Consider the following 279258-nt stretch of genomic DNA (forward strand, 5'->3'; position numbering starts at 1 on the left):
GAAAACCAAGAAAATATAAATGAGAGAGATACACTCTGCTCTTTATTTTGGAGTTTTATTCCCTTATCCCAAAGGCAACGGTAATAAAAATAGTTAAAGTTATAATTAATATATAAATATATTTACATCTATTATATTTATTATATTTTATTGATATACAAACATTATTTTAATAATATATTTTATTTATATTATAAAAATATTTCACTTTTCTAACAGAGGACAGCAGCCTATAAAAAATACGTTTGAGAATGTGCTGTCAGCTCTACCAAACTGTGGCAAAACACCCCCCGGCCAACCTCCGCTGCCCTTTCCAGCTCCTCTCTCTAGCACAACTTGCAAGCCGCAGCCCAGTTTTTCGGCCCTGGCCCTTCTCCCCGAGACCCCCACCTGGCCGGGGGTGCTGCCCCCCTCCTCACCTGGCTCAGACCCAGGGGAATTCAAGTCCTTTCTTTTGTCCCTCCTTGCAGGTTATGACAGTAACGTTTTCACTGCCCTCATTCTTGGCTCTGTCCCAATGGGGTTTCTACACACTTCACTTGATTTATAATTCGCATTCATGGAGGTCTTCCGAGCCTCAGGCTTGGGAATGACTCTCTGCCCCTCTTACCCGTCTGCAGCCTTTACACTCACTCGTTCCTCCATCCTCCTCAGCCCTCATTCCCTCTGCGCATCTCCCTCCCCACCTCCACAAAATGCTTTTATCAGCTGCACTATTTGAGATACCCCTACCGTAAACTGCTCATTTCCACCAACACAGAAGTCACTAAAACTTCAGACCTGGGCTCACCAAGACTGGCTCAGTCATTTTATTCCAGCTCTAGGTTTTTTTTTTTTTTTTTTTTTTTTTTTCTAGAAAGGTTACCCCAACCACAACCAAGACCCGTCTACCTGCTTCGAGGTACTGCCACACCAGATGAGCAGCTCACACAGCTATCTCTTACACCATAGCCCACATCTACAGGAAAAATGAGTCTGTGGCAAACAGTTCAAACTGCAGGCTTTCGCCAAGGCAGCCGACTTTGGCTGAAAATGAGGTAGAGAGCCCTCACGCAAGCTGACCCACGCAGTCTGTAGGCGGGAGGAGCAGCTCCCGTTCGGAGCAGGTCAAGCAGCTTCAGTAGCTGCAGGCTCAGCATCCTCACACCCACGCTGTGAGAGGAGGAACTGAAATGCAAGAAAGATGATGGGAACTCATGAATGAATAACGAAGAGCCAAGATACTTGGGCCGTTTCAAGGCCAAAGCCAGAAGAGTATTTAGTAGCAGTTCTTTTATTTCAGACAAAAAGCCCGATCCATTAGAAATGTGTGTTCAGAGGAGTGGAAGTAAGAGCTCAACTTCAAGGCAAAACACTGCAAATTGAAACAATTATTCAACATTGAAATCAAATAAAATTACCCCTCACATTTTACCCTTCTGAGCAGATAAAAAGCTCTCAAGGAGAACGTTTCCTTCAGTTTCTCTCCTGCTTAAAAATATAAAAAGATTAAGGGACATTCTAAACCCTGAGTAATCTCATTAATGGTACAACTGGCAAGATTAACAGCAAAAATTAAACAATTTCATTATTATTTAATTGCTTTAAAGGATGTATTGCCTTAATATTTATAATTGTACTCTTAAGATTAATAATCCTGATTTGCCACCTCCCCATCACAAACCATTTCTCACACTTACCCAACTTCCACAGAACTTCACAAAGAAAAAATTGAAAATACATCTTGAAGACTTCTGAAGTAAAAAGGAAAGACACCACATGCATCCATAAATTATTTTTTATTTCAAATGCAGCTCTCAGTTTACATTGTACATGAAACACAGGCAATCCTGTAAGCATTCAGGATTGGCAACGTTCATTAAGTCCCAAAACTATATTCATCACGCTGATGCCTATGTGCCAGTTAAACACAGATTCTAAAGTTAAACTGGAGAGACACACACACACACAAAAAAAAAAAATTGGAAGTAGCAAGGAACAAGATTCCTATAGTCTGGTAGGAAAATACAACCCAGAGCTATACCCTGCCTAAAGAACAAGTGGCCCCAAAGCCTCATGGATTCCCTCAAATTCCAATTTCTAGGCAGATGGAGATGTCCCAGACCCTCTTTAAGAAAGTCATGAGCCAGATCTCTGCTGTTGTCCCAACTCTCCCTCAGGATTTATTGGCAAAATCCCATTAATCCAACCAAACCTCCTTTTGCTGCCAAGATAATTTTGCGACTATTTGTAAAGCTAAATCAACCAAAATAGTATTTTCATCCCAGTAATATTAAGCCACAAAGGCTGAAGAATATGTTGGCCATCAACTGTTGATGCTGCACTCAAATTTAGTGAAACTGGTGAATGTTGGCAGGATATTCTGCCCTTGGATTAATTCCCCACAGCCTCTCCTCCACGCATTCAGGCATATGTTCGACCACTTGTTTTAGCAAGTCCTAACATAGCTTGAAAGAGAAGCTCCTCATCAGCTGCTTCTGTACAAATTCAAGCACATGCCTGCATTCACACACTGGCTTCAACAGCAGCATCTGCAGCGCAGAAAGTTAAACATATACCAATGTTTTCCACAAACTAATCTTAAAATGCCTGGCAACAAAGCCATCAGCGCAAGATGACAGCGTTATCTCTGAATGTTTCCCAGACAAATAAATCTGAATATCAGTTTAGACCTCAGAGCATCAGGTTGTCATGGCAGGAAAAAGCAGACACACATGACTATATGCAATTAACAGTGTTTAAAACATTTGCCTCTAAAACCTGGTAAAGCTATGACCAAAAATTTTACACTTCTTTTTTTATTAAAAAGCTTTTTATTAAAAAAATTATCAAATATCTGTGCACAGTTCATAGTTAAATGTCTTCTTTATTTTGAGTTGGTTTCATTTGAACTCAGAGATTTCACTGACTTAAGTTTTATACATTTTTTTTCCTTAAAAATCCCACAAGGTAAAAAAACCACACACACACAATACAAATACAGGAAACTGCATTTCTCAAGGGCTTTTTTTTTTTTTTCCTCATGCCAAGAAGTGCAATTTTGCTTCTATGGTTCTTTAAAGTAAAACAATACACTGCACTAAGAATTGCACCAGATACACAAGATACCTTAAAGTATCAGCTATATCTAGGTCGTGAGAGATCTATATAAAAATTATGCTTACAGTAACTCATCTTTACCAGTATAGGCAGGTCAGTAAATGCACCTACACTCTGTGAAATTGCGTATGACTGTTGGAGAATGGAAGTCAATAATATCTACCATTATACCAGTGAAATGTTTACATTTATTTTAACTGTCTTGCTTTTGCATACAAATGTATGCTCTGCTTCAAGCCACTGAGACTGTATGATTATACTGCGAGCCTACCATGGGAATACATTCTCAAAAAAATCCATAATTTAACACAGAACTCTGTTTTTTATCTCACTGAACTTGATTCTTCCACACATCCTTCTGGCCCCACTTAAGACAACAGAACTACTCCCTTTTTTTTCCCCTGCTAGAACCAACACATCAGCTCTGAAGGGAATTTTATAAAGAACTCGGCTTTGGCTTAGTATTTCCTTCACTGAAAACAGTGAACTATGCTACTGGCTTTGGAAGGATTTTCAAAAGTTTTCTAGATTGACTCTTTGACATTTTGAGAAAACAAGAATATTAATAGATTAGGCTTTTAATGACTCCAAGAACAAGGTTCCTCATGAGTTCATTTCCTTTCAGCTGCAGCTGAAAGACACCGTATACATCCTATCATTTGTCATAAAAAACTACAAGTCCATTCCCTTTAGCATCCTCAAGAAGACTCAAGTTTTATTCCAATTTGCTCATTTTTCCCATTGCAGACTGCTGTTTTATGTGAAAAAGTAGGAAACAACCAGATTACCTGATATTTTAAGTATTCACTTAGGAAAAGATTTACCTGCTTTGAGATAGAAGACTGACTAAACCTACTGAGCAGACCTGTTATATTTTAGCATTTAAAACCAGAGGGAGAAGAGTCAAAGTTTATATTTAAATGCAAAAACATAAGACATGTTTTTCTAACTTGAAAATGTTTCTAAAGCTGTAATAGAAGTCTGCAGTGTCTGTTCTACCAAACAAGAAGAGTTAAAGCTTGCTTAACCACTTCATTCTTACAACCACTATTATACAAAGGAAGATCTTCAAACCTAGAAACAATACAGGGACAAGCACAGCAATAACATGGATGGTGATGGAAAGGAACTAACAAGCCATGCTGGAACCACTGCATCGTGTAACTCGACTACAAATGACATACTGGGCAGTATCTTACAATAGGAAGGCAATTCCTATTCAGAATTTTACTTACAGGTATGGGACTATAATATAAAAGCATCTACCTTCTTAAAAAGAGGAACTGAGGAGCTCTGACAGGCCTCGTTCATTCCCAGAGAGACTATATTGAGAAACCAAGCTGTAACACTCTCCATCCTCTAGGATTTCCTCAAATAATAGTAGGCATAAATTATTGCAAGATTAGTATCTACCCCAGAAAATCTTACATGAAATGGATGGACATATCAGACAAGTATTTCAGAATTTGAAATGTAAAAATACAGTGCAAAAACCAAAAAGAGTTCTGAAAAAACAGTTTTTACATATCAAAAACTCCCAGAATTAAGGAGAGGGTCAAGGTATGGTGCTAAGAAATGGTTTGACAAGTTAATAATGGGACATTTCCCTCGTAGAGGTTTACACGTTTCACACCAGCATTTTGCTTTATGTTGTTACAATATTTTTATGGAGCATTATTTAAAAATAATACTTCAGTCAGAAATCGAATTTAAAATTCGTCATGTTTTACCCTAAATGGCCACTTGGAATGCTGTGAAACATGATTTGCAGCCAGAAGCACCAAGTACATAAATTCTTCCACATCAAAGGAGTAGTTTGTAAATTTTGGATGTTCTCCCAGAGTTGGGTGGTGTCCCTAGAAAAATGAAATAAGACCTTTTAGACAGAAAAAAATTCAGTACATCTTCCATTCAAAAAGCAAGAAAAAAAATTGAGCATCTGCCATTTTCATTTATTATTTCTGATCCACTGATCTGCTCTGAGGCAAAGAAGTCAGCAAAGTAACTGCATAACAGCAATGCTATGGATGGCTTAGATTAATGGCCAATTAATTTCATTTCTCTTCTTCCCTCAGTCATTAATATCAAATGATTTCTTACTCACAACAGGGAAGTTAATTTGGTCTAAAGAATGAAAACCATATTTCAAGTATCAGAACATAGATAGGTAAAACAAGTTAACCTTTAAATGCTTCAAGTTACAGCACCCACCCTTCTAGCAGTGGCCATCATTACCTGATCTTGAGGGAATACTTTATTCCTTTTTCGCCAAGTGATGTAGTGAATGCCTCTCAGCCTTGCCAAATCCAGGTAACAACGTTCATCTTCACAATTGTATCTAGGGGCAGGCAGAAAAATCGTATTTACCCACAGAGATTGTACTGAAGTTTACCAGGGTGAAACAGGAAAAAAAAAAAGCCTTCAGGCCAAAATGTCGAGTTCTAAGGCTCTGAAACCATGGACAAATCTTACTCCACTGAAAACAACAAGGGCCAGCATCTGTTCTTCAGATGCAGCCTAGGAGGCAGTTTGAGGCACACCTGCATGTCAGGCATGCCCCTGTCCAGGTGCAGCAGCTCTTGGGCATGGGTTTCTGTACTTACTTGGAGACTGGACAAAATGCTCTCAAGCCAAGATTATGCTGCAAAGCACCAGCTCCACAGCCTTCCCACAGCAGAGGCTTTAAGCAGAATTTCCCAGGATGGAGAATTCGGTGCTCTTCTCAGAAGTGTGCAGCATTTTTGTTTAGTTCTATAGAAATGGGGTGCCTATTAACAACCATACTTTGCAACCAAATTTGGCCATGAAAATGGTCAGAAGGCTGGAATACCTCTCTTATGAAGAAAGGCTGAGAGAGTTGGGGTTGTTCAGCCTGGAGGAGAGAAGGTTCTGGGGAGAACTTATTGCAGCCTTTCAGTACTTAAAGGGAACTTATAAGAAAGATGAAGACAGGCTTTTTAGTAAGGCCTGTTGCAATAGGACAAGTCATAATGGTTTAAACTAAAAGAGGGTAGATTCAGACTAGATATAAGGGAGAAATTTTTGCGATGAGGGTGGTGAAACCCTGGCCCAGATTGCCCAGAGAGGTGGTAGATGCCCCATCCCTGGAAATATTCAAGGTCAGGTTGGACGGGGCTCTAAGCAACCTGATCGAGTTGAAGATGTCCCTGCTCATTGCATGGGGTTGGACTAGATGACCTTTCAATGTCCTTTCCAACCCAAACTATTCTAGGATTCTACGAAAATACATTTTAAAAGAAGCTACTAGAGAAATTTAGGTAAAACAGAATGACACTCAGCTAAGCTTGGCCAGCAAGCTGGTGCTCATGTCCTGAGCATAGAAAGGAATATATAAATAACCTTCAGGGTGTTCTTTAACACCCTGGACATGCATCCTATGTAATCAATTCACCTGGATCACCAAAATACCATTAAATCTCAGACTCACCAGGCAGAATCTAACCAGTGAGGCTTTCTCTTTTGTTGCCATTTTCCCCAAGCAATTGTTGACAAGGCTGCATTTTATTTCTACCACGGCATCTTAAGAAATCACAGGCTAAACCTGTAGGATATAGTTACACTATATTTTACAATGAAAGCTTCCTCACTTTTGATTCCCAGAAGATACTGCCAAAAATAGTCTAGACGAGGATGCAAGACAAACATTCATAGTCAACTACTAGCAAGGGAAAGTGCTTCATTAACACATATGAACAGATATTAGCAGTTGTGGTATAAGAGAGGAAAGAGAGAGAAACAGACTTACAGTTCAAAAACAACAGCCCAGTCTGGTAGAAAGAGCAAATGGGTAAGTCCAGCTCCATGCATCCCAATGAATATATCAGAGTTGTGGGTAATTCTCAATTGCTCTGAAAATTCAAGTTCCCTGCAGACAACACAACAAAAATGGTGATCTGGCATGCCTATCCATCTCAGCAAGAATTAGTTACATGTAGAAAGTGCAAAATTAACTTAAGGGAATACTGAAAGAAAGAATTGATTTTTCAAGGAAAAATACTAAGAACCACAAATGCTGCAGCCAGCAATAACTCAGCATGGAATTAAAAGAAACACAGACAGGTTTCAAAACTTCACACGAGTCTGTTCCAAAAATTTGAATTTTTTTTTTTTTTTTTTTTTTACAAGTTAAAGTTTTTGTAAGTTTGGGGTTTTTTTACTTGCCTTTCAAAAAAAAAATTTGCATTACCTCCTTTAAAAAAACCCCAACACGAAGGACCTAAACTGTTTTTAATGTAACATAGAAGTATACAATTCCCAACTAAAGGTCTGGATATCCAACCTGAACTTATGCATAGGGTATCAAGCAGAAATAAGGAGACCAGGCCTTTTTCAGCTCCTGGAACTGTAACTCTCTCCCATCCTTTGACTGTAAGCTCCAAATAAAGTAGTCTCTTTAAATAACCAGGTGTTCCCTGGGCACACAAGGAAAGAACAGACTAAAGGTACTTAATTGTAAGAGAAGACAGACAACTGGAAACGGAAATTACAACAGGCTTCATTTGTGTATGAACAATTCATACATTAAAAATGAAAAGAATAACATCCTCTCTGACCATTTGGAAGAGAGTAGAAAGAAACCGGCTTAAACCGCAACAAGAAAGCTTAAACTGCTGTAAGGGCAGACACCAGGGAAACCCTTCTAACTATGATGACATTGATGCTGGACGATAGCTGTGGAAATCTGCAATGCTGAATGGTACCACAAACAGTTTCAACAAGCACAGGAACTGTGGAACTACCACTTGGTCATGCTTTCAAGTGGGATGGTCCAGATGCCCTCTCAAGGGTATCCACCCTCTCTTCTATTACTAGACTGTTCAAGTGCTTTCATTGACAAGGGAATCAGAAGCAACTCAACTTCCTCACAATGTCTCTGCTTTGGTCAAAACACTGATCTTCAGTTTCTCACTCTCTCTGCATGATCCATGACAGCACCATTGAGTAGATGGGAGCTGCTGCCATTTGGCACAGGCATACACCTCTTGGGAACTTTTTCTTCAAGCCATTTCTTACTGGCACAGTGCCTACTACATACGGGCACCACGAATTGACCTCAGGTGGTGTCTTCAGGGGCCACCAGAGCTGCAAATAAGCGAGTTAGTACTCATTACTAAAACTAAGGGTCATATAAAATATGACACCAGCATCATCCCTGTTGACCCGCACTTAGTGCGGAGCATTAGCAAATCCAAAAGGGTGATGGGAACACAACTGGTTTGGGGAGAACGGAGGAAACAGAAGGAAAATAATTTCAAAACTTGCTTATCATATAGTAGCTTTAACCTGAGCCTACTAACTCTATAGAGATTCATTCCCAAGTACTGCATCATGGGATGGAAGTGCTTAACTAGCTCACCTACCACTCCCTCAGTAACATTCTTCCTTCCTTACCAGTTCTTGGATTTTGCAAAGGTTAGACATTGGGGCATACGTAGCTTTGCCTGCAAACAGCTTTCACCAGCCATAGGCAGCATGAGATCACACTAGTTTCTTTTACCAACTTACGTACTTGTATTTGTAGTCTACCACTTTGACCTCCAACGTCGATACTGTTTTCAAAGCACTTAAAAGCTAAGGAGGAAAAATAAAAAGACAATGATTTGGTATTCTCCTTCAATTAATTCCTCCCCTGCACTCCTGATCATATTACACACTCCTTCTCCCTACCAGGGAATTACAACAAGTGAGACAGAACATATTGTCACTGACACATAAAGGAGCAGTACCCCTCGTTTTGTGCCTTCCCACCTAAAATACATACATTATTCCTGGCAGAGCAACCCCTGGAGGGGAGACTTAGATCTCCTGCACTCTCACAGAGGCTACTGTTGCCTTCTACATGCTCCAGGACCCAATCCTAAACCACTCAAACTAGTAGGAGTTCTGTCAGGAATAGTGGGAAGATGTGGTTGGATTTCCAAAAGATATTCCAATTCCTAAAGAAGCAAACTGGTAGCTAGAAGGATTTTCAAAAACACCTTACTAGGTCAGACTCCTACTCAAATGAGAAGTGAAACCAGGTTAGAGCCTGGCCTTCTAACCTAAAAGGGCTTCTTCTAAGTCTCCAATCCATAGCCAGCAGAAGACGGAGAAAGAGCCAAGTATTTTCTTTTACAAAAGTGTGGTAAAGATAAGATTAACTTCTCCCTTTCTGTCATGTGCTCATTACCAGAAAACACACTACATGTAGCAGTGTAGGCATGCACTGTGGACAGCCTACCAGATAAGGCACAAATCTAACTTTCTGCACTCTGTCTATTCTGCCACTGAGCTATTGCATCAAACAAGCCTCAGTTTCTTCCTACATAAGGTGGGGATGATAATGCCAATTCATTTTTGTCAGGCACTAACAGCTAAGGATGAAGACAGGTATGAAAACATTAGATGTTATCATTTCACCACATAGAAGCTACAGCATAAATCCATTAAGTTGCATGATTCAAAAACGTGAATCAATATGAAAATTCATTAAGTTTTGAATGCACGTACTCAGAGACAATAGCTTAAGCATTTTAATCTGCAAGCATAACAAAGGTTTTTGTTAGAGTCTTCAACACTGGGGATGCTAGAAATAAAAGAGATAATCTGAAAGCGAAATAATTTAATTTTATCAGAAGCGCTGCAGTGTCTGTTTGTTAAGAGGAAATACTTTTAGTATTACATCTGTAGTCTTCCACTGGATATTTAAAAAGGGCAGCAAGGTTCAGTGTCTGGTGTACAGAAATGGAGACTGGCTAGAAGACATATTAGAAGAAATTAATATTAGCACTGAACATATTTGTCCAAGATTTGTCAGCAGATAGATGTCTTGGCTGCTCCTGAAAAAAAAAAAAAAATATCAATTCAATGAGCAAAATTTAACTTCTGATAAATTTGTTTTAAAAGTAAAAAGGACCACACCTCATTCTGGTTTAATATCTTCCGGTAATCTGTACTGCGTGCAAGTATTGTGACTCGAATTTTCCCATCCTAAAAAGAAAGAAGCAGCAGTGTATTAGCTATGAGGCAGATCTCACAAAAAAAAACCCCAACCAAACAAACAAAAAACCCCCCAAAACCAACCCAAACACCTCCATATTTACTTTTGACAATTATTTGAGCAACTAAATATGTTTCTTCCCCATGTAATAGATGATGTAACCACCTTAAAATTCACATCATATTTTCCAAAAAATTAAAAGTGTCAAAAACTTTCTGAAAGTCTGACTATTAACAAAGAATAAAACATTTTCTTAAAGATTTATTTTATTCAGTACAAAAGAGCCTTTGTATTACACATTATATGGAAGTTTTTGAAAGCAGGAAAGCAGCTTTCAGGATGGCTTGCGCACAAGATGCTTGGAAAAAAATATTTTACTTCTATAACAGTTCCTCCTTTTAGCTCTTTAAATTAATTGGACTCACAGGGGTAAGTGTTCCAAGTGAAATAAAGAGATTTAACTGCATGAGTCCCATTAGTGTCAGCAGGAGAAGCATAACTAAATGCCTGTGCAGTGCCTTGAATGTGTGCCCCTCAGCGATAATATGTAGGCTACTCTCTAGCAAATACTTCAAGCAGCCCAGGACTGCCGTATCGATCAATGCAGCCATTGCAACAGCTTGCAAAAACTACCAGTGTGTACAGCAGAGAAGCCCAGGGCCAGGCAGATGGTACTGGGCAGAGATCAGAAGGACCAGATTCAATCATTTCCTCCTCTGACCTGAGCTCAGCAGTAACCATGAGGATCGACAGAGAGCAAGCTCACTGCATTGCTCTGTGGAATCCCCTCTACTGGACCCAAGGGCAGCACCTTGTCAGTATGCTCCAGAAGAGACCACGTTCCATGGATCTTGCTTAACTAGGAGGACACAAAGGCCTTGAGCACAGAGAATAGAGATGAGGAAGAGGTCCTAGGGTTGGAAGGAAGATGTTCTAAATTCTGTCCTATGGAAATAGGGCACGAGGGCAACTTTCACAAACATACACAAATGTTTGCTGAAGGCCTTTATAGAACAGGCTGACTTACAGGAAAAAAAAATCCCAAGCATCACAGGAAAGGACAAAAAGTGCACGATATGTCCTTATTCCCCACTGAGTCCAGCTTGCTAATGCTGTTTCTCTGGTAAGAGCCACCAGCTCCATTTTACAACTTTACTATTCAGCTATCATACCTTGGGTCCTTCTTGTGTGATATTTAATCTGTGTAACACATGCTGAGAAAATGCTCTAAATAGCCCTGTACCGTGACAGCCAGAGATCTGAAATTAAAAAAGCAATTGTTAATACAAAAACTTATTTTGCTCAGAAAACCTCTCTTTATGATCAGCCTTTTGCCATTCTTGTGGAACAAAAGCCTAGTATCATGCACTGCGCTAAACATGTCACTATTCACTGCAACACAAGTGGCACTTTGATTTAGAAAGAAATATAACTGTCTCTACAGTGTTACAGCCTGAATGCATGAGCTAATACCCTTGGGAAAGTCTGTCAGTGTACAGGCTCTTGTGCTCTGCAAAAATACCAGTAAGTTCACAATGTCCACCCATTAAAGAGAAATAATACGCATCTCATGAGCTGTGACATAGGAGATTGCACACAACCAGCTAAAGTAACTTCAAAATCATAATCTTTAGGGAAGATCATTTCATTTGGAGTTGCACAGACTTCCAATGCAGTACATTTCATGATAGCTGAGCTAGGTATTTGAGAGATTCATTAGCTTAGGTTTTATACTGTCACACACACATCTAGTTAACACAGTGGATGGATAAAAAGAACTCACCAATGGCGTGTTATAAAACAAGCCATATCGCATTCGAGGCAGTAATGAGAAGACTGCTTCTTTAAAGCATACCTGCAAAGCAAGATCACAAGAAGTTACACTGCACTGCTACCTTCCGCTGGCACATTCCGTGCTCATTCAGTGGGATCACTGCTTATAATGAGCTAGCAATTACATGCTCCTGTCAAGAACATCCTCACTTCCTTCACTGTGCAAATGAATAGAACAAAGACAATCCTGATCCCAAAAGAGCTCTCACTTAGGATGCTACAGATGCAAGTGTGGGAAGAGATTAAAAAAAACCACCCCCAAAACAGAACAAACATGAACCAGTTAGAGATTAGAGAGTTTAATACAGGCTTTAAGGGATTTAAGAGACTAAAATGAGCTCTGAATTAACGGGTACATTTTTTGGTGGGACTAAAAATTTTTTTAATGATAAGCAGCAGGTATACTAACAGTTGCAGGGGAAGATAAACACCTCAGTAGGAATCAGAAGACTCAGAAAGACAGTACCATTTGAAAATCCTTAACTTCAGCAGTGGGTCCTGCAGAATTGAAACCAATACCTAAATATCACCTCTTAGAAGACACAAAAGTTAGGTCTATCTATAAAAAGCATAGATATGCCACAGAATTAGGTTACAGCTCTATCTCTTGTTTGTAAGGTAGAATACTCATATTACGCAAATTAAACATGCATGGAAAGTATTAATGCTTTCCTCTGAAACACCCATATCCACAAGCGGCTTGAGAAGCTGTCATATTTACTACCTAGTGACTATGAATTAAAACAAAATATAAAATTCCATACCCTCTTAGAGTCAAAGGTTTTCAAGTGTATAATTTCATAGTCAGTAAATGCCTTCCATGTCTCACTGAACAGGTCGCCATAGCCATATGAACTCTAGGAGGAAAGGAAAACACACAAGGGCATAATGATTACATAAATGCATATAAAAACTCTCTTCATGATTTACAAGTACTATATACAAGTTTTAACATACAGTTAATATGCGCATCGCCACCATGACACCTAAGACAGCCTAGCACAGAACACAGACATTACAGAATGCTGAACCCCACATTTACAATGGCAGTTAACTCAAATTACCTGTCAGGTAGTTAATTTTTAATATAACACTTATATAAATTAGCAATCTAGACAAGTTCTTCAGCAGCAGATTAGACTTTCTGAGTTAGGAGAAAGGGGTACCTACTACTTTCCTCAGAGACAACAGAACACAAGTTAAATTTGAAGTAACAAACATATGGATGGTAGAAAGCATAAACCTCAACTTCTGAGACTAAAAAACCACCTGGGAATTCAAGTGCAGCAGTAACGTTTGAAGTAAAAAGTCACAACAAGCCTGTTACACGTTTGCCTCTGTTCTGGGATCATCACCTATATCACAAATTGAAGGCAATGATCTAATCTGATGGAAGAAACAGCCAGGAAACTGTTTTGCATTACTTTGACAAACTACCAAGAAGTTTCTCTACAGGGCATTATAAAACTTCCCCCTTTGCAGCAATGCTCTGGAGACCCTTTTAGGAATCATCTACTCCCCACAACATTGGCCTAGCAGCAGGGGCTCTTGCCTTCAAATTCGTAACATTTTCTAGACATTTGAGGGCTAAGAGTCACCATCTCTTGCTCTTTGAATGCAAATAAATATGACCTCAGTAGTCCTGGTGCAGATTCTCACTTAAAGCTTCCTTTCAACTCTGGAGCTAGTTCAGGCTGCTTGGAAAACTATATGGAAACATTCTCAACAAGAAATTTGAAAATAAGACTATCAATGACAGCAGAAGAGTGCAGACATCTAGTGAAATGTAAGAGAACCTAAAGGGTGCCAGATTTCCTTCACTAGAAGAGGTGCTTCCTTCCCTTTCCCCTTCTTCTTCCATTAAGTTTCAATGAATTTTACAATCCATACTACTTTCTGGCCATCTGTATTACAAGAACTGCTCTTCAAGATTAGAAGTAGAGAACTGATCTCCAAAACTGAAAATACTACTTTCTAATGCTATCTGCTCTCCTTAAAAGTGCTTTATAAACATTGCTTTCCTGCATTTGCAGAGACAGTCTACTAATCAACACCCAGTAGATTTCCTACTCGTTTTCTGCTTTGTTTAACCCACATCTAAGGGCATTACTGTTTAACAAGAACAGTGCACTGATTCTACAGTAGCTAGAATGTATGGCCAAATCTAATTACATCACGGAAAAGAAAGAGAATGAATAATAAGCTCAAGTCCGTCTTTTGATCAGCATGGACAGTTCAGCAGTTAGTTGGTGCCATCATCTGGTTGTACATGGTAATGAACTCAAGCAGGCCAAGAAGTTAGGACTTATTTAAAATGATAGTACTGTGACAGTACTTACTTTGAATGGTATATTTGAAAGAGTTATTTGATTCAACAACGCGATATAAGACAAAGAGTTGCTTTTCAAAGTAATTTACAATGCTGTCTGACATCTGATCTTTTCGGAAAGCCATCAGAGCTGGATTAATAGGTCCCTGCATAACATTTAGAGAGCTTGCTTATCTGGCAGGTGGGTTTACTTTAGCTTTCAAAATGTAAAATATTTAGAAAAAAGGGTCTCTTCTAACCAAAGAGGTTTCTCATTAAATAGCACGCAGGGGATATTTGCAGTTCTGTATTGAATATTAGTTGTCCTAGCAGTAAATATTCAGAAAGAAACCCCAGTATTTTATGAGAACAAGACAGGCATGGGACAGTATCATAGTCAAGAACTGTGTTATTTCCGGACCTGATTACACATGTTATCTGGCATTTTACAAATTGCCTAGTTTTTCATTGTTTAGTTTATAACTCTCCTACACAACTGAAATACTGGCCAGTAAAACTAATATTACTCTCAAACACAGTCACGGTTTCAACTCAGCAGTGCAGCAGAAATAGCCCCACTTAAAAATTTGGTTTATATGTCATCATGGCATTCTAAGAGGTGATTGAGAGAAGGAACTGCAAGAAGGCTATTTAAAGGAATTAAGTATTAAACCCTGTTTTGATATGTACAAGGATTTCATTTAGTTGTTTTCTTTATTACAGGCTGCACCTTACTGATTTAGAAAGATGCAAGGCTGCGTTTCTTTTTAAATATAGAAGAAACAGTTTTGAGTAAATCTACGTCAATATTCTCAGAGAAAAAAGTCTACAGAAAACAGCATGAAACGTTCAAATGCTACACATTAGAAATACAGATCATGTTATTTTTGAGGTGACACCAAAAAAAGGCATAATTATGTAGTAGCAAAAGTTGAGCTACAGAGTAGTGTTCAAACAGCACGTGGTTTATTGTGGAAAATCTGTTCCCTGACTATTGTTCATGCACCTGTATTGACAGGATCCAAAAACTTACCAGTTCCACGTGGCTAAGCCCACAAGAAAGCTAAGGATTGGCTACTAAAAGCTTCAGAGCCTCTATAAAGCAGAGATACAACCGATTACAAATGTTAAAAGCACAGCAGACTTACAGTGTCCCACATGACTATGTTGACATCAGTACTGAAGGAATTATTTATATGCTGTGTAATATAAAGATTGACGAAATCACAGAAGTGATGGTACATATTAACACCTGAGAAAGAAAGAATTGTTAGCAAAATACTACATTACTCGCTCCACTTTTTATTGGTTCATGCATTTTTTCCTTAGTAGTATCCTGCATTTTATATTAGTTTTCCCCTGCTTCTGACTGAATGCTTCTTATACACCCTAAAAAAGGCATATAGGGGAAGGAATCAAGATAAGAAATCTGAAGTAAAATGTGTTTTTTAAAAGTTCAGAGAAATTAGAAGAGCAGCCAAAAGACAGCATAAGAAAAAGATAAGTTTCACGTGCTATTTCTCATTGCACTCTGCAGCTGCTTTCTGAATTATATGAAAGCAACTACTGCTTTAACAATAGCTAGTTAGACATAGAGGAAACTTTAAAAACAGGCCTTCGGCACTGATCTTGGTTCTGCTTTATTAGGGTTAAGGGAAGCTCTGTCTGCAGGACTACAAGACAGAACTTGTACTTGCACAGGAGCCAAAGCCCAAGTAATTCCTCAGGTTTTTTCTCAGAGCATTCTTGCTCATTCTTGGTTTCTTAAGCTAATACCTTGAGACCATGGCGCATAAAAAACTACCATGAAACAAAGGAGGTAACGTAATCCAGTTTTCTTGCTAGTGAAGACCAGATCCCAGTTTTGGAACCATGTGCACACAGCCCCTGTTTCTAAGCTTCTGACCAAAAGGAGCTGCCATGATAGGAACAGGCTGCCGGGTTTCCTATACTGCTCAAACAGCAATTTTCCCCCGCCTCCCCTAAAACAAAGGAGCTGGACAAAATCGCCTCCTGAGCTACAGCTAGACCACCCTGCTCAAAGGTACAAATTGACAGCACAGCAACTCTTCCACAGTAACTGTTCAGGGGCCTGCAACAACTTTGCCTAAAATATAAGATACTGGACTGCAGGGGAAGTTTACAGTTGCAGTATGTCACAGCGTCAGAACACAGCAGACAACTACCCAGTTTAAACCATAGGTTACCCCACAGCAGCTTGTTTGTATGTCTATATCCTGAACACCCTCTTTGATTAACATCTGTCTGTAAAACATGCTGCATGAACAAAAAGGTTGGTGAACTTCAAAAAATGTCAGATACCACTAGCTGATTCCTAAAGATGCTTGAGTGCTGCCCCTCTTTGAATACCATTTCCTCTTCCATATCATTCAATACGCACAGAACCCTCAGTTACTGAACACATACTACAAGACACATACACTCATACCTTGTGTTTCATGGTATGAAACCTGTCATCCAGAAACAGCCAAAATCAAAGACTGCACAGAAAGGCCTTTGGCACAAAGACTGTCAAAACACAGTCAAGAGAATGACTGTTCAAGACAAGCGGCAGGAAATTTTTCTGATTTTTTTTTTTTTTAACCATCTCTGGGAAAATGTAAGATTTTTAAATTTAAGTTTCCGAGTTCATCAATGGAACTACAGAAAAAAAGGAATGAAAAAGTCATATCATTTTTCAAAAATAAAAATACATTACAAGTGAACTTGACAATCACAAAGGCATAATGTAGATGGGCAAGTTGGATATGGGCTCTTTTTACTGCAGTACTGCAGGAGAAAAAAAACTAAACTAAAGATACCAATTACCTGCATCTAATTTCATGAAGTACGTTGGCTTTTCAATAACAACGTCACACTTCCCATCTTCTAGGGGCCTGAAGTTTAATGCAGTAAATGTCTGGAGTTCTGCAAACCTACAAAGATTCAATCACACAGAACATGCTCTGTCATTAACACACTTAAACAAATGTACTTCATCCATCTAAGATTTTGTAACTGTTCATCCAGTCCATTTGATTTAACGGGACTGCTGAAAACTGATATAGAGTCTGACAATCATTTTAATGATTTGAAATTGTAATGGAAGGTTCTTCAGGTTATGAGCTTCAAGAGGTTAAACACTGCCTTTGATCTCAGGAGCGAACAGCATCTTTGATCTACAAATCAAGGCAGTAGAGATGTAACAAAGAGCCTTAGAGCCTAGATCTGTGGGTCTATCCAACTTGATCTGCATTGCCAAAGACACTTCAGCAAGATATTCATGCTTTGGTCAGAATAGTGAATGTAGATGCAATATTTATTATTCCTGGATCTAAACAAGGATGAGCAGTTGAGATGACAATAGCAGGTAGAGAAGAAAAGTCTTTTCCTCCTCTGCAGCTATTCTTAACCAAAATTGACCATCTATGCAAAATGAGAAAAAACATGAAAACACGAGAAAAGCATAAAAATGAATTCTTTTATGGACCTTAATAGCTCAAATTCCTTCCTGTTTCGCCAATTAACTGGCAAGGCAGCTTTGAAGTGCTAACATGCAACCTGTGATACTTAACCAGCTACCACAAAGCACCCTCTGCACTTCCTACTCAGTCTGTAGACTATTGTCCATTTCACATTCCAAACACAGGCTCCCTGGGAACACCATATGAATACATATCCAGATCAGGCATTGCGTTGGCCCCAACATCACCAAGGACTGTTTGAACTAAGACACAAGTACAAACTTCAAGGCATTTCGCAACAAAACAATCGTCTCTTTCTATAAACAGATTAGGCATAGAACCAGCATCTTGTCCGGAAAACATCTGAAGGTTAGAACTTCAAATTACAAAACATTTTCAGATCTTTTGCTGCTATAGATTAGGCAGGACACAATTACACATAGCATAGTTTAGAACATTCTGCATAGATGTAATTATCAGAGGTACCTAATATGAACTCTCAAATTGACCTTAGAAAGGAGCAACTATTTCCTCAGTATGCTGATACATAAGCTGTGATCCACACAGCTGCTAATGCCAATGAAAAAAAATAAAAAAGAATTAGTAAGTGAACTTGGAAGCAGCCTTGAGAAGTGATTCTTACCAAGACTGCAAAGGGCTCTTGCGTTGACCTTCAGCCAAAAATGCTTGAACGTTGAGGGTGCAATGACCTCCAATTTCTCCCTTCTGGAAGAAGTCTTCTTTGAATCTAATGCAAATTAGTAAAAGTCTATCAGCTTTTGTGCTACAAAGTGCTCTGCAATCTCAATTACATACTCAAGCCAGTGCTAGTTAGTCACAATTCAGCAAGGTGCTTCGTACATATTTAAAACCTGAGGATTTTATTCAGCATAAATCAAGCATTTCCCACAATTCCCAAATAAAGATAGTGGTGTCCTTGGAGTTCTACACGGCAATTTAGAAAACAGCACTAATCCACCCAGAACGTTATTAGGAATCATTTCCACATACTCAAATGAGTAATTTAATTAGATTTTGCTAGATGATTACTTACAGGAGCATCATTAGTTGGGTTTTTTGTTTGTTTGTTTTTAATAACAAATTCACACTGAAATTCACCTCAGATTTCACAACCCAGTTAGTAACCCAAGAATTTTATACAACATACGAGGAGTGAGGTGCAAGAACAGGTTTCCTGAAAACAAATTGCCAACTAAAAGCGCTGTCTAAATTAGCTTTTAGGATAGACTGAGAAAATGACAAAACCCATTCTGACGGGTATCAGCATCACAGTCATGAACCAGCTCTTTTCAAGTCATGTGCCCAAGACACTGACTTCAAAGATAAGGCAGAAGGAAAAATGCATGATGCCAGCATCAGTAGCATGGGGGTTTTTACGCAGTTTTCCAATATGTAGCATTTTAATTTGAGATGTGGGAGATCCAGGTTCAGATCTCTCTTCAGTCTCACTGTATCTAAAAACGTAATTCCTGGTTCTGGCATAAAGGCATCTAGCGTAGGAAAGGTCTTCTCGGTGCCTCATAAAAAAACAATTCTACTTTGCACATCACCTGATCAAGAAAGGATGTGACCAAAGACACAGAAAAGTCTTCCTCCCTTCTGACAGAAGGGAGGATTTCAATCATCCAACATCATTCCATAGAACTAAAAGCTTAGGTTTTTAAACAACCTGTACTGCTGACAGCAGCAGCAGCGGACAGCAATCAAGAGGTGTAGATCTCAACAGGACTTCAGCAACAAGTCTCTGATCAGCAGTAAAGCCCATGGCAACAAGCACACCAGCTTTGTTAAACAAATTCTGAAGTCCTTTTCCCTGCCATCCCTTGGTTTTACTATAACACAAGCAAATCAGACACCTGTCATGGTTTCTCTTTACAGTTCGTAAATCAAGGTACAAGTTTGTTGCTCTGCAATGCTGAAGGTACTGAGAACAGGTCAGAGATGAATCTCCCTGTTAAGAAAAGAACAAGTAGGATTTCGTCAATAACAAAAATTGCATTTAAAAACAAGTTAAAAGTATCATATCTATCAGAAATACCTACTGTTGCTGCAGGCTTACAATGGGTTTTCATTTCATTGAGCCTCTCCTGAATGTAACCAAAGTCAGCTTGTTTCCAGAATATTTGTTGGGCTGTCTCAATGTCACTTGCCCTGGTATATGAAGGAGAGAGAAAAAAATCAAGGTCCCTTGCTCAAGCCTAGTAACAACTTTAACAGATAACATTTTTTTCCACTGAAAGTGGAACAGAAGAGCCAGCTAGTCACTTTATTGACATTTAAGACACAAAACAGGAAGCAACTTATCAGCTGCATGTAAGTGAAAACATCAATGACAATTTAAAGCTATTCTCCCGTAAAAGGGTATAAATTTTTTTTAACATTTTTCCTCTGTTTTTAAAGCTAAGAAAGGAAATCCAGAGTTATTTTAGGAATCTGAATTCAAGGCTAAATCAGAATAATGAAAACATTGTGGCAGGAAGCATTTCAAACAGTATTTTCTTCCTTAAAAAGTTAGATTTTTTTTAAATTATGTTGAAAGATGTATGTTATGTATAAATACACATATCTCCACAAAGAACCATCCTTTAAACTCTATATCACAATAATGTTAACTTCACAGCTAATACGAAAGTGAGCACTATACTTTTTTTTTAACGTACTGTACTTTATACATTTAAAATGAAACTTACCATCCAGTTTCAACATAATCACACACTGGGTAACTGAACCTGTAATCTGATTTGCAAGATTTTTCATAACCCCAGCAGGATTTTAGTTTCTTCAAGTATTTCTGTAACACAGAATAACTGAATCAGGTTAGGCAACTGCAAAAAGGGAAATTACTTAAGTTAGTTGTTAGCTTATAAACTACCTCTCGCTAATAAATCTTGCGTAAAAGGCTTTCGGTTTGGTCTGTTTTCAAACGGAGTTTCAGAAAGAACACCCAGATTCTTTATGCACAACAGAGGCTTCAAAGAGGACACGCATGCACAGCAACATTATCCTTGTCTTTAGTATGTCTGTTCCAGGACAACCACTTTCCTGACCCAGTAAGGAGGAATCCAAAAATTTCACATCACTGATAGATATAGATAACAAAGCTAAGCTCACACAAAGCACAGTGCTCCAGGCTGAGGGTACCGCTGCTCCCCAGGCAAATCTAGAAACATCGGCTTCTGCAGTGCTGTAGAAAGCCAGAGAAGAGGGAGCGCAGCTCCCACCCCCAGCTCTACGAAGCAGCTCCAGCCTGAGAGACACTAGAATTGCTCCTGAGCCACATGCAGCCCGGACCCTCGGGTTCACTTTCCTTGCTTCAGGTGAATGAATTATGTGCAACCACAGGATAAGATTAAATCAGCATTTCATTGATTTGCCTATACTCTTGGCACTTCCACAAAAGCACTACAGCATGCTAAAAATCACAGGCCTAGAAATTACTAGCTGTACTTAGTTCAAACACCTTTCACAGCCACAAGAGTCATTCAGATTAAGATCACCATTTCAGCTCTGTAACAATTAAAAGAGGGGGGATAAAAATCTTGCAAACCAGTATGTTATAAATCCAGTCTTGTGGCAGCATCAGATTCAGGAAGAGCCCCGTACATCTATTTCAAGAGCAACAATTCCAAATCCCAGTGGAACCCACTAACTGGCAAGAAGACCAATTCATCACCATCTTTAACTGCTATGACTCCAAGAACAAACCACCCCAACATTACATTTGAACAAACAAACAAAAAAAAGCAAACCTACTTGATATGGGCAACGAGAGTCCTGCTTACAGATGCCAGCAATATGCTGATTATTGTGCAGAAAGTATGGAATATGCTCATCTGGCAAGTTGATAGCTTTGTAGCTATATAATGGCTCTTCTGGAATGTTTTTGAATACAGTAAGATTTTCAGCTTGGGAATTAGCCAGAATTTCTTGCAGTAGCAATCCAAACACAAGCAACATGAACATGGCAACCTATGAGTTCTGTACTTAAAAAAAAAAAAAAGACATTTAACACATCTGCAACATAGCACATTTCAAGAATACAAGACAATATTCAGGCAAAGTCAGTCATATAATCAAAGAACTTGTACTTGTATTTCTGGGGTGGTTTCTTTTTCCTATGAAAAGTAAACTTTCACTAAGAGACTAGACTGTACTACCTCAGGATTATCTTTGAATCATTAGTCATTGAGGGTTATTACGCACTACCAACTCACAGTCAAACTAAAATGGGTGTGTTTACTTTAGCTAAATCCCAAGAGATCCTGAGAGTTCAAATGTGGAAACTAAGTATAGCGTATATAATATCCAGACAGCAAGAAGAAAATGTAAAAGTGTTGGGGGGGAGGGGTGAGAAGAGGAGGAATTTTAGTTTAAAAATAAGTATAGAAATAATACATTCTCTACTTTGGAAGAAACTAACCATTAGCTGAAGGAAAACTAGGCGGTCATAAATAAATGGTGAAACTTAAGTCTGTTTCAGGATGCTTGTTTTTAGTAGATAACGTCATATTAAAAAAAAAAAAAAACTTTGAATGCCAAGTTATATACTTCAAATTATAACTACAGGCCCACACATATCTGTATACTCTAAAGCAGACTTGATACCTTTCTGGTACTACAACCTTCTCATCAAACACCCCTGCTTCGAACCATTAAACTTCCTGAGGAAAATAAAGGATGGCCTGTATCTAAAAATCCTTTTTTGGCATTATAATTTGCCAAAATTTGCATGCTTGCTTGTGACTGAAGCCTTTAGCAATATTCATACAATACAAGTAGTTTTACCTGTTTGGTTTGAGGAGATTCAGATCTGCTTTAGATTTCCCAAATACACAAACCTGGGGGGTTTAACACAAAGCTGAGTTACAAAACACGTCCTGCAAAAGGAGGCTTCCTCAGAACGCAGTCCTGCTTCTTGAGGAACATTCACAGCAACGAGAGCAACCTTCCAACAGCCTGGGAGCGCTTCTGACCCATCTAGGTACTCGGATCCCTGCAAGAAAGCGCTTCCCTCTCCCTACGGCACGCACCCCGGGACGCTGGGGGGGAACCTCGGCAGGGTCACACCGCACCCCATCCCCGGCTCAAACCCCCCACTTGCGCTGCGGGGCTCCCCACATCGGCGTCGCCCCTCACCCGTCCCCCCGGGCCCCGGCTGAGGGTGATCCCTCGCTTCGGGAAGGCGCCCGACACCCCGGCGCTAGCGCCGAGTCCGTACCGGACCCTGAGCCGGACCCCGCCTCCGACCCACGCTTGTCCCACGCCGGCCAAGCCCGTACCGGACCCAGCCCCCGTGCTAGACCCGGCGCAGACCCGCTTGCCCGGCCCCACAGCGAGCCCCGTCAGGCGCCGCTGCCCCGCCCGAGCCACCCCCGCGGCGGCGCTCACCTCACGCCCCGAGGCCCCGGCGGGCGCCTCGCCTCACCTCACCGCACCTCAGACCCGTCGGCCCCGGGCAGCCCCGCGGCCCACGGGACCGGCCGCTCCTCCCGTTACGCGCTCGCCGACGGCCTTAATCCTCATGCCGCCGCGGCAGCTGGCGCCTCTCCGGGGCTGGGGAGCGCTCACGGCCCGGCCCGGCCCCACCAGGCTCCGCGGGGGGGGGGGGGAAGCGCCCGCCGCCCGCCCCCAGGGCGGCCCCGCCACCGCGCCCCTCCTTCACACCCGCGGAGGAGCGGAGCGGGGCGGCACCGCCGCCGCCACACCCCGTCCCTCACAGCGGGGAGAGAACCGCGGCCTGAGGGCTGCCGGGGCCCGCCCCACCTGGAGGCGGCGGGAGCGCCGAGCCGCCGGCGAAGGAGGAAGGAGCCCGGCCGGGCCGGGCCGGCGGCGCCGCTCGCCGGAAACCGGGCGGGGGGGGGGGGGACACGGGTCGGCCTCCGCTGCGCCGGCCCCGGCCCGGCGGCCGTGGCGAGGGGGGAGCCGTGACGGTGCCCGCCAGCTGGGCCGGGCCGGGCCGGGCCGGGCGGCACCTGCCCCGGGGGGAGCAGCCCCGCAGAGGCCGTGAAGGGAAAGCGGTGCGGTAGCCGGCGCGGCGCGTCTTCCCTTCTGCTGCCGGAAATAAAGCGCTGCAGCTGTATGGCACCGGGAACGGCGGTCTCAGGATGCGGAGGAAAAAGGGCCTTTTCCTGCCGCCGCTCAGCAGGAAGCGCAGCCTCCGGGCACCCCATTGTCTGAGGCGGCCCCCCCCCCGACACACACACACACACCGCCCCCCCGGGAGCCCCGGCCGGCCTGGGGCTCACACGGCGGCCGGGAAGAGCGGTGCCGGCCGAGCGCTTTACCCCCCCCCCCCCCGCCTCGGAAACTTTCCTATTCGCAAGGGGAGAGGTTAATTAATCCCCTGCTTGGTCAGGGCATCGCCTTTATCGGCAACACGCAGCGTCGTTCACGGTTTCGCTCCGTTCCTGCTTCGGCAATTGCCGCGGGGGGGGGGGGGGGCAGGCACTAAGGCTCCAGCCGCTTCGCCCCTCGGGTTCGGGGGGGAGAAAGGGGGAAAGCCGCGGGAGAAGAAGGGCCGGCGGGCAGGGACTCCTACGCGAAGAAGGGAAAGCTGCGTGAACTTCCTCCTTCTCTTTAAACCCATTACTGCAGCGCACTTACAAATAAACCAGCCTCGTGTACCGAAATAAGACTTTAACTGGCGTTTGTAACTCAAAATTCAAACTGCATTTGACATATTCTACTTTCGCAATACTTTCATAGCACTTGCCTCATACACACCCGCCCACCACAAAACTGGTTTTAAGGCTTTTCTCAAGGAGAACCAGAGCACACTCTTAGCAGAAAATTTTATTTTACCCTGACCCATGCTTTTTACAGTTTATACACATTTTACAACTAGAAACCAAGGGTTCCAGTTTCACCATGAGACAACCCATTTAGTTTCATATTCATGATCATTATAGCCCTTAGTAAAACATAGGTACATAAATTGCAACAAACTTGAAGTGGGACAAAAAAATTAATAGAACTAACCCTTTCTCTCAGGTATGGATACCTAGGATTTTGAACATCACCTCCTGCGTTCATAAAGGATGCAACAGTGCCCAGAGAAGCAAATACCACTTCTGTTTAAATTTATGCAAGTATGAATAAATGCTCTTTAAATGCCTTTCTGTTACCTTCCATAGACTAGGAAGTAAGCCCCCTCTGAACAGTATACTTTGAGTAAGAGCATTTCTTCATACTTGTATATACAGTGAAAATGAGGTATGAGTTAGTTGCTTTCAGAAAGAATATTCTAAAATAATAAACAGAAGTGGACATTAGTATTCTGACCCAAGTGCTTTCATTCTGCACATTACTTTTCTAGGCAATCTCAGTAACAGCAACGAACTTAAGGTGTGCAAGCAGACATTAATCTTAGTATTTCTTCACAAGACACATACAAGGTTTGTATCAAAGATGACCAAAACAGAATACTTTGTTACCTTCCAACAGCCACTTTGTTTTCTAAGGCTTTGATGATTAAGACACAGCAGGCCATCCGATTCTCATGTGATAGTAAAGGTTGCACTAAGTGGGAATAAAGAATCCAAAAATAGTCAATACAAGTATTTACATCTACTTTTGTAAAATTTAAAAATCTAATGCTCTGACAAATGCTTTTATATCTAAAACAGCTAATGCTGACTGCATGTTAAAATTTCCCATTTACCTAAGCTCTTCCTGAAAACCCAAAATAGTCTGAGACATACTCAAAACTGCACCTGTGCCAGCCCTTAAGGAGTAGCTACTCACCCATTACGCAGGAAATGTTACCTTCAAAAGCACTGGCAGCAATAGGTCCAAATAAAAGTTCAAAGGATTTTTTTTTTTTTTTTAAGGAGTGCTGCATTTGTCTACCAAGACTGTAAAAAAAAAAAAAAAAAAGTGAAAATCAGCAATTTATTGATTCGCTGCAGTAGATAAAAGCTGAATAGAATTTCTAATCTTTGACCATCATAAAAAGTTTCTTTTTTTAAGAAAAGGCTGAACTTCTAACATTTGCACATCATAATTCTAACACACAGCAAATCAGTAAATTCCAACAAGTGCTTTTATATGGAGTGGTTTTTGGGGTTTTGTGGGGTGGTTTTGGGGTGTGGTTTTTTTTGAAACATAGAGCAACCAACCATGCTTCAGTATGAAGGCAAAGTGTTAAATTCTGAGTTTTTTAGAAGAAAAATGGTTTCACCCTGGTTTCCAAAACTGAAACTAAGACAGTAAGAGGGTAGTTCCTTCCCACCTCCCGATGAAGAAAAAAAAAAAAAAAAGAAAGAAAATAAAAAAGTATTTTATTTAAGCAGTTAAAGTTTCTATGACAGATGGGGGGGTTAAGACAAATTTTAGTGTTCTTGCTCTATGGCTTTATTGAAATCCTCAGAATAACTGGCTGAATCTCAAACTGAACTAGGCTTTTCCATGAATGCACCCTTGCCTGTGTAACTTCAGTGACTAACTGTTCTCCCAATGAGGAATAAATCCCCAACACCCATAGAAAAGTAGTTTTACTGAGAGGCTTTTCTCCAGAAGCAATTTCTCATCATTCCTATTCTTTGTCTCTCTCAGGCCACTGAATACACAAGCAAGAACAGAGTTCTCTAACACAAACTACAACGGGCACAGATGTGAAAAAAACCTCTCACAATAGAGGCAATGGTATGATAAGCAAAGAATTTCAACTGCCACGTATTTCACACAAGTACCTATCACAGCTACAGTTCTGAGATGTAGCAAAATATTTGCTGTCTGGAATGCAGAGAGGAAGACGCAAGCTTCTTCCCCCGATTCTCAGCATTCCCAAGGGTCCAATTCAAACGTTTCCTCTGACATTACCGAAAATGCAGCTAAACTTCAAGCCATGTGGATGCTATTTGACCAATACCTTGCTTAAGGAATGGCATGAGAAATACTTTGCAGCCACTGGAGACTTGCTTGAAAACTATATTAAGTCACAGTACAATTTTGCAAAAATTCCAAACCTTGCTACTGCTATACAAGGAACCATGAGAGCAGCAGTAATTAATTAAAAAAAAAATAAAATAATTTTTCTGCATTCTTCTGAACTGTTTTAGCTACTGTTAAAAATCAGCATCCAAATCTAGAACAAATATGCAATAGTTCAGATTTCTGGTGTTGAACACGTTTAGAATTACAAGTAGAGCTGCTGTCTCTAGGCAGCTCATGAGACAACACACAAGCAATATAGAAGATGAAGCTGTAATTTATAAAATCTCATCTGAGTCTCATGCTCTGCTTAGAGGAGTTAGTGTAAAATAGTTAGACTAATCTGATTTGCCCAAGAATAGAGAATTATGATCCTAACATGTTCAGATGTTGAGTACAAATATGAGATTTTTCCTGTCATAAAAATATCCACCAATTATGCTTCAGATAGCAAGCCATTGCTATTCTGTTATTAAAAATTTACTGATGCAATTTTAGAAAAACTCATATTAAGAACACTTAAAAAAGACTTGTAATGTCATTTTCACAGATATACAGAGTTTATGAATCCAGGGCTGCTTTAGTAAAACTCATGCATTCCAGTGCTGGTCTCACAAGGTAACAATCATCATTTCTGCTACTGTTTAGAAGTTAAATGGTCCACTGTTTAGCAAAAAGTTAAATAAAGGGATGACTGAGAAAAAAAATTAAATATTGCACAAATAATTTAACCGCAGACAGTACAAGACACTTAAAGCATTGATTTTTTTGTCAACATATGAACTCTATTATATAGTCACACTTTCTATAATACAGGGGGTTTTTTTTTACAAGACATTTAAATTCAGCATTTACATAAACAATTATCTTTACAATCTGTTATCGTATAATGTTAAGAGTTCCAGCAGGAATTAATTTTGTCTTTGTTTTAAAAGTTCATCTATCTGAGTCTTGTACATGTTTTTCACATCTTCGAGATCCAGTCGGAGTTCTTCAGCTTCCTCCGCTTTCTCTCCATACATCTGAAGAATTGTATTGTATCTTTGATCCAAATCCTGCAAGGATACGTAGTTTGTTATCTGACTTTTTCAGCTTAAAAAAAAAGTTGCTGCTAGGATAGTGTTTTACACTACTAGGGAAAGTAAGTGTAGCATTATTTTATCAAAGTATAACTCCTTTACAGTGAAACACATAGTAAACTCTTCAAAAATATTTTATGCTTTCACTCTCGGAATATGGCTAGATTTATACTCTAGATATAAAAGCAAGATATTCCAAAGACAAAGAACCTTGACTACAAAGAATTAGTGCTGGCTTCAGAGGATGCACTGAAGCACTTTGAAGTTCAACTGCTATGAGCATTAAAGAACAGTTAGCAAACTGCACAAAGTTTTACCACAGCTATGACCACAGTTTGTGAAATGTTTCTTAGGAAAGTTTAACATTCTGCATTTAAAGAACAATGATCATTTCTTGAATTACTCTAGAACTATTTTCAATATTTCAATTTAAGTTCTTAAACATTTAGAGGATTAAGATATTTGTCCTATTACCTATATCAGTACTGCACACTCATTCAGTTTCTGCATCAAACTCTCACAAATCCATGCTATTTATCAAAACACCCCCTCCTCTAAAAGACTACTTCCAGACAAGTGTCTTATATGAGAGAAAAAAAGAAAAGTTCTCTCCTTGATTTAGCATGCAAGCTTATGCAGCACACATTTCTAAAAACTGCATTTTGAAGTGACTACCTAATCATAGACTAGGCATTTTCAGATTCTTCTACACAAAAAAAAACCCCAGGCTCTTCAGTCATTTATTATTAGGGACAGATTTGAATATAATCCTAAATTGATAGGGGTATTCCTAAAACACCCAAAATATGTCAATTTTACATCAAATTTACAACAGAAATACACTTACCTTTAACTGTGCACGTAATTTTGGTATTTCCTTCACTTTTTCTTCAAGTTCATCGTTTTGATTTGTTAATTTAACCAGTTCTTCTGCCATTATCGATCGAGTTTTCTCAAGGTTTCCAATCTCCAGCTAAGGTAAACACTTTTAACAATTAGGAGGAGGAAAGAATTTGCCATGTTTATAAAACACCGTATCAAAATATTTTGATACAGTAATTAAGGCTTTTTCTTAAGCCAGACTAAGAAAGAGCACACCCTGGAAGCACTCTCTTCTCAATTCTGATCAGTGGTTTCTTAGGAGTTTTTTTGTTTGTTTGTTTTTGTTTTTTTCTTTTTTCAGATAGACAAGTTTTCTGGATAGGTCCTTGCCAAAACAAAAAAGGAAGCAACAAATCCTTCTCTTGCTTGTCCCTACACATACCTCCAGCGGCCATTCCAGTTAACAGAACTGTCATAAAAGGGGAAGAGTGAATGCATTCTGCTATGAGGAGAGGGACCAAGCTTTTTGAATATAAAACTAACAATATAATAATGACTGTATTAGTATTTACACTTACAAATGCTGTGTTTGGTTATGTAAGAGTAACTACAGTACCTGTAGATGTGCAATCTCTCCTTCTCTTAGTTTTAGCTGTGATTGAAGGTTTTCAATTATACTTGAACCTGCTCCCATCCTTATAGCATCATAAAGATTGCTCCCACTAGTAGCTATCGGCCCAAATGAGTGATCATGAGGATCATCCTAAAAACAAAAGGTTAGAGAAGCTTAAAATTAGACAAAAACATGCACACTTTGGAATCTTTCCTCCCCTTAAGTATTAAATCACTTCAGATTTTAAATTATACTGTCACTAGGCAAGCATTTCAATGCTTAAAGTTTGTTTTTAAAACAAAAGCTTAAGGTGAATAGCTACAATTTGAGATACCTCCTTACTGGCAAGTTCTCATGTCACCTATACAACCGCCATTTAACTTGGACATTGATAACCATATCCACAGGGAAGCAGCAGAAGCAGTGGACTTCACACAGACCACAACAGCCTAGGGAGCAGGGCTGTGCCCTAAACCAGGGATGCTAGTAAAAATAGATCAATTGAGTTAACTCCTACTAGTGTTACTCAATTATTCTAGATGAAATTAGACATGTGAACTCAGCACCAATACATGTATATATTACTCTGCAATAAGCGTTGTAGTTTCACACTGTCTTTCACAGATGTTTTACAATCACAGACATCTTGTAAGCAGGTTTTAGATGTTTCTGCATAGGAATTACCTTGTCTAAGGCCAATATACTCTTGAAGAGTCATTTTCTACATTAATGAAACTTCTTGAAGAGGAAAGAAAACAGTCTGTCAAAAAAAAAAAGCCAATATAACTGATACATAATACCTGTGAGAGGAAAGATGTCTGAAGACCTGCCATGTCAACTCCACTTATGGAACTAGAGCGTGACATAGTTGGAGTACTTGAAACAGTTTCAACTGTAAATGACTTCCGATCCTTCAAAAAAAAAAAAAAAAAAAACCAACAAAAACCCCCCCACACACAACACCACCAGTTAGATAAGGAAAAAAGTTTACAAGATGGTGAAAGACAGATTCTGTAAAGAACAGACTGCCCTTTTCCACCACCAACTATAGAACGCAATGTGACAGATAACCTTTCCCCTTCCCCCATCCCTAAAACATACTAAAGTTCAACAATGAAGAATTTCTGTGCTACTAACACTTATAGCCTACGTTCAAGCTCTCAGACTTTTCAGGAAACAAAGAGAGAAGTTGCAAATTACACCAAAAGAATTTCAAGTAGCCAAGGGAGATTCAGAGGCAGTTTTGTACGCCCAAATGTATCACAGGAACAACATCCTAAACTCAGAAGTGTGTCTCTCTTCAGAATGCACGTTAATGCTACTTTTTTTTTTTAATAAAGTGTATGAATTAAATTCTGAGATTTCTCACATGCTAATACCTTACTGATATACATTCCAAACAGACTGACCTCTTTTTACAGGCAGCATCTGAAAGTGTACTAGCCTCTGAAGGATAAAGCCCTTGGATTTTAGAACTGGAGATGGTAAGAAACCAGTAATAGAAACAGTTTTACTTTAATATCAACTGCTAATTAGCAGTAACAAAGTTACCGACTATTAAGGACTGTTCTGTGACTTGTGACTTAAGCTGGAAAGCATGTAGTACATCACACAGTCATGTGAAACGCAAAACAGGAATTCAGTGAAAGCAATGCTAGTAGTCTAAGCAAAGAAAACAAGTAGCTTCATAAGAAAAAGAATCCAAGAGCATTAAAAAAAAAATCAGAATATTAAAACAATCATTATCCATATTTTATCTCTTCTCAGGTTAAATAGACTATTACTCAAGACTCATTTCATCGAGTATAACACAAGTACTTATGTCACTGGAAATAAAAGGTTGTCACAAAGAGAAAGCCAAGTCCCTAATGCTTAGGCCGACAGTATATACTGTACAGCTCTAAGTCCACTTTGTTGCTTGTGACAGTTTCAGGTTCTAGGTATCTACTAAAATAATGACAGTATCAATAAGAATGAACAGAAATGTTAGGTTTTGGTACCTTCTCCTTTGCTGCTTCTTGCACAAAAATTGCCTTCTTTCTTTCCTGTTCAACTTTCATCTTCTCCATTTCTAACTGAGTAGCTAGCAGCGTCTACAAAAATAAATACAGGTTGTCAACCTCCTGCTAGCTCAGACTTCAACAATAACATAGATAAAAGCTGAAGTAGGCAATACCTTTTCTTTCTTCGCATCTTCCAAGGTTTTCGCATACTCATCTTTGAGCCCTTCTAGTTCAACCTCATACCTACATTGAGGAAAGAAAGAGGTAGGGAAAGTCAGTAAATAAGTATTCTGTGTTTACTTTAGATTCATGTACTATTAAAACAAACATAGCTTCAAGGCTTTAAAACATTATGAAAGGAACATGCTTCAATCTTTAGCATGAAACAAAATACCTTAACAAGATGGGCAACTTTATCAATAGCTGTCAACATTTTGCATAGTCACATCAACACTCAAAAGAACCAAGTCTTCCAACTTCCAAAGAGATCTGCTGCAGATGGTTATTAAGAGATAGCTTACTCCATTTCACTACAATTTTGAGAGATGCTGTTAACCAGAAATGTAACTCACCTACTGTTTTCATTTTCCATTTTCTTCAATCTGCTTCTCTCCACTTCTAGCTGAGCCTGAAGGCGTGTATTTTCTTGTCTTAAAAGACTATTCTGAGATTCAGTAGAAGACATCTGAATTTTATTAGAAAGAAGTTCTTCTGTAGCAGCCCGTTCTCTCTCAGCAGCTGCTGCTAGAAGAGTTTGAGACTCACCTAGTATTAAAGTACAGAAAAAAAATGGAATTTAACTTTTTTGATCAAACATCTATAATATGGGCCATTTTTTTATGCATCAAAATGGCATTTGATTTTTTTTATATGCAACTATTTTTCTTTAAAAAAAAAAAATCAAATCTGTTTTCTGTTGTAAAGGAAATTAAATATTTTCCACCATACAATTAGAGGATCAAAGCAACACAGCACAAGGAGACTTCATACTCTTTCAGAATGCAATATACAACTACAGATTGCCTCCAGATAGGAAGTAATTTCTCTGGGTCCAACTTTGGGCATTTTATGTGTTTTTCACTTAAAATATTAGATTACTACTGTATCAACAAATATATGTCTCATTACCTATGCGGTTAGGTAAGTAAATGATTACAACCTTTACAATACGGAATCTAAGCACTAGGCTTGACAACTGAAAATGCTGGTATACTTTCAGTGTCTCAAGGTCCATCTTTCCTTTAGATGCTGTAAGGACATGTACACCTTAACACCTCTACCTTACAATCTCACATTACACTGTGTTTTAAAGACAATCCGTGAATTACCTGTCCAAGAACCTTGGCAGAATACCCCACATACCATTTCCTTACAGGAAACCATTTTGTGCTCACCTCTCCTGATCCACCACCTACACTTTGGGCAAGCGTCAAGCCCTTTTCATTTACCTTCAGCCATCTCACATCTTCGTCAAGAGCCTCACAGTTTAGTGAAAGCTAAAAACATCTTACCAAGTCTGTCAGAAAGGTTCTTCTCCAGTTTTTCCCACGCAGAGGTTTGTGCTCCCAGCGTGGCTTGCAGATTTTCTATCTGCCGGAGAAGTGGCCGTGTAGCAGATGTAACACTTTGACTTAGTTCTTGGTTCCGGCTCTCTGCTTCTTGGAGTCTCTGAAATCACAAATTCAATATAACTAAGCTTTAAAATTGTATGATGGTTTGAAAGATTGATATAGAATTCAGCTAAACACATAGCAGTTGCTTTACATTCTAAAAATACTGCTTGACAGTTGCTTTACATTCTAAAATTCACGTGATCAAACTCAGAGTAAAGTGTGACATTCCAAGACAGAAGCTTAACATTTCTAGACACATGATAGAGCAATGGCCCAGAGATGTCCAGCCCTCTGGACATCACTTGATTTTGGCAACAACCTATCTTCTGGACCTTAAGAACAATAAAAATACTCTTAAGCAGCAGCTAAGAAGTCATTCAAAACATATTTGCTAGCAATTTTAGAGGACTAGCACAAACTTAATGGCTGTACTTTGTCTTATACTAAAAGGACAGCATTGCATTTCCAAGGCATCATAAAAAAAATTAGGATTTTGTTTTCAGTACATGATTAAAAAACCACTTCCTTTCGTATTTTTATTGTTGTTCTACACAGGACAAATACCACGGGTAACCAGGAAAACAAAGGCTCTCTTTCAGGCTATTAATGTCATGATAGCATTTTATTTCCAGTTTTTAGAAGCCATCCCTGCAGATAAAAGTTGGCATCATCTATTTGCTATAGCACCTGTTGTAGTTCACCAATTTCCTGGCGTAAATAGTCTTCTTTTCTTGCTGCCTGCTGTTCTGCACGTTGCAGTGCTAGCCTCAGGTCTGCCACCTAAATAAACAAGACATCATCACTAATCTATTGCCAAAAGTTATAGTACCACCTATTCATTGCTACAGTCCTATACCATTTTTAAACACTGTTAGACAGGGTATGTCTGTTTACAAGTTGAAGGCTTATGTTTTGCATGTACAGAAATAGTTACACTGAATTATCTATCACTAAAAATTTTGTTCAACTAAATCTCTTGGACTTTGCATCATGGTAAGAGCACTACAAACTTAACAGAGTCTGTCAAAGTCATTTTATACAGACAAGTAAAATTAAAAGTATTTTTAAATAAAATGAATATTTTCAAGCTCAGCACAACTACCACTAAAGACTGAACAAGTCCACAGGAAAGAAATCCACTGGATATTTGCTAAGTACACAAAAATAAGTTCCACCTTGTATTGCATCTGGTTCGTTACATCACATGCACACACCATCCAACTACACCCATCTGTTCAATGAAAAGGTTTATTCACTGCATTTAAGACCCACCTGAATTGCCAAAGTTTCTTGCTGCTGCCGAGCCTCGTCCTGGGCCTTCTCCAGAGCTAATCCAAGCTCTTCCTTTGCCTTCATTTCCCGACTTAGGGCTGCTTCTTGTGCCTCACTGTCCTTTGTAGCATTAGCTTTATGAAGATCTGCAAGTTCCCTGGGGAGGGGGGGAAGGCAATGCACTTACAGTTTATACAATGCCAACAGCGACTTTGCAAATAACTTTGTTATATATTAACATTTCACAAGCACTGCACAAGAAATAGACACAGAAGCTGAATGTATGGTTGAAGACAGGCACACAAATATATGCTTACTTGTATGCACTGTCAAGTGCTGCCTGGACACTTCTGTTCCGTTCTTCAAGGTCTTCCACCTCCGCCTGAAGTTTAGCAAGATCCTTTTCTTGTCGCTCTACAACACTGTTTAGCTGTTTAATGCTGTCTCGATGTTGCTTCTCAAGGTCTTCCTTGCCATCAAGCACCTATTAGAGCACAAACAAGAAGCATGAGACTAATCCCAGTACACAAGGTAGACAACGCCATCTGAGGACAATGACAACTGTGGCAACCAATTCAGGACAAAGTTACACAAAATGACTAAACCAATCTAACACTTCACCAAAAGAGAAAGGTTTTGCTCCCCCATACTCCCCAGAGGAGGGGGCTCTTCTTCACCACAGTTTCACACACTTCCTCATACTGGGTCTGCTGCTTCTAAGGTCTTGATTCAATCACTGAGCAAAAAAACTGCCCAAATTTTGCTGGTACAAGTCTTGCACCTAAAATTTAGTGTACTGAATTTGGTCAGCCCACCTGATAACCAGCAGTGCAAGTGCAAACAAGCAGCTGGAAAGATACCTGACCACAGTTTTACTCTGCAGCTTTAAAAAAAAAAAAAAAAAAAACACCACCAAATATCTCACCTGTTTTAAATGCTGCAACTCCTCTTCCAATTCCTTAATCTTTTTGTTCTGTTTTGTGTTAATATTTTCTCTCTCTTTCTCTTTGGCTCTTAATTTCTTAATGATGTTGGAATTGTGCAGCTGCTGTTTGGAAAGCTTTTCTCCTATGAAGAAAATGAACATAAAGCTAGTGCATATTGCTGTTATTCTATAAACTCTCTCTATTCACACCCTGCCCTGCTATTCAGTCCCATGAAAATAATAACCAATTATGTACGGAAATACTTACTCTTACATTTTTTCATGCAAGTTCTTAAGTTTTAAATCTACCTTATCCTGAGATGACCTTGCTATGCTAAGCTATAGTAAGATAGGATAGACAGTGAAGGGCTTTGAAAGTAAAGCAAATGAGCTCAGCATATCAGGAAAAAAACCAAAATGGCCTGTTCATTTAGTAACTGTATTTTACTTCCAAAATTAAGAAGTAGTAAGGGAGACACTGTAGAAATGCCTTGAACAATGCCCTAGCTAGATTTCTGCTGAATGGAACATGGAGCGTTGTACTGCATGCTGGTTTTATCTCACAGCACCTTTTAATGCATGCTGCAGAAAGTACCCCTCTAGCCATCTGCATTTGACTGATCCCTCCTATTGCTCTTTGCTATTAACTAAATGCTTATCCTGGTTTCAGCTGGGATAAAGTTAATTTTCTTTCTAGTAGCTGGTATAGTGTTACATTTTGGATTTAGTATGAGAATGGTGTTGATAACACACTGATGTTTTCAGTTGTTGCTAAGTAGAGTTTATACCAAGTCAAGGATTTTTCAGCTTCTCACGCCCAGTCAGCAAGAAGGCTGGAGGGGCACAAGGAGTTGGGAGGGGACACAGCCAGGACAGCTGACCCAAACTGGCCAAAGGGGGTATTCTGTATCATGTGACATCATGCCCAGTATATAAAGTGGGGGGAGCTGGCCAGGAGGGGTGGATCATTGCTCGGGAACTAACTGGGCATCAGCCAGCAAGTGGTGAGCAATTGCATTCTGCACCGCTTGTTTTGTATATTCTAATTCTTTTATTATTTATTTATTATTACTATTATTATTATTATTTTCTTCCTTTCTGTACTATTAAACTGTCTTTATCTCAACCCACGAGTTTCACTTTTTTTCCCCGATTCTCTCCCTCATCCCACTGGGTGGGGAGAGTGAAAAAGCAGCTGTGTGGTGCTTAGTTGCTGGTTGGGGTTAAACCACAACAACGGTTCAAATGTTCAGAAACATCTAACATGCTTCAAATAATGGGGGTTTTTTTCCCCTACATAAAGGTGGCTCGTATGTGAAGGCAGTACATTTCAAATTATTCTACAAATTTTTACTATTAAAAAAAATATTAATTCTCACCTTCCTCCATTAATCCTTTGATTTGCTCTTCTTTTTCTTTCAGTAATTCGGCAGTTTCATTGGTATTAAGCCTAGTAGCCAATTCTTCTTTAACAGTCTTTACTTCCTAAATAATAGGATAAAATACTTAGGACTATTTATTAAATTATATTTAGGGAAAAACGCACAGTAAGTTACACTGACCACCTTTTTCTTCTCCCCTTCCTCTCAAAAGGCTTTTCTTTGAAAACAATTTAGGTTGGAAGGGAACTCTGGAGATTATCTGATCAAATCAGATTGCTCAGAGCTTTATTCTGTCAAGTTTTAAAAACCTCCAAGGATTGAGACTCCATAAATTCTCTGCACAATTTGTTCCAATTCCTCCTTCCACTTCAATTTCTATACTTTAAACTTTTGCAATATAGTAAAAATAAACTGTTGTATTTGCACACAGGTATCAGATAATTTTTCTATTTCAACTTACCACTGTGCCAACAGTGACACATACAGTGACAAAACAACTGTGAAAAATATTTTTTTTTCCAGTTACAGATTTGAGTTTACTTTTTGCAGACTAGCAGTAAGCTAGAGAAATTTAGTGCTGTGATACCAGGTCAAGAACATTTAAACTCCATAAACTTTGTTGCTGCAGTCTTCTTTGCTCATTCCAAACCAATCCATCATCAGTCCTTAATTTTCCTACCAGTTAATCCTCTAAACAAGCCATTCCCATACTTCACCACTTCCCCACATCCCCAGGCCATTCTTCTCCCGCACACCAATGCAAATGCATATATGGGTACAAGGTAAATGAGAGCAGACCTTAAACCTTCCCCCCCACCCCAAACCAGGCTAACTTTAACTTAAATGAGTTCCCTAATTTGGTTCACAACACAGCTGCAAGAATACATGTGTCAACACAAGGAAATAACAAGCAGCCTGGGCAGCTAGAATCAGCTTATGCTAGTTACTAATACCATGAGACAGCACCTGCCAGCCTCATGCTTTTCCCTAGCTTAATTTTTATGAATTGACCTCAAGAAATTCAACTGCATTCTAAAATAATAAACATTAATTTCACTAAAAAGCCAGATTACCTTTTTAGCTGCATCTCTTTCTTTGCAGGCTACCTGGAGCTTCTTTTCAGCATCCGCAATTCGCTGAGCAAACTCCTCTTTAAGAGATGAAAGGCTACTGCTCTCTTCTTTCATTCTAAACATTTCACTATGTTTAAAATTAACATTTCAGAACAGTTGCACGGTTATGTGACATTCCAAGCAGTTTGCAACAGGTTGTCTTAAATGCTTTTAAAATGTGTTTTGGTTTTTTTTATTATTATTTTACACATTAACCAGAAGTCAAAAAAACACATCCATATTAGAAGTACTAATCAAAGATCTTTATTAATTCAGTAATTTACCCATGAAAACAATTAAATGCTTGATTTACCTTAAATGTTTTGCCCCTTAGTCAAGTTCTTTCTGATTAACCATAGTCTGTATCATATACAGGGCAAATTTTTTAAGTTAAGATCAATTTAGTCATCAAATAATACCTTCGCATTTTATCTGTAAATTTTTAAACTTGATATTTGATCAGTAAACTGGTAAATCTAACTTTTAAATTTTTTTTCCTTTTAATTTTAACTGAATTAAATAATGAATTCAGATTTTTCCCTACAACCAGCCCTTCTACCACACTTTCACTGCCTACATTTTTGTCAGCAAATTACTTAGTAAATCAGGTTCATCCATCTGTATCAGAAAAGTCAGTCTCCCTTAATAGCTGAATCCAGTCTTATAACAAACATCTTTATTAATAACCAAGTCTGACTCTACACATCTGTTTGTCATTCCTACTTCTTACTTACTGAAAAATCTTTCACTAGCCTCTTCCCAAAAGAGATTTTGGCCCCAAGAAATAATGTCTCTTTAAAAAAATACCATCACAGCACATGCAATCATTATTTCCACCTTTCCCAAACACTGCACATCCCTTGCAACCTTTGTTCTAGTTATAAAGCTATTTGTTTTACAATATTGTCTACTGATTGTATTACAGTAAAGTTACAGTTACACCCACTACTGTGTATATTTTCATACTTACTCTTTTAGGTTATCATAAGCTTCTTCCAGGCGCGCCTTTTCTTTACTAGTACTTAATAACTGTATTTCCCTCTTCTCCAGTTTCTCAGTTAATGAATCAATCATCTGGACAACGTTTTTTACAGATAAAGATCAGATGAATGGGACAATTAAAACACAAGAGGGGCAGGCTTCCCCTTTCCCCCCACCATTCCCTCCCAACACTATTTAAAGCTGAACTTGTCAATGTTTTTAGGAATTTGAGGTAAAAGTCACTGAAGATTACCATGTTTCTACCACATTAATTTAGAACTAAGCAATATATAAACACAAGACACCTGTTTTCTACAGGTGTAGAAATCCTACTAAGTAAGCACACCTGGGCTCAGCTAAGTTCCTCAACAAAATCATCAACAGTTATATTTAATTATAAAGTTTTTAAAGAGAGCTGATAGCCTACAAAACTATAGCTAACATTAACCATTAAGACTCCCCATGCTCCTTACACCACTCTTTACGGAATCACAGAATAATTTACAGTGGAAGATCTCTTCTGTGAAACATTGGCCCAAAGCCGCAAAACATGATCAGATGAGACATTCTAGACAGGGTCAAGAGCTCTTAGCTCACATCAGAATCATTTCTTAATACCAGATTTTTGAAAGCTAAATACAGAGAAGTAACACAGACATACATGCAAATATAGAAATATAAACAAATGAAACAGATTCTGTAAGTGTAGCTCACTATGGCCAATGAAAGAGAAAATTTGCTGTGGTCCATTATCACTATTGCCCACAACATATAACCATTTAAGTTAGAAAAACTTATGGATAACAGTCCATGGCTTTGGATCTCCTTAAGGAATTTACACTGATGTTCTGTACGATTTACACAAAAAAATGCTTTTCTTAAAACACAGATTACATTGGGGTTTTATAAAGTCCCATAAGCAATTGCTTTTCCCTTATTACTATCAGAAACAGCATCAGTATTGCAAACACGCTTACTGCAGAAGGCCATGAGTATGGCCCATTTATGTCACATACTAGGCACACAGACTATGAGCAAAGCAAAATGCAAAGAAACAGAGCAAAACACATGTCAAAGGAGCTCAGAAATTAAAAATATGCATAGAGGTACAGAAAGGTGACCAAGGAAATGGAAAAAAGATAGTGTACACAACATGCTGGCAGAACTGGGCAAAACACGCTACTTCAAAGCTCCAGTCTAGCCTTCCATACACTTGAGCATCATACTTCTTCACATTTCTAGTCATTCCATCTATTTAAACTAGCCATACAAATTTCTTTTAATCTATTTGCTATCCATAACTATGCCCATCATCTTCATTATAAAGCCTAGCGTACCTTCTTTTTAAAAGGAAAGATTATTTCTGCTAAAAACAAACATTAATTTGACTAGTAAAAAGGCCTTATTTAGACTAACTACTGCTATCCTCAAAGAACATGCACAATGCTCCTGGAACATAATCAAATTTTGACAGTTTGTAAGTCCATGGAAAAAAAAGCTTGCAAAATCTTATCTTGATTATTGCTGAAATACTAAAGACTTTTAGCTTCATAATTCAAATCAAAATACTTAAAGGAATCTCTTCCACCTTTCACAGAAAAAAAAATTGCACCAAAGAATTAAAATTACACATTTGACCTATCAAGGCTTCCTGTTTTCTAGCACTACTCACAATTCACAGTAATGATAACTAGGTAGATTAGGTGAAATCCAAAACCATTTGACCAGAAATTTCACCAGTATTATTCCACTGCAGAATATCAAGGACAGTCTTCTACAAGGTAAGGTAGTTCAGCATCAATTAATTCATTCAAATAAGGTGAAGCTAATTCCTATCTAAGGAGATGATAGGAGTTTCATTTGTAATTAAGGGGTGTGTTTGCAAAACATGTTCTACAGTTACCTTTTTAAGCTCTTGCTTTTCAGCATCCTCTTCTAACAATTTTTCAACAGCATCCTGCTGCGGCTCAGTCTCCTCTTTCACAACCTGTTCTTCAACATTTTGCACAGTAGCAACCAAAACATCTGGCTGCTCAGAATTAACAGGGGTTGCGCTTCTCCCACTCTCTTCCATCTCAGCTTCCTCAGCATGTAAAACAGGAGTGTCATTCAAGTTTTCAGATTTATTTTTCTGGGCATCAACCGTTTCTGTCTTTGGCGCAGAAGGACTGACAGCAACAGATGCTGAAGCAGAAGCCCTGCCTGATAACTCATCATCTGAATTTATTTCACTTACACTTCTACTATCTAAAGACTGTACACTAAATGAATCAATTCTTTCGAAAGCATCAGAGGAGCAGCAGCTCTCGGTCATTTTTTGAAAGTCATCTAAACGATTATAATCCGCACAGGCAGATGTAGATAAAAGCTGAAATGATGTTTGCATTAGATGAAGACTGGATTTTGAATCTGCAGCTTCTTGTCTTGAACTTACTGAGCTCTCACTTATTACACTTTCATGGTCCAGCACTTCAATATCACTAGTTGTGGATGTCCCCGAGGAGAAAGTGCTAATTGGAGGTGAAGGCGTATTGCTTTGCCTGTCCTCGGTCTTCCGCTCCTTAGTTTCCAAACCCATGTCTTTTGTACCTGCATTAAGAGGCTGCGAAGTGCTATCCGGTGCACCTCCCATTGCATCCCCTCCTATGCTGGATTTTTCATTAAGAGCATCTTCAGGTGCTTCCAAATTTAGAGCAGACACCTTTTTGTCAGTAACTTCATTTGTCCTTTCTTCAGGCTTGGCATTAGATTTAAGCAGAGAATTCTCTTCCAATTTCTCCTTGGGAATATCGAGGTTTTTCAAGTCCACTAGGACAGCTACGGAGGAATCCTTCACTTCTGCCTCTGTTGTCACTGGTACTTCCAGCTGACTGGGGTGTTGAGACTCCTTTGAAGTGCTTTTCACCTCCTCTTTGGGTCGCTGTGATTTGGCTGGAGGTTTGGACACCACTGGATTTTTCTGTATACTCTGAACGTCTGTCGGAGAGAGAAAGGCACTGAAGAAGTTTTCAGATTCATCTACTACCGTCCTCCTCACTGGCTTAGTAATTGCTGTTGGTGATATTGGCTGATTCTGTGGTTCTGTATTTGAACTTAAGCGCCAGGAAGATGTATCCCATCCTCCACTTATGAGAGAATTTGTTCCTAAAACGATAAAAAAAGAGAGAGGCCAAGAACACTTAAAATGTGGGGTTTTTTCGGTATTTGCCTTTTTAGATGCAACAGTTCAGAAAAAATGTTTTCAATATCACGTAACTTAAAGCAAATACTATACATGATCACAATCAGCATCATTTTCATTACTACTTCCTTACAAAGCTTGGAACTGATTTTTAGACAAAGCAAAAGAAGCTTAAGGGAGACACAAAGTAATTCTAAGACTTAAGGTGGACACAGATACCTCTAGAAAGTAGGAATACCTGAATGGAACCAACTTGCTCCCTCCCTCTTAAACAGTAACTTAAATAAAGGTGGAAGGAGATCATACACGAGTTACACCAGTAAATCCAAGAGTGAGAATTTCAGAAAGAAGATGGAGAAATGTCTGGGAAGAGGAAACAAGCCCATACAGCCTTCTGAAAGCTATAGGGGCAAGCCTGAAGCCTATTTGGGCACAAAAAGCAAGCATTTACTTTGCAAACGGAACAAGAGAAAGGGAATGTGGCCTCCTGCTTCCTATAGTGAGAGGAAGCTAAGCAAAACAATCTGAAAAAAATGTAGTTTAAACGTAGAGAATTATACAGATTACAAAAGGAGGAAACAATTACTGGTCTTAAAAGTTATCTGCCAGTAGCATACAGACAAACACTTCACACACCCTTACAGAAAACGGGGGAAAAAAAGCTTTAAATATTTGTAGAATTTACACTATAAGAAGGGTTCTTGCCCTTTCAGTTTGCAACAGGCTTCATATTTTTCCTCACACACCAAGCAACAGCATGAAGCTGACAATACACATTGCCAGCAGCCCAGCTAAGGTGATAATTTTCTTCTCCTGTGGAGAAATACTGATTAGTTCTGAAGCTGCCCTAAAAAAACATCAACAGTTCCTATTATTGTATTTCTTGCAGGTTTTCCAGGACTTGTCAACAGCAAGGATAATAAGAATTTCAGCATCAAATTTCAGTAGCATCCCAAGAAAGAAAGAAAAAAAAAAAATCCAATTTGATTTTGTACCTACAAACATAATCTGGATAACATAACTATTTCAGGCTACTAAAAACAAGCTCACTTTATACAGCAGCATCTACTAAAAAACACCGAGTTATAGTATTTAAAGCAGACTACCACTTTCAGAAACTGTCGATAGCTATTGGCCTCGAGATCTCAAATTCAGGCAATTACTGCTCTCGTTGCCAAAAATACTACAAACAGCTGATTTATTACCACTTTGTCCATGATTCAATAACTTCAGAAAAAGCCCTGTGAGCGAACTGTAACATTCAGAAAATATTTTAACTTCTTTTAAAAACAAGTATGTTTTCCCTGAAAAACAGATGCAGGCTGATCTTTGCTGCTTTCCTTACAAATTACAGCACTACTATAAATACTAAGATATAAATTAAATTTAAAAATGGTTTTGACAAGCCTAAAGTTTTAAGAAACTAAGCATGACACAGTATCCTATCAACAATTCTGGTAATTTAAGATGACACTGGACTATGTGACTGCCAAGCCCTTGTTCCCACAAAAGGACAAAAGACATGCAAAACTGACCCTACGCATTGATGAGCAACCAACTAGGAAACACTTTCAATTGTTACAGCTTTCAATTTTCAGAAGTCCAACTCTGCTGCAGGTATACCTGGAAATAACCTCCTCCTACAAACACATACATTTCTCCTAGATATAATTGCAATAAGGACACTGATTCCAGATGACTTAAGTTTCCCACCCTTTTCTTCATGCATTCTTTTCTTTAAGGTATTATTTAGGGGAAAAAAAGTTTCCAGCAAGAGGGCTCCTTTTCACTCTTTCATTTCCAAGCAATAACTTAGGACTCATCATTCTTTCAGGTTCTACATTAGCACATGTACAACAGAGACACTTTCTCATAACCAAGCCGTGACAATTTTTGCACCAACACATTCCTTTCAACAGATGTTGGAGGACTATGAACTTAAGGCCACAAAAAGTGGAAAACTTCACTTGGTTTATGCGGAGCAGACTTTCAGCTTCTCCTCTGCTCCTTCTATCGCAAAAAGCACCTCCCCACACGCCTCAGAACGTAATTTCCCCTTTTTTTATTACCTGAGCGGTTTTGACCACCTGTTAGCCCCTCGGCAAAAAAAATAAGGCCTTGAGAAACACGGGTGTGAAGCACAGTGCTACCCACACAACAGAAACACGACACTGGTGACAACAACCAGGTATTGCCTGTGCTGCCGAGGTTTCCTCAGCTTTTCATCAGTGTTACCCTCCCTCGCCTGTGAGGGGGGGGGGACGAGAAGTACCACAGGCGTCGCAGAACGGGCTGTGGACAGGGAGGGCCGGTTAAACCTCCACGGGTGTAACCCCCCGGCCCCGGTTAAGAGGGGGGCGAGGGGAAGGCGCCGCCCCGGCCAGCCGCGCTGCGAGGGCCGGGCGGGAGGCCGTGAGGCGAGGAGAGGCGGCCCAGCCCGCCTCACACCGGGGGCTGGGGGCACGGCGAGCGGCCGCCCGCCGTCGCCCACGCTTACCGTCGCCGTAGTCGGGGATGACGGCGTCGGGCCAGGGGCTCTCCTCGGCCTGGATGTCCAGCACCCGGTCGATGGACTTTTGGGCCTGCGACAGCGCCTGCTTGGCGAAGCTGGACAGCTGCGAGGCGTTGAACCAGCTCATCCTCCGCGGCGCCCGGTCCCGCGCGGGGGCGGCGGCGGCGGCGGCACCGGGCCACAAGCACAGAGGCGGGCGGGGAGCGACCGGCCCTCAGAGCCCGCTCCCCGGCGGCGGGGCCGGCGGCCTCGGGCTCGGCGGGGAAAGGAGGGAGGGGGCGGCGGCCCCGCGCCTGCGCGCCGCCGGGCTCCACGTCGCAAACAAGCCCGCACGCAGCCGCCCGCCCGCCCCCTCACCCGTCACGGGAGGCGGAGCAAGGCCTTCCGCCTCGGTACCTGTCATGGCGGAGGGCCGGGCGGTGACCCGCCTCCACTTCCGCCTCGGTACCTGTCATGGCGGAGGGGTGCTTCCCCGCCCCCCCCGCCTCCACTTCCGCCTCGGTACCTGTCATGGCGCAGGGCCGGCCCTGGCTGTCTCCCTGCTGTCGTTCAGATGAGATGCTAAAAAGACAGCTGTAGTTCCCGCTTCTTAGTGCTTCCTTCGGCTGCTTTAAGTCCCACAGCTTGCATGGGGCCTTCCAACACTTCCAAACGTCCAGTTATTAAAAATTACCTGTTTAAAAACTACAGTAAACCGTGCCACCCCACCACACCCCTTACTATAGAGTTCAAATGCAAGTTTTAAACACAGTTCACGGTTTAAAAGATGGAAAGTTCAAACACAGCTGACACGCATCAAGTAAAACCAGAGCATTCACAGCGAGGCGTCTGGCACTGCTTGCAGAAAGGTCTCTGACTAAAGCAGCCAAAGGATGCCCTAGATTTTTTTAAATTGAGGTTACAAACAATGTCCACTGATAAGCCACAAATAAAGGTGTCTTTATGTTTTTTTATTAATAAATACCTTAACAGCACCACTGATACTTGAACATAATCCTGCAACACTGTGCACGGCGGCTGCCAGGGGACTGTGAGCGGACACGTCCATGTTTTCATGCACAGCTGTTCATTTTGTCCTTTCGTGTTTGCTTGTAAACAAAGTAATCTCTTCCATACTTAATACCTCTCATAAAATTGATCAAATCAATATCAAAGAAGAGGAAAATGCTCATTTTAATCTACTTCCCTCTTTTGGTTTTAAGGTGACTCAGCAAGTGTATAGGAGTGCTGCAATTTAAAACCCGATGGCTGTGATTCCCTTTAAAGGGTGTTCTCTTTGCATATGTATGTGCACACATGTGTTGAAAACAAGACTTTTGGCCACCTTAAAGTTTCCATGTGTCTCAAAGTGTATTAGCATTAACATTTTGACAACAAAAACTGGAAAAAAGTGTATTCCTATACATCAGAGTTCTGTACATTAATAAGCATTTATACAAATATAATCCACCAAATATTGGCTTCTACGTACAATTCTGAAATATGGTGATTCATTTGTATTACCTAACCTTCAACAATGCTAGTACTAACGTGAACATTTCAGGTTGCTTTAACACCCACAGAGTACATTTGTTTTACAAGGTGGGTACAGATTTCTCTTGCTGTACATGCAGTTTACTTTTGAATAAATTAAGTGGTAAAGTGAAGCTTGAACAACATAGTCTGTGGTGTAGTAACATCAGCAACTGCAAGTTCCTGGCCATCCACAAGCCCCAATTCTGAAACAGAAAGAAAAGCTTAAGTATAGCAAACCCATGTGGTTTGTCTTTTTTTAAATAAAGTTATGAATGCCATTCCCACAAACACGATGAAATAAAGCTGCAAACAGCTCACTAGCTAAACTAACATTCATCTAATTCAGGAAACTAACAGACCTTGTCAGGAAATATATAAAACGCTACTGGAAGTATGTTTAATTTACATCAGTTATCGGCTTGCTTTGTTGCAATGTTTTTCTCTGCATCTGTCCACGCTTCACATTTAAGCAATTCAAAGCTCATCCCTGAGCAACCTGAGAAAGGTATATTGCACGTAAAAGGATAACGAAGCACATTCTATTGCATAGCACAAAATAAAACTAAACATGCCATACAGAGAGATGAAACTGATGGACTTTGTTTAGAGCAGTATCTTGAACATCTACAGGTGACAACTGCATGATACCTTTTAGTGTCTTGGAAAGATTTGGCCTTGTTCGTTCTTCAATTGAAGCTACTGTCTGGGAAAAAAAAAAAAAAAAAAGAAAAGAAAAAAAAAGCCAAAACATTTCCTTTCAATTCAGGAAAATAAATTTAAATAAATTAAGATTAAAGACAATTATGTATGTTGAGATTACCTGTAAATAAAGTGTTTTATTTCCCCCATACATAGTTGCTGTGATTGCAGGAGATTTCATTTGCCTACATCAAAACATTTTTAAAAAAAAACAGACAGTCAGGTAAAAACACATTAGAAATTACCTTTTTGAAACACTGAACTAGCAAAAATTATCAACTAAGTCAGAATAGTTGCACACTTACAGTGAAGCATTATTTGTCAAGTAATCCAAGATCTCCTGCAATTTAGCTGATGGGGAAATCTCTATGTTTTGGGGAAGTTGGCTGCAGGCTGGACAGTTCTCCTACAATAAAGTAGCAGAAGAATGCATGTTACATTAAATATGATTTTAAAACTGCTGCTAATAAGGTCCCAAAACTATTTGTGTGTTTGTAGATTTTTTTAAGTTTTAGCTCTAGAAATATTAATACCGTTACACATATTAATGACAAAACCCAATTCCTCGTGAAGTCTGTCATCATTGGACTGGCTCCCAACAGCAACTAAGTATTTATGAACTACAAAATTCATCTGACATAAAATTTAATACTACAAACTTCCAAGTAAATTGTTGTCATAACCTCTTTTGAGAATATTTGCTTATGAATCTTCTTAAGACTGTGTATTTTATTTTGTAGACCATGTTTCCTGTATTACAGGGGAAATCTTCAGGATTCACTTTCAAAAAAGTACTGTTTTCCTCTGCAGGTAGCATAGCAGAAACAGCTGAGATACCAATGTTGCACCAACAGACACCACAGAAATAACTGTCTGAAAAATCTCCCTATACCAGAAGCCACTTTTCCAAATATTAAGAAACTTTGGCTAAACAGGCAAAAATTAAATATGCCGGTACATATACTATGCCAATAGTTTCTGGTAAACTGATGGGTAGAAGAAAAGGTTTCATTACCAGGACATCAAATAAAACATCTGTTGATCTGGAGGCCAAGGGTCCTGCTACTCTACATGGTCAGACCGCCACTGTCATCACTATTAGACCCCAAAACCACAGAAGTTCAAAAAAAGAAAATTCCTACATGCTAAAAACAATACTCTGGAAAAGTAGCAGACCAGTAACATTGTAGTTTCTGCTTTTAAAACTTCAGAAATATTATTATTCAGTGCTAGGGGCCAAAAGATTCAATACTGTGTTTCAGAAATACACACAAACTGTGTAAGTTCAATAGAAATCAAGGAAACAACCCTGCAAGCCTTTAATGGCACTAACCTTTCTTTCAGCTTCAAATGTGTATGTGTATAATCCATCTGCATCATTAAACACCAAGTAGTTGTTAAGAGGAATGTATGCACTATAATGACAAATATGTTAGTGTTAATACACATCATTATGTTGGAAATCATGTATGTTATTAATAAGAAATGAAATACCTTGTGGCTATTTTAAAAACTTCAGTGGCGCAAACAGCTGGAATGAGGAAAAAAAACGATTTCTTCACTTTCTAGCTCTATATCAGGACATGCAGACATTAGTGCACAGAGTTGTACCAAAGAAGTGACCAAAAAAAAAGAGAAAAATAAACAACTGAAGGTAGCTGGCAGTTCTATGCATAGATTCGGGACTAATCTGAGCCTATGTTAAGCTTATATACCGTGTTTTCCAATTATTTTTTTTCCCAGTCTCAAATGCTTTTGCTCACTCCCACAGTCATACATGAGCTTAAAATTTATAGTCACATGCAGTTTCTCTATGGAAAACAGAAATGAGACTGTAAGAATAAATCAGACCCATTTAAAAATTACTATTATCCTCCCCAAGCTCTCAATGCCAAACTGTTGCCTTACAAAACTCTGAAGTCTGTAAAGCAGAAGTGAAACGAGTTCTTTTAGCATACCTGCAATTACTGCATTTGTAGAAGCTACTGCTGGAATAATTCGTTTAACCACCCCTGTAAAAGCAAAACATACAGCTTTGTCTTTTCCAAGAAACTATACTGAGAGACAACTTTCAGCCAGAATAATTACAGAAGGGTGTACCCAAAGATACTTTAAACTTTCCAGGAATTTCTGTAACAATAAGTTATAATGGCATGCTGCTCAAGTACTTTGGCATTTTTTTTATTTTAGGAATGGATCAAGCATGTTGAGAAAAAGAAGGTATCACACAAAGAGAACTAGTGAACAAATTCTAAAAACAAATAGTCTGTATTCAGCACTGAAAATTAATTTAAAACTCAGTTCTATTTCTGTTTAACTGGAGAAATGTGTAAAGGAAAGATATTTAGTTTTGGTATTCCTTCTGCAAGAACAGGCTTGCCAAACTGTATTGGCATCTTCATCCAACTCTTCTTACTGAACCCATCCAGTCAAACAGCATAGTATATACCGATATAAAGCAAGATTTCCTATGCATACAAGTTTGTACATTGGTAACAATGGGGTTCGCTCTTTTTTTCAGGCCTGCCAAAAAGACAGCAAACTCCTAAGTAGTCTGAAGCTCATTACTGACGTGTGTACCTTCATTCCTGAGAAAATATGCATAACACTTTTATCTTTGCCTTCTTTCTGCTATGTACTTTATAATGAAGCTATCTTCAAATGCTGAAAACTATGCAGCCATTTGCATGTACATAATTATATTTCATAACTGGAGTACACATTTATCTGTACCAAAAAAATACTACTAGAGAAGCCAGTATAAACTGCTGCTGCTGCAAAAAAAGACTATCTGCAATACACTAGGTGGAATCTGAGGAAGATACACAAGGTATCAGTTCGCCTTTTTTTGACAGAAAAGCACACACTGAAGTTCAAGCATGGCATTTCAAGCTCAGCATTTCAAATGCATTCTCAGTACAAGAAGTCAACAAATGCATAGAAGTTACCACAAATTCTGGACATTCTGTATGAGTTTCTCCACTTCTTTTCTATTTGGTTAGTGTTTAAAATGCTGATTAAATGAGCAGCAGCATTCTGCACTTGCATGCGAACAGAGGCATACACAGCAGTAAAGAACAGATGCTATAGTCTTAACCAGCCTCAACTGGCATAAAGTGTGGTTGCTGCTAAAAGAGGCAATCACGTTCTTTTGTTCCTACTCTTTGACCCAGCAAAAGTGGTCACAGTGTAATGTAAACTGTGGAGCTGCTCCAGGTTAAAAATAAAATGGCAAAAAGAATGTTCAGTTTTGTCCCAGATAAGTTCCTCTGATTCATCATGAATGCCTAAATATCTGATTCATCATAAAAATATTTGTGCTGGCACAGGAAACAAGCTGCTTGTTTCTGTTTTAAGATGTTAAGACAGAAAAGAACTATTTCTTTCTAGGAGAGCTGCCAGCTTAGTCATAACAAATACAAAGAATGCCAATCCAGCCTAATTGCAAATGCCACAAACTTACTGAAATGCCATACCCTTACCTTGGGTGAGTCTGTATGTAACACCTTTAATATTAAATTGTGATGCTCTTTCTAAAGACTTCTGGTAAATCCACTGTATATGTTCAGGGTCATCACCATCCAATGCAACACCTTCTACAGCAAAGTTAAGAATTTATTGATAAGTTACAGTTACAAGAGTCCTTCAGAAATACAACATCCTTTTTGTCTAAAAAAAATTCGTTTTTTTTAATCTGGGTTAAAACAAATACCACATTAAGCTATTAAAACTTGACACTTTAAATACTCAAAATATCATTTATACAAACATCGTAAGTTCTAACACATTCTATATACAAACTACCTTAACTTCACAGATTTATAGAGCTGTTACAGGTTACATTTTGAGTCAGGAAAGACGTTGTGCAGTATGAGAGAGAGAAACACGTGAACAAATATGGAACTGGAGAGCACGCCTGAGAAGAGAAAATCCATCACCAGCTCAGAGGAGGTTTAGATTCAATATGACAAGAAGCCACATAAGGTTAAAAGGTAGGATTCTTTTATTAGAAGTAGCTGTGTATACCTAACTCAAAAAAAAAAAAAAATAGTTAAAAGGAGAAATGTCAGTTTAGCACCAGTGCAATATACTAATTACCTCCAAAAGGTTGCTCCTTTGGCCACTGCAATATCCTGACATACTCAATACAATGCTCTGGTAGTCTGGGCATAGATGCAATAGTACACATGGGAAAATTGACCTGGTGTGGGCAGGGGAAGAAAACATGTAATACATTATGTATAGTACTAGGAAAAGAAACAAGCAAATCAGAGGAATGTAAAAAAAGGAAATATCACTAGTTGCAATTACCTGTGGTGGATAAAGCTCAAGCGTGCATTCAACACATGCTGTCATACCAGGAATAATCACACGAACATTTCCTTTAAAACCTTCTGTCCCCCCATCTATTAAAGGTATGATGGAACTTGGATCCAGTACACCATCTTCATAATGTAGAAATGACATCTAACGAATAAAGGTGGGGGGGTTTGTTGGATATTGTTTGTTTTGGTTGTGGTTTTTTTTAAAGAAGTTGCACGAAGAAAAAAAAATCTTAAAAATATTATTCTTAATGGTACACCACAAGACTGAATGCTTAATATACAGTTTATTTTAAGGGTACATAGTGTATAAAACACTACTTATTTGCCAGTGCGCAGGACTTCATCTACCACCTTCACCCTCCACCTCCTCCTCCCCTTACCTGTCTAATAAATGCTATTATTTCCTTATAGTATACCAGAACAAATGGTCGGTTTATTTGAAGGATTTGGGGGTTTGATTCTTGGTTTGTTGTTTGGGTTGGTTGTTTTTTTTTAAATATTGGTAAATACTCAAGATCATTATTTTATAAACAAAGTCACAATGATAAAACTACCTAGTTCAATGACCAGCTTTCTACTACTTTGTAGCAGTGGGGCTCCAAAAGATGACATTTACAAGTTGCAGCACAGTAAGTACTGTTTGGCTAATGAAAAAAAACATTCACAATGGGATCATCCAGAGAGGCTGTGGAACTTCCCTTCTTACAATTTTCAAAAGCTGACTGCACAAGGCCACAATGTAATCTAACTTTGAAATTACCCCTGCAGGGCACTGCACAAATGTTGGCTAACACTCAAGAAAAAGGCAGGTAAGAGAGCATGCATTTTATCCTGTTCACAAAAAGAAAAAAGAAAAGAAAACAGAAATACAGCAAGCTGTGAATTTCAGTAGCCCTCATTTCATTTTAATGACACATTCTACACAAATCTGTTCAATTTTAGTTACCTATACTCAAGCAATAACCAGGCTTTAAAAAGATTGAAGACTTTACCAGCATGCCATTTATCCATCTTCTTGCAATTATAGAGTCCAGCCCACAAACAATAATATGAAATTCTAGGGGGGAAAAAAAACTGTATTTAAAGTCTATACTAATGCATACTCCTTAAGACAAGCAAAGTATTCTGTCTATACCAGTCCAGAGGAACTGACTGTAGTTTAGCTATCTCCCCTAGACTACCTATATAACAGATGCATTTAAGTTTTGTCTATTTGCCACTTCTACTTCCAGTATACTGTAAAGACTAAAATAATTAGCAATCTAACTACCAGGAAAAGCAGCGAGCAGCAACAAGTGCAATGTTCCCCTAAAGCACCAGTGGGTGTTTGGCAGGCAAATACCACTTACGTCGATAGAAACTTTCATCCATATCTTGAATCTTCTTAAAATACCTGAATGTAAGCCCAGTAAAGGAATATAAAGTAGTTAAGTTTACTGTTTTCTATTTGCTAACCTAAAGCCAAACATTACCTAATTTATTACTATAATTTTCTATTACACTTTTTTTAAAAAAAGTGATTGAAAGATTCAAAATTCCCACAGCTGAAGCTGTAGCATCTGACAAAACAAGTAAGGAACACAATGTAAGTCGCACACAGGAGAAAGCTCAGCAAGCGAACTATTCAGGAAGCTCAAAATGAGCTCTCACAAAGTCCTATATCAGTAAGTGCTGCTCTATGTTTATAAACTAACGTCTCCTACCAGTACATACTCAAAACACTCCAGTGAATAAACCTGTAATTCTAATATCTCAGTGAAAATTAGTATACTGCATTTGAATAAAAAGATTCAGTGGAAACATACAAAATAGTTTCTTAAAGCTTAGCCTTCTTTCCCCATGCATATTTCCTGTATGCTAATGCCACTGAAAAAGAATTCTCAATCACCAGCTGAATGAATCTGTTCTTTATTGTATGAAAAAAGAGAGGATGGCAGAAAAATACTTGAGATAGTCTTACCACCTACAGAGTTTTCTAGGTTTTTTGAAGCCCACAGGGCTACTACTTCTCTATAAAAGGATACGCTACGACAGCACAGTTGGGAATGCGGCTGTTTAGGAATTCTGCTGCAACTTCTGCTTTTGGTCGCCCAACATCCTTCGGTCTGGGAAAAAAACCCAAGCAATTTCAAATGCATTATTTTAGTAGATTCAATCTTTCCAGACTCTATGCATTGCAATACTGAATTAAGTGACTAATTGTTACTGTAGGACAATTTATTCATGTGAATAATATTAAGGCATCCCCATAAAGCATCAGATATGAGAGCCCCAGAGTTACCTAAAAATGTCCATACAGTTATCAGCACCAAAAAAAAAAATCCAACAATTTTTCATTTTGCTTGGAAGAAAAAGGTACCAGAAAAATTGGTATCTCAACGTGTGTGCATTATTCTTTGGTGTCACCTTTTCCATTAGTCATTAGCTGTATTTGAATGGTGAGGAATGTACGTTAATTTTCTTCACGATCAAACTGTGACACCACAGATCTCAAAACAAGAAGGAATCACATGCAACTTTTAGTTAATTATGAGTACTACTGTGATATGAAAGTTCAGTAATCTTTAATGATAACTTGTTCAACCAAAATAATGATCATATTCACATATTTTGTTTAGGTACATTTAAAAAAACAAAAGTCAAATGGTGAAAATATCACTTACCGAAACAGAAACTGTCGGTTAAGATTAGAAACATCTATAGTATCCATGTCAATAACATGGATCTGTCTAAAGCCGGACAGTGCCTGTGAAAAGAGATAGTCAACTTCATTTAATAGGAAATGAAATGCTTACAGTGCTCCAGAATTCATTCCACATGCCAAAAAGCTACCTTTGGAGGAACAAACATGTTTGCTCTTCAATTCCTGTGCAGACAGGTATATGGCCGCTCTTTGTTAAAAGAATGTTCTTTGTTGGGTGGCTAATGCTGATATTCAGACAGATGGAATTAGCAAGATTTGAATGGTCAAAGACAATGTTCTACTGAACACAATATTGCTTTAGCCTACCTAATCATGACACAGGGAAGCCAACAGCAGACTGATCTATAAGGGGAATTTGCAGTAGTCCCTCACAACTGGAGTAAATCAAAAGCGTTCATTGGGGAAAAAACCCGCAGAATTTGAAGAAATATCATAAGCACTTCCTTGCTTGGCAGGAACAGAAAAACAAAGTTTAATTCCTCTAAAATCTTAAGTTTTTCAACATTCACTATTTTCACAGTTGGCATACATGAGTCTGGCATATCCACCCTCAAATCACAGTTCCAAATAAGCCAGCATTCCTCACTGCATTCAGTGCTGGAACAGAATTCAAACACAAAAAGTCACCTCGCTATTTAAGAACATGCCGAACCTCTGACAGAAGTTCTGCCTGATCTCTGTTTGCATGCAGGCTATCACTAGATTTGGCAAATGACTTCAGAGTAAAATTGTCTTAAAACTGTATTGTGGGTCCGATCTGATAAAGTAATAACAACTGTCACGCACAAAGAAACAATGTGAATTACAGTTAAAGAGAAATACATGCTGTAAAACACTGCGTTTAGAGAAAGGAAATGCGTTGTGATGTTCTGAAGTGACTCCAAAAAAATTTGAGTCCTGTCCCCTACATTTTTTCCTTTAAGACTCAATCTTGTTATTTATAAAGACTTTCAAACTTTTCATTTTACAGTTTCTGAATAAACAGAGCCATCCCATGCATAAGTACTGAAAATGCTGTATTGGGAAACTGATTAAACAAATGAACAACAGGACTAAAGTCTGTCAGAATAGAAATAATTTTCTGTAAGAAAGGCAGCAAGAAATACTGTATGTCATGTTGGATACCCTTGCTGCTGAACAATCATTTTGTTTCATTGATAAATGTTCAGCTTTTGTTCAATATTACCAAAACAGACTGGGAGAGCCTGCTAAAGAGAAGAGTGAGCTTGGGACATCACAAACACACATGAATCCATGTGAACAGAACCTAGATTTACTTATGAGCTTATCTTTCTGAAAATAGGTAAAAATAAATGATAACTTAAAATCTTTCTGAAGAGATGGGAACTGAGTGCACACAGCAGACTTACAAAGTGCCTTATCCCATACAAATCCTCCCTCTCAATGAGCTATCAACAGATTGAATTTGTTATGTCCCAATAAACCCATAAAACAGTAGCTCTGGGCAGAGGTTAAATTCACCAGCACTAAATTCCCAAAGAAAGAAAACTGCCTTGGAGCTGTCATAGTCTCTTCAAGTAAAATCCTGCTTAAGCATTGCAGTAGCAAACCAGCAACCAGAACAAGAGTAAACACAAGTGCTAGAACTGTAAAACCCCTAAGTTAATGGATCTGGAATGCCTGGCTTTAAAGGAGGCTATTAATTTATCAAGCATCTCAAGCTTGGAGGTTATCCGTGGAAATACTGAAATAGCAGTATGTAAATTCTACAGTAAAGTACACTAATGCGTAAGTGTTGGTATAAATTAAGGAAAAAAGTTATTTCATAGTAAGTTACTGTATCAATCCACACGTTTTCCATGGAATCCATAAGAAATTCTTCTTATTAAATAGAAGCATGGATAAGTATAGTATTAGTCTAAACTACCAAACTCAAACAGGATGGTAACAGTCATACACTACGATAAATATGAGCATCTGTGAGGATAAAACACACATTAATAGGATAATTAAATTCATACACATTTATTGGGTAAATGTCTGACAGCACATGATCCCATGACTGCATTTTAAACACTTAAAAATTGCTTTTCAGAACACGTAGTGGGAGAATCCATTATAAACTAACACCGTATCAAGAAAATTACAGAATACCTTCTGGTACTCTGTAGGCCAGGGAAGTACTGTAACATCCCTTCCCTGTTCTTACACTATTACCTATTCCTCCTTAGCCATCTCAATACAGGATAGTACATGTTGGTCTGAGTCAGCAAAGCTGCCATTACATAGGCTGAATTCAGCAATACAGATGCAGCTCTGAGGGAGTGTTCAGTCTCTGCAGACAACCTCTGATTTACTGATCTTGAGGAACTGGAAAACCCAAGAGCCACTACTCAGGAAGGCAAAAGAGATTCCACGGACACGAAGGTCACCACAGACACGGTAAGTCTGGCTCTACTAATTTCACTATGAAAGAACATAAATAATTCCAGCAATTCTAACCTCACTTTGAATTAATCCAAAGATGTAAAACAAACTGAAATTAAATTCAACTTTGACTGTTAATACTAAACTTGGTACTAGCTACTTATGGCAGTTTAAAGTATTGCTTTTCATCTGAAAAGATACATCTTAGCCATTGTATTCCCAACACCACTTCCTCGTATCATTATAAGCATGATTTGTTCTCAGTTTACTTCATTTCCCTAGATCTGGTAATTAGGGAAAATTATGAACATTAGACCATATCTAAGGCTGCAAGTGAACTTTTGACTACATTTCATAAAGAGCACCATGCTGTCCCTCATGACAAGCTTTGAGACAGCTAAATAAATAGCATGCAACATATTAGACTACCACCTTTCAAGCTTATTAACAAAGTGCATTCTTCAAGTTTATTGTCTGTATCTTCATGTATTCTATACATTTTGATTAGAACTTAGAAATTTAGTAGCTCTATACAATAAAAAATGCCAAATTAGCAAAGCAGAAAAGATAATTTCCTCAAGGGAAAAAAAAGAAGATGCCAAGAAGCAAAGGGTGAAAACTGAGTAATTACCAGGTTTTTCAGGAGTTCGCATCCTAATCCTCCTGCTCCAATAACTAGTACTTTACATGTGCTTAACAAAAACTCAAGAGCCTGCGGAAAATATAAAACAAAAAATTAATACACTAAATAGGAAAAAGTATAATTTGTCCTTTGCTTCATAACCCTTATACATGTCACCATAAATTTTCAGTGCCCAGTAAGTTTCTCATAAAACAACTTAGATCAATAAAACATTTTGTGCTTGCAGGAGTAATTACATATTGGACTTTAATCAGCTGTGGAGTTCATGCAGTTCCTATATCCCAGCTTACAGAAAAGGAAGACCTTTGTTTGTATCAGTATTCTCTTTATATTAATTTTGACCATGAAAAAAGCAAGGTCTGCCTTTACAATCATTCAGTTTAAGGAAGTAATGTTTTCTTCCTCCAAATATTTTACTGATACATAATACAAAATAAATGTAAACACACAGACAACATTGCTGGACAAAAAGAATTGAAATTTTTAACTACATAACTGCTTTCTGTGAACTGTTCTACTAGACCCCAGCCTCAAACTAGTAAATAATGGAACAGTACCTTAAAAAGGTAACAGTAAAATACATTCAACTGTAAGTTCTGAAACAAATGTACCAGAAAAGGAAAGCAGAAGAAATACTTAATTTTTGCTTTTCTCTACTAAACATCTTTCCCAATTCTCTAAGTACTCATATTAACCTTAATTCCTTCTTTAAGTACAAGAAACTCCTTACTGTATCTAATTACTTAAAAATGGAGAGACAAATGCTGCAATTATTCATGTGGAACTCAAAGACAGAGCATAATTCATATGTTGTTATATATTTTTATATATGATGACAGCAAGCTCATAGTTGACTCTGTACAATTCAGAAATACAGGCTTATAGAAAGAATATAATATGTTCTTCTAGAATCATAATGTTCAACTGATTAAAATATAAGCTTTTCATGCAGTTTTAGTATTCATATACTGCTGGTGGTCAATTAACGAAACTGTTTACATTAGTTTGCAACACACGCTACAAATTTATTTAAAGTAAGTATTTCTCACTTGAGTGCCTGGCTCGAAATCAGGATGTGTGAATGGTCCAGATCGCTCGAGGAACTTCTTTACATGGTTCCAGCGACCTTCCCAGTCTCCAGTGTCCCCACACCCACCATCAACAGCCATTCTGCACAGAACACAGTAAATTCAGCTGCAAAATCATAGAGAAAAAGCCACACCTCCACAATGTTTTTTTTTTCTTTATATATCTTAAAAATACCTAAATTATTGACCATTCATACAAATGCGCCTGCATATTCTTTATGCAAGTTATGTGCATGAACATTTGCATGAGTGGGTTTTATTTGTGGAACTAGAAAGCAATAATACAAATATGCATAGAGGGGAAAAAGCCCAGGCATTTCAATAAATCCCACTAATTTTGCTGTTACTAGTAAAAGTTGACCTGAAGTGAAAAAAGGGTCTAGCCTTTTTGCTTTTACTTCCCTCATATTTAAAGAGGACATAGAAAAAGAGGTTGCCCCTTTAGATGTTGAGGGTGATGGTTTTTTTGTCAGTCAAGTCTTGTATTCTTTTTTCGACAGACTTTTTGAGTTCATGAATCATATTTAGAATTATCAGTATGTAACTGCAACTGTGACGCACTGAATAAGTAACAGTAACATGCCCCAGTATCGTCTCCTCTGAATCTTTATAGTGGTTTATTTAAACAATGGTTAAAAAAACCATACAAATCTTAAATGCTCTTCACCCTCAAATGGTACTATGCAATTTAGAACACCCCCATTTTTCGGTCATCTCCTGAGCCTGTCAGCAGTAGCAGACTTACTTGAAAAAAGGAATGTTTGCCATTATCTTCTTTTAAATTTTCAAGACAGAATTTTACATCAAATACTCCACTACCCTTTTTCTGCTTTTGCAGGTCACTTTTAGTAGTACGTAACTATAAACTGCTAAAGAGACTTACTGGAATAGTTCAGAATCAGCTCTGTCAAGTAATTTTCTAATGTAAGATCATCACCTACACAGAACGAGCCCTTCCTTAACAGAGTGCATTTCCCTTTTTAAATAGGAGCTCCACTCAATATATACTAACGATTATGTTCTGCGTTAATACAAAACTAAGCTCGTTATAAAAGAGCTTTGCCAATCCTGATTATGTTCTGTTGTCATTGATAAGGAGCGTTATTTGCTTCCTCCTATGAAGTAATATGAAGAATGCTTGTATCAATGACTGTTGGGTAATGTTTAGAATTTATTATTACTTCCTGGTGACCCATCTCAAAATAAAAAGGAAACTTAATGAAAACATCTAGACGGCAAATGCCTTTATCCTCACAAAATTCAGAAGATGGACAACACAGTATGTCCGTAGTAATAACTTGCAGACAATTAATTTTGCAGAAGATTTTCAGTAACAGGGGAAAACATCACTAAACCGCAGGAATAAATACACCATAATTTGCCTATATTTTGATTGCAGACTGCACTCATTACTGGTTAACTGTTGACTTCAGGTAAGTTACTTCCTGTATTAGCAGTTAAATAAGATCTACAAAATTTATTTGAATTCATAAGGGTCTTTTGACCTCTGACTTGCACTTTTGTACCTCCCCCAGTTTTCACAATAATGTGAAAATACACATATTTCACATAATAGGAAACAGTGTGAAGAAATACAACACTCCCTCTGCTGAAGCCTGGGTTCATCTCTTGTATACCAGTTTTCAGGATGTGCACTAAGCACCGACTTAAGCAAATAAAATGGGTCAATACACATCACAGTAATTGCTTCTATGGGTTAGATTATAATTTTTAACTTCTGTGGCAACAAGTGCAGAAGCTATGCTTGGTGACATTAAGAACAACTTTTTAAATCCTTTTACATAGTCCATATAAAGAGCCATTAAGCAGTAGTACTCCTTTTCTGTTTAGATGTCTGTTCCTTTACAAGTGATAAAACGGTAAGATCTAGTTTCACTTCTGCGACTCTGCTATAGTTTGTTTTTTACAGGGTTGGACATTGTGGAGATCTGAAAAACATCAATAACTCAACCTGAGATTTTATGTTGAACTTTCATAGACAGTTTTTTTAAGTGTTTATTTTTGTGTTGTTACAGCATTACCAGGTATCTGTATTATCAGAGTTTAACAAAAGCCTTGTTTATTTCATCGAATTACTTCATTTTAAATCTTGTTTAAAATATCAGAGCACCACAGTCCTTACGCTGCTTTAGGCCCAGACTTTTCCTTACCACCTTCACATCCCCAGAGCTCCATGCTTTTGAGGGACTTGGCATGCACCCCTCCCCATCCAACATGCCCAAGGATTTGTGACCCTCACCCCGACACACACATGCACTGCCTGCAAGTCCACCGCTCAGGCAGGCAGGTCTGCTCTGTGATCTTTGGGAAGAGGGCCACAAGCAGATGGAAGGGAATAGTTAGGGGATGGAAGCAGATGAGGTTAAAGATTTCTGAGCGTTAGTTTTCAAGGCCGTTAGGACAGATGCATAGAATTTAGGGTTTTAATAAGCAGAGGCAACTGTTCCGTAGCCTGAATTTTTTAATTTTCAGCCAAAATTTAGTCACCTGCTTCTAGCCTAGAGGCCCTCCCCAGCAACGCAACTTCTCCCGCTCCTGTCACAAAGCTCTCCAGCACACCAGCCTTTACCCATGCCAAGCTCCAAGCCCGCAGCTCCCACCCCCGCGCCGGGTGAGCCCCTTGGTCCTCTCCCCGGGAGATTCCTCTTCCCCAGTCCTCGCTCTTCAAGCGCCCTTTCGCCTTGCCCCTCCTCACGCTGACCCACCTAACACCTTTCCTCCGGCTCCCTCCTCCCGCCCCGGCCCTGGACTTCGCCTCTCCGCCGGCCGGGCCCCGGGGCCGCTCACGCACGGTCGCCCCTAGCAGCGCCTCTCCAGCGGGCCCCGCAGCCCTGAGCTAACCCGCAGCCTCCTCCCAGCCCACCCCTCTCCTGCGGGGCTGCGGCTCGCCCTGACCTACCAGCCGCCCCTCAGCAAGCGCTGCCTGCCCCTGCCCCGGGCCGGGAGCCCGCTCGCCCGCAGCCCCGCACTAACCCATCCGCCAGCAGCTCCTCTAGCCTCCTTCTTTTCTTCTCCCTAAAAGAGAGAGAATAAAAGAAGGGTCAGTATCGCGCTACAGAGACCGGGGAGGAGGGAGAGGGGACCCCGGGGCCCACCCGTCCCCGGGAAGCGGGGGAAGGGGCGGCCGAGCACACACATACAGGGCACTTACGGTTCCTCACTATCCGCCATATTTCCCTCTGCTTCCCACGATGCACCGCGCCGCCTCTATGGGCGGTGCTTTGCCAGAGCGCCGCCACGATCGCAGGCCTACCGAGTTGGGGCGCGGCGCGGCGGCCTACGGCGTCCGCCAGGCGAGGCCCACCGGCCGCTGATCGCCACGGCAACAAGGCGGGGACCCCCCCCGGCTCCCCCCGACCCCTGAAGCAGAGACCGGGGAGCCGCAGCCGCCTCCCTCCCGGGGCAGCGGAGCGCTCTCCCCGCGCCCACCTCCCTGACGCTTCCCGGGAGCCTCGGGCGGCATCCTCAGGGAAGAAGCCTGTTGCGATCGCGGCCCTGTTAAAGCCCCCGGGATAAATAAAGGCAAAACGTGGAGGTGGCGTTAGCCTCAGGCTGGTCTCTGCCCGCCAGCCGGGCGGCTCCTCCACCTGTGCTGCATTTTCTAATGGTTTTTGTCCTGTCTGCGCTCCCCCGGGGCCAGGCCACGGGCTCTCCCCGGGTACGCACGTAAAACAGCTTCTCGACACGCAGGAGCCTTCGCGCCCCAAAACTCGCGCAAGGAATGGCGTCTAGGGCCGGGGCGGGAAGCAGGCAAGCAAGGGCTTACGAGGGTTGCGCTTCAGGCCTCCGGCTCCTGAATTTTAGGGATCTAAACCCTTCGCCGATCGAGGGGCGAGAAGCAGCTGCCGACCTCCGGCGTTGCGGTCACGCTTGGCTTCCCGCTAACCCTCCATTTTGAGAAGGACTTTGTCGCCCGGCATGGCGGCGCAGCAGGGACAGTGTGCGCTCGAGCTGCGGGGGACGAGGGGTGTGAAGCGCTGGAAGAGGAACCGTTCTGACAGGGGCTGCCGGGGTCCCAACCGCCGCCGGCCTTCCCCTCCGAAGCGGGAGGGTTTGGGGTGCAATGGCCCCGCTAAGCGGGGTCTCCCTGGGGCGGCTTGACGCTCCCCGGGTGCCTCCGTGGCTGGGGCAGCCACTTCGTGGCCCCCTCCACGCTCGGCCCCCGACTCCCTGTTTCACAGAGGACCTGGCTTCTCCACCCGAATATGAAACGTACGTCATCTTTTGCCGAAGAAACAATGAAAACAGGAGCGACCGCCGACAGCAGCAGCGTCACCACACCCCTGTCAGCTGCCTTCTCCTGGGCGGGTGAAGGGCGGCGCGGTCTGACAGCCGCCTCTCGCCTCCGCTGCCGCTCGCTTCTTCACGGTTTCGGCAGACTTGCCTCCCCGCGTCGAGCAGCGGCAGCGGCCGCGGCCGGGTGGCGGGGCCGGAGCCGCCGGCCGGGGGAGCCGCCCCGGGGCGGTGCCGCGGAGCTCTTAGGCCTGCGCGGCGGCGGGGAGGCGGCGGCAGCCATGGAGGTGCAGGTGGCTCCGCTGCGGGCCTGGGACGATTTCTTCCCGGGTTCGGACCGTTTCGCCCGGCCTGACTTCAAGGACATCTCGAAATGGAACAACCGGGTGGTCAGCAACCTGCTCTACTACCAGACCAACTACCTGATGGTGGCCGCCGCCGTCGTCTCCATCGTGGGGTCAGTGCGCGGGCCTCGCTCTCCCTCCGGCGGTGGCGGCCGGGGAGGGACCGGGGAGGGGGTGGCCCCGTTCCCCGGGGGGGTGGCCCCGTTCCCCGGGCGGGCGGCACTGCGGCTCGGCCCGCTGCCACGGGAAAGGGTCTGGCCCGGCCCCGGGCGCTGCGCTGCCGGGTGGGATGTCGGGGGTGCAGGGGCAGGGAGGATGCCTTTCCCTTCCTCTGCCTCTCCTTAAGCCTCCGACTTGCCTGGTGTCGTTTAAAAAAATTAAGGCCTGGTTGCAGCCTCTCTTGTGGAGGTGGGGCTTTTCAGGTTGGGAGTGGGGTGTAGGATTTATTTACTTATCTGTTGGTGGGGGTCTAACAGATCTGAGGACTCCCTCTTGTTCTCTTCCCCGCTCATCGAGTCCCTTTGCCCAAGGAAGAGGGCTGCAGGCACCTAACTTGTCGCGGGGCACCGTGCGCCTGGCAGAAGGCAGCCATGGGTTTGTGTGCTGGATGTTGCTGCTTTCTGAAAAACCAGGCTGCATGCTGCACAGTGATCTGCGCTTCCTCACTAAATCTGTCCAGTGTGACTGATCAAGATAAGCTTCGCTTTAAATTAAAAAAAAACCAAACCCCAACAAGATGAATTCTGCTCTCTGTTACAGTTCTAAGCTTATGTCCAGGGGACAGAGCAAGCCTGTCTTATTTCTGAGCTAGTAGCTCATACTAAAAAACCTTTAATATAAAATAAATTAGGTACCCATTCCTTTCATTTTGGTGGGTAGGATTGAGACCTTCAAGGCAGGACCATCTCCTGGTATGATGTTCTGTCAGGCCCAGCTTTCCTGAAGAGAATTGGGAAATAATCTTATAATCATCTTTTGAATCAAAGCCTATGTGACTCTTCTTCAAGTATTGCTCTAGGGTCATTGGTCAGAAAGCTCTTAAGCAAGACATGCAGCAGAGGCTGATGATTAAGCTTTTAATATGGAAACTGGAATACTCCACTTTTCACAACAAACAATGCGCAAATGCGAATGCTTAAATTGGAGAATTGCCCAGACACTAGGCCAGAGTGATTTTGGCTGAAGTGCATCTTATCTTGTATGTTGCAGAGGCTTAAAATTCTTCCCGTAAATGCATTATTTTTTTTTTTTGTTAAGCAGCCTGCATCTTGTTAGGGCTTCTGAAGATGTTGACCCAGCATCTAGGTTGGTGAAGATACTCTGCATTGCAGGGAGCTTTGGCCTGTGCTCTGTGAAAGAAGAGTCTGAGAACCCTGCTTTTTCTTCTTGACGCATATGGTGGTTAAAGGTTTGGCACAGTGGCGTAGGCTTTCTTCTTAATTTTGGTGGGAATATGTTGCAGTCAGCTCAATAGACTACTAGACTGGTAAAATGAGACTTCCATGGTCTTGCTGTTCTTATACCATCTTGGTCTAAACTTGTGTGTTCATCTACCCTTGTTTAGCAGTGCGATGCTGTAGCCAGCTCTCAATGAGTAGGTAAATCACAGTGGCCCTGGAAAGCAGGGGGACAGCTCTTCTCCCCAAGAAGTTGGGGGAAAAAATGTAAACAGTTTTGATATATCTGGCTGGAAAACTGGGATGGCAGCAGCTTTTACTCAGTCTTCTAAATTCTTCCCTTTGAACTCTGATCTCTTTTCTTCAGATCACGAGTGATGTATCTCCCACTTATTTCCAACTGTTTTGCTGGGGTGGGAGGTGGAAGAGTAAGAGAGCCACAGGAGGTGGAGATTAATAGTAGAACTGCAATTCTAGTATCTTAATATTGAGTGGTAACCCTCTGAGTTGAAAGCTAACGGATGGGGAACACCTGGAATGGAATCCTGATGATCTCAAATATCTTTTTTTATTGCATGTCGTAGAGCCTTTGGTATATGGTGAATCTGATTCTTCTAACACTGAACTAAAAGAGGATGGGAGAAAAACTCTAAAGGAAACAGGATAATACTTCACTAGAGGAAAAACTATCCATTCCTTTTAATAAAAAGATTTTTTGCTTGGCCTGACTGTGGCTTTGGGAGAAAGGTAAAGAATGTTCTCCCAATAAATTTAACTTGATGATTAAGTTGTTGTCTCGCACTTCATTCTGTAATGGGACAGGAATCCCTGAGTGATAAACGATGAATCATGGCTTTTTAGGAACTCCAGGGCTGTATACAGGCCTAAGGGCAGGATTGTTGAAACGGCTAATGTAGTGGTCTTCCTGCGATCAAAACTAAACTTAGCCCATGACCAACTCTACCTGTTCTTAAACCATCTAATCATACAGACAGACTTGTAATGCAGAGGTGATGTTTTCAGCTATTGTAATACTTGGTAGCTGTGGTGGTGCTGGGCTGACATGGAAATTGTAGCTGAGAGCTTTCTCGATACTGGAAGTACAGTGCTTATTGCCACAGCCTCAGCTTACTGCCTCCCATACAACAAAGTTGACCTCTCCAGCCTTTTGCCATCTCTCTACAAGGTATGGGAAAACCTTACCGTGATTATAGTGGAATTGTAATGGTCTCTACTGCATCATTTCCCTGCCCTTCTCCCTCCTTTTGCCTTCTCTGGTAGCTACTGTCACATGTAAATGATGTTCTGTGCTTTGCAATAATGTATATTTTGCATTCAGCCTACAAGACTAGGTAGAAAATAATAAATCTGTGAACAAGAAACTAAAACTACTGAATTAGTGCTACTCTACTAATACAGGCTGGTGGCAGCAGTCTTGTCTCTCCCACCTTCCCCGCCCTGCAAACTCTTTTAAAAATGAATCTGGACTAGTGTGCTATTTTTTTTTCTCCCCGTACAACTCTGTTGCAGTAGACTGTTGATAAAAACCAAGATCTTTACTAAACCAGATTGTGCCCTTTCGCCCATTCTTACCCTCAGCCAGGACCCTGTAATTGCGAGTGCTGTACAGATATTTATTAGAATTGGTGCCTCCCACAACAGCTTGCAACTCCCCTCAACCAATCAGTTTGGTTAATAAGTGGAATTTGTCTGTGCTCTCACCTGCTCCAAAAAGGCGTCTCTGTCTTGCAGTTCAAACTTCACTACTTCAATTGATGTAATTTCTTCTAGGCTTTTGTTGCCATGTACTTGGTAAAAATTAGTTTCTAAATCTGACAGTACTAAAAGGTGTGCTGGATTTCAGAGTGCTGCATCTAAGAGTCTTCATTCTCTTCTGGTATAATGTCTTCCTTGCAGCCTGAGGTTCAATGTCTCTTTCCTTTGCCACTTCTTCTCTAAAACATCTACTATCCATCTGCACAACCCCTAGCAATGAATGAGTGTGTGTCTTCTTTTTTCTTCCCCCTTTTTTTTTTTTTTTTTTTCCCTCCCCCAAACTGCTACCTTAGCTGATGTGCTTGTAGCAATTCCCTTGCCAAAACAAAGACTCGGGGGCAGCAAAACGCTTAGTTTCTCTGATGCCTACTGAAAAATTAAGAATGAGCGAGCAAAATACATCTCTTTAAAACATATGTTGCATAATAATACTAGTACATAACTTCATAAAGGTCTGGCAATTCTGCAGAAAGGAATCTGTCTCCTGTTCTCAAAGCAATGTAAGTGAGCAACAGTAAGTAAAGAAGCATTGCTAAATCTGTGGATGCTGAGGGCTATCACCTGGGATAACATGTTATATATAGTTTTGTGTGCTGCCTCTAGTTACAGCTGTATAACCTCAGTGAAGCTAGAAGTATGGGGAGAGAGGAGGCAGAACTTTAAAGATAAAGTTGTTTAAATTAATACAAATGAGGAAGGAAGCATTTAAGTGCTCTAACCTGCCCACCACTTGGAATGTGGTGGAGCAAAACTCTTCTAAAAGGGAATTTTCATGCTTATTTGATGTAATGGCCTAACTGAGCTGCTCTAAGTAAAGAGATGCTCTTCTCAATAACTGCAAGTCTCCTACTCAGTGCCTTTGTTCAGACTTGCCTGGTCACATGCAGAAGAAACAGATGTGACAGCAACTGCTGAATAATCACCCTGAGACAGTCATCTAAAATGGAGATGATTTAAGGATGGAGCTAGCTTGCTTTTGCTTTTTTTGCGGCCTGTCTGATTTCAGGGCTCATGCTGCTGGAGGCTGCTTGCCTTGCACAAAGGATGCATCTCTTTTCCCTACGTAATAGCTGTATATTCTCCAAGTAACTGCTCGCCTCTCCTGCTATAAGGCTGTGCACAAGCCTGCATATATGAAATAACCTGTCAAAAAGAGGTGATATGGTAAGTCACTGAAAGCAGAGCTCTTTGGACTTTCCTGCACCTATATGGGAAATCTAACCTGTCTTGTGATGCATGTAGGGCAGGTCTAGAATTACCAATCCAGTTAAAAAAAAAAAAAAAAAAAAAAAAAAGTACCTCATCTTAATCTGTTTTTGCTGGCCAGAGGTAGCTGCCAGTACTTCTTTCCACACACCTGCACCCCCAGCTGCTAGCATCTCTGCTATCTTCTGATACTACTTTCACAAACCCAGTGTGTCCCATGGTGCTACTTGGCACAGGAAAATGCCTGTGTCCCCGCAGCCAGGCAGGATGTTTCTTTTCTTTTACTTATTTTTCCCATCTCTTTACTTTGTATTGAAGCAGATGCTGAAGGACACCTGGTCTCTGAAGGGCAGCAGGAGTACAATTGAAAGTTGCCCTGCTGCAACACTGCTAGACCTGAATCTAGGCGATGGCTTTTCTTTGCCAGTTTGACCCGGACATACTGGAGGTCACAGCATCCTACCAGGGTTGTGCCTTGTCCGCTACAGAGAGCAATGCAGAAGATCATCCAGCTAGGGTGCTCTGGGCTGTTAGCACCCCCAAATGCTATTTAGTCCTGCCATACTGACTCCTTTCAGGGTCGTGAAAGTTAGTGGTTTTCTTCTCCAAGCCCAAAAGTTTTTTGTTCCCCTAAGTCATCTGAGCAGTGTAAACTCAAGTTACCATACCATTGCCATGCTAATAGTTCCATGCATTACATTTTTAGGTATTTGAGAAGTCTCATAAATCCCTGCTAAAGGGAATTATATTTAGAAAGTATCTTGTAACATACTTGACGGCTGGTCACTTACCTTGTCTCTGCAGCTTTGAAAGACTTCCAGCCTTCTTGCGTGAGCATGAATTTGGCATATTGTGTTCTGATCTCTATATAAACAAGGCCAATATCAATGCTGGTGGTTCAACTATAAAGTGACTTCTAGGGCTGTTATACAGCTCTCTTTTTTCCCCAGACACTGGTGTTCTAAAATAATATGTCCCTGTTTTTTCCTTTTTAGTCTTTAGCTATTGTGTTATCAAGAGCAGTGTGCCAACAGATCTGAGTGAAACTGGGTAATGGAGGTCCGCCTTCCCGAAAAATGCCATTGTTGGAGAAGAAGTTTATATATACGAATTTCTAGGAGAATCTTAGTGCTGTGAATTACACTGTGGGCAAGTCAAGCGATAAAGGGGAGCTTGGCACATGACACCCTATCCAGTACTGTAATCAACAGTATTGAAGTCTGTGGACACATGGCTGATAATTTGAATACCAGTTTGTAGTGGCAACTGCTATCCCCATCTGTTTTCATGTGGCTCTGAATGACTTCATTTGATACTTATGTTCACTGTTTCCTTGTACGCGTTGGAATGCAGCCCACTTCAGAAAACATGTAATTCAAATAACTTTCCCCAGGAAAGTGGGATATTTTGAATGCATTCTTCTTTTCTTTTTTTTTTTTCCCCCCCCTTCATATCCCTTATAGCCAGTCAGTTATACAGAACCTGCATAATACCAGAAAGAACTGTAGAGCAGAGAAGTCTTTGGTCTCTTCCTTATAAATATGGTGGAATTGCACTTCACCACCAGTTTCTGAAGTTGTAATGAGAGTAGAGGGAAGTGTAGGGAAGATGAAGCTTTGAGAGTATTTACCAGACACATGGAAAATGTAGAGTGGAGCTCTGCCTAGCCCTTTTTTGCTTCCAGGATTCTCTTGCCTGTAGATTTTTAGGAACAAAAAAATTGGTTGTTGTGAGTTGTCCAAGTAAGTTTGGCCATTTCTGCTCCAAGATAGCTGTGATGTGGAGGTGACTTCTACTTTAAGAATCTCATATGTCCAGTAGTATGTATATAAGCCAGGCACTAGTGTGGTCCAGTCATGAGTCACCCTCCTCCTGCTGCAAAGGAGCACAGATGAAACTGATTTCTTTCTAGAGCAATGCTGTTCACTTTTTCCAGCCTGGAAACTTAAGATTGACAATTCAGAGCTAAATATAACCTGGCTGGCTACAGGGAGTGACTCAGATGCAACAAGCAAGCCTGCCCTATCACCACTTCCAAAAAGTCCTGTTGGCTTTTCAGCATGAGTAGCAGAAGCAGGTGGAAAAACTAGTCTGAATTTTAATCTCATTCCATCTAGTCGTGCTGTCTCCTGTTGGCACAACTGAATTAAAGAATTGAGAGCCAGTCTCTGCTCTGAAATAATTCTTGGGGGTTCTTCCTTCTCTAGGAAAATGCTCTCTGGCACTGCAGGTAGAGTGTTGGCATACCAGTCCAGCAATAGATTTCTTCTGCCTGTGCCGGATATGAAGCACAGACCACAAACCATAGCATCCTCCTCAGCAGTGGGGTGGAGTGGTGAGTCATTGTGTCTGTTAGCTTTGGAACAGTAAGACTGACTGCAAAGGCTTCAAGAGAAAATCTTGACTACGTCTGGCTTTATCAGGGCAGTGTTACGCTGTTTTATGCTGCTGTTGTAGTTGTAAAAGCTCAGAGCCCTCAGCTGCTGTGTAATTAGATCAGTGCATGTACAAGCAAGTAAATCAGAATGCACATGAAATCACATAACTTATTACTATATAAGTGAAGTGTAATAGAGCCTGGACTTTGTGCGAGTATGGAAACAAGCTAAGCAAAGTCATTGCTGAAAGCTTGACTCTAAACAAGCTCTAAATACTTGGGAAAGTGGTTTGAGCAGGTGATGTTCTTGTCCTGGTCCAAAAAAGGGGCTTGCTGTTTATAGTCCAAAGCTGATCGACTCTGACTTGGTTTGCTTGGTAACGCCAATAACAATAATAGAACACAAACCTCAGCAGTGACCCTCTTGCGAGGCCTGGCTTGTCTTCCTGCAAGACCTTTATGCCGTACTCCAGTTCCTTCTGACTCTCAGGCCTGCTTGCTGGGGACTGGGCTTCCATCTGTTGTGCTGGTGTTGGTGCATGTGTTGGCGGTAAGCTCCTTCTGCAGGTTCACAAAATTATTTTGTTTGGGTGTAAACCAATAAGAAGGTTTATTCAGAAATAAGAAATAGCGAAGTAACTTCCTTTACTCAACATTCCCCTACCTTTCCCATTTTGCAAACCTAGACAAGATAACATGAAAAGCTAGTTCATCTGAACTAGGCTTGGCTGAGCCTGGTTTTGGTCATGTGTAGGGAAAAGATCAGTCCCTTGGGCAACTGATTGTTGGCTCCACCTGCTCTTGGGATTTGCTAACTCTGGGTCTGGTACCAAATGAATGCATTGATTGCACAGGTAGGAGGGGTCCTGGTGGTAAGTGCTTCTATTGATGAGGTGCTACAGAAACTCATTATCCTGAGCTATGCTCAGGAAGAGAACATAAAGACAAAGATTATCTATATTCACTAAGGGTTGCTTGTTCAGTTGCACTTGTTGCTTTATTTAGCTTCTACCTAAAAATCAGAAGTTGATAAAGATCTTGACAGCAGCAGCTGCCTTCTTAATGCCTTACCTCCCTAGTAAACAAATGACCAGGGAGCTAGATGTTTGCTATATGGACACAAGTCATGAAGGCTCTGAAATGGGACACTTTTTTTTTTTTTTTTTTTTCCTCCCCCCCGCTTCTTCTCTCCAGGTTTCTGAGTCCCCTGAATATGCTTATTGGTGGTACTGTGGTGGTGCTGGTGTTCATGGGGTTTGTGTGGGTATCACACAACAAGGATATACTCCGCAGGCTGAAGAAGCAGTATCCAACCACATTTGTAGTGGTCATCATGCTGTCTAGCTACTTCCTGATCTCCTATCTGGGAGATGTCATGGTGTTCATGTTTGGGATCACGCTTCCTCTCCTCTGTAAGTAGTTTTCCTCTTCTCTGGGGGGCTAGTGGCGTGTGACTTGAGCTTTCTCAAATAAGTCTGCAGAGTCTAAATTGGCTGTTGTCTTTACTATGTCTAGTTAAATGATCCCAAAACACAATTGCAGGGGAGGGGACACAAAACAGCACAAGCCATCTTCACTGTTGTTATTAAGTGGGTACCTGCGGTTAACTTAAGCGGTCAGTGAGACTTCATCTTCTTCCAGTGATGTCACAGCATTGGAGTGTGTCTTAAGATGAACGCTGCAAGAACTATGCATTCCTTGGGCATTAACAATTAATAAGTGTGTTTCTGCCATGCAGTGATGTTCGTCCATGCTTCTCTGAGGCTCCGGAATATAAAGAACAAGCTGGAGAACAAGATGGAAGGAATAGGCTTGAAGAAGACCCCAATGGGCATCATACTGGATGCTCTAGAACAGCAAGAGGATAGTATCAACAAACTGGCTGACTACATATCTAAAGTGAAGGAGTAAGCAGCTGCAACATGGCGTTTTTACCTGTTGCAGGAGTGTAGTTGCTATTTACTATTGTTCAAGCTTGCTTTCAGTTTGTGTACAAAACAGGAAATGCACGTGGTACAGATTAATAGTTGCAGGATACAGGTATTCCAGGGTCTTCAGGGCTCCTCTAAGAACATAAGAGCAGCAACTTTTTTCTATTGTATAGCAAAATCTACTGGTGTTTACACAAATACATACTAACTTAAATGTGTTTGCTTGTCTCTTCTTTTGGGAGGTGGAGGAGGAAGAGATGGAAACCTATGGAATGCAAACTATCTTGTAGCAAACTTGTCTATTAAAAGTAACACCCCTTTCATCTCAGTTCTACAAGATGGCAGTTTAGCCAGTTTATGCTGAGTAGCCCCTTCAGGCTGGCAATATTCAAGGTGAGCTGGAACGTATCAAAAGTAGGTATCTCTGGCATCCTCCAAATCCCTCACTTGAGTGGTCTGTATTGGGACCACGTTGCTAGCTTAACTGGCAAGCAGTAAAACTGTGCAGTACTTGTAATGAATATGGGTTCCTGTCCTCACCTCACATTCCTCCTTTAGCAGCTGGGAAACAGTCTAAATAGATCTAAGCATGAAGACTATATATGGCACTGTGCCTCTGTCAGTTCCAGTGAAATGCACCTTTGGTCTCTCCAAACTCTTGATCTATAGAAACTGCTCCTCTCTGCAGGAGAGGCAAAATTCCTTGCATATCAGCTAAGCTATGGCCGAGCATGGGAGAAAAGAAAGTTTTCAGATACATTGGATGAGCTAGGATTCTACCCTATTGATGTTTTTTAAATACTGCTACTTTAGGACTTACCTTGTTCTCCTTTAGTTTGTATAGGCTGTTTTGTAGATGGAGGTGTATGTGTGTTCTCAAGCGTGGGTCATTTTTTTCTTTCTTCTTAACCAGAATGCAAAGTTATAAGTAAAACATGTGTCTCACTGACTCTGTATTTCTGACACTCTTCAAAGGAATAAACTAGATTTCAGGTTTACAAGTAAAAGCAATAAATGTCAAGATGCAGTTTTTGAAAACCCATTCCAAATTCATGAAGATATTTGCCTGTAACAACTCCTGAAAGTGGTGTGGGGGATTCTTTTATATATATATATTTTAACTTAACTGCCAGCTCTGATGGAATTATCTTGATAACAAGAGCTTACCAACAACAGGGGGGGAAAAAAGTTGTCCAGGTGACACTCCATTTCAGATATTCTTGCATTTCGCTTTTCTAATGAAGTAATTAATTTAACAAAAAAGCAAGGATCCTTAAAGTTGAAGCTTTTATGTAACTTACCATGCTGTTTTCATAGTGAACTGTGTAGAAATCTGAACATGTCATTCCATTTAAGTGTTAAAGTGATCAGTATTTATTGAAAATGTCTGTATATTCCAGCTGAAGAGTCAATGGCTTGTTCCTCACTTGTAGCGCATGGTCTTTGTTTTTTGAAAACTGTTTCCACGCTTAAAGAACGTAGTGGCCTATGACTTCATTACTGTAGAATTTAAAATACTGAACAGTTATGAAGAAAAATAAACTCTAATGGTCATTACTGAGTGCATTTATTCAGGCTGGGAAAAGTGGTTGGAGACTTGATCTTGTCTGTTTCTATAGTTGGTGGAACCCCGTAGAGCGGGGGTGGGAGATCTGCTGTCACCCTGCAGATCCTGCCGCAAGCCCGTGCTTGTGATGAAGCTGCTGTTTTTGAATGCTCTGTGTCTGTATTAACTTTGTTGAGGCACGAGGGACCTCTGAGCTGCAGAAATGTTATGGCCTTGCTCTTGCACCCTTACAAAGGCTTCTCTGCAGAGGTGGAGTAGTGCTTAAGGCCTTTGTTCATGCTGTTTCAGTATCTTATATAACTCTACTTTACTTAACTGGGATTTTCCATTTCTTTTAATTACCTGAGAGGGATTTCGGCTCCTAGGATTACTGGGAGCTGTACCTTGAGCAGTACCAGGAAGCCAGCTCTGCTGCGGTCAAACTAATGGTGTGATCTCTGTATCTGGCTGCCTCCCTCCTCCTGTGATCACTGAAGAGGCTGCTCAGTGGGAGAACACGGATCAGAGCAGGGCTTCACAGGTCCTGCTGTATATATCCTGGTAATACGTGTCAGCTGCTGCAGCACTGCTGCTTTGGCTGCTTCTGGGTATAGCAGTAATTTGTGCTTGGCAGCTTGAGTTGGAGGTTGTAAAGCACTATATTATATTTTCCTTTGTACTTCCCTGTCTTAGCTTGGCCTTGAAGCCAGTATGGAGAGCAGCGTGCTCTAATAGCTTCCTGGGGGAGTTGCTTTTTGCACTTGTCATTTGCTGCTGTGCTCCATGTGAGAGCTTGGTTAGAAGTACCAAGTTCCTTCCCTTTCCTACTTTATCCTTTACCAAAAGAGAGGGCTGTATGAAATGGGTACAATGAAAATGTTACTTCCTTTTTTATGTCTCTGCCATGCAGAAATGGCTCTCCTCTTCCCCCTTACATGATACTTAAAAACTACTTGCTACGTCTTAGGCAATACATCAACCACATTTCCCAAGTCTGCGGCATTACAGCTGCAGACAGAAGCAGAGGTGAGAAGGAGCTTTACGAGTCTGGAAGACAGAGCTTTGAAAGAGACCGGATGATAGATACGGGAAGGACAAGTATAAATGAAAACTTGAACTAATGATAGCAGAGACTACCTTGGAATCAAAGAGGTCCTGGACATTGCTGATACTACAGGACTATTATAATAAATGTGGGAAAGGGGAGCGAGGTGGGACTGGGATTTAGCTGCCAGGGGACTGTGGCCATGGGTGTTACAGGCAGGAGCAAGGAGAAACTCACCTCAAGGAACTCCTGCCAGGAGCTGCAAAACTGTGCCTTTTGAGCAAGTCTGTCAGCCACAGGAAGGCAGGGGAGCTGCATGTTAGTAAAGGGAAAGGCTTTCTTCTTTCCCTATGCCTTATAACTTTAAAAACCAAACAAAAAAAACCAAAACAACTGGTCTCTTGTGGATGTGTTCCACAAGAATGTGACTTACCTGAAGCAGCTTTACAAAAAAGGCTTGCAGCAAAAAAACTGCTGTGATTAAAAAAGGGGAGGAGAAAAAATTTCACAAAAATACTAAGGAAAAACGAAGTTGAGTATATGCAGGTTTAACCCCATCATATCCAGCCCTGCTAGGGGGTGAGACGTGCTATTCACACCCCCTACTAGGAGGAACGATGAGTTTCTTAAACCGCTGGCAAGGAGAGGGTTAAGGTTCATCCTCCTGCCACAAGAATAGTGTGGAGAGAGACCTGAAATGGCATTTTGGTGCGCTCCAAGGTGGCTGTAATTAAGGAATACATCATGGACAGAGGTGAATCATCGGTAATGAAGGTTACAGCTCTCAAAACAAAGCATGGCATCACCTTTTATATGCTGATCAGGTGCAAAACCAACTAGATCATGTTCTGAAATAGAGGTAGCTTGAAACCACCAAGCCGAGGTGTTCCACGTACCAGAGCAGTTGTTCTGTTCTGTGAGCGTCTCGTTAGCCATGGAAGTGCTGCACACATCTTACAGAGAGCACTTTATTTAATTTGTTTCCTTAGCCTAAAAAATGAAGCTGTATACATGGAAACCCAGATACATTTCTCATGGACAAGAGAATAATAAAGGAGCGTGTGTGTGAAAAGAAGGATAAGATAGAGCACAGCATGTTCCTGCAGAATCTGGCAGCAGAAGGACAACATGGAAGCAAAATAGTTTGCTGACAAACTAGAAAGGCAAGGTTGTTGTTGCCTCTGAGAAAATACTCCCACAACAAACTGGAGTCTCAAATCCGCTTGGCAGACAGATGGCACCAGGATTGTTTGATACCTGATGGAAACGCTTAGCACTGACTTTTCCCATGCCAGCCGTTTTCACCACACTTATAAAAGTGTGTATCGCAAGCTTTGTTCCCAAAGAGTCATGTATACCACCTGGGTTCTGCAGAAAACATCTGCTGAAACAGTTGTAAGCAAAACTTGAATAGTTTTTAATTCCAAATTGTTTCTTCGGGTCAGCCTGGTCTCTCACTCCAGCTGCTTTGGCAATGGCACCTGGACAAGGACAGTAAGTATTAGGAGGAAGAAATTTCTCAGTCTTATTTCCCAAACCCCTTTAGTTTAACAGAAACCTTCAGAAACTGTAAAAAGATCAAAAATACAACAGCTAGGAGCTCCAAGGAGCTCTGGTTGAGAATTTATTTTGTTTGTAATTCCCCAATTACTTGCTCTTTGCAATGCTTAACGCCCAGTAAATAAATTTGCAAGCAATGAGTCCCACCATGGAGCGAACAAACGCCCAGCTCTGCTCAAGCAGTAAAACCCCAATTTAGAGAGGAAGCTAGGGATATTGAGGCAAATGAGTTACCAAGATCACGCAGGCAGGTGAGAAAAACACCCTAAGGCCCCAAATCCAAACCATGTGGCCCCTATAACAGAGGACCAAAAAAAAAAAAAACAAACCCAAAAAATCCACCAAACAGAAAGAAACCCCCAAACCCCAACACGTGTGTCCATTGCTTCATCTTTCCATGGGCTGGGATAGCAGTTATCTGCCCCATTTAGGATGGACCATGAATTGAACCCTCCGCCCCAAACTCCACAGCCCTCATTTGTAAAAACTTCCCGAGGATTTTGGGAGGAATGGCTGGGGTTCACTATTGCTTCCTGGCACCCAGCAGCACCCCGGTTTCATAATTATTGCTGCGCAAAATAAGGGCTGTGGCCGGCAGAGGACCGGCACCGTCATCCTCCATCTTTCTGAGAGGAGAGGAGGCAGCGGCAGAGCAACCTGCCGTCACAAGCACCGTCTTGGCACATAGAGATAAACCATGACCTTTACAAGAGCAGGTCTTGTCGTCTTAGACGTGGCACTGAAACGCAAAACCTCGACTGGCCTAGGAAGGCCAGAAATGCCCTGAGGAGAGGCCCTGGCTGCAGCCAAGTCAGACTGGCCAGCAGAAACCCACAACCCCAAAACTTGGTTTGGGGACACAATGGTCACATTAAACCTGGACCAGGGTCAGAGGTCACTGCAGGATCTGCCCCTGCCAAAATTTCAGGACAAACTACTCCCTCTGGAATTACTGAAGGATAATTATTTCTGTGTAGGTATCGATGAAAGCAAGATGTGGCCCCTATATTAAAATGTAAACATTAAACAAAATATTAATTACAAAATACTACTAGACCATTTTTAATTGCAATGGATTTTCTGTCCTCTTCCTCTAGCCTTAGCAACACAAACAGATGCATCAACATCGCTAGCTACAAATAGATCAGTCACCTTTTAGTATTTCTTGAATAACGGTGCAATGCAAGGAAATAAAACATTTCAGGAAAGCAAAAGGTTAAATCTGGTGGCCAGCATTTTTGAATGGCCCATGAATTTGGCACCCGAGTAAGAGCATCACCAGGAGGCAGTTATCACAGTTTGGGACTTGGATTCTCAAAGCCATGATGATGTCGAGCTCACATTTGCGCTTGAGTTGCAACCACTGAGCACTTTCAATGGCAGAGATTTACTTGAAAACGAATATAAAAAAATCCTGTGGTATCACTGCTTTCTTCCTATAACCTTGCTCCATCTTCACTGCTAGTGGATCTAATTTCTTTTTTCCTATTAGCACTAGAATTTTGCAGTTGATTTAAATAGGGGCAAACAAAATCGAGCGGCAGAGGGTCACTAAAATAAATACTCTCCTTGTTACCAGGTGAGGCCAGCAGGAGCAAGTCTGCAGGCTGTGCATCTAGGCTAGATTTCAGTGGGGTCATATCTGTGTGCCCCAGGTGAATTTGGCCCCGATCCTCCCTGCTTTTTATCAGCTTATTGACATTTTTTTAAACCTGATGATAGTAAAAAAAAAAAAACCAAACCCAACTCAATTTGTATCTTTTGCCACCAAACAGTATTTTAGAGGACCAACTATTTTATCTGAAATGTTTTTAGGCAACTGTAAAAATGCGTTCACATGTTCAGGCAGCCGAGAAAAAGCATCTTTTACTCATCCTGTCGTTAGAATTCAAAATGTAAGGCTCAAGCGCATGGAAAAATATTGTAGCAAGGGTTTTGCAGTATCACTGTTACAGAAAGTAACTCTACAGAAAGAAAATAACTCTTAAAAAAATATATTAAATTCCCCCTCGTGCTAAAGCTTTTAATTTCGTTTAAACCAGACCAACCGAAGGCGGTTCTGGACCACGACCCTTCTCGCTTCCCGCAGCCTTGGCCCGGCGGGCGTGCGGCAGCGCCGAAGGAGCGCGGTTACGCGCCCCGGCCAGCCCGGGGGTCTGGGCACCCACCGCAGGGGCAGGGGAGTCTGGCCAGTGCGTTACTGGAAACCCAGTTCCCGCCTCCGTGCGGTTTCTTAAGTGACCTTGGGTAAGTTACGTTGCTGCCAGTGTTTCGGTTCAGCCTTTATCGAGTGGGGCAAGCGATGGTGCTTTCCCGGGGAAAGCGAGAGCTAAAGAAAAACACAGCTACTGAAAAGTACAAAACACGGTTAAAAAAAAAAACAACGCGTGGTTTTTACGGGGGACTGAGGACAGACTAATGCGAAAAATAATACCTGTCGCTCTCCTGAAGCAAACATAATAGCCTTTGCCTATCGTAACTAACACGCCATTCCTAGTTACGCTAACGCTGAGTTTCTGCGATTTTGTTCGACTCCCGAGTGAATTCGCTTTCTTTTAGCTTTACGGACGCAGACAGGGATGCGCGAGGCTGCACCCTCGAGGGTCGCTGCCGCTTCTCTGCGCGAGCCGGCTGCTTCGCGCGCCCCGCCGAACGGCCGACGTTTCAGGCGACGGCACCGGGGCGCTGGGCGAACGCGATTCCCTCCCCTCCCGGCCACCGCTACGCACTTACCGGTTTCAGGTAAGCGACATTACTCTGACGAATGTCGTTTAGTAGCTGATCTCTGGGGGTTATTTCGACGAGAGGCGGCGGCCTTCTCCTGGGAACCGGTTTAAGCGTTTTGATGACGTCTCTGAGGTTGGTTTTCTCGGGGGGTTCCACGTACTCCGGCACGGCGGGTTTGCGCTGAGTCTTCTTCAGCTTCACCACTCTGAAGCTGACGGGCTTCTCTCTGCGCGGCTGCTCGGGGGCCGGCTGCCTCGTGCTCTCCTGCCTTTTGCTCAGAGACACGGCCGCGGGGACGGGTGGTTTCGGGGCTTGCGGAGGTTCGTGCATCCTCGGCTGGGGCAGCGGTCCCCCCAACATTTCCCACATCCCGGGAGGCAACCCAAGTCCGTTTTCCAGCATCGCTATCAACTCCCTCTGCTCTTTCATTTGCTGCTGCCTCTGCTCCTCTTGCCTCTTTTGCCTCTGCTTGTCCAGGTTTCTGCTGAGCAGGTTGGTCACCACCATCCTGGGCCCCGGCAGCTCGAAGTGATACCCCATTTTAAGGAGGGTGGGGTTGGCTTTCAGCAGCCTGGCGATCTCCATTTCTGCCTGGTGGCCCAGCATGCTCCGCTGGTTGTGGAAGCGCAGCTCCGTCAGCGTCTCATTGTACTGCAGGCACCTCATGATGGCAACGATCCCTTTCCCAGAGATGAAATTGGAATCGATGTTCAACGTGGTGATGCTCCTGTTCTCCCGCAGCATGTTGGCCAGGGCGAACGCCACGTTGTCGTCGGCCCCCACGTTGGCCAAGCTGAACGTTTTTACGTTCTTGTTCTTTTTCATGGCATTGACAAAGTCTATCAGCATTTCTTTGGGGATGTTTTCTATGTTGTTCAGGTTGAGCTCTTTCACGTCTGGGTTGTTTTTTCGGACTTTCTCCAAACTCTCTTCTAAATTGGTTTGATTTCCTGAAGGCCTGGCACTTAGCTTCATGAAGCTGGTATCCAGTGCTAACTTTTTGGGGATGTTTAATTTTGATATTTTCTTTTCATTTTCGTTTGGCTTTTCTGTGGTTTCTCCTGATTCTGTACCTGGTTTCTTACTTGTCTGATCACTGTGACGGTTCTCGTTGGTATAAGTCTCCTTTTTTTCCAATTCAGTCTCATCTTCCCCTTCATCCTCTTCCTCCTCCTCTTCATCATCTTCCTCTTCCTCCTCTGCTTCTTCTTTCTCATCCTCCTTCTCCTCTCTCTCCTTATGGCTTCCATCTTTCTTTGTCTCCCCAAATTGCGTTCCTGAGTTGGACAAGTGCTCATTTTTGTAATGTCTCTCTTTTCCCTCTGCTCCTGGCACCCTCCCGCCGGCTGCCTGGCCGCTGCCGCCGGCCTTTCCTTCCGTCTCCTCCGCAGTGCTTCTCTGAGGAAGACAAAACCTCACAGCTGCAATAATTGAATGTGGCTTTTTTACATTAACTTTCTGCTCAAATAAACATGTAGCGGCTGGATTTAGATACCTCTATGCCCATACATTATAGAATAATCCTTAAAAGTGTCATTGCCTGTAAGTCAGGGCTGTGCTGGCTTGCTTGGGAACCAGGAACGGTTGCTCTTAAAGTGCCTGCAAACCAGTTTCTCATCTTTGCCTATTAAATCGAATCCTGACAATTAAATTCTGTATGTATTTAATGCTATGTTAAGGTGGTCTTTGAACCCTTCTGGGGGTTAAGAGTCTCTGATCCAAAGTCTCTTTCTGGATTTTGTGTAATTTTGATTGTTTCCTTGACAAGAGAGAAAGTTTATGTCTTATGCCGCAAACCGTTGGAAATCAGTATTAACCACTGACTGTTTGCTCAGCCCAAGGAGGAGTGAAGAGGGCACGTCGTAAGTAACAACAGCGGAGTCATCCAGCACATGAGACAACAAAGCTGCCTGCTCTGGTACCTGCCAGAGCATCACAGCTAAGGAAGCACGTCGCTGAAGATAAAGCAAAATCTCAGTTTTATTTTGAGTCCAGAGATAGGAAACTGGACTCTGCGCACAGCTGTTGCAAGGCAGTGGGGCTTCTAGGATCAAAATAAAACTAGTTGCAAACTTCCACCATCTCCAGAGACCCTCCTCGCTGAGATTTTTTTTTCAAGCATCTTTTTGCAAGTAGATCCTCCATCACTGAGGAATGCTAATAAAGCCCTAATAAAGGTCAAGATATTTTCCTAAAAGACTGGCACTAGTTCAGGCAGGGCAGAGTCATGGCTTGTGCTTCACCAAAAGCCAGACAAAACGGCCACAGTCACTTCTGCCCTCAGGGCTGTGGTAGTAGATGGGTTTAGTATGGGGATCCCTTGACCAGTTGTGGATGCAGCAGGCAGCTCTATACTCAAATTCCAGATTTAACCTCAGAAGCGTTAAAAAAAAATTGTTTCTTTGAGGGTAAGAGTGTTGCAGGAGGGAAAAAACCCACAGATTTCCCTCTACTCTCCACAGGCAGCCCATGAAACCTGCCCTGGGAAGGCCCTGATGGACTGTGCGGTTGTGTATTAGCAAAACCACTAGTGTTTAAAAAAAACATTAAAAATCAGTTACTTAAAATTCACTTAGGTTCAGGTATGGATATGTTTCATCTGGCCAAGTTTACATTCTATCAACTTAAGTGTAGCCCTCATCCTGAAAAACACCTAAGTATGACCTTAGTGTTATTTCAAAGTCATAGCGATAGTAGAATAAATTTAAGTACTGTATTGAAGAGAGTTGGACTAGTTCGTGGAGTTTGCATGCTTGGTCGTTAGTAACTGTTTCACATCGTTAAAATACAGTGTTTTGGGGTTTTGTCAGGTATGACATTAAATTCTGTCAATTAGTTTAATACACATGATTAATGTACGGAAAAGCAACATGGTGTTGCTCCATACGCAAAGTCAAACAGATTTGAATTACATCCTCCAAACTGATTTTATGACAATTTCTCAGTGATTTGCTTTACTGAAACAAAATGATGACATTCTTATATTAAAAAGCTTAAGTAAATATTTAGGAAAAACAATTAAAAAATTACTAATCCTGACATCAGTCCAAGCTGGATCCTGACATTGCTGAGGCTTTTAGGATGAATTTAAATTTGTTTGTACCGTACCTCAGGTAAGGGACAGAAGCAGAGACAGGTTAAGGTGTTAAAGCTATAAAACAGATCCCACAGCAGATGCATAATAAATATTTGTGATTTGTTGCTTGTTACCTCAGAGGGCAAGAGGGTGACGGGAACTCTCTCGTCCTCGAGCATGCGTCTGGATGCCTTCTGCCAGTACAGGTAGTCAACCAGGGACCTGTGGTCGAAGCTCCCCGTGGGAGGTTTCTCCGTCTGGTCCCTCTGTATCATCCCAGTTGGGACTTCGGGGTCTGGGGCCATGACTTCCATCTCACACTGCAGCTCCTTTAGCTCCTCGGGGGACAGATTTGCCAGGATTTCATCTTCATCGATGTCCTCAGGACACACTTCTTCATCAGCGTTTTGGTTGAGTTCAGACATGTTTGTTCTTCTCTCCTTCCTCTATTATGTTTTAAACCTAAAGAGAAAGATAAATTTTAAAAGATGTTTTGGTGTTTTTTTTTTCCCCCTCACTAGTAGTAGTTCATTCGGTTAAATCCACAACTTCACGTTTTGGTCATGAGCTGTGGCAGCTCTCGGTCTCAGTGCGGGAGACAGACCGTGCAGCTAAGTCTATATTAAGCTGCACTTGGCTGGATAAAGAGAATTTATGGCGATGCTGCCATGCTCCATTTTCAGCAACCTGTCAGCTGCACAAACCCTTCTGACATTTCAGTGCAGCTGGTGCGTCCCCCATTGAGTAAGGCAGGAGACGGCCATTTTCTAGAGGACTCCTGGGGCACTACGCCTTTCAGTGCTTCACCCCATGCCTGAATCGCCATAGGCGGGTGGAGCGACGTTAACGGTACCTGCGAGGCGTGCCGGTGAAATTCTGCACCGTGGGAAGAACCAGCAGCAGGTCTCTGTATCCGTAATGTCTCGGATATCTCAAAAGGGCTGGGGACTGCAGGCTCTTCACCGCCTTTAGCCACGTCTAAACCCTGACTGAATATTGCGGGTGGTTTTGGCGTGAGCGCAGCCATCGTGCAATCGATGAGCTCTCCCAAATGCCAGATCCTAGTTAAGGTAAAATCCTCCAAGATGGAAAAAGGCAGGTGAACAGCTGGTACAACACACACCTTGTGCTTGGGGACAGGGGTTCCATGGGGCGACGGGCACCAGCCCTTGGAACGTTCCCATAGGGAGCATTTCCCCATAGCATTTCCCACAGCACACCCATGTCCTGCTCCTGTCCAGTCTGCCCAGCGGCAATGCCAGTGCCCAATTTCTTGACTGGCCTGTCTCTATCGTGAATGTTATTTGTACTGTCAACAGATCTTGGCTGACAGTTCATGTCAGGTTCATCCTTTTCCTACTTTTTACCATTTTTTACAGAATTAATAAGCAACTACAAAGATCTACTTTGCTAATATTCGTAGAACTGATCTAAGTATCGAAGATTACCTGAAATCCTTTTTTTCATTAAGTGTCCACTCCAGCTAAGAAGTACCTCCTTCTTTGTTCAGAATATTTTACAGGCTTCTAAATTTACATGGTAAACCAGAAAGCCATATCTCCAACACCACTGTGCTCGTGGCTGCTTTGTAAAAGCAGAGTAGCGTGCGTGGGTAATTTTACCACTACAGTGCAATTTCAGTACGCCGCAGTTTGGACTGTTCATTGGATTAGGAAGATTTCCTCTCATAATTTCAAATATTCTTTGCAGGGGGTATCAAATCAAATCCTCACCTCGCAACTGCGAATGCGTCTTTCATAGGAAAGAAACCACAGACCAGAGGCTGTGAAACCAAACCCCACCAACTTTTAAGCCATATTTCTCGCTACATCTCAACCACGCTCTGCTGGAGTCTGCCAGCATCAAAATAGTCTCTGCATGACGATAGTCTCTCTTTGCTGTGTTTTGTAACAAGAAACATGGTGTTCAAAGCCCTGTTAACCTCTGTTAAAAAGCCATTATCCAAAGGTCCTCATTTAATTAATGCTGCTACACAGCTGGGAAGAGGGCAAAAATTTAAGAACGAAATAAGCGGTAAAGGAAAAAATAACAAAAACCCAAGCCAAGAACGTAATGGCTCCGTTTGCCCCTTTGGTATTTCAGGGGACATCCTTATTTTATATTATGCAGTAGCAAGCACAACAGCAGACCCACACATCAATCTATCTGGTCTAGCAGTTTTAACCCCCAGCAATTGCTGTCCATAATAGAGTCCATAAATGGTTTCCTGATGTTATCAAATAAATCAATGCTCTTCAGTAGCTGGTATGTTATTCTCCCAAACGATGCTGTTTGGGTCACAGAAGCTGTCTATTCAGTGGTTACTTATCGCTTGCTAATTTCTTGACTGTAAATAAAGCCCCTGGCCACCTTCTTGTATTTCCATGATCTTCAGCCAGGCCATCTTGGGCCATGGTCTTGTCAGATCTACTAAGTTAAGTAGGGTCAATCCCATGAAGACCTCTCGAGAAGGAAAGCAGGGATACTGAGAACACTATCAGGTATTTGAAAAGCAAGTTTTCTTCTAAATAGAAATATATCACTTGATACCTCCATTAGGAAACACTATACTTCTGGGAGCGATGCCTTCTCCGTCAGATGCAGAGCGAAGGCCTGCCCGGTGACACCTCTCCCGGTGACACAGGTGCTAATCCCACAGATTTCCAAGGTGGGTATCGCATTTTGCCTACTTTAGGTCTCCTCCATAAATTATCTCGAGTACAGGATTCGCTTCCTTCTCTAACATTTTGCTTAGTGGTTTGGTGTGCTGGAAACGGCACGTTAAGGCAACAAACAAACCCTCCAGGCTGGGGACACGCTCACGGCCAAATCTAGAAGTCTTTCCAAGGCAAAACTCCCATCTTCTTCCCAATTATGTTTGTGGGTATTCCCCTCGGAGATTTCCAAAATGATCACTCATTCCTCAGCCTTCATCAAGACAGGAAAGCCACTTCCATCGGTGGCACTTACTATTTTCACGCCAATTTGACACTTGCTCAGGAATCCCCAGGCTAATAAGCTGCTGCCTGAGGTGCTCTGTTACCAAACGGCAGAGAGCTGTGCCAGCAGCTACGCACAAAGCTTAAGCAGAAGACAAGAGGTACCTGCAGCGATCGCAAAGCCATCCCTACGGGTAGCAGCTCAAAATTCATGCTAAGGAGGTACCTAACAAGTGTTAAATAAAAGCACTTTAGGAGTAAAATGATAGAAGAAAAGGTCTGCCCTTGGTAATGAACAAGTCATACTTGCTGCTTCTAAGGCAGGTACTCGCGTACGGATGAACTTTTGCATGAAACCCAGCAGGCTCTCGTGCAGGATTGTTTCACTTCATTGGTTTTTCTCATTCATGCATTTTCTTCAAAACTTCCAACTTATCTCTCTTGAAAGCAAAAGAGTTGACAAGTTTTTAACTCAAATATCAAGAGAGGCCAACCCCCGTGTCACCATTTGATGCGAAGCAGGCCATCAAACCATGCTTCAAGTGCCTAAAACGTGTTCTATTTTTAAGGTAATTGATGGGACACATGCTGATGCCAAATGCTTGAGAGCAATTTCTATAGTGTTGGCTTTCATTTTTTTGCTTATAAAACCCACACATTTATTTCCCTTTATTACCAATCCATGGCATTTCCAAATGCCAAGGCATTAACTGGAATGAGTCGGAGAATGTGCCTGTGTAACATAACCTTGCATCACTTTTAAGAAACTCGTAAGCTTGATGGAGCAGTCTAAAATTGACAAACAGTAGCATACACCAAGAATGTCCAGCAATGCAATGTAACGCAATATGGGGATTATAAAGGGTCAGATGATGGGATCTTAACAATAACAACCACTAAGTAACGAGAGCAATCGTAGAGAGACACCCTGTGGGAAAAACACCAGGGATCATCTTGGGAAAAAAACCCCACCACCACACCTCCAAACTGTTACAGATATAAATATATCAGATTAAGTCTGTTGCTTAAATAGAGTAAGGACATCTGACTTTTGAAGTATTTGCCCAAGTCGCTTGACAGGGAGCTGCAAACTCAAGCCCCGGGGCGAAGCGGCTGGCACGGCAGTGGCTGGCGTGGGGAAGGGATGGAGCAGCAGGGACGGGGGCACGAGCCCCTCGCCCCCGACCCAGCGGTCACCGAATCACCGCACCTCACTAGGTCCAGGTCTGGCCATTTCCTTCAGCTCCGAGAGGAGTAACTGGAGCTGGGTCTCCTGTTTCAGTGGGACCTGGATGCCTCTAATTTGGCCCCAAAAAATAACATAGTGATTTTTTTTTTTTTTTAAATTTTATTTTTAGTTTCCATTTTCAGAGAAGTCTGAGAGCAGCTGCACTGTGTCCTCCCTACACAGTAGGAAACCACCTCTGTCATCATTCACATTCCTTATTACAGGGAAAAGAAAACATTAAAATGTGGAGGGAGGCAGGGGGAGCACAGAGGGGACTTTGGTCATGTCAGAAATTAAGGAGAGAAAATTTCAGCCTGGGGCAGGACACTGACCCCCCACACTGGCGTGTCCAAAGTGATCCAGCAGGGAAAAGCATGGACGAGTCAGATGTGTACATCTTGGTTTGCATCGAGAAGGGTTAAATACCTAGGTGATGGATTTCTAAACCATTTCAACTCTTGTGGACCAAACCGCCATGATTTTGGGGCAGAAGACAGCTCCACATATGAACGCTGACAGTGGGCTGACCCGGGGCAAACCTCTGCCCCATTCAGAGCCAAAACACATTCCAAACTTCACCCTCGAAGCCCGAGTTTCTGTGTTTATTTGCCAATGAACAACGCTACGCCTCACCCACCCCACCACCCCCAACATATATACGCTCTTTTTTTACTGACCATGTTTTAAAGTGGGTTGAGCAGCACTCCCAGCACAGTCAGAGGACACACGATGCCTCTTTGCACCGTGCTCATTTACAAAGAAGCAGCTCTGTGGCTACGGGAGGGATCTTCTACTCCCAGGTATCATTTATAGCAAGATCACGGGCAAAACCCTGAAACACTTAGCATTAGTTACGTCCCTGCTAACTTGATATTTTACTTTCCCAGCTCACGTTATTTACGTGACCTTGGTAAAGCACTTCCAAATACCTGAACGTTTTCATCCCCGGGTGGTGGTTCACCGTCTCATCTTCCCAAAGCACAGTGCTAACAGCTGCCAAACAAATGAAAACCAGCCTGCGGTGAATGAAAATGGGTCTGTGAGAAACCGTGAGCAATTTCGTTATTTAATGGGGAACAGGCAATTCATGACGGGACGTTGAATGTTTGACCGTGACTTCAGGAACCGAGCTACGGCTCTGCCTGGGACTTTTCACCAACGGGCAAAACCAAAAGGTGCCCTGAGCTGCCCCGATGTGGCTTCAGCTGGTTTGGGACAGAGCTGAGGCTGGTTATGGCCATTAAAGAGGGACACCAACCCCCTGAGGCAGGGACCGCCCGGGGACGGAGACCCGCTGCTGTCCCGGGGCAGCACTGGCTCCCGTCTGACGGCCGCAGCTTGCCCGAAGCACAAGGCAGTGCAGGCAGACACTGAATCACACGCTACCCGTGGGCATTATACAGAGCATTTACCTAAATATTTACTGTTATTAACCGAGGGCTTGTTATTCTAAAACTGTATGCAAGGCAGGCCCAGGCTCAGGCTTGGAGATTCAGTACTTTGCATCAGAATTGCAAGCTTGGACCCTCAGAGAACACATTCGTTCTTTACACGGTCTGCATAAGAACCTACCTGTGGCAGCATATGCAATTTAGCAATTATTTACTATTAAGTCTACCTTTATTCTTACAATTTATCTATGCTCTGTATTCGCATGGCAGAGCCTCACGAGTGACAAAAGCCTCACGCTAAAACCAGTAGCTAGAATTAAACTTTAAAATGTGCCTTCCCTTTTTCAGCCAAATTTATAGTTTCCCTCCAAATGTTGCCTGGCAGTACTATTAAATCAGAACTGTGATAACACAATGCCAAGGACTCCTCGAGGGGCGACAGTCATCATTGTAACCTTTTGAAAGAGCAATCACCTCCAGTTTATATGAAAGACTGAATTCAGCCCAAGCCAGATCAGATAAAGAAACGGAGTCATTCTAGGAAACAATGTCACCCTTCACATTAAACATAGGGCGTATCTTTCTTCCATAGCATCCAAACCTATCACAGCCCTATACCTCGTATCATCCTGCCACTGAAACGTGCCCATGGGCAACGATGCCGGCAAGGCGATTTCGTTATGTACGCACAGGGCACGTCCTTCCCTAACCTCAGCCCGGGAACAGGTGGAAGGGTTTCTTCTAGAGTTACTCCAGCTGAGCCCCAGCTGGCTGCAAACTCTTCTCCATCTTCAGCTCTTCGGTGACACTTTAACGATTAAATATAAATTGAGACTCATGCCTGCTGTGCTTGAGACAGGCAGGAGATGCCCTGGGAGACGGAGCACATCCCTCTGCAGTCAAGGACTCGCTGAAGGATTTATGGTGATTTTCTTCACAAGGGACAGACACAGATAACAAAGTTGGATGGATGGCAAAGAGCTGCTTCTTGGTTAAAGGTCTTGCTTCTCTTTCATGAAGGCACTGACATCTGTGTCCTGTGTCCTCCTGGGCTACCGGCGCCTATCACGACTCACACCGTCCCTTCTTCCAAGGACGAAACACCACATCAGGTTTGACTTGCTGCATCCGAGTGGGGCGTAATTGTCTTTGGTGATAAATCCTGCCCTGGGAGATGATCCCTGTGGTCCTGAATCTGTGTCTAACAGCTATGAGGGGAAGGTCCTGCCAGAAAACGGAGGGGGGTGTGCATCAGACAGGGTGTCACCACCCTTACCCGCTGGCAGCACGGGCACCACAGCGATGCTGGGAATGGGAGAAAGTGTCTTCTCCGGAAAGCTCAGCCAGGCGTTGCAGAGACTGTCCTGGCACGCAAGGGGGCTCGGCCAATTTGTGACAGAACAGGGCTGGTGGAGGAGAGAGCTAATCAGGAGGGACAGGGTGGATGACAATACAGCAAACGTACATTTGCCTCTTCTCCCTCTGCTCTGGCCTCCGGTGGGACCAACCCTGAGGTCCCGCGCCGTCGGTCCCAACACTGGGGTCAGATTTAGAGAGCAACTAGAGTTTCCAAAGTCCCAACCATGCGTCGGTGTGGGCACGGACCGTTACTGGAACCACCAGCCACAACAAAATGCGTCATACAAAGTTTATACCTGAAAACACGAGCAGACGCCACGCGCAGCCCCATCCTTTCCCCCAGCAACACCATCTGTGCCAGGATGAAGGTCCATTTTCTCGCTGGTTGGTGAAACGGCAAACATTCATATATGCAGAGTTACCCAAATTATGTAAATCCAAATGCTAATTGATGCTAATGAAGGCTGCATTAAGTGGGAAAATGCTGGCTGCCCCCAGATTAGAGCTGTAGGTCCCCCTCCCCTGCTTTACACAAATACCACGTTCATCGCTTCACTTGACTGGAATGCTGAATTATCCCCGACAGATCTGAGGAATGATGCTGGGCTCTCCGTGCAGTCAGTGTCACCAGCCTGGTACCTTCAGCACAAGAAGAACAAGGGCAAGAGCAGGAGATGCAGCAGGGAGAGACATGATGCCCAGCGTCACACGATGAGAAAAAAAACACAGAACTGTTTATGTCTTCACACATTTGCAAAATAAAGTAAGATTATTTTTTTTTTCCCTCACCGTATTTATCTCCAACAGCTGCAAAAAGTGACAGAAGTAATCTGAAAACCACTCCAGGAAGTTTCTGTTACCAACAAGATAAAACATTACTAAGGACACAGATTTTTTTTTTTTTTTCCCCTAGCACAAAGGAAAAAAAAAAGTCCATGGAATACAGAAAATTGTAATTAATAACCATTAAATAAAATAAACACAATTAAAAGTTTGCTCCTATTTGCTTTAATTGGATAGATTTCAATATTTGTGTGATGCCGTGCTATAGCTGATGCTCTCAGCTTTCTGCCTTAGAAATGTATTCAATACGATAGAAAAGCACAAAGGAGATCAAAGAAAAGCAGTGTAGAAAGTGTAGAAAACAGAAATCCTCTTAGGAGAGGTGTTAGCTTATCCAGAAAGTGCCAGGCAAGTGCAATGATGAGGAGCTTCTCCCCAAGCTCAGAGGCTGCCTGCAGAAGCAGCTCTCCTGCATTAATCCCCAAAGCCCAGGAGATGGAGCAAAGCTTCAGCCCTTACAGGATTTCCTACAAACATTTTTGGGACTGGCTGGGCGGCAGTGGAGGCTTCTCACTCACCCAGGAGCCACGCAGCCTTGCTGCGTACAAAACATTGCTGCAACGTTGCTCACATTTAAGCTGAACAAGTCCAAGATCACAAATGAAAAAGTCAGCAGAAAGCTGCAAGAGTCACGCCATGTATTAAGTCACCTTGGCCAACAAGTTTCACATAAGCGTACTCGGGTAAACTTTAAAGATTTGTGACCTTTAAAGATTTAGCCTGTGCTTGGGGAGGGGGCTCCTGGTCTGAGCCTTGTCCCTCCCCGGTCCCTGCGCCGGAGGAATGTCAGACCCCAGCCTCCCCCACAGGGCTTGCGGCAGCTCCCATGGGAGTTTTTCCTCCCAATCTCAGCGTATTTCTGTTCAAAACAGCAGAGAAAAAGCAGGCAGCAATTAAAAACATCAGGCATGGCTTATTTTAGCACAGTGCCCTAATGCCTTTTTAAGGATTCCTGGCAAGGACTGGTTTTTCTTCTTCATCCATCAACTAAAAAGCACTCAGAAATGCCCCATTACGTACGGTTTTATGTGGGTTTTTATTTCCCCTCCACGCTCTCATGTCATCAGCAGCATGTTCTAAAGAGAGAGACGTTTATGACACTGTAAAATTGAACCCTGGGGGTCAGTGGGTGTTTTACATTGGTGTTTCACGTTGTTCACCTCTTGGCTTTGTTCTGGATCATACTAAATAAGAATTTCTAAATATTTCTTCGAACTGGAAGGGGCAGGAAGGATTTCGGAGGAGTACAAGAAGCAGGAAGGCTCTTCTCCTCAATGCTGCTGGTCAGTCACTAGATGTCCTCAGTAGTCCTGGTGAGCAAGGGCTGTGGTTAAAAGGCAGAAAACACAGATGAGGTAGGAATCCAAACAAAGCGCAGGTAATTTGTATTTCAGCTGTGAACACATACGGCAATAATTACAAGTGTGTCTTTATTACCTCTTCAGCTGCATTATACAGACCTGGTCTCTGTGAACAGCCGTACGTGGGCATCAAAACATCGCTCCAGAAACGCGGTGCAACAAAGCAAGCTGGAGGTCTGCAAAAGGCAAAGTTAGGGGTCCCGGGGAGCAACCGGCAAAAAACGAGGCGTTGCAGAAGCTGCGCAGCATCGCCTGCTCCCTCGTTGGCGATGGGCAGGAGGTCCCACGGGGATGTCGTGCCCTCCCTCTCCTTCCCCGTGCCACCCGAGGCCAACCCCAGCCCTTTGCTACCTGCCCCAGGCAACGTCTGAGAAAGAGAAGTTGGATCATCTTATTCTCTCCTCTTCTGGGCCTCCTTCTTCACTCCGTACTTCCACCCTTCATAAAAGGTTCTAAGAGCACAACTCTTGTGGGGCCAGGCATGCAGAGAACGACAAGAGGGGTTACAAGTGCCGTACCTGCCACGCTTCCATTTCCAGCTCCCCTTGCAGCTTAGCTCTTGCGTGCTGGAAGCTGCGATCAGGCTCTGAACTCTGGCCCTAGAGGTTTTATACCCAATATCCCCCAAATATAGCAAACCGTCCTCAACCGAAACCCACCACAAATTCCCATCTTCTCAACATCGTTATCCAAAATTGCCCTGGTCCTTCCTGAGCAAGCCGCGAGGCCAGGCCGAGTGCCAGCGTTGTGCCCACATGGATGTGTTAGACTGAGCTAAATCCTGAACGCTAACGGAAAAGCCAATACAAAACTCAACAGCTACAGCATTAAAATAAAGCAGTGCAAACAATGCTTTAAATGGCGCACAGACCTTGTTACACACCTCACTTCCTTTTTTAAATGAAAAACTTTGAGCGTGCTGATAAATAACTGCCGGCCTGCACCGATACCCTTAGCTCTGGGCAAGGGATTGGACTTCGTACCACCCAGCTTCCTCCTCAAAACACCGATGTTTTACAACAGCAGCAAGCATGATTCAATGAATGAAGAACTTGCAAACAGGCAAACCTCAAAAACTACTTGGAGAAATGGAAGAGTATGATGACATGGGGGTAGTTTTAGTGGGCACGTCTGCAATTTATTGTTAATACCTATTTTCACCAGCAACCTGGAAATAAGCCTAAAATTCAGTGATGGTGGTGAAGCTTATGGATGCCACAAAAAGTAGAAGATGACAAATAACTCTGAAGAGAGGAGAGCGAGACTGAATAACCTCAACTGCTTGGTGACCAGGGTGCAAAAGCACTTGTACATCTCGAAGCCAAGTTGCTCTTCCAGAAAGGTGGGCGTCTCAGAGGGCACAAACTCAAAAGACGACCCAGCAGACGAGCAACACAACCCCAAGAGCCACGCTCCAAACGGGAAAGGCTGCAGCAATTTTTAGGCGCAAGGATAGATGAGCAAGAAGTACTTCCAGAAACACGAGGCCACCTCTGCCCGTGTATCACCGCTGAGCTGGGGCTGGGCAGCAGGTCCAGGGAGAGCGACCCTCCGGTGGGAATGCCGAATAAGCCCAGCTCAGCTCCCTTGGGACAGCTGTGCCGGAGAGGGCCCTGCAAAGGCACCGAGAGCCGCTCCTCCCTCCCCTTGCATCGTCAGAAATTCAGATTTACAGACCTGGTTTGGGAGGGTCTGAACTGTCCCGGGGCCAAGCTTCCCCCAGCTGAGGCCACTGGCCCTCTGCACCCAACCTAACATCACAGGCCAGACGAAATCAGACCATGGTGATTTACTCTCTCGTACTTTAAAGCCCTGAAATAACACACACTGCGCTTTTCCAAGCACTCGAGTAGAAATAGGAGGAATGCTGAAGTGGTTTTGGTAGCACACTTTTTAGTTTATTGACCTATACAAAATAATAGGTCTAAAAAATTCAGAAGTAGTAAAAGAATAAGCAAAAAGAGCTTTCGCATTTCTAGAAGGCTATACAAATATGCAAAACCAAAGAAATAAGTTATTTTTTATTTTGTTTTTGTTCGTTTAATTCCAAATCGCGACTCTAATAATACAAACAACTAAGTACCAGCTTAAACAAGTGTGTCCTTCTGTATATATTACATGCTCTGGAATATTGGTAAAAAACGTCAAAAAAGTTTATCAGAAACTTTGCTATTCACAATATGAACAAGGAGTAACTAATCCTTTGTATAAAAGAAAAAAAGAGCACCATTTATGGAATCCTGAAGCACAGTACAGCTGAGAAACGAGAGAGATTTTACCATATGCAAACGAGTCGTCGGAAATCACGCAAGATAACCCATGCCAATTTGTTCCTACAGATGGATGACGTGAGGTAGGTTTATCCCTCTTAGATCAAGACTGCAGTCGCACTTTTTTTCCTACACAAATGGTTTCGTGAAAACGCTGTTCTGTCACTTAGTGACTTCGCAACGCACCTGGCAGTTCAGGTGAATCGCGGTACAATCCTAATGCCCCTCATTTTAAGGCACCCACTTGGCTGTTTGTGTTTGCATCCACCTTAAAATACTGGCCGTTACAATCAAATTGTTCGCCGTGTGATCGCTGCAGCTCCCCACTGCGGATCCTCGATTCACTGTGGCAGAGCAAAACGTAACCGTCACCCGATGAACAGGGGTCACTGTGCAGCCACCGTGAAAATTTGCCCACTCCTCCACACAGTGAAGTTGTACCATGGAAAGGTCATTAAATGGGAGGTTATTAATTACACTTTATCATGGAAAAGAGATTTCAAAGGTTACTGCTTCTGTTTCCAAAATCCACAACCACCTATAGTTTTACATGACATATTGTGTCTTTTCTTTACAGAACTTGCTTGTGGTGCTAACAAACACTCCTAACAATACCCCAAAAAATGGATAAACTCATTCAAACCTCCATAATTAAAAAAAAAAAAAAAAAAAAAATCCAGCCTTCCTTCAAGTAGTGTTCCAATACTGATTAAGTCACCCTTTGCCTCACTCACACACACAGTATCTATCCTTCATAAGCTTATGAAAGTCCTTCCAGGTCATCATAAGCCATGGCAGAATAAATTTTCATTTCTTCTTTCAGACATCAGAATTGTGCTCCTAGAATTCCTGGTTTTTCCATAAGAGTCTCCTTTTCACATTTTTTTTTTTTTCTCTGAGGTTTGCCTTCAACACCTTCCAATCTTCCAAAAAAGTGCTTGCTAAATATAAATACTTCAACCAAGTGCTGCATCTAGTAATAGATTAAACTGTGGCTTGCCCTTGCTTGTGTAGGGTATCTGGATTCAGAAAGAAACGCCATTCGTGGTAAGACTTTGTCATTTTGCTATAGTCCCTCTTAATGCTGAATTCAATCTTTCCCAGCAAAACAGCCTGCTTCCTTTTTACGTTCAGTTTGGAAGTTCCACCCGAGATCTGCCTCGGAGTCAGAGCATTTTGTGCAAGGCACGCAAGGGTACGAATGTGGGGCTGCAGGCTGGCTACACGAGCGTGCCGGGCTTTGAATCCTCGTGCCAGAATAACCTCTGCTCGTTCCTGTGCAAGTCTTCTTCCAACCGGCTCTCATCATCGCCACCCAGCTGGCTCGTCTCCGCATAAGCTCTGTAAGAGACGTGGCATCAGGGATCAGCAAGAGCTGAGGGTCTTCCCCAGACCCCCCAAGCGCTGCACAAACTCACACAACTCCCTTGGGCTTGAACTAACGCTGGTTATTGTGAGTTCACTCCAGCGCAATTTGGATCCAAACAGAAACCCAGTTTTCGTGTTGTAATTAGTAAAATGGTGTGCAACAGGATCTCAGTTGCTTCCAATTATCAAGACTGTAAGGTGTATTGATTTCTCATTTGCCATAATCACATTAAAATAGAGAATAAAACAGATGAACGATCAGACAAGTGATTCAGAATATGGAAAATTAATAGCTAATAAGCCTCATCTAGATAAAGCTGCCAAAATAAGCTGAGTTTTCAAAGCCCAATTATAGGAATTTAAGATGTTAGTGGAAACTGTATTTATTTTTAAACGCTGTTACTGTAGATCTTTTAAATCACTGCAATAAAAAAAGCCCATGGCATTTAGCTCAGAAACAAGGATCTAGCAGAAGCTTTTCTATCTTCCCTTACACCTTTGTTTCAAAACAAACAAAATTAAAAATTCAGTAATTTCACACAAGTCAGCCTGGCAGCAAGCACAAACTGCAACCCGCAAAGCAGGAGGCACAAACGTGGGGTACTTACTACGGCTGGCTACACTTAGCATAAGCGTACTTAAACGTGATGGCATTTGTGGGGGCAGAGCCATCGCCCTGAGCAGGACGTCTCTGCCCTTCGCGATAGCAGCTGGCGTACGATAGCGGGAGGAAGAGACCGAAAACACCAAGGAGAAGCAGCGAGAGCGCTGCAGGGGTTTCTGCAAGGCCAGAGCAGACCCCGGGCTCCCCGCCGTCCTCGGGAGAGCCCCCCCGAGCAGGACGGCTCTGCGAGCGGCAGCACGGCCCGCCTGGTTCGCGGGTTAAGCTCTGCCAAGCAGGACGCAGGTGGCAGACGCGGTGTATCGCCTTTGAACGCCGGCGCTGGGACACGGCGGTGAGAGGGACGGGGCTCGGCGGGTGCTCTGCCCGCAACGCTGCTCCGATCATCGCAGCTGCCAGGGAGCGCGAGATCTTTGACGGTCCAGCATCAGCCAAAGGCTGTGCAAGAAATGAGTCTATCCTTCGCTACGACGGCTTTCCCCCTTCCTTGAGTGTCGGTGGTACAGCTGACCTGCTCCGCACAGAGAAGACTTGCTCTCACAAAGTCAATTTTGGAGTAACCCTTCATCCTGGCCCTTTGAAATCAAGCTGATTTTCTCAGCAGTTTTAACAGCCTGTGAAACGCAGGAAGAAGGGCAGAAAATCTTGGTATACTCTACTCACCTGCTTTGCAAAGGAAGGTTGCCATAAACGTTCCCGTAACAGCTGGCGTAAGAGGAATGAGACAACGTATCGTAGTCCGAAAGTCCCAGTGCAAGCGGGTTCCGCCAGTTCCCAGCCGTGTTTGCAGAAGATGCTGGAATTAAAAATTACAGCAAATTAGATCTTTCTCCAGTTAAATCAGCCAAGACAAATGGGACAATCTCTATGGGTTTCTGCAGGACACACAAGCAGACAACGCAAACACAAAGTATGATTTACAAGCCCTGTAGGGAGGAAAGCGCTGTGCGGGTGGTATTTTGGAGCCAGGGAATCTCTAAGTATTTCTGACCCGTTCAGTGATGCTCATTGTACCGTATTTTGGAAGCCATCGTGGCAACTGCATCTACATGGCATGAAGTTTTACACATTGCTTCTAGTTGGTAAACATGCCTGTTTGAAACCCCTGTGGCTCTTTGTGCTTCTTGAGACTACTGCGCTTACAAAGAGGAAAAAGCAGTTTTACCCATAGGAGAAGGCAACAAGCAAGTCTGCCTTCGCAAGCACGGAACAACAAGATCCTATTCAGTTCCTCATCTACCTTTCAAGACAGAGCTCTAGCCTTGCTTCTACTCTGCTGACTTCGTCGAGGCAGTGGAGGGGAGCAAAATATGATGCACAGCAGGGACTTAAAAAAAACACTCAGCACAGAAGAAATCAGACATTACCCGAAGAGAAAGATGACACCCGACTGCTAGGAGAGCACGGCACCTGCAGACCAGCAAAGCCCAAACTCCTTTGAGATCCTCTGTCAGACTCAAAGCCTGCCTGCAGGCTATGACCCTGTTCCTTTTGACTGGAGGCACGTTGGTACCAACCACGGAGATGCTCTGCAACTAAGGCCTTGTGAATGTTTTTGGTTATATGCTCTGTTTTAGCAACTTGCTTCCTTGGAAGCCTTAGGGTTGCATATGGGTTGTGCGGTACTCTGTCCACTTCATCCTCATGGTAAGACCTGAATTCCCTGTAACGGTCATATCCGTAATGTGCCGATGAGCGATAAGAAGGATTGACACTGTACTGTCCCTCCGTATCGCTCTCATAAACGTATCCTCCATTGTAATAAACGTCAGATTCGGTGTATGGGGAATATCCAGAAATATAGTAACTAGAGGAAGGCTGCTCCTGACTTTTGTGGTAGACACCATTGCGGACATCCTTCTGGGCAAGATTTGGCATACTTCCTGAACTTGCAGCAGAAATGTTTTGTTTCTTTGACCGTCTTCGACCCCTGGTCCTGTTGTCGAGCGTCTGAGTAGTATAATATGGATTGGGAGTAGGTGTCACGCAGTAATATTCTGCACTTGACTGGCTAGTGTAGGACGATCCATCATCGAGGATCTCCGTGCTGCTGCTTCGCTGGGACTTCGAGAGGGTGAAGGCTGCCTTTTCAGCAGGAGTCTCGGACAGCAGGTGGGTTTGGGATTCCAGACTTCCGCTGCGCTGCCGGCAGTGGTGCGGGGAAACATCTGGCCTGAAACACCACAGATGTCGGTTGGTTAAAGGCAGTCACACGCGAACATACACAGAGAGCTGGAGAGAGCACGCATGGGCGAGTCAGGCATGCTGCCTCCCCAGTCAAAGCACAATACAAACCCAGTCTTATCTTTCCACGTAGACTATCTGCATTGCAAGAAATTCAGCTTGGCTGATTTTGAATTTGCTGCAACACTAGGGGATCTCTCATGTAAAAATCTATCATGGTGAGCAAGGTTAATCTATGACAGGGATGCATGCAGCAAAGCTCACAAACTCAAATTGTGTAATGATTTACAGGAGGGCTCTCAGTTTTTAAGTAGGTAAAGTCTACACAAGTAACTGAGCTGGAGCAGAACACAGGAAGATGGGTTTCCTGTGGCTCTGTCTCTCAAGGCTGCATTACCCCAGCCAAATAAACCACGAGCTCTCAATAACATTGTAAGATTTATAGTATCTCTCCTTCCCCAGCATGGATTCTCAGCTGTCTAATAATACAGGTGAGCTCATGTTGCAGCTCTCTTCCCATAGCAAGGGCACTAATTGGGATCTCTCTTCTCTATCCGGCCACTTACATTTTCAGGAGGCTTGCAGGAACATAATCCACAGCAGACATCTGTCAGCTTGTGAATAAGTTTTTTATGGGGAGACCACTAGCTGACAGACAATACAATTTCATAAGCATCGCTTTGCTAGAAAACAAGGCTACAAAGGAAATGTAAAATAAATTCTGGCTATCTTACAAGTATTTTACAGAAACTTTTTGAGCAAGCATTACTTGTTAAAACTCCCTATAGGTGCCTATCTGGAAATGACCCTTCTCCTGTAGTCTTTCATGATCAGATAGGCAATATTTGTGTGCCAGCTTCCATCTCACTCCTAATTTTGCAGACACCCATTTGTGTGTGCTGCTGTTTGCCCAGACAGGGTTTGCACTCACACGAACGCCCTCACTCGCATGTCACAAAGCTGGTGCAGGACTGTGCCAGGAGATCGTGGCTGATATTAACCTTGTACCTCTAATATCTAGAAAAGACATTTTGAGAGCCTGACCCTGCTGTAGTGAAAGCTGCACAGCAAAGGACTCTTTGCCCTCTTAACACCGTTTGCTTTTATTCTGCTGCTGCCTAAGGTGGACATCTCACTTAAAACAAAGCCCCCTTACTGTAAGTGGCTGCTACTGTAGGCATTGCGTGTGAGCACAGGGGTTGTAGGCATGCTTCTGCCCCCATGGGGCTGGGGCGGCCGGTCCAGGGTTCGGTAAGGACTGCTGTGAGTCGAAAGTGGGTCCCTGTAACGAAGGAGACAATCCCAGTTAGGTTAAACGCCATGCAAGTCGCAGCAAACAGAATACATGCACCCTAAGTCTTGAAGAAACAAAATGAAGGGCAGAAGAAGCACGTAAGGGCGTAACTGGATGTGCTTCCCTGTATAAAGAACAGAACTGTTGAAAAGGAAGAAAAATTCAACCCCTTCTTGTGGTTCAAAGGAGGTCCTCAGAGGATGACCAGTAGGAAAAGCTGCTGCCAAAGGACTGACGTATGAAGCAGAAGAGACAGAGCAGGTAACAGAGAAGCAAAGGAATCGGGTTTTAAAATGAAGCATGTCACAGCTAAATGGTTACATATGGCTATAATTCAACTTCTGAACTTCATGTGGAGGACTGTTCTGCTTATCTTGAGGGACAGATGAGAAAAACACAAAGACATGACATTGCCCCAGACTTCAAATGTTTTTAGGCATGCCTTCAACAGCCTGCTCACACAAGACACAATCCAAGAAATATCAACGTCAGTGGGAATCCTTACACTGAGAACAACTAGCACCAGATCAGACCCACATAACACGATCACACAACCATCAGCAGAGCCACTGCTGTCGATGTGCTCCATGGAACTGTTCTTCTAGCTCAGAAAGTGCCCAGATCCCAGGGATACATACAGAACCTCAGCCAGTCACTGCAGCTGACACTAGTGATGGTAGCTGGTTGAATCCCATAACTCTGCTCTTAAATGGAGAGCTACCCATCAGGACTTTGTGAATTCTGTCCGCTTTGACAATGTACCTGCTGAAATACCGATACCATCAGGAAGGATGTGTATGGTTTGGTGTTATCTGAAGCCATTAAGCACAGTCATCAGGAAAACTACAAGTTGTTTAATTAATACTGAAAACAAACCACAGAAACAGAGACAAAGGGTGACAGCGCCGGTGGGCACGAGCAATTCCTTAAATACAGCCCTTGCTATTAAATTTCTCGCCCATCTCAAACCTCTTCACAAAGACTACACTACCCTACAATTTCAGAGACTGTGACAACTACTTATACACACTTTTGTTACTAAACAGGAAATTTAGCTCCCGTCACCAAATCCCATAATTGCAGAGGAGTGTGGAGGCAGCGGGCTCTGCTGAAGTGCCCGTAGTAACAGGAGTCTTGGCAGGGGCAAGACAGAGCTTATGCCAGCAAGGCAGAGAGCACGGCAGCAGCAAGACATCCCTACCTGGAGTGTCTGGTTTCCAAGAGCTGCTCGTTTATGGATGACTTTCTGAGATGAATTCTCTCCACCCCGAGGGACTTTGGTGGAGGAAGCCTTGGAGAAAGCTGCACAGAGCTGGGTCTCTGCGCTGGCACAGGAAGCGATTCACTGACTGTTGGAAAGGAATACGTATTTTGTTAGCAAAATCCTTGATATTTTTGCCCCATGTGCAAATCTGTGGCCCCTAAGCAGAAACACTTTGCACTACAGAGACTGACAGAAGCTGTGAATCTAGAAAGACTCTCCTGCCTGCACCAAGCTCTCCTCCACGCAGACAGGACATCGCAGAGGCTCGTACAACTCTCAGCAGCACCGACTCCTGCGGAGATTACACACAGCTTGGGGTTGTGCCAGATCACAAAGTGGAACTTCCTTGGGAAAACACCTGCTTGCAGTGCAATCCTTCCCAGGGCCGAGGAGGCAAGCTCAGCCTCTGCAAAGGCCAGTTCCTCTCCCTCCCCTTCCAGCTCTTTATTTGAAAATGACGTTTTAAGAATTAGGTTTGAAATACAACCTAAAAGGGACTGACTTCAAAAGCTACTGAATGAGGAAAGACAACCGACAGACACATTTGGCTGAAGGCAACTGGGAAGACGCTGGTTTGATCCTTGTTCTCGCTTTGCTTAAGGCACAACCCAGGTTCCATCGGAGCCAAAAGGAAACTCCAACTAATACATATAAATGCAGGAAGAGTATCACAGAGAACACGTTCACAAGCCAAAGCCCCGGCTCTACTTCTACTTGTACAAGCAGGAATCAGGTGTAACTCCATTTTCAAGTACCAGATGGATTGTACAAGTCTGAAACTGGGACAAAGTGAGATCAGAATCAGGCCCTAACTGAAAAGTGAGTAATAAGTTCGATAATGTTTGTCCCCAAATGATGATTATCCAGTTTAAGGGACAGGCCAGCCAAGTCCTTTCCACCTTGTGGAACAGGGCGTGAATGTGTGTGTCTGTGGGTGTGTGTGTGAAATGAGTAAGCTGAGCAAACACCATACCCATGCAAGAAGGCAAGCTCACTAGGTAACAGATAAACGTAAACAGATCTTTTAATATCTGTGACTATTCTACTTTTTTGTAAGTTTTATAGTAGCTGTGAGGACAGAAGGGCTGGGCAAATCCTTCTAGCTCGTAAGTCCTCCAACCGCTCACCCACCTCTGGCCAGGTCCTAGGGATGAAGTATTTGACATCCACAGTGCCCTCAGCTTGCAGGTTGGTCACCTTAAAACCAACCGCCTTCTCTAAAGATGACTCAGATCAGCTCACAGAGCAGAAACTTTCAATAACTAACCCATTACGAGGAAAGTCATTCCTGATTAAGTTCTTATTTCTTCTGCTATAAAGTAATTTGCCATCAAAAGCCACCAAAATAGTAGGCTAAAGGACATTAAGTCAAAGCAGTGTCTCTGACCAGGCACACTTCATAGGAAGAAAAGGATAAGCAACATACCATCATCATAGGTGGTTGTATCAGACAGGGAGCTGCTCTCAGACGGAATTATATCATCTGTGAATGAAAACAAGCACTTTAAGCATAGGAGACTCAACATCAATTTCCAAATATCAGATACAGTTTATTTTCTACAGCTTCAGAGCCTGCTGCTACTTGTAACGCTGCAATCTGTATGCTTTAGCCCTCAACAGCCTGAAGACAGTCCTGCTGTGGAGTATATCATGACCTAATTGTGTTCACTGCAGTTCAGCAAGCTACCTATGTAATTATCAAAGGAGATTTTTTTCAGCTGCAGCAGGAATCAGGCCAAGTTTTACAAAGGTGTTTTCCACCCAACTTCCAACAGATCTCACAGGGTGTTTTGGTGCTTCAGTAGGAGTCAGGAGCCTACACAGACATGTAGATCTTGGCTGCTAGCATCTAATCTCCTCTAGGTACACCTGAAATCCCACCAGGTAGGTACGAAATGCCTTTTGAAATTTGGCATTCACTTTTGAATGTTTCATCAGCATACAAATTCTGTTTCAATTAAATTAGTATCAATCCAGAATAATTCCACTGATTTCAATCAAGTTATCGCAAATTCCAACACCACAGAGAGCAGTAACGGTTGCATGCACTTTTTTTCCTTTTCTTTTCTTTTACGTTTTGTTATTTATTCAAAGTGCTTTACTGCACCTGCCTGTCCTCTCACCTTGACATTACACACTACCACTTGCTCAGAAAAAGCCTGTCCTTGCTAAGGTTTAGAACAGACCAGCAGCGGCAGAGAAATTAGGCTGGTGATAAAAAGGAGCACAAAACATAATCAACCCACAGAAAAATCTGCTCCTAGGCCGTTTCTGGTAAGACACAGTGCTGGTGGGGTAAAAAGTCTCCATGAACCTCTACGCAAGAAGGAGAGGAAGCAACAAAAGATGACGGTAGCAACCACTTTGTATATGACACCTGCTTCCTCCATCACTCATCATGAGCGTATGCAACGTACGTTGCTCCCTTGCTGTCACGCTTTTCTACGAAGAAAGGTCTGGTTACAAGAATTTGGTATAGAGCAGCTTTTCAAGAACAGCAAAACATCAGGGCTGGCCCCTGCCCTGAGGGGACTTGTCAGATCACCAAGGATGGGTTGCAGCTCTGCTTGCAACCTGACACTGGGAAAAAGCTTCAGGGGAGCTTATTCACATGAATTTGACCACATGGTGGTGAAATATGGAACTGGGCCCAGTGCAAGGAGGAAAAAAACCTACCTGGGGAAAAAAAAAGCCAGTCTAAAGCTACGCTGCTGGATTCTTGTGGGGTCTGCACCGCTGACATATAGGGGAGCTCTGAATTTAAAATCCTAAATCTGTGCGATTCCCTCCAGTGTGGAAGAAACTCTGGACTACAGAGGAAGCAAAGGAAAGGAAGAGTGGAACATGGGGAGCAGGAGACAGTCCATTATGCCCTTCACCTTCCGTCCCTTGGGGGCTGGGATGAAAATAGCTATGGTTTGATTCAATAAATCAATGTTACTATTTAACACATTATTTCCAACAAGTCATTCCCCAAATTCACAGACGCAAGTGACTCATCACTGCTCAGCCTTCTGAAACCCTGTACCTTGAGCCCAAGAGTACCCTCAGTGATGGTGAAAAGGTTACACGTAAAATCCAATTATTGAAGCCGATGACAGTTCTGCTTCAGATAAACAAATACATGCTGCAGTGCAAGAGTCAAGCACTGGAAGGGAATGCAGCTAACTTACTGCTGGCTAAGTATTTGCTGTCTTGCAGTCTCTACGGGCAGGGAGACCCTCTGAGACACGGAGTCCAGTCCCTTCTGGCTGCGTCCACCTTCCCAGACAGCAAACAATGACGTCGCGTATCAAATGTTGCAAAATGACGGGCTAAATGTATAAGGGCCCACTCTTAAGTTGCTTGTTTGCACAACAGGACAAAAAACTTCCTGCAACGAACAACAGTGAGCGTGCACCTCCCATGGCCCTCGCTGCTCACCGGTCTTCAGGAGCTTCCTGGTCGTTACTACACATCGTGTGTCCCAGGTAATACAGGACCGCCCACAATTAGTATCCAGATTGGTGAGCAAGAGACTGGAAAAACAGATGTTTTCCTCATCTCTGTCAATCAGGAACTAGCTGGGCCACATTAAATAGCAATCATCAACCTTTCAGAATAAGCACTTTGTGATGATGGATAGCCCAGTGCTGCCGTGGTTTGTGCTGGGTGAGAATCCAAACCAAGCTCTCAATGGGAATGGGACACAGTGAAGGTTTCCCCAACAGAAACCTGGCCGTGCACAGGAGAAGGGTCTCTTCCAGCAAAAATACATGTTGTCAAGAGGTCCCGTCTCAAAGGTCAGTAAGAGGGTATCGATATAAACAGCAGAAAAATCTTGCATTTTCTTTCCCACCTTGTAATTCCCAGGAAGAACCCCACTAACCTCACAAAACAGCATTTCCTCAGGGAAAAAGAAATCAATTAAACATTAACAATTATCCATATATATATTCCACAGAGGGCAGAAGTGAAACATGTCCTAAAACTGTTAATCACTATAGAAACTAGAAGAGCCTGCAATACCTGTGAGCTTTTACTATTCCCAAACTCCTTCAATTGGCTTGGATACTAGCAAGTTTCCATGGTTTATCATACGAAGCAGCAAGAATCTCGCCTCCCTTAGGAAAATCACACTTTCAGCATGGAGAGGCCAAGGGTATCTGCTTTCACTGTGCTCATCACTAGCAAATGGATTTAGTAAAAAAATCTGTTTGCGACTATTTGCATTGATAAACTCTTGAACTTCATTTATGTCTTCCTGGAAATTGGTAATTTTTAATCAAGAAACAAAGTCTTTGATCCTTATTTCCTCGTTCCTGTAAAAAAACTCACATGCTCTATTTTTGCTAGAACTGAAGCATTGTGGAAGGGAAGGGAGAGAGATCTTGCATGTGGCGGCTTAGACATACAACTGAACTCAATACACTGTGAATTCAGACACCACACCACTTTCGGCTGAGATGCTCCTGCCAGCCTTTCTATGTATAGCACCTTCGGTCTGTAGCTGGTGCTGGAACGTGTCTGCACTTCTTCCTAAAACTGCAGTTTATTCTGCCCTCAGCCTATAAGCAGTGCACTTGGCCTATCAGATGCAGCAATTGCATCTCTTTTTTTTTTCTTACTTACCTGCCTTGGAGAAGATAAAAACCATATAGAGAAGATGTAAACAAAACTTGTAAGTGAGCCAAATTACTTTTTTTTTTTTCCCCCCTCCTGTTTTCATCAGAACACAGGGAATTCTCTTGCTTACCTGGTAGAGTAAGAGTTGATTTCTGGGTTGGTTTTTTGCCACACTTGATTCTATATTCATTTATGGAATTTTCTATCTCTTGCAGCTTTTTTACAGCATCAGCATACTCTTGCTTTCTTTTCTTCTTCACATTTTTGCAGAGGTCTGCCTCACTGGCAAGTTTCTTTGCGGCTTCCACCAACTTTTGCTGTATGATAAAATTGCTCTCCAAGTCCTGCAAAGCAGGATCCTGCAAATTTGTGAGATGAATTATTTGCCTGTACTCTGGGTAGAAATGATCAATGAAGGTTATTGAATAGGAGATCTATTTTTGTGGTAATGAAGTAAAATCTTGAGCACGAAACACAGAAATACCAAAGTTCATACACAAGACAATCTCAGCATATGGAAGTCTTAAATCTTATTTCTATGACTAGTGTAAGACTATGAGATCTCTTGAGAAAGGTCCAAAGTTCTTGAGCCTGGGTGACATAAGGTAGATACCTAAATTCAGGTTTAGACCGCCAAACCTCCTGTTCTGAGTCCAAGACTGAAAATGTCTGTTCAAAATCTCTCTCTACTTTGGAGAAAATAAAAATGGAAATTTATACCACCATACCTACGTCACAGGGAGTTGGAGGCTTTAATTAATTGTTTGTAAACAACTTTAAGAAGCTCACATGAAAGGCACTGCAGAAGTGCTAAAAACCACATTATTAAATCTGGTCAGTAGGAATTTGTAGCGTTTAAGCAGTGCTGCAGACATGCAGCTTGCTGCAGACATGGATTACACCAGCCCTGTGAGCCAGGGCAGCGAGTTTTTGGTGAAAGACAGATGCAAAGTGCCCAACACCTACTTACTACTTGGATGATACAGCTTGTTAACAAATCTCACAAGGAATGAGGGGGAATGGTATGTGTCCAGAAACTGCAAATATCTGAATTACCGTATCTCCTGAGTCAGTCTCTGCCAGCAAAGTTCATATTAGCTTCTTGAGCAGTATGGAGAGCTTCTACTGAGGTGGAACTTGCATTAAGCCAGAAATAAATCTCCTCCTTCTGTCACCTGTCACACAACTATGCTCACGGACAGATGATTTTGGAAGGGGGACAGCGCACATCCCCGCCACGTTCTGGGTTCCAACACAATTTCAACGCGACACAAATCAACGCTCGAGAACAGCTCGCAGCCATGGGTTGCCAAACGGCATTATGCACCTGCTCCTCTCTAATTAGCAGCAAAATGTCCATTAAAATTCAAGCAGCACGGCCAAATCAGGGGTTCAGGTCAGGGGATTTTAATGCCTTTTGAAACAGCCAACTTCCTGGTCATTTCAAAGGCAGCATGGCTGAAATATGGGCGGTACCGTCTAAATTTCCCAGCCTATGCAAGCGACTGTCCTGGCTGCCTCCTCTTAAAACAACCAGGGAAGAGCCGGCTTATTTACAAGGGGCTTTGGCCACCGGTCTAGCGACCCCACCTCTGCTGTGAAAACAAACCGCAGCGCTCACCTCTTCGCTCGGGAGCAGGTTGTCATCCAGCTTGAACGCCGTGCCAACGCGTCTCCTGACCTGGGGAGGTTCCTCTCCAGCGCTCAGTGGATACTCCTTGGGCATCTTGCCCGTCAGCTCCTGGGGAACAGAGAGGGCTCCACGTGAAGGTCCAGAGGGAGAGAAGGGCTCTCGCCCACCCCGACCCCAGCGTAAAGTGCAGTTCTCACCGCCTCTCGCAGGCAGATTTTCTTCAGCTCCTCAACCTTCTGAAGCAGTTTTTCCTGAAGGAGTTTCTCCTTCTTCTTTAGCTCCATAATTTTCTCCTTTTTTTGTTCTTCACTGACCTCTGAATCCTGAGAGCCTGAAAAATACACTCTCTGTATCAGAGGATTTGCAGGTAAAAGCCCTTTTTTTCCAGTCAGGTAGGCTGAGATCTCCCCAAATCAGTCCAGCCCAACAAAACAACACATTACCCCAAGTGCAACATCCAGCTCTCAAGTCATCCAGCAAGCAGGCTTTTAGGAAATCCACACTTTTTCAAACCCCCAGTGTATATACTTGCACAATAAGTCCCAAGTATACACCCCCAAAACCCCACCACCCAAAATATAAAACATTGCATTAGCGATATCTACTATATACTTGATATTTTGGCTTTGACTTTGCTTTCGAGACAGACACTGAGGCTCCTCGTTTGGGCTTCACCTCGAGGCACCTACATGCGGCAGCCAGGCTTCTCCCTCCCACCTTTTCCCCTCCTCCACAGTCACGGGAGAGATCCAAAGTCCACTCCAGAGCTGAGCTTTCTTTAGAAGTATTTATCTTCCCTGGTCATTTTTGAGGAAGCTCGGGGCAATTCAACTCCTAGAATGGGCGCTTAAAGTTAGCCTGGATCAAATATCCCCCGGACTTTGACAAGACTTACAGTCATTCAAGGACTGACTGGTAAACCGATATCAAATTATTCACGGACCAAGAGTATATGGGTGCTTATCCATCTAGCATATTTTTATTTCCTTATTTAGTTACATGGGGGAAACAGCAGATTATACTACTGATGTTACTGTTTCAGATACATAACTAATACATGCCTTCACATGTGTCACCGTGTTTATGGTCAGGTAGCCTTGTTTTCCCTTTTAACATACACAAGCCCCATTGTACTTCACTACCTTGCATTCACACAGAGTATTACCTGATGAGATCAAACTGCCGTTGCTGGCCATAATAAGCTGGTTCTTTGCCTCCAAAGTCACCAGCTTTGAAACTTTTGGTGTTCCCATCTCTGTCAGATCCATGGCGATATCATCCAAACTTCTGGCTGAAGGAATTTTTGCCTGAAGGAGTTTAAAAAAAAAAAAAAAATCCAGCCTCATCAAGTTACCTCTAATTAACTTCAGAACACAGGGTCACAGAAGATGACATTTCACACCTCATCTCCCACAAAATTAAGGGCTAAAGCAACAGCATCACACAGGAGCTTGCGGTGCACAGGGCTCCGCTGGCGTTCATCTCCCCCTCTGCCCTCAAAGCCTGAACAATCTCCCAACTCAAAATCTATTTGCACCGTGTTCAAAACAAACATGAGAAGGAGACAAAAGAAAAAGCAGATTAAACACAGAGATGTGGGAATTCCCTCTTCTGTGATTACACTTCCATAGCCCTTAATTGCAGGCAGGCTAAAATGGATCGAATAACAATACTGCCGCTAATAGACTGCTCAAAAAGCTGACAAAAACAATCTGTACTTTTTTGTCTGGAGAGTAGTTCATCCGTGGAAAAACATACACCGAAGGATATACAGGAAAGGTGTTGAAACTTATGCCCACGGTAAAATGCCTTATAACTTACTTTGCTTTGCTTTCTGTCCAAGTAAAACTGGTGTTGACTGATTGCCATCACCCAGATGGACTTGATCAGGGAAGTGTTTGCATACCAGGTTTGCACTACCAGTCCACTCTGACCAAAGGTCCTTCTTGACACCGAAATTCTGAGGAGATGATAAGAAATGCAATTTCAAGACAGGTCTTTGAGGTTTAAAGTTCCAAATGCCTCTCTCTCAACCAGGCAAGGCTCAGCCTTTATTTTAGAGATGTGAAAACTCAGATTTCCTTTTCCCCATCACCCGGTGCTGCTGCCTTTCCTCCCTCCTAACCTTCCCTTAATTTTACAAAGTTAAAGTTGAAGTCACTCCCGGCTGAGCTTTGCAACACGGAGCGGTAGCAACTGCTGTGCCTTTTAGTTCAGCAGCGCAATCGCGTTGCCGAGACCAATGGTTGGGTACGCTATAAACCCAGAAAGGGCGAGCAGACTGCCATGGGATCCTGAAAGGAGTGATCAGGCAGGACAGGGGATCTGGGGGGGTCAGCAGAGAATCTCTCTGCCCCTCCTGGCCCAGCTGAGAGGCACAGCAGTCCCGCGCCGGAGGTAGAACGGATGGCAGCAGGAGAAGCAGAAAGGAAGGTGGAGTCAGAAAATCCACCCTGGGCAAAGGCTCTTTCTTCTTGGGAGGGATCTTGAGGGGAAGACACAGGAAAGCAGCCTGCGGGTGAGCTCCCACCCCAACCGGCAGTGCTCCTGCGGGCCCCCGAAGGGTCGAGCTCAGAGGGGGGAGCATCACTGCCCAGGCAGGGGAAGGCAGAAGCTGAGCAAGAAAGTCATGTCTGGGTCCTGCAGGCTGTGTTCCCGGGTCTCCTGCTGCACAGGCACGTTACGGGGGCCTCTCAGGGAAAGGTTTTGTAAAGCGAGCAAATTTGGCCACGACAAATAGTTCTCCCTCTGCTCCAAGAACTCCCTGGGTGGACACCACAGGCAATCTGAGAGAAGGACACCCAGAGCTGTAACACATCAACAGTCGCTCCAGGTTGCTCGCTACGACCGTGACCTTCCCTCTGCAACGTCACAGCGCTACTTGCCCATCACGCACAGCCCAGATCCAGCCCCAGCCTGCCCTGCCAAACGCAGGATCAGGCTCAGTGTCACAAAGCCCAAAGTCAGCTCAGGTCTGTGCTGAACTCAGAGGCGCTTCCCATCCCCATCCGCTAACACGAGATGACAAATCCCCAGCCTGGGTAGAGATTCATCCCGCTGCTACAACCGCCTCCTCCAGCCTTACCTGCGGGGATCGTGTACTTCCACAGCAAATTTCTTTTCACGGAAATAGAGATTTTCCAGCTGTTTCCATTGAAATAGCTAGGAGAATTGGGAGAGAGAAATAGAACACTGTCACTACAAGAATCACCAGTCTTCTCTCCCCAAGGTTATGTAATTTCAGCAAATTACAACTCCTGTGTATCTTCAGCTATGGCATGGACTCAGCAATAACAGTCATGACATCAATCAAAATAAGCACGTAAATATAAATATATAGGATGCTCCTCAAGTAATTTCGCACTCTTGCAGACAACGCACTGCAGATTGAGGATTTTGCCTGCGACAACATCTGTTTCCATCAATAGCACATTTAATTTCGCTGCTAGAAGTTCACAGAGATCTTGGGAGGGCAACTAAAGTCTTTTTCTCTCTGGTTAAATGCAAAAATCTCTATACAAAGTAATTGCACAGACACCTATGGTCTCTTCCTGCAGTCAGAACATCCCCAGGGAATGGCAGCAGCCCAGGGAAAACCAAGACCATTCTCTTCTGAAGACACTGGGTGAGAGATTCAGCATGACGTTTTGGAGCAGGGGTACAACACGTACAGAGAAAGAGCAGCTACAGGAGGAAGCCACCCCACAACACATACTTCTGTAAGGGAACCACAGATCTCCTGCAAAGTGCCAGCTGGGAGAAAAGATCAAAGTCAAACGGGGCTCGGCAGCTGCACCCGCGGGATCAGAATTTCGTACGAATCCGCTCTCCCTTTGCACCGGCATTAGCCACCCTCCGGGGATGATCCATCAGCATCTTCTCAGCCCAGCTTTGGCCGAGCCGTTCGCCGGCCCCTCGGTGCAGGTTTCTGCAGCACAACCTCCTGCCCCCCCTCCGGCAGTGCCAGGGTGCGTGGGCGCACGCGGAGATCTGTACGGGTGTCCCCAAGGACATCACCTGAAGACGACGGGGTGTACAAGCACAGCAGCGCACGCTGTAGCTTACAGCCGGCTACTTTCCAGAGCTAGAGCCCACGCGGAGGTACCGGAGGTACTTCCACCCAGGCTGGCCAGGCAGCGCCAGCATTAAGTGGGAGAGATCAGCTTGCCGTATCGGTGATTCAGCCGAGGCACCCGGGGCATTACGTGACCCCCTCCTTCCCCGCAGGAGTTTTCCAAAAGCCGTCAAGGCTGCAGCCACCACACCAGCAGTCCCCAGGACACGCGACATTCCCGCCGGCCTCCGCCAAAACCCAACGCGCCACGCTCCGACTACAGAACAACTTTTGTAAAAGATTATGTATTACACCATGCTGCATTTGAAACGCTCTTAACACGGGTCATAAATGAAACATAACCCAGCGCATGTGTTTGTGGGGAAAGCTCTGGCTCTTTCAGTGACCTTTCCCTCTGTTTAATTAAAGCTTTCCTTTCTGTTACTACAATTTATTATTAGATCCTGCTATATGAAAAATGCAGCAAAGGGAATGTCATTTACTTAAACTAGTAAGTCATTTTTTGGAAGACCGTGGAAGTATTACTCTGCTGCTTAAGTAAGTTTATCTTTGCATTAAAAGCGCCCTGTCCAGTCACCCTACTTTGAGAAGCGCCCTTTTTATAACTTAGCGCTGAACTTTTAAATAAATACACTTAAAAAAGAAAATAAATCAAAAAGAAAACAGCTCACGCAGGTCGTTGAGCAATAGCACCCGTGGGTGCTCCAGCACGCAGGGATCCCCGGCACGACCCCCGGCAGCTCAGCTGCCTCCCTCCCCAGCGCAGCCCCCCCGTGCACCCTCCCTTCCCCGCGCTCACCTCCCCGCAGCACCGGCCCCTTCTCCCCGGCACCGCCGGCCGCTCTGGAAAGCGTCAAGGGCGACATGAGCCGAGCGAGAGGCGTCCGCTGTGCCAGGGTGCCGCTCGGTTTTCCTCGGCTTCGCCTCCCACTGCTGACACACGCCTGACATCACCGCCTCTCCCGGCGGGGACGCCTTCCCGACCCACCCTTTCCCTCAGATAAAAGGGAAAAACGGAACCGAAGGGAGAACAGAAGGGGGTTTCTACCGAGGGGCTGCAGCCCTTCGGGGCGCCCCGAGGCCTCGCGGGGCGCTGAGGTGGGAGCGAGCGTGGCGAGGGGGGCTGCAGCCGGCAACCCGGACCCCCGCGACGGCCGAGCCCCGGTCTTGCCGGCATTGACTCACGCCCCGAGAGGCAACAGGTTCGACCAGAAGCGTCGTGCCACGTTCCCCGCCGCCCCGCTCCCACGCTTGTAAAAACGATGGGTGTGCTTCAAACATGACCTCTGGAAAAAAAAAAAAAAAACAAAAAAAAAAACCAACGCCTTGCTGCTTCTTATCGGTTGCGGGCGATGACACCCCGTCCCCTTTTATCGCTTCCTCTGGGTTTTTCCCCTCCGGATGCGCTTGGCATTCCCGAGGGCTGTGGGAGATGGGGTCACCTGTCCTAAGGGCAGCGAGGGTGAAGAGGGTGGCATTTGGCAGGGGGACAAAACGCGGCTGCCCCCCCAGCTTGAGCAGCTCCTGCCCAGGCAGGGGACGCACCAGCGGTCCGAGGGTCTGGGTGGGCCCTTCCATGAGGAGCTGCCTGCGCAAATCCAACGCCAGCCCCAGGTGAGATGCATCCCTGATCATTTGTGGTGCCGAGAAGGGGGGGGGGAAAAAAAAAAAGCAAAAAAAAAAAGCTTTTGCATTTGTAAGGAAACCTGCATGGAATTGCCTCAGGATGTGGGTAGAGCTTTGCCCCATTTCCTCCCCACCCAGTGAGATCCAGCCCAGCCCAAAAAGGAGCTGACAGATGCCCGAAGCAATCCTTCCGGGTACATTCAGCGCAAAGACATTCACCTCCTTGCCCAAAGACACACACGACAGGGACAACGCCAGCTCCCCCATCTGCTGCTCCGCTGCAGAAGAGATGGGGAAGCAGCGTTTGAAATTCTGCACGCAGGACACATCTGTGCTCTTACGGACTGAAAAGTGCCCTGTCCTTAAGCTATCTCATTTAAGAACAGTATAAGCTCCTTAGCAATCAACTTCTCTGCAGTCAGGTCCTTAAAAAAAGGCCAATGATTACACGAGTAGCTTCACAATAAGTTGTGGACTAATAACATTTATATCAGTGCACTTAAAATAATCATCAATGAATGCATTAACAAGTTTCTGCTAACACGTCTGGATTCATAAAGACAAGAGGGGAAAAAAGTCCTCAATACAAACAAGGGCAAAAAAGTAATAAAGAATAAACTACAGTAAACCGAATGAAATTCTATAAACACCTTCAAATAAATTTTCTCTTAATTGTGGTCAAAAGGCAATACTCAGGAAACTGTCACTGTACTGGAGTTTTCCTGCTCCCTTCAAATACTCCCTAACTCTGTACAGACATGTTGCTAAATCATTCCTAATTTCTATCTTACCTAAACTACATGCATATTAAAAGACAAAAGAGTTGTAAAAAAAAAAAAAAATAATCTGGAAATCTGAAACTGGTTTTTGAGGGCTGGAGGAACAATTAGGAATAATTAAAATGTTTTTGTGGAAGTTTTGCAATGTATGTTTCCTTTAACTAGATGATTAGGTCCACCTGAGCTAATTAATGTTTTCTTAATAGCCTTCCCATCCATTTAGGTTGCCAGGTCCTCAAAGGCTCCTGAAAACTCCCATTTAGCATAGCAGGGGCTGCCTGTCTGACTCTACAGGTAGAATTTGGCCCGGTCAAGGTTTGTTTTCTGGGTCTTTTTGGAGAAGGTGGAGGTGCAAAGCTTCCCCGATCACACCTCATTACTCAGGCACCTCCGTGCACCAGCCAGACTCCTACCACCCAGCTGCTGCTCTTGCCAGCCCATGAGTTTAAGCTGCCTGCATTTCTACTGTGATCCTCTTCGAGATACTACAGAACACTAAACAAAAAGATATTGCCCTCCTAACCCTCTTTCTCATACAAAAAGAGCTGTAACTGTAGTCTTATGAGACACAAAGCAGGCACAGACTGCTTAAGTAGTGAGACACATTATTAAAAGCAGCAGCTGGTTTTTTACCTGGCCGATCTTGCATCCAGTTTTGAATAAAATGCAAGTTTGTCTGGGCCTGACAGCAAGAGCTCACTGGCTCAGAAAAACGGCCCCATCAGGATCGCAGGCAGGAGCTGGCAGAGCCCCCGCCTTCAGAAACGTGCAAGAGAGCTTCTCAGGGGCTTTGCTGAATATTCCTATCATCCTGATGCATTTTGTTTAACAAAAAGATTAAAAAAATTCTTGGTGTTTTTTTTTTTTTTTTCGCAACGGGGTGAAAAATCTGGAGAGGAGCTGGCTGGAGGGGTTGTGTGACCAAGCACTTCTGCAGAGCTGCAGCACCAGCCTGGGGCACAGCACATGCCAGGGTTGCATCTGGGATGTTTCCAAGGTCGATGGTAAATTCTGACCAAGATCTAAATTACCCACATCTTTGATTTTTCACCCAAAGGATCGTCGGGTAAGGTCAGCGTGGAAGTGCAAACCACACTGCAGCGTTTGCAGCAGCCTTTCCATCGGGAAGCACTTTCAAAGCACCTCGTGGTACGTGCGATGTCTGTAAGGAGCTTCAGCAACCAGCATCCCGGGAACCGCCTGGGAACGGCAATCTCCAGACAAATCTGGCAATTCAGACCAAGGAAACATAAAAGATTTCTGCCCATAGGAATGCACCCCGCCCCGATGAAGGAAATTACCACCCTGCTGGCAACACTGGAAGAAGGGCTGCATTTCAGCCCCTCTGCTCCAGTTTGCTGGCTGGCATGCCACCTTCAACTGAAATCTCTTTGTTTTAAATTGCTATGCCTGGCCACGGAGGGAGGCATTTGGGTAGATGGCAGGAGAGCCAAACCGCCCCACCTGCAGCAACTTCTGAGAGAAGGCAGCAGACAGCTCCCACCTGTGCCAGCATAAATTGGCAGAGCTCACCTGGAGGCATCCTTCATCTCTTACATATTAAGCCATTCCTCTAAAAGCCTCTTCAATCGTATTTTTTCTAATGCATTATGATCCATCCTCACTGGGTTCTCACTAGCATCGGAATTAACAAGAACCAGAGATGTTTCGGCACCAAACTGTCCCAAAACACGTATGTTTTGGGGCAGGTGACACTCAAGCAACTTTCCACACATCTGGAAGGAACTGAATTTCAGAGCAGCCTCGTAACAGCTATGTGTTTATTTTAAATAATTGTGTGAGCTTAGTATCTTATGTCTAAATCAATGGCTGCTACTTCAATTGGTGAGAAATAAACACCGTAAAAGAAATCTCTGCCTAATTAGATCCGCCTGCTGAGAAGCCTGTATGAATGCTGTTGTGTTCTGAACCATTCAGCAAAGCAGGACAGCAAATTTACATTTACTTGATGTTCTGCAAGGGAAAACTTACGGCATCAGCTCTTAGTATATATTAAATTAAAAGAAAAATATCATAAATATTACCCATTTCAAAACTAGTATACTCTGACGAAAACACTTCTGAGAACTTAATGCGTTCAAGACAACCAGCAGTAGAATCAAAATTCTTGTAATTTAAAACAATAGCATAGCAAGATTAGTTCTTCTCTTCAGATATTATAGTTCATTTATCACCAGGGAGTCGCCCACAGAAACACAATGAAGTGGGAGAACAAGTCAAAAAGCCAGCAAACTGCCTTCTCAAATTCCCATCCCTCAGAGGATCACCACGTATTGGCTGAACGCAGAATAAACTCAACTCATACCATAATACATGCTCCATAAACAAGACGAGGCATTGTTTATCTCACCAGTGAGAAGAATAGGGGTAGAGATAAAAGGGAGATCTATTCTGTTTTGAAACAGCATACGAAGTCCTGGGACCTGTTTTATGCTTTTCCTAATTGATTCAGAAGAGACTGGGGACAGGATCTTGGCATGCCACCCCATAGCAAGCAGGAGGCATTTCTCCAAGCAGGAGACATCTCTCCGTATTAACTGCAGCTGAAGGGAGAATATGTTTGCAAAGCAGCAGGACTGCAGAGTTAATCCCAGGTCTGAGCTGAAATCTGAACAAGGGTTGCCAAACCCAGGTTTTTTTATGCCCTGTGAGACTTCAGGATTATAATGAACTGAGCTCAGTGTAACCTCCAGCCAGTATGGAGCCACTGCTTTTATCCACAAAGAAAAAAGCAATTTTCATAAACGACACAAGAAATAATTCTCCATTTTCAGCCTATTACAGCACTGGAGCACAGTGCTTCCCTCGGTGCCCATCAGCTCGCAGTCCCAGGCAAAGGGGTAAAAACACAGGCTCGCTTATCTAGAAACCGCTTCTAAAGCAATACAAGCTTTCAGGAGTGACTTACGGAAACAAAACTCCTTTCTCCAAACCATCTCAGGTCAACCAGCAAAATATTAATAGCCGGACTCAAACCTCCCCAGCCAGCTTTACATAGACAGACAGCCACGGCAGGTTCTCCTGGTCCAGCCCTGAGTTAGACACCGTCCTCTCCAACAACACACGTTCCACTCACGGATGATTGACGGTACATGCGCAAGCGTTGGCAAGGCTGGGTGATACAGATCTGGAGATTGCTTCATCCAGGTCTGCCTTGCAAGTTGCTTCCTGTGAAGAGTTCTCAACCTTGGACTTCACGCAACAGTGTTGATCCAACAACAAAATCCTGGGATAACCACTGTGCTCCAAGGCTCGTATTTAGGTCTCTTCGCCTAAAGACCTACTTGGATAAAGCCAAAAGATTTCACTTTTTGAGAAGGACGGTTATATTTGTTGGGATCTAATTGACATTGCATTAATGGGTGCAGTTAATTTTATATATTTTTATTATTATTATTTTAAAAATTTTATTCTAAATATGGACTTGGCTCTCACCAGGTGCCTATGATGAACACATTAAGCAAACACAGCTATGTCTGACAACATCCATTAGCATTGCAGAAAAGACATGGAGAGCAGAATAAAACCCCCTGGTGTGAATTCAACTGGAGCACAGGCACCAATTCCTGTTCAAAGCCTCCCACCTGAAACTCAGCAGCTTTCCCAATGCAGCAGGTATCAGAGAGGCTTGCACACCCAGAGATCACTTGTATCTTTAAAATTAGGAAAGGCCAGCTTGGCCTTCATTAGACTTGGACTCAGCTTTTCCCTTTTATTGAGTTTATCAGATGCACTTATATATAAACATCACTAACTGGAGAAGTGGAGCACAATAAGGACGCTCTTTCCCAGACGGCTAGGGATAAACACAACAGCACTTTTGATCCACAGTGTAAACAGCAGGATAGCACCAGCACATGGTGGTTGTGAGTTTGGCTCCATCCCAAAAAGCGAAGCAAGAAAATTCTGCTAAATCCAGCAAAACTAGCACCTCTGCTCCAAAAGACAGGCATAGTTTACATGCCTACTCCCCTCTTGCCTGCTGCTTCGGAAAGGACTGTGCTTGCTGACTCCTTGGAGATTCAGGCAAGCTATACAGACTCCTCTCTCTCTGAAATAGATTCTGATACATTCATAAATATGAACAAACAACAATATTGGTTAAAAGGAGACTCCTGCCTGCCGCATCACAGGCAGCAAGGCTATAGCTACACTGAAATAAACAGCAGCGTCTCGGCATTTTAACTCCAAGACCAAGTCGGGATGTGGGTGCCTCTCTAGACCCAGCGTCTGCTTTCCCCCCTGAAAGCAATCCGATTCCAATTATTTCCATGGATCACATCAGAAGTGCACTTTATATTTCAAACCCTGAAACACTTTTTGTATAAAGAAACTGTTTGCATATTTAGCTACATGTTAAAAGTAGTCATGACTCAGGACAAGCTATGGCTTAAGCAATTTTTGTCCCTTCCTATCGACACCAGACACAAATCCCTAAGGATGCTACAGCCATATCCAACCCCACTTTTTCAATCAGCTTATTGGCATTAAACCTTCCCTCTGCATTTAGGTTCCTCTCTCCCACCTTACCTTTTAATCTCTATCCTCTGTTGTATAACTATCATTACAGTAAAGCAGACGACTATTATTTCCAGTGTAACATATCCACTGCAGAGGTGACCTTTGGTTTTTATTTTATTTTTCTTAAACACAACTCCTGCTGCATTCAAAGGCAACGCCTCGTAACTAACTGTAGCAGGGCGTGACTTGGTATCTGGGCCCTTCTGACCTTAAAAAATTTTCTTAATCTGCCTGGTTGATGTTGTAAACTGAAATCCCACAAGCATAAAAAGTGCTTGGCGAAGCAATGCTTCTAGCCAGGCAGGCTGCGTTTTCTTGGAGAGCATCACTGGTCACAGCTGGACATCTTGGCTAGAGAATGATCTGTGCTTGACCTGACTGGAAAATCTTGTAGATGTTGCCTAAAACCAGAGAAGTACTCAAGAACAAGAGGAGCTCCTTGATGCTCTCCTTTGACGATCAATGGGTGCGTTAATGTTGACTTGATTTTTCTAGGGTTCCGCTTGTGTCACTGTCATTTAGAACAGGCATGGTAAGAGAGACCCAGGATGAAACTATGTGCTTTACTAAACAAAGCAAAGGAAGGACGTATGAGTTCAACCTTGGACACACAGCTATATAACGATACCAAAAGAAACCAAGTCATAGCCTGCTCTGGAAAAAAGAAAACATCAAGTTGGGAGCTTGAAGGGGAATTACTCTCAACAAGAAAGTTTTGTTAAGCTGTGTTTTTTGGCACAAATACACTAAACAGTATCATTTTGCAAATGTAAAATTCCCTGGCAGGAAGCACACACTTCACGTGAACTCCTGCCCAGATCATTCCCGGGGAAGGAGAACAGCAAAACCCCAGGTCTCCATCTCCTCATGGCTTAGATGTGTCAATGAAGACATGACCAAAAAGAAACCACACACACCCTGCCCAACAGTGCGGCTCCTGCACGTGCAGTCCTGGCTCTTCCCCCCAGCTAAGTGGGTTAAATAATTCTTCAAAGACTGTCAGGGCTCAGTCCCGTTGCAGGGAGACGTATGCGGCTACAGGACTGGGCGAGCTCCCAACACATCGTGTGCTTGGGTTGCATGATGGGTGTCCAAGGCCGCCGGCAGAAGAGCCTGTCGGGGCTCGCTGACGGGGGCTTTGAGGGAGCCGGCGGTGCAATACGGGACCCTCTGCCCTGCTTAAACAGCAAGGGAGGTCGTTGGCAGAGTTCACTCTGCAGGAGACACGCTGGGGAGCAGGGAGGTGGAAAAAGAGAAGAACAACGTCCAGTATTTGGCACTTACTCTCAATCCCCCCGTTACAATTCACTGCATCAAGGAAACATACAGTTGCCTAAACAGGCTTGCAGTTTCACGCAGTTCCCCCCGTATTTCAGGGGTATCAGTGGAGCCTTTTATCGCTTCGCACACAAAAACCACCTACGAAAGCCAAGTGACAACACTGCTTGAGTACAAGGCCTTTAGTTTGGGACTTGCAGAAACCCAATTGTTTCACACTTCTGCAGTTATACCTGGAGGCTGTCAAAATTCCTGCCCAGACTGTCCTGGGACCACCAAACTCAAGATGACACATGAGCCAAAGCTGGCAAAGGGAGTTTCCACTATCTGTGTGACGGGGGGAGAGTTCTACTGCGTCAGTGCCAGCAGAATTCTCCTTCTGCCTCCAACCCTTGGTCTTTTGCTCACTAGTCTAATAAGCAACAGCTTAAAAAAGTATATCTTGACATGCCATGCCATCCCGCCTCCCCCCGAAGAAAAATCAGATGCAAAAAACTTACTTTTCTGGGCTTAACTTTGTCTTGTAAGTCGTACTGGCCTATTCCTTTGTAACTTATTCCAAGCCACCACGGGATTCCTTGTTTATCCTGAAAAATGGACGTCTACGTGAACCAAGAGCTACTTCAGAATTACGCAAGTCCAAGATTACAGCCTATTTCATTCTGTGGCAAGTACGAGTAGGTACAGAACAAAGATTTTTTTTTTTGCAAACAAATTGATGTGAAGTGGATTGCTGGAGTGAATGTTGAAACTTTCTTGCCTCTGCCTGAGAAGGCAAGGGGAGAAACTAGGTGGTGGTTGTGCAAAGTGGACAAAAAAGCAACAGTGCTGCTGAAACAAGGGGTGTCACTCATTGCGGGAGTGGCTGTGAGGGGGGAACGATACGGGACAGAAAAAACCGTGGCCAATGACTGCATCCACTAAATTCAGGCATAGACAGCCGCAGGAGGAGAGAACAGCGCAAAACATCAGCTTCTCGGGTACCATTGTCATGGCCATGACTCAAAGTAAGGAGACATCATCTCTGCTGCACAAACTCTTCTGCACAAAACACTTTGGCCCAGGCTCTGCTCTACAAATGGGAATAAATGGTGTATTTCCATCACTCTCCAAAAATACTTCTCAGCATTTCCCCACTCCAAGTACACACCCACTAATCACCTGCCGCTTCTACATTGTATGTTTTTCTAATCTTGATTAGAAATGTCTCTGGGGAAACTATTAACTGCTTCGGATCTAGAAGTGATATCCAGTTTAATTAAGGTGATTCGAATTTAGCTCCTGATAGGACTACAGAAGGTTTTACAAAGATTCCTTTCTGTCTTCTGTAGCACATAATGCTTTGCTGCTCTCTGGAAACAGTTTTTAAGGAATATTGAAGGGGGGAAAATTATAGATGTTGAAAAATGCAGGGTTTAACACTGACAGAAGGGTACTGAATCATCAGACTACTCCTATAGGAATGTAATCACACGTAATAAGGTAAGCAATCACATTATCTATGGGCATTTACTAACCTTTACTCCATAGTAATGAACTCCATATGTTGGCAAAGCTTCTACCACTTTCATGTACCTGTAGACAGATTTATAGCGTATCAGATGATTTTCTCTGAAGGGAATAATATCTATTAACATATTTTTTTCACACACGCATTCAGGACATGTCATTTATCATTTGCATATTTTGAAGGTCTTAATAATTGAAGGCCCACGTTTTCAGAAAAAACTTAGCATCCTGGCTTGGGGAAAGATGTGATATTTCAGCAAAGTTAAAGCAAATGGAAAATCTCTTATACAACAAAACATTCCATCTCTTATCAGAGGGTCAGAGAACCAAAAGTAAAAATTCTGAACTGAACACGTGAACCTTTTGGGAAACGTTGTCAGTAAAGACCTGCCTATAATTATTCCATTATGGCACTCTGGTTACAATGGATAGGCTCCAAATGCAAGTGTTTATGCAGTTGTACAACTGTTTCATGAGGCAATTCAGAAAACCATAGGACAGACAATTTTTCTCCTTGTTCTTATTGAAAGAAGGCCCTGAATTATTGAGACAGAGTTACAGGCATCGAGGTACGCGAGAAAAACTCAAGTTGTCTACATCGTGCAACCATGGCAATCATCTCAAACTTCTCAGTTCGTGACACATCCCACTGCATTTACCTGTAGGAAGTACAGTAATATTAATGGTAAATTAAAAATAAAATTCCACAGGCTCTGTATGCATCTTGGAAGACCTTGTTCTTTTGAAAGCCAAATTCTGAACACTTCAACAAACATGCATTTGGGTTTTTTACAGGATCTAAGGTGATACTCGCCCTTAAGAGTTTGGTGTGAAAACTAATTGATAGCAAGCAGGGTATGGAGAAGAGTCTTCCAATAAAATAAGGTCCAAATAATTTCTTTTATGTTTGAGATATCTGAATGAGGACACACAACTGCAAGCCTGTGAAATCTGAAACTTGAAATAGTTTACTTTTGAAATAGAACTCAATAAAAAATCTGACAGATATAAATGGTAAAGTTTGCAAGCAATAATGACCAAAACAGCCTGCATTGCCACTTCTCAACAAAAAAAGAAAAAAGGAAAAATATCATCTTCACAAATTAACAAGTGTCATACTCACTGAACAATGGCTTGTCCTCTGGTCAGACCTTTAATTTGTGTATAATGCTCAATTACTCTGTCCTCACTGCAAACCAAACACAAAACCCAATTTAGAGACTCAGTGACTTTTTTCATGTGTGACGGCATCTGTTGAAAATCAGACGCCTGCTCAGCATGCAGAGAAGTGTCCCTCTGTACATTTCTCGCTCTGGTTTACATTCTGTTTCTTACTGATTTCTTTCCCACCCTTCATTAAGCAGCGTGGAGCTGCCTGGCTGATCCCCGCCATCGCATGCCGCGTTCCAGGCTAATTAATGAATCGTTTCGGATCAGCCTGTTCTGCTGCAGATGCTGCTGCAGAATAAGGGTACTAATCGTATAAATTCATTTTCACGTTCTAAAGGACCAAAACTTCAAAGGATAGTTAATGCTCCATATGCAAGACAGAGGAAGTTAAACCAGAAATGTTTTCATTCCAGTGTATTTCCCCCCCCCTGACATTTCACAGGTGAAAAAAAAATATAGATCTGTTAGCAATGACCTTTTTGTGTTTTTCCTCCTATATACTTCAACATTTTGTTTTAGCGGAACGCGAAATAAAATATGCATTTAAGTGTCAGACACTCGAAAGCAAAGAAAAACACAGCAGTATTCATTCTGAAAAAAACAAATCATAAGCAAGTACTAGTATGTATACTTGAAAATCCATCAGGTACACATCAAGCCTAGAAAAATGAAACAAATGAGGGAGTCAAACTTGCACAAAGGGCATCAATTCCAAGGAAACAATATCGTTGATTCATCCCAAATGCTGTGTTCCTTTACGGCAGATTCAAGCCACAAAATTGGACCTGCCTTTCCGTTTCCAGCTTTTCTAGCTTATTTCCTCCCCGCTCCGTCCTATTGAGGAGAGCAGCTGGGTGGGCATCTGGCAGCCAGCCAAGGTCAACCCACCACAGAGGCTGTACTGTGTGACAGTTGACGAGCAAGGTGCTCTTTGCAAAGCCAAGCTTGGCTGGAGTTCAGATTTCAGCTCCTTCTAACGCGTGGTCCCCACGTACTCTCATCCAGCCGTTTCTGATCCAGCAATTTAATTTGAGCGAACTTTCAATGAGGGATTTGCATTGGATCTTGCATAATTTATAACCTTCTAAAAACTGGAAATACTTGAACACAAGCAATTAACTCCAAGTCCTATATCACAGAGGCTGAAAACTTTTAAGAGAGTTTGCAAAACTGTTTGAAAATGATCTTGTCATTACCATTCATAGCAACGATTTACATTTTAAATTAAATAGCTCACCAGTAAGCGAGTGATGGATGCTCCTGCAGTGTCTTGGTAGGAAAGACAGGCAGCGTCTTCAAGTCTTTTCTAGTGTTTTCATCACTAAAAACCAAAAATGGCACAGAGTCACTGCTAGTGAATCATAGATGCAATCATTAGTTTCAGCAGAAGGAAGGGGCTGTATTTGCTACCCAAGAACATGGTGCATTGCCCCATATCAGGCTGTCATAGCAACGTAACTCTATAGGCCCTCTCACATGACAGTGATGTATACGGTGTCATGCAGGCTCCTGTTGTAACTCATTATACAGACACGTGATTCTTGGGCCACTGCGGCGGGAGCACCGTATCAATATTTACTTTGCACACACACTCACCCTATTTGCTGAGTGCAGAATGAGCCCTGAAACAGCTGCAGAAGGAAAGCCTCTGCCCAAAAGCAAGGCTCATAGTGCTAACTTTTGCTCTACCTTTAGCTAAAATCGTACCTCCGGACAATAAATTGCACGAAGCAGCGTGGTATTTGTCAAACCTCAGAGTTTAACAGTGATCTGATTCAAACCAAAAGGGTTTCAGTTCATATATTTTAAAATATTTTCACTGAAAATAGTCTTCCTGGACTGCTCATTCTACACACAGTTCAAAGTTTTGGACTCCAGGCCAGCCTGGAACAAAGCAAAGGGAGTTGAAGTAGGTGAACGTGAATTGTCACAAAAAAAACCAGCAGAATATTTAAAAATCTGTTTACAAACATCAGTAAAATGGTTAATATTTTCTCCTTATATGCTCCATTAATTAATCAGCTGAAACTTGCACACCTCATTTCTGCAGGATTTCTGCGTGCCTTTGCAGCAGCACTAACAAGCACGAACATGACTTTTCTATGCAAAGAACGCACCAGTCACGTCCATCAGCATCCGCCTCGACTTCTGCATCCAAGCTTTCCTTGAAGGTGTTTTCCTGCTTCCGACCTCTGCTTTCATCAGATTCCACTATCAGAGATTTCATCTGAGCTACGTTCCCCCTCTTCCCTCAAAACCAGCACCCTGTGCATCAGCGGAGGGGACCGGAGCACAGAAATCTGCTCCGTGGGCACCACGGATCGACCTCTGCAGACGGAGGAGGCAGCAAAGCCCTACCACGCTCCCATCTCACGCGGCAGATGTCACACGGAAGGCCCAGTAAATTAAAGCTTTTTGTTCCTCGGGGAGCACAGGCTAATCGCTCTGCAAGCTTCTTCCCCAGCCCTGACAATGTGCCTCAACCCCGACTAAGAAGGACCACCTCTGGGGACAAGGAAACAGTTCAATCAACAGCCTATTTATTCTTCAACATCTTTGATGAAGTTGCCAAGAAGGGGGTCAATTAGCGCCGAGGAGCTGTTGTTGCCGAGCTTTCCCGAGCCGGCACTCTTCTGCCAGGAATATGCACTTTTCTTTGCAAACTGGCCAGCACCCAAGTGCCCCAAACGGGGACAGCTGGGTAGAAAATCAGGATCTCTCCTCTCAATGCTCAAATACAGCAAATGCTTACAAAAGCTGAGGGGGTTTTATTCACCATTTAAAAGCCCATTTTGATGGGATCAAAAGGCTGTAGGACATCTCAGCTTGCAGCGAGAAGGTAGATTACCAGGGGTTTGTAGGGATATATGAAAATGCAGACAAAGCACACCCTCCCGAGGCCTCAGAAACCAGAGCAAAAAAAAAAAAAAAATCCCAAACCAAAAAACCAAGCCCTGAGCAACCTGGCCTGATCTCACAGCTGACTGCTCTCGGAGCAGGAGATTTGGCCAGAGGTCCCTTCCAACTTCAATCATAGACTCACAGGATAATTGATTATTAAAATAAAAATTTCTTCTTATTTTTAAGCCTGACTCTTAACTGCAATGGCTGCCGTAGCAGTCAGGGTTGGCAGGGAAATACAGCGAACTAGGAGAGGTTTTGGAAGGAAGCAATAACAAAATAGCTCATTTTTACGAAACAAAAGGGCTGTTCCTCTAAATATAGATTCTCAACCTCCAATATTCATAATCAGAGGTTTAATGGCTGGTCTCTAACCCCCTGTTTAGAAACTTCGTTGCTGGCAAACAACAACCGCTGAGCACTACGGAGGCCAATGCCGGGAGGCCAGGGCTGAGCTCCAGGAGAGGCAGCCGGGCAGGGGGGGACAGGTGACTCCCCAGCTGTCACCACCACAGCCGGGTGGAGAGGTCCCAAGCTCTCCTTCACCAACCATTACGGGGCCAGTAGCCTCCCCGTCACTCAGACTCTGCAGAAATGCCACGAATCCTGGCAGCTGCGTCCTACCGTGCTCTGAAAAGCCACCTCTTGCATAATTCGTAGCCTCCGGCCGGGCTACTCACCTTCCCGTTTGGTTTTTGGGCCCCTTGCCTCTGGACCTGGTTGAGTAGCAGCTTGCTTTATCCTCATCAAATGCCGAAACGAGGGCGCTAGTTAAGCTCTAGTGATGAGTAGCAGCTCAACAATATGGAAATGTCCACCACGGAATTTAAACCGAGCGCCAGGCAGCCAGCACACCCACCTCCCCAACGCGGTTTGTGGGCTTTGAGCTGGGACGTATAGTGACCAAAGGGCTGCAATCATGTCTGGGCCGTGACGCGGGGCACGTCCCTCCAGCACTGACCCAGAACCACAGGCCCTGGTGCAGTTCGTTAGCAGGCAGAGTCCGCAGAGCTGTGACGACTTACAGCAGAGCTGGACCTTCTCTGCTCTTCTGCCAACCTACAAACCCACCCAACTTCTCACAATAGTGGAAAATATACTTTTATGAGGCAAAGTTGGCCCTTGGGACTTCCCTTCCTGAAGGGACCCAACCCCACACCCTGAGGTTCAGACACACCATGCCGTCCACCTGCAGCTGGAGCGAGTCTGTCAAAACGGACTTAAAAGGCCTGAAAGTCTCTGAGAAGCCACACGAGGGTTTTATTTTTTCCTGCATAATTGTAAGATAAAGCATAAAACAATCCTAGAAAAATGTAAAAGACCTGGGAGAAACGGAGCACAGCTCCTTGCACGCTGGATGCCTTCAGACAGCGCAGGCTGGCACGCGGCAGCCCAGATCTGCTGACTGCGTGCCTGAGGATTAGCATTTGGGATGATTCACGGCTTCAGGGATAATAAAAGCCTCCAATGATCCTCCCCCTCCTTCCACAGAATTCATTATCACTTCATCTGCACCGAGGAGCCCAAGCACATCTCCCCTTGACCTTCAGGATCACTTTCCCAAGCCCGCCGAGATCCAGCCGCTCCCCAGAGGTGACAACTCCAGATAGCAGGAGCGACGGTTTGAATTATTACCTGTTCCTGTTTGGTTTCACAACGATCACAGGGCGATACAGAAATCACAGGGTAGACAGCCCCGGCTCCAGATGTCCAACCGTCTACGGTATCTACCAGCCAAACACACCAGTGTTGTATCTGGCATGTCCACGGGCGGTTCTCATCAGGGCAGGAGGACTCGGCTGTCAGGACAGAGAGGCCCACTTGCATTTAATCTGACCTCTGCTACAGAGGGGGCTTCTTGGCTGATGGTTCTTGGCATAATTTCACTATATAAACTTAAACCGCCCAGTCAACGGGACCGAACGTTTTTTGGCAAAAGGTTTGTTTATTCCCCAGGAGGAAAATATAGGAAACTCTCATCTCAAGTATTTTTCCACTATGGAGAAGAATTAAAGAAAACCAGCAGACGGACCCTTTCCTTCCTATCCCACCCTCTAAATGGAAGTTTTCTCTCCGGCAGATATCGAGCAGAACTTGAAAGATCTGGGCAATGTAAATGGAAATCTACATCAGACCCTCCTCACGCCGAACCTCAGCTTGCATGCTTGGTACTGTACATATTTAATTTTCTGTCCCAACACGAACAAACGTCGGGCAAGATGCTGTCCCAGCAGCACACCCTGCTCGTCGGTGCCACCTCTATGGAGATGGAGGGGCAGCTTGTCTCTAAAATAACCAACAGCAATATTTAACCACGTACCACACTATGAATAGGAGTTCCCACGTTCAAACTACTATCCCTAGCAGCAAACCAGGACCAATCCCACACGCCTCCTACAACCCGCTGATGTTACAGTGCAATTTTAGGCATCTTGCTAAAACCCCACCAGAAATCTGGGAAGGAACCAAGCCAGACTATCGTGGCATGCTCTGCCTAAAGCACATTATTGAAAATTAAAAAAGACTTACATATTTATGCTCCCAGAAAGTGCATCTTCACAGCTTGTAATTGAGTGATAAAACACTCCCTGCTAGGCAAAGATTTACAGAACTGTGCTAATTAGGACCATTTGTCAATGGCTACCCAGGCTTTTCCCTGCGCCCACTGCCAAAAACTGCTTATGCCTGTTGCTAACGCAGGTAAGAGCTTAGATGTAATAAGATGTGGTTAATGAGATTAGCATAAAACGTGAAGAGCAATAGACATACCCAGAGCAGCAAAAGCAACATATTGGACTACAACATAAAAGCTTATCAGCCCACATCATCTTTGTAAATATTAACAACTTGATAAGGATAGGACTTCAGACAACTTTTAACTGACTGAAGTGATAGCAGGTGTGTCTGCCTCTGCTGAATCATGTTGATAACACTTTATAAGGTAGGAATTTATCACTGGGTAAAGTACATCGTATAGTGATTTTCCTCTATTCTCAAAGCCTCTTGACCTCACGTAAATACCTACTCTTGCGTTACTACGTGATCATTAGAGTAAGTCAAGTCCTGGGTCTTCCTGACTGTCACTATTTTATATTTGGTTAATTCTTGAAATGAATTTTAGGCACACTGCAGGTAGAATTTAGAGCGGCCTTGTTTCTAGAAAATATCAACCAACCTCTCAAGTTAACCTGAAAGTTATCTCATGGACACCTAAAAATCAGCAGACACTTCTGAGAAGCGCACACGAGATACAAGGAAACACGGAGCTTCACAGCTAAAGGACAATACAAAATTACCCTGCATCACAAAGACACTTCAAAAACTTTCCATTAGGATTTTTCTTCTTACTCTGTTCAAGGTATTTAAAGCTAGCAAAATAAATACATAGAAAAGCACACAATTAGACTAGATACTTGAAAGCTTGACAACTTAAGTTTTCAGAGGGCTGGTCAGGTTACTCGGATGATGTTAGTAATGGTCCAATTTCTTGAGAATAACCACTGAATTCCTTTGCTACGCGATTACAAGCAATGCTATAACATCCCGTGCTGCTGCCCACGCCCCAGCCTGGTCCTAAAGTGACTTTCTAAAGTGACCAGACTTAGGGTAGCATCACCAAGGTGCTCCCACTATTCCATGCATTCACAGATGAGAGCTGGCAACACGGACCATCACACTGCAGCTGGATTGCTTCAGCAACAGGTGCCTTTTCTGTAGGCTTTTGTTTTGTTTTAAAATAAATGCAAGGGCAGAGCATGGCAACCTCACGCTCCCATGGAGGTTGGTCTGCCTTTCAAGGTACCACAAGAAACAGGTGTGGGGAGGAAGCAGCAAGGCAACGGAGGGGAAAAAAAAATAAGCGGGGTTAAAAGTGCAAGAGAAAAAAGGGGAGGAAGGAAAACAGAGCAGGGAAGGGATGGGGAGAGCCGATGGATTTAGCAGCTTTCGAGTGTGTCAAAGCAGCAGGATCTTGGCAGCAGGATTTTGAAATGTGCTTTCTGACAAATCCTCTTTTGTGACAAGTGCCAGACGTTTCCCATCATTTCCCAACCTTTCAGTTTACGGTCTGCTGGCACGCTCAAGAAACTTATTCTTCTATTGAAGGAAGACCAAGATCTGGAAAGGCCATGAACAAGGGGCTCCCGTTGGCACAGGACAGCCAGAGCTGAACTGTAACCCCCCCAGCCAGCAGGGAGCTTTGCCTGGGGCAGGGCTGCAAAGTCTGCCACTTCAATACCAGATAAGAACCACCTGCCCAGAAAGGTATTTGAAGGAGCATTTGTAAGAGCCTTCCAAACCCTGTACGTGAAAAGGAACACGATAAGCAGCGCAGATGGCTTTTTCAACACCAGGCTTTTTGTACATCTACGCTGCGGCCGTGCTGTGGATTCCCACGCTGTGCGGCAACAACAGCTTTAGTTTCACGGCTCGAGAGGGACTTGCACCAAACACAAAGTGTGGCCGGGGCTGGGCAACCCTTCTCCACGCTTAGCACAGCCTGGACCACAGCCTTGGACCCCTGGCTCTGACCTCCAGCTCCAGCCCTGCTCCTTTAGGCTAATTTCTCTGCTTCCCAAGCCATGCCTGACTTTCCGAATGAGCGGCAGGTGTGCCTACCGATCTCACAGGGGTTTGGTGACCCTACTCCTTGGCTTTTGGAAGATGGACCAAGAGCACCAAGGGAAAAGCAACATTTCCCATATCAGATATAGGCATGCACCTCTCTGAGGACATGGGGACCAGACAAACAAGAACGTGAGCTGCTCCCAGAGCCACCTTGGCAGATGAGGCACCGTTTGTCTTTCCACTTTGCAGACGAGGAATGGGGTGGCGAGGAAGCAGTTCTGCATGGCTAGAGAAAATCTGTGACCTGAACCTGTCCTAAATTCTCAGGTCTTCTTTTACAGCTCTTGATGTGAAATATGAACATTCTGAAGATAAAACCCTTCCGTCCTTGAACACCACACCTACCGTTGGTGACGGCTCACAGTCCCACGGATCTGGTACAGTATATCCACGTTTACAGAGCTGCTCAGCCATACCGACAGCATGCATTACAGTGCTGCTCTATCAGACCAGATGGGAAGCAGAACAGCTCTGCTTTACCTGGGGATTTACTGCAGAGCAAAAGATGACTATTCACAGTTGATACAACGTTTGAAGGATCCCAAACCCTTCCTCGCAACAACAGACTGTTATTTCTAACACTCACGCTTTCTTCCTGTTCACACAAAAGTCAGCTTAGCCATATTAGTTGTGGGGTTTTAGCATGTCTGAGTACAGCAGCAAAGTTTAAAGCTTGTTATCACAGCCCTGCGTGCTGATACAGAGATACATGGAACCACAAGAAAAATAAAGTATCCAAATAACGATAAAGACCTGACAAATCCACAAAAGCAAAAAAGCTGAGGCTGAAAAGCTGTCGTAACATTTCCTCAAAGAACAAAATACACTCTACACGATAGATCCCAACCACCACGGGAAGGAAAAGCAAAAGAGATTTATTTTTGCTTTTTTTAAAGCGAGGATGTTGTTCGGAGTCAGACCGGAGCCCAAACTCCCGCTCGCAGCTGATGGTGCAAGGCTGGAGAAACTCTCTGTAGACCTGACAAAGTTTTCCAGATATTCAACAGAAGGGAGGTGAATACATTATAATGCAAAAGCCATGAAATTTAATTTTACAACAGGAAAAGGCAATGTGTTTTAATGCTTGACCTGTACTTGAGAGAATTTCTAGGGACAAAGGGGAGAGCATCTTTTACCTAAGGCTGTGGATGCCACGATGCTACTCCAAGCCTAACAGCTACAACAGCAACATGCCTCCGACTTGTCCCCTGCATGGGAAACAACTTGGGAGATGATGAATTTTCTAGCACCACGCTTGCCTTGTCTCTCATCTGCTTTGGATGCAGAGCACAGGCAAAAGCCCTCCCTTGGTGGCTGGGTTGTACCCACTATAGCACTGCCTCTCTGAGTTAAAAGTGCCTTAAACGAAAAGCAAAGCAAAGAAAGGACTGTGGAGGGACAATTAAAGAGGACAAAACACAACCACCCCTTTGCTGCCCCTCAGGAAACCGTATGAACATCATGCATATGAAATCTAAAAATGTGTGTTCCTTACCAAACTGCCATAATTATGTGTAAACATTAAAAGTTACACTGCCATATGCAAGTAGTAAATCCCATTAGATCAGATTATTAAATTACTGAAAACATGCTTTTTTTTCTCTCCATCTAATCCTTTTTGCTCATTTCACCCACAGTGCTTCCACCTAATTCAGCCCAATTCATCTGCTGCATAATAAGTATACTATATCAATTCCTTGAGAGCCCTTACAGAACTGCTTTAAAATAGGAAATTGTAAAAAAACCCAAACCATTAAAATGACATCATTGCAGAGACTATGTATGCTTTGGTCTGCCCTGAACTGCATGAATCTACAAGTAGCACCAGCAGAAAAAAAAAACCCTTGCTGTTAAAAGTCTAGCCAAAAATTAGGGTCTTAACTACATATTTTTTTTGTAATTGCACCTGGTTTACACAGTGAATTTCCACTTTTTATTGAAAAATAGACCACCAGGACAGAATGACGTTTTCATCTCAGAACTGCTGGCGAAGTGCTCAGGGAGATGGAGCTCAGCAGCAACCTGCGCGGCTCTCCTCTGCCTGCTGCCTTCCCTCGGCTACCCCTTCCTCATGGTACACTGGGGTGTGTAACCCCAAAAATGAACTGCAGTGACTCATCAAGAAAAACAAGACCTGCACACTGCTAGAGAAAAATTACTGCAGTTTTCAACCAGCTTGCTTTGAAGAGGGTATAAAATTCAATTAAGCAGAGAGCTCTTCAGGAAAGTGGGTATCTGATACCTGTCAAGTAGAGGAATCATTATCATCATATGAAATATATATCAAATGTGACTTTCCCTAAACTTGTTCATTTACTACCTTGATTCATTAGATGTTCCCAAATAAAGTGAAGTAATCAACACCCTCAGCAAGCAGGCCCTAAGTTAATAAATCTTTGCTCATCTTGTTTCAAATTAGTTCTTTATTGCAAAAGAGTGAGCTCAGGAAAGCACACAGCTGGGTTTGACTGAGACAGAGTTAATGGTTCAGGAGCAAGTGCCTAACAAGGTATTTAAAGAAAAAGTGTGCAGAGTCGCAGCTGAAAGGCAAAATACACAATGACTCACTTGGCAAACAAGCAGCCGTGGAACACAAGGAGCACAACCGCCGCGCCAGTGCTGAGCACTGCTTTACGGCGAGGCAGACACAGCCCACAGGGAGCAGTGGGTCACGCTAGAGAAAGCCTCTGTAAATATCAGTGCATGGGCATTTTAAAAGTGCACTTGCATGGAAAAGAAAATCAAAAACTAAACCCCAGTGCTGCCTATGACAGGCATCAGATGGATACCCTGAGAGTAAATCCTATGGTGACCCACCAGCACTTTTGTGTCACCCACCGATACACGTGGAAGAAAACCCTCAGGGGCCGAAAGAGGCACCCAGACCGCGCTCAGGTCTTTGGCCTCCGCGCGAGACCAGCGCTGATGTCCCCTTGTAACCCATCCCCAATCCCAATGGTCCTGGACAAGAGCTTCCAGTCAACGGTTCACAACAGGTCTCCTCCTCCAACAGGGCAGCCTAAGAGGAGCAGGTCCGTGGAGCAAAAGGGTTTGTGCTGGGGACCTGACACCCACGCTGTACCCGTTTCAGGGCTTTCTTTAGGCCAACTCTAGCCCGGCCCCACAGCCTGAGCACCCATTAGCGGCTGGCACCCATGAGGTGGGCTCCATTCACACCACATGGATCCACCTCGAGTCCTCTGAGACCTCTCCAGGATGCAAACCAGAAAGCTGAGTAGCAACAATCGGGAGATTCAGTCCAAATTTATGTTTCTGCTCTGACCCCAGCCCTGGCCATGGCCACACCTGGAGTTTTGGTCATATGAACCCGGTGAGATTTCCAAAAACAGGCTGGACAAGCAGCCTCCAAAAAAAAAAAAAAACCACCTCGGGTGTGTCCTGTTTCTGAAGCTACCTTAAGTCCTGGGGTAAGCAGTACAGTGAACAGGTGCTTTGCTATCAGACAATTATTAACTTCTTCCAAGCAGCTATTTTCTAGCACTGCCCACGTTATCATTTCCACATTCTTTTCCACCAAGAGATTTTCCAATTTGTTTGGCAAAATAGTCATCTTCCCAAGCAAACGCTACCTAAAAATCTAATACTGATAACTCACTCCTAATTAGGAGCAAATTGTTAATACCAGTTTTCTGCACCTAGACCAAGCACTTCATTTTTTCCTCAGTAAAGTTTTTAAATTCAGGAGTTTCTGAACCAATTACTCCACAGCCGCAGCTTGAGAGGTATCTTTCACACAACCCTTTTCCTTTTACAAACTATGTTTATCACCCATGTAATGATAAACCCCTGTGCCTTGCACATGTCAGCTATCAGGAATTCATTATTTTGTCTGTGTTATGTTATACCAGTCGGGAGTTATCTTTGCAGCCCACAGGCCAGAACCAAAATCGAATGCGTCAGCTATTTAAAGAAAATGGAAGCCCTCCTCCAGCAATTTAATTAAATTTCAGGGAGCATGGCTGGGTTTCAGTACTGGAAATGTTACTGAGGAAAATATGATCCAAGATTATCAGTCAGAAAATAAACTTTTTTTTTTAAAGTTACTTTCCTTATATAGTCCCCATAGCTAATCTGATTTTAATAAATGTTTTTCTAATGCTAGAAGGACAGCATTTAGGACACCTCAGGTATAAACTGTCTCTTTCATCAAGCGACAAAGAAAAATAATACTATATGCTATTGCATAGCATTTTCGAGGGCAGATGCTTAGTCTGTAAACTAAAACCAGCTAAATCATTTATTTCCCAAGGAGGCAAGACTTTATATGTTACATATTTTCACAATGAATAACTACCAGACTGATCTATTATTTTGCTTGCCTGTCAAGACATTAGGTCTCTTTAAAATTTAAATAAAATCCTTAAAATAAATAGAATTTGGACTTTTTTTCCCCAAAATTGAACCATGCCAGAACCTGCAACTTGAATTAAACTTTCTATTTAAAACCCTTGTATGGAGCTTAAAAAAACAGATTTTGTAAAGCCAGGGATGCCGCTTTTTTTGTTCTTGCATTTGCAAATATCAGAGTGGATGAGTACGATTAACTAATGCAGAGTTTCAAAACTACTATTAATGACTAATACTTTGCTTGAGGTTCTTATTACAGGAGCTGGAAAAAAACTGATGGGAACTCAGTTTAAACAGAGAAGCAGTCACCTGGAAGTCATAGATGAGTCGTGAAAAGCAAACACGAGCAAAGCATTACACCCCTCCTCGCAAGGAAAACGTGCCCAGTCGTTGCACAGGAAGGCAGAGAGCCACGGGCTTGCAGCATCCCAGACTTGCTGGGAATATCAGAGCTGGAAGACTCTCGGGAGGAACCGCTCTGCCCATGGCAGCCCCGACACCGTCCCACGTACCGGGGAGAGGAAGGGCTCACCGAGCATCCCTGCGGCACGCTCTTCATCACATACAGGGGGTAATTATCTTGGCTGGGATCACCAGTTCGGTAAACAGGAAAAGGAACTGGGTGTGCGGTGAGCTACACCGATTGTGGTCCGCTGTCATCTTTGTTAATCATTCCTCCTGCGGGCCGCAGTCATTTCAGACCGCCTTTGAGAAACCAGAGCTGTCCAAAACAGGCACATAGGCAACGGACATGCTGCGGGTGCAATTTTGAAGCATGTACTTAAGTTTTATCAAGATGTTTTAAAAGCCAGGGTCCTCTCAAAGCGGGACTTGGGTAGTTTATCTTACATAAAGCCTCTCTCCGAACGATAAGGCGCATACCCTTGTCCTAACAGCCCAGCGCAGGACCTCAGGGTCCAAAACCCAAAGACCCTGATACTTTCACTCTGTCAGTGCTACCAGCCTGCAAAGTGCCTCCGGAGTGACCTTTGTGGGGGGAAAAAAATCAAAAGTTTTTACTTTCTCCAAGCGCCCACACATCAGGTTTGCTCACTGAAAATAAACAGATTTCAAAAGAATGTGCTCGCCCACTCAGCACGGGGTAAGGGAGGGTGTTTCTTGGGAGACTGCTGCTCTGTGCCATCAAGACGTTATCTGAGAATTTGAGCAGTGGATTGGGAAAGGGGTTACTGCAGAGCCACAGGAGTTTGAAGCGTTCAGACCCTGGTACTGATCTGCCTGTTCCCAGCTGAAGTCAGCGGGAATACCGCGCAGCGACCCCACCGCAGGACGTGTCCCCATGGAGCAGCTCCCTACGGGATGCGTGAAAAATCAAGCAGAGATCACCAGCATTGTGTGGACTGGCCCATTTTTTCACTTCCAGAAAGCTAATCTCTAGGACTTCAGGCAATTCCTGTATTTACCGGGAGTTCATGCAGCACTAATCCTATATAAAAAAAAAAATTAACCCGTGTGTTCTCACGCAAGCAGAAATGGTGCAAGAGCCACATTCCAGAAAGTGATTCAAAGTGGAATTGCCAAACGACAGCGAACGTTGAACACACCAAACCCAAGACACCGCAGAGGCAACCGCACTGCACAAGCAGCACCGGTGCAAGGACGTATTCTTTGTGTCATGGGCGAGTTTGGCAGGGGAGACCAGTCCCGCGGTATCTGTTAAGATACGCCGGTAATTAAGCTAGTGCTTTATCAGCGGTCGTCCAAACGACCACTTGTGATATGTAAAATGAAATTCCTTCACTTCTGTTGTGCTCACTGTGCCTGCGACAGCTGGCCATGCTCATTTGCTATGGAGGCATAACGTACGTTTTGTTTAACAGAGGAAACAATTGCTGCAGCTATTTTCATTGCAACTGTTAGGGGAAGAGCTGCACTTGGAAATCCCTCTTGTAGCAGAGTATTCTTCCCTCCAATTTTCCTTAAATACTTTTGAAGGTAACCACGGGCAATCCACTCCTTGCAACGTGCCCGCAGAGGCATGGAAAATAACCACAGACTCAGTTCTTGGGCATGTGAAGCAATGCTTACAAACCTATTTATGGCAAATGATAAGGAGTCAGTGTTAAGTTTAAACCACATAAGGGGCGTTTTCACCACAAAGCTAGTTTTTAACCTTAACCCCTTTTCACGAGAATTGAGAGCAGGAGCCACCAGTTGCTACAGTTTAACAATTTACTGGTCAAGTGAAGGGCGGTTCTCTGGTTATCTGTGCCTAAACTGAGTTAAGCTTAGGGTGTCCCTGTGAGATCAGGCAAGATAAGCGGTCTTTCTAGAGAAAAATGCAGCACGCTACAGCTATGAGCAATATACTGTGGGTCACAAAGCAGGCCTGCAGCGTGAATAAGAACAGAAATTGTCTGTATAGCCAGCCCATCCAGTTGAACTTAGTCACAAGGACATCTTTTCCTCCTTGCAGGCGTGAGAGCACGCCAACAAAAAGGAGGAGGAGGATGTGACGGACTTCACAGAGCGTGTCCTTCAGCAGAGGAGGGGATGGCACTCGGAGAAGAAGGGGTCTCGGGCAGCAGCACTGGCACTTACTTGACAACTGTGCACTGAAGGAAAAGCAGAGTACATCACTTTGGCAGTCAGATGTGATTTGCTCCCTGCATTTAAGTAGATAGCTCTTTACTGAGCATTTTCAAAGCATGGTTCTTGAAAGCTGCTGTAGCTAAAGTGTAAAAACACCTCTCTTCCTACAGGGAAACTCAGCAAGTAGTAAAATATTAACATGACCAAAGCCAACCTTCTGAATTTCTATTTGCTTAGCGAGCTGTTTCTAATTGAAGGTCTTTTCCCTTGGTTCTAACAGGTCCGAGCGCGACCCCACCTCCTCCCCACGGCCAGTTATCATAACCAGTGCGTGGTAAAAAGCGACCTCCAAGGGCAAGCCCAGGCTGATGATGCAGCTTTAGCTGTCTAAAGCCCAGCAACCGGGTCGCACACCAGCTACAACACAACTGTCGGGTCAAGTGCGAGAAGGGGGAGGCCCCGTGGGGCAGCTGCAGAAGAAAGCAGCTCATTGATCTCCGGCACGGGCAGCTGACGGGCTCCGCGTCTCCCTGCACGTGCTGCCGCGGTACGGGCAGGGCTGCAGGCAAGGTCGCCCAGATGCAACCCAAGCCGCAGTACAAAGTACAGGCTTTCTAGTAGGAAAGAGCGGGAGCTTTCTCCCCGTCCCACTTCGGCACCCACGTTTCGGGAAGGGAGCAAAGCAGGATGGCCTGAAAAAACTGTTTTGACTCAGAGCCTGCTCACAAAAGGCATTACTCACCCTGCCAACTCAGATTTTAACCAGCCCAGCAGCGCATTTCACTTTCTTCAGCCACTGCTCCCGGCTGGACTTTACCCCCATTTTTGATTGTTTGCAATACAATGCCAACACAGAAAAACACATCCATCAAGCACACTAGTATTAGAAAGGAAAATGTTATTACCTGGAATAGTCCCCTTTAGCTTCCTACAATTGAAAAACAGTGACAGAATTAAAACATGATCTCTTCAAAAGTCCTCGATTTTCCCAGCATTGTTCACTTCCCCACTCCCACAGCTCTGTGGCCAGATCCTGACCCCAGTTACACTCAAAGCAAAGCATGGAGGCTGCCTGCACGTATTCAAGAACAGAACCTGGCCCTTTACGCTTCCAGCTGTACATTATCCACCTACACCATAAATAAAACCTCTTCCAAAATGGGGATGAATTTCATGTTGCAAATCAAATGTCACTTTCACTGCACAAAAAGTGAAATACAATTCTCTCTCCAGCTGACTGCATCCAGCTAAAGATTGGCTTTACAGGCAGGTCAGCAGTTGAGAGAAATTGTGCTCACTCGAGATGAAAACAACAGTTCAGGCAGATCAAGCCACTGCAGCTTTGCTGTAGCGTTTTGTCACTACAAATACAGTGGGGAAAAAAACCCCAACATTTTAAAGGTAGTATTTTGTATCATAGAAAGTTGTAAACAACCAGAATTTAAGTCTGAGTACAACAAAACTTGATTAAGGAGAGGAAAAACTGACATAACATATTTCAACGTGACAGAGGTATCAAAACGTGTGCTCTGAAAGATTCACAGGTATAATATAGCAAGTTTAGCTCTACTTCCCAGGTCTCCAGAACGTATTAAAATTAGAATAAGTGATAAACTGGATGGAAACCTGCCTGAATAAATGACTTCCCTTGATGAACTTTTCCTCTTCCCTCTTTCAATTTAAAATTCTTCAAATAAATATTTGTTTCACTTGCCTATGAGAAAAACAACTCCCGAGTTTTTTAGCTTTTCTCCCACCCCCCCCCCCCCCCCACCCCCAGCTGCAGAGACTTTAAAACAACGCTGTACGGTCTTGTCTTTATAAAGGGGGAGGGGGGGGAACCCAGAAAAGCAGCTGAACTAAATCAAGTCCGAACCACCGGTATCCGAAAACCGACCAAAAAGCAGGAGGAAGAGGCGCTTACCTGCAAAATCAGAGCTGCCAACTTGAAGACGGTCTCACTTTCCACTTCGATCTGCCCCTGTACCGGGAAAGAGCAGAACATGAACCGCCCGCTCCCCGCCGGGACCCGCACCGCTCCGCACCGCTCCGCACCGCTCCGCTCCCCGCGGGGGCGGCTCCGGGGGCCAGCCCGGGATGGCGAGTACCGCCCCGGGGCCGGAGTCCCCTCCCCGCCACCCCCTTTTGTGAGCGTCTACACCGCGGCAGCAGCCCTTCCTCCTCCTCCTCCTCCTCCCCACAAACCCTCCTCTCGCCCTCGCGTGTTTTCTTGGCAAATCTGCCCTCGGTTGCGTTTTATTTAGGGAGCTGCTTCGCGTTACTGCGGCTGCCGGGGGCACGGCTCGGCAAGGGACCCGATCCTGCGCGCTGCAAGAAACTGCACGGACAACTTGCCGTGAAGCAGGGAGGCAGGGTTGAACGAGAGGTATTTTTACGGTGTGAAGCACAGCACCTCTTCGGGGCACCGCAGTTCTTTGTCGCGATGGTGGTAGGCGCACCCCTGATGCTAGACAAGCGATACTTACTAATCACAAGGAGAGCATAACTAAGCTTCCTTTGCCCCACGCAGTCTGGATCTTACAGCCTTCAGCTCTCGCAAGCACACGGGAGTTGTGGTGCAGCGGTCAGGAAAACTGCGTGGACCCCCATGCTGGAAATGTCCCGTGGCTTAACCCCACTCCAAAACCAGTCCTGTCCTGACAGCCCTATGGACTCAGTGACTTCAGGAGTGCACAGCTGATAAATGCCAAAACATCAAAACCACATAAGGATCCTTTTTTCTTGCTCGCAATCATCTTTCAAAGTTAGTTTCTTACAGTAAAAACCGTGGTGTTGGTTCTATACTGGGACCAGAAGTTAACACTGGAAGAGTAAAGGAGATGCACTTACAGTTGGACTCTTGTGTTGTCAAAGTTAGCCCTTGCACCTACCACATCCTGCAAACTGTCTATAAAGGACAAAACCGAGCCCATGAACCAGCCTATGAATACAGATTTTTTTTTTTTTTTTCCTTATCGATCTTCTGCAAGCGAAGGTAGTGGACAGGATGCCTGTCTCCTGCCACTGAGATCCCAGCACACCCTCCGTCCCCAGGATGTGCTGGCTGAATGAGGGGACAAAGCAGACCAAAAACTGAAATAGTGCCAAAACCAGCGTAGCAGGAAGATCTACAAAATTACATACAGATACAGGAAAATGACATCTCAAAATATATAGGGCACATCTGGAGCTGAGCTAATTTACTACAGCTGCAGGTCTGGCCCACAGAGGCTAAATTCAAAAGTGAACAAACAAATAATTCAATTTTCATGGAAAGGAAGGGGTTTTTTTGCCTGCTTCGTCAATAAAACATTCCAGCAGCAGCGCTCCCCCAGGCTGCTCCCCAATGGCAGACAAAGAGGAATTTCCCCTTCCCAACAGGTGTGGCAACAGCTATGCAGAAGTAGCCTCCAAAGCATTCCCAGACATATTTTATTAGGAGAGGGGGAGCACATAATGAATTAGGAGGGGAAAAAAAAAAAAAAAAAAAGCGCTTCAAGTTCATCCTTCCTTCAGATCTCTTTCATGTTGATGCTTAAGAGAAAAGCCCAGAAACTCTTCACATGGGTGCAATTTTAAGGTACTTTGTTACTTCCAGGTCTCTATCAGGTTAGTCTTTGTTATGCACATCTGAGCTGCCTTTTTTGAGCTTAAATTGCATCTGCTCAAACAGCCTCCGAGGCCAACCGTGGCAGTGGAAGGATTATGAGAGATCAGGTCACCCCAGCACTGCGCTCCGCTGCACCGGCAGGCAGGAAACCCACACGTGAGAAAAATCCCATCGCAGGGAACCTCCGCTCAGCAAGAAAGACGGGCTCTAGTTCAGCAAAGCTGTCCCTGGACCACAAAATCAGGGAAAACAGGGCCAGAAGGGACCTTAAAAGCTCCTCATGAAGACCATCTCCCTGCCCCAAGGCAGAATCAGCTACATGCGGCTCATCACCTTTTAAGCCTACAAGAAACTCACCGAGATTTAAGCATCCAAATGCAATTCTCACATCAAAGGTCCTCTTCTCTTTGTTGCTGGCTCCAAGAAAAACTGCAGCAGCGAGTCTCTGCTGACCCATAGCAATAGCTGCTGCTGGCGTTACAGGGGTGTTTGGGACTTAATAACCCAGCACCTCTTCACTTTTCATCTTCAAAGTACCTCACAACCATTAACTAATTAGCAATAGTAATTACCAGGCTGCTCTTCTGTGTTTATTTACTCAGTCCTAAATACGAGCGTTAAGAAACTCTGGTCACTTTACTAGGCTGCTATAGCATTGCCACAGAAGTTAAAAGTGATCCCACAAACCACTTCATTTAGGGTTTTAGGAGACCAAACAGGCTGAAGGGGGACTGCCTTCTTCAGGTAACGAAGTTTCAGTCTCTGCTTTCATAGGGAGGGGTTTGCTGTGCCGATGTCCTCAGTTTTGAACGTGTTTGCTTAGAAGCTGTACTGAGGAGCGAACAAGTAAAAAGGTCCTCCCTAACCTGACCTCTCTCAAACAAGACACTGAAGGTGTCTTGACCAGAGCAAAAGGGATAAACAGGACACCCCAGGTGCAGGGCTGCCACCGCGGCTCTCCAGTTGTGGCAAACCTCAAAACAGGGTGAACCAGCCCTAATTATTCCCACATATCACCAGAACAGTAACAGTGGCAGGAGACTGGTGCCACTCTGAGGGAGGCTCTGCACCAAAAAAAAAAAAACCAAACCCAAAAACCCCAAAGAGCCATCAGGAGAACCCTTACCCTTTAAAGGGGCTAAAATTCAAAGACACAAAGAGATGCAGGGAGGCAAAGGGACTGCCCTGAGATCGTGCAGTAGCTAAGTAGCAGAGCAAGGATTTGAAGCAAGGGATGCCAAAGCCCAGCTCAGCCTTTATCTAACAGACTAATGCTATACAAGTGACAGTCTCGTGGACAATTCCCTCTGAGCTTGGAATTATTTTCCATCATAATATAACATTATTTGCCATCTGGTTCCCCAGTTGGCCATTGCTATAATGTAATCCAGCCCTGGGCTGTCAAGGAGTTTGGACAGCCCTTGGCTTGACACAAATCCATATAGTGATACATGTCACTCAGACAAGAGTGCAGGACCGCGACTCTTCGCACCCAGACAATATTTGGATTTTATAACCATCTTTCTGTCCCTAAGGCTGGCAGATGGTGGTCTCTGTTTTAGCATCGCTTTAACAGCAAGGTCAAATTTAAAAAATAGATGGGGTAAACGGCTGTAAGAAAATTCATTTGTAATGCCTGCAATTGCGAGGGTAATTTAAGCAGAGACTTCAGTGAGCAGGTGGGGGGGCCTGGGAGCCAGGGCAGCGAGTGCTCTCACGGCCACGTGTTGAAGATGAAGATGGAAGGTTTTCCTAAGATTTATCCCAAGTGGAAACAAGGTCACTAGTGCGAGGTTAAGTAGATGGATGTAATTCAGATAATGGAATCTGAGTCTTCTACATTTTAGATGTAAATAAATTTAAACAGACTAGCGGGTGCAGCTCCAGGGAGGGGATGAAACTGATATTCTTCAATTAGAGTTTGCACAGGGACCAATCATTTTAACCAGAGAGACAGATTCAGCCCCTTGTGTAGCTCTCCAAAAGGCCACTAGCTTATGTAAACACTAGATTTGGTCCAGCGGATTCAGGTGGTGGCTTTTGTCATACTGACAAACATCAGAATAATAAAAGGTTGTAGCAGATGTCCAAACCGGGTGGCAATTACTGTAGAGCAGGAATAGGTCACTATCTCGGCAGCTAGTAAAGACTAACTCCTGCCTTCAGTGCCCGTGGGCAGAATTTAGCCCCCGATTCAGATGGGAGCTCAAGTCTTTTGCTGCACAGACACAGACTTATGTGATAAAAAAAAAAAAAAAATCAGAAGCTCAGTTATGAATAGAGCAGTGAACCCTCATTAGACACAGCAACAACACTAGAATTTACTGTCACAGAGATATAAGTCTGAAATCCTGATGAAAACACAGATCAAGAATGAAGATAGTCAGATGAGCATTAACTGTGCTAAGCAAATCTTTAGACTGTAAACCCAGACTAAAGCAGCTTAAAAAAAATAAGCAACAGAGGAACTGTCACATTTAACTCTTTAGGGCCGGAACAAGAAATGCAAACTAATATGGTTTCTTCAAACCACGTGTAACCTCCAGAGGTTAAAGACCGACAACAAAAACACTTCAACTGAAGATTTGAGAACCAAGATGCCAACACACCTATTCCCTCAGACCAAGCCCTTTAAAATTTCATATTAACCAATGACGCCCCCATATACACACACTATGATTGAATAGCCTCAAGACAGCCACAATATTGAATATAATTACCTGTGATTACCAATAGGTGATTAAAAAAAACTGAGAGAAAGAAGGGTGCAATTAGAGGGAAAGGAAGGACCCAAATGTCTATAACAAGGTATTCAAACCGAGGGAGGCAATTAGCTGGGTGTGGACACAGCACAAGTGAAGAAAGCAATGCCAGCGCCCGTGCCCTTCCCCAGCACCGCTGCGACTTCCCACAAGTGATCCAGTATCCCCGCGATGTGTCCTGGCAGCCAGAGGATACGAAGGCAGGTCCCTGCAATGCAGAAAGCTTAGCAGCTTTTCAGCATTAAAGGCTTCTTTGGGAGCAGAGGCTGCGTGAGGCAGCCCGAGCTCCTGGGGCGGGCTGCGCAGAGGAGGGGTTGTTGGCCACAACCTGTTACACGACACAAGCTGAGCAGCGCAGGTGGAACTAGGTCAGGCAAACGCAACAACTCGCTCTGTCAGTGTGGCTGCACTGGCTAATTACACCAAGGAGGCAAACAATGGCAGCAAACGAATAAACATCCAACTTTAAAGCGCCTGTCCCAGTTACCAGCATTCACACCTACATCTCAATCCCGGTGGTGTCACCTGCTGTTCACGCTGCTCTGCGATGCACCGGACACCCCATCCTCATCCCATTCCCTTCCGTATCAGAAGCTCCAAACTTTGCTGAGCATCTCAACTGGGAGCAATTTCCCAAAGACAGAAATGCTGGGCTAAGAAAAAGCACAGCAAAGCAAAGGTCCACCTCCAGCGCATTAGGGAGAGAAAGTAAAGCACTAAACCAGCAGGAGATCCAGAATACGAGCCCTTAGAGGAGCACATTAAAGGCTGGTCCTTCTGACCCTCTTCAAAAGGGCACTTCAGATTTTCACTTGTGCCACACTTACCCCACGGGGCAGCGCAGCCCGGATGGCTCAGGAGGCCTCACAGCTGCTTCACAGCATTTAGATGGTCCTTGACATCTCTCATTTCACCCACTAAGCCCCACAGCCCTTCCTAGCCACACGAGAGCACGTCCCGAGACCAAATGCAACTCAGTGCATGTACAGCAGCCACCACGGCTCTCTCCTGGCAGGACCTGCTGCTTCCCACCCCAGCAGCTTAGACCAACCCAGCCAAAAAAAAAGGTGATAGTGCCTCACGGTGAGCAAAAGCTTCAGGTTTCTCTGTTACACCCTTTATTTTGCTGTCTCCGCCAACCACCCTCATCCATCTCCCTTGCTTGCGTTTTGTGCTTCAGCCAACACTTAGATCAAACTCCAGGGACAGCAGGAGCTACTCTGAAACTCGTCTGCACAGTTCAGCGCAACAGGAGCACATTTAGTGCTGCTTTTTTTGCATCAATATAAGAGTAAAAGCGGAGAATGGTGCAAGAACATAAAGACTTCCCTATTTGCAAGCCAAGTATATGGCAAGCGTCATTAGGCTTAACGTATAATCAGAGCCTTTCGCTTTCCTACCCCAGCACCACGGTGAGATACCCGACACGTCCCAACAACAGAACAGGCTGAGCTGTCACAGCATCTTTACCCTGTGGCCAGGAGATCAAAGGTGCAAAACTCTCCATTGCAATTAAAGCCAGTAGTTAGACCCAGGAGGAGGTGACTGCATCAAGAGACGCGCGGTATGAAACTTTGGCTGCAAACCAACTAAACCTTCAAATGCAATGGGCCAGCCCAGCTGGGACACAACCTACACCTCCCCTGTCAAGAGCCTCAACAGGTCCCAGGGGCACCATCACCATCTTGACAGCAGGCAGCCTTGGACCAACCTCAACCACTCTCGATGGCGCTGTGTGGAGTCACTTGACTATACCCACACCACGGCCAAGTCCCTCCCCAAGCCACCAGCGCAGCCCCACGTGAGGTCTCATGGGGTAACAAGTAGGGGGGCCCCATGGAGATCTGCCAGTCTACATCAGCACGGAGGTCCTGTTTCCTCCTCCCGTCACGTTTTGTTCACAGGCATAACCACGCTCCATCCTTCTCATCTGCTGATGCACTGCTGGGGGGGGTTTCGGCTATGGAGGAGGCTGCCAGCACCCACAGAAGATAACAGCCCTGAAGGTGCAGAAAGCCAACTGGTCCTGCTGGTCATCATCCTGGGCTTTACGCATGCAGGCTTCAAGAGCAGAACAGCAAATACAGGCAATGGACAGAGCGTATTTTAATAGCCTTGGCTAGGATCAGACTACACTGTGTTACAAGGCTGCATGGGAACGCTCCCCTCTCCCTCGAGATGGGGAAGAATTAGGAAATATCTGTTATAAAACTTTCGAGAGCTCTCTGATATATGACCACGTTGCTCACCACGAGCTGGAAGCCAGCCAGACTTTATGCTCACACCAGGGGTCTGTTTCAACAGCTCTTCCTGGTAAGCACTGGTCTTCAGACTGCCAAGTGCTCACAAGCACTGCTGTTCACAAAGCTATCAAGATTACAGACTCCTCTGAAAACTTCCATTTCCTTGAACTTTTTTCTTTTTTTTTTTTTTTTAAAATAATTCCTACAAGTCCTTGAAACAAATGGGAAATTAATAAATAACCCCCCCGACACCCAAATATAGAGAGGAAAAAGGGAACACGGCCAACTTGACCAAGATCTTAGTTTACAGAACGTATTTTAAGGACTGGCAAAGAGTCAACCGTATGGCTGCGGAGCTATATGGAGGTTAGGTCCAATGCATAATAAACTTGACAGTGCTTCGCTAGCCAAGTAGGGTGTTATTTTTCCAAACTTGGCTGTTTTGAAAGAAGAAAAGGCTGATTTATCTTCCCAAATTTATCATCAACATGTGCGTGACCAGTTCCGACCCACCTCCTTAAAAGTATCCCAGCTATGGTCACGGGCTGTGCAATAACACACTGAACATGTTACAAAGCTCCCCTATCCCTGTGCAAACACATCAATTCTGAGATACCCATTTCACCTGAAACCAAGCGCTAGGCTTTCACTATTTTAAATTCCAGCTGTACAGTAGATTTCAGAGATAGCTATAAATCTAAACCCAGCTTCTTAAAGTCAATGACAGGAGAGAAAGCTTTTAAATTGAAGTTGTCACCACTGAAGGTTTTCAGGCAGCAGTTCTCAAAGCCTTGAAAAAGAGAGGCACGTAAGAAAAAAGAGCCCAGACATACACAAAGCATCCTTCTAGCCTTTTCATTCTCCCAAAATACACATGGATAAATGAGCTTTTAACTAAGTAGCTGGGAGGCCCTTCCATAGACCTGGAGATCTAAGTTTTACCAGCTCCCACCTCCTGCTCGGTGGCCCAAGCCGTTCCTGGCAGTGGATACAGCTTCTCTAAGCTCCAACCCAAACAGCGTGGATGCTGGAGAGCAGGAGCCAGGCAGCTGGCTGGACCACACAGGACTGAGAGGGCCTGGGGACTGCAGCATCAGACCAGGGGAAAAAAAAAATGGGCAGCTCGACATGAAAGGAGGGAAGGGGGAGAGCACTGGCAGCGTTTGTTATATCGGCTGGAGGCCAAGGTTTATGCACGCACCAGCGGTGAGGAAAACACTGGGTGCTCTTACAAGTGGAACAGCAAATGTTGCATTCAGTTCATATGCAAGGAGACACGAGGAGGGCAAGGCCAGCAAGAGCTGAAAACGTCATGTTGGCAAATCCAGCAGAAGTTTATTCTCCAGGCGTGTAAAGCAGTGTTAACGTTACGCTGTGCAGAAGGAAGACGCCGGTGCTGATGCGGCAGTGGGTTAAGATGGAGGTGCAGTGGAAAGGAGCAGCCACGGACGCCTTGCGCTTAGTGCACCGGGATTCCTTGCTCCAGGTGCAGAACTGCAACGCTGCTAAAACAGGATTCGCAAAAGTGAAAATGAGGTCTCGGTCCTCTTGTGCTTTGGGAAAAGGGGTCTCCCCCAGCTCCCCAGCTGCTCGCAGGGGCTGAGGGTAAGGCAGAGGGGCACTGCGCAGAGAACACCACAGGTCCCAGAGGCACAAAGGAGCTTTGACTGTACAGAAGAGCACAGAGGTGGGGGAGTGGGTGGGGAGTAGAAAGAAATATATTTTTGGCAGCAGAGATTTCATTGTCTATCTTGCCCCTTCCTTGCCAAAACGTCTACAAAAATTGCAAAATGCACAAGCCCCAGATTCTTCCAACCCTTGGCAGGGGAAAGTGGTACCCGATTTGCAGAAAGGAACAGAGATTTGCAGGAAGGAATGTGAAGTTGAAAGGTGAGGAAAAGCAGCATGACTGCGCACTACAGAATGCTAAGCCAGCCTTTGCCCTCTTTGGAACTTTTATGCAGGTTTTTATTCCATTATTTATTATTCAGCATCCATATTTTGTATTTTATCATATAATTAGTAATATATTCAATATGCTATATTATTTATTCTGATATTTTATTCAGCTGCAAGCACAACCTCTCTGGAGTCATCTGGGGCAAGACAGCCAACACACACTGCCCAGCAGGTCCAGCCTAGACCCAGAGACACTGGACTTCATTAGGGAGATAGCGTTCTCTTTGATTAGATACAGCCACTTACAGGATTTCACACGCAGGATTGCCCGCAGATCTCTCAGAGAATACCGCAGATACGTTTCTGATGCAGCCTCTGAACCTCGTAAGCCACAGATAAATCCCCTCCGGAGGGGGGACCGGCACGAAGCTTCACCACCGCACCGGCTGTATTCGCCCACGCCTTCGGCTGGCTCTCGTGGTGTGTCCTACACGCCGGCAGGAGAACCGACGTGCACCATCTCGCACGCAGGACAACATCACCCTCTGCTCAGGAAAGCATCATTTTCCTTTAAAGCATACAAGCCACGGAAGCATGGGTACCTACGCACTGCTGTGCTGTCAACACATGCCAGCGCTCAGGAATGTCAAAAGAGCACAAACACAAACTCCTTTGAGCATCAGGCTTTTGCACCACTCTGGATTTGGGCTTTTCACACACTGTCTCTCCTATGGGGAACAAGCTACTGTGAAAACTTTGGAACCAGCTTTATGAAAGCAAAAAACACGACTGGCTTTTAGGCAATCTTAGTCACGCAGGTCTTCTCACACCCCAGGTATTGCAGCATTTATCCTCTGAGCCACATTCCTGGCTCACACAGAGCAGAAGCTTCATGCAAAGATCCAGGTTAGGATACAACCCTGGTAGGACGTCCTCCAGCACACCCTGTGCATTGAGGAACACCCCTGAGCACATTTGCTGGGTATATGTTGCTGCTTTTTGAGACACTGGGGTTTCCTCACTCCATGAATGCAGCAAGGAAAGAAGAGAAGAAAAAAAAAAAAATAAAAGGAGAAGAAACTAAGCTGAGGTAGGTCTAACCTCCTAGAGCTGGATTAACTACTGAGAAATGCCAGGGAACATTCCTCACTGTCATCAATGAGCATCAACCACTTGCTTCACCAGAGCTGGGGATCTGCTGGTATTCAGAAGCTGACACCACTCATCCTGCAGCCTGTGCCTCCTTCCCCGCAGCACCACGGGAGCCGACGTGCTGTGTGAACGCATCCGAAGTGCCTTTGTGCATCCTCTTGTCCACCTCCCGTGGGCTTAAATATGAGAATTGGTCCTGTGTGCGCTTCATGCGCTACTTGAAACCTAGAGACTGACCGTAAGTTTACCAAGTAGGATAAAATGTTTTGAAGAGACCTAATTAGAAGGTTAAAAGCCACTGGACCAAATGCATCTTGAAAGTAAATAAACTGGCTTCTGCTGAAGCCGGGCTGCGAAGCCGCCCAGCACAGAAAGGGCTGCAGGCAGAGCAGGGGCTCTCGGCTTTCGTTACGTGCCGAATGGCTCGTCGCTGCCCACGGAGATCCTTCTTTCGGGAGGAAGCGATGCTCCTTGTCCCTTCGCTGCCCACAGAAACTGGACACAACAGAAAACCCTCTCTGCTTCTGGCAGTTTTGCTTGCAGGAACAGGGAAGCCGACACTTTGGGTTGCTACGAATTAGAATACACACCTCGCGAGCCACGGGGGGAAAATATGAACCAGCCTTCATTCAAACCTCTCCCAGCTCCCGAAGCCCTGAACTCAACGGGATAATGCACAGTCTGCTTATTGCAGCACTCCGTGCATCATCGGCGCTTCATGTGCTATCAGCACTTCAATTCAGTAATATGAAATTATGCTGCTTGAATAATAATATTTATCCAGGCCAGAAGCAACTCCTTATTGGTTTGATGACATGTGTGTCTATGATGAGCGAGGGAAGTTTTTTATGCTAGTCTTCTCCTTTGCTTCCTCTTATGCTTTATGCATACACATAAACACATACACTTGCACCCAAATGTTTTAATGTTGACCAGCATTTGTTTCAATAGCAGTGGCATTTTTCACATTCCATCCTAAAACCAGACCCATTTTCCAGTTCCAGAATTATTTGTACTGTCTGTCTAGTTAAACCGCTCCAGTTTTCCCTGAAAGGATGACTATGAGTTGCCAAGACCCTTCATTTATAAAACGGCAGATATGTCAAATGGAGATTTGCTTTTTATTAATCTTAACCAGTGAGGCTCCAAGTTCTTCAAGCATCTTTAAAACTTTAACATGTTGTAAAAAGGTACCAATTTCCTCCACTCCTTCCAGAAAGCAATTCCTGTACAAACCACAGTCACAATTTTGCCATTAACCACTTCCACGTCAGGTTTCTGATCCCACCATAAAATAATGAATACTGGATACTGAATACGAATCCTCTAAAATATGAAGCATATTAAAGGTGAAAACTTTGGCCAGCTACACTGAGCTCTACCACCAGCTAATGATACAGAATTGTCTTCCAAGAAAAGGCTGTAAGAAATGAGTGACTCTCTTTGACTGAACCATGAGTAAAAAAAAAAAAAAAAAAAAAAAGCACCAGGTGCCTGAGTTTGACATTAACTGGAAAATCCCAGAAACATCAGGCATTGCTAAAGTTCATTGAACTGCAGCTGCTATTGCACCACCAGTTATCAGGGGCATGGCAAAGGTGGCTGCCACACTACTCTTTTTTCAGACCCAGATGTATCTGCAGCGGATCAACTTTTTTTTTTTTTCTTTTTTTTTTTTTAAAGATTTTGGCTACCATATCATGAAATAACTTCTAAAAATATATATTTTACCAATTTGAACATTTTGAGAAAACAGTGGAAGCTTCTTAACCAGAGAGTAAATACAGAAAGTATTTTAACAACTAGCTTTGATTGCTACTTTATAGGATTTATTACTTTACTACTTCACTGAATTAAGGCAGGAAATCAGGGAACTAGGAACCAAGTTCACAGCATAGGACCTTCCTCACAAGTCTTTTCTTCTTGAGACAAGTTTGACTCAAGATCAGTAAAGAGATGCGTGCCTCGAGTGTTTGCTATACAGTGTACAGAAGGATACGCCACAGAGACAGAGCCTACCTGTGAAGTTACAACCCAGATTTCAAACAACTTAAAAGCTTTTGAGTATTTAAGACTTATTCTAGTGTGGTGAGTACACAGTGGGGCTGCGAAAACAGGACAAGGAAACAGTCATCATCCTTTCCCAGTTGCTTGAAGCACCAGCATTTAAGTGAAGGAGGCGATTAAGCACACTGAGATCTCAATAATTCAATAAGATCTAGAAATCAGACGCAGCTCCTCGCAAGCTTGCAGGACTGTGTGTGACAGAAGAGCAACAAAAGGGAGATGCACAACAAGGAGCTCTGAAAGACGCTGAGCCTTACCTGGTGTACACAGGACTTGGCATTCAGAAAGAACAGCTCTACTGTAGTTTTGTCCTTGAGAAAGGAAATGCTTTCAATGTAGAATCTGAAAAAAAAAAAAAAAAAGGAACAGTTACTTTCTTGAATAGGTTTCATCTTCCTCCCAAATAATTTTATTTCCTCAATGTTTTGTTCTCTAGCAATAAAACGGCACAGAGGAACTATGAGCTACTGCACTTAATTTCCTGCCTATTAGAAGGGAACAAGCAGAAAATCATGGGCTGACAGCACACAGGGAACGACAAGCTCCTTGTTCAATAGATCGTAGGTATCTGATGACTTCTCATCTAGTTTGAAAACCCTGTCAAACACTAAAGGAGCAGAGCCCATCCCTCCTATGCAGATAAAGCCGCAGAAGTGGAAAAGGTAACTGCAAATGGCGTGTTGCAGCCGGTCCAGCACTGTGCTGGAGGAGAGGGGCCGGCAGCAGCCCCGCGGGACAGTCTTTCCTCCGGGAGCAGAGGGCAGCCATGGGCTGAGAGCCATTAACTCTGCTCCAAGCAAGCTGGGACAAGCAAAAAAAAAAAAAAAAAAAAAAAAAAAAGACCAACCAAAAAAACCCCACACAAGGAACACTTTGGGGTCAGCTCCATCCCATCGGGCACATCCATCCTAACGACAATGGGAGCCCCAAAACCAGGGGTTTACACAGAAGGGCTGGCAACTTGTTCAGCCTTACAGGCACCACTCCGCACAGCGCTCGCTGCCTTCCTCCCCATCCCTGGCTTCCTCTTCCCAGGGCCACGGGTGCATCACAGAGGCACACACCAACCAAAGCAATCCCATTACTGGTTACTCTGGCCCAGCCAAGGTTAGCAGATGGGTCCCAGTTTGTTACAGAGCTACACCAAACATCACGTATGCCACTGGCACTCTGCAAAACTGCACACAACCTGTCTGTGCGCTTCTCTGACTCACTCGAGGCATCAAACCAAACAGCGCTGAGATGCATTAAATAGTGCGGAGAAAACATCTATAATTTGAGGAGCGCAGAACTGCCAAGTCAGTTTAAAGAGAGACAAATCTGTGCGAACGTGGTCCTGTCAATCCTTCAGCTCCTTACAGAGGATGAATGCGTTGGGTCCAGACTCGCCCACACTATGCTAAGACAGAAAGTATGCTTTTCTTTCTAGCCAAAACTTGGGTCACCACCACCACTGCCCAGGCAGTGCAGACCACACCAGGGCTTCTCAAAGTCTTGCCTTTGATAGCAGGAGGGCTGGATGCCCAACACAGGCCACACAACCCACTGTGTTTATCAGAACCAGGCCAATCCCTCCCACAGCCCCACGGTGCTCCTAAGGCTCCTCACAGCCTCAAGCTCCAGCCAACCGATCTCTTGGTGTAGATGATTTGCAAGATGTTGGAAGAAGTCCACAGCAGCAGCATGGAGCACGTGGTAGGAAGCAGTAAAGCTAGCAACTACTGCACTTGCTAGGATCGTATGCAGTATTTATGCTGTGACTTGAGACAAGCAATACGTTAAACAGTATTTTTTTTTTAATATTTCGCATTCCTACAGCATGTTCCATCAAATTAATTTTAAAGCACTCCCCAGAACGCGTCTGTGGGATAAGGAGATACTTTTCCCATTTTACAGGCACATAGCCTGTCCAAGGGGCAGACCCAAGCCCAGCAGCCTGCCCCAGACATTTGAAAGGCTATTTTACATTTCCATGCCTCGCCTTTCACTGAGAACTGTAGGAGCCACAGGTATTTCCACCCTCTCTTGATCACACCTGATATAATTTTTTTTAACAGCTTTGCTAAACTTCACTTTAAATACACTTGAGTGTTTCTCTCTAGAAATGTAGAGCAGAGGACAGGAGCCTCACTCTTCATCCTTTTTCCCAGCTTGCTGCCAGACCAGCCCTTCACAGCATGGACCTTCCTCAGCCTGCTAAAGCTTTCCTCCCTCCACTGCACCAAAAAGGCAATTATCCTCAACTAATGACCTCATTTGCACTTGCGGTTTCTTTCAACTAAGGGTCAGACATGGCCGACTTACCCTCAGAAGCAGGATAGTACCCCTGGCTCTGGAGAGAGCTAGCTCCCAGTCACTGCTGGTACGTAGCAGGAGACTGTGGGATCTATGAATTTGGGGAGAGGGCACTGGCGAGGTGTTGGCCCCTGCCCCAGCCAGGTCTGCGTGCTCAATTTCTTCCGTGTACGCTCTTATCACCGCAATACAGATGGGGAATGCTGGCCCACAGAGGTAAGGATGTTCAGGGGATGGCAGGCATGTTTGGGAACACCATAAAGTGTATGCTCTGCTTTTATTTCCGATGCTGTCAGCATCCCTGAAACTAGAACGACACTTTTAGAAGTCCTAAATCTGCATTATAGAGTCCTTCACCAGCTGTGTATACCATATGAAAACTTACATGGCTGGATTGAGTTTATGCCAGCTGAAGAAAAATAATTAAAATCTGAAAGGATTATCATGTGTTTCATTACTGAACAGCAAAAGCTCAGGGCCAAGGAGTTATGAACAAAAGGAAGGTCGTAACCAGGTATCTGGGGATCCCCACCATTTCCAGTACTGCTCCTGGAAACTGTCCAGCGCAGCGCTGAAAGATACTGAGAACTGATGCTGCTGCACATCTGCCACTTTTTATGAGAACAGCAGCTCAGCGCCCTGCCTCGTTATCCTTGCATCTCAAACGAAAGCGACACCGAATCCGTATTTCTTCTACTCACAGCTGAACATATTTCCAACCCGCAGAAGGCACGGCCCGCGCAGGAGGGCTGGCCCAGCCCAAGGGACACCCTGTCCCTGCAGCAGCATCCGCCGCTGTCACGCCACGCACGGCTGGGCACCGTCCAGCCCCGGGGAGCAAGAGCCAAGCGCTGGGGCTCTTCGCCCATCCCCTCCGTGCCACTCGCCCCACCACGCTTTTCCATTCAAGCCACGGGCGCACACAGCTGCAACTGCGTATTTCGGCTGCTCTCATGGGAGTGTAATTAAGGAATAGGCTATGACAATGTGTTCGCATGAGATAAGCGTCTGAACTAACCACCCAAGGCATATGCCATGGAGCAAAGGCCTGGAGTCGCTTACTTACCCAAAAGGTTGTAACAAAGAGAGCTGCAGGTTTTGAAGCAGCTTTTCTGCTGGAGTATCTATTTTCTACAGATCAGACAGTTCCTATATTGCTAGTTATTTCTGTGTCCTCCTCCTCCTGCTCTGCTTCCCACTCACTGCCCACCTCCTTGGCTCCCAATTGCTTGGTTTGGATCTCACAACCCCAGAGTAGTCAGGCTTAAAATTAGCTTCTAGAACTTGGTCCTTCCAAGCCCACTCTTCACACATTACTTCTTTCCCAGGTCTCTGCACACCCTGCCCTGTAGAGGACCATCTTGCAACAGAGAGGGCCAAAATGAACATCACAAGCCAACAGCATTAATCCCCACCAAAGAAACGCTCAAGCCAATATGATTGCCTTCACAGCTTTCTTGGGCAGTCATAGATTTTAGCCTCCCAGATCCTCATCAAACACAGTGAACATATTGAAGAACCCATCATCCCTTTTAAACTGGATTTTTTCTTTCTGTTAAAAGTGGGGAAGGGACGAGAAGCCCTGAACTCCACCACAAATAAGCACATATTCAGCAAAAACAAAGTGCCACTTGTTTGAACCATTCCCTCCAGGACCAGGGTGCGGAGGACACGGCGAGGCGACGGTGCCAACCGACCCAACTACACAAGAGGCTCTGGCTTGGAAGTGCTTCAAATAATTAAGCACACAAGGCACAAATTTACCGAGATACGAAAAGGGAATGAGGTCAGTCTGCTCTCATTTTCCTCATAGACTGTAAGGAAAACAAAACCTCCAACAATATTAAGAATATGATGCTTGGTCTTTTCTGCCAGCACAGCTCTGTCTCGTAGGACATCCTTTTTTTCAGGCCCTTAACCAGCAGAGCTTTGCCAGCAAAAGCCCTAAAGTAATGCAATTACATTGGCCAAAATCATCACTTTGCCAGGGATTTTATTCTCTCCTGGGGACTGGCTTAAGCTGTGTGAGCAAAGAAGCCATCAGCAATCCCTTTCAAGTACAGACAACCCTTAAGTAAACATAAGAAAAAGTAAGTATGATTGTTTAAACAAGCTGTATTAAAATTTAGCACTATTAAAGACAAGTGAGGCAAAGAATATATTTAAAATACAGGGCTTTAAACAAACAAACAAAAAACCCCACCTAGGAACAATGTCCTAGTAACAGTTCAAAAACTAGCAGGTTTCAAACTACTTTATTTTGTAGTTAAATACAAAAGAGCAGCACTTATTCAGGACCTAATCCCCTTCTAAAAATAATATATCGCTTTGACATTTACTTCCTTTATCAAACCCGTAACCAGGTCTTTTAAACAAAAACCCCCGGTGACAAATAAACCCAAGTAGTAATGTTTTCTTTGTGGAAACAATTACTCACCTAACGGCAAAGTACAAAGTTGCTGGGCCAGGTTTCTTGGGCAAGTCATGGTCCAGGACTCGGTGATCCAGCTGCAACCAGACGCTCTGACCTCTGCGGAAACAGGTTGGGGGGTGGTTAAAAACTGGGACAGGAAATACAGAAACAGGGTCTCTTTCAGTGCTTGCATTTACTCTAAATGTTACTTCAAAAATTGCAAAATTCGGCTCTGAGACAGGCAAACATTTCATCCAATTCTTTCCTTTTTCCCTAACTTTCAGGTTTTGATGCAGTTCACTTTCGGATGTTAGGGAACGTTCTTTGCAGTTGTATTTTCAGCTGCAGCACAAAAGTCATAGCACAGCACCCAGAAAAACTAAATATTATTGAAATACCTTCCTTTGCTATAGATGGGGACACTGCCACTGACTTCTCATGTCTAGCAGAGGCTGGATGTTTGCCTGCAGCAGAAATGGGTCTGATCTCTTCTGCTGCACAGGGACCGCATAACTCTGCTGCCGTATCCCCCACTCCTGTTCTGCACCATCCCCAGTCCCAGCGTGACATAAAAACCCCATTTCAGAGCAGAGGGCTTTACTGCAGGCATGCTCATTTAATGAGGCAGCTGTATAAAACGCAGTTCTCTCTGCGCTGGCTGCCCTGACTGAAATGGGAAGGAAGCCAGAAAGAAAACAAAAGTGCCCCCCAAATCCCAATTAACCTCCCTGAGGACCCTGGGGCCAAGGGGGAGCGCAGAAGCCTGTGGCTGCCCCAAAAGGCTGGGGCATGGGTGCCCTCCAGAGGCCACACGCTCCCTCCAAGCACCCAGCCCAGCCCCGTAAATCCAAGGCAGTCTCTGGAGTCCCACTGGTGTTTCTGGGGAAGTCAACAGCTTTTAGGTAATCCCCTGGCAGCACTTTAAAGCTCACCGTGAGGGAACGCCAGCAACCAAAAACCTCCAGAAGAATTTCATGGCAGCTCTTCTGGGGGGAAAAATAAGCCAAGTGCAAACAGCATCCTCAAGGGATTTACAGAAGAGCTGGAAGAAAGTATTTTCCAACACCTGAAAGGACAAGGATGTGGCAAATATATTCTAGGGAAAGCCCAAAACGAGAGTGGCTGGTAAAAAATAACACACTGCTGCGGTCAGGGCCCCCGAGCGAGCAGCTCCTACCAGCTCCGTAGACACCAGCCCTTTCCCCAGGGCCAGTCCTGCACCTGCGGATGGGAATGCCTTGGCAGGTGGCCCCAAACACGGCTCTGACGCGATTTGTAGGTGAAGGCTTCCATCCAGGACACCGTAAAAAGCAGCAATGGAGAGAAGCAGGGGCTAATATTATTCCCGTTAGACAAAAAGAGGTTTATTTAGGGGCTGTATTAATGCCCAACTCCATTTCCCCACTGCCCTAAGCAGCTCTGCTCCAGCTTTTTTGGGGAGCTGAAGGTAACTCTTCTGGAGACGCTGGCCCTGGGGAGCGGAGTCCTGCCTGCGGGTTTCGGTCCTGCACCCAGCAGACATGGGGAAGCATTTCAGTGCAATGCTGACAGATGACTCTAAACACCAGCTGAGATTTCAATTAACCCAGCTGACTCCGCGTTAACGCCACAGAAGCGGATCTCCCACGGCGCTCCGGCGCTCCGGAGCCCGGCCGTAGCATCTCACCCAGCCCGGCAGCGGCCGCCGGCGGAGGGTGGCAGGGGACGGGCAGCAGCTGCCTGAGCTGCCCCACGCGCATCGGCAGCGATGACAAACTGCACCCGACACCGCCACGGGCTTGCCATAGTCCAGCTGCCGGGAAGGGAGGGCTGCGCATTTCGAGTACGTTCTGCTTTTGCAAGCTCTTTTTGGTAGTCTACAGAATAGCTCGGATACCTCAAAGTAATAGGGAAGCTAGAGGAAGGTTGTTTATGGGAAGGACTAACCTCGTATTTCACTGCTGCTAGGAAAGTTTGGGTTTAAAAGACTCAACAATACATTTGAGATTAAAGTGCAAAGCAATAGGAGCAATTCACTTTGAAAATAAATGCAAAACCTTTATGTTGTTACTAAGAGCGCAGAACAGGAAAGCTGAGGGTGTTCACGTGGGAAATTATTGCTGAATCAATTTTTTCCACCTTGTGAGACAAACATGAAAAGTGAAAGCGTCAGGAAGGTATTTTACAAGTATTCTGCGGTTTGTGCCCAGAAGATATTTTCCAAATATTTTCTGTTTTGTGCCTTCCCCTTCCCTCAGCCAAGAAGCACAAACACAAAGTAGGAAAATCTTTCTTCTTCAAAAGAAAGAGTCATTTTTCCATCACGCTGAGCTGCCATGGTGTCGGGGATAGGCTTCACATTGCAAAAAGCACACAGCTGTTTAAAATAAATGACCATACTTACGTATCATCTATAAACGTTATCCCAAAATACTCCTTTTCTTTCAAGTTGAAGTGTGAGGCCACCAGATCCAGTAACTCCCGAGACAAAAGTTTGGGCTATTGAAAGAATAAAAATAATTTTATTCATTTCAGTCCAGGCTTGTCATATATAATAAAAATTTTCTCAGCAAATACTGACATTTAAGTACACACGGCCAAGTTAAAACCTTGTTGTACAACTCAATACAGAAATGACTCCATCAGACTCGAGGCAGTGGGATTCGGTGTCTCTGTGGAGCTGCACGGGACGTGCGGAGCACGGAGAGGCAATTATGTACTTAACCCGCGACATCAAGCTGAAGTGTGCAGACCAACTGCTGCTTTCCTCTTTCAGTGAGAGAAAGGAGGCAGCTGAGGCTTTCCTGCGCTTAACAGCAGGAGGAATTTTTCAATTAAGAAAATATTGTGTACTAGAGGATCTCGTGCTTTGGGTTCTGTTACAGGAATAAAAGACATCCCCCAAAACCCAGACTTTTCTTCCCTTCTAAATTAGAAACAAAATACCACCACAAGGGGTACATTTATGAATTTTGGTGAAAGCAGATTAAAAACTGAATGCAGAACTGATGGCAGGTATTTTGCCCACAGTGCACCAATGCCCAAGGGAAACCCTCCCGCTAACTCAGGTCTGAGGAATGGCAGGCGTGCATGAAAGCGTGCCTGTTTATTCCACTTCTATGAGTTGCTCTAGTAGGAGATACAACTTTTCTTCGACCATCACTTATGCATCAGCCCCCCAATAGCACTGCTACCGGTGCCCAAAAGAGAGGGGTCCGTACCTGAACCAGCAGCTCCAAGTTCCTGTCATCGAGGAGATGCACCTGGCAGTGCCGACCCTCTGTCATCTGCAAAAACAGCAACACAGCCCCGTGAGGAAGGGCAGAATCCGCAACTTTCCTGGCTTGCACCGGACCACGTGCGGCTCAGGGGCAAGGACGGCGCGTAGCAAGCGTCTAATCTGCACTGATAAGGGAATCGACTCCGTACCCAAGCTGAGCGTCCTTCTCCAAGGACTCGGTCTGGGGAGCTGCCTCAGCACTCTCAGCTCCCGTCAACTTCAAATCAGCATTAAGGGTGCTTAGCAGCATTCGGGATCAGATAAAAGTGACATAAGTGCTGCAAGAATTTAATTTGAGGATGAACCAGCCTGGCTAGTACCAAGCCACAAGAGGCAGCAATGGCCTTTTGCTCTGGTGAGGAGCAGAGATGACCAGGGACCCATGAAACCCCCGTCTATCCAACCATCCCTGCAGATGAGTCAGCCTAAATTTGGTCCCTTGACAGAGGACCCGGTCTCAAGTCTAGACGGAGTCTCGACCAGTACATTAATGCTCTCCCCTTGGATAAATTTTCACAAGCATTAGAAGTTATTGCCTCCATAGGATTCTTATACAGGTGCTTGAACTGAATCATTAAGAATGGGAAAAACTTTACAACCTCTAACATTGTATCTGGACCACCTTGGTTCCCACTTCGCGTCACATTTATCTCTTGCAAACAATGTGTCTTTCTCTCTTTAAGAGGCGAGCAATTCAGAAATAGCTGCACATTATGCCCTTTTAATATCTGCCCTTTGAAATCTAATACATTTCCACGAAAGCTTTTACATTATTTAAAATCTGTTCTAACTCTGGACCTCTCGCCGGCTTTGGCCAGGACCGGCTTCGCAACGCTTTCCGGGCGAGAGCTGGTGAAGGAAACCTGGCTTTTATATTTATTCTCCCAGCCTCAGAGTAACTCATTTTCCTGACAGCACAAGCTTCTCGCAGACTATAAATTCTGAGCTGTGAGCAGAGGCTGAGGGTGGTTTGCTTAGGTAGGGGCTCCCAGAGGGATTAAATGGCAACACACAGCGGTTTCTCCTTTCACATCCCTCTGGCTCCGCAGGGATGGGGACAAGGACAGGGCTGAGCTCTGCTGCCACCAGCACCCCCTCATCACCTCCTGCCCCGGGATGCTGCACATCCAAGCCTCGTAACACTTAAAAATAAATACAATTTATACCCGATTGCAGTATAACCGAAAAGAGATCTCCTGCCTCCCCCAGCACTGCCCCCGTTTCAACGCGTGGCTGTTTGCACAGCGGGGGCTGCCGAGACACAGCCTCTTCTGTCACCAGTCAGCCATAAGAAGCCAAATTAACAAAGCTTTATTGTTTCACCTAATTGAGCTCATTTTGACCAAAACCCAGAAGGGAACCCCCTCCTGAGGAGCTCTGCAAACAGGTCAGACATGAGCATCTGTGGACACAACTCTGTCTAGTGTCTGGGAAAACACGGCTACAGCATCTGTGGCACCAGTGCTGGCAACTTACAGCACTGAGTAAGTAAGTATCATCGCATCACTCATCAAAACAGCAATACTGGTAAAAGGACCATTTGCAGAGTGAGTCTAGCTGGAAGAAACCCCTTCCTTTCCATTTTTCCTGCTGCTGTGAATGTGAATTTGTAGAGAAGCGCCAGATGAAGAGTGACTTGTGCACGCAGGGGTGCGGAGCAGAGGCTGCACCATCACGGAGACAGCAGCGATGCCTCCCCGTTGCAAACCACAGCCTCACCCCACGGTACTGCACCCCAGCCGAGAAGGCATCAGCCCAGACCTGCACTAGCCCCAGGCCCGTGCTTCCAGCAGGGTACCATTTCCAGTGCTTTATCCTTCAGGTCTTGGAAGCAAAGCCGCAGCATCCCAATTTCAGCTTCCAGCCCACTCTCTGCAATTTATCCGCTCACCGAACATGCTGCCTGTAGCCCTTAAATGTATTACAATCTGATCACGGGTCCGTTTGTTCAGGAGAGCTTAAGGTCTGCCATCACGTGGTCATAAATAAGTTGCATGTTACCATCAATTAATCGTTTCATCAGCACACCCTTCAAGGCGGTACATATTTCTGGCTCTGACATACTGTTACCAATCTGCCCCTGTTGTGAAGTGTCTGATCCAATAGCGGTTTTAAATCATTCCCCATCTGTTGCTCTGAGATAGCACAAGGGTTGCCATTATTTAATTGCTAGCTTCTTTAGCTTTCACCCAGTGAAATCACATTAATCACTTCTGACTGTTTTAATTGCCTCAGTTGTCTATTGTTAAGTAAAAAAGGTTTCTATTATAGCAAACACATCCACAAAGCCTTGTGCTGAGGAGAAAGGAAGGTTGCCAGGAAGATTAAAACATAGAAGAAATACCAACCATAATCTGTGCTTCTACTCAGCTATCCAAAGTAACTGCAAAGCACATTAAAAGTAATTAACTTCATCACACCCCTGAAGATAGGCAAGATATAATGATCCCTGATTTTATTGATGAGAAAATGTAAGGACACGGCTTAAAAGTCTGGTTTACAGACATAGATACAGATAGCATTTAGTACCTGAGTCTCCAGGAATCTCCCCTCAGAAGAAATCATACAGCTGCTTCCCAGGGTACTAGAAAGCTCAATCAAGAAGTTGCAGAAGATGCCAGGCTGCTCGACGATAAAACACCACGAAATGCCATTCCTGTGACAAACCTGTCACTCCCGCTTGTGTCACCAGAACTCTACGTGGTGATGGGCTTGTCTTACCCCAGGAACGCGCTCTTGCATGGTGGGACACGACAGTAATGTCCACGTCCATGAAGTGTCTGCTGCTGGCTAGAGCTCAAGGAAGAAGGGGGGGTCTCCGGAGCCCCTTCTATTTGCTCCATGCACCCCTCTGCCCCCTCCCCAGCCCATGCACACACACCTGAGGGCCACATCCCTGCTAAGATGCCTTCTCCACCTGGGCCGAGCGGCACAACACGGATACTCACTGTGTGGCACCACAGCCCGGTCGAGGAACGCAAATCTGCCAGGGTGACTACCAGCTTTGCCTTTGTAGGGTCCAATCCCTAAACAAAGTGGCATTAACTAGGGCAGTCCAAACATCAGCCCTTATCCTCCTCTTGCAGATCCAAGGCTTCAGCAACCAGCACCCTGATTTCTGCAGCTGCGCAAGCGCTCACTCCAAGCATCCCCACCCCATTCCTGATGGGGCAGAGAGCACTTCACTTGGCTTACTCCGCACTTACAAACACAGTCAGAAGCAAATCACTCCCAGTTAACTATCACAGAGCAACACAAGCCCATCCTGCGTCAGGAATGTCGCCCACCGGAGAGGTCGTCTCCAGGAGACGGCTCTCTCCTCGCATGGAGCTGCCTTCCCTGTGCAGGCAGGGCTCCTATATACAAGACAGTATTCCCATTTTGCAAGCCTCGTTTGTGCAGGGAGCAGAACCGAAAGCTTCAGAGGCTTTTGCAGCCACGAGACCACCTCACAAGCTCTGGAATATCAGTCACCTTCCACCGGCCCTGTATCGTCCCAGCGCAGCGGTGCAGAGGTGCGACACGACTGCGGCGCAGCAATGCCACACGCTCCAGCACAGTCGCAGGTAGCGATGGTCTGGTCCTCTCCTCTTGCCTGAAGAAAAGCTGGGAAGCTTCCAGACAAGGACTTCGCCACCACAGTATCATAGAACATATAAAGGACTTTGGCCATGGAAGAGTGCCTCCAGCTCAGTGACCAGAGACCCTGAGCTCTTGGAGCCGAATCAGGGAAAGACTCATTTTTAACTCCCCCAACGACACCGGTGTGATTTATTTCCCCGCAGCACATCCGCTCGCAGGCCTGTTTCCTCGGGCTCTGGGAAGGGACTCGTACTTTGCTCCCTGGCTCTCAGGGCGCTGGGCTCCTCAAAGACCCAACGCCCTGGGAGCCCCCTGAGGGTACATTTTCTTTCATCTTTAATTCAGTACGCCTTGCTAATCTGAACAATATAATTGATTTTCTATGTAGTTGGAGCAATCCATCACGAGATGAGCACAGCTGTCTGGCTCCATTAAGAGGTGGCGTGAGCAGTCTTGAGATATATATACACACACACATCTATGTTGTCAGCTTATTCTCATTGATTTTGCATTGTCTGTAAAAATGAACAGTTTTGTTATACTTTTGTAACATGCCCCCAAGTTGGTCTTTTTAGCAGTTATTTTTAAAAGCCTGCTAATATTTAAGCTATTATCCAGTAAAAGATGTAGCAGCATAAAATTCACAAAGTATCCCTGTACCTCATTTCATTCCCAATAGGAAATTAAGCAGAGCGACATAATACACAGCCCCATTTTTGGCAAAACCACACTGAGATACTGGGATGCTGGATTCTTATTGTTTCTCAAAGTCACTCGTATGCTTTGCCACAAGCAAGCAATAAAAACTCAAAAATGGACAAGAATGAAAAGGAGACAAACACTGTCCAATGCAGTAATATAAAAAATACTGCAGCCCTCCTAACTTACTGGCAGCCAGCTTTCAGCAAGAACCTGATTTACCCAAGTCTTCAGGAAAAAAGGCAGATAATGAAGGAAAAGAAACACATGATTCTCAGAATCTCCACATGTAGAAATTAAAGCATAGCGCAAGATTGTGATTCTATATAGCAGGTTAACATGTTCAGAAAGGTTTCATATAGCTGGACCCCCCCAATTTTTTCCTCCATCTCACTTGTGACACAAATTAAGACAAATCGTCCACCTAAAAATCAAGACAGATTTTCCAAAACATCAGTCCTTTAAAAAGAAAAAAAACAAGGCAGAGAAAAAAAAAACCTAAACTATTTCTTGGCTACTTAAAGCAATTCCCTGTGATATCCTGAGCCTGAATGTTTATTTGGGAAAAAAAACATATGCAGGATATTTATGCTGTTTCTCTTCAACAGAAACATCCTCCCTACTCGAAGCTAGTTGTTACATGCAATATTTTTAGACATCCATGTGTGTCATCCAGTTAGGAAAAAATAAGAAAAAGAAAAAAGTAATTAGACAGGGTGTAAACAGGAAACCTCAAAAAACTTAAGACAAAAAAAAAAGCTGACAGAATAACATATCTCCTAAAGTGTAGCTTAGGAATGGGAAATCATGAAGGTTTTTGGTCAGAAGCAAACCCGAATGTGTTGCACTCCCTCCGGACCAGATTTCACCTCCCAGAACTGGGCAAATTACAGAGACATCGCTTGGCGTAGCTGGCCATATGTCTCTGACTTCTATTTTTAAGCCTTTTTTGTTTTAAGAAGGTCTGGAGTCTTCACTACTAGAGAAAGCCAAAAAAACCCCAAACCCTAACAACTCTGTGGCCAAAGAAGAGAGGATTATACATAAGCTGCACATAATTGAGACAAAATTGGGAACTGTTTCTGCCATCGAAATGCTCAGAGGTCTGTGCACTCATCCCAGCTGCTCTCATTTGGGATGTGCCACGATTCAGGCTTCAGCAGCCCACGTGCACACGCTGGTGGCGCGACCGCGTCGCGCCGACGGGTGACGTGACCTGCCCAGGGACGGGATGGCTGTGCCAGGGTCCTGCATCCACAGAAATACGCATAGCTGGAAGCTTTAAAACCACCCCCTCCATCCAGTGAGGCTTCACATCTTTAACATGCCAAACTCCACGCGAAATCTTTTGCGAGTAGCAAACCTCTTCCCCCAGCTTTCCTCTTCCCTTCCTCTCCAGGTAAACCCTTTCACTCAGACATGGGTGTTACTGTGCACCCGCGGGGGCTCTGCCTGGAAAACACCCCAGTGTGACACCAGGGATTCGGTCCCAGCTGCACAAAACTGCACGTTATTTCCATAAACTCCTTGCAGGCTAACCACGTGAAATTAAACTTCACTGGCAGGTGAGCAAGCTCTGGAAGATATTTTACAGGCAGGAAAAAAACCTGCAGTGATGCATCCAGTGATGAGAGAGAAAAGGGCAACCATTTTCACTGAATAAATGGCCAGCACACAAAGCCTTAAACCTGCAGTTTTAAAAGCAAGAAATTGGGCTGCAGTGCGTCATTAGGACATGGATTGTAAAAACTGGATCATTTATTCCTGAAACAGGCACATCACAGCGGCTCAAGCAGAGCGCTGAAAAAAATCAGATGGATGACAAAAAAAGCAAGAGTGCAGTATTCCCACTCGCTTACAAGATGCACGTGCTCAGTTAGGAAATGCTATCCCCTTGCCACACCGACCCAGCCTCCACAAAGCCTGTGGCATGGGGGGGGGGCCAAAATCCTGGCATCCTCCTTTTGACCCGTGACTCAGAGGCAGCAGCACTGATTTGCAGGTGTAGGAGCCCACAGAACCAGCCTTGCACTCAGAGAATTTCAGCTCAAAATCCCTACCTGAGCTATAAAGCATCACCAGTAATTTCCTGTAAGGTTTTTTTTTCCCCCCAACCCCTCTTCTGTAACTCCTAAGCCCGTAAGAGATTTCAAAGCTTAATATTGAAGCCCCTACACTGACCTCAGATTTTCATCAGCATTTAGGTGGGTTTTTTTCCTTCAGACCTGAAGGCATTTAGGATCAGATCCTCAGCTGCCTTAGATCAGCATTGCTTCATTGACTTTGATACAACCGGCCAGCTTACCTCTGGCCTGTAAATGTGCACAGCCTGATAAAAATATGAAATAAGATGCAACAATGTATTGCAATACGGAGCTGCCCTTACTAAGCACATCTCAGAAAAATAAAAGCCTGTTGCTGTCCTTCTGGAAGGAAGGGGCCTGCATGCAGCTGGAGGGAAGAGGGAAAAAGTTATAATGGTTTAAATGACCTCAGAGTTTCCTGGTGTGTCTGTTGGGAGAGCAAAGCCTCGTCATGTTCCAGCACTCAGAGTCGCTCAAAGCTTTAAGGAATAAGCAGAAAAATAACAAACAGGAGTTTGGTTTTATACCAGCATTTCTATGGAAAGTTTTTAAAGGATCCGTGTAGGTCTCCAAAAATGCTTTGATGCACACTTCTTATCAGCCTGTTAGCAGCCCGCGAGTCCTCCCTGACCCAGCATAGGTGCCTGTCACTGAGTGTCCCATGGTGGGAGATGCTCAGGAGGAAACAGATGGCTGGGGGGCTGGAAATGCTCCACCATCCCACGGGTGAAGATCTGGGGAGGAGAAACATGCCCCCAATCCCACTGCCACGTCACATCCCACTGCGTGCCTCTCCATCACCTCCTTTGCCAGCAAGGGGTGCAGCAGAAAAGCCCCCAGGTGATGCCTCCTCTGCACGGTTGCCCTCCTCCCCTTGAAGACTCCTGGACTCACCAATATCTCCTGCAAAACACAAAAGGTTGGCTCTGGGTCCAAAAACCTCAAGTTTCCCCCCAGTCTCTGCACACCCCAGCCCGGGCAGCCAGTGGGTTTCCTGCCGCAGCATCCCAGTCTGGCTCACGCAGATGCGATAAACTTGCTGTGATCCCCTCGAAGGCGACAGCACAGCTTCCACCAGCTTTACAGGGGGCAGCCCACGTCTCCAGACATACTGCCTCTCCTTCCTAATCTTCAGGTCATAAAGAAACCTTTGGCTGAAGTCCTGGCTCCAATGTAGTTGACGAATTTTACCATTAACTTTAATAGGGCCAGGATTTTGCCTTAAATCATTTGTTATCTTGCTATTAACCTTAACAGAAGCCAGTATCTGCTTAACATTAAATAGCCAGCAATGCACTGAAGTGCCCGGCTACATCTTTCACCCTTCGTGCTATGGCAAGCCACCTTGTAGGACCCATCTCACCTCACCAGGGTGACTCCAAGTGCCACCCCCGTCCTTCCCAAGGGCCGCAGAGCTCACCCTGGCTCTGCACGCTCCCGTCCCAGCACTCATGGGGTATTTACCCACAGCGATTGCAGGGACTGTACAGAGCCATTCCCAACCTCAGGGTGTCCCTGTGCTTCTTGTCTCAGGACTGGCCAGGCACAGACAGACACTTGAAGACCCGACCAAATACAACATGCACAGAAATAATGTTTTAAGATGAGACAGGCTGGAGAAAACTTACTTAAGTGCAAGCTGGTACAAATGCTCCTTTGATGATGCTTTCCATGGAAATATTGGCTCTGCTGAAGTTTGGCAAAGAGTTAGAGATAAAACACAGTGCCTGGAACAGGGGGCCGAGAGGCTCTCTGAGTTGCATGGCACCTTCCTAAAATAGCCACATGAACTGAAGATACGATGAAAAAACTGGCTCCTGCAGAGCATCAACTAACTTTCATGTAAGCCCCACCAGCTGAGCCAGTACAAAAATCTGGCAAAGCAACAGCCCAAGTGCTCTCCCTCGCTGCAGGGACTGTGGCTTGTCAGGGCCGAGCGCCAACACGCTTCCCATGCGATTCTCCTTTTTCCCATTTATTCTACTATTTCTCGTTGCAGGGGATGGCAAATCTAAGGGACTCTTTCACTTGCTTTATTGGTGGTTTGCTGATTTGTACAGGACAACAGGCACTGCCTTTTGTGGTCATTAGAAAGATCCCACTCACTGGAGCAGGTTGTGGGGCTCTCAATCTCATCCTCCTCTCCCAAGATGCTCAAATGCAATGCTCAGAAGTAGTGATGAGCGCACTGATAAAAAAAAAAAAACCACGAACCAGTGACAAATGAAAATCCAGGGAACAAATTAATTCAGTCTTCCTCAAAACGATAAATACAGTATCCCAGCCAGGAGATAAAGCCCTTTTTGCCAACGGCAAAATATAAACAGGAGAGTTCCTGCTTCTTAGTCTCTACCAGGAACATGCAACGTAAAAAACTAAACCCTCACTTCCCCACAAGGAAATTTTGCAGCGTGGCTGCCTTTCCTGATGCTACCGATGGTGGTTTCACATACTCGCTGCTGCTCCCTCGCACGCGAGGGTGCAGGGGGTGTTCACCCACGCACAACCTGCGCGCCAGCACGCGTACGAGCGTGCTACAAGCTCACAGGCAGCATCGGTTCCCGTGGCACGAGGCACAGAGACGAACTGCTGCAGAAGAGCCTTCGCCAGCTCTGCTGGCCCCATACTTTTCAGCTGACAAGCAGCATCCAGACAGCATTTCACCTCTCCTGACACTGCCAAAGGGCCACAGGGTCTCGCTGGCTGCGTTATCAGCAGATGCTGAGTCTCTCTGACAGAGGGGAAGTGGTTAGGCATGTACTTGAAGGAACAGCCCCCTTGTTGCATCAGTATTCTCCTCATATTAAATAAAGGTGTCTCATTCTCAAAACAGAAATGTTTCTCAAACAGGTCACGTCATTCCACCAGTGCTGATGTTACCATTCCCACCACTTTGCAATGTATTTAAAAGATCAACAAGAAAAGAATGGACAGGCAACTCTACAGCTAATCCTAAAAATCAGGAAAATTAATAGGAAACAATCAGTGCAAATCTGCCACAAATATCAAGTCAATGAAATACTTCATCCAACATCTGCTTTCCTTGGCAGAATACAGCTAGTAAATTAGTGTCTGGTGGAGACATGCTTATCACCGGCAGCACTGAGACATTGCTGGCGGGTCATTACCGCACACAAGCCCACGGTAATGTTTTTTTCCAGTGCAGTCTCCTGGGAACTTGGGCGGGGGGGGGGGGGGGGGGGAAGATCCTGTGGGATCAGAAAGCCTTCCTGAAGCTACTCAACAGAGCAAATGCAGTGTCGGCCCCAGATAGGGCACTATGTGGAGGCAGCAGCATCCTCTGCCCTTGAATGAGCGGTACCCACCGCGGGGCAGGACCAGACCCCTGCCCTCCTGCGACCCGTTCTGACCTTTGCTCTTCAACCAGGAGGTTGGACACAAATCAGTTAAGCTCCTGCTTCTTTGCTTAAGTCTCTACAACACGAATCTCAGGAGATACTCTGTGCAGAGCTTCTGGTAACTTTTCCTGACACACTTGAAACAGAAACTCAGCTTTCCCTGTTATGGGAATAGTTACGGAAGACTAAAAAATCCCCTTAGAGAAGGGTTTCCCATCCCCAGAGACCCACACCTTGCCCTTGATGCCTCTTTGCCTCTCCCCAGCCCTGAAACTCTCCCCTGTTTCTTTGATGGCTTCTCACAGGCTGCTCCTCCGTCCCCCCCCACCGCACTTCTCGCTTCTCCACCACCCCCCTGCTCACCCCTGGGTTGGGTTTTTGAGGGATGGCTCCTGAGGCAGGAGACGTAGGCAGGGCAAACCTTGACCTAATATCTGCCATCCTCTCCAGGCAGAACCATGTCCTCTGAGAGCATCTTGCATCTTTTTCCCTCCTACCCCATTGGGGTCCTTGCACCCGGGCTCATCCCCCATCCTGTCCCCATCCTTCTTCTGGACTTTTGCAGCCACTCATGCTTGGCAGCAGCCCCTCAGGAAACTCAGGTGCCAGCCTTGAACAGACATTAGGTAAGCAGGCGATGAAAAATAATTAAAAAAAGGCTATATCACAAGTCCATCTGAATTGCCTTTAAATCTGTAACTCTTAAAAAAAAAAAAAAAAATGCAAAGAGCAAGGAAGTAAGCCAAGAAAAGCCTGAAATCCTAAGCTCTCTGGAAGAAGTCAAAAAAGCGGGTATTGGCTGCAGCGGGCGCTGAGCGGCATTTCTGCGGCGGTGCTGGCAGCGCGGAGCCAGCCTGCCCAGCTGCCAGCACCTTGCCAGGCACTCAGGGGGGTTTAACAGATTTGGACTGCGCCACACTCCACTCCACTTTTAAAGCAAAACAAGCACTTCAGATCAAAGGCTCTTTCTCAACAGCCGTTAACGAGCTCCATGTGCACTGCTGCATCTCCAGCACCAACCGCTCCGTGGGGGTTTTTTTTTGGGCAAGAGGGGTGGGGACCTTACTGATGAGACATTTAATAGTTACATGCTGAAAGGAGCTACTGTACCAGGCACTGACCGCCTCTTCTCGGGACTTATGAATCTGTGCTTTGTTCAGTTTAAATCGTATCTCAGAGCAGCCTATAAGGGAAATCTCTGAAAAGGGGTTTTCTCTATAATCAGAAATTACAGACCTGCTCTCCAGCTGCAGCAAAGTTACCAGAATCAAGCTTGGATTTAGCACTTTCCGAAAGCAGCCAAGGCAGCACTTATAACAAAGGCAGGAAAAAGCAGCTGTAAATGCTGGGAGTAAACAAACAGCCCCTTATCTCCACAATGGGGTGCAAAAGATGCAAAAATTTTTTTATGGACTGATCTTTCAGGGCAGAGAAAAGAGCAAGCAAAAAGGTTGCAGCCTGCACTACTAAAATACCCCAAAACAAACTCACTTTGCCCTGTGCTGCTTTCTCACTGCCTGCACTCCCGCACTCACGGCTCCGAGCTCTGCGTGATGTTTTAGTCGGGGCACAATGTAACAGCACTAAACAACGTTATCTATTGCTGCTAAGCATCAGAAATTAAGATATAGCCTCTTACCTCCGAGCCACACGCCCTGCTGGTTTAAAAGGACTGGAGAAACCCAAGAAGTACTCAACAGTGTGCATGTACTAAGCCTTCATGTTTTCTGTACATTTGAGCTAGGGGAAGAAGGGAGACACGATCCCGGACCTCTTCCGTTGCCATATAATCTCAAGGAAATGACCTTCGCATTTGTGGCTTTGATTACAGATTCAGAAACAAAAGCCTCTCCAGCATGAGTCAGGGGACACAAGAGGTTGAAACGTGATTGTTAAAAATGGAGGCGAACTGGGAAAGCATTACAATTATTTTTGGTTTTCCTTTGCATTATTAACCCCTTTATTATGAAACAAAGCCAAGTAAAAAAGCAGCAGTTACCGACCAAAGGCATAGCACAAGGTACCAGCCCCGGGGCAGTAAGACACTTTGCTGTTGGACCACGGGTCCCTGCCAGCCCCCCTGTGCCGTGGCAGCCGGCCGAAGACCCCCATGCCAACGGCTTGGTGTTTGTTGGGAGCTGCCATCGCCCCTCTGGCTCTTCCACCCCACACATCCCCATCCAGGGGACGGAACGAGCCTTTATGCTACAACTTGGCACAGAGCTAAAATTTCAAGCCACCTCCGCTTTCAACCCCTGGGAGCAGGGGCTTAGCCCCACGGCAGCAGGGAGGCTCATCTACCGATCTGAAGGTATATGGGTAAATGGAGATAACCAGAGCTTGTCTTCTCAGCACGCCTGTCCTCATTTCATACGCTCCCGTCTCCATAGTTCCTTGCTGCGACAGATGCCCGCAGGTACAGCGTTTCACTGAATTTCCCAAACTCCTTCCCAAAGCACAGGTCTGCTGCCTCTGATGTGGGCTACCGCGCATCAGGGAGGGAACCAGGAGCGCTGACAGAGTTCACACCCTTGGCCGTCAGTCTGAATTTGTTCTGGGGTCAGGGTTGGTCTCCAGGAGTGTAGTTTGCTGCTGGTAGAGGTGCGGGAGTAAGTCATCTACCTGCTGTTCTGCTGCTCCCTTTGCAGGACTGTTTTCTGTGTGCAAAACAGCAAGTCATACTTCATCTCCCTGATTTCTCCCCCTCTGGCGCATCAACCTACGAGGCTGCGCACACCTCTGGGCTTTGACACAGCGACGCTAACTGTGTAACTGTGTCAGGCAGAGCACAGGTATCATGCAAAGGCACAAAACCCGAGCTCTCCTCCAAAAGAAATGCCAAATGACTATATAACACTGCTTTCACTGAAAACAGAAAAAAAGAAAACAGAAAACCGAAGAACCATGCACCCAAATCCAGGCCGCTGTAACCTCCAGAGCTCCAAACATGACCTCCATGCAGTACACAAGAGGTACAAGATCTCAAATTTACACATGCAGTTACTTCAAAATCTAAAATACAAGCCTGTTCCTCCTTCACAAACACAGCTCAGCATTATTAATTTCCTTTTATGTGACATGAGTACGGGTACCCAGGCTTTTAAAGCAAACCACTGACTCACATCCTCTGGCCACTTAAATTACGGTAATAAGACTGATGCCAAGGGAACAACACAGCCCAGGACCACAGCATCCAACGTGGGCTGGAAGATACAGGCCGGGGGGGAAATCACAAAATGCTACCAGAGCAGAGAGGAGCTCTGGACACACACCAGAACAACCTCACCTGGGAGCAAGAAAGACCTCTTCCCTTTACCTGGATGCTCTTTGTCAGTTATTTATGCTCCCAACTGAGCAGCCGCTATGCACAGAGAGGACAAACTATGAAGACTTTTACCACCCCAATTTTTATAATCCATGGATCTATTTTAATAGAAAAAAAAAAATTAAGTTCAACACCTGGAACAAAGTAACTTGCATTTATCGGAATGGGAAGCAGGAACCTTGGGGTCAAACTTTTGAAAGCAACATCTCATCAGAGACATGCGGCTCCCACTTCTCAGAGGTACCGAGCCCTCTTGGTCCACCTAAACTCCACCAAAGAGAAGGCTCTGTGTACCGAGCATTTGAGGCCAAGAACGGGCTCCATTAAGCTGCAGAGCACCGTGTAAAGCCAGAGCCTTACTGACACTGCTGGGAAGAGAAGCAGGGCTGCCTGGTCCCCACGATCAAACAGCGTGAGTCAGCCCTGATCCCCTCGCCTGGGGCTGCCTCTGTAAATTGCCATCAATCCAGACACCTCCAGAGGGCAACTCACCCCAGCTACCCCAGACACCTGGGATGCAGTGAGGTGCCAGAGGTGTCTCGCCCTCCTTGTTTAATGCAGAAGAACTAGCTTTGATCAAATATCCACCTTTTAAATAGCTGCAGACAAAGAGGTTTGGGTTTGGTTTTTTTTCCCCCCAAAGTTACTTTGTAAAAGCTAACATTCTCATAGTCATGAGACTACAAAAGCTCTCCGTACAATGCTCAGGATCACAGTTTTATAAAAAAAAACAAAAACCAAAAAAACCCCATAAGCTGGCCCCACAGTGGGCAGAAGGATGCCAGGTCAGGTCCAGCCAGCTGGTCCAGACTGCACCAGCAACCTAAGGGGTGGCAGCTGAGACAGCTTTGGGAGAGTATTTCAAGAATAACAAACTTGCATTTGTCTCCAAAACACAGACTCCAAAGCCCCAAAATAAGATGGAAAATAGACAGTGAGTCATTTTTCCTTAGAGAAATGATGTGAAGGGTACCTGGGTGGTGCCAACTTCTGCCCTGCTGGGATAACCACAGGGACAGGAATAGCTGGAGGAGGAGAAGAACACAGCTCCTCGGACGATCCAGGGCTTCCAAACAAATACAGATCTGTGCTGTCTAATTCAGCTGTACTCTGGGCCACAGATAGTTTTTCTGAACAAGAAAAATTAGAGTTTAAAAGAAATACAGCGTGCCTGTAAGAGGTTTCAGCAGTGGGAAGCTGTTGGAGCAGCAAGAGTTGAGCAGGGAAAAGTCTCTAACTCAGAGGCCACCAGAAGAGCTCCAAGCCGGGGTTTAGGGAAGGCAGCGCTGTGACTCCTTGCTAAAGGGTATGTAACTCTACAGCAAACGCAGCACACCCTAGCCTCTCTGAGTAAGGTGAACAGATGCAATGTGCTTGATACTAGAGAAGAATTACTCACTCCCACCTCGCTATGGCTTAGCAAACACCGACTTGCATGCCAGCTAAGTGCACCTGCCCAACCAGATTCCTGATGGGCTTCATCTACACCAACATACTTGCTCTCCCAAAACAATTGTGGCAACCAGACGCTGCCAGTCTGGCATCAGTTGAACAACTCTACACTCAGCACAATGGGGACCTCTTTGCCTAGGGCAGCCACCTTTCTGGAGAGATTGGTCCCCTCTTATTTTTCTCCTGTCTGTCTACAACCTCAGTTTTCCTTTCCTATTGCACTTCTGCTGCCTTTTTTTTTCCTACCTGTTTGTCTTCCCACACTTTCTTGCAAGTCTGTGGTCAGTTTGGAGTATTGAGGGTTCTGGCATACATTATTTTTTTTATTCCCTGGTCTCTCCCCTCTCCTTCCTTGCTTGCACAGCCTGTACTTTTCATGCTATGTAATTCTTGCACTGCCCTCTCCTGCTCTTCCAGCTTCTTCGCTGCCATCCTCCAGTCCTTTGCCTTCCTCGCACATGCACAAGCCAGTAACCTGCCTGCACGAGACACCAACATCCATGTCCTTCTCACGCCGTACACCCTCTGCCCAGCCCACATCACCCTAACTAGAAACCACCGGCCCAGCAAAACGTAGAACCAGGACACTCAGAAAACAGCACGTAATTAGCAGCGGCCCTGCGGTGCAAGTGCTGTATGCAGTAACTCCTCCATCACCACTCCCGGCTCTGCTGGCACCACACATTTACACCCGATAGCAAGCAGGAAGATGAGCACTGGGGCACCCATCACTGGGACAGCACCTATTCTACATCTGCTGGAACAGCAGCGATGGAAACATCACGGTCTTAAACCTAATGTTGCTTGGACTGTCAATGGTGGCTTTTCATGGCTGAAAACAGCACATTCAGGTCATTCTCAGCATTTTGATACCCCTTATTCTCCCCACCTCTCCTTCCCCAACACACAGAGCTGATGCATGTTTAAATGAATGACTAATTAGCAGGAAAAAGTGTACATGTGTACTTGTGTGTGGGAGGGTATTTAGGCTAATATATTCCAGCGCTGATAGCTTTATCCTCTTTGCAGTCTCTGAGAATGAACTGGCCTCCATCTGTACAGAAGATTAGTAGAACTACTAATCACTAATTATGACTCAGAGGTTTTAAGAGCAACGCAGACTGTACAAGGGTGGCCTGATTTTTAGAAAATGAGGAGACAAAGATAGCACAGTGTTATTTTAAGCACATGGACAGTCCATCCAAGATTGCCAAGAACTGCAGTGACAATGCTAGCAAAAGGAGTGACGGAAAACTAAATGCTTAGACAGACAAAAAATGAAGTATAGGAAAAATAACTAGCATGTGCCTGAAACTTTTAATGTACCTTTTCATAAGCCTCTTGTCCAGTCAGAGCAAGCTGGCCAGCCTCTCTGCACAAGACCGAAATGGAGATTTATCCAGGCAAGTTCATACAGTGATACCTTTGTACAGGAGTCTGCGTCTGAAAAGTGGCGCCAGCAACATTTGAAATCTAACGTATTTTGTGAAATGCGTCAGATCGAAGAAAAAAAATATTTATACAGGCCAAAGCGGTTAGTGAATAGAAGGCACTGTTTGAAACTGGCACCGTGACACCCTGAAGGAAATGAGATGAAGTTCACAGTCTGGTTGTGAAGTTAGTCTGCTAGGGAAGAGGGAGGAGTGGTACAAAAAAAATCGTATTTTTGTTTGAATAAACTCTCTCGAACAGAAAACGCTATATCGTGAGCTCAAATGGAAACATGTCTGGCAGAGAGCTTTGGAAAGCTGCTGCTGGAAGCGTGTAAAGCCAAGTTTAACTTTAAGCTGTTAGGAGGCGGTGCCCAAAGCCGGTCCTGTTCTCAGCTCTGCAAGAGGCTCCCCAAAGCCCCAGCTGCAGGGAAGCCTCCACGTGCCGTGTTTGGACGTGACGAGGGTTTCAAGCAGAGCCAAAGCTCTGCAAGTGATGTACGAGCAGTGTCACAGCATTAGATCAGATCACTTCAAAAAGAGAAACAGCTGGATGAAAGCAGTCAGAGCAAAGCTTTTCCGGAGCAACTGGTAATCCCCAGCCCCCAAGTTTAAATCTTTGAAGGGGCACATATTCAGCGTTCTCTAAAAAGGTCTTCAAGCTCCCTTTGGAGAGCCCTGACCCATGAAGATGCCCGAGATGCTTCCTCCGAGCATCGCTCCCAGGGTCTGTCTGGTGTGGAGGAAGGAAAGCTCTGCCCTGACAACACAGCGCTTCCCCTTCGTGCTCACCCTCACCACTCCAGTGCCACTTTTCATCATTGTGAAAAGAGAAGAAAAAAAGGCATCTCCAATTTGTTGTCAGCAATTTTTATGATGAAAAGTTAAGGTGTGGTAGCAGAGGAAACATGGTCCTCGCTATCCAAACCAAACTACGTTAGCACCATAGGAAACAGAAGTCAATCGCTTCCTCTCTCACTCCTCCACCCCAGGTATGTATGGGACAGACATATGTACAAAGCTTATTTGTTGTGCTTCATCAGCAAAATTTTTTCACTTCACACAGAGGAAATGACCTTTCAGAGGTTAAAAAGCACTCTGTCCAAAAAACCCACATGAATTCAATTTACGCTTTTACACCAGAGATTGTTAGCCAAATTGCCAGCGTAACTGAATAGCTTAATTGCAAAGACACTCCCATACCTGGTTTCATGTCCAGCAAATATTAATCACAACATGTCATCGTATTCTGCAGGGAGTTTGGGGACAGTTTGCCTGGTTTCTTTTTTCCACTTTGCATCGAGCAGACTGACTGACATGCATTTTAACCCTGACACTAAAGCACTCACTTGACCAGTTTCTGATTTATAAAAGTTAGTTGCATTATCAAATGGACTTTGATGCAATGTTTCTTTCATGCTTAAAGCATAGGGGCTAACAAGGAATGGCTGGGCTGTGGAATGTATAGGTGAAAATTGGTATTCATACCTCAGGGGAAGACATGCACCAGAATATGGTAGTGTTGACATCCCAGCAGAAGTCAGGCCAGTGATAACATAAGTAACTAAACACAGGATATTTATGTAAAAATTTCACTTTCTGTTTTACCGCTCTATAATTAGATGTAAGACAGGTGGCCTATAAAACCAGCATGTGGAGAGCCCTTCCAAAACCTTTATTTTGGAAGGAGTATCGGGACACCCAGAAATGCAACACTCTCCCACTGTGGGCATCGGGGGGGGGGGGGGGCTCTGGGAAGACCCCAAAGCCCAGCTGGCAGGTCAGAGCACTACGTGCCAGATCTCCACAACAAAATACAACCCTCGCTCCATTCCCTTGTAGGAAATTGGTGCCCGCGGATGAAAGCATCTATGCCAAATTCTCACCTAGGATTTTTTCCAAGTCCTAATAGCCCAAATAACTCGTATTGACTTGTTGCAGTTAGAAGATCTGTGCCAGCTCTTCCATCAGCTGTCTCCGCAAGTCTCGTTTTTTTCTAGGACAGGCTTTCAGATGCTCTCTGCCACAGACAAGACAATGCTCCCTGGCATACAACCCAGGCACTCACGGAGAGGATAAACTCACATACTGTACAACCCTCCTCCCCTCGCATGGGTTCAGAGGTTATTTCAGAGTGAAACGGGACACCCTGTCAGCACTTTGGCTCACAAACTCCTCCAGTTGAATAGGCTCTGGGCAAATGGGACATCCCTTCTCTTTTGGCAGATGAGACAGATGATGGCAAGCGCCCTGGAGCAGAGACCAGCTTGGGGAAGTGCCTGAGCTTGGCTTGCTGGGCTGGGGCTGAAGTCCCTGCACCGGTCACCGGGTAAAACAACAGCCAGTAAGACCTTGGAAGGTGCTTCCCACACACACACGCTAGAAACAAGAAGGCTAAAGAGAAGGTGACTGACAAAAGCTGGTTTGTTCTTGCTGGGGTTTTTTTTGTTTGGTTGGTTTTTGGGTTTTGTTTTGGTTTTTTTTGTACTTAAAGCTACTAAGGCAGGTAAAGGCTTTATGCCGGCAGAGAGGATTTCAGCCAGACGGCTCTGCCCGCGTGACAACCTCTGCACCTGCCGACTTCAAAAGACATAGGCAAGAGCCCTGCGTAGAAGCATGAAGGTGTTAGTGGTTTCTCTGTGCTGGGACTCAAGCTCAGGTCTCACATGAGGCTAGCAAGCATTTTATATTTAAAAAAAGAAAAGACCAAAAAAACCCACAACCACCATAACAAACTTAGCAGCCCAGGGAGAAGAAATCCTGCTGGCTTTCCTTTCACCATAATAATGTACTAATGATTAAAAAGGGACCTGCTAGCAGCATCCAACTCACCTGAAAATAGCCACTGACCCACAAAACAACATGAACCCGAAGTATGGATCAAAGCGAACTGAAGCCTCTGGGGCTGACCAGCAGCGCAAGTGCCTGTCACCTCACCCTTCCCTGCATGTCCCTTGCAGGTAGCTCAGTGACAAAGTTCTGACTTGTTTCCCAATTTGTTACACTGTGTACAGCTCAGGGAGTCCTCAGAGAGGGCAAAAGTGTAAGTTTAGTCAAAAGAGCCTTTATATACAATCCGTGGTATTTTTCACACTTGGAATATGAATGTGAAGGAGTTACAGAAATATGAACGTTCTTGATGAAGCCAAGATGTGAAAGGACTTTGTTAACCACCTGTCCACATGCCAATATTAATAAGGACACAAGGCAAAAACGTCCTTTCATGTGGCTGCACTAACTACAGGACTTCTAGCATAAATTTGAAAAGACAAATAGCATCCCTGGCAGGTAGGAGAGTGTTGTTATATCCGTTTTACAAACAACAGAGGCACAGAGAAGGAAGACAATTTGCCCAAGTTAATGCAGGATCTGTGGTAATGATGGGAGACAAAAACTCACGTCCAAGATCGGAGCCTAGTCCCACAGACACTGGAACATCCACCTCCTCTGAGAAACAACCCCATGGAGAGCTCTGCACTGCATGTTTTGCTCCTGTATTGCTCCAGTGAGCCCAAGGTGAACAAATTTAACACAACATTACTCAGAGTACATCTCTGTATGCAGGGGTCATCCAGCTGCCTTCTCTAGAGGTTCCCATAGCTTCAAGTGTTTAAAAAAGAACGGAAAAGAAAAATACTATTTGATTCAACCTCTTACAGGGCTCTGACATCCAAACAGACCGGTGACATTTAATGCTGTGTGCTCGGTCCTGCGCCCACCAGACTTGGACACGATACCACCAGTGGTTTTAACAGCAAAGAGCCGAGAGTTCAGCACAAAAAACAATGCGTTACACAACCCAAAAGGGAAGAGCTGCAGGGCATTCTTTCAGCCATCTCTCTTTAATACATCCCGAATTACCCCTAGGAAATTCCTGATGTTAAAATGTGAGCATCACCTTGTTCCTGCCTGGTTTCATCTCCCAGGGATGACCCTCAGAGCAGCAAGCATGGACCAACAGGTCACTGCATGTCCCCAGCAGTCTGGCTGTGCTCTCCTCATGGCTGTGACAAGCTGCAGGCAGAGGGGAACGGGGAAGGGGCACTCCCTGTCCACCCCCCGGCTTAAGGGCCACCTAGAAGGACAACAGAAGGACCCATCTCCTCTTTTTACCCATTTTCACATCCCCACTTTAGGACACAGGCACAAGTCCGTGATGCCTTTCATAAAGAAGACAAGACAGATTAATCCACCAACAGCCACTAGGACACAGTAAGTTTGGGCAGAGATACAGTCACGCTTTGTTTTGACGAAAAAATCTCTTTTCCCTTTGAGCCAACCATCAGAGAATCGCAGCTGAACAGGCTGAATACAGCTGTTGTCAGAGCTGGTCCTTACTGAGCCATTATTCCAGCCCTGGAGCGATGGGGTTTGCCTCCATGGGGATGCAGCAGGGAGCAAAGGCAGTCCGAGCTCCACACTTTTTATGTGAACGAACTCCAAAAATAACACCTGCGCAGTACAGGTGTAGCTGGCTTTTATTTATAGAGAAATAAGGAAGCCAGGGCTGCATCCCCACATTTCTTCAGGTCAGGAAAGGTGGGCAAACGGAGAGCAATGATGCCTGCACTCCTGCATTCCCTAACTATACATGATCCATATTCCTCAAGTGACACACGCGTCACATAAATCACAAAGTGTTTACATCCATCATCTGTACAAGATGCCAAGATGCATTCAAGCACTTGGAAGCACTTCTATCACCGTAAGCTGTTTTCCCACTCCTGGGCATACCTTAAAGCTAAATAGCAACAGATCCCTTCGGGATTAAATGGGCACAGATGTCTTTTTAGCATGACTTTCCCATGGAAGTTAAATCCTGATGGTTCTGGAGAGCTGTTTGCTGCAAGCTGTGTCATTCTCTGTATTGCAACATACCAGGGAGAGGGGAGAAGCAGCTTTGAAATATTCAAACATAATGTAGCAAACACACACACTGACACCGTGACCAGGCACACATCACAAGTTTACACGCGAGACAAAAATAAATACAGACACACAAAAATAAATAACTGCCAGCAAAAACAGACTCCAAAAAGAGTGACACCACCCTAACTGCAACTGGATACTACAGTAACTGCAAGTACGGTGCCGTGTTTTTTGCCTGCAGGAAGGGGAGCCTCCCAACTGTTGTTCCAGTACTCATTGCAGCCCCCCCAAATAGCAATCCCGTTGCAATGCAAAGTACTATCACGTTACAGTCTGCCGCTATTCAGCGACACAAACAGCAGAAAAAGCTACAGCCGGTCTCTCCCATGGCAGCATCGTGCTCCGAGCGCCCGACGGCAGCGCAGGCTGAGAGCTGAGCTCCATCTCCCACATCCCAAGCGCAAGGATGGCGACAGCAGCGAAGGGGGCTCCGAGGGGCTGCGATACAGGGGGCACTTGGCTGCCGAAACAGTTTTAGATAAACTAGCTGAAAAAACACATTTAACATAGAAAATATGTCCCCCAAACCGTGAATTGAAGGCAGATGCGCAGCGCTGGCTGTTGGAAAGCAACACTGGATATCAGCTCAGACTGGGATTATAAACCTGCCGAGCATCTTCACAGCAGGGCTCACAGCGTGAGCTGCGGCTCCGGCTCGATGCTCTTCGCCTCACCCCGTCCCCGCCGCCTCACCCGGGCTGTGCGCACCGGGGAATCAGGCAGGCGAGCGAGCACGTGTCCGTCGGGTGGCACGATGCTTTTTTTTTTTTTTTTTTTTTTTTTTTAACAAAACCCAGGGCTATTACCGGGGGATTTTTACCTGGTAGACGTCCCGGAGGCCGCACCATGCTCGCAGGGCTTGCCGGCATGCCCGCAGCCGGGCGGCGTACCACCTCCTCAGAGCCGCCACCGTCACCGTCCAGACGAAGCGGCTGCCGCTGAACAGCAGATCCTCTACCCCGCACATGAACACCGAAGCCATGAGCTCCTCTGCCGGCAAAACAAAATCCCCGTCCCGGCTGGCTCCCGCTGGCTCTCGCTCCCTCGTTCAGACGCCTGGCATGACGGCAGCCCGGCTTTATACGGCGGGCGGAGGGCAGGGGTGTTGCGCAGAGCCAGGGTCAAGCCTTAAAACAAACTCTTCTTTCACGACGCTTCCTGGGCAGATTCCCAGGCATGCCCCGGCCAGCGGCGCCTGAAGCCGAGCCAGAACTGCAGTAGCTCAGCCTTACCAGCAGCTCACACAGCAGCCTTGTCCTTCTTAGCAGCTTATATAAATCTCTGTTAAGCTCCAGTAGCTACCACTATGTTTTCTAATTAAATTTTAACCCTTTTGCCATATGCCCTGACAACAACCCCATTTCGACGCTACAGGAGGAGAAGGAAACCGCTCGGCAGCGTTAATCGCCGCCGCACTTCGGTTAGCTGAGCAGGCGCTTCACGCGCAGCTCCCGCCTAACACACGGCGTTATCTGCCTCCGACACCTCATTATCTGCCACGCAGGGAACAAAGCTGTCATCGTTTTCTCCCGGATGATCCCGTGCTCAAATTATACACTAGAAATCCTATTTTAAAAAAGCACCTCCAGGAGCCAGCGAGCGGAGGGGGAAAGAAAAAAAAAAAAAAAAAAAAAGAAAAGGGATCAGTATACTCCTGCAGAAATAGATGCACTAACTTCTCTTCCAGCTCGCATCACAGCAGATGCCCACAGCACAGAGCCATTTCTCTGCTCTACACCTCCCCCTTGGCTGTTGCATCGTACCAGTTAAATGCTCAACAGCTGCTAAAGAGGTGATTTTGCTCTACTCTTAAACTAACTCCATTAATGCAGCACTTGCTGCATGAGAAAAACAAAGCTACTCATGCTAGCTGAGCTCTTCACAAACAGCCCACAGCAAATAAACACTGAAATAATAGCCCACAAGAGACTCCAGCCTTGCCTTGATAGTCAGTTTAAAATTAAGCAGCACCTTGCTCTTCTGGGGCTTAAACTGTTAATGCTGCCAAGCCACACCTTTCATTTGTGAGCTCTTTCCTATTAAAAGCTAAGGGAGGGTGAAGTCAAAGGACAATTAATCTTTTTAAGACCCTCTCAGAGGATTTGACATTTCCTAAGCTTTTTGGGACAGGAGCTGCAGGGAGCCCCACATGCCACCATCAGCACCTTGCTGAAGAAACTACTCAAAAAGCAGATTTTTGGCTAAAACCATCAGCAAGACCCACCTGTAAAATAATCTCTCTTGTGCAATGAAACAAATGAAAAAGGGGCAGGAACAGCTTGCGTAAAGGCTGCATGGGAGAGCTAAATCCCATGGCATTGCTGGTACTGCTTCCCCAAGGGTACTGCCTGCAAACAGCCTCCACACCAGAGTTGCAGCAGCCCTGTCCCAAAGGCTCTTCATGGGAAGAAGACACCCTGCATGCTCATAGCACAGTACAAGTATTCACAAAACCCATTTCGTTCTGTATTAATCAACCTTCTTCGTATTGAAAGAGCCTACGCTCACGCATAGTGAGCTCCCGTGTCGTAGTTGGGGTGATGTAATTCTGTAGACAGTTGAGTGCCTGTTTTAGACGGGCTTTGGACCTGTGTGTCTCCAAGCATCACACTTTCCTTTTACACATAACGAAGCAAAAGCAGCTCTGCTCCTCCTGGTGCCGGTATCTATTGGCTATGCTGCTGCCAGGAAGTTTAAATCTCTCCAAGCCTTGCTTTCACATGGGGAAAAACAACTGTATTTCAAATGTTATTAGAAACCCTTACAAAGTGAGCTGGTGCAGAGAGAGATACAGCTTGTTATAACAAAAGGCGAGCAAATACTTGGGCTCTACATTGAAATCCAGCATCCATATACCCACCCCAAGAGAGTTTTATCACCCCTTTGAATGCTGTCTGAGAGCTAGTGGCCACAAGGAAGTCTTCCTCTTCCTCCAATGTTGCCCATCATCACTGTTTTGCATTTAGAGGACTTCAACATCAACACACATGCACAAAATGGAAAAAGTTTCTGTCTTCCACTGGGAGAGAGTGGTGACAAATATCTACAGAGTTATTCCAATAACCTAAGCCAGTACCAGCACCAGGCTCGGCAGCAGATAATTACCATTGCCTCAGATAACACTGCTTTGGAAAGGAATCAGCCAGGAAAATCTACAATGGCATCTGTGCATTATGGTCAAGTCATATCCACATTTAAACAGAGTTTAAAAAAAAAATCCAATTTTCAAGTTCCATTTCTAAAAGAAAAGAAAAGGACCTTTGTAGTTAAAGAAACAGTGCAGGGAACAGCCCCATCCTGTGCCAGGAAAATCCAGCCAACCCACTATGAAAAGTTTAAATGCTTCTGCTTTGTGCCTACTGTCCTCGGTGCCTTTATTTTCCCTAACATTTAACTAGGTTGAAAAATTAAGAATTATGAGGATTTTCTCCTTTAACACAACACAAGGGATTTGTTGTTTGGTTTTGGTTTTAAATTGGTCTGTGACCCATAGTATCTTTAAATTGAACTCACACGTTTTGCACCGTTACTCTTTATGCTTCACAAGCTACCGTGTGCCTGAGCAATGGCCTCAGGTGGCTCCATCTCAGAAGGCAGAGCCATATGTACCCAAGCCCTCCCTCCTCCGCACTCCTAACCGTTTTACCCATCAACATTTCCATTACCTTCTGCAGGCTTTATGCTCTTATAGTAAAGTTACAGCTCCACTCGCTCTATGCTAGAGCAAGGCAAGAACCTTTTCCTCACCCTTACTTAGGGTACACGGACTTCAAGTCCAGTCTCACGAATAAAAGCTTCATGCTTGTCATCCCTTCTCCAGATGAAGTAGGTGATAAATAAGAAGTGCGTGCCATCTGGACTTTACCTTCCCAGCTGACCCAAGTACATGAGGCAGTAATCACACCACCGTGCACTGTCCCTTGAACCTGGAACATAGCGTTGAACACCCACAGGACAAAAAAGAGCAAAGAAAGTTTATGATGCAAAGAGCAGATAAATGCAATTCAGAATAATTTTCGTATTTTAATATGCAGCTGATGAATTACCCATTGAAATCAGTCTTAGTCTTTTATTGACTTCCACTTTCAGAACCTGATTGTAAGTGGGTTAACTTGAAATACCTAAATAATATCCAGGCTCCTGAGAGTCAGAACAGAGATCACAAAATTCAGCAAGGGAAAGCCAGTAGGATACCCAAGTGGTTTCCAAAGTCTGTAGTATCCAGATCTCTATTCTGTGAGGAAGGGGAGGTGGGGGAAGATAGATATCTCAGGAAAGGTCTTTGTAGATGTATGTACCACTTTCAAAGGAACACAACAGACAGCTACTGCAAATCTGTTTGATGTACAGTTATATGAACAACAGGGCATTCATTTCTGGTAAGGTGTAAGCCTACACAACACGAATCTAAGGAGAACATCACTTGAAAAGACGACAGAAAACTTGATGTGTGGCAGATTCATGCTTTTCCTTACATTATTGATCATAGGTCCAGAATAATGAGTATTAAAAAGAGAACAAAGGTTTGCTACCAACATAATAGAAAAAGACGATCCCAAGTGGATTCTCAGGCTTCCTTGCATGTTATCTTCTGTACCAAAATGAATGGAACGAGGCTTAGCTGAATTACTGCTTTTCGTTTCAGAGTAGCTTATATGAAGTTCACATGAATAGAGAATTCATATACCTGTGAGACCACAGGACAAGAGCATCAATCTTCCCTTATATCTACAAAGCAGTATTGCCCCTAGATACGGCTTTTGATCAGACATACAGGAAAAAGGACACAAACACGAAGTCCCTAGTGGCAGGTAGTGAAATTAAAGCTTTGATCATTTTTGGTCTCTGAACCTTCATCAGTAAAAGGTGAGTTATTGTGCAGATGCACAAAATGCCTAATTATATGGACTAGCAGATGTCCGTCCTAACCAGTGCTTTAAAACACACGTGAATCCATAATTTGTCCTCATATATTGACTACACATGATTGCAACCAATATTCATAATATTCTGTAAAGCAGGTGGTAAAGTTCAGCGAAGACCAAAAAAACACTGAGACAGCCCTCAAAAGATTATGAGAAACCATTCCATTTCATGGCACACATTGCTATTTTGAAATCTGCTGTTACCTCAAATCCAAGGGTTCAAACCTTCAAGTCCTGATACCCTGGGATGGTCTCAGAGCAATGATAAGCATCGTAACAGTCCATGCTAGGACCCAAAGGGCTGTGGTACCACATTGTCTGCTGAATTCCCACCAGAAACCAGCTGCAGTCCCACCTCATCCTGCTACACCCAGACATGTTTCTCCTTTTTGCACAAATCCCTGTGCAGATTTTCATCAAAATTTTCCCATTTTGCTCTAGTTACAAGCCAACAGTGCATGATTACACTGCTTTTAAAAATACTTTTTTAAAATTGCCCAAAGGTGCTGATTTATAGTTTTCATGAGCATGAACAACAGGATTACTTGGGAATTAGTACTTTCTCAGACAATGCTGAAGCTGCATATCCCAACACTTTTCTTTTTTTTTTAAATTCCTGTCATGAAACAAGCCTGTCAAGCTGTGAACATTAATGCAATTAACCCCAAATAAAGATGAAGTGACTTTTCAAAAATCGTTTTTGCTACACTCTGGCCCTTAATTACCAACTTAATAAAGTGAAATACAGTCATCGGGCGCCTTCTCTTTGATGTTGTAACCTCTCAGTACCTAAGATGCTTAAAAAGCAGCACTGGTACATAGGATAAGTCTGTAATCCAACCTGCCCTGATCAAGAGCTTTTCAAGCACGATTCAACTTCTGGCAAAAGGTGTTTGCAAACCAATTTGTTTCTTTGAGATTATTGGAAAAAAAAAAACCACAAGATAGTCCTAACTAGCCTTCTTTAATCCTTTATATGAGCATGAATTTGGGGGACCTGTCAGAAATAAGTCTACACTTCCACAAAGATTTATCTACTACCATTCATGTTATCAAACTTTAATTTAGAAAGCAAATTAAATCTGCATGAAAGGGCCACACCACTCTTTAAGGCTAATAACAGCATCTGATGTAGGTATTTGGACCCCTCCCCAGGTGCTAACACCAGGAATTTTGATTCCCAGCCTTTGCCCAATGAACTGCACTTAAGTCAAGTGACCAATGTAGCTGAAAGCCACAACTGGACCCAAAATGATCCACAGCTGCAGAGGGAGGCTTTGGTACCTAGCGCTCTTCTCTCTGGATGAAGCACAGTCCCTAATAAGCTTGTTCAACAGCAGCCTTACATACTTCTAAATGACTTTTTTTCTCCTCTCAGAGAGCTTGGGCTGTACATACATTGCTCTACACTAATGATATAAACATAATGCTGTGACAAATAAACACATTTTTAAAGATGAACAGCCACTGTGCCAGAAACATGGATTTCCTGCAGTCTGCATCCCATAATAAACTAATTAGCCCTTCATGTCAGAACTGAAGTGCCACTGCCTTTTAACTTTATAAATGATTAACAGCTTGCAGTCTGCTTCCTTGAACAGCAAACTTTCATACCTGCTGAACCTAGAACTACAAAATCAGGTCAGGTTCAAAACAAGCAGCATATGCTCCAGTTTCACACAGCTCGGAGTTTATCATCTTTCACTACCACGCTATCACCATCAGAACATCACCCAGTTTTTATAATACAAATCTAGCTCCTCCAGCACTTTATGGCCAGTGCACCAGGGGTATAATTTGGCACAGCTCCGCTGACTTCAGTGAAACCTGACATATCCATACACATACAACCAGGTGAGGATGTAGTTCAAGAAGTCTACGTGCAATTTGGCAGCAGTGAGCACGACTTCTAATGCGTGTCACTATTTAACATATACCTATATACAAATCGTATTTAAATTTTTATACACACTTATTTCTAAGTCGGTAGAAGTCTACAGTCCCGTAAAGTCAGTTTGCACAGGAAAAAAGACGTAATAAGGGGAAAACACCACCCCAGCTTCTGGGGAAAGAAAGATGAAAAAACATGAGGAAAAAAAATTATTTCCAGCTGAAAGAGGATTTGTTTCTTCCACACACACAGCATCTGTGAATGCTTTCAGACAAACCGCATCTTTGTGCCCTTTCTCAGCAGCACGGGTGATGGCAAGCTGGGGACCCGCAGGAAGGATGCCATCTACCCCGTCACCAGCACCACTGCCTGCGGCTCTCCGGCACGGAGACCTGCCCCGGGAACGCCCTACAGCAGGTCAGGACGTCTGTGGGATTAACGCAACGCTGCCTTCCTCGCCCCAGGATGGGGGGGCCATCCTCCTCTTCTCCGCTTCATGGGAAGGGCTTCCTTCTCATCAGGAGGGGAGAGTCGCCGCCGGTGACACGGGAAATCATCCGGCACTCAGTGCTACTCCCAAGTCACATCTGGAGGAAACGAGAGGGCAAACGAGCACAGGGTGGGAACCTGCGGCATCCTCAGGGCTGCGGAGAAACGGGCACCACCATCACCACCGCCGCCTTCCCCCGGGAGGGCTTCACCCAGGGCCGCACGCTGGCCGGGGCGGCGGTGGTGCTGCTGGAGAAAACGGCTCACCCCGCGCTGGCCAGACCCTTGCGAGAGGGAGGCAACCCCTCGAACTCCTCCACGCTCGGGCCGCCTCTCCGGGGAGCGCCCACGGGAAGCGCCGGCACGGAGGAGAGGCCGTGGATGCCTTTGGAAGCTGCGGCAGGAAGAGCGGTTTCTCTCCAAGCTGCTGGTTTTGGCTTCCTAGCGTCCAGCCACGCAGCGGGTCACTCGCGCGCGGACTGCGCCCGTGCCTCCCACCCGCAATAACCAGCTCGTGGAGATGGTCTCCAAGCCTGAGAGGGGACGAGGAGCCCCGGCAGAACAAAGGGACAGACAGCTGACACACGCCACGAAAATAAGCGACAGGAAGCAACAAAACCACGCTTTCCCTCTACACCTGCAGGCTCAGCGGTCTCGTACCTCTGCCTCCCCCAAACTGGCAGGGGAGTAACAAAGTACACAAAATACTTTCAGCATCCTAGTTTTGGAGACAAAATTATAATAGCTTTGTGCACCGACACACCGTTCTGACAAAAGTTCCACCTCATGTGCCCAAATACTCAGGTGGGTCTGCACAGTCCCCTCCACCTCCCACCTAGACCTGCTGCAGCAGCTTCCCAGCAGCTCGGAGCAACGCCACGGGCCTCTCTGGTTTGCATTTTCGTACTGGATGTCACTCTTCCTGTCCATTGCCTTACTGGAGCCATGAAATGCTCCGGGGTCTTATCAGAGGAATAGCAGATTCAAAGTCTGGAGGACCAAGGGGCTGGAGCTCCAGGCAGGGGAACGCATCCAGCCGCACCAGTTTGTCCTGCGCCTCCCACAGCCCCAGCAGCAGCGGGAAGGTTTCTTCCCCAGCTCTGCCGACAGATCGCTCGGACAGGCGCCGCGCTCCCCGACAGGTATCAAACCTGCTCAGCCTCCCTCAGGCCCCAAGGCACTGGTCCACGATGGATGCCTGCATCGCCCCACTGCTGTCGCGGACAAAAATGGGGCAGCGTTTCCTTCGTTTTGAGTCGGCAAGGAGTATTAAAGGGATCCTGAAGAATTCAGGTAATTACTTTTGGGTGAAGTATTTAATGGTAGATATAAATATGTGAGGAGCGTGCAAATCCAGGGCTGCCCCAGCTTTATGATTGTTTTATAGCCTCGTTAATCTATGGCAAATGGGGTAGAATTACTACACAACCTAAATACTGGACAGAGATCTACAACGCTGTAAGAGGAAATGTAAGTGAGATGGTAAAGTTTCAGCATTTTGCATGATATGTATATGGCCACGAAGACAAAAATAACAACCCAAACCTATCAGTCTCCTGACAAGGATCTTTTAAAGAGTGAGAATAAATGATGTCTAACTATTATAATTATATCCTCAGTGCATTCATTCTCTCAGGATGACTAACCTGGGATGCTGTAGCCTCCAGAAAAATCATGACTCAGAGCAATGCTCTGCCCTTGATTAGACTTTATGGGTCATGCCTAGCCCAGGAAAGTTGTACACTTGTCCTTCTCTACATGCTGAGATGACAGAGTTTAGATCACTGCATCCTATCAAACATGAACCAAGAGACTATCTTGGACACCTTTGTGCTTCTTCTCCCTACCCCTAGTTTCAAGACCATAAACCCAGCAGAGCAGGATTCATTTCTGTGTCCATTCAGTATTTGGCACATCAGAGTACCAATACTGATATAAACTTTTCATCACAATCCCTATTTAAAGTAACCAAGCCCCATCCCCATTGTCGCAGGTTGGCAGAGGTCAGCAGGGATGAGGGCAGCAGCATGGCACAGGCAGCTGATGCTCTCTCAGGGCCCCAGTACTCACCTCGTCTCCCCCAGGCCAGACCACCAGCATCCAGCCCCACCGCTCTGGCACGCTCAAGAAAGAGAATGGTCCTATTGCCATTTTTATTCAGGACTTGATTCAGTACAACCTGAAGTCACCAGGCCTCATTGCACCTGCTATAGGTGAGTTCAGTTCAGAGCCTTTCGAGGCAGAGCAGTGCATTTTCCAAGTCAATTTTTGCAGAGGGAGAATCACAAACCAGTGGAAAGAGACAGCACCAGTAAATAGAAGAGGCAAAAAGAAATTGGTACTGTAAATCTATATAATAAGTTGCCAGCACTCTTGGTGCTATGGAGTGATGTTTTCTGAGAATGCAGCTCTGCTGCAACCGTGCTTCTCAAGCTAGGAAGCAAAAAAACATCATTTTCACAGTGTATCATCTGTCACTACAGCAATTAGTGCCTCATTTTGCTATCAAAGCACCTGTGCAGTGCACATTTGCCAGCTCCGGACAAATAAATGGGGGACAACCACCTAGAATTCAAAAGGAGGCAAATCAGTATGTTTTGTTGTTAGAGCAGATGAGCTCTGCATCTCTTGAAGGTGAGCCTCAGTGCTGGGTGTTTGACCATGGAAAAGGAAACGAGTCAAGCAGCTCATGGCATTTCCCCACAGAGGGACCACGTCACTTTTACAGGGTGCTAAATATTGCTACGAGTAAGACTGAAGCAAGCTTTCCAAAGCGCACGAGCTGTTGGCCGTTCAGAAAGTAGGTGTGTGTCCAACAGCGTGGGGCCACAGGAAGCAAGGAGAAACTGAACCAAAGGAGAAGAAAAAAGAGCAGCCATTGAAAGGATGCTTTTATCCTCAGAAGGCCTCCAAAATAAACAAGCCGCATGCCATGGGCTTGATCCAAAGCCCATTGAAATCGATGGAAAGACTCCAACTGCCCTCAATAGGCTCGCAGTGAGGCCGGGCATGCCAAGAGAGCTCCACGCGCTGCCCCACCAACACGCTGACCCCCCATCACCATGTCCTGCAGTTCCTCCTGCCGTTGCTCAGTTCTTCTCTCCTTGGCCTCAGCAGGCATTTTGCAATCACTAGCTACTCAAGCCGTCCAAAATTGTTTATGTTACATGAAAATTAAAAAAATTATTTTTAAATAATTTTTTTTCAACCCAACCCCAGGAATACAGGAACATGGATGGGTCAGGAATCAATTAACCACATAGCTTGAGCCCGCAAGATATATATCTGCATAGAAAACCTGAACCATAACTCTGCCTCATACTTTGTGACGTGCTTTCTGGAGCCACCACACAGGTCAGTCCTCCACCAGTGACCACCCTTGCATTTGCCCAGAAGCTTTCAGTATTTGGAGAAGAAATCTGCACCGATACTACAGAAATTCAAAGTTCCTTTCGCCAAGAAAGACGGGCCAAGTTAATACAACACGTATTTAGCATGTTCGAGCTGAGCAGAGCCCCTCCAAGAATAAAAGCAAGGAGCCCCGGTCCAATTTTCCCTCCCTTTTTTAAAAAAACCACACCAGCAGTGGCTGTATCAGATGCCCCTGGGGCAGGAGCAGTGACATTGGGAAATGTCAGAAACTCAGACAATGAGAAAGGAAGCAGGGAGGGAAAGGCAGAGGGGACAGAGGGGACAGTGGGATGGCCGCAGTGGCTGTGGCCCCAGCTGCTGGGTCAGCCCGTTGAGGTCTGCAGGACCTCACCCCTTCCAAAAGGAGGGTGCAGGACACAGAGCCTCGTCCCTGCCAGGCGAGGTTTCCCCACATCTCACCCCCTTCTCACGGTCCCCCAGCAGACACGCGTGTGGCACAGCGCCGGGCGTCTCGCCCGTCCCAGCTCCCCCGCTTGCCAGCACATCTGCTGCCACAGCTGGAAGCCATGGCTGGATCCAGCAGGTAAAGCTGTACAACCCCTTATGGTATAGATATATATATGCAGAGGGTGAGGACATGGGTGCATTGGGGTGGATTACCCCAGCACACTACTAAACCAGAGTCCCTTGGTTTGTAGCTTAATGGGGAGAATAAGAGGGGAGAGCCGATGGCAGAAAGGAAGAGTCGATTTTACCAAAGGGCTGTTGATAGCACGGACTGTTAAAACTCATCTTCAGAAAAAAAAACCCAAAACCAAAACAACTTTTAAATACAGTTTGGATGCAGTGTTTTGTTCTTGTTTTTAACGCCTTTAAACTCTTCTGCAGTCACCTTGGCAGAGAGGGAAGCAGAATAGATATGCTGGGAGCAGGGCTTTACCCCAGCCAGGCTCCCCACAGTTTCTTCATCGATCTTCTGGCCATCCTGCAACAACATAAACTCCCCAATGGGGGTCAATCTAAGACCATTCATATGCTTAAAAAAGTTATTCCTGCTATAATGGGCACAAATGAGAATTCAGCATTTGTTAACAATTATCCTAGGCAATAACTTCAGTCTCCCCGTCATACTTCAAATGGAAACAACGCAGTAACTGAGCAGTACCTGTTGGCAGAGAAACTTTTAAATAGATGGATAGGAGTGGCTGAAATGGCTTCCCGAAAGAAAAATTCTCATTGCTTTCCCCCCCCTCTTTGGGATATAAAACAGGCTTGCAAACTGCCCTTGCCATTATCAGAGCTGTGATTCAATCAGCATTTCATGGTCCTAATTAACGGGTATTTGTTTTCATGGGCGTGATTCCTCATTTGCCAAGACTGCAAAATTATAATGCATTTTTCCCATCCTCCTTGGAGAGGACATGAGTGCTTAGGCAGGGAAAGGAAGCCATTTGGAGCAGGAAGAGGATGCTTGGAAGCAGAGCTGGAGTGCTCATATTAGGTCCTTTCTGAGGTCAGAGGATCAAATTGACATATAAAAAAAAATAGCTGCTATTCTCATTCAGGTTAATGGGCTAAACTGTAGCACAAACCACCCTTTGCCTGCCTGTTTCAGCAGCTCGCACCATCCTGCCCAGCTGCTCCTGGAGGATGCTTCCCAGGAGCCAGCCCTGCTCCCATCCTGCGCACATGGTTGAAAGGGAAGGGGACAGGGGACATCAAACCCAGGGAAACCACAGCCCCTGGTCCTCCTCTTCCTCCAGTCCCACATCAGGAGGAAGAAGGAGGACTTCCAGCTACTGCTGACTGGACCCTGCTACACCCAGTTTCATTACCTCTTGTCCCATATACCTGTTTCTCAAGTCTTGAAGAGCCACAAAAGGAACAGAGGGATCAAACTTCCTTCTCCTTACAGGCACCTGCCCCTCTCAGTATGGCACACTGCGGACTACGGGATATCAGGTGGCTCGCCAGGTCCCGTCCCATCATCAGCATCCACCAGAGCCGAGGTTGCTGTACATCTCTTGCTCCCTACATTCTAAACATATTTTTCATCCTTCAGGGAGACAAACAAGGATATTTGGGCCACAGTGGGGAAAAAGGATTGGAGAAACTGCCAGGAGACAGGCAGTAGCTTTAGGGTGGGAAAAACTCCAGGATTACCCCCTCAAGACCCTAAAGAAAGCACAGCTATAGGCTGCAAGGGGCTCAAATGTACCATAGGCTGGCTGTAAAGATAATATCTCTCATTAGGGGCACAAACAGAGGGGACTGTCCCTCCTCTACACAGCCCTGTCCTTCCCACCCCTCCCCATGCACTAACTGGCCTTGGCAGGACACAGGGGCATCTGCCCTTCCACACAGAGGCAGCAAGCTCCTTCAGCACACGGATCACAGCACACAACTCATTCCTAGGATTTGCACAGAAATGTCAAGGGGGAAATAAATTCAGGGATTCAAAAACAAATCTAGTGGATGCTACATTTCCAAATCCTCTGGGAGTCAGGAAAAAAAAGAGTTACATATAATATCCTTTACCCCTTTCTCCTGCTGATTGTTAAATCAAATAAAACCCCCCACAAGAACGCAGCAACCACTGGAATACAATTCATGTTTCTGTATTGCTAAATTATGCATTGGCCTTACAGCAGGTAAAATTGTAGCACAGCACCATCTGTTTCTCAATATGCTTGCTGCCAGCTACCATAGCAGGGATTTACTCGCATATCCCTTTCGAGGTACAGCTGAGCTGATGGGCAGAACGTCTGTCACCAGAGAAAGGGATCTGTCACCTGCCCACTGCACATTTGGGATATACCCTACCAAAAGGTGGGGACAGATCATTTATTTTGACATACAGGATAGGCTTACAGTGCCAGCTCTAGTCAATAGCCCTTGATGATGCTACACATCCTTAAAATACTGTGGGAGATAACATGTTTTCCAGCTGTTTGTGCCTTATGCCAGAGCACATTTATACCAGCAATTTCATTTCTAAATCTTCCAAGGGTTGCTGCAAGTTTTTCCGTTATGATAGAAGAAAGGAAAGGAGAAAAGCAGCCAACATTTCCACATCTTTAGATTAAAATTTAAGGGACTTGTACACATGTACACATGAAAGTCTCAACCATTAATCAGGCAGCTTCCAACTTCTTGTGTCTTTTGGCTTCAAGCAGATCTCGAATAGTAACCAAAGCACCAGGGAGCTCAGTACAGAGCAGACCCTGAAGGTGACTGTCCCAGGGGGGTTTCAGTGGGTGCCCAGGCCCAGCGACAGGGGTGCAGAGCCCTGCCAGCACCAAGCTGCCCCATCCTGTGGCTCCCTTGGCTGGGTCCAGAGCTACTGCTGAAGGACAGACCTGGCAGGCAACGGAGCAAAACCCACACCCCCGACTCGCCCCAAATTCCTGCTCTTCTGCCTGCGGAGCAACTGTTGAGGCTCTGTGCTCAGCAAGGACAGCAAAGTCCACCACAGCCTGGAGCAGCGGTGGCTGCTGCTGCCATAGCAAACGCTTTCAGCCTGTGAGGTTCTCGGTACGGGCTCCAGCACCTGGCCCAAGGCAGGGCAGCATCCCCACACAGTTATGCCTCCATCCCCTTGACATCCATGGTAGACATAGCGTCCAAATGAATGCCTGACCCACCAGCCAGCCCAGCATCAGGAGCCGCACCACGAATAGGTCTGCCACCGGCAACACCCGTGCAAAGTGAGCTTGGGAGAAGCTTTTGAATACCCTTCATGCTCAGTCACTTCTGATCCGAGCTCCCAGGAGGACCTCCACCAACAGCAGGAACACCCCCCCCCCCCCCCCCAACTCAAAAGGCAGTAACAGTCTCCCAGGCTCAAGCAACTCAACTTGTCAACTCAAACAACAAGTTACTCTCACCTGAGACTCAGGAGACAGGTACCTTCTGGAGGCGAAAGCTGCTTGCACACCCTACCCTCTGCCACACGCCATAAAAACCTCTCCTTAACTCTGTATCTGGATGCTCCACTCAGTCCCCCTGACCTCAACTTGGGTCTTCTGCAACGCCTCCTCCGTGGGGCTGCCGCCAGTCGAAGGCTGCTGGCCACACACCACGGCACCCGAGCTGGTGGCTGGAAGCAGGGGAATTCCTGCAGCACAGAGAGAAGAGACCAAGCACCTCCCAGGGCGCCCGGGACAAGAGAGTGCCTGTCAGGAGACAAAAGTAATGAGCAAACTGGTTCAGCCTGTTACTGCCTATGCTGAAGGCCAGCTCGGCACAGGAGGTGTTTAAGTCATGTGTTTGCTCCTGTCCCAGCCTGGAAGGAAAAAAAAAAAAAAAAAAAAAAGAAAAGAAAGTGGCTCCGTAAGATTTAAGACTTCCACCTAACCAGTTTCAAAGGGGACATTTGATGACCAAAATAAGAACAAAACAAGAGTTAGAACTTCAATGCCAAAGTTGGAACAAAACAAGCTCTCTCTCCTCCTTCCCGATTTTCTTTTGCATATATGCACCTCCTATTCCACAGCCCTAGTTTCACTGTTCAGAGTCAGGAATAGGGAGTCTTGTTTCCACTTCTCTCCCCTCCAGCCTCATCTATCACACGGGCTATAAGGAATCAAGACAACCAGCATCACTTTACAAATGACCAGCCCCCACCTCCTAACTTCCCATGGAAGAAAAGGAGAGGATCCATGAATGTTTCAAGAAAGCTTCATCTGATCTAGAAGTACAACCTGTGATACTTAAGGCATAAACAAAAGGTATCCCAATTCCCACGGTTGCAGGTTTCAGTAGCTGCTTTGCTGCATATGGGAAGTACCATACAAATGCACCAAAACACGGTGGCAACTGGCTGCTGTGGCTCTGAGCCAGCGCTATGCCAAGGGAAAAAGGCTGATCCCAAGCTGAGCCAGTCTGGCTGTATTGGGTAGCAGCAAGCACAAGAGCCGCTAGCCCATCCGTGGCTGCAGGACTCCTCCTCGACTCCACTGGAAACACACTCATGCTTCAGGTCTTCAGGTCAGCTCAAGGAGCTCAGACCTCAGGTCACTTTTCCCCATTTCCCCCAATAAAATGACTTCCTAGAGAGAAATCAAGCTCTTGGATGTCTCATTCTTCATCATTGCAGCCCTGTTAGTGTCTGTGCTTTGCTGCATTTCAGCTGCCTTCTAGTAGAGAACTGTTGCTATTCAGACAGAGATTCTCCTACTTCACTGTACATCCCTAGAGAACGAGTGTAAAATCAGCATCCCCAAGGGAGCCACTGGCTTGCCTACAGCATCCAGAATGCTCAACTCAGATTTTGACACTCAGGATTTAAAACTTCTTAAAGCATCTCTGCATGAGCACACCTCTAGTATGCTATCGGAGTGCCTTGCTAGAAGCCTCATCCATTCACACCTGTAGTTCTCTTGCCTTTGCTTATCCTCACTTTTCCACACTACGTATGATTTCATCCTTTCCATTATTTCACTCCTCTTACTTTCATCCAGTCTCTTTATGGGACACTACAAAGACAGAGTATCTATTTTCCCTTACAAAAATCTCATGCATGCTAAATGGGTAGATTTTTCCAAATTTTTACCCGCAGTCATGCAGAACGACCTCCCTGTCCAAGCCTGCTAATAACAGACATGGTCTACAGATGAAGCCAGGTACACAGCCAAGACACTGGTGCAGAGATTGAACCGCAGCACAGCTCCCTGATAATCTCTCTGGTGGCCCCCCTTTCCAGCAGCTACGACTGCTGCATGCCTTGGTTCATTCCAGATGCAAACCCAGCCTTGCTTAACATCTTTTAAGTTCATCTCCGCATAATCCTTCCCTCCTTTAGATTAATGAAGTATTTCCAAGGAACAGAAATATACATGTTACCTAATTACAGGAGTCAGGATGAAGCAGATCTTTTAAACAAAACACATCCTGACTAAGCTCTTCTAACCCTGCCTACCCAATCTCCCCCCACTCCATCCCCCCAGGTATCCCCAACAAGCAGCTCCTCAAAGCAACAGCACTTTGCTGCTGCGGGACCGGTCTTTCAATGGCCCAGGGCACCGGTGCCTGTTTCAAGCTGGCTCTCATGCAGGGAATCCATCCAATTCACCTCCCAGGTGAATTTTGCTATGATGCCCCTCCTGCATCCACACACCTGCTCTTCAGAGAGGGCAGCTCTAGCACTAGAAGTATCCAACACTGCTAAGATCTTCTGTTCTCTCCGGGTTTTCTCCTCAGTAGGCTGCAGCATGCATTACTTACAGTTTTGGGGACCTTCACGTGCAAAACTCAAGCCTGGGGGAACTGCCCAACACACTGCCTGGGCAGCTCCCCGGGGATTTCAGTGTTGCCAACCACGTCTTAATAATTGTATTTTGAATCCTTGTGATCACAGTAATGATGGTACCTGTCAGACAGGACTTGCACCGGTTTCAACCCTCTCCACACATGTACCCACCACAACATACAAACAGCCAGAATAAAAGAACCCACCTTGAAGTATCTCTCCCTTATGGAAACAAAGCAAAACCTTTCCCAAAGCAGGAATAGCATAGTTGGCACCGAGGGATGCCAGCACACAGGGGGCACGCTGCCCCAGCCCATTGATTCACTCCTGCAGCTGTTAAGAGTCACCCTACAATTTTATGGTACAGAGAGAAACCTAGTGCAGAAATTTGCCGTTCACATGAGCCAGCAGTCCCTCCACGGGATCAGTCCCCAGGAGTGCTGCTGTTCACACCAAAAAGCGTGGGGCAGGGGCAGGAACAGCCCCACTGTCAGTGGAAACGCAGAGGTTCGACACCACGTCGCAGCAACCGCCTTCCCACCTCCCGCAGCAGCGATACTCTCTAGAAGAGCAAAATTTAACCCCCACCATCTGCTTAACACGCACTAATCGCTTAGCGATCAGATTCCTACCAGCAAGACGGAGCATCGTCAGGTTGAGATGAAAAGGATTACACCGATTACAAATTTTAGGAGGCCATGGATAGATAGCCATGATCTCCGCTCCTGCAGTGATTTATTGCGGGCCGTGGTTCACTAGAGGGCAGCCGGCACACGGCTCAGATCCACCACCCCAAACCTCTGCAAGCGCAGAACCTCACCCTGCACAGCCTTGGAGGGCTCCAATATAAACACATAAACAGCACAATGGAATTTGCACAAGCAATGGTGTGGTGAGGGAGAAGTTAAAAAAAGAAACAAAAAACCCCCCACCTTTATTAACCCTATACTATGCACGTGGTGTGGCTCAGACGCAGGCTTGAACTCTTGAACAGAGGCACACACTTAGCTCCCAGTGCGCTGACTGCTCAAACCAGGCCACCAGCTCCAATATTCAACCCCGCTTTTGATGGTTTTCCCCACAAAAGTGCCAATACTTAATGAACAATATAGGCTTTTCACCAAAACCTCTAAATTTATCTCCATGAACCCAGGAGACAGAGACAGCGAGTTATTCAGCTACCTACAGAGAAAAAAAACCAGCTATTTCATTAAAAACAGGCCATATTTTTGCTTTCTTGCTTATGCCAGACAAATACAAATCAATGAACCAGCAGCACTAAGAACCACAAGTGCATCCCCCTATCCCCAGGAAAGTCCCTTTCTTGCGTGGGAATACCCACAACCTCGCCTGCTGAGCAATTTCACACCAGCCAGAAACTGTGAGATCTAACCCCATTGCTGGGAGATTTACTCTGTATTTTAAGTATTTATTCTCTTGGTAAATTTTACCACGGTGTAATTGCCTTTGTACGGCAACGATCTATTATCCTATTAGGAAATACCATGGGAATAGGGATTTAAGGTAGATAGCATAAGTTCTCACCAGTAATAACCTCCAGCAGGACTGATTTGCTTGTATCAATAGTTAATCAGATCAAATATTCCCAATGGACCCTTTTCTGATAGCGTGTTATGTATGTGAAGGACCAGCAATCTGACCCAAATCTTACTGGAGTCACTTGGAGGCTTTCCATGCTGGATCAGTCCCTCCAAGGCCAACAAATTGTTCTGCAGGGCCTTGAACCCACACAGCTCCACAGATGACCCCAGCTCATCTCAGCAGCGGCTACCCTTCAGTCGGTTCTACTCCATGTTTTAACTGACCAAATTCAGTCTTATTATAGCTAAAAGTCTTCACAAACTGATATCTAATAGAAGAAAATTGCTCTCAGACTAGAAAGGAACATAATTTAAAATACACCACAAAAAAGAACATTGATTTTTCAGAAGAGGATGATTTTCCTCTTTATTTTATAAACTGCTCTCAGCTCTTCATGGCCACCATGGTCCCAATTCCACACCTAGACCTAAGTCAGCTCCCAAACATCTCTTTGCATTTAAGGAGTGAAACACACTGCGTCCAAGAAATTCCCTGTGAGAAATCAGTCCTTTCCACAGTCCACAGGCACAGTATAATTGATGTTTTCCTGCTTCATGTATTTTAAGAGCATGTTGGCAAGCTGGAATTTGTTTCATACACATTTTTTCCAGTCTGTCCCTTAATTCACCTGAAATCATTGCAAGATGACAGGACAGAGGTCACCCTTTACTCTGTTGCTAGAAAGTAATCCCAGAGCAATCACACCGTGGGAAAGAGCTCGCAGGGCAGCACATGAACTCACTGCTCGAGACACCTGCAGTAGCTTAAATACTTGGACAGAATGAAAAATAAGCCCTTCTCCAGGATTGCCTATTATTATTTTACCTCTCCTTGAACAGGGATTTTCACTCATATAGACACTTACGTATAGATTAGAAATGAGAAAGCGAGCTGGTTTGAATTAAAGACCATCCTATCACTTTACATGCAATGTTCACATGCCAAAATCTTGGATGGGATTTTTAAAGTTTTATTCTCTAACTCCAGTAATTTAGCAGCGCATATTGATTTTGAAAGAATGGACAAAGCTAAGTAAGCAGGATGCAGTGGCAGCCAGGAATAACTGCTGAGAGAGAGAAAGGACTAAGAAAAGAAAGAAATAAAATCACTTAATCACTGAAAGATGAGAGGAGGAGTCCATGTCTTCCCTCACTTGAATGGCAAACTTCCCATCAGTTTAAAGACACCCCTTAAAATTTCTTTTAATTGCAAGTCTAGGAAAGTCCAGATACAAAAAGAAAACCAGCCCATATTGTCCAGAGGCTCAAAAATTATTTCAGTTTATTCTAAAAAGAGAATTTTATATGACGTGTATGTGGGTTTGTTGTTGGTTTGCCCCCCACACACACTAAAAACATGATATGGCAGTGACCCTAGTGGAGCCAAAGTCCCCCCGGGCAGTGCCAGCGCCATAAGGGATCACCCCCTTTACCTTGCTCTCGGGGGAAATCACACCAGGCAAGAGGCTGCAATACAGTAGTTAAGGGTCAAGGCAACATTTCAGGTGAATCTTAAGTTTCACACATTCTGGATCGGCTCTCCAGAAACCTCCTGACTCCCCAAAAATGAACTGCTGCACAGGGCTAGGCAAAACTTCCCCCAGCCCTGGGGTCAATAGGGACAACACAACCTTCTCCCTGTCATAACACAGCAAAGCCTGCCCATCCTCTCCTTGGAACAGGACTGTATTCTACTACCTAAAAACCAGAAGAAACAAGAAACAGTGTATGGGGAAGGGATTAGTGTCAGAAATTAATTAACACATAATGCCCAAACAAATGAGTTTCATCCCAGTTTATTCGCTCCATCCCAGAGGGAGAATATCCTTCTTATCAGAGCAGCAGAGAAAGCAAGGACAAGTCTAATAAAAAGACAAGCTGGGCTTCCGAGAGTTGTTATTTTTAACTAATTCTCCCTTTTTGTTCCACGTTATTTTAATTAAAGGGTTGAGATTGTAGTAAGAGCCCAATCTTGCACTAGCATTAATCTGCAGCACCCTGCAAGGCAACAAGGATCTTGGCTCAGGTTACTGAGCACAATTTCTAAAGAGGCTGTTTTAACACACAGTACAATTTGAAGTCTTTGCCACGTTAACTCTGGGGAGAAAAACAACGTTCTTGCAGAGCCATGACTCTGCTGTATTTGTCATGTAGCATTATATTCTCCAAATGATGTTTTCTAGCCAGGCACAGAACAAATGTGCAGCAGTGGTGAGGTTAACAAGACAACTCTTAGCTTTCTTCTGTTACATGACACACCCGGAGTTAGGGCTGGGTTTTGGAGGGTTTTATTTTTTGAGAAAGAAAAGCAAAAGGGGAAACCGTGTACTGAAGTTGCATCTGCTCAGGGTGAGCATCCTGCATCAGCTGGGGAGAAGAGGGGGTTCTACAGCACAGTGACAAGAGCTCGTACACATGCAGACTCACTCCGCACCCCTGGAAGATGCCACATCCCAGCTGCTCCCAGCTCATCCCAGGGTGGGAGACCTCAGCTGGTCTCACTCCCAGCTGCGCAAAACAGAGCCCACAGGGACATGCTGGGACCCCAGTAAGACGGCAGGTTTTCATTTCACAGCAGGTGGGAAATCTCAGCAGTCAGTGGCCTGGGGTTGTCATCCCCAGGACAGGCAACGGGGCCATTTCTGAGAAGGGACCACATCACATGGAGAAAGACAAGTGTCAGCAGCAAGTGCAGTGTTAGGGGAGACCCCCCCCACACCAGGACAGTGTTCTCCATGACAAATCCCATGTCGGGGGGCACACAAGGGCAGCCGCTGTGCTCAGGCTGTTCAGAGCTCTTCTCCTTGGGTCTCATCACAGGGGAAGGAAACAAGGGGCCTTGAAGTCCCAGTCTCCATCACTCATCACCCACCACCCAGGAAGGGGCCACGATAGCTCCCACTAACACCAGCCACAGCAGCAGCGAACAAATTATGCAAAGCAACCCCTGTTCTAAAAATTAAGGCAAAAGAAGGGTAAGTCCCAGCCTTGCACGCTGCAAAGAACGGCTCGGCAGGAACAGCTCTGGGTCCTGCGGCCATGCGTTTTCAAATGCTTATCTCCTCCCAGCACAGGAAGATTTAATGTGGAGAGCCAGAACGGCTGCCCTGGGAAACCTCCCGCCCAGAGATGCAGCCTTGTATTTATGAGCTGTTAACTTCCCAGCTTGCATGGAAATTTATCTGGGTGAGTGCTGGGACAGACCTGGGCTCAGCAGAAGCAGAGCAGAAGGCTGCAGCAGCCCTCCTAGCTCCCTGGGTCAGCAGCAACCAGCCCCTGACAAGGAAAGAAAACTGGACTTGAGTGATTTCGGGTGATTTCAAGTGATTTTCTCACTCGCCACTGTCTCCCCATTGCCCCCAGTTTCACATATTTTTCTATCAAGGAGCCCCCTTCTAAACAAAACATTGCTCTGCTCTCTTACAGCTAAAAAAAGCTCACCACAAAACCAAGATTTGGACTTTGCAAAGACTTAGCGACAACAAGCTGTGCCTAAAAGCCACGCTGCACTTCAGAGAAAGCAGGGGCCTGTTGCAGGACTCGGGATTGTGTGAAAATGGCAGTAGGGTCCTTCCCCAACACAGATCCATACGTACCCACATGGATGGGTCAGTTTGCAGTAGCAGGGTACCAGGCACCCGAACTCACTTACTGGGGTGAAACTGGTGTTTTGACACAGGAGTGCAGAGGTTCAGCTGGCAGCATCCTCCAAATGTAGTTTCCCATAGCGTCAAGCATTTTAGGAACAGAGATGCTCTCCTCTCCCAAAAAAAGACTGCAACAGTTTCACTTCATCTCTGCACCAGCCAAATTAATCCCCCGATGCAATCCCGTGGGGTTCCTGGTGCTTATAAACATTCCAACGAGCAGGGCTGGCAAGTCTTCAGCCCCTGACAGCCTGCAGGACCCTTCACAGCATGCTGAGGGCTCGCTCTGCCAGAAGCCTGGCACAAGTGGCAGGAGGACCTTGCTGGAGAAACAAGACAACACCACACAGCACCCTGCGCCTTCGCTAAGGAGCCTCCAGCCGGAGACTTCTGTCTTCAATTTGGATTCTGATAATTTATCATGTTTTTGGGCAATAATCACTAATCCTGTAAGAGGAAACCTTGATGACAACGGCAGTGAGTCATCCCCCTTGCATATAAGCCCCCAATTCCTTCCACTCCCCCTTCCAGGGTTTGATCCAAAACAGTCCCTTCTGTTTTCAAAGCTTCTTATCTATTCGCTTTAGCCTACAGCTCACAAGCTTGCTCTCTTCCCCTTTCTTTTGGGAAAGGCCACATACCAGCTTGGGCTGTGGGTTTAAGCAGCAGCTAGGAGGTACAAATGGACATGGTTTCTCTAATTACTGGTCTGCCCCATCTCTGCGCTGCGAATCACGTTTCTGAGCCACTCTTTGCAAGCGTTGTCCTGCACAGCTACAGTTGACTTCAGCCTGGAAAAACTTCTCTTCCCTCCACCACCTATTGGTGTTTATTTTCTTTTAGTATGAACCATTACACATAGTACAATCTAAAAGATGACAAGCAAAACAAAAAATGGATACATTATATAATGCAAAACACATATAAATTGCAAAATATTAGTTCCAGGATGAAAGAAAATTTCAGCCATGGGTTCTGCTCATTTTCTGGGATGTGTATGAGAAGTTTAGCACCTTTTGCAAAAAAAATAGCAGAACAGAATCTTGGAGAAATACACTCAACACAGCTTAAACCGAAGGGAAAAATGGGAAGAGGGAGCAGCCCCCTCCAGCAGCATGTTGCTTAACCATATCGCTTACAAATGCAAATGCGGACAATCCTGTTAAACAGGCTCAAAGCTAGTCTCATAATGCAGTTCACTGAAACTATAGGAATTTGCCCTCAAAACTTTCCTTCTAGTACCAATGTCTACACTTGGAGATCATAAAAAACATCTAATAGATAAAATTAACAGTTTCAAAAGCTCACTTGAAGTTGCCCACAGGGGACTCACATAATTATGGGATGAAAGATAAAGCTTTGTCTGGGATAAGAAGGCATAAAGTAGCGAGAAATGCATTATAAAGTTATTATCATTTGGGCTTTTTTCCATTTGTCTTCTGAGGTTCATATCTCCAGGATCTCCTCAGCTACCCTGAAAGCTACAAACCTACCAAAGGGAGAGCACCTATTGCAATATCAAGACTCCATTTGGAATTCAAGATGTAAGAAGAGAAAACAAAAACAAAGGGCCACAAGCCTTTAAGAGCTGCAAACATCATGGAGATCATCATTACCAGGGAGGGCTGGAGCTGCAGCAGCATCTAAAAACCCCATGCACAGCCAGTAAGGGCGTATAAAAACCCATTCTTGGGGCACAGACCAACCACTAAATGACAGGGGTTAGGATAAAAACTTCCTCTAAGGACTGGCTAGCCCATAGTTGTTCTGCATCAACATGCAACTCATCTGGCTCCTGTCCCTTAAAATTACTTCCATCTGCCTTCGCCCAGACTGATAGCCAAGCTTCTGGCATAAACAAACCCCTTACTACCAAACATCCCCCCCTCTCTACACCCCACTGTGCATTCCCTGCTGGGAAGAGCAGTTTCCATGCTGCTCTACAGCTCTGCAGGCAAGCTTAAACAGTCCTGCCTCATTTTTTTTTTCAGCGTGGAAGATGGTGGGAGCAGCTGCCTCCCAACATAATCTTTCTTCCTGTTATAGGGGAAGTTAGAGGATGGGTCCTCCCTGGGTCCTACCAGTTTATTAAGAGACAAAGGACATGCCCCACACAAAAACTTGCAACAACAAAACTAGCCAGCACCCAGGAAAGCCGCAGGCATTTTCCATCTAGGAGCTGCTTTCATCCCATCCGTCGTCATCCCCTCCGAGAGGGGAGCTTTACCCCCAAGACCTCCCAACACACACCAAGGACTCTTGCTGTGTCTTTTGAAGCACTCAGCAGCCAGATTGAGAGCAAGAACAGAACCTGTTTTGCTCCAGGATGGCAATCCTGGAGCGCTGGACTTGACATGCATAGGGCTGAATTACACAGTGATTCAGCTTCAACGCACTGCAAGGATGCTTCTCAAAAGACTGGGTTAGCTTCAACACACTGCGAGGATGCTTCTCGATAGACTGGGTTAGACTTGATCTATTTTGCAACTGAGTTTTCACAACAAAAAAAATAGGCAGAACCATATTCAACAGCTACTCCTTTTAATAAAGTATGCAAAAAATAACCACTTTCCTACAGCACTTACCACATAGATCATGGCTGCCCTGCATAAAGGGAGTGGTGTAACAGAGGGGCATAACCACCTGTATCACTTGCAGCTGCAATTCATATCCCAGTGCTCAGGAACAGGTTTGTACATCATCCATCTGCCATTCCTCCCGCAGCAGATTCTGCAGTATTTGACCTACAGCAAGCCAAGGCTGATATAACCCTTTCTACAAAGGCAGGTGTGCTTAGCTTCAGCATATAAAAGTCAGAGTGTATTTTCAAGCCAAAATAGAAAACACTTCTTGTTTCAAAGCTAGATCATAAATGCTCTTCCATCACTACAAAGACCTTCTCATGGACCCCACTCCCTTCTCACAGGGCAACTGAAGCACAGACCAGTGGCCTGACTCTACACAAAAAAGCAAGTTTAGAGCTGGGAGCACAGTACCCTATCCAGAGCTACACCACCTTCTCCAAACAGTCCACTGCAACCATACTGAAGCAGCATATAAAAACAATAAATCCCACAGTAATCCTGGTTTTACAGCATTTTTGTTACTGTATGCTCCAGTTGCTGTTGGAGAGACTTCCCAATGAAGGCTCTAGGTCCATTTAACAATCCAACTAATAATTGTATTTAATTTCTCAGACTATTAGTATGTAATGGAGCAATAGCGGCTCAGGCTCCTGCTGTCTGGGAAGAGAGATGTTTATGCCAAGGGCTAAGTGCATCACCTTGGGTCAGCTGGTCCCTCCGAATCCCAGAGCACATCTTCTTGGGAGCAGGAATCCCCCCCGCTCTGCTCTCAGCAGGAACTGGAGCTTCCAGTTGCTTTTTCAAAAGATGAAGAAAAATTAAAAAAAAAAAAATAAAAAAAATCAACATGTTCCCCAGTACTTTCTCCCCTTCTGTTTTTCCCCTTTGGTAATTTTCTCAAATAACAAAGCTGCTTATATGAGATGTGCACACACATAAAACAAGTTAATTAATGGTCTCAGCCTAAATTGGTGAAATCGGCATGCCTTAAGCAATGATTTAGCAGTTCAACACTCCATGCTGCCAGACTTTCTCCTTCCAAGTGGTCCTTAATCCCCGTACCGACACTTAGCTCCCTGCTGAGGAGCCGCTTCCAAAACTCAAGCTCTTTGGAGATTTTGTTCTCTAGATGGAAGCGTCTCAGATTCCCCACTGACCTTACGAGCTGGAGCACTTGCAGCGGGCTGCAGAGCTGAGCAGGAACCAGCACAACACTCCGACAGCAAAGGGATGAACATCTGCTCAGACCAACACAGAGATAAACAGGAGAGCATGGGAGAGATGAGCTCTCCAATCTCATTTAGACCAGTGACAGACCTCATTTGTGAGGTACCAAAGATTCTACTGATGCAAGTTTAAAACTGAAATCCCTTCCCGCTAAAGCCTATTTTGATTCTGTTTCATCCAGCCATCACCTTCTCTTACAAGATGTATTTTCTCATCTTATATGAAGGAAGAGGGCAAAGAGGGGAGGGCTGGGAAAGTGGAAAACATTTCTCAGCGCTACACAGTTGTGTTTATCCAGCATGCTCAGATTCCAGTTTGCAGCAATCGCTGTACCCAAGCATCTGCTGTGCACACTGGAGCAGACTGATGACTCCTGTGAAGGCCCAGAAGTCAGTCACCGCCAGGGTGAGCATCACTTCTGCCTGGGACAGGCTCCATATAGCAGAAGTGACAAGGACAACCAGAGAGGTCTGAGCCATGCACAGATATCAAGGAGCCTCCGCACGCTCCAGCCACACAGAGGATCTGCCGCAGGCTTCGCAGAGGTCTTCCTCCTGCAGAGGCTGAGCCTGGCCTGGGCACTGGGCGAGCAGGCAGGGAGATTGGACTCAGGGAACTGGGGCGAGGACTGGAGCTCAGCCAGGTCCTGCTCAGCCCATCAAGCTCCTTCCCCTCTTCCCCAAGACCTGGCCAATTCCTGGAGATGCAAACCCAGCTGCTTCTCACCAGATGGGGAAAAAGCAAACCAGGGCTCTCTCCACTCCTCTCTCCCCACATACCCAGCCCTACTTTCCCACTTCATCTCCAGAAGAGCGGTGCAGGCAGCACACCCCCGTTCTCTGCCCAGCTACGATACAATCCATCTTTGCTGGGACGCAGCCAGTTAAAGCACTGGGTCAAGGAGGGGACATGGTGACAGCAAAACCCCAAGCGATGTAACACAGCATTTTGGTCCTCTCTGACTAAAGCAAGCCATGTAAGTAGTTATGTACAGAAAGCTACTCCAGCACTCACCCAGTTTTTATCTGGTTACAAGATTCCCCCCCCCCCCCCCCCCCCAAGAGGATTAAAGCAACAAAGGAGCACAAAGGGAGAGGTGGGAGGACTGCAGCAGCATGAGGGAGATGAGAAGCCAGGGGCTCCTGCCTTTGATGTTTGGATGATCACATCATTGCAATTACTATGTCGAGGGCTCTGCTGTGTCACTGGTAAATAAATCATCCAAGGAAATGAACTGTGCAGGGAGCTTGCACCACAAGTCACAGCAGGTAAAAACGATAACAGGGAAGTCAAAGCATTTCAAACAGAGGGAAAAACTCCAAAATACTAGAAAAACAAAGTAATGTAAATTTCAAATAATTTCTCTAACAAACATAAAATCTGGGTAGGTGCCTGAACAGGGAAGATAATAGAGACTTTAGATTCATCTGTTGTTCTTCAGGAAATGAAGCCATCCGTTCATCATGTGTACTCTACTGGAGACGCAGAGAGGATAAAGAACTCAAGAATTTGTCTTCTACAAGGAAGAGTCTGGCAATTGGTTTTCTGGAGATACGTGTCTTGATACAGCATTAAAAGCTACGCAATACACTAATTTTCCTTCGCCACAAAATTTACATGTGTTGGCTCTTCTCCCCCTCCCCTGCTATCACAATAAATGAGGTGATCTGTAACACATCATGATTACACAGAATTTCATACCCCACTGCATTTTACAGAGTGACCCAAAGTAAAAAGCCATCCTAAGTACTTAATGATGATCAGTTGATTCAAGGTCTCTACTAGAGCTGATGCTCATTTCACAGATGAGTAAACAGATCCATACAAAGGTTAAGACGTGCCCAAGATCGCTGGGGCTAGGAGAAGCCAGGGCTTGCTCAGCCACAGTACCTGACAGAAAACACCCCAAAGCCCATCGAGCAAACCAAGCAGAGGAAACACCGCTGGCACAGGCAGCACACGGGAGTGGACGGGATGGAGCAGGGGGTAAGGCGCTGCTGACCCACGGACCTTTGGCCATTCTTGGATCTGCAGTGTTACCTGCCCTCTCCCTGCGGCCGCCTGCTCTCATTCAGTCTCTCCAGGCTGAGCCAAGTCTAATTTCCTCTTAGCTGCTTGCCCTAACACCACATCATCTCTCCCTCCAAGCCCACACGGCTCCAGAAATGCTTTCTAACTGCCTGCTTTGCAATTCAGAACATCCTTAAACTCCTCCATCAGCTCCATATTTGCCTATAATCCCCTTTGGATCTAACGTGTTTATACAGTATTACTTGCAAGATTTAACTCAAAGATGATTAATTCGGTTCTGTGATTTTTGGCTTCATTTTGATTTCAAGACAGCAACAGAAAGCCTAGTTTTCAGTATCTTATGGACTTTGCCTTGAATCAAAGCACTTATGAATTTGACAAACAGATTTACAGCCCTGAAGAGGACTCAGCTTTTTTTTTTTTTTTTTCTTTTAAATACAAGCTAGTTCCACTTTTATCCATCCCCTCTTTTTTTTTTAAACCCACCTAGCAATGATGGGAGCACAAATTCTATGACCACATTCATAATAGCTGTATCATGTTTATTTTAGATCAAAATCCAGCCCATTCCACTTGCAAGCGTTTAAAGCCTAGAGCCGGAGCAGGATAGTAAATTAAAAGGAGAACAACAGCAGGAAAAGCGATGGCACCCACCAACATGAGCACGTGCCACCGCTCTGCAGCCTGCATGCCCCAGGGTAGGGGGATGCAAAAGGGAGACCTTTGGCAGAGCATTGCACCCTGCAGTGCAGGATTAGTGCAGCAGTGTCAGGGCCAGCTTTTGAGAAGGCTAATACAGATGCTGCAGCTCATTACTGGGAAAAGCCAGCATGGTACTGCTCCTATTCGTGATAGCAAAGGGATGATACACACACCCCAGCCCAGTGCACACACAACATATATTGCACCATTTAATACCTCTGTTGGGTGGAAGAGCAAGGGGACAATTTATAGAGATTTGTGCCTCTGCTTTGAGCAGAGCAGGAGTTTTGCCACTTTTGTCCACACCCAGAGTGTCCTCCTTAATTCCAGTGACTTCAGGGCAGCTGAACCATAGCTGGTGGCAGATTTATCCCCTCCCAGCTCAGGCAATACCTACCAAAGTGGTGCACCCTGACGCAGGCACTCCCACACTGGTAATTAAAATTCATGCTTTGAGACATAAAGTTGTGCTACACGATGAGGTCATGAAGAAATGTTATCCCATGGACAGGGTCAGCAGGTATCTTCTCTTTCTAAGCTGAGTTACTGACACCAGCAGCCATCTAACCTGGAACAGCAGACGTTCTCCTGGCTCCCAGCTCTCCACATTGCTTAAAGAATAACCAGCTAGATCCTTAGCTGATATAAATCATTAGGATAGCATTAAGTTATTGGAGCTTCTCATTTACGCCATCTGATGCTCTAACCCGTACTACCAAATACACAGGCTTCTCCAGATCCACATAGGCAAACAGCCCACAAGATTTTCTGCTGCAGTGTAGGGACCAGGCTTAGCCCAGGCTGCTGCAGATGTTGTATCTATCTACTTCAGTTGCAGAAGCACCTGCTTTAATCCAAGGAGTATTATCTTCTCAGCATTTTATGGATTAAGTAAGCATCAGTAAATAATTTCAATCTTGACTACTAAGAAGTGATAAATTTTAGCTCAAGCCAACTACAGCTAATGCAGGTTTTCCTCAGTCTTTCCAGGGAAAGTGGTTTCGTCTCAAAACCCTGGATTTCTTCCCTTTATATCCCCCATACAACGAAGCAGGAAAGCAGGAACAACACTAACAGGAGGCTGTTCCAGTTTTGCCTGGTAACTTTGACATTCCTGTGCTCTCAAGCAGTTAACTCCTTTTCTGCAAGTTTTAATCAAAAACCACTAAAGCCTTATTTACTGGCTGAGGCTGTTCACAACATACAACACAAACAGTTCCTCCTCATTTGAATTTTGCTAATTGAGCTTCTAATCATTCAAGCTATACTCTTCAGTCTTCAGCAGCATCAATGAAAGACAAGTGCTCCAATTTTGGAAGCAGCCTTCAGCTGCTTGCAGGTTGAAGCACCTATCACTATATCTACTGCAGCCCCAACCTTCACCACTCCTCTGCTACCCTTTTGCATGAAACCTGACACTTAAATGACATCTAAAAGACCTCAAGCTGCCTCCCAGCAAGAGCCACCAGCTAACACCACATCTTCCCCAAAAGAACTGTGTTTAAGATTGCTGCACCTTCAAGCATCTCTAATTTCTCAGGCTGATGCAGCACCAGCCGGAGCAGCGAGTCTTCCCACTCACAGGACCCTGCATAATAGAGCGTGCCTAAAAAGTAATTTATCCTCAGAATAGAGTCAAGAAAGCCTTCCCTGGAAGAAGCCTTATTGCTTTCAAAGTCAACACCTGTTACATTTTCACAGCAATAAGGAAACATGATTTCATCTTAGTAATAGGTCACAGATTGCTTTACAAACATCAGTTAATCCTTACAGACCAACCTCCAACTAAATAATGACCCTTTCAAGAGTCTAAAAGGGTAAAATAAACCTCACACAGGCAAAGTGAGGGCATTTAAGACTACTCCTATCCCACTAGAAGCAATGGTCGAAGTGATGGGTGGGAAGTTGCCCTCAGATTTCTCCAGTCCTTAGCCTGAGATGTGACACAAACCAATTCCTTTACAGCTTTACAGGTCTGCATTGCACCAGATCGGCATAACACTGACAGTATTGCAGACCTTTAGTCTTGTGCAATTGCCAGCCAGGGCTTGAGGACCAGCACAACAGACACAAACCAGTCCAGTGCAGCTGCAAAACACATTAAAAGCTCCAGGACCCTGGGAATGGCCTTGATCAGTCTTCCCCAAAGGGAAGACTATTGCTGCCAAAAATGAATTCATTATTTATAGCGGAAAATAAGGTGGCTCACTGCAGCTGAGGAAGCCGCTTTCAGTTTAGAAGATGTCTTGATATGGTGCATTATGTAAAAGACATCCACACACGCACAGGCTTCTGTTACCACAGTAAGAATTTTTCTTATTTTTAATACGGAACAAAAGCTTCTCCATTAATTTCAACAGAATCAGGCCTGAACTCTAAATCTATAAGCTTGATGGGTGACAGACAAGTTTGCCTCTTTCCACCTGAAGTTCTCAAAGCTCTGCAGGCCATGCTCCTGTATCTGGCCACTTTCCGGTCAATGAACATGATTGGATTTTCTACCATTAATTCTTCACACTGGATGGCTAATGTCCTCAGATTTGCACTCCCATACCATTTACAGTCAAGAGTCATGAATTCAGGGCACACACTGTGACAAGTGACTGTTTTGATGTAGCACTTTGTTGAACAGTTTAGAATACTAGGCACCTCTTAACCTCTCTAGGACTTGACATGAAAGTTCAAGCTGTTTATTTTCCACTAACTTAGGAGGCATAAAGCCATGGCACTTTGCCTAGGCTAGCTGTATCATGTCTTGTCATTAACAGTCAGTGAGATTTCTAACACATTCTGGAGAATTCAGGTCTTTCCACCAGCTGCTTTATGGCTCAAGAGATACAGCTTTGCTTAAGCACACCAACTCTCCCCAAAGACTGCTCGCTCCCATAGAAGTTAGTTTATATGCCATTCCCTCCTCCAGATAGACCCGGGAATCCAAGACCAAACACACTGGTTATTTGAAGGCATTAGATGGTCCAAGTCACTTAGAAAGTTAAGATAAAGAATGACTACATGTGGATTTGTTTCTGGAAAGGACAGGACAAGCTTGGGGGATTATTCCTCCTCCCCTGAAAAACACACCCCAACACTATTTTCTAGGAAAAAGAACCTTAAAAATATTTTGGGTTGTACTCTTACAGGATTATCATTAAAAAGAAATAGATCAAATGATGTGAATAAATCCAAACATGTTCCAATGAGTCCAAGAAAAGGGGAAGTCAGAAACACAAAGTTCTGATCGCCTTGAACACAAGCCCACTAACAGCAACAGAGCTATTCAGGATGCACTGTGCTGATTACAGGGTGAACCATAATCTGAGAACCTCGCTCTGTAATACATTAACTCCACCTGCAGAACTATGTATACCAGCTGCACACATACACAGCAGTTGAGTTTGGAAGAATTTGTACCTCTGGTTCAAACCTAGTCCCTCTTTTTCTGCCAGTTTCTTGGCTCCTGCTATAAAGCTTGCAAGTTGTGAATCCATTTAGATGTTGCTGGCTCAGACTCTTGGCTGGGTGACCCAGAGCAACCCACTGTTCCCCATGGATGCCTGACCTGACATTGCTACGCTTCTAACAATGCAGGTCAATAAAGTCTTTGCAAAGGTCCTAAGTAAGGGTACAGGACAAAAAAAGAACATTAAAGCAGAAATTAAAATGTAGCTTTAATTTATTGTTTTTGACTGTATGCCACAATTAGGCTAACGCAACAAACGTGCATCGCGGTATTATGCTCCCCATGAGCACAGTCTTTGGGAAGGTGATGCTCACATCTCCATTTTCTGTCCCGAGTGGCTCCACAGAAATCAAACCAGGTACTCTGCACAAGCACAACAAGGTAACTGCAGTCAGGCTCTATACCTGCTGACAGAAACATTTTCAACCTTTGTCCCAGTAAGAAACATGGCAGATGAATCCAAAATAGTTTTTATTCTATTCCTCTACCAGGGGAAGGTAAGCAAGAGAAGAGCTCACTCCCTGTATTGCTTTTCTACATTGCTGTCAGCAATTGCGTGGTGAAAGAAAGTCCTTTTTTAAAAAAAATTCCAAATGTCTATTTTGTGAAGTTCTCATCCATCACATAGCATTAGAGATACTCAAGGGACTCTGCTTTGGCTTTACTGTGATTTAACATGGAGATTTGCCCCCCCTCCCCCTGCTTTATTTTACATTCTTGGGAGGCATTAAGCTTTGAGGTTCAGTAGCTCAAAGGGGGGCTTCTATCTAAAACCACCTTTACCGCAAGAAATTGTTACATGACATTTTTAAAAAATACTTTTTGGGGAAAAAAGTGTCAGATGACTTGCTGACTTCTGAAACATGCAGATTCAATGAGCAAAAAAATACAAATCCTGCTGATTCTCCAGGTTTGACCCAGAAAAGGGTACTCTTTAAAGTTTAGGAATACAGAACATCAAACTGGAGAGGGGAAAAATTTTAAAGCAAAATAATAAAAATCCACAACTACTGGCAAAGGAGCAAGGGGAAAGGGACAGACGTGATGCCATAGAGAGCAAAAAGATGGAAAATTCTTCTTCATTTTAGCTTACATGTGTAACATTAAAATACACACATAATTACACACGATATTTTCCCCTGGGAAACCCAAATTTATGTCTGGTCTGTACAAGAGGACCACACAGCTGTGACAGAGAACAGGCCTGTAATTAGGTCTCTGTTGTGCCATCAACAAATACAGCATTTACGAACATACATCCCCAGAGAGGCGAATCCCACGCATACGCAGTCGAAAGCTCACATCTCCTGTTTGCAACCTTACCTTCTTATGCATTTCGGTTTGGGTTTGATTATTAGATGCCCACAAGCACCTATTAAGTAGGCAGAAGAAACCATGGCAAAGCAAATCCCAGCTCCGCTGTTAGACAGGTCCAATAAACCAGGAACAAAGAGAGTCTGCAGCAGCGCACGCTCACCGTGCCCCTGCCGAGGCACGCACAGATCCAGGAGCGAGGGCTGTGCCGATCCCTGCAAAAAAAGCGACACCAGGACACTTGCTCCCCTTGATGGCACACTGAACATCACATCCCTGCTTTAGTGGGACTTGTGAAATAGTTTACCATTGCTCTCACTACAGGGGCAAGGTATGGACCTGTTATCACTGAAGACGCGATATCTACTGCAATGTCTTTTAAACAAGGGATGTTTAAGGGACAGCCCTAGCAAACCAGCCAGGGATCCTCCAAAGGGCTCTTGGGGATATGAGGCTGCTCTCCAATGGGGAAAATAAAATCCTACCCCTTTGCAAATCAGGGGAAGAACGTACAACTGCCACAAGGATCTAGGGATGAGGTACCGCAGCAAGTGAATGTCACAAACCATCCAAAGCAAGACAGATGCCAGCTATCCCCAGGAGCTTGCACAGGAGCAGGAGTGGCCAACACCTAGTGCCTGTCGAGCTGCTCATCCATCCAGGCCAGGAGCTCATCCCTCAAACCAGAAAAAAGGGCCTGTCCTGAAATGTTATAACCCCAGTGCAGACAGCCATAGACATCCAGAAGACAGGGTGTATGATCAAGTGAAGTACCTTTTTCTACAGCTGCAGCACACTTGTTTCCTACCACAGTGACCTACTTACCTGCCAGGGCAAAGGACCTCAATTATCAACAAATCAGAGCAGCAACAAGCTTTCTCACAACAAACATATCTAGCCCTTTAATAAAAAACACAGCTCCAAGATTTGTCGCTTATATTCCTTGCCCTATCCTGAATGAAGGAAAGGGGCTATTAAATGCTTTTTTGGACATGCTCTACAACCCCAGAGCCCCTCTCCCCACTGTCTCCAAACCCTTCCCTGCACAGTCATGTGTGCAGACGCTGCTCCTGGGCCACGGAGATCTCCGGGGAGCGCTGACCTGCTCTTCATATCCATTGATGGGGAGAACACGTGCCACAAACATCCTCATAAAATGAAACCCTTTGGAGAAAATTGGTGACCTGTCTGCTCTTCCCTTCCAGCAGACCCAGAAATGCAAGCAGGGTATTGCTCTTGTTCCTGCCCTTGGCAGAGACCTCCCTGGAAATACATTGTACCTACCTGCGCTGGGTTCCCATTGCATGGCTATAAACTTCCACATTATATAAATGCACAGCTAGACATGAAAATATCAACTGATATTTTGTGCGTGTATGTTTTTGCTCTTCCCTTTACAGTCAGCAGCAGAGCAGTGGTAATTCAAACGCTGTCATTTGGTGTTCCTTTTTTGCAAGTGCCCGCACCAATTTTAAATAAGGCAGGCTTGGCCTGAAACCAGCCCCATAGGAGGTGGGTTTTCCTTAGTCTCAGCAACATAGGAAACAAAATAGCTGCAAGACCCAATGACCACATCATGATAGGGATGGGGAGAGTGCAGGGGGTGAAGAGAGAAAGATTAATCTGAAAATACCTTGTGACAGTTTCCAAAACAGACAGCCTAAAACAAGGAGGGAAAAGATGGTAAGAGTGAAGATTGTAAGCAACAAGAAAGACAAATGGAAAGATTTCAAGTGAGTGGATCACTGCAGGAAAGCAGAGCCACCAAAGCAGCTGTATTCCCACAGCCATACTCGCCATGCCCAGCAGCATCCGCAGGAGCAGCACACGCACAACCAGGATAATGTGGTCGTAACTCACAGAAACATCAGCAAATGGCAGTTTTCCTGCTGACTGCAATAGCTCCTTGTATAATTTAGCAAAGACACAGACACTGGTCTATCATATTTCTCCTCCCTCAAAGCAGCAGCATCACTTTTTCTAGGGTTATTTTGGAGCTGGCTTAGATTTTCTTTGACAGAGAACTATGGATTCAGCAACGTTTTTTTGAAAGTAGCAGACCAGGTTCATTGGTTGAGAGCAACCCTGAAAGCCAGATAGCTCCAAACAGTTTCAGATTTCACTAAGCAGCTCGGATGAGAGCACCTTGGCACGCATCCCTGCATAACAGCATCAACGTGCCTGGAAAGCCTTGAGAATTCATACTCCTTTTAACACCACCAGGCATTTAACGATCAGCTTTCAGAAATATAGGGACATCAGAAGACGACAGTCTCCTTACACACAAGGCTGTGCAACCACCACAACTGCCTGCAAAAGTGGCTAGATTTATGGGAATTCCTGGAGAGCAGCTGTGCAGTTATTCCTGCACATAGGCATGCTCCTGCACACACCGATGTACAGTCCCCACGGAGCGGCTGGGCTGTGCATCTTCACCTCGGACACCCCAACGGTAGGTGTTCACCTGTTAAGAGAAATTGCCTTTAAGCTGAGGTAGTGAAAGATATTGTCAGAAAGTCTAGGGCTTAATCCTGGCTCAGAGCCTACATTTATACATCCCCCTTTTGGAAGGGGGGCACCAAGACCACTAGGGTCTGTTATTCAGACCTAGGATCAACAGCACCTACAGAGCAGCATTGGACAAGTACCTGCCTGTCGATTCAACCTCGACATGGGAATTCCTCTGTCTCCTCTGCTATTTGCATTCATTTCATGCAGCACCGATTCATACGAACCTTCTGCTTTACTGCACTCGGATCCGGGGAGCTGCACCCATCTCACATGGCTGTCCTCTCCCCACGGCCAGGTAACAGACTGCCAACACCTCCAGGAGTGCCAGGACACATACCTGAGCAAAAGCAAGCCACGGCTTGCCTGCCAGTTATTACAGCAGATGCCTCCAAGGCCACTGAACGAGAGGTCATGTGCCGTACCTCCTGGTAACACCTCTCCTCCAGGACTTCGCATCTTCCCTTTTAATTCTAAGCAAGCAAGAGAGCAGCACAGAAAGGGCAAGCTCAAACACAGGACTCTGCCTAACACAATGGCTGTGCGAGGAATTCAGGTTTATATGCAGAGACTGTCAAAACAAGGGGCTGAAGAAGTAGTTTACACTACAGAGCTGTGCATGCATTTTAAGAACACACAACCAGCTTCGTTAGCAATTTTTCTTCTTTAAATGAATCTTTATAGGATACATCTTGAGGGGTTCCTCTTTTCTACCCAGCTGTTGTTTTAAACCAGACCCTCCCTGCTCAAAACATGCTTAATCACAAATAACTTGGACAGCAAAAACCAGAAGGTGCCCAAAGTGATTTCTAGAAGTGGTGCCTCAAACCATTTTGCAGACAGGCGGCTGTTTTCTGGACTGACATCTCAAACAAGCACCTCTATACTCATGCAGAAGAGCTCCCCTTACCTCCTCCTCCGCATGCACCATTTTCATCTTGCTTGTGTACAGAGGTAGGAACCAGATTGGGAAGGTAAGAATACCCTGGCAAGGGTATTGCCTAGTTTGGTTTTTCAGTGTTTCTGTGAGCCAACTAGGACTTTGTTTGCTAAGCAATGACAGAGTATTTAAATGATCCTGATTAAAACCATTCAATCAAGACATCAAGCCTTTAGAAATACTGGCTATGTTTAATTCATGCTACAGCTTTTTTTTCTAAACCCCTCCCTGGTTTCAGCAATTCAGGCTGTTTTCCTCCAGCAAGCCAAACACACATACGATGAAATTCTTGCACCTCCAAAGCATAGAGACATGACAATATTAGACCTTGCTCTGGAAAAGGTCAAAGTAAACTGGAGTTTTACCAGCACTCAAAGCCACTTGGATACTCCCAGACATGAGCCAGTTTCTAAGTGGGAGTCAAGAAAGACAACTTCTTGGGAAAAACCATCCCAACACACACAGGACTTTTGAAAGATCAGCTCCTGAAGGAGCTGGTACTGGCTGCTGTTGGGGATTGGATATTAAACTAACCAATTCATTCAGATCATTTGTACAGCTTCACTTGAGACTTTAAATTTTGTACAAAGTTTTCATCACCTTCACAGTAGCCAAGCTGAAAGGGCATTCAACACAAGAAGCACACGAATTTCATGATACACCAATACAGCAGCACAGAGCTCACTAAAACATAAGCATTACAAACTTGTTAAGCCTCCCAGGCAATTGTACTGAGTTAGAGGTACTTGTTGCACCTCATTCAAATAACCCCCTGTGTGTTTATTATCTGAGAAGAGGAGTACCTTGCTTTGGCACAGTGATTTCTGGGGAAGCAAAGTGTCTCTCACTGGTTCTGTCCCGCAGGTAAAGCCACCCAGATCCATTTTCGGGGCACAGACAATACAGAGGGACACTCACTTTGGGGCCCCAACCCTTCCTGCCTTTGCTCTTCCAAACTTGCCCTCAAACCACCTTACACTTCTTGTTTTATGCAAGCTATCAGATTATATCCATTAAAATGCACTACTTAGTCCCATGCTGGCAATCTGCTTGCCCCTCCTGACCAGCAGCTATCTCCACACATCTGAGGGGACACACTTATCAATCCTCCTCAAACGAAAAGACATAACTAGAAGAACCCTTGGTGAACCATGGTGCTGCCCTTACGGAAGGGAAGGCCCCATTTCTAATTACTTCAGCAGCTGGCAGAGTGGTCTGTCAAGGTTTTTTTCTTCAGGAACAACATGAATTTCATCCCAAGATAAGTATTTAATTATCTGCTGCTTTACAATAGCCTCCCATTTTCCATTATCCGACTCTACTTTTTAATAAGGAATCTGCAGCAATCCAAGACACAAGTCTAGTCTGATGACAGTTTGACTGAGCACTGTTGGAGGAAGAGATGTGTTCCTGCCAAGACTGCAATTGGCAACGACAGTCTCTGCACCGAGCCCTCGGTACCATGCAAGACAAGCTTAACACACTGCTACTTCCACTGCTCTAGGTTTGATACGGCTGTGCACACAAATAACCACTGACTAGGTGCCTTACAATGTTTTGAAAGTTGGAAGCTAAAACACTGAAGGCCTCAAACTGGTTCTGACTTGGGCCAGTTCCAGGAGTTTAAATGGTCAGATAAAATATTCATGGAGTAACTGGCCTGGGACCTGTGCAACCGCGGCACGCACATCATGCCTGCACCAGAGCCTCTGACCAGCTTTGAGGCATCTCATGCAGACAGGAGGCAGAAGAGCAAAACAGGAGCAGTGCAAAGAACTTTTGGAAATGTTTTGACAACAACAGTTGAAAGCCACCACACTCTTGTGTTAACTTTAACAAGTTTCTCCAAGTCAGCTCCCTCCCTTCAGCCCACAGCAAAAATCACGGCTTTTTTTTTTCCTTAAACCCAGTATTCACTACAGGCTAGGAGCTAATTTATGGCAATTCATTAGGCTACTCTAACTCAGGCAACAACAATTCATGCTGTAACTTTCTGAAATGAATTCTTCACAAAAAACACTACCCCACCCTTGCAAAAAGTTAATTAAGGATTCTTTTACCTGCTCTCAGAAGATCACAGGGCAGATGCTGTCAGACAGGTTTGTTTTCTATTATTACCAATTTCAGCAGCGATTCATCTCTCCTAATCCCGTTCTGAATATCAGGTACTCACACAGACACACATTAAAATGAAATAAAGAGGTTTATTGTAACCACCCAGGCAGCAGCATTGGTTGGGATGGAGCTTGCAGAGAGGACAAGACACAACTAAGTATGTGGGGGTGACTTGCTCTCCCTAAAATCTGGAGGACATACTGTTCTTCTGAAGCCCCCCTGGCCCTCCAAATATTTGCTTGAGGTTTGCTTTATATGCACAGTTCCCTAGCGGAATGGCAAGCATGCAAAGCACATTCCTCTGCTAAGCGTCTTCTTCAAAATTGGGGTAAATACCAGCACATTCCTGCCCAGCTCACACAAACAATTTGGATTCTAATCATAGGAGCGGAGTTTGAAAGAACAGCCGACTATTGCCTTGCTGCTTGGTTTTCACTAAAACCAAGGACATGACTTTTGTCATCTGCTAATCAATATCATTAAACCCTCAGAGTGGACACATTTATCCCAGTAAGTAGGTAATCTGAACTGTATTATTTAGACAAAAACGGTAGCTATAACCATGCCAGGAGGTTCTAGCAGGTAAGAAAGTGTCCTGTATGTAAAGAACTATGCTTTATGGTAACAGAGCCATTCCTAATGTTATATTACTGTCATATTAGTACTGAGAATTTACTGGACAGTGATAAAGTTGAATTTAATTTAATTTTTCTTCCTCTCTTGCCCCATCCTCCCCTTGGACATGGGCATCACAGCTGCAGAGAAATTGCTTGCTTGAAATAATTGCACACTGAAGCAGTAAATGCAACACTTTCAAAACCTCTTGTGCTGGAGAAGGGCAGAAAGCACCATCAATAAACACCTCTGAATCCTTCCTCCCACCAGAGTAAGATAAGATCCCATGCCTTACCCAACACTTTCACCAGGCACAACACCAGACCATCAGGGTGTAGCACAAAAACACAGTTTCAAGCAAAAAAACCCAACCAACCAAAAAAAAAAAAAACCCAAACCTCACAAAACAACAAAAAAGTCCAAACCAAAATGAAAACCCCCAAACCCGCAGTGGCAATAAACCAGAAGATAACTGAAACAGTTCCACATGGACAGACACAGTTACAAGTCCAAATACATTTCTTACAGCCCAGGCAGGTCACCAAGAGTGAGGTCCTAATGTTGAAGAACTAAAAGTCACAAAAAATCCCCACCCCCTTGGATGCCATCAGTATATCTGGTCCAAGCTTAATCCGCTTTAAAGCCTCAGGTCTGCTTTGAACACTCCTCTGCTAGTTTTTCAAGCCAGCTTTCTGGGGCCTGGCAGGGATTTTTATCTGAAGAATTTCCTAACATAGAGCAACCCCGAATCAGGCTTGTACCTGCTCTCTCAGCTTTCTGTGCTATCACTCCGTCTTACACTATATTGAGTAGCCCTCCTGCCTTCAGGTTTGCACCATTCAAACACTTGTCACGGTGTTTCTTTGCACTGCTCTGCACAAACCCCCTCTTGCTTTGATGTTTATTTGCAGACCTGGCCTGTGCTGAGAAGAGCCACTCGACTCAGAATTGCAGCCCTCAAAATCATTTACTCTAGGAGTTACCACACCAGTTACGAGAACCAGCTCACATAAGAGACCACTAAAGCAAGGGTGTATTTCAAGCAGATCTTTCCAACTCCTTAAAAAGAAAAGAAAAACCACGGATTTTGCTTTGGTTTTAGCTTTCCATGATTTTTCTGCCTATGCACAAGCATCTGTCACCTTCTTGATACTTCCACACAGAATGAACCTCTGAATTTCAAGTCACAAGCCTCAGGGAGAGCCTCTCACATTCCATGAAGGTATGGGTCACAAACACGCAAAATTTCTCAGGATAAAGAAACCAGTTAAAACAAGCTAACTCCAAACAAGCCTCCCCTTTTTGGGGGGGTAGGTGACACTAAACCAACATGATAACCAGCATCAGGACTGACCCTGGGACCTCAAGAGCTCAGAGCAGGTATGGTGTGAACTGCATGGGCTCAGGCAAGGCCTGCACAAGAGCCAGAGGTATCAGGGACCGAATGCGATGTGCAGCCGTAAAATAAAAGTGCCTCCAGCCTGAGATGATGGGCATTGCTGCTGAAAGCTACTCTTACACCTGTCCTAGCCCCAGAGGAAGAAAGGCTACACACAGGTGTTATGATCCATCTACTACAGACTTAGTCAGACACCACCTCCTTCTCCCAAACCTTTTATTCTTTTCCAGAAGCATGGGATACCAGCTGCCTTAGGCAGAGCAGTACCTAGAGTGTTATCAGACATCTTTTCCTGCACAACAGGAGTTTCCACTCCCACCTGCTCCAGGAGGCAGAGCTGCCCTGAGCCCCCTCCCCAGACCTGGGAGAGTCCCAGGGTTTGGTGGCTCCAGGGTACAGCATTGGGAAGTGCTGGAAGAACAGCTGGAGATAGCATCAGGCAGAGATCCCTCTCCTCTCCATCCAGCATTCACGCACACACGCTCCTGCGGCACATCCCTCACACCTCCAGAGGCCGGGCACTACCATCACACTGTACCCAGAATGGTACTTTTACTCAGCCAAGTTTTGCTGAGGAAGACAACAGGCACAAATGATAAATTGCCAGCAAAATCCATTTTCACCACAGTATGATCTTGGGATCCTGATGAAGCATCACTGACAGCCCTTTAGTACAAAATACAATGCACACACATATGGTATATTTTATAACTGCGTACCATACTGTCCTTTATGTAGCTCACAGGAAACAAAAAATCCCATTTTCCCCTCTATTCTCTCCATTTGTTATGTAAAACAATCTACTTGACTACTTGCTTTAGTAGGGTGAACAGGCCACTGCAGGAACATCTCAGCAGCACAGCCGATGGTGCCACCAGTAGATACTGCATTACGTCCACCAGTATGTTCTTCTAAATGGAAATGACTGGAGTTTATACCTGTGGCTCCATCTCCTCCTCCCAATTTCAAGGAAGCAAATAAGACTCCTCCTGGGAGAAAGGAACCAGGACTTTAATTCTTGCAAATAGCTTCATTTGCCATTTCCTTGTTACGTCTGGCAGTTCTGTACAGCACCACTTTGCAGCCTGAGGCTACAAAACCACATGGATAGAGGGAAGCTTGTACCTAAAATCCAGGTGTGAGAGGGCCAGCTCCCACTGCATTGCAGTTGTAGGGGTGTGGAGAACTACACAGCTAGGTCAGACCAGAGTCTCCGACCTTCCTCCTCCCCCAGTAACTTACTACCTACCTCCCTGCTCCACCATTTAGTAAAGCATGCCCACTGTTGTTTAAGATCAGCTGTTCCAAAACAGGCCAACACACCTAAGCATCAGTCAGTCAGGGACTCTGAGTGGTTTGTAGTAAGATTTAAACGGCTGGATTGCAACTATAAAAATTATTGGCACATGAAAAAAATTAAAAAGCATTAAATGCAACTTCTGGCATCTCAAAGCAGAGGTTTGAGCCTGCAACTACTGCTCCTTCAGAAAGCATGTCTCCAAAAGACTCATCATGTAGGAGCTGCACCGTTAAAGGAGATGAGTCCCACTCTGCAGCCTCCTGCTCTACTACCTGCCCCAGGTAGCCGACATCTCTCCCTGCAGTTTTCACAGTTCAGGTCTCAGCTGAGACAGACCACATCTCCCAGGCCTATCTTCATGCTTTTGCACAAGGAAGGGAAAGGAATGACACAACATCTTTCTTTACTGAGACAAAGAAACAGCCACAGAAGCAGTAAACATGTTCCCCCCCTGCCTTCAGCAGGACTGCACACACTGAGCACAGCGATTGCCTGGGAGTATGAACCTCAGATTAAGTTTCCACTTACCTGGGCTCACTGGGTGAAACTTTCTAAGGATAAACTGCCAGGCAGTTCATCCCCTGCAGCATTTCCACACTTGCTGCTCCCCACCACGCTCATTTAACACCGCTCACCTTTGTTTCTCCTCTGGCTGCTCTTTCCAGCTCAGTCCCACCCATGGCTAGCTGCTCTTACTTCGCTACTTTTTTTTTTTTCCCACATTTTATTTTAGGAGGACAGGACTGCAGAACACCACTAGTATGTAAAAACAAAACCAAACAAGTACAACTTTGCAGAGGAAGTGCCAGACACACAGTCTGCCACACAGCACAACCTGCCACCCTGTACTTCAACAGCAGAGCTGGAGACAACAACTGTTAAAGCAAACTGGGAGGCTTATTCCTGGTGCCACTAAAATCCCACGCAGCTATGGTTTAGTCAAGAGCAAAGATGACACACTCCAATGTAGTTAAACAAACATACTGTAACTCAGCTGCTGCACAGCCCAGGCTCTATTCAAGTAATATGGGGGAGTTTGAAGTAGGGGAAAGGATTGCTCGCACAAGAAGAAAGGTGCAGCTTGCCCCAACAAGCATATGACACTGGGACAGGGCATAATTTCTGAAAGATGAGATGTTAATGCATTGCTAACAACCATTTCTGCTATTAAGCAACAAAGCTAGTCATGCTGGGTTAAAAAAAAAAAAAAAGACGCAGGCTGAGAATGAGGGGGTTAAAATTACTAACACCAGCTCCCCAGTGCTGGAAGTGGAAGGAACCAAGTTAGCAGCCAAGTTACCTCAAGGTAGCAAGATACCTTCAATGGACTCCAAAACAGGGTTAAAGATGGAGCTTACTTTAGCCTGGCCGAATAGTTTTTCCTAAAGATTTCTTCAAATACCTTTGTTATGAAACTTGTTTGTTTAATGATAAATTGAGGTCTGATACTCCAGACACCATGGCAGGACCTTTTCCTTTTTTTCTTCCAGGTTTCTTCTTCCTGCAGTTTGATCTGTCACATGCAGATCTAGATTATACACATGGATGCGGTAGACACTTCCTCTCCCTTCTGAACCCACCACATACCCACATGGCTTTGACCCACATTCCCCCTTGACTAGGGATGGACAATCAAGAAATCCCCATCCCCAAAGATCATTATAACAAGTAGTGTAGTGCAGAACAACAAATCTTCCTGCAAGTCTGTAGTACTGAAGCAGCGGTCACATTTTTAAAGATGAGCAAGGCTTGCAAGGGAGCAGTAGGATCTTTTATTATCCCAGTAACCCCCAGTATGCACACATACATACACACACCCCCCCACACCCTACTATCAGGCTGATTTGAGAAAGTCCATGGTTTTCCTCTCCTCCCAATGATAATCAATTCATCTAAGTGACAAACTTAGGAAGCCTTGACACTAGTGTGTTTATCAGGTTCACACTATCACCTACAAAAACAGCTGTACAAGTCTGCTGCTGTCCCCTGGGTGTCCCAAGCTAACGAGGACACACTTATTAGATTTCAACTTCAGTTCACCTTCTGTTTCATGGAAATCTGTCATTAGGTAACTCCTCTCTCGTTTCCAGCAGATACTCACATCCAACCCTTACAGTGACTTACTTGTAAGTGAAATGAAGGCTAAAACATGGAAAAGGAGTTATGCTGCTGCCAAGAGAGGCAGACTCACATGGTCAGCATTAGGAAATACTGACAGATAAGCACATAACTGCTTGCTCGGTGCCAGATAATGCATCAGCCTCAAGGCTGCCAAACACACACCTCCTGGAGCTTCCTATTTCTGCCTCCCGTGTAACCGAAATCAGGTGGGGCTGGAGAAGTGATGAGGAAAGGTTACTTCTCCAAACCTTCTCCTCTGCACAAGAGCACAGACTGTTAAATCCGTTAGAGATGCAACTGATTTTCAAGATGATTGAGACAATAGTAAAGTTAGAAAAATTTCAGTTACCTAGATAAAAAAAAGACCTCATTTTGGAAGACGGAAGGACAAATCAAGTCCAGGCTTTCAGAATCTCTAATACATTAGCTACATGATATATACACATCTCTCCATCCCACTAACAAGGATACTTACACAATAAATGCCAGTTTTATTTTAGTTGCTTAAACATTAGGTTCTATCAAATCTCTACTAAGCTTTTTTGACACTGGAGGAGGAACAAGTGATCTGAAACACTTATTCTATTTTTTCGGTAAAATTGAGTAATATGGTACAGATTAGAAAGACTCCTACTGCAGCACATCCTTTTACATTTCCCACGCTTCACCCTTCTGCTCCATATGCTGCTTTGATATGTGGTGCAGTCTTTTTACTGAAAGAGTATTATTAAAATTTTGGTCATTTAAAATTTTCTTTTAGCCAGGCCCTGCTCTCAGGCAGCATTCCTGCAAAGACATTTCCTTCATATAGTGCACAAGAGGGAACTCAGTGTCAGAGTTAAATATGCTTAAATTGCTAGATCTGCAATCTGGAGGGGTTTGTAGTTTGTTTTCTAAACTAGGAACAGAAGACTAAACTGAAATAGAGTAAGGAGAAAATGTCAGAGGAAAAGTTAGAAGGAGAAAATCTGCAAATCGTTGGACAACTGCAGCTATTTCTGTGCACTGGGGACTGTACAAACATGCTTCCCAAGCTCCAGACACACATTTACCATCATTATTACCTTCAGGGACAAACAGCATGACAGACCATGTCGAGGGTTAATCTTACACACACTTTTTTTTTTTTTTGATCTTTTGAGGTTTAAGACATTATACCTTTTATAAGAACTGCTTTATTTACTGGTTTGATTCAGTCCCAGCTCTCTTACACAATAGCTACCGAACACATGTACATCTGCTTTCCATAACATCCAAACAGGACTGTTAAGACGGATGCAGTAACCGTGTTCATGTAACCTATATGTTTAGTACTGCAATGCCTCTAGAGGTATTATGTCACATAAAATACATCAATATGCTATGATCTCAGCCCGAGGCTAGATTACGGATGGCAGCCGCCTTTTGTGCGGTACCCAGCCCAGTCCAGAACAATGAGTCTGCCTAGCTGCTCTCCTCCCCTTTCTCCTGGTTTTCTAGACTCCTGTCCCCCTTACCGACCTGGGTTTGCTTCCTGCTCTAAAGCAATCCTACATCTTTCTACTCCATCTATCATCCTCCACCTCTCCCTTCCACAAGCCTTAAACCAAAGAAGTGAGCACATCAAGCATTGTCGCACGAAACTACTCCACAAGGTCTGACTACAAAGCAAACAGCCTCTTCTGTGTTCTCGGGGCCAGGGCATGCTGTTACTCAAGTGAAAACACCCTCCAAAATATTCACTGATTATTTTTATTCCTTTCAGACTTGTTTCTAAACTAGAGAAAGTGGTCTCTGCCCCAAGATACTTCTAATGTCTCTCCAAGTCCTTCTAGGACTTGTTAGGAAAGAAGGAAAAGGATGCACAACTCTTCCTGATGCTGTTTAACCTACTATTTAAAAATAATTGAAATATTCCAGGAATCTGTTTCCTAATCTTATGCTTCACATCAAGGGGAAGGAGGGGGGAAAAATCAACTGGATCATTTATGAATAAAGCTGGAAACCTGGGAACTGGTATTTCAGTAAAACTCTGCAAGTCCACATCTCTAAAAGCATACAAAAATGGTATTCCAAGGAGATACTTAATTAAAACTCCAGGCAAAGTTCTGGCCTTAAGATTACCATTAACTTCAAGAGGGTCAAGATTTCAGCATGGATTTTGCATCTTTTGTCACTTGATTTTCTATATGATTTTTCAGGATTGAAAGCCTTGAAAGTAATCTCTTTCTTGAAAAGTTTTAGAGGAGAGAATAATTCTCCGAAATCTTTTGTTAACACCATACAGCAATAACCACCAAGAATGTGCAGAAAAACATGTCTGTATTTTTGCTTTGTTTCTGCTTTCAAGTAAAAGGGGTTTGTTTTCAATGCAACACAAGGTAAATGGATTTGTTTCTAAAACTCTCTCTCTCCTACACTGGGATCTGGAAAAAAAAAAAAAAAAGGATTAATTGCATAAAAGATTTATATATGGGGAGATTAACCAGCCTATGGAACTGTCTTTCAAAGGAACTAAAGATAGCTCAGATATTAGCATGAGAAAAACTGTAGGGCTATTTTTTTTTTTCTTTTTTACATATATTAAAAAGGGTTTTAGATGCCATTCTCCCACTGTGAAGGCATGGCCACACAGCAGAGCATGACCAGGCTGTGACAATTTGAACTGATCACTGCTGATCAATAACTGCAATAACTGATCACCTGTGTGCTCCAAAACCAACAAGCAGTGGCTGAAACAATTCTTTTGGCTCAGCAACTAGACCATACAATCTCAAAACATACCTAAAGGGTTTGAAAAAATTCAGCTTTGAACTAGTGGAGCATCATAGTGATCAATCCTGTCCTGGCAGAGAAATGAAAGGACCCAGGTGAATTGGGGGCTTCATACGTTTTTTTTTTTTCTGGGGCATTTTGGCAAACACTCCTTGACAACAGTTTTTATAATAGTCTGTTAAACTGACAGATGACCCCAGTAGAACTGCATTTCTTCTCCCCCTTCAACATCCCCTTTCCTTTGGACTGAAGTTTTGACAACTGCTGAAAATCTGAAGCTCTTGTCAGCTCAACATAGAGCTGACCTACTAGTTTAGTGTCTAAACAAAGAGGCCACTGCATAAAAGTATATCCTTTCCTGACTTCACCCTGTAAACATGCTACACAGAAAACAAAGGACTGAAATTACAGTTTGCATTTATTCCATGTACAGTCTGTTTTCCAAAAATTGCTACAGTTCTGAAGGAACTATGGTTTGATGGTTTGTTGTGTTGCTCTAAATAGCAAAAGAAAACAAAAATCCCTTCTTTCTATAACCTATACCATTTAACCACAGATCTGTTAACCATTGCTGAAAGCACTGATGAATTACGACTGGGGGCAAGACGAAGGCTTAGTGCTTTGAAATGGCTGCAACCAAACAATAGCAGCTTTGCCTGTGGCTTTTCACCATTGCATCGGATGCAAACTGCTTAGCCTGTTAAAAACCTAGATATACAGGCTCTAAGCTGGCCAAGGAATTGTTCCTACAACTAAACATTGTCATACAATACCGCTGGTGACGTACACAAGATAAGGACATAGCTCGTTTATCAATGATGCCCAGCGACCTACTTACTGCACTCGGCTCTTGACTTAATCATATTCTCAGCAAATAATTTTAAGTATTGACCAATCTTGCAGCATATGGCATGCTCTGGTTTATCTGAAGCCTGATTACAAATGCAGAGGTGCCAAGCCCAAGCCTCCCATCAATCGGTCCTTCCTGTGATGACGTGGTGATCTAAAAACCTTGATCTTTCTTTATCTCTCATGTGGTTGTGCGTGCTCTACAGCTGTCCTCGGCTGCTCAGAAATGCTTAAATCAAAATACGGCTGCTTTATGAAAACTGTTGTCTGCAGGCAACTCTTCACGTTCACTCCACAATCCATTTCCATGTTAAGCACAAAAACTGTTTCACTGTGGTGCTCCGGTTAGGAAAAAAACAGAACCCGAGTCAAAACCTAGTATTAGCCCCTTAGAATATTTGCTATTTTATTTTTTAGGTTTTGGTATATAATCTGAGAGGGAAAGTCTGAAATGTGATTTAACCACAAGGGTCTCATAGCAAGCGAGCTCAGGAAGAGCTGTAACTTTTATTGCCACGTAACCTGAAGACACGAAGTCTTTCCATCCCAATGCCACTCTTGGAGGGGGTGACCGAGAGCGTCTCCAAAGTTGGCTCCTCTCCCAGTGTGCCGCTTCTCTGGGCTGGCTGTGCCACCCAGCTCAGACCCACAGAAAGGCAGAACCTGGTGCTGCTGATCAACCTGTGTCTGCTCCCGACCTGAACCTGCCAGCCGAAAGCAGCACAGATGGGAAGCAGCACTGAACAACACCAGCACTGTTGAGGAACAACGTGAGCGGGAAGGATCTCAGCTCTTCTCACCTTCCCATGGCACTGGGGTGTCTCCAATCACTAACTCAAATATATTCCCAATAGGAATGGAAACCTACACAGAAAAGTCAGACCAAAAATTGGCAGCCCAAGCATCTTCTCATTTATCTGAGTGTTGAGTCAGACACTTCCAGTCAGATGGGTAAAGTCGACATCTTTAGTTAGTGTGATGGGTTGACCCTGGCTGGTTGCCAGGTGCCCACCAAAGCCGTTCTATCACTCCCCCTCCTCAACTGGACAGGGGAGAGAAAATATAACAAAGAGCTTGTGGGTCGAGATAAGGACAGGAGAGAGATCACTCACCAATTACCGTCACAGGCAAAACAGACTCAACTTGGGGAAAATTAACTCACTTTATTACAAATCAACCAGAGTAGGGTAATGAGAAATAAAACCAAATCTCAGAACACCTTCCCTCCACCCCTCCCTTCTTCCTGGGCACAACTTCACTCCCGGCTTCTCTACCAACCCCCCCAGCGGCACAGGGGGACGGGGATGGGCTTTACGGTCAGTTCATCACACATTGTTTTCTGCCGCTTCATCCTCCTCAGGGGGAGGACTCATCACACTCTTCCCTGCTCCAGCGTGGGGTCCCACCCACGGGAGACAGTCCTCCACGAACTTCTCCAACGTGGGCCCTTCCCACGGGCTGCAGTTCTTCACGAACTGCTCCAGAGTGGGTCCTTTCCACGGTGTGCAGTCCTTCAGGAGCACACTGCTCCAGCGTGGGTCCCCCACGGGGTCACAAGTCCTGCCAGAAAACCTGCTCCGTGGGCTCCTCTCTCCACAGACCCGCAGGTCCTGCCAGGAGCCTGCTCCAGCGCGGGCTTCCCACGGGGTCACAGCCTCCTTCGGGAAACACACCTGCTCCGGCATGGGGTCCTCCACAGGCTACAGGTGGATATCTGCTCCACCGTGGACCTCCATGGACTGCAGGGGGACAGCCTGCCTCACCATGGTCTTCCCCACGGGCTGCAGGGGAATCTCTGCTCCGGCGCCTGGAGCATCTCCTCCCCCTCCTTCTTCACTGACCTTGGTGTCCGCAGGGTTGTTTCTCTTACATGTTCTCACTCCTCTCTCCAGCTGCCGAATAACACCTGTCCCAACTTTTTCCTTCTTAAAAATGTTATCACAGAGGCGTTACCACTATCACTGATTGGCTCGGCCTTGGCCGGCGGCGGGTCCGTCTTAGAGCCGGCTGGTATTGGCTCTCTCTCGAACACAGGGGAAGCTTCCAGCAACTTCTTACAGAAGCCACCCCTGTAAACACCCCCCCCCCCGCTACCAAAACCTTGCCACACAAAACCAATACAGTTAGCCATCCTCCCCCATCAGCTTCACTACTCCAGATTTTAAAGCTGGGCACAGGCGTATAGAAAGAGTAGTGCCACCCTGATTGGGATGCTGCCTGACAACTTTAGGACCTAGAAATCATTTTATACCATATTATAGCACCTCCTCTACTTGTCTTCCTAGCTTAGCCTGTACAACACCACATCTAAATAAGAAGTTTTTATTAACCCCGGGATTGTACAGCTCTGCCTGACAGCCAGGGCACACCGCTGTCCGTGGCTCCGTGATCACCAACAGTCCATGGCACCGAGACCCAGAAGACACAAAGGTGCAGTGTCCTAATTCAGAGCTACCTTACTCTCTCCAAAAATCACACATCAGCCCATCCTAGGGAGTATGACCAAGCTTTCCTAGCCATGTTTTCCAAATAGCCATGGCTCCCACCACCCCTTTTGCTACTCCTTATATTCATGTAACTGCTGTAACACAACATCCCAGGGTGGGGGGTAGCGAACAAAAGACATTATAGCCAATTTGTATGGAAAATCAATTAAGTTCAGACATCTCATTAACCTTCTAACCTGTTTATCCCCCAGCTTTAATTTATACTACCACTTGCAAATGGATTTGACACATTGGCCCACCATTTCCCTGGGAAGGTGCAACAGGCACGAACAGAGTCCTTGGATCCCAGAATACTCCATTTATCCTGGGCCTTCCCTCCCTCCTCCCTGCCGTTCAATGGATACTAAGAAGCATTGGAGGAAGAAAATAGGATACAGAAAATATGCAAGAGCTCCTTGAAAATTATGTACGCCCTGCAGTGGGCCTCCTTTTTCCCTTGTGCTGCTTTAATTAGCAGAAACTGAGAGCAGACTTGCTTACACCAAGGATGTCCATCCATGGCCACATCAGCCGAGTCCCACAGTGGCGACAGAGCCACGCTCAGAGGATTCTTTTCATGCCACACTTCGCTTCCATGCATTCGCAAGACTGAACCGAATAACACGCACTGAAAATAAGTTGTAGGTGGTGTGTGGAGTTTTGTTTTTAATATTATATCATAAAGCCTAGGAAAAAGCCCCGATTCCTATAGCTGAGATGCATTCACCACCTTTACTCTGGGGAACTCTGTAGCAATTTCATCTCACTAGCCAGAAAACACGCTAGCTTCGGTGAATACAAACCCAGCATCCTCACAGTAAACCACAGAAAAACGGTCACCTACGTGTTAGACCTCAGGAGTTCATTCACTCTTGTCATGTTTTCAGAATTATGGGATTCCAGGGTTTGTTAACGCACTGAAAGGTTTCTGTACAATCCCCGCCTTTTGACTAAGATGACATGCGTATTTCTAACGGACCGGAGTGCGCGTTCTTAGTAAGGGTTTTGACATGTTTAATGCATCAGAATCAAACTAAAAAAGATCAAGTCTGACATAGCTGCACCCATGCAAGTCCAAGGGAATCAGCAAGATGAATCTCTAAATAAAATAGACCAAACCTTGAAGTCTGTGCCATTGCAGGGAACATAAATCTTTCCAAGGCAAGCATTGCTAACTTCTTCAGAATAAGCTCTTTAAGAAGAAGAAAAGGGCAGCTTCAAGAAAACAATTTTTAAAAAAGCAGAGAACACAAGTGAAAATAACATACATTTTCTTGAGCGTACGTTCCTGCCTCTGTATGAAGCAGGCATAACTAAAAGACTGCAGTCTTCCCCAGCCTGCAGACACAGCTCTCCAGCCAGTGCCCCTGCAGCTGCTCAAAGATTTCCCAAGTTATAGCCAAGTAAATATTGATTAAAGGCTTGACTATTTCACTGCTGCTATTGGGAATCCTGTAAAAGTTAAAAGAATGAGCTCAACTGCTCTTTGCTTCCTATTAGGCAAAACTCTAAATAGAGGCAGAGCTTAAAGAACACAGTCCCCTAAAGGAAAAACCAACAAGTCCCCCAGACATCTGCTATGCACTGCCCTCTGATCCAGCAGAGACATGCAAGCACTTTCAAATGGATCTAAGACTGAAAACCAATACGCTACAGAAGATGGGGACAGGACCCTTTTGGAGATGCTGTTCTAACAAGCTCCTAACCTGGCCTCTCCCCACATCTCATCCTTTGGCCACTCCAGGCACCCCAAAACTTTTTTTCCAGAAACAGTGTGTTCAACGTAACAGTCTTCAGCTACATTCAACAAAGCCACGTTCATTTAGCCAGGGACCACGTAGTCCCATATATAAAAAGAGAGCAGTGAGGTCAAAGGTAAAGCATTACATTATTTTGCATCGTAGCAATGACTGGGTTAGAAAGCCCTGTCTACAAGCACACAGCTCTTAGTATAATTTAAACCGCTATAAAGCGGTGCATAGGCAACCAGAAATCTCATCCTTACCATGCGGCAGGTTCTAAGTGAAGTTTATTTCCATTCAGTTCAAACCCATGCAAAGGCAATTTGAGTCAAATCGAAGCATGGGTGTAACATTCAAGAAAAGGGAGAATTTCCTCAGAATAGCTAGGTCTGGACCCGAGAACTCCACGTGGGAGAGGGAAAACGCGTGTCAGGGTATCGTGTCCGCAGAGGACCTGCCGCTAAGGAGGGGTGGAGGAAGAGAGAGGCGAGAGGAAACACACGGAGAACAATACGGGGAAAAGGACTATTCTCGGGCGAGAGGGAGGATGCGAGGCCAAGCCGGGAAGGAAAACAAGTGTAACAAAAGCAGAGGAAGCACCACGGGCTTCCTCGGCCGGGCCTGGGCCAAAGCTGGCCAAACGTTGCCTCTTCGTAGCCCTGACGGACCCCGCGCCGGGGCTAAATACTGCGCTGCACGGCTCCTTTCTTTGAGGGGAAAGGCGAGATGACAACGCCGGTGGACCTCCTCCTGCTCGGCAGACTGAAGTTAGGGTGGGAACACTTCTCGGACCTCTCCGTCCGCAAACGGCACTCATTGTCTGAAAGCGAGCAAATACTGCGCTCCGTGGGGAGCGTGACCCTCCCCAAACGCCTCGGGGGGTTCCCCTTCCTCAGCCGTCCCTTGCTCCGCCACGCACCGAACTTGAACGGAGCGGGCAGGCAGAGCCACGAGTGGGAGGGAACACGCAAACACACACACAAACCCCGCCGCGACCGCTCCCGCGTGGGTGTGGCCGCGCGTCTCCCCCCTCACCGCCACCCGCGCTGTCACGGCCGGGGTGGGGGGGGACCCCGCATCCCCCTCCGCCACACGGTTTGAACGGCGACCTCTCCCTCCTGTCAGCCGTTCCCCCCCCCCCCCCGACTCCCCGTTAGGAGAACAATGCGCTGCCCCCCCCCCCCCCCCCCCCGGCCCTTACCTTGAGCGGGGCTCCGCGGAGCGCTGCGGGCAGCCCGGCTGGCGGCCGCCCGCTGAGGGGACGGGGCTGCCGGAGGAGCCCAGCCCGGCCCCGCCGCCTCCTCCTCCTCCTCCTCTTCCTCTCCCCTCGCATCCACCCCCGCGGCGGCTGCCGGCTCCTCACCACACGCCCGGCGGGGGCAGGGCTTAGCGCCGACCCCGTCCCCTCCCTCCCTCCTCCTCCTCCTCGGGGTGTGAGGGGGAGAGCTGTCCCCACGAGTGAAAGGGAAGGGGGGGGGGGGGGCAGCTCCGCCCCGTGGCTGCGGGGACCCTGCTGCCCCCTCCCCGGGGGGGGGACACACACACACCCCGGCAGATCGGCAGCCGCTCCCGGCAGCAGAAGCGCCCGTGGCAATGGATGCTCGGGTCGTGTTTACATGGGTGCGTGTGAGGAGACGTTCCCTCACACACACACACACACCCCCCCCCAGAAAGCGCCGCAGGGGGTGCGGGCGAGTTGGAGCATCTTCATCCTCATCCTCAACTTCAGCAAGAGCCGGAGCAGCGGAGGGACGTGTCCAGCCCCACTCTCCGCAAAACAAGGGTGGTTAACACCGGCAATCCCCCCCCCACCGCCCCGGGCCGGCTTCTCCAGAGCCGCTGGGGGTCCTCCCCCCGCCTTCGATTTACTCCCGAGGGCAGTTCACGACGGAGACGACGTGTGTCATCTCCCCTTGGGTGATGTACGGAGATTTCTACAGGGCAACGGGAAGGGGGCTGGATTTACCCAAGTCCGGCTATCTCTGTTCACAAGGGCCCTTTGTCATCCTTGCAGTGCGAAACAGAACAATAAGATGAGTTCAAGAATATCCATGCTGGTGTGTTACAGATGCAGGCTTCTAATTTCCATATGGAAATGGGCTGTCTAAAGTACAGTAATGAATAGCAGTCTGGCTATTGTTTGGGGGTTGTCAGATAAACTGGAAGTGCTGGCAAACGACGATGTTAGAAGCCAGGCTTGCCTTTTGAAGTGAGCAGCACCATAGCAAGTTCTATATATTCCACAAAACAAATCACTGCAGCTAAAACAGCACTTGTGTTGCCAAGAAATTCACTCTGATACTTTGCTATGAAGGAGTATGCTGTTATTTTTGCAGGAATTCCACAAATCTTTGTTCATTCATTTAACCAAAATTAAGAGGATCAAAAGATCCTCCTAGGTAAATAGGGTCATCCATGTCCCCCCCCCCTAGAATTATCTCATATCAAATAGTGGTTATTAGCCCCAGCAACAGCAGACCTTGCTATTTATCACATCAACAGACTACAGTACCAGACTACCTGGTGTTTTTCTTAAAGCAGAGTAATAAACACAGCTTGACTAATTTACATATTTTGCATACATCTCCATCTATACCCATGCAGGGTTCCTTGGCTATACTGCACCCATGCCATTTTAGCAATGATTTGTTCGTGCTCTCCTGGTACTTACTGCATCAATCATGCTAATGCTGTTCACCCAGCTCACTCTCTTGCCTCTCCTCCCTTATTCCTGCTTACAACTGAGGGCCCCCATGCCTGGTTTTTGCTGCCATCTGACTTTTCTGGGTTTATCCTTCCTTCAGTTCCTCTGCAGTTGTGGAATGGGGACTGAGAAGTGTTCCCAGATGTTTCCCATTGCCAGGAAGGTGGCAACATTTGCATCTTCTGCTCCAAGTTGCCACAAGTCAAGAGCAATACAATAACAACTTCACATCATCGGGTTTTGCACATCACCCTCCCAAACTTTCTTCTGTATACTGGGCATCTTGCAGATCCTTTCTGCATGCTTTACTCACAGGACCTCACAGCTTTCCTGCACTTTCATGTGATAGAGAGTTTATCTGCTCCCTGGAAATATGAAGTAGATTATTTTAGCTACATGTACTAGCTACATATCAGTAGTCTCATCCCTGCCTAATTTCCAGCTACCATCAACTGCCAACCCCGGTGGGGTCTGTACTGCAGAAGATGAACCACCACTATGCAGTTTCCCTAAAAAGATTGTTCTGCATCACAAGAAACTCTAACACTACCTACTACTTCAACTGTTAAAATTCACCATACCCTTCTTCCTGCATGTAATACTTCATTAGGGGAAATTACACTGATAGATATTTTGGTGTGATATATGCATCCATTTGCCTTCCACAAATAATCCTAAATCAAAGTCTAGAGACAGAGGAGTGAGCTTCCTTTGAACAGGAAAGGTCAGGCAATATTTATAGTAGCTGAAATAAATGCTCTTTAGCTGGTTTATTGCTGTATTATAATAAAATCAAAAGCTTGCAGAAAATAGTGCAGATGCACCTGAACCAAGTAAGTACAGAAAATGAGCAATAGCATTGCATGACAGCACAGAAGACCTTCTGATGTGATTGATGAAGGGATGGCAGGGCAAAATTCTTCAGCCAAGTAGCCTCTGCCGGCTTTGCACTTAACCCTGAGATACCAACCTACACCAGGACCCCGTTGTGGTAGGTGTCTGACAAATCCACAAGGTCTCCTGCCCTCACGAGCAGAGACACCAGACAAACGAAGCACAGGGTGAGGAACCTGAAGATGTGGTTTGCCTGGCGTCTCACAGCAAGCCACAGAGAATTTCTCCTGCTTTCAACCAAGCTAGCTCAGACTACATGTCTCACAATAAGGTGCCTCAAGTTTGGTGAGAAATCCCACTTCTAGTCCATAATGGGGAGCAGAACTCAAAGAAGGACTTAAAGTCCTTTTGCCTTCCTTGGCCAACAGCTATTTACACAATTCAAAACTCCAGAGATTAAACACATTGCAGCACAATTAGTCAACATGTCTATTTCCTGAAGGTTTGGCAGTCTGAAACAAAACCCCTGCATTCCTAGCCCTGAAACATTTTTTTTTTTTTTGGATATCAACTTCTTAAGCAAATATCTAAAGCCTACAGACATGGGAGTCAGATTGGGTTAAAGATCTCTTGGGAAAACTGGCTGAATTTATGCTACTTTTCTTATGAGAAAGGTAGACCCCAGCACTGACCATAGCTCTTTGCAAAAACCCTTTATAGCAAGAGAGGAATATTAATGTTTAAAAAGGTACTTTGCCTCTCTGCTGAGATCTACCACTGATGTTAATCTGTACAAACTGCCAGAGTGGGTATCATTGATTATTTAGGATGAACAGTGCAATGCCAGGCTAAATGGACTGCTAGCCTAACCCATTGCAGCATTCTTCTGGGAGACCCCAATAAAGTCAAGCTGTTTACGTAGTTTGGCACTGACATATACAGATCCAAAAGTGAGCAGCACTTCAGCGATGGTGAGGCACAGACTTGCTGTATTCCATGCCTTCTGCACAGCCAATCTTCACCCAGGTGTGCTAGCAGCAGGTATCCAGTTTTGGGGGGGCTCTAGTAGAAGATTTTGTTTACACTGATGCCAAAAATCCTCTTTCAGGTTCTTCTAGAGCTGGAAAAGGATTGTAACTCCAGCAGTAAACCACTTTGCATGACTGGAGGTTCCTTCTTTGCATCCCAACTGGAAAATCAGAATACAGTCTCATGCGAAGTCAGCCAGCTTAGCTCAGAATGCTCTTGTTGCCGATTTCAGCTAAGTTGGCTGATTTTGTCCTAAAGCCGAGACAAGCACTCACATGCTGGAGCTGTGCACTTGCGGTGGAGCACAAACCTCCAGAAGAGAATGATAGCAAACAGCTTGGAAGTGATCCGTATTCATTTTGCAGGCAAGTGGTGGAGATTGAAATATGTGCATGAACCTTTACCGTATGGGCACACAATATGTTAGCAACAATCCAAGGTAGACTACAGTCAACTCCAAATTCCCACAGCCACCTCACATAAGCTCCAGAAATGCCACAAGCCACCTGTTGTGTTTCAAATCTAAACCAGATTGTGCAGATTCTAAAAGCTGCTCAATCCTGAAAAACAATTTAGATGCTCCCAGCTAAAATGATTTCCCAGTTATAATGTTTTTTTCCCCCTTTCAGAACAGGTCTGCTGAGCTGGATAGAAAAGTCTTTACCATACACATTCCTTTTGTGCTTGTGCAAACTGATTCCCCATGTTTCTATCATGAAGAGGGTTGGAGCCTCCAGAACAGGCAAGAGCTTCAGGCAGCTCTGCAGAGCTCAGTGAGGCTGATGGGCTGGTTGCTCTCCTCAGCACAACCCTCCTCCAGAAGAAAAAGAAGTTGAAGCCCCCCTGCCATCCTTCCCACTTTCCTGCCTCCTTCCTTTGCTTCTCCAAAATATCCTGGAGTCTGTTCCTCATCAAGACCTTTTGCAAGCAGCATCTACTTTTGTGGCTTGATGTGGCTGATGTGGTTTAAATGAAGAAGTGGGAGACAAGGGGTTGCTGGCTTTTCCCTATCTGTTTTCAGATTCATATCATTGATTAGTCAGCTTTTGCATATTTTTAGAAAAGGAAATGAGGTAAATAAAATGCAAAAAGATAGACTAAAATGATGTAATTTACCTTAACTGCCAAAACACACAAACTATTATTACAAAAATACACCAGCAGACCTGAGCCCTGAGAAAGTCTTAAAAAAGCCAACTTCTAGACGCCAGGATTCAAAAGCAAGGTCCAAATTCAGCAAATACATTCATACAGGCTTAATCTCAGCTTTCAGTGGGGCTCCTGAGATATCGCTGGGGCACCAGTGCACTCCTGATGCGAGCAGCCTGTTTGCCCCAGTCACTTTTATAAAGCTTGACAGGGCTGAAGCATCTTCCCCCACCTCTGCACCATTACACAACTCTGTTCTGTTTTCAGGCGTAGGTTCTTGCGTGCTGTCCAAAATAATTAACCACGTTTTCCTGATTGTCTTGTTTCAAGCTGGTTCCCTTAACACCAGTTATCAAATAAAGGGTGTGGGATGCATTCAGCCCTGGTAACCACATGCAAGAGAAACCTTCCTATATCAGCAGTGCTGTTCTTATCCTTGCCTGGCAAAGGGTCTTTCCTGCCTTATTTGTGGCCAAAACGAGATCTGCGACAGGAAGATTCTCTAACAGATGTTGGATTATCACTGGGAATAAAGATTACGTTGGTTAGCGAGATAACAACTCTTGGTACCCTGTCCAGTTTCAATAATGCCCCTTATTATTGACACCAGCCAAAAGGGCTTTCGACATGCTGTTTAAAAGTTAAAACCACAGCATTTCTGTAACAGTACCTTGGCATTTATACACGGTTCAGAGGGACCTAAACTGCTTTACAAAGGAAGTTGTTACTTTCCCTGGTTTACAGACAGGAAAACTGAGAGATGAGAAATAGCACTGTCCAGTCTCACCATACTAGCAGAGAAGTAACTAAAATTTAAGTCTTCTAAGTGCCAGAAAGTGGGCTTTTTGGGCTGTGCCCCGTCCCAAACAGAACTGAAACAGATGACATTCTTGCTTTTTATTAAACGATGTGTCCACACACAACTTTCAAAAGTTGTCTTGCCTATACCTATGCTTTAAAGAGCTCATTAATTTAAAAACCAGCAGGTTTTTAAATTATTTTTTGAGTTACACCTTGCCTTGAATTTAGATACATTGATGCCATTCTAAGACACTAAGCTACACCAATACAGTGTTAAACATGGGCAAAAAACACTAGGGTTGCTAATTAGGTCCAACAGTAAATAATCTCTTAAATATTGTTGCACAATCTTCAGCTTTCATTTAAATGTGGTTCTGTTTGTAGTATTTAAGAATATCTGCTAAGGCAATCAGAAAATGTAATGACTGTAACCCCCATTAGTCTTGATAATTTGCTCTTTCCTACATGTATGAGAGATGCTTATACCCAGTGTCCCGCTGCCAGTTTTAGTCTCCCCATGTTAGGGAGACACTTGGTGATAAAACCCCACTTTTCTGTCCTTCATGCAGACAGACTTTGATGCCCATGTTTAAGGGACTAAAATTAGATGAGTGAACCCGAGCTCTACTCATGGCATCTCCCTGCACATCCATTCTCTGAGCTTGCAATGATCTATTCCATCTACCCATATCATCTATTTGTACTGCAGATGAGATACTGTCTCCTACACACAGCCTTGACACAATAGCTGAGCACAGAGACTGCAGATAAGGTCTGCAGAAGGAGCTGAACAATTTTTCAATTTTTTTTTTTGTTTTTAGGCCCTTAACTTTTCTATTTCCTAAATCAGAGGCAGTTCTGCAGGCTAACAGCAGGACAAGAAACACACACCCAGGTCCTACACATGCTCTCAGACCTTCCCTTTATCTGTGCTCAATCCTAACAAGAGAAAACAAGCCAAAGGCATGAGTGTTACTACTTTTATCGCTAGAACTGTTCTCAGAGAAATGATAGTTATTCTGATGGCTGATAGCACGATCTACTGGGCTTTTCTTGCATTTCTCCCACTTCATTATTCACTGATCCTATTATTGTTTCCACAGAATTAAAGGCACATTACAAAGTGCAGAGTGGCTCATTACAGTCACTCAGTCCAACCACCTTGCACTCCACAGGCCATAGTATTTCACCCAGCGATTACTGTAGGTCTCCAAACTGCTGTTGAGCAAGAATGTGTCTTTCCAGAGGACACACACTCCTATCTCTGCAGCACTATTAATGCTAGAAGGGATTCTGCTTCTGAGCATTTCTCTGCATCCCTATATATTTATACCTGAGCAGAAATCGTAGAAAGTTTTTGCATCCATATTCCTGATAAATTTGTGCATTCAGAATGATTTGAATAGTCATTGTTTTTTAAAGATACACTTACAAAACAGTTTCCCAATTTGTTCCTGGAGTCATATTAGCCCTGAGTTGTGTCCCTGGTATTTCAAAACGTTATTCAAACTGTTTAAAGTCTGGCCTTCTCATGCCAAGGGGTCCTATAGACCTTGCCATTTATTAATAAAAACACTACTCTGTCTCGTCAGGAGATTCAAAGGCACATTACAAAGATAAGTATTAGCAGCTTCCCTTATTTTTTATAAATGGAGATCGCTGAGGATCAGAAAGAACAGGTTGACCAGCAAGAAAGCTACACTCCTGAGTCCCAGTCCTTCCCACAAATCCATCCTCATGCACGGACACCTTCTGTGTGTCTTTTGCTCAAAATGCCTCCAGAACTTTACCTACTTTCCTTTTCAGTCTTTGCTAAACTACACATTTTGAACTCTAGCCGAGACCCAAACATCGATCACACTCACTATGGACTGCTCCAGTGTGTGAGGCTAATAAAGTGAGGCTCGTTAGCCCTGAAGCCCTGGTTTGCTGGAGGCTCAGCCCCCATGGATGGGCAGGGCAAGCTGCAAGGACAACCACTGTACTCGTACCCAGAGTCAGTGGCTGTAACTGCAGCACTTCTGGGATGCAAGGGAAAGGCTGCTTGCAAGACACTGTGTTTAAGCTTCCATCCCACCATAAAATTAATGCTTCTAGAACTTTACCTATTAGTTTCTCCTTCTACAGATCATTTTACAATGTGCCCGAGCCTGTTCTCCACCACTTTATTGTCCTGTGATTTTGTTTGCTCACAAGGGAAGGGCTGTCAAACTTTTTTTTGATGCATCAAGAAAAGAACAGCTTTACACTTACTGTATTTCTCCTATATCAGGGCCAGAGCTTGAGGCTACTTTGCTTCTATCTCCGGGCACATTTGACAGCCATAAACCAGAAGCACAGCTACTCTGCTAGCCACAGCATATCTTGATGGCTACACGGGGGTTTGATGTGAGGGCTTTTTGTTTTGCCTTTCCACCAGCCAGTCTAGGAAGACACATTAAGATGGAAAATAGCATAACACTAGAGGCATTTCATCAGCTAAAAATACTAGAAGAGGGTCAGTGGACATAATTCTGACAAACAGGGTCCTGCTTGTTGGATCCTGTTTATTTCATCATAAGAGCTGAAACGGCTCTGAAGGGTACGTTCCAGTTTTGTTATGTGTGTGTCGAGGAGGAATAGTGACATTTAGCCCATGAGATTTGCTCTGTCTCTTCAGTAATGCAATTGAGCTCAGACACTGACCCTGAGCCATCTAAAATGAACTTGTTGACCTTCCATTAGTGCTCTCAGCCTCCAGAGTGCTCTTCTTGGGTACTCTGAAATGACTTCTGGTGAATGAGTCAACTATGCAATTACACTCATGGAGAGTCCTGGCCTCTCCATATATCAAGGGACAGAGCCTACAAGCATGTCCATCATGAAACTCATCTGTGATTTAAGGGAGAATACCACATAACTCCATGAAGATAAAGCCATGCATTAAATGTTCTCCAAAAAACACAGTATGAATGACCATGGCAAAGCTCATGATCTAAGCCATATTTTAGCAGCATGTCTACCCTATGATTCAAGTCCTGTGTGTAATCCATACAACACCAATGAAAAAAAAACATTAGCATGAAGCTCACCAAACCCACAAGATAAGCTGAACTCCATGATGCCTCCAGACGCTGCATCAGCAACACATGCTCAAAACCTCACTTCTACAGTGCAGTAGTAGCCAAAACGTTCCATAGGGTTTAAAAAACAGGTTAAGAAAGTGTTTACTGTGGAAAAAATTGGTATAGTTGATCTTACCTTTGGCAAAGAGACCATCAGGGAGCAGAGACAGATGGCAGATCCCCAAGGGAGATAGAGCAGAGCATGGCACCGCAGTAGAGTCAGGCTCAGCCCTTTGGTATCTGAGCAAGGCAGGTCCAAAGCTGGTGACCAGCTTCACGTGCAAGTCCAAATCACTAAGTAAATTCACGGAGGAGGCAGGTCTGTGGTTAAGCAGGGAATCCAGTCTCTGTGGTGGGGTCCACAGCCATGCATGGCTGAACTGGAGACCAGCACTGCTCTAATGCGGCTCAGGAGAAAAACTAAATTACCCCAGCTGAGTTTAAATGGGCTCCTGGGCCCATGGGAGTGGGTGGAGGCACCAGGTGAGGCTGGTCAGGGCCGTTAGGGCTTATCAGTGCCCACGGGGCTCTGTCAGAGACCCTTTCAAAGCAATTCTGGACAATTTCATACAGTGATTTTAAAGCTTCTTCCACAGTCAGAATAGACTCTGCACTTTCTCCAAATACTCATCTCCATTACGTGATAGCGTAGGCATCTCCACTTCCAGAAGGTTTAAAGAAGAGGTCAGAAAAGCATGTGGCAGGGAGGATTTAGATAATACAGAAGGCGTCTGTGTATGAGAAAGGTGGGGCTGCATCAGGAAGAAATCTTAAAGCCAGCTATGATTTTTAACATCTGACTTCAGGGCGGACTTTAGCTGCTTCACAAAGATGGGAGGCATTGCAATGAGTCTACTTGAACTAGAGTATGCCTTGTTTTCTCCTCTTCTTGCAATTGAGAATAGAGTTTAAAACCAGAAGGAAGGGGGGGGGCAGTTTCTGGCCCATGCCCATTAGCATGGAAGGCTGGATTTGATAGGTTTTTATGTCTAGAAGAGGAGCAGCATTTACATCTGTTTATACTGTATAAGCAAACAAACAAAATCTCTAAATAGACCACAATATGTTGGAGCTTCCAGAAATTATCCACAAGCACCTGACTCATTAAAACTCAAGTTACCCGGACTCCTACACATGCTTTTGAAAATCCCACCCTGCTCATTTAGAAAAGACTATCCACTACCAGTAGAAAAACTCATCTGTGAAGGCATTGAAAGTATACGGCATCTCACAGCAGCAAGCCTTTAATTAACACATGGTAATCACCACAGTGATTAAATTGTCATCAGGTCCTTGCTAGTTTCCCTCTAACCTCCTTTATCTGGACCAAACTAGTAGGGAACCTAGATCAAAAGAATAAAAGTGAGGTGGCAACCCGCTGCCCTTCATTTCAGGGGTACAGCTGTATAAAAAGGTATTAAATCAGCTTTATTTCTTAGGTATACTTAACATGTTACAGCTTAGAAGATGACGATTTCATGGGAAAGGATTAGAAGAGTTTGGGTCATGTTTCGTGATTGCCATCCTAGATCTACATTTTCTGCTTTCTTAAACCGTAAAGGGTTCTTAATTCCAGTGTTCTTCACACATAGCTGTTTATTCAAATTGCTGACTATACGTTGCAACCTGTATGCCACCTTACTACTTTTTGCCATTAATAATCGTACGCTTTCCAGATATGGAAATTGTTGTGTCTTAATCTTAACTGCAAGTTGATTTGTATTCACCGAAGCATGCGGATAATCCACAAGAGCCTATGCTTAAAAATTGCTGCTAAAGTCAGTGCAGCCAATGCAGATGTCTATACAGCAACGATAATCTCCGTGTGGGTTTCATCCATTGCTACAACAGCCCGGTTACAGAGCATGCACTCCCATAGGAACCCACAGGCCACAGGAGGCAAAGAGAGGCATAAACAAACAAATAAATAAATAAATAAACACAATAAATTGGATAGCCAGCCTGCCAGCAGATTAAGTCAAGAAGGAGTATTAAGTTGTTTGGGTTCCCATTTAAAAATAAATAAATCGAATCTCCCAGTCAATCTGCTTAATGTCTGATTGACATTAAGCAGATAAGTAGTGATTTAACCTTATGGGGTAGATTTCTTCCTATGATGCAGAGGTCACGTCATACTTGGAAGATGACAAGCAAATTTTTTAATTTCTTGTCCTGCCATAGGCTGGCGATGTATTTGCTGGAAGGTGAGGGTGCTCCTGTTTCTATTTTGGATGCTCCTGGGGCATTCTGATAGGGGCCAGCGGTGTGAAAACAATGCTGTCAAATGGCACAAAGGTGCTGTAAATAATTCCATGTGGGGAAAAGGTCACCTCATTTAAGACAGTATGAAGAGGTTTAGTGAGGAATATATTCAGCTGATCATTCAGTGTTTTCCATATCGGGGAAACCATTCTTCTCAGGTCCTTGAATTACATATCTTCGCCGGCTTCACGAGTGCCAGCAGAAGCGAACATGCAAAACGATCAAGTGCCACAACAGCCACCCAGGTTTGCTGCATCGTATTTTATTGCTTTGATTTATCTCTCCATTTCTTACAGACTTATTGAGCTTAAATTGGCTTGCACAGTCAAGCTTCCCCAGCCACTTATCAGATTCTGCAAGAGGTGATTTTTCACTTGGCGTTCAGATGTCAGCCCTCGTCCCCCGCACCTGCGCCCGCCTGGCCTTAACCCCCGGGGCCCCAGGGGATGCCCACTCCCGATTCCTTCCAGGACCGGGCATCTCTTCCTCCATTCACTTGCCCCACCATGCGAGATTAACACATGTAGCACCCTTTCCTCATTAGTTTTGCCCTCTTTCCTCTCCCTTCCCTCCTGAAATGAAAAAGTACTAAGCCCGAAGTGGAAAGTTTAGAATGGTTATTATGGCCTTCGAGCATTTTGTTTCCTGGGGCACAACTTTCTAATTTTGTGATGGAAGGGGTTTTTTCAGTGCTGTTGACAGCTCCATCCACAAAAGCAAACCACCTCAAGTATATGGTTCAGTAACATTTTCCTTTGTTGACAGCTGATGGTCCACAATGACAATAGAAAGAGACCAGCACAATCCAGTCCAATCCATTAACTTATTTAAATAATCTTTGATACTGATGCTAGGCTGGCCAGGCACCCTCCCTACCTGCCAAGACAACTGCCAGGACAGTTGTGCCATCCAGACTGTCTTCACAGCTGTGATAAGATTTTTTGGCAACTAATCAGACTCAAGCTGGTCAGTGTTTGTCCTGGTTTCATCTGTCCTGGTTTCGGCTGGGTAGAGTTAATTGTCTTCCTAGTAGCTGGTACAGCGTTATGTTTTGGGTTCGGTATGAGAAGAATGTTGATAACACACTGATGTTTTCAGTTGTTGCTAAATAATGTTTAGACTAAGTCAAGGATTTTTCAGCTTCTTACGCCCAGCCAGCAAGAAGGCTGGAGGGGCACAAGAAGTTGGGAGGGGACACAGCCAGGACAGCTGATCCAAACTGGCCAAAGGGGTATTCCATACCATGTGACATCATGCCCAGTATATAAACTGGGGGGAGTGGGGGTGGGGGGATTGCTGCTCGGGAATTAACTGAGCATCGGTCAGCAGGTGGTGAGCAATTGCATTGTGCATCACTTGTATATTCCAATACTTTTATTATTATGGTCATTTTATTATTGTTGTTCTTATCATTATTAGTTTCTTTTCTGTTCTATTAAACTGTCTTTGTCTCAACCCATGAGTTTTACTTTTTTTTCCCAGATTCTCTCCCCCATCCCGCTGGGTGGGGGGAAGTGAGTGAGCAGCTGCGTGGTGCTTAGTTGCTGGTTGGGGTTAAACCACGACGATATTTCCATACTTTCCACAATTTGATCCAAACTAGTCAGACCAAATCCGCTGACATCCCTGCCCGTAGTGGGAACTTGGTGTCACTGAGCCGCAGCATCTCCCACCCCACCGCCCTGCACCGGCGTTGACACCGGCCCGGTGGCAGTGCGCTGGATCTAATGGCCCAGCTCCAATAAAGACATCGGAGTTACGCTACCTTGTAGCAGAGGAGGATCTCCCTGTTTCTCCCACATCTCCCTGGAAAACATTCCTGCAGAAATCCAAGGTATGGCCACAGTTGTGCTGCTGTCTTTCCTCTCCTCCACACAGCAGTTTCTCGGGGTGATTGAGGAGCCCTCTCACCGTCCCTTAAGCTTTGTTAGTGTCATTTAAACACCCTTCCACTTCCAGCCTGCTTTTCTGGCTCAACTGCCACTTTCCATCTTATCTTAAAGCCTTTTAATTCCAATGTTATTCCCTCATTCTCTCCATCTGTAATGCATTTAGCATAAAGCTGCACCGAGACGGCTCCCTGCTCTCCCTTATCAATTTGCTCTGCAGATAGTAAAGATGTTTTTACATCCTCACATTTACTGCCAAGGAACATCTCTGCTTCACTGCCAGGTTACCTCCTGCAGCCTCCCCCGTCACCCCGCTGCAGGTGTGCTTAGGCTGCTTGTGAACCAGCTCCTGAGAGGCCATAGCTTATAACACAGCACTTTGGGGTAAGTCAGCATCGTTTGGGTTGTCTCAAAAGTAGGGATTTAGGAGATGATGAGAAGCACTTCAGCCCTCTGTGCTGCAAGGGGAAGCGGGATGCTGGGGTGCACTGTCATTTCCCATCCCAGGGAGCCCTGAAAATCCTACCTGTGCCATTTCTCGCAGAGCAGGGATTTGCCCCTGTGATTCCCAGCACTCCAAACGTTTGGATCACCGAGTTTCTAAACCTCAGTCTGTAAATGACAACCAAACATTCCAGCCGACACACGCGAGGATGCAGACGCATTGAACGATACAGCGCGTGGAGCTGCGGGCTGCGGGGAGCACCTGAGCTAGAAACTCTGCGTCACTGCTTTGCTTTAGGAAGCAGTGATGGGAAATCTGGGGAGAGGGCAGAGGAAAAGCTGTTGTAAAAGGAGACATTTTAGGCCTTGCAGAAACAGAAGTCTTATTCATAAAAGAATAATTAATACGAATAAGACCAGAATAAGTTCTGGTCCATTTAGGACCAGAACTGCCTAATTTGGAGAAGGGCAGGAGTGTACGTAACTACGGCATCACACTGGTTTCCTACCGAAGAGCCCCGAGCAGAGCTACTCCCAATGGCCTTTGCCAGGGCTTTTTCAGCAAGGACACTATTAGCCATCAAATCTTGGGTGCTTTCATGCAAACCCCTTATCTTAAGTCCTTGAAAATCTTCTTTTGCGCATCTCATTTCAGTTTTTCCTCTCTGAAATGCAACGGCCCAACTGTGCCAAGCTGGAGAGTGCAACAGGCAGCAGAGGCGCAGGAGCTGCGGTGGCAGCCGAGTGCAAGGCCAGTCCTCTCCAGCCACCGGCACCAGCTAGTCCATCACACGCAAACATCAGAGCATCTGCTGGTGGTCCAGGCAGGGAATGCTTAAATGGCCACAACCCCCACCTCCCGGTGGCATTTCTGTATCAATGACAGAAGGAGAGGGGGCTGAGCGATGCGAAAAAATCCCGCGGCCATGAATATTCATGTGAATTTTTAAGCATGCTTGGTGTGTGTTTGCATGTCCTTTGTGTTCGCTTCTGGTCGAATGCACCAGCAAATTAATTTCTGACGGCCGCAGGAGAAAGAGTACCCTCTGACGGGAACTTCGGATTTGTTGTTGTTATTTATTGCTTGTGTTGCCGTTGCACCTAGGAGTTACATCCCTGAGCCAAACGAGCTAGGTGCTACGGACACAACCTTTGCCCTGAGGAGCTTGCGTGCTGATGGGAGAGAGGAGAAGCTGCTGGGGAACCCCAGGGAAGAGAAGACTCTGCGCTGGCAGCGGTGGTCAGAGAGATCACCGTGTTCATACCACACTGATAATTCGGCCCTTCTGAGCTTTGGCAGGCAAGGAGGGATTGGGCAGATGACCTTGCAGCTTGGGAGAAAGCCCAAAGACGCAGACTGGAGAAGCAAAGTGGGCGATGATGGTTGCCTTCAGAGCTGATGGAGCTTGTGTTGATTTGGGGATGCTGAATGAGAGGTAGAGGCTGGGGCTGTGTCATCAGACCACTGGCAACAGAGATTGGAGGTGTGTTCGGGCAGCCGAGCACAGGTCTGTTCCTGCAATCTATGCATCCCTTCAGAAGGGCTCGAAATTTGAATTTCAAATGTCAAATAGCTACAGTGACTCAGTCACCAGGAAATTACCAAGCAAGAAACATTTGTGAAAATCATTTGGTAACTTTCAACAATCACTGTAATATTTGGGTAAGAACTCAACCTGTTCTCAGGCAATTTGCAGGTGGAAAGGGATGAATAAATTATTCCCTGTGAATTTTTTTGCCCAGGCTATTTCACACCTGTTTAGCTGAAATTCCAAACCACTTATTTTTGTTTAACATCCTAACAAAACAAATATGTTGCAGACTTTATGCAGCTAGGAAATGTGTCCTGTGATAAACCTTTTTCATCGAAAATTATGTGATGTGTCTTCAGCTGCAGAGTCTTTGGTGAATGAAGAACTTTTGCGTCCCTGCAACTGCAAACGTCAGGAGGAGAATTTACCCTGGATGTTGCATTTCTAAGCCTAGCAAACCAGGGATTAATTTCTTTTTCTGCAATGAAAAAAATCTCCTTTCTGTAAAATTTCAATTATTTACAATGTCTTGAAGGCAGCAAAGCAACAACAAAGAGCAGGACACCAGCCGAGGCAAGTGTGGAAATTTCCATCACAGAAACAGGTTCCCTTGGACGGCCGAGGACATGATTTGTGGCCCGGCTGAAAAAAATACATTGAGAGGCATCACGAAAGCTCTCGACTTGCATGCTTGAGGAGCTGAAATTGCCCCTTTCTCCTCCCTTTTCTCCCCCCCCTCCCTTTCCACTGTACTTCATACGTGTTTAATTTCAAAGGTCCTCCGGGGTCTGGCCTCTGGCACCGTGACTAAAATGAAATGTTCTGGCTGGGAGCTGAGGAGGGGGAGACGGGAGGGATGGGATGGGGAACAAAGCCCGCCGGCTGTGCCACGGGGGAGAGGCTCCCAGGCTGTCACCGCGCTGGCATGACTGACTGCAGACAGCTAATTAACAGTAGACGCAAATAATTAACATCTGTGAAGCCAGACAGCTTTGCCTGGGGACCTCGAAGAAGCAAACCCACAGCCGAGCCGTGGGTGCGTGACAAATGCTCATTTCAAATAATCGAACTGTCTTAGAGGGCAGAGCTGTTCCTACCGGGTGCTCGCGATGGCCATCACCAGCAAATGCCAGCGTGATTTTTTTAGCATGGGTTTGTAAGCACCAGAGCCCTTACAGATGGCACAAACCAGTGCTACCCTCTTCGTTTCTTTCTATTAGGTCGCCTTGCGGGTTTAGGAGGCAGAAATTCCTTCCAGGCTGCAAACAGCAAGTGGGTTTTGCTCACAGCAAAGAGTAACTGGGGGGGAGAAACCTGTGATTGCTCCCCAAAAGCCAGGCATGGGTTAGCAGTGGCCACCTGGGCATACTGGTGACCTCTCCCTTCTGCACACCCAACGACTGCCTGGGCAGATGGGACCTTCGGCGCTTATGCCTTTTACGGCGTAATGCTTCAGTGAGAAATTTAAATAAATTACAGCCCTGTAACACAGAGAATGTTTAGGTTTGATGTTAGATAACATGAAGTTATGTCCTTAAAGCTTTATTCATCAAAATGGATACACGCTCTGTCACTGGGAGGGCACCCTGCAGACATGAAAGGTCAGAGGTGTGAATTCAGCACTCCATTAAACTGTTCATCCTCAAACCCGAGCGTGGGGGACCTGTTTTTCCCCTCGCTCTCCAGTAAGCAGAACAGGAGTGCGACGAAGGCGAATTTGCTGCCCGATCACCCCTGGCATGACTAACGAGGATGTATCATCGTTGGAGCAATTTACCCCGAGCTGAACAAGCCGAGAACCTCCTCGTAGCAAGTACCTGTCCTCGGCTGGCAGAGCGGCTGCTGGAGAGCAAGGGGAGGCACAAGGCACGTGTTCAGTACGGGGCTGAAGACTGCCTTCAAATCCACAGCTTTGCCTTGCAAACTTGCTAAGAAACAGAGACAGCTTCTCAATGTAGACATTTCGGCTATGGAAGGGAACGCTGCCTTTAAAATTCCCTTGGGACTGACTGAAAATGCAGAGTCTTCCTCCAGAAGTGTTTTATCTTCATATATTCATTTATCTAATAGCCAAGGGCAGCCACAGCTCGGGATGTGACTTGATATGCAAACTGCAAAACATAAAACCTGGGCTGCTGAGCCCCTTCAGAGCCAACGGGGCTGATAAATAAGACCCCTAAATCAAAACTCCACAGTAGCACTATTGAAGTACAAATTGCTCTTTGCATGCTCCATGATCAGATAATGCAGAAAAGTTCATTTTCATTAGTTTGCAAATAGCTTATAAGACTAGACAAATAGATAATGCTCTTCTCTCGCATACTGAATACTTGGAATATTTGCATACTTAGGTAATGACAATATTTTTTTATGCTGTAGCTTTGCTTGTGGTCATAAATCCATAATGTACTTCAAGGCTTTATTGTCCCCCAAAATGTGATGTACTTCAGTTTTTCCAAGTTATGAGCATGCATGTGCAATTCATTAAGCAACCTGACCGACACATTTTCCATTTCATAATCACTATCTTTGTATGACCTTTTTGGTCTGATGACTCAAACATATTTAATAAATTATTAACGGAGATTACATTATTGAGAGAGGAGCTGTGCAATTAGTTGAAAGAGTGCTCAGAATTGGGGTTGTTGGGATCTGCCAAAATTGGAGAGGGAAAATTGTCGGGAAAACTCCATAGCAGAAAGGGAAAGAGCACAGAAAATTTAAATGCAGCATATTTTCAGATAAAAAATGAGTCTCAAATGGTTGCAGTTCATAACTCTATCTGTGGATTTTAGCTGTCAGATGCTTTAAGGACACAAACCTCCAACTCTCTCTGGCCCTGTGTGGGAAACAGAAGATTTGAGAGGGAACAGGGTCTTCCCCGGCCACTGACGTGCAGCTGGGAGCATGGCCAGCAAAAGGCAGAGTGGACCTGTATTTTTAATTGTAATGGTTACTGTATTCCTCCATTCTGGCTAATTTGTTCATGGTTTTCTAGCAATGCCTAGAGGAGAGTCGTGGGCTCTTGGCTCTCAGCTCCGTGAAGATGCTCCATGTCCGTGGGTGCAAAGGTTGGTGTATGGCAGATGGCTAGCAAGCGGGGCTGAAGGACACGTATCCCATTTTGGGGTTAGCTGGTCCCGAAAGGACGTGCTGCCTCTGTACTGGCGTCTTCAGAGTTATCTCAGTAGCACTGATTTTGTCTACTGCATTTTTCATACGCTTTGCCTTGTCCAGCTTTAAATGCCTAAAAGTAAATGGGTTTGCTTGGTCCGTGCAGCTTTAGTTTTGTCTAAATCTAGCCAGCGAGCTCTAAGTCTTAAAGTAATAAACATTATTAGTGTTCCGATAAATGATAGGAGTGTGGCAGAAAAAGCCATCCATTCTAATCCATAGAAGGCCTCAGCTTCAATCATATGTTATTACTTTCAGAGTATTCAATCTTCATCTCAAATCGTTCAGTGGCAGTTTAATCAATACATCAAAATCATGCACAATTCCTTCTGCCTACTGAATAGCTTGCATCAGAAGTGGTTTCTGGGTTGTATTCTGGAATCAGGCAAATAATTAAATCAAAGACCTAGTGATAGAAATACTCCTGAAGGAACCTCATTATTTTCCTTATGATTTGTCTACATTTCCTGGCCTCAGTTTGTACATGACACTGAACTTCAAATAATCTTTCAAATCCTTTCCACACATTAATTCTGAGAGCATCGCTGAGGTCCAGGTGAGCATTATAGCTAGGTCTCAGAGCAGGTAACCAGAGCAGAGACAGGGGTTAGCATTGTCCAGCTTGGTCACTGATTTTTGGTTTCACTGTTTTGAGACTGTAGAATCTTACCTGGAATTTAGGTCTTAGCTCTTGGCTTGTTCAAAATCTTAAATCAATGGGCTACTTTGAAAAAGGTGGCCTTAAAAACATGTCTGAGTCCCAACTCTAAGGTGCAAATGGCCCTGGACTCCAGAAGCATTTTCCCTTTCATATTAAAGCAACATAGTGCTGCCTTTTCCCCCAGAACTATTCAGGAATGTTTTCTTGAATCCTAATTTTTTCACATCAGAGATAAAACTCAAAAAATTAGTTTCTCTGTCTTCTTCACCTTTTTTCTCGCCTATCCCTTTTGTTTATTTTTCTCCTGCTTATTTTAATCACACTGCAGATTAAGAGCCCTATTATATAAGGGTGAAAACGAATGTAATCAATCATGGGAAATAGTTATTTGTGATGGAGAGCTTTTTTTTTTCATTTATTCTCCCTTCACACATAATAGTGTATTGTCCTGGTACAATCTCCTTGTAGCTGTGTTGAGAAGCCACCAAGAGCAGACTTCACAAAGTAACGAAGAAGACCCAGTTACAGGCAGCACTGAATGGTTTTCAGATGGCAGGTGCCTTGGTGCAGCATCACCCAAAGCTTGTCCTTCACCTATCACACCTTCCCTCCAGATAGAAATATGATGAGATATACATGCAAGTGCAGCCAGCGGGAACATTTAACTTTGTGTGAATTGGATGTGTGGTAAAATAAGCCCGGTCCCATTTTCTTGGTGAATTGAAAAGCATTGCTCGGTGCTGGATGAACCGAGCTTCCCCGCGCACTCCGTTAGGCAGCCAGAAGAAAGGTCCCTTCGCTCCCAGCGCAGCCTCGCTGCGATAACGGCTCATTTAGATTATATATGCCTGTAAGAGCCATATTCTGATAGAGTGATTTAATAGTGAAAAAAAGTCAAAGTAGCAGCTCATCAGGGAAGTGATATGTCACTATGAGTTATGCGGTACCTCCGTACCTGTCTCAGGAACACATCCTCCGACATGCTGTGAATCACTTACAGAACTCTGATCCACCCTACGGTTTAAACCAGGGGCGAACAAGCAATGTATATTAGTCTTTCACTAGGACTTCATGAAACTGTCACTGACTTAATGAAATTGTCATCTCTCCATTGACTTCAAAGAGAGATGGGTTGGGGCCAGCCTTCAAGTTACCATCAAATTACAAGAATCCCATTCTTTTTCTTATCAGATTTCCAAGTTACCATCAAATTACAATAATCCCATTCTTTTTCTTATCAGATTTCCTTTGTGTTTTTAAAGGTGATGGAGCTCACAAGGACCTGAATTCTTCTGAGATCAGGTCACTTGCCTGAAGTAATTTTCTTCTGCACTTTGTGCATTTTTCTTTTCATCCTCAAGGAAGAGGCCAACAGAGACCACTGGCTTTTTTTTCTTTTTTGCAATATATTGCATTTTTTTACATATGAGATTATGCATTGTAAGAAAGCTTAGCAATAAGCCTAGCATGTGTTACACAGGTTGACCTCCAGCTGTGAAGGCATGTGCTATATTATAATTGTCTTCTGCTCTGACATATTACATATAACAAGATGTTGCCCACCTCAGAAGACACTGACATTGCTATAATGTGCTTAAATTGTTTTATGAGAACGACAAGGCTCCCGGGGCAGGGGGGGTTGCTGTTGGTATATTTGGTGCTCTGTTTTTGACAGCACGGTAGGAAAAAAGGCGTGTGTTAGCCTGTTGCCTTGGGTTCCTTCACCGCAAACGATCCTCTCTCAGCAGCATCAGATGGTGCAGCCGCGGCAGCGGTGCTGATGGGAGCCTGCGGCACCTGCGTCGTACAGAAGCTGGAGGTAAGTTGGCAAAAGTATTCTGTCAAGACTGGATGTTTTATTAAAACCAAAAGAACTTCTTCCTTTGGCAGAAAAGTAAGGCCTTTTAAAATAAACCCCAGTCCCTCCTCCCCAGTGTTTATGCCAAAAATCAAAGTATTTGATTCCAAACCAGAGTGATACGCCTGGTGTAGCCTGAGCACCTCATGGCTTCACTCTCCGGTGAACCGGGTTTGCTCAGCAGGCTTCCTGCAGCTGGATTTTCACATCAGCTCCATCTTGGTTTGGATAAAACTGTTTTCACTTCTTGTTTCAAAATACCATTTCCCACTGACCTCTACTGTCTCCAAGGAAAGCCTGTGGACTCCTTCCCCGTGCTTGCTCTTTCCTGACAGTGGGATACCATTAATCCAGATATCCAAACATTACATCCCTCATCCTTAGGCCTCAAAAGGATGCTGCTAGCAGGGTATTTTATTCTCTGGTTTGTAAAGTCCATCCTGGGGTCAAATCGCAAGCTGCGTGTATGTGACAGAGTGTGTTGGATGCAAGATCAAACCCATCATACGGGCTTGAGAAAGAAGGTGGTAGCAGCAAACACGAATGACCTGGCCGTGCATCTCAGGGCTTTCAGCGGGACCAGGGTTGTCGGCGGTTTGCATTTTTCTTGAGAAGCAGAACAACTGCATCCACACACGCAGCAAACCTCACCAGTGGCACCACCCAGCACCCGCTGCGAGCGGAGGAGTAACCGGTGGGAAGAAAATGCCATTTTGGGGTTACAAGATTATCTTTAGCCTTGTCAGGTGAAGCCAACACAATAGGAAGGATTAAAAAGAACAGCTGCAAAGCTGAGATTCATAACCCCACAGATTATGTGTGACCGTTTTGGCTGTTTATTATTAATCACTACTATGTTATTCTGGCTTTCTGGCTTTTGGGCAAGTCCGGCATGTAAAAAGCTAGCATAGAAGAGTATTTTTTTTCCTGGGCTTTGCTGTGGGGAGACAAAATGGTATCATTTGATGGGATCCTGCATAATAAGACAACACAGATGAAAAATGAGCAAGCTTGTCACGATGGAGTCAGTGCGTTGCTTTTTATATGAAAACCAATTGAGTAGTTAATTTTAAAGTAAATTGCCCTTGTTTCTCACAGTAAGGCATTTTGACATTTGTGTTGACAGTTTCCCGATTAAACGTGAATATTTTGGTGGCGTTTGAGTGTAAACCAAGCCAGGTGTTTCAAGGGCCGTATAGATCTAATTTCTATTAAGGTGGACAGTCCTCTCCCCTCTGGGCACCAGAGCGGATGAAATCCATTATTTTTTTGTAGCATAAGCCTCCATTACAAGCAGCAGCTCATGATGTTGCCAGAGGCGGTATGTAATGTGCATCACAGGTACCAAGTAAAAAGCTTATATCTGCTTCGACTGTAATCTTTTTATTGCACAAAAGCAGATCCTTGAGCGCTTTGTGGGGATTTTCAAGCCTCCCCCTTGGCCAGAGGGAGGGAAGGAGCACCCCGAGGAGCACAGAGATATGGCTCCTCTCTGCTCTAGGCAGCACCGGGGGGAAATCCAAGCAGAGAATCCAAATAGGAGGAGAAATGCAGTATATGGGGAAGGGTAATAGCAAGTTTGAGGGCAGTAGGAGGTTTTTCCTTCAAAAGGTGAACTTTGATTGATAATTCCCCAAACCGATAATCCTCAGAAAGGTGCAGGCTAAAGAGAACTGGCCATTTGCAAGCTGCAGAAACACTTGGGTCTGCCTCATTTTCACATGGGTCGTCAGCACAGGCGGGTGCTCCAGTGATTATGTAGCAAAAGTATAGGTGTAAGCTCTGTTAGCTCTAATGCAGTGGCCCAAAACCCTCATCTCGTGAAGCTGCCTAGCTTTGTGAGGCCCTTTTAGTGGAAACAACCTAGATTTTTATTTTGAAACATAAAAACAACTGAATTATTAAGTCCATTCACTCAAGATGCCAGGAAATATCTGTCCAACTTTTTATTCCTACTTAAGCCAGCAGGATTCCTTGCAAATACAGCACAAATACGTACAAGCAATAATTTTGACTCATGTGGAGTCTCTGGTTTATCCACTTCCCCAGACTTCTGCATCCTATATGGGAGTGAGAAAGGAAACAAAACTCTATTCCTCTTTTGGGGAAGGGAAACTGAGGCACGAAGGTATCAAGTTCATGATCTTCTCTGTCTCTGGCCAAGCTAAGGCTTGAGTCCTTCAGGGTGCAAAATCTGAGCCCCGTGCACAGTCAGCATCCCGCTCTCTCTGCCTCTCACGGAATAATTCAGAAAGTTGAAATAATCGGACAACAGACTGTTTGTTACCGTTGCTAGCAGCCAGTTGCTATAGGAGACTTCAGTACTCTCCTGCTCTGCCAGGGGGGATCTTTTCATCTGCATGAGGGATGCATAAAGGATTTGGCTTTCCAGACACAGTTTTGCGCTTAAAATATCTCCTTACACAGATTAAAGTACTTATTTCTGATTTAGCAAAGACCCCTTGAAACACTGGATGGAACACAACATGGTTTTCATTCAGCTTCATCTGCCAAGCTTAATTAGGGAAGAATTAGAGGTTCGCCTGATGGGAATTTGTGCTAACTTAAAGGCTGAGTTTCCCTCTTGCGCTGATGGCTGGTGGATGCTCAGAGCCCGTCCTGGTCAGATAGGCTATGAACATGAAACACATGAAATACTGGAGGAGAAAATAGCATCAAACACCTCCGTAGAACTAGACAATTCTTACTTTGCCTTATTGAGCCATTCATTAGGGCTCAACTTTCTCACTCCCTGTGTAACCTGGGAGTAGCAGGGTTGACATGAAAGCCATACCTGTGAGCCAGAGCAGCTCAGCCTATGGAGCCATATGGGCTGGCGTGGGGCTGGCCACGCTGCCGAGCATGCAGCCTGGGGAAAGTAAATATACATTCATATAGCATATATATAAAAAATATATATATGTAGAAGGATGAGTATTTTTTACTTAAAATCTATTTGAAAATTACTTCTGTAATGCAGAGACATTCCCAGCTGGCCTTTATGCCCTTACATCGATGCAGTCACACTTTGAACTATGCCAGGAGCTCTTCTACTTTCACGTCAGAGTATTGAAAACCACCCTCAAAAATTTACGCGAGGGAGGAATAAAGGATTTATGACTTTTTTAAAAGTTTAGCTTCTTCTTGGTCTGTGAAATCTCTATGTCCTTTTTACGGACTTTATCAACCCTCCACATTCCACTAGGCTTTTTCGTGCAAAACATAAACCCCTAAATCTTGCAACAGATAAAATGACTGGGCATGTTTTATACCCTGTGAAAGAAATGTAAAGATTATAACATTTTAGGGTGAATAAGTAATTTAGTTGTCCACCCTGAATTTCTAGATGCTTCAGGAATAAGGCTGCTCATTCTCTCTTCTGTTGCTGCTTTATTGATAGCATCCTGTTCCGGCAAAAGGCAGAAAGAAATGTTGCTGAAGGAAATTAGTACGTACCTTCGATGCTAAAATGAAGGAAGCTCTTACTGTGGTTAAAAGAAGTGTTGCTGCAATATCGAAGATACAGATCTTACCCTGCCTTATGCTACTGTTAAGTGGCATAAACCAGCCACATTTACCCACTGGGAAATTTTAAATGAGCTAATTATTATTTACAGAATAGGAGAATGGAAAGATAGAAAAAGAAGGTGAGAATAAACTATAGAAACTATAAAAAATATAGAAAATAAACTATAGAAACTATAGAAACCAGGAATGGAGCACAGCAACATATGTTGCAGTTTAAAGGTAATTTATAGCTTTAAATAGTATTTTCATTTTATAAAACTCCTGTCTGATTTATTTCACTGGGTGAACCTTTTTTCCCCAAGAAGCTCCATTTTATCAGTAGTGCGTGAGGTAATACAAATTCTTTTGGCAGGAGTATACAGTGATGAAATAGCAAACATTGCATTACTAACCCCAATAATGCAGGAAAAACATCTTTCTATTGTGCAAGCAGACAGCAATATAACACAGAATTTCCCCTCAGGAATAGATCACACTCTTACAACAAAAGCAGTGTGAAAGTCTTTGTTCTGATCCCTAAGGATTTTATGAATTGTCACACAATCTATGTAGATCAGCCGTTCGTTCTGATAAGCAGACTTTGCATTTCCGCAAAAGCTGGCTGATGTTTGAATAGCGTAATAAAAAAAAAAAAAAAGAGGTGCTTTTGATCATTTTGAGAAATATAAATTTTGTTTCTTTTTGGCAGGGGAGGGTGAAGCAAGAAGAGGTCTGAAATACCTTCACAATGCACAGGATGCCCAGCTGAATACTGTGAATGTCTCTGATTGACTTCAGCTAGACCTGGAGGAGATGTAATATTCTGAGTAGCCACTAAATATCTATCAGGTTTTGAAAGTGGGTTTTGTACTCCCAATTCACTCTGTCCTTTCTTGAATCTTTACATGGACCTCTAATGTCCTGATTACCTTTTGTGGAGATATATATCAGCATCCCGTATGTTTGGAAGCTTTTGCTGCACTAATACTTGGCACATTTAATGATCACCATCTGATTAAGACATTTTCTTTCTTTCTAGGTAGAGAACAGCAGGGATGTTACTGATACTGCCTGTAATTGTTTTAGAGCATTAAGTCTGTGTATAATGCTTATTCCATGCAAGGAGCCTACACACGACCACTGCCAGATTTACTTGAGCTATGGACCCACCATGGTGACACAAAATTTTTTGAGTGATGCTTCCCAAAGGTGTTTTTATAAAACTCAACGAACAGGATCCTGATAGACATAACACTGAGCAAGAAGCATCACTACATTGCAGTTATTCAAAGCCACGGCTTACTAGTCATTAGAGAAGTGATCTGTGGTCATATTTGTTCAACAAAACCCTGATTTCCTTCAGGGGGTTTCTTGTCACGAATGGGCTGTACCTTGCAGAGGTTTAATATATCAAATTCACTTCGATGTGTTTTAATCCAACCAGTAGCCCACCACTTGGGGTGAAAGAGTAGGAGCTGAAGAGGGAACTAAACAGCAAGATTTGTACTTTGACTACATCTATGTCAGCTGCTCCTTGCCATCAGATTGGGGACCTTGCCCTTTCCGCAAATGCTGGGCTGGAGATTGCCATTGCTGCTCCCTTCCCTGTGCTGCCTCTCCCGCACCTCATTAGCATTCCCCTCCCGCGCCAGCACCAGGGGGGAGCTGTAATTAAAATTCAATGTGACAGAGCACGTCAAATGCAAAGGGTCCCTTTAGCACAAAATCTTTGCTAAGCTCCTGTTCATTTTGTGGTCGTTTCAGTTACGTGTGCTGCTTTCTCAGAACAAATTAACAGGAGCAGGTCGGGCTTTCGTGATATCCTATGGTAATTTGGTTTAGATCATTTTCTTGACCATTAAATATCGTAAGTTTATTGGTTGTCTCTTGCCCATAAAAGCAAAGTGATAATCCATTAATTATCTCTCTTCAGAGCCTGGATGTACTCAGTGTAACAGAATATTGCCCCTTGAAGCGAAGGCAGCTCTCCCGAGGCCAGCCCTTCGCAGCCACCCCTCCTTGGGAATGGGCAAGGAGGACAACCTGGAGGGACAGGAGAAGGAAACCGGTCCAGAGCAGAGCTTCCCCGGGGGGAAAATCTCTCCCGGTTTCACCTAGATGATCTAAGAAACAAGAAACATAGGGTAATGCTTTAGCAAGGAGGCCTTGAGATGAAGCTTGTGTTACGAGAAGGGCTTGCCAAAGCGGTCTGGGGAATCTGCTGGATGGGGAGCTCGGCTGAACAACAGAAAGTTGAGGACTGGCAGTGGTCCTGCACCACCGGCTCAGCTCCCCGCAACCGCTGAGAGTCAGGAGATCGCCCAGAGGAGACACCGGAGATCTGAGCCACGCACGCTCCCACAGCACAGCCTTGCAGGGCAGCGAGACAGGGACCGGCAGCGCGGTGGGGAGCTGCGGAGGAGGAGGAGGAGGAAGATGCAGCACGTAGTGATGGGGCTTTTCCCCCAGCACAAGCGCAGGCTCAAGCTTCTTGTTTCATTCTTTATCCTGATTTTGCAAGTCATTGACAGGAGGGAGAGATCCTCCTTGCATCCCAGGTCTCACACTCTGCTTTGAAGCTATCACTGGTGAGACTGCTGATTGCTCTGACCTCAGTACAGAAGTCATGGCAAAATCAGAGGTTACCGCTGTGGGCATGTTGTCTTTAGGTAAAGGAAGCTTTAAAGACTCGAGTAAAAGTCCACAAAATAGTGGGGCAGTAATAACACTTCTAAAATAATAACAAATCTCATACTGAGAGCAAAACCCCCAGTGGGGTGAGACGGATGTTGGGGTGTAGCAGATCCATGCCCATCATCAGAGGGGTTCTCCTTGGGCTTCTCATAGCAGAATAATACTGCTTGGGCAGGTGGGGTAATCAAGGCCATGGCATCCCTGGAAAGCTGGAGACACATATGTAGTTAACGAGAACAAGCTGTGCCTTCTCGTTGGCTAGTGCCGAGGGCAGGGTATATTAGCAGGCAGGAGCAGGGTAGAGCTCTCAGCAGGCTGCCTGGCAAAGTGTGGTACTGAAAATGCCCAGGAGCGATCCTCTGGAGAGCAGCACTTTCCTGTGGTACAGACACTGTTGGGTGTCTCAGGAGGAGCAGGTGAGTCTGGAAGAAGAGAGAAGATCCAGCTGGGATCCCCATCTCTGCTTCTAAGGAGGCACGGACCCGTAAGCCAACCCCTGAGGCAGCTGCATTACTATGAGGAGCATTGGCTTAACTGTAAAAAGGAGATTATGGATGAAGTGGCTATGCTGCTGGGTCTTTAGCTTTTGAACTGAGTCACTGTGTGAGTTTAGGAAGCTTCCCGGGAGCAGAAGGTTTGTTATCATATATTCATGATGAAAAACGTAATATCACTTCCTTCTGAGGTATGCGAACTCTTTGGTAGCTGGCATTGCTGAGCACAGGGTTAATCCCCCGGGGGTTCTCTTGACACCCTTCCCACTTCGGTCTGGAACTCACTGAAGTCTACGAGGATGAGTCGAGTGATTTAAATGGACTTTAATTTATCCGTGGGCTGCCGCACTCTCTGAACAGGAACTCCGCTTCTGTGTTATTTACATAGCGTTCTCCTGCCTGGGGCGTGAGGGGAAATATCAGCACCCTCCACAGCAGATGTCTCTTCTGCGTTTTTCTTCACTGGGCTCTTCTCTAGCTCTTCCCCAGCATTCCTGTGGCACTTCCAAAGAGCGACCGCATACTTTGTATGCCACAACTGTTGTCACCCACTTCATTTCAGCTTCACGCCCCAAGATAATTGCTGATGTCTGTTTGTACTGTGACTTACCCTACCCCTGTCTGGACTGGAATACTTATTTAATACCATCCAAAATTAACGGCAGGGAGGTTAAGGTTTTAGAAGTCTTGGCCATGTTTTAATTACAGCTCCCATATTAATACTTGGGCTCTGAGCGCTCAGAACATGCAGCTGCTGGAGAAAGCTCCTTCCACCCACTGATGGAGCTCATCCTCTCTGAGAGCAAGTCTCCTTCCTCCATACAGTCATCAGCCTTAGACAGCAATGGCCATTTCTTCTTTGCCATTTAGCTACTGATTTTTACCTCCTTTGTGCATGTGAAGCACAGAAAAAGGCCTGAGAAGCAGGTAGGGTTGCAAATTGGGTGTGTGCATCTCTGGCTGAGAAGCGGTTCTTTCCCTCTCTAACTGCCTTCTCTTGGATTTCACCACGAAGGCTGTAGAGCATGGGAGAGCTTACAGCTTGCCTTGTTTGATTCCAGGTGGCTTGGTTCAAAGCCTCCCCCTCCCAGTTACTGACAGTGATCCAAGGAGCGCTGAAGGAGCCTGTCAGAGTGTGTAAGGTATGTGCGCTGCCCTCCTGAAGGCTGCTTTGTTAAACAGAAGATATCGTGTTAACTCTCTCCTTACTGCTTTTCAGAATATGATCAAGCATCATTCTACAGGCAATAAAACTTGGTGTCAAGCAGCAACAAAGTCATTTATTTCAGGCACCCAGGCTTGCAAATAAGTCCATACACACCCTCATACTCGGAATGGAGTAATGCATACCAGCTGTAGTTTAAAATCTAGCTGGCTTTAGACATTATTAAGACATAAGCCAAATTCAGGAAATTACCTTGCTAACAGCACATTGAAGATTTCCATATATGGTGCTTATTACTGTTATTACAAATGAATTCATGAGAAATTTAATTAAGTTCTCAAAAAGAAACAAATGGGTTTCTATCTATTAAGTACACTGGCCAAGTTTACTTTTGGCATATTTCCTCGTCCCATAAAGGTTTTCAGTACATTATTTTTCTCTGAGTAATCTTGTTACTAAATTAAGCCTTAGGCTCGCCGTGTACCACAGAAAATGTTGATAACTCCAGTGTGCTGCACCTGCAGCCAGGGATGCCATTCTCACATAACACTTGTGTAGAGATCACATTTATTTTCCCCGCGTGCAGCTTCTCTCTATTTCGGAATGGATATTTCCAAACACATCCAGCCAGCATCTCTGCTGGGGAGTCAAAGACCTTCCTCGCCGTGCTCAGCTGTCCGTGGCAGGCGGGCAGAGCTGATGCGCCCATCGCTGGAGCTGGTTTTGTCTCCCCAGACCCCAGTGCAACAACCTGGTTAAAGACTAGAGCTGAGTCCCTGCAGCCATACCTCCCTGTCTCTGCCATCGCTTGCCTGCTTCCAGAATAAGGACTGTGCTAATATGGCATGAGCACTGACACGTATCGGTGAAAGATGAGGCTAATCATTTACCCTTAACCTGCTAAGCCACAAGGAATTATGCAGGAGAGCATGAGCATTTTGTGGTGAAGTAGCAAATCCTCTCTGTTGCTTGTTTAGGGAAGGAGAGGGCATGGCTGTAAATCTAGAGGAGTCGCTTATCTGCAAAAGGAATGTTACAAGCATGAGCAAAAGTGCCGTGTCTTCTGCTTTGTGCTCGCTGGTATTGTGCTGGGGTTTGTAATCTGATTGGCGAGGGCGAGAGGTGAATTTGATTTAGTAACATAGATCAAAATAATCCTGGGCATGGAAAATATTCTTCCTAAATCCTGTTATGGGCTAGCAACTACCTGTTCATCAATCAATGCTGACTGACTCTCCTATGCTGAAAGGTGCTTTGCACAGGCAAAAAGGCTCGCTGCGCTTCAGCGAGGCCCTGCTTCGGTGCACAGATCAGGTCACAGATGGGTTTGCTGGGCTGGAAGGGAATTCAGCAGATCTTCACCCCAAATGAGAATTTTCATGCTCTGTGGAGTTCTGTCATTGTTCTGCAAATGTAGACTGGTCTATTTTAGAGTCCATGCTAGGGAAAGAGGCTTATGATAAGACTAAATAGCATTGACACTGCACCTGACAGCTTTAAAGCCATCCAGAAAGTGATGCAGAAATCATCTGCTCGGTAAACAGTAACCTGCAACAGGCATATTCAATCACTGCTCTGTAGCGTGCATTTGCTCCCCGGGAGCTTCAAACTGCATGTTAAATGCTATGTCTGCTCCTCAGAAATCTAGATGACTTGGGAATCTTATTCCTAAAATCCTGTCTCTCTGCTTGGGCCCTACTACCCCAAACAAGCGGGATAGGATGGGCAGTGGCTGGCAGGAACCCTGTGCCTTGTCCAGCTGATATAAATTTGGCCAGATAAGCATGGCTTCACAGCAGCCTGCTAGAAAAAGTCGAGGGCAAAATAATTCAGTTAACCAAGCTGCTGCCCTGGCAGTGAGGGACTTTGCCTTTGCCTAAAGCCACCCGTAAGCCAGTCCTTTCCTCCTGGATGCAGTGGGGTGGTGGCAATACCTCTGCTAGGCTCTGTGTTACATCATCAGCTGATGTCATATGTGATGGTGAAATACACACACACATATATATATATATATATATATATATATAAAAAAAAATATCTCTCTACCTCATTGTGGTCAGAGACAGAGACTTGCCCAAATTAACTTTGAGCCAGATAGTTTGGTAGAGGGCACCAGCCTGGGACTCAGTTGCTGGAACACTGAAGCTGGCTAATTTAAAGGAGCATATATCAAATGCTTACTGCAGGTCCCTCTGAGGTCACAAGACAGCCATCCTGGGTTTGGAGTTATGCTCCAGCAAAGTGGGATTTTCTGGTTGATTGTAAGGTAAGGCTTTTTATGAATTCAGCGGCAGCTGGTAATTTGAAGTAGCTGTTGTAATGCTTTGTCTCTTTGGTCTTTCTGAACCAGCCGTACATTTCTACCTCATTTATTATTTAGAACTGATATGTTGCTTTTTGTGGTGAGGAATTTATGCTCTCAGATATTGACTAGGTGAAAAAATCATAGGGTCATTTTGACTATTTCCCCTCAAGCTTGGAAAAATAAGCCATCGTCAGCTCTATGGAGGCTGCAGCTGCCCCAGGACATGGTCTGACCCGAGGGTGAAGTCCAAGGGGGAGTGAGCCCAGGTGGTGTCACAGAGAAACTGAGCTTCTCTTCTGGCATTTCTGAAAGACCTCAATCCCTGCTTTCACTGAGGAGAAAGGTGGTGCCCTATTTAAATATTTAGGATTAATATATAAATTATATATATTATATCCTTATATTATTATTATATATATAATATATATATATTATACATCCTTATAATGTATATCCTTATAATGTATATCCTTATAATGTATATCCTTATAATAGGATATAGGATGCACATGGCAGCATCTCTGATAGGAAATTGGAAAATGTCAGGCCAGAAGGTTTGGGGTTTTTTTGTGGTTTTTTTTTTGTTTGTTTGTTTGTTATTTGAATGGGATCCTGAGTGGTTTTAGACCTGTATAAGAACCCCCCCCCCCTTTTTTTTTTCCACTCCCCAAACTGATCCTACAGACATTAGCAAACAAACGGCCTGCACCTGCTTTCTCCAACTCCTCAAATCCTCCCACGCCCAGCCCTTTCTCCCGCCGGGGACTCGCAGGGGTGGAATCCGTGCCGGAGGGTCCTTGGACGGCCGAGAACCCCAAAACCGGGTGGGAGGCGAGGAGGAGGGGGGGAGATGCCCAGGAGAAGTCCCAGACCGACGAGCCGGCAGCACCATCTGCTGCAGACGGGACCGAACGGCAGCGGCTGCCGGTAACACCGTCCTGCCGGGCGGGGGGGGGCGGCGGGGAGAGCTTCGGGCTCCCGCAGGCTGCCCGCGGTGTCACCGGTGGGGATGTGTGTCCGCAGCTAAGGACAGGGGAGAAGTGGTTTATCACCCCCTCGTTTGGAAAGGATGCTTTGTTAACGCTCGGCTGTGAATTGTTTTCTTGCAACTGAATGCAGCAAAAAAAAAAAAAAAAAAAAAGGGATTTAAAGGCTCCGACACTCAGCTCCCGCTAGGATTTGGGGTTATATATGGACATCAGGGCTTAGACACTGACTACAGACCGAGCTATAAATCACACAAATACTAAGACAAGTTGCTCGGTGGAACAGCCCGTGTGCTCCTTAGCGAACAGCAATGGACTAAGCTGGTGCTCCGAGTGAAATACAAACTTGAATATTCATCTGCCTGGCTAAAATAGGAAATGTCAAGTTTCCACAGAGCCTTTGTGGCATTTCAAGTGGCAAGTGGTGAAGGGAAAGACATCTGCCCTAATTGGAGAAGGTGGTCAAAACCTCTGACCTGATCTTATAAAAGGAGGAAGTTCGGATGTGACCTCTGCATCCAACAGCTATAGGACAGAGCAGTTTTTGAATGGTGGCTGTAATGGCACTTAGTGAGGTTGTTAAATGAGAGGACTGACGCTGCTGTGCTGAGCTGCGAGCTGTTTGGAAACCTCGCTGCTGCCCTTTTCCACCCTGTAACTGGTAAACTGTTTTCCTGCAAGAGAATGGAAAATTGAGCAATGTGCTGAAGGCTTGATCCAAAGCATATTGGCTTCAAAGCCCATCCCAAAACTTCAGCTTCAGAGGAATTTGGAGTATACTCATCCCAATAATCTTCACTTTGAACAAGAGAAAACAAATTCATTTTTCAGTAAACATATAGGAGGTGCCAGACAGACACGCCAATCACCTGAAAATTCGGGTATCACATCTTAGACTAATCTCAGCAACTGAAAATACTGTGGAAATGGTGTTCTTGGTAGGACAGGGGCATTTCACCTCAGTGAGACATGTGAACACAAATAACCTAAAAATTGCTAGTAAGTGTATATTTTCTCCTTAAAATCTTTTCTCTGGGAAGGATGGAGGCGTTTAATACCCAGATCCTCGGCAGACTGATGAGCAGACAAAGTATTTTTGGTGAGCTCCCATGGGCACGGAGAGATGGTCTGTCTCCGAAGCTGGCGATGCTCGGAGGCCCTTGGCCCCGCTCCATCTTGCACAATGCCCGAGAGCAAAGCGCAGACGAGTGTAAGGAGACACCCAAAGCAGCCTGCTTGTTGCAATTGTTTTTCAACAAGGCTTTCTCTGCATCCAGCAAGGGCAGCCCAGGGCTGTTTGGCCTATCCAGGAATGCATGCTTCCAGTAAGCTCCTCTCAGAAGAGGAAGGCATGTTTAGAAAACCCAGAGCAATTTTATTTCCTCATTTCCACACACCAAAAGACTTTGTCAGAAACTCTCAGGAGGATAAAATACCTGGTGGGTGGAGGATACTGGGGAGAAGGAGCTTTGAGATGGCCCATGTCATACAGGCAAGGGCTTGCTGGACCAAAGAAGCCCCAAGGCACCCCAAATGCCAACAACGCCAGGAGAATGTTTGGGTGTAAGCTGCAATATCATGCCACTAGCTTGCCAGAGAGTGCAGTAAACCTTCTGCTGGGGCTTTGGAAAGCAGTCTCTAAAGCCTTTGAGATGAGACGTTCCTAAATTATTGTTAGCTGAAAGAGCTGCATCATAAATAAGGGGCTGTTGCAAAAGTAATTTCAAATGCAAAATTCTGCCTTAACCCTGCGCTTTGCAAAGCCCTATTGACGGTGAGTAGAGATTTCACTTCTTTAAGTCTCAGTCCCACCTGTTGCACCCCAGAGGCCTGGTGGCCAGGCTGGAAGTGGGACTTGACCTTATCCTCCAAGTGGAAAGTACACAGGGCTCTTAGAGAAAACCCTGGGTTCATCCTCTGTATATTTACTTTGGGGACAGGCTAAGGAAGGAGCTAAGATCCTGACCTACAGTTACATCAGCTTATTCAGCTTCAGCAGCCAGAGCACGTGGCTATTAGTAATCTAGTGAAAAATGTAACAACACTTGCTTAAAAATAAACAGCCCACTCAAAAAAGGAAGTTACAATAAATAATCTGCATGAGAGGTAGCAATAAAAACTTTATGGCTGGAGTCATAATTGGCTGTAGAAATAGATGTCTCTAAAGCAGGAGGTATTGAATATTTTCCTCCCTACATCTTGCCATTGAAATTTCCCCAACTGGAAGAAAGCAAGTGCTCCCAAGCCTGTGTCCTGGGGAAGGAGACATCACTGTATTTAGAATCACCCTGGTGCTTCTGCCCACACAACTTCCTTTCTTGAAGTCATGCTGTAGAGAGAAAATGTTTTCCTTCCACTTGCTCAGCAGAGCATGGTGAGCTCATAAGCAGGAGACTTCAACTTTCAAATGTTGAACTTGACCGAGGTCTGATTTCCCTCTTTATTTATGTTTTCTTCAGCAGCTTCCATGAACCGAGGCACACTCTGTTAAACTAATCTTCACCAGCTTTCACTCCTCCTTGTCTGGAAAAGTGGCTGCGAGCGGCTCTGGTTGGCCTGTGAGTAATCCCTCGGAATTATTGCAATCCCAGATAATCGGGACTCGCCAGATGAGACTGGGACAGCCGGAAGGAGGGGTGGGAGGGGTTGCTGCTTACATTTTCTTTTTGGTCATTTTGCGCAACTTCAGCTCAAAAGCTAATTGCTTAAAAAGTGTTTTAAAATAGCGTGGTAAAAGCAGACGAACTCCCACCCAGCTTTACATCACCAAAATCCCAGTCAAAGGAAAGGACCCAAACACAGCTGCCCATCGCCCGGGGAAGGGAACGGCCCAGACCCCTAATACAGCCATGGCAAGCGTCAGATCTACAGAAGCTCTGACCTGACAGAGCTCAGTGCAAATCCCGAGAGAGTTGCTCTTAACTGCAACATCCCACCCCATCTTGCAGAGATATTATCCTCCCACACGTGTTGATATTGTTCTCCAGAAGGCATGCGGTTTTTTGTTGTGCTGGTAGAGTTAGATGAAACTAATGAGTCAATGGTCTCACATTTTTAAACAGATGGTTGAGATATCACTTTTGATTTCAGTCAGCTGCTGTGCTTCGGTGCCTCTGTGTTTTGGACCGAGTGCTTGGTGTACACCTGTAGGGAAAAGAGGCTTAAAATGGCTGTGAATGCAGATGGGAGAGTAACGGTACCTTGCTGCAGGAAGCCTTCCACTGGCTTTAATGAGCTGCTGTTTTGTAAGAGATGAGGCCCTTCAAGGAGGGTGGTGGAAGGGAGGTGTCTGACAATGGGACAAGGGACTTCTTGAAAAAGGATAAAATTATTGTGTCCCGAGAATGACCGGGGCATCCTATCTGGCCCCACACCCAGAGACCGAGCTGCTGACACAGTGATGTCAACCAGATTTCAAGAGCATTGGAGGGGCATTTTGGAGAGATGCTGGTGTTTGGTCTCATTGCACATCTTCACCCTCTCTCAAGCTGTAACGTTCTTACTCATGTTGAGTAGTACCTCTCTGAGGAAATAGTCCCGCTGGTTACGGTAGGACTACTCATGGCAGACGCTAATATTCAACATGAGTAAACAGCTATACGTGTGTGGTGGGGCATAAGAGGTTGTTCAGAGTCCTGTGGTTTGCAAGTCTGAGGGCAATGCTAGGCATACATGCATACTAGTGCAAAATTCCAGATAAATGTCCTCAAGGTTGTGCTGACATTTCTGCAGAGCTAAATACAAAGACGTTTCAGTAATTCTCGTTGGAGGGATTTCTCTTCTCTCTGTTCTAAACTAATTTCCTTCTCGTTGTTGTCTGGGTTGCGTTGGCTGAGCTTAGAAAGTTAGGAGGAGAAGCAATGTGTGCAAAAAAAATAGTTTTTCTAGATCTCACGGCACCTGAATTTGTGCTAGGCAGCACCCATACTTGCAGCTCAGAGCGTGCCAAGCAGCACCTTGGTATTACAGAACTAGCTTCATGCTGGTCTGATGTCACACATCTGATGATATAAACTTTACGATGATGCTTTGATGACATGTGGTAAAGCCCATCCCAGTCCTAGCTGGTCTGCAGGTTAGGTGTCGAGTTAAAATGGGTCCTGAAGGTTCCCTGTGTAGTTGGAGAGAGAGACTGGTGGTATCACTGGTGGAAACCTCCACGACAGCTCTGGGCAGCTAAATTTGGGATGGCCAAAGGTAAGGCCCTGTTGACAGTGACAGTTGCACAGGTACCTTAAAAGTAGCAGGGAATATAAAATGCAGAGGCAAATCAGAGCAAGACTGTTTAGATAATCTAAAAAGACAATGTATATTAGATGGGAGGAATTAAAGCCCAAGTAGTACTGAGTAAAAGAGATTTACCTGCAGTGTATGAGGACTGGAAAAATTGTCAAGCATATTGGTATAATTAGTTTTGCCACTTTGGGGATGATTCTAGTGAGTGTATTTGTGGCTTCCTGTGTTGACTGTGTAGTCAAAGCCATTGCAAATGAGCTGCTTGGCCTCCTGGGCCCGTTCAGCAGGAAGGTCCACGTACCCCAGTGGGCTCTAGGGCAGAGACGTTGGGCAGCCAAGTATGGCAACTCTCAACTGCAGGCACACCCCCACACCACAGATTTTGGACTTCTCCGGCACCCAGTTCACAGGTATTTCAATAAATCCCAGTCTGAGGTGTTCTAGAGAAGCTGGGAATGGGCGAAAGGACAAACCTTGATAAGAGAATGGAAAAATCCCATTGCCTGTGCCTTCTCCAAAGGAGCCTGGAGGCGGGAGGGTGCTTTGAGTGGCATTCGTAGAGGCTGCCAGTCCCACGTAATTCGTGTAGGAAGTTTCTCACCGTTACAGTCTGCAGGGACGTTTCTTCCCCTTTAGTGACCTAATTTTGGTGAGTGAGCAACCATTTGGAAGGACTTTTCTGCCTGACTTTCCGACTGTAGCTCGGAGCCAGCAGGAACGGGAGCCCAGGTTCAGAGCTTTCCCGGTGGCACGTGGTTCGGCACCCCCACGACTCCCGCCCGAAAGCCCCGTTGCTGCTGGTGTGCACAGGCAAGGTGACGCTTAAAGGACAGAACATGACAACGTTGCTAAAGGAAATAGGTCTTTAGGATATAAAGCAGCCTAATGCAAGCTTCAGATCCCACTGTGAGTAACTGGATGTGGCTTACTGGATTTTAATAGAGTTTTGCCAAAAGAAAGCAACTTTTTTATACAAGGCACATGATTTTCCTTTGAAAGAATGTTTACAGAATAGAGTTCATTGCCTCATCAGTCAGTGTATCCTTGATATTTTCATTTATGTGGTTTCTTATTCAACACGTGTTTGAATCATAAGACTTCTACCCCCTTATCTGAATTTATCTACTGGGAGCATTTTTAAGAGTGAAATGTCAGTCAGGTGCATGCCAGACATGCAACAAACACAGTTTTTTCTCTGCTCCCCGTCTCAGTTCTCTGGAATTCCCCTCTGCTGCTTTCTCACTTTTAATGTTCCCTTTCCAGCAGAGGAGAACAGGTCCAGAGTTTTCTCTGACCAAGGAAACATACTCAGTGAGGTCCTAGGACCAGCTCCTTGCTTAGCATCTTTGATCCATTTATAGCACACCAGGAGGTCCTTTTGTCTCCCAGATGACAATCTTCGAAGACTCTTCATATATCTTCAGCTGGTCTATTCTGGTTTGGTACTGGAGAGCTCCCCTTAAGCCTTTGATGTGTCTAAAACCTGACAGCAGCTGGTAGTGCTGCTGGACTGAGTGGTTTTTTGGGTGGGTTTTTCCTTTGGCTTTACTTAAATAGCAAAGGAAGGGAAAAATCAAATAGGTCTGGAGCACTGTCAGGGCTACAAGCTGTGGGTGGGCAGAGAGCGTGACACCCCCCTGCAGATGTAAAACCTCCTGCGTGGCGAGGTCTCCACACGTGCCCACCCATATACCTCGCGGCAAGCGCTCCCTGCCATCCTCTGGTCTGGATGTCTCTCTTTTCTGATTTCTTGTGCTGCAGCTGCATGGAGATCTGAGGAAGTGGGCAACGCTGGAATGGGAACAGAATGTCATTATTTGCGGTGAATTATTTCTTAACGCCGAGTGTAGGAGAGACCGTAAATATATGCACTGGCACAGTTTTAACATACTTTTCTCTTCACCATAATAATGCAATTTTCTCAAAAATCTTATAGAAACCCAGGCCAGAATTTCCATAAAAGAAGTAGCTGTTTGGTTTTCCCACACTTATTTCTTCACTTAAAATAATATATCTAAGCATCATCAATAGCATGATGCGTGTGCAAGAATGATGACAAAGAATAAGCATGGGGGTGGTGTGATGCTGAGCAGGAGCAGCTTGATGTTTGGTGGTTTAAGCGAGACATGCTGCTTGAGATGTTTAGAAATCCCACCAAAACGCTGTATCTAAAATATATGATCTTGCATGTATGCCCTGGTTAGCTACCCGTGGAACTTTTTCCTGGCTGCTGTGTGCATTGACGTCATCGGCAAACGTAGCTGCTGGCACTGATGCCTGTGTCACATGGATTGTATGAAAACAGGGCAACATCTGGCAGTGAGCACTTCAGGCCCCCGATCAGAAAATTGAGTGTAAAGAGGAAATGTGGTGGTTCTGTTGTCTCCTGAGTGCTTTAAAAAATAAGACAGAGACTCAAGAACAAAACTATTTCTTAATGAGGCCTACATGATCTTTCCAGTATTAATACTCTGCAATGAGCTCAGACAGCATCTCCCCGGAGTGCTGATGTGGGGTTTCAAATGTGTCTGCAGTCAGCAAAGGCATAACCCTACTGCCGAAACCCACGGCAAAGCCCTCTCCGCTTGCAAAGGGACCCAATGGCCACGGTAGCTTCAGTCCATGCTCAGCCACGCAACTGAAACCAAGAGGATACAGCAGACCTGGGAAGGTCAGCATATGGTTAACTCTTTTTCTCTGCAGTTGGATGTGCTGCTGAATTTTACTGATAATGCCCCAGCCGGACAAGAAACCTCTTCACTCACCGCTAGTGGAAGAGGATCTGCAGTGCTAACCGGGCCTGCGACTTCCCATTAATTACAAGGTGCTGTGATTGCATATTTACTTTTGCTGATGATGCCGACATCTATCAGAAGAAGGTATAGAGGATTTTACATGACTTTCAGCTGGAACACAATGTCACCAACACTCCCCCTCCCAGGCTGGTGGAGCAGTTCTGATTGCTTGCAATGCTTTATTAATAGACTTGCTAACATCAAGGAAAGCTTTATGAACACTTAGGGTACAGGGAAGTGCCAGTGACTGCACCTTGTGCTGCTTCTGCTAATAATATGTAGAAATTATGAATAATGTATTTTTATTTTCGATCTGAGACAACTTAGGGCCACCAACTGGCCTTTCAAAGCAGCATCCAGCAGTCCTGACATCTCCGACGCATACACCAGAGCAGGGACAGTGACTGTGCGCTTCTTGCTTAGTAGTTTGGCAGGAGTCAAACCCAGTGCCTTGCAGGAGGAGGGGGTGGAAAAGACGTGCGTGGCCTTTGCCTGGTTTGCTGGCAACGGTGAAACCGGCAGGTGTGCACCAGAACAGCCCTGGGAGCAGAGAACCGAGGGGCTTTCGTGCCTTGAGTGGAAACGGCTGCCCTTGTCCCAGAGGTGCTAACTGACCTTGTGTGCGCTGCTCTGCAGGGGTTGTGAGAGTCAGCCTCGACCACGTATTTGATTATATCTCAGGTCATCACGGCGGCTTGAGGTAGCCCCTTTTGCGCTTGCAGTGGATGAGAAATGTGGCACCTGGTTAATAACTCTGCTTTGTGGGGAGGAAGGTGATTTTCCGTGACAGTATAGAAAGGTATTAAGATGGCTTGTGATCACCTGAGATGAATGGGGCAGGACCGAGCTCTTTAAAAGAAGCGGGACTTGGATTCCTTGGCTTGGATAGCACCTTCTCCAGGCTTTCCACACGTCTTGAGCTCTGATCCTACAGTACTTGTAGCCCCCAATACATCCCTGGTTCCAGAAAATCCAGCCACAGTCAGGGAAAATTAAGTGAGAGAAGCTATATCAGCTCCCGACAGATCAATCTCCTCCAGAAATAGCTCTCACCTGGTAAGGATCAGGTATAACTAATACAGGAACTCCTGCTGGTATCTATCTGAACATGTCTCTGAGGTACGTGTAGCCTCTTTGCCTTTACTGAAATTTAAAAGACTTATGGAAGTTCTAGCAATGATCAGGGCTAATTAGCTAGATGCGGTCACGGGTGTGAGGCAAGTACTGGGTTCCTTGATACTCATTTATAGTTTTGGACCAAAGAAGCGGTGGCTACTCCGCACTGCTTGGATGTCCATAGGCAAACAGAAGTCCGTAGCTTGACCGAAACATCCTCCATTTCTGTCAAGGACAGCCCAGGTGAGCACGGGCAGGTAACGCATTCAGGTACCTTTGGCTGCTCTAGACTAACACCTACCAAGTAGACTTAGCTTGCTGCTGAGCAAGGCCTTTGTGTTGCAAATAACTTTGGGTTAAGGCCTGCTGTGCAATGACTTTTCATGGAAATCACTAGAGGGTATTTTCTCCATTCTCCCACAACAGTACAGAGTGTACTTTTTATTCCATTTTGCCACAGTAATGGCATTAACTTCTGGGAAAGCAGACAACATGAGCTCCAGGTCTGGCTTTCTTACTGACTAGCTCCTTGGAGAGAAGTCAGCTCATTTTAGCCATGTCCATGAAAGCCACCGTGCCAAATAATTGAGGCCATCTGAAGCAGTTTGAATACCCTGTTCTCATGCACTACATCATCTAGCAGGGTGCGGAAGGTTAAGCCATGTGTCTGTTCATGTATTCGAGTCACTTAGCTGTGTACGATTTGGTCCAGGCTGGGCTATTCTTTATCAGGTCTCCTAATACGGAAAGTAGCGTTGGTATTGGTGCTTCCCAAAGGACTGCCAAAATGAACCCTCCAAAACAAGCGGTACTGGTTCAAGCCATACCGTTGGGGTCGTTGCGCTGTGCACGGCTGGCCCATGGGCCACGGCTACGTGTTCTGCGTACACTGATGTTCCCCCAAGGACTCAAAGCTAATGCTAGTGGTTAGTTTTGTGGTCTCGCAGTCAAAGGGACCCTTGCCAATCGAGCAGTTAAACACTGCTCCCACATTTGGGTGCCCTGGTCTTTGCTGGGTGACCAGAGAAGATCCAAGTGAGAGCTGACGTGAACGTTGTGCCCTGCCTCTTCACGGGCCAGAACTGCTAGGAACAAGTGCTGGATGAACCCAGAAAAAAGAAGTGTGCGGTAAGAGCTGATGGAGGGATGCAAATAGAGGGGCAAAAATACAGAGGCATATTACTGGGCAAGTTGCCTCATTTTCGGCTTCTTGTACGCACATATTTGGAGTGAACTCATTCCTGGATTTACGCTGAGGGAAGGGGCATCGTTTCTTCACGGCTGATGAATCAGGCGCCTTCCCTCACAAGCAGGCGATGGGTCTGACAGATCCACATTTAGCATGTCGGGCTGAGTTATCAGGCATTTAACTTCCCTTTTTTTAACAAAGCCTCTTGCCTTTAAAGAAAAGAAATCCTCTGGCAAATTATCCTTTCCAGGTAGATGGAGGCAATGACATGGACTTACATTGCCTGCTCAGATCAAATGGCAGCCTGCTCAGAGAAAAGAGGAAAAAAAAAAAAAAAAGTATTAAATCCCTGTGCGGTTTCTGAAGTAGGCACACATTATGAGTAAAGCCTTTAATAATCACTCAAGAAGAGTTTTGGGAACCCTTTTTTTTTTTTGTATGGGCAGTTTTGATCTCAACTATACATAGTTTTGGCCCTTTGATGCTACCAATTATCTCTGTATAATATGGATTTAAAATGCTTGCCACACTGTTTTGCTAGCTGAGGGCAACCTTTTTGCACATCCAGAAGTGTGAAAGGTAACACAAAAATTCAGTAAATTGGCCCTTATCCTTTAATTCCTCTGCTTTAAAAACCCCACAAGTCTCAGCAGGCTTTATGTAGTAAAGACATTTTTTTTTTATGCTTTGGATTTCTGAGTCTCTCACTGCTTAGTTTTTGTTTGAAGACAAACTCTTCAGGTGGTGACATAGAAATAAATTGCAGTAGAAACACTGCACATGAGAAAAAACAGAGGGATTCTGAATTCAGGTGGGGAATATTTTAATATTTAATGGAATAATATTTAATATCTTATTCTGATTTCAGGTGGGTGAGTATTTTAAGACATTTGGGGAGGGTTTGTGTTTCATGATGTGTGTGTAAAGGCCTGATGTAAAGAAGAGATCTGACGGTCTTGGTATTGGAGCTTGTTGGGACTACTAACTACAAATGTTCATATTTCTAATGTAAAAAAAAAAAAAAGCCTTGTTCTCTTCAAATAGCAGTTGTAATGAAATCTCTCTCAAAAGACAGGCGAAGCACAGGAAGCATTCACAGAACTATCAAAATAGAAAGCTTGAGAAAGTTTTCACTGAAAAAATCTGTGCTTTTTCCATTCAAAACTATTATTGGACAGTGGGAAACAAAACAAACACCTTCCCCCTAAATTGATGAGATTATGTGTATTTTGAAAAATGGGCTGTGATTTTGGTCTCACTTTTTATAATAGGATTTTCAGGAAACAAATTTAGACCTAAGTGTTGTTGACGTGAAGATGACACAGTTTCTCAGGAAAGCTGAGAATAAGGTGCCGGAGACCAGCGCTGCTGGGCCAAGTCCTCTTTTCTCGATGCACTTTGCTCCTTGTTAAAAGCAGTTTCTTACGTGTCTCTACAGGTTGTACTGGTTTAAATACAACAGGGAAAAATTGGCAGAGGTGTACAGTTCGCTTTTGATTTTAAAGCAGTCTAGTTAAACCAGTGCCAGTACTTAGGGCAAATGTATTTAAACCAGTTAACTCTATAATCAGTTTAACTAGCACTGATCTGTACCGAATTACATTAAATCAGCGTAAGTGAGAGTTTAACCTGGTTTATCTACATCTGCTTTGGCCTTTGCACCAGTTTAATTAACTGGATATGCAATGCCATGCTAGCCAAAAGAGGTTGCCCTCACAAACTTTATTCCGTGGATTTTTACTGAGTTTCAGTCGTTCCCAGCCTGTCTATGGCTGTGTCCAAGCGCCGGTCGGTGATACCTGCCGGGGTCCAGCTGCCACCGCTGCCTTTCCCTGTCCCAGAGAGCCTGCTAAAGCCCAGCAGAGCTCAGCAGGATGAGTTTGCGTGCCTTCCTGCAGTGGTCTTCGAGAAGCAAGACCCAAATTATTTCCCACTGGGAGAATGACTCTCTGGTCCTTGGGAGGAGCCGATCACACATAGCCTGCTGCCGTAGTCTTTTGACCTCGTTCTTGGCCTTGGATTTGTCTTTCTCAAGTTCTTAGAGTGGTATTAGCTCAGGAGAACCTCAGCTTCTGTTTAAAGAAAAGGCCAACTGCCTACCTCTCAGCTTGCAAACGCACCACCGTATCCAAGGGTGACTGGGTGCTGCTGGGTGGGAGCCCGGTTTAGAGCCTCCTCTCCAGGCCATGGACCGAAGGTGAGGGTCCTCAGGTGTCTCTTCCCCATCCTGCAAATCCCTTCCCCGAATACCTGCCCAGACCAGGGAAGACTGACCGTTTGTCCCTGCAGAGGCAGTTGTGACCCGCCGACACCCTCCATTTGGACCTAGGAACATCTGCCTTGAGCACCAAGCTCAGTCTCTAATGTGGAAATCATGAAGGCTATTCTTTTCATGAAAAACCAGAGGGAAGGACTTAATACTCAGTCTAAGCCTTTTTTTTTTTTTCCCCCTAAAGTCAAGTCAGAATGACATTGCTCTTGCAGCTTCTGTTTGCGCCACTGCTGCTGTTGCTAACCAGTGTCATGAGTTAGCGTCTGAAAAGAGGAACATCTGAAAATCAAAACAAGGATATTGAACAACAGAGATTGTCCAGTTCCCCCTTGAATTCTTCCATTACCTATCCAAATATGGCAGAGATGAAGAAAGGGAGGACTAGGAATTAGTGGATGATTCATTAGAGTAACACAATTCATTCAGGAGCCCCAGCTGCAGAATTAATCACTTTTAATTCTGCTGATAAAACCACCCTGGGACTGACAGGGTTTCAGACTTTGTTCCAAACTGATGACACAGTCTTAGAAACTATACTTTAAAATATGAATTCTGCTTATTTCTCCTGGGGTATTCATGTAACAAGGGGGCCCATTTTCAGTCTGAGAACGCGAAACTTTTTCTAAGAGCAGATGCAAACCCTGCAGTGAAATTATTAGACCTGGCAACAGCATCTTGTGTGGGGCAGGCTGCGGAGAGCGAGGCAGTCCTGCCGAGACCTGGGGTAGCTGGCCTGTTGTTCTCCCTCATAAAATGATTTTTGGATTCCCTCTCAAAACATCTGGTTGCGTCTGGCTGTCTAGCAAAGCCCTATGTGTGAACTGACCAAGCTTGGAAGAATTATCTCACTGTATGTGGCTGCTGGTTTTCATGTATGTCAGAGATATGCCATGTGCTGTTCTTGTGACAATCAGGCTAAATGGCGATACTTTGAAAAAACATACCTGGTTTATGCACAGCAAAACAGCAGTTAAATTTCCAAGGGTTTCATCCCTCTCGGACATTTTCCATCTTAAACGGGAGCAGAGCCGTTACACTTCTGAGCTGCTCTGTGTAGGGAGCTTATGCCGAGAGGAGCTTTTTTCGGTTTATTTTCCTGAGTGGGGAGAAGGAACCCCCTTGATTTGAAAGTAGAAAGGATGAAAACTGCACCTTATGGGAGACAAAGCTCAAAGGGCACTCAGAGTAGGCAGAAACTGTGATTAAATCCTGAGTAAATGTGTGAGGGTATCACTGGGAGGTGGAGGGAGCTGAGGTCTGTAATAAGGGGAATGCACCTGGGGAGGGAAGGAGAATGGGTGACAGATTGGGGGTCTGCAAAGAAACGGTGCAGCTGGATAAAAAGAAACTGGGATAAGAAATGAGGCAGAATGACAAAGAGTGTGGGCAGAGAAGGGGTCTCCGTTACATCTGACCTGGGAGAGTGAAACAATTTTGATGAGATATTGGGGATGGGAGATTTTAACTGGCGATGTAAGCAGCTGGTGGAGCAAAGAAACAAGACAGGGATGTTCCTGTGAGACTCTACATAATCTGTATATGGGTACTGGAAGCTCTGACTTAAATGCCACCTTTCTTTCTGTATTCAGTGCTGAAAGCTTGTAAACAGGTCTTCTGCCTTGTAGGGAGATAAAGAGCGATAACAACTTCTTGTCTTTTAGTTTGCAGGGGTAAATTGCATGCTCTTCCTGAATTTCACAGTGTATGATATAGAGTATGAATGCAAAGGTCTGGGAACTTTCTTCAAAATTAAGTCACATGTCTGTTTATTTTTTTGAATAGCAGTGTTGACTGCTTCCTTTCCTCTTCAAATGAATGCACAAATAGTCGGTGTGTGGGAATTCTTCGAAACTGGGAACTCTGCTGAGTTGGGTGTCAATTTTTTGCCTACTTACAGAGATATCAATCTATGTTGCTGCTCCCTGCTGTCAACTAGGGATCCCCGGACTGTTGTTTGAGTAACGTTACCGATGGGAGAACCATTTTAAATGGTACTTGTATGTCAGAAGAATAAAAATACAAATTATGAGAATTTTAAGTGAAGGTACCACAAAGGAGGGACTTGCAAAGAGTAATCATGGAGGGGGTGGGGAATAGCAGCTCTGCTCAACGTGCTTGCTGCATGTTAAATTGTGCACCCCACAGTATCTTGAAAATCATTGCTGAAATCACAGGAAATGTTGGTTCAGAATGAGGAAGAGCTGTGTCTCCTGATAAACCCTTCTCCTCGGGAGCTGCACGGCCAAAGTGTTTCAGTCTCCTGAACCTCCGTGCTTCTTTCTCAGGCTTGATGAGAACTCAGTCTGAAAAGGAGAATTTGTCTAATAAGCTGAACACATATTTTGACAGCTTTAGCAATATCAGACCCATCGGTTGAAAAAATAACTGAACAATGCTGACCAGAGAGAAGACGTCTGCATGGCACTGGGGAGATAAGCAGAGCTGGGGAGCCCAGGCACAATCGCTCATGGCTTTTGGAGGGGGTTATGTTAGTTTGGGTAAAGAACAAGACAGAAGTGTCATATAAGCACTGAGACTGCCTATATTTCTAGATGTTAATTTGTAACTCTAGGAAGGAGTTAACAAGGCATGAAAATTTCATTCCATTTGAAAAAAGGGAGAATGATAAAAAACCAAATGTGAGCAAATGGCACGTTATCTTCAAGGGAACAAACTAACATGTAGTTGTCAATATAGATGCAGTTGGTTGCTTGTTTTATTCTGGCTATGGTTTGCATGAAATCATTCTTGGAAGCAAGGCCAGTTTCAGGCAATAGAAAACCAAGCTGTGCATTCCCAGTGATCCCTAAATCTGATTATGGGACTATACCCCTGATGAAACCTGACTTTACCTCCTGGAGAGTGTTTGAGATTTGCTCATAGGTCATTGCCATCGGTGGAGTGACAATGCTACAGAAATCCTACCTGGTAAGAGTCTCAGTAGGGTTAGGCCCATAATGCAAACACTAGATTAAAGTTCTGCCACTGATTTGATGTTTGACAAATAACCTTTCTGTGTTTTGTTCTTCACTTTGCTAAATGGGATAATCGTTCTTGCTCATGTCCCTAAAGCAGTTTGACATCCATGACTGGAAAACACTCAACAGAGCGACACAGAAATCTAGCTGTATAGAATAACTGTACAGAAATCTAAACCCTGTGTCAACACAATAGTCACTTCATCTTTAATTTTACCTAATGTGTATTTTGGGTTTAATTTAATTTTCTTTATGTCAGTCTAACTGCAATATTGGCATAATAGGATTTATCTTTAAGCATCATGTTTGTTTTGGGGCATGCTCACGTATTAGTATCCTGCTTAGGCACAGTGGAAATATTGTTCCTTCACCCTGAAAGATAAACTCTAGAAAAATATGAACACAAATGACATCTATCATGAATAGAAGAAAGCTTTGCATGACTCAGCACAGCAGTGTGAAGGTCCCAATTAGCCCAGGTGCGATGAGAAATTGCCCCCATCCAAACACCAAATACAAACTTTGCATTGCGCAGAGCGGGGATGAAAGACAGAAATAAAAGCTTCATGGTCTGATGAAAACAAAACCAGCTTCCTCTCTCCCTGCGAGCTGTACACGCCAGCCCTACTGAAGCTGCGGTATCTCAAGTGAAGCAGCGTTCCCTAGGACATATATTTGCATACTAGATCTTAGCTCTTTAGAACGAGTGCTATAATTAAAACAGAGCTGAAAGCTCATAAGCCGTCCATTTCGAACAGCAGAAGAGAGTATCTCATTTTTACACCTGGAAAAATAGAAGGAAAGTCAGTACAAAGAGACGAGTCCTGCTACTTACTCCCTTGCATCAAATCATGTTGCATTTGTTCACTCGTGAAAACACAGTTCATCAGAAACACCCCCTAACCCACAGAAGCTCAGGCTGTAAATGCAGCTTAGCAGTGGGTTTTTTCTAAGTTGTTTTTAATTGTTTGTTTGTTGGTTGCTTTTTTTTTTTGCCCAAAGCACTGTTAGCAAGCCTACTCCTCTGTCGAGCTATCCCAGCCATCTGCCAATGTGGGCTCAAAAGAACATTCTTCAGGGCCTTATCCAATTTGTTGTATCTGATTCATTAAAGTAATTACTCTTGCTCTTAAGTCATTGCTTGGAGTTTGGCAGCTGCATAATAATCTGAGACCTAAATTTCTAAGCCTGGCTAAAATTCTTGGTTTTATTTCATGAAATCTCACATTGCCTGAAATGAGCGGGGGTCCCGGCTGTCCAGGCACGAGCAGTCCCCGGTGCGGCACCGAGCAGCTTTGGCAGTTGTGACCGAGGAAAAGGACGTGTGGAAAAACCTCTTCGCCGGCTCACCCAGTCTGCTGGAGTTAGTGGTGCTGCGCTGATAAAGCAGGAGTGGTGTGATTTTAGCTGCGAGTGATATGATGGCACCAGAATTATTCGGCATCAGTTGTCAACAGCATCCTTAAATGTCCTGGGCCTTGGAGTTGTGCTGTGACTTCATTTAGTGAGGTCAAAGCTCTGGGAAAATGCCATGACTGAAATATCCTATGGCATTTCTGAACTGGAAGGTCCCTGTCACCCTAATGTCACAGCAGGTAAGGAGACAGGACAGAGCTGAGGACGGTTTCTCACCCTCTGGATTGTAAAGGGGAACGTCCTGACGGTCAGTGCTGATACACAGCCCCTCGTGAGCATGGGAACACGGCCCCGCTCCCAAAACCCACCTCCCTGCAGCACCGCGGCCTCCCACCGAAACCCCAATCTGGAGAAAACAAGGCCGCGCAGGACCATTTAACAAGTCCAGAATGGGACCCTCCACCCCCAGGGTCTTTGAACCCGAGGAGGGACCAACCCCTCACTCACAGGGGCTGAGCAGGCACGGGTCGTCTCCGATCCTGACATCACCCCAATTCCGCCGTGCCCCCCTGCTGCTGCCGTCCCCGGGACCTGGCGCGGGTCCGACGGAGCGCGGCAGAGACTTAACTCCGCGTTCAAAGATTATCTGCTCTTTGTTTCCTAATCCTGCAGGAGCCAATCTGGAAGACGAGGTGGCATTAAAAATTTTCTGCTGCAAATAATTGAAACCCAGCTGGCTCTCAGACGTTTAGTTTTATCGCACCTTTCTTCGCAACGTTTATGAGCTTTCGCCTGTTTCTAAAGGCACGTGAAGTTTGGAGGAAGCCTCTTCGAGCTGCAAATTCTCGTGCCGAGAACTTATTCTGTGAAGTGCAAACAGTCCTGGGAGGCGAATGCCCGTCGCTTTCGTACCCAGCAAAATAAATTACCGTAAATGTCGCACCTTCTATCACCTCTAGACCTTCTCTGCTGCCTGCGTTCGCACCCACCGCATCCTCCCCTGCCGGACAGACCCCCCCTCCACCTCTAACCGACCCCCCGACGAGGCCAGTGCCAGCTCTGAAGCTCCCCGGCAATGTTGTTGCGCTGCCGGACACCCCCCCCCCGCCGCCCACCGGGACGTCTGACGAGACCCTTTGCCAGACGTTTCCGCGGGTGTGACGAAAACCCCTTTTGCGTTCCTCCCCCCCCCCCCCCTTTTTTTTTTTTTTCTCCCTGCCGCTGCCGCCGTGGTGATTTCCCCCGGCAAGCCGCAGCTCTCCGCGGCCGGACGGAGCGGATCCCGCCCTCCGCTAGCGGAG

General features: G+C 44.7%; 6 protein-coding genes across 20 annotated transcripts; 1 reads left to right on the plus strand and 5 right to left on the minus strand.

The window, feature by feature from the left end:
• Nucleotides 1-1763: 1763 nt before the first annotated feature.
• Nucleotides 1764-23508, minus strand: EOGT (EGF domain specific O-linked N-acetylglucosamine transferase). 6 transcript variants are annotated; one of them, XM_030043991.2, is made up of 18 exons: nt 23161-23507; nt 22511-22563; nt 22303-22386; nt 21479-21711; nt 20416-20516; nt 19768-19876; nt 19582-19676; nt 18348-18452; nt 17070-17176; nt 15389-15492; nt 12697-12789; nt 11883-11954; nt 11272-11358; nt 10021-10089; nt 8630-8691; nt 6866-6985; nt 5335-5437; nt 1764-4955 (listed from the first exon to the last, which is right to left on the minus strand). In XM_030043991.2, exons 4-18 carry the CDS (start codon nt 21686-21688, stop codon nt 4809-4811), a joined length of 1584 nt encoding a protein of 527 aa, XP_029899851.1. In that variant the 5' UTR covers nt 21689-21711; nt 22303-22386; nt 22511-22563; nt 23161-23507; the 3' UTR covers nt 1764-4808. The 6 variants fall into 6 exon arrangements, with proteins under 6 accessions (XP_029899851.1, XP_029899852.1, XP_029899848.1 ...); XM_030043992.2 differs by having other exon boundaries at nt 23151-23507; XM_030043988.2 differs by having other exon boundaries at nt 23114-23507.
• Nucleotides 23509-24502: 994 nt separating this feature from the next.
• On the minus strand, nt 24503-44440 carry TMF1 (TATA element modulatory factor 1). 3 transcript variants are annotated; one of them, XR_005930988.1, is made up of 18 exons: nt 44137-44438; nt 40362-41602; nt 38448-38551; nt 37439-37565; nt 36363-36468; nt 34984-35126; nt 34376-34542; nt 34059-34215; nt 33474-33566; nt 32685-32841; nt 31746-31938; nt 31347-31416; nt 31171-31263; nt 29971-30081; nt 29174-29320; nt 28583-28708; nt 25469-27711; nt 24503-25243 (listed from the first exon to the last, which is right to left on the minus strand). XR_005930988.1 is itself a non-coding variant. In XM_030043985.2 (18 exons), exons 2-18 carry the CDS (start codon nt 44276-44278, stop codon nt 27568-27570), a joined length of 3321 nt encoding a protein of 1106 aa, XP_029899845.1. In that variant the 5' UTR covers nt 44279-44282; nt 44318-44428; the 3' UTR covers nt 24503-27567. The 3 variants fall into 3 exon arrangements, 2 of the variants coding, with proteins under 2 accessions (XP_029899845.1, XP_040974723.1); XM_030043985.2 differs by having other exon boundaries at nt 24503-27711; nt 44137-44282; nt 44318-44428; XM_041118789.1 differs by lacking the exons at nt 24503-25243; nt 25469-27711; nt 28583-28708 and having other exon boundaries at nt 29235-29320; nt 29855-30081; nt 44137-44440.
• Nucleotides 44441-45086: 646 nt separating this feature from the next.
• UBA3 (ubiquitin like modifier activating enzyme 3) lies at nt 45087-61865 on the minus strand. Of its 7 annotated transcripts, none has more exons than XM_030043997.2 (18): nt 61751-61865; nt 60508-60549; nt 57475-57595; nt 56414-56494; nt 53354-53436; nt 52715-52795; nt 52040-52083; nt 51683-51747; nt 50677-50832; nt 50464-50566; nt 49848-49961; nt 48324-48377; nt 47860-47896; nt 47699-47780; nt 46671-46771; nt 46487-46550; nt 46315-46369; nt 45087-45869 (listed from the first exon to the last, which is right to left on the minus strand). In XM_030043997.2, exons 1-18 carry the CDS (start codon nt 61753-61755, stop codon nt 45781-45783), a joined length of 1377 nt encoding a protein of 458 aa, XP_029899857.1. In that variant the 5' UTR covers nt 61756-61865; the 3' UTR covers nt 45087-45780. The 7 variants fall into 7 exon arrangements, with proteins under 7 accessions (XP_029899857.1, XP_029899856.1, XP_029899855.1 ...); XM_030043996.2 differs by lacking the exon at nt 61751-61865 and adding an exon at nt 60686-60753 and having other exon boundaries at nt 49848-49958; XM_030043995.2 differs by lacking the exon at nt 61751-61865 and adding an exon at nt 60686-60753.
• Nucleotides 61866-61947: 82 nt separating this feature from the next.
• ARL6IP5 (ADP ribosylation factor like GTPase 6 interacting protein 5) lies at nt 61948-72352 on the plus strand. The gene is made up of 3 exons (XM_030044003.2): nt 61948-62224; nt 70062-70279; nt 70606-72352. Exons 1-3 carry the CDS (start codon nt 62049-62051, stop codon nt 70776-70778), a joined length of 567 nt encoding a protein of 188 aa, XP_029899863.1. The 5' UTR covers nt 61948-62048; the 3' UTR covers nt 70779-72352.
• A 1991-nt stretch (nt 72353-74343) lies between these two features.
• LMOD3 (leiomodin 3) lies at nt 74344-81408 on the minus strand. The gene is made up of 3 exons (XM_030043986.2): nt 80887-81408; nt 77683-79074; nt 74344-74870 (listed from the first exon to the last, which is right to left on the minus strand). The coding sequence occupies exons 1-3, from the start codon at nt 81175-81177 to the stop codon at nt 74844-74846; spliced, it is 1710 nt and encodes a 569-aa protein (XP_029899846.1). The 5' UTR covers nt 81178-81408; the 3' UTR covers nt 74344-74843.
• A 10470-nt stretch (nt 81409-91878) lies between these two features.
• FRMD4B (FERM domain containing 4B) lies at nt 91879-230780 on the minus strand. 2 transcript variants are annotated; one of them, XM_030043983.2, is made up of 23 exons: nt 230625-230780; nt 156182-156247; nt 155365-155459; nt 153006-153098; nt 148531-148615; nt 136465-136521; nt 135446-135468; nt 121330-121413; nt 120046-120111; nt 118931-118988; nt 117914-118000; nt 108199-108275; nt 106935-107073; nt 106279-106420; nt 105311-105444; nt 105102-105221; nt 103611-103839; nt 100302-100358; nt 98813-98960; nt 97474-97599; nt 95501-96306; nt 94797-94929; nt 91879-93484 (listed from the first exon to the last, which is right to left on the minus strand). In XM_030043983.2, exons 1-23 carry the CDS (start codon nt 230754-230756, stop codon nt 93364-93366), a joined length of 3078 nt encoding a protein of 1025 aa, XP_029899843.1. In that variant the 5' UTR covers nt 230757-230780; the 3' UTR covers nt 91879-93363. The 2 variants fall into 2 exon arrangements, with proteins under 2 accessions (XP_029899843.1, XP_029899842.1); XM_030043982.2 differs by lacking the exon at nt 230625-230780 and adding an exon at nt 177921-178332.
• Nucleotides 230781-279258: the final 48478 nt, after the last annotated feature.

This window comes from Aquila chrysaetos, chromosome 20 (assembly GCF_900496995.4).
Source record: "Aquila chrysaetos chrysaetos chromosome 20, bAquChr1.4, whole genome shotgun sequence".
NCBI classification, from domain to species: Eukaryota; Metazoa; Chordata; class Aves; order Accipitriformes; family Accipitridae; genus Aquila; species Aquila chrysaetos.

Coding starts and splice junctions, on each gene's coding strand:
- EOGT (XM_030043989.2), bottom strand. CDS start 21,688: ATGTTCATGTTGCTTGTGTTTGGATTGCTACTGCAAGAAATTCTGGCT. Junction 18,453..19,581: donor GTAAAGAGAAACCATGACAG/GTGTCTGATTTG, acceptor AATTTGCATTAG/ATTCAAAGAAGACTTCTTCC. Junction 15,493..17,069: donor CTTCATGAAATTAGATGCAG/GTAATTGGTATC, acceptor TTTCTTTCTCAG/GTGTTAATATGTACCATCAC.
- TMF1 (XM_030043985.2), bottom strand. CDS start 44,278: ATGAGCTGGTTCAACGCCTCGCAGCTGTCCAGCTTCGCCAAGCAGGCG. Junction 38,552..40,361: donor AAAAGCAAGAGCTTAAAAAG/GTAACTGTAGAA, acceptor AACGTTGTCCAG/ATGATTGATTCATTAACTGA. Junction 36,469..37,438: donor AAAGAGATGCAGCTAAAAAG/GTAATCTGGCTT, acceptor CCTATTATTTAG/GAAGTAAAGACTGTTAAAGA.
- UBA3 (XM_030043995.2), bottom strand. CDS start 60,705: ATGGCGGATAGTGAGGAACC. Junction 52,796..53,353: donor AACCGACAGTTTCTGTTTCG/GTAAGTGATATT, acceptor TTTTTTTCCCAG/ACCGAAGGATGTTGGGCGAC. Junction 50,833..51,682: donor GATGGATAAATGGCATGCTG/GTAAAGTCTTCA, acceptor TTTATTCGTTAG/ATGTCATTTCTACATTATGA.
- ARL6IP5 (XM_030044003.2), top strand. CDS start 62,049: ATGGAGGTGCAGGTGGCTCCGCTGCGGGCCTGGGACGATTTCTTCCCG. Junction 62,225..70,061: donor GCCGTCGTCTCCATCGTGGG/GTCAGTGCGCGG, acceptor TCTTCTCTCCAG/GTTTCTGAGTCCCCTGAATA. Junction 70,280..70,605: donor GATCACGCTTCCTCTCCTCT/GTAAGTAGTTTT, acceptor TCTGCCATGCAG/TGATGTTCGTCCATGCTTCT.
- LMOD3 (XM_030043986.2), bottom strand. CDS start 81,177: ATGTCTGAACTCAACCAAAACGCTGATGAAGAAGTGTGTCCTGAGGAC. Junction 79,075..80,886: donor TCACCCTCTTGCCCTCTGAG/GTAACAAGCAAC, acceptor TGTCTTCCTCAG/AGAAGCACTGCGGAGGAGAC. Junction 74,871..77,682: donor ATGTCGCTTACCTGAAACCG/GTAAGTGCGTAG, acceptor GTCCTTGTCCAG/GTGCCATTGCCAAAGCAGCT.
- FRMD4B (XM_030043982.2), bottom strand. CDS start 178,082: ATGGCTTCGGTGTTCATGTGCGGGGTAGAGGATCTGCTGTTCAGCGGC. Junction 135,469..136,464: donor TGGCAGCTCTGATTTTGCAG/GTAAGCGCCTCT, acceptor TTTCAATTGTAG/GAAGCTAAAGGGGACTATTC. Junction 118,989..120,045: donor AGAGGACAAGCCATTGTTCA/GTGAGTATGACA, acceptor ATCTGTCTACAG/GTACATGAAAGTGGTAGAAG.